Below are 288,358 nucleotides of genomic sequence, written 5' to 3' on the forward strand. Positions count from 1 at the left end.
ATGATGAAGCAGGATGGGGCTTCCCTGGTGGCTCATGGTGAAGAGTCTGCCTGCCAGTGTAGAAGACACGGGTTCAAGCCCTGATCAGGGAAGATCCCACATGCCACAGAGCAGCTGAACCCATCCACCACAGTTACTGAGCCTGTGTTCTATAGTACTGTATAGAGCCCAGGAACCACAACTATTGAACCTATGTGCTGCAGCTACTGAAAGCTGTGTGCTCTAGAGCCTGTACTCCACAATAAGAGCAGCCACCATGATGAGACACCATGTACTGCAACAAAGAGTAGTCCCTGCTTGCAACAACTAGCGAAAAGCCTGCACAGCAACGAAGACCTAGCAGAGCCATAAATAAAACTATAAAAAAGAAACGAAGCAGCATGCTTTGTATGTATGTATGCTTTATGGCATTTGTCACCTCCACACATGTGTCTCGGTCTTGGAATTAGACAATTCACTTAATTCTCTTAATGTGAAACAACCCATAGGCCATTGTGGAACCATCCAAGTCTAGCCCAGGTCTTATGTGGGCCCTCTTCCTTTGTCACAAGTTGGGTGATGGGAAGGAGCAGGGCTGTGCATCCCCATCTCATACTGGAGAAAGGCCAAAAAAATAGGAACTTCTGTACTTGTCTTGGACGACAGCACGTTGCCAGTATCACCATGTGCTAAGCTAGTTAGTCCCTCAGTCAAGTCCAACTTTTTGCTTCCCTGTGGACTGTAGCCCATCAGGCTACAGTCAGTCCTTGGAATTCTCCAGGCTTGAGTGGGTTGCCATTTCCTTCTCTAGGGGATCTTCCTGACCCAGGGATCAAACCTGGATCGGCCACATTGCATGCAGATTCTTTACTGTCTGAGCCACCAGGGAAGCCTTGTGTGCTGAGCTGCCTTTGGAGTAACACTGATAGGTGAGGCTGCAGCTGCTAACAGTGGGATCTGCAGTCTGCTGTTTCTGAGATCCTGGCCCCTTTGAAATTTTCAACATTAACTTCACAAAAAACCCTAACCTTTGGAAAAATTTACTCCTCTCTGTACTGTTAGTATCTTGAAAGTCTGGGCTGAGAACATAGTCTTCCTGGCCATTGGTGTGCTTTCCATAATGGCTCTGGTGATTCTGATTGGAACTGGAGGGAATGTCACATCATATAATTCCTTCCGTGTATAGTTTACACCCAGAATACTTTCACATGTTCCTCTTATTTTCCCACCTCTGTTACTGAGGGTCGGAGAAGGCAATGGCAACCCACTCCAGTACTCTTGCCTGGAAAATCCCGTGGATGGAGGAGCCTGGTAGGCTGCAGTCCGTGGGGTCGCTAAGGGTCAGACATGACTGAGCGACTTCACTTTCACGCATTGGAGAAGGAAATGGCAACCCACTCCAGTGTTCTTGCCTGGAGAATCCCAGGGACGGGGGAACCTGGTAGGCTGCCGTCTATGGGGTCGCACAGAGTTGGACACGACTGAAGCGACTTAGCAGCAGCAGCAGCAGCAGTTCCTTAGGGTAGAATCCCATTTTCTGCAGCACATCTGGGGATTGACCATTCATGTGACAGGTACTTCACAAATAATTTCATCCTCCAGTCTTTGTTTTCCAATCCAGCTATATGTGAAAATCACTTGGGGCTTTTGAAAAAGCCAGACTTATTGCTTTATTCTCATTCTGCATCTTTTTTCAATTTCCTAATGGGGCTCCCTGGTGGCTCAGTGGTAAAGAATCGCCTGCTAATGCAGGAGATGTGGGTTTGATCCCTGGTCCGGGAAGATCCCACATGCCGTGGAGCAACTAAGCCCGTGTGCCACAGCTGTTCAGCCTGCTCCAGAGCCCAGGAGTGACAACGACTGAGTCCACATGCTGCAGCTACTGAAGCCTGCTGCTCCTCGAAGCCTGTGCTCTGCAACAAGGGAAGCCACTGCAATGAGAAGCCCACACACCACAGTGGAGAACCTGCACAGCCAAAAATAAAATTACAAATATATACATTTCCCAGTGATTCTGATATTCAGCTGGGTTTGGGAATCAATGTTTAAACCCACTTGTGAAGTAGGTAATACTATCCCCGTTTCCCAAGTAACGAAACTTGAGAGAGGTTAAGTCACTTAAGAGAGATTAAGTCATTTAAGAGCAAGCAGCTAGAAGGTACCAAAGATTAGATATGCACTCAACTCTGAGTTAAGACCTCAGAGGCTGCTTTGCACTTGAGGAAGCCAAAGTCTAGAATCTGGTATTAAGTCGCAAAAAAGATTATTTTCTTGCCAGGTGGAAGGCAGGCCAACACAGTAGGAAATACTAATTGAAGGTATAAATTCTTATCATCCTTGGGGGGAATTGCCTTGTAGCCTGAAAAGAAAAAATTATATTAAAAAATTAATATACTGTAATAAATATACCAATAAATCCTAAAGGAAATCAACCCTGAATATTCATTGGAAGGACTGATGCTGAAGCTGAAGTTCCAATATTTTGGCTACCCGATGTGAAGAACTGAGTCATTGGAGAAGACCCTGATGCTGGGAAAGACTGAAGGCAGGAGGAGAAGGGGACAACAGAGGATGAGATGGTTGGGTGGCATCAACAACTCAGTAAAAATGCTGCTGCTGCTGCTGCTAAGTCGCTTCAGTCGTGTCCGACTCTGTGCAACCCTATAGACGGAGCAGGAAAACAACAGAATGGGAAAGACTAGAGATCTCCTCAGGAAAATCAGAGATACCAAAGGAATATTTCATGCAAAGATGAGCTCGATAAAGGACAGAAATGGTATGGACCTAACAGAAGCAGAAAATATTAAGAAGAGATGGCAAGAATACACAGAAGAACTGTACGAAAAAGATCTTCACGACCCAGATAATCACAATGGTGTGATCACTCACCTAGAGCCAGACATCCTGGAATGTGAAGTCAAGTGGGCCTTAGAAAGCATCACTACGAACAAAGCTAGTGGAGGTGATGGAATTCCAGTTGAACTATTCCAAGTCCTGAAAGATGATGCTGTGAAAGTGCTGCACTCAATATGCCAGAAAATTTGGAAAACTCAGCAGTGGCCACAGGACTGGAAAAGGTCAGTTTTCATTCCAATCCCAAAGAAAGGCAATGCCAAAGAATGCTCAAACTACCACACAATTGCACTCATCTCACACGCTAGTAAAGTAATGCTCAAAATTCTCCAAGCCAGGCTTCAGCAATACGTGAACCGTGAACTTCCTGATGTTCAAGCTGGTTTTAGAAAAGGCAGAGGAACCAGAGATCAAATTGCCAACATCCGCTGGATCATGGAAAAAGCAAGAGAGTTCCAGAAAAACATCTATTTCTGCTTTATTGACTATGCCAAATCCTTTGACTGTGTGGATCACAATAAACTGTGGAAAATTCTTCAAGAGATGGGAATACCAGACCACCTGACCTGCCTCTTGAGAAATTTGTATGCAGGTCAGGAAGCAACAGTTAGAACTGGACATGGAACAACAGACTGGTTCCAAATAGGAAAAGGAGTTTGTCAAGGCTGTATATTGTCACCCTGTTTATTTAACTTATATGCAGAGTACATCATGAGAAACGCTGGACTGGAAGAAACACAAGCTGGAATCAAGATTGCCGGGAGAAATATCAATAACCTCAGATATGCAGATGACACCACCCTTATGGCAGAAAGTGAAGAGGAACTCAAAAGCCTCTTGATGAAAGTGAAAGTGGAGAGTGAAAAAGTTGGCTTAAAGCTCAACATTCAGAAAACGAAGATCATGGCATCCGGTCCCACCACTTCATGGGAAATAGATGGGGAAACAGTGGGAACAGTGTCAGACTGTATTTTTCTGGGCTCCAAGGTCACTGCAGATGGTGACTGCAGTCATGAAATTAAAAGACACTTACTCCTTGGAAGGAAAGTTATGACCAACCTAGATAGAATATTCAAAAGCAGAGACATTACTTTGCTAACAAAGGTTCGTCTAGTCAAGGCTATGGTTTTTCCTGTGGTCATGTATGGATGTGAGAGTTGGACTGTGAAGAAGGCTGAGCGCCGAAGAATTGATGTTTTTGAACTGTGGTGTTGGAGAAGACTCTTGAGAGTCCCTTGGACTGCAAGGAGATCCAACCAGTCCACTCTGAAGATCAGCCCTGGGATTTCTTTGGAAGGAATGATGCTAAAGCTGAAACTCCAGTACTTTGGCCACCTCATGCAAAGAGTTGACTCATTGGAAAAGACTCTGATGCTGGGAGGGATTGGGGGCAGGAGGAGAAGGGGACGACAGAGGATGAGATGGCTGGATGGCATCACTGACTCAATGGACATGAGTCTGAGTGAACTCTGGGAGTTGGTGATGGACAGGGAGGCCTGGCGTGCTGCGATTCATGGGGTCGCAAAGAGTCGGACACGACTGAACAGCTGATCTGATCTGATCTGATCTGATAGATGGAGCCCATCAGGCTCCTCTGTCCCTGGGATTCTCCAGGCAAGAACACTGGAGTGGGTTTCCATTTCCTTCTCCGATGTATGAAAGTGAAAAGTGAAAGAGAAGTCGCTCAGTCATGTCGGACTCTTAGCGACCCCATGGACTCCAGCCTACCAGGCTCCTCCGTCCATGGGAGTTTCCAGGCAAGGGTACTGGAGTGGGTTGCCAATGCCTTCTCCACAGTAGACATGAGTTTGAGCGAACTCTGGGAGATGGTGAAGGACAGGGAATCCGGGAGTGCTACAGTCTATGGGGTCACAGGGAGTCAGACACAACTGAGTGACTGAATAATAAAAATAGTGTCTATTGAGTAGTGACTGGGCAGATGCAAACAGGAACTGATCTCTGTCTTCATAGCTTTTTCTTTGCCCCGAGGCAGACAGCCTGGCCTGTTGTACATACTTATGTATTTGTTGAATAGGTGAATACAAATTATAATACAACTTGATAAGATGCTAGAATAGAAATAAGTAAAAGAAATTGTATTGGATGGAGGGGTTAGGTCTTGAAAAATGGATGGAAAATTCCAGGCTGAGAAAAACAAATGGGCAGTGAGAACCACTGAAAGATTTTCACATTTGTTCCTTTAAAATAACTGTCTGAAGCACTGGGGGTGGGATAAAGGGCTGGTGAGAGGAGCAACTGAAGATCAGATGACTGAGTTTTGAGTTGGTTGCTGTGGTGCAGATCCAAGGTCATGAGCAGGTATGAGGTTGGCCTGAACCAAAGCCCTGGGATTAGGACTGGGCTGGGGAGACTTCCTTAAGCGAACTGCTGGGATTCAGCAAGGAAGAGGAGGCCTTGTGAGCACCGTTTCCATCGGGACTCAACGTAAGTTTTCCATAGAAACAGGTTGCCTGGTTAAAATGCTATATATGGTGCAGCACATTGCAGATAATTGGGTGATAGTGGACCAGCTTGGAAACCTAGCCACTATTTGTAAGTGTATTTCTGCAGAAAAAAGAAATGAGCTCTAAACCCATGAACTTGAAAACAAACTTTTAGAACACTTTCTGAACAGGGGCCGGCTTTCCAGAAAGTCCCAGTGAAGGAGAAGCAATTCTCTTGACTCCTGCTGCCCACCCTGGCACCATCCTCAGGTCCCCTAGCTTCCACATTATTTCCTCAAGGAGAGGCCTGTCTAGGCTTGTAGGTCAGGGAGAATGTTTCCCCATGTGGCCACTGGTACCCTGATCTCTAATCAGACCCGTCTCATAATCACTTGCTTACTGTCTCGCTCCTGTGGTCTTTTAGCATCATGGGGATAGTGACTGCACCTCCTTCAAGGCTGTGTTCCCATTCCGTAGCACGGTGGCTTCTGTGTCTGGTGCACCTGAACTGAAATTTGAACCAGGTAAGAGGTTGGGCAGGAATTCGGCCTACTTAGTGAGAAAGCAAATGGTCTGATCTCCTAGAGCCTTAATGGTTCTTTTTTGAGGAGGGGCGATTGTCTGAAAGGGGATGTTAGAAGAGGTTGGAGATACTGGGAAGAATGGATTCAAAACTGAGATACTTTTTTAAAGAGGCAGCTAATAGCTTCTGTTTGCAGTCATGTAATTGTCTGTTATGTTAATGAGTGTGTATACTTGGGCTGATTTGGGCAAAAGGAGACTCAGTATAGACTGACAGCAGGCAAGAACATTTGGGAAGATTAATGGAAGGTGTAAATTTCATTTTCTCTCCCATGAGGGCTTCCCCTGTGGCCTGTGCATATGTATTTAACAAGAAGGGGAAACCCCTGCTCTGGCATCCAGGCCAGAGAGACCCCCCCCTTCCCCCACCAAGGAGGGCAGAGTTGAATTGAGGTGCAAGGTTTCAGGAACACTCAGGAAATGTTTACTCAGTACCGTGTGTCATTTGAAGCCTCAACCTGACCCAGAAGAATCCGATCCCTCTCTCTCCTCTGTCAGTGTGTTGGCCTCTTCCTGAGGGCTGGCACTGATACGGGGAGTGTCCTTGTTAGTGAAGGGCAGTCACTGTTAGCTTAAGACAGACTTTGGATTTTGATCGAAACTGTCCTGCAGAAGTCGTGAACCTGGTGTTTAGGATGGAAGATGCATCTGTCCCTGTAGCCGGGCCCTCATTCCCTGTGGGTCCCCTCTTGCTGGAGAGGAGGGATGGGGGCTTCTCATGATCCTTCTCATCAGAGTCCTTTGATTTTAGGTACCCTAAAAGGATTGGTTAATTTATTTTATTTATTTTAAAAATTATTTGGACTGTGCTTGGTCTTCATTGCTGTGTGAAGGCTTTCTCCAGTTGCAGTGAGCGGGGTCTATCTCTAGTCGCAGTGCTCGGACTTCTCATTTAGTGGCTTCTCTTGTTGTGGAGCACGGGCTCTAGGGCTCATAGGCTCGGTAGTTATGGCTCACGGGCTTAGTTGCTATGCAGCATGTGGAATCTTCCTGGACCAGGGATCGAACACATGTCCCCTGCACTGGCAGGCAGATTCTTAACCATTGGATCAACAGGGAAGTCCAAGGACTGGTTAATTTAAGCCAAAGGGGATTTATTGGAAGGGTATAGATTATTTCAGAGATCCTAAGGGTCTGCTGAGAAACATGATATGGAGAGGGTGTCAGGGGTCCAAGGAACAGGAACAGATCTTGGTACCTCTGTTGAGCGAAATCAACTCCACCTTTTATTCTATACTTGCATCTCTCCCTTTATGATTGAATTCCTGGGTCTTATTGATCTTGCTTGGACCTTGTGCCTCTCCCATTGCTAGGAAATTAGGGAAAAACATTTGATCAACAAACCAATTAAGACTCCCTGTTAGGGCCTTCCCTGGTAGTCCAGTAGTTAAGATTCTACCCTTCCACTGCAGGGGGCATGGGTTCGATCCCTAGTCAGGGAATTAAGATCCCACATGCCTTGGAGGCATGGCAAAAACAAAAATAAAAACATTCCCTGTTAACAGGGTAGAGGTAATTTTCCAAAAGCAAATCAAAGCTCTCTTGCTTCTTGAGAAGGGGGACATAGATGCCTGAAAAGCCCTGGCTGGCCCACTGATGCATGTAAATCACATGACCTCCTGGAGGAGCCTCTGGGTTTGCCTCATTCCAACCAGGAACAAGACAATACCTCCTCCCATCTCTTCCCTCCGTCTACAGATCGTATGCAGTGTAGATTTTGCAGAAGATTTTTGGGGAGAGGGGCTTCCCTGATAGCTCATTTGGTAAAGAATCCGCTACAATGCAGAAGACCCCCGTTCGATTCCTGGGTCGGGAAGATCCGCTGGAGAAGGGATAGGCTACCCACTCCAGTATTCTTGGGCTTTTCTTATGGCTCAGCTGGTAAAGAATCCGCCTGCATTGTGGGAGATCTGAGTTCAATCCCTGGGTTGGGAAGATCCCCTGGAGAAGGGAAAGGCTACCCATTCCAGTATTCTGGCCTGGAGAATTCCATGGACTATATAGTCAGTGGGGTCACAAAGAGTCGGACACGACTGAGAGGCTTTCACTTGGAGGAGAGAGGTATTGAACATCAAAGGAAAGTGAGTCCCCACATTCTGGAGAGCAGGGACTGTATCTGTTCATCACTGCTTCCCCAGTACCTAGTACCAAGCTTGGCATGCATTGACTTCTTGAGATAAATATTTTCTGAAGCAATGAATCCATTTGATAACCTAGATTCTCTTTAGCTATCAATTGGCTTCCTGCCTTTCTCTTCATCCTTTTCTCATATGGCTTTTCCAGTCCTCTCTAATGTCTTGGTCAATTTAGCTCTAGCTCCAGAGCTCTTGACTCAGCAAAATAAAAGCCACACAGTTAATCAGACCTACTCATTTCAGAAAGGTTTATCAAAGTTATTCAACAGACACAAAGTGAGACTCTTGGTCAGTGAAGCAGAGGAATTCTGCTGCTAAAAATGTTACATCATTTCATTATGTACAAGCTCCTCAAATTCTGGTATGCACCCTGGTAATGCACAGAATCGGAGAAGGCGATGGCACCCACTCCAGTACTCTTGCCTGGAAAGTCCCATGGACAGAGGGGCCTGGTGGGCTGCAGTCCATGGGGTCGCTAGGAGTCAGACATGACTGAGCAACTTCACTTTCACTTTTCACTTTCATGCATTGGAGAAGGAAATGGCAACCCACTCCAGTGTTCTTGCCTGGAGAATCCCAGGGACGGGGGAGCCTGGTGGGCTGCCGTCTATGGGGTTGCACAGAGTTGGACATGACTGAAACGACTTAGCAACAGCAGCAGTGACCCTGAAAAGATACCTTCATGAACTAATTCCCAGACCCTAGGAATGTGACCTTGTTTGGGAAAAGGGTCTTTGCAGATGTAATTAAGGATCTTGAGACCTGAGATGATCATCCTAGATCATCTAGATGAATCCTGAATCCCATGACAAGTGTCCTATAAGAGACAAACAGGAAATATTTAACAGATGCAAGAAGACTCAGACACACAGAGGAGGAGGTGATGTGAAGACAGAGGCAGAAATGGGAGTAATGTGGCCACAAACCAAGGAATGCCCAGCTATCAGAAGCTGGAAGAGACAAGGAACAGAATCTTTAGAGCTTTTGGAGTAAGTATGACACCTTGTGACACCTTGATATTGGGCTTCTGGCCTCCTGAACTCTGAGAAAATGAATTTCTATTGTTTTCCGCTGTCAGGTTTATGGTGACTTATCTCAGCAGCCCCAGGAAATGAATGCCTCCCTATATGAAGTGCTGCAGTGAAGTGTCAACTGCTGCTGCTGCTGCTCAGTCGCTCAGTCGTGTCCAACTCTTGGTGACTCCGTGGACTGTAGCCCGCCAGGCTCCTCTGTCCATGAGAGTTCCCAGGCAAGAATACTGGAGTGGGTTGCCATTTCCTTCTCCAGGGGATCTTCCCGAGCCAGGGATCAAACCCGAGTCACCTATATCTCCTGCACTGGCAGGTGTATTCTTTACCGCTGAGCCACCAGGGAAGCCCAAACTGACAGCTATCTTCTCTTAATTCCTTAAATGCAGTGTGCCTCTTTTTGCCTTTTACACCTGGAACACTGTCAGAATCTCTCCAAGACAGAAGGTTGACCACCAATGTCCCACCAGCTAAGGTCACCTGGATGCACCTCTGCTTCCTGAGAGAGCTTTAACAATTTAGAAGCGGCCATGAGGTTTCTCTCTGCATCCCAGTGTCTGTCTACTTTTGTCATAGGCAATAATCATTGGCAAAACAAAAACGTGATTTGGATTTCTTTTTAAAAATTTATTTATTTGACTGTGCTGGGTCCTAGTCACAGCACATGGGATCTAGCTTCCTGTCCAGGGATTGAATATGGGCCCGCTACCCGAGGAACTTGGAGTCTTAGTCACTGGACTACCTGGAAAGTCCCTGGATTTTTTATATAAGCTCAAAGACCCTTTAGGCTGGGAGGTCCTGAAAAGATTATCTAAATCAGAGATTTTTCCAATGATTTTTAGACATGGAATTCTGTTTTAATGAAATCCCCAATCTTAATATGTAAAAGACAAAAGTGAAGCTAATCGAAATTGGGAGGGAAGAGAAGGGCCACAGCTCGTGCTGGCTCAAGACCACCTCCTATTCAGTCCCTTTTTGCCCATTTAAAAAAAATAATAAATTCCTTGAAATTTCCCTGATTTCTGTTCTTAAAAGTGATTTTTCTAAGTTGGTCTCATTTCTGGACCACAGCTACAGAGAACAGCTCCTTTCCTAGCCTTTGTTGGTTTTTTAGGGACCAGTAAATCTCTCTCCCCATTTCCTTCTCAGTATGGAATGACACAGAGAGAGAAGCACAGTTATCAGACATAGGTAAAGATGTCAGCTTCATTACTGAGAAAAGCTGGCTTGGAAGATGCGGAAGTGGCGGCGGCGTCATGTGGGGTCCTAAATCGGATCCCCAGATACAGAAGTGGCAGCGGCGTCATGTGGGGTCCTAAATCGGATCCCCAGATGCGGAAGTGGCGGTGGCGTCATGTGGGGTCCTAAATCGGATCCCCAGATACGGAAGTGGCAGCGGCGTCATGTGGGGTCCTAAATCGGGTCCCCAGGCTTTGGGAGTCCCTTGTTCCTGGCACAGCCACGACAGGGACGGGACAGCCTACCGCTGATCACAGGCAAGAGCAGAGAGGATGGCCTTCCAAGGCTTCACTGGCTTCACAAGGGTTGAGGTCAGTTCCTTCATCTGCTCACCAATCACACAGGTCTTCCAGTGGGGAGAAAAATTAGTTTCTTGCTTACTTAAAAAAAAAAAAGTTTATTTATTTGGTTGCAGCACATGGGATCTTCACTGCATTATGCAGGATCTCTTTTGATTCGGCACACAGACTCTTCAGTTGTGGCGCACAGGCTCAGGAGTTACGGCTCACACACTTCGTTACTCCATGGCATGTGAAATCCTAGTTCCCCAACCAGGGATTGAACCCAAGTCCCCTGCATTGGAAGACAGACTCTCAACCATTGGACTACAAGGGAAGTCCCAGTTTCTTTTTCTTCCTGGGAGATCCCTTCTCCTCTGGTAGCTCAGCTGGTAAAGAATCTGCCTGCAATGCAGGAGACCCCAGTTCAATTCCTGGGCCAGGAAAATGGAGAAGGGATAGGCTACCCACTTCAGTGTTCTTGGGCTTCCCTGTGGCTCAGCTAGTAAAGAATCCACCTGCAGTGTGGGAGACCTAGGTTCGATCCCTGGGTTGGGAAGATCCCCTGAAGGAGGGAAAGGCTGCCCACTCTAGTATTCTGCCTGGAGAACTCCAAGGACTGCACAGTCCATGGGGTCACAAAGAGTTGGATACGACTGGCGACTTTCACTAGGGAAATGCTAGAGGAAGGAATAAGTATTTCTCCTTGAGAATGTTCACTTTTATTCCATTGACAAGAGAAGATTCCATTTGGAAACCCAGAACCCAAATGGCATTTTCTGGGAAGACATGTTGTATATTAGTCAGAGAGTCAGGTCAGGCCAACAGCTATAACAAGCAATCCCCAAGTCTCCATCACATCCTCATCATGACAGGAATATTTCTCATTCACATCTCAGCCCACTGTGGGTAGGCAGGTGGGATGGCAGAAACGAGGAAGGGGCTCTGCTCCTTGCAGTTATTCAGGGACTCAGCCTCCTTCTCTCTAGTGCAAGGATTTTAAACGTACTCGTGTGCCATGGTGGGAAATATTAGTAGCTCTACGACCTCCTGGGACCTCAAAGTCCTCCGCTGAATTCTTGGCCGGTGGTGAGCAGACTGAGGCACACAGCAAGTGGCAGATTGTGCAGGAGATTTTAGGGGCCAGGCTGAAAGTAGGATTTGTCATTTCTGCCCATGTTCTGTTGGCTAGTACTCAGTTCAGTTTAGTTGCTCAGTCATGTCCGACCTTTTGCAGCCCCATGGACTACAGCATGCCAGGCCTCCCTGTCCATCACTAACTCCCGGATTTTACTCAAACTCATGTCCATTGAGCTGGTGATGCCATCCAACCATCTCAGTCACGTGATCCCAACTAATCCCGAGGGGAACTCAGGATGATCAATCTCCCTGGTGGTGTCGAAGGACCATCAAAGAAATTGAGAGAAATACAAAGCCTCAGCACAGTATCACACTTACAGGAACATGATCCAGCCACCAAAGCAGCTTCACAGTGATCCCAATCTTTGAGGAGTCCAGAGAACAGACCCACTGCAGGGCTGCTGCTTTTCCAAAAGTTTTTATTGAGTTGGGTTGATTTAGAAAATCTCACACATCTCAAGTATAGGGTTTGATGAGTTTTTACAAACTGAACATCCCTGTCTAACTAGCACTAGGTCAGCCCTTTAGAAGCCCTCTAGAACCCCCTAATGGTCATCAACACCTAAGTGAGCCGCTATCCTGACTTGTAACTCCGTAGATAACTTTTTGGGCTTGCCTGGTTTTGAATATTCTATAAATGGAATCATGAATTCTTTTGTGTCTGGCCTCTTTCATTTACCACTAAATGACTTGTGGGAGTCATTCACATTGTTGTGCATAATTGTCCCACTTTCCTTCTTGTTGCTGTATCGGTGTAAACACATCCTGATTTATTTACTCATGCTACTGTTGATGGGTGTGTGGGTCATTTTAGGATAAAGTGAGCCGTGCTGCTGTGAACACTTTAGCGCACATGTTTTGGTTGAACATAGGGACACGTTATCTGCTGGGCAGGGACTCCTGTACCTCCTTCCTGGAACTGAGAATCCCCGGATCACAGAGATGTTCGAGTTCTGCTCTGGAAGAAAACCACCAGTTTCTCAAAGAGATAGTACCCCTCACCCCCGCGGGAATGGGGTACAAAGGCACCAACGTTTGGTTGTCTTTCTTTCTCCGGAGTTTCTTAAAATCCTCATCCATTTTGTTCCATTTTGACCCTCATACCTGAGGCTGTACCCCTAACTCCCTACCTCCAAGAAAACTGCTTCCCAAACAGAATCCTTGAATCTCAACTTTTCTCCACTCACCCCTGTTTTCACTTTCTTGCTTCTCTTTGGTGCCTCCCAGCTCATTCTCTGATTCTCTGTTCCCCAAATGTGGGAATAAGCCTGGCTGGAAGGAAGTGGAGGAGATGGTGGGAGGGACGGGGTGTGGTGGGGGGGAGGAAGGTGAATATGCAGAGATAAAATTTCCTTTAGAGATGGAGGGGGTATGCGTGGGGAGCTGGCAACACTCACTCATTAATAATTTTTGTATCTGTCACACAGAGAAAGAGAATGAAAGAAAACCCTTAAAAATCATTAAGATGAACTGTCTGGAGGAGCGTGGGGTTGTATGAATATTCACAAGCACATGGGGTGTGGTGGCGGGGAGGGCCATGGAGGGGGGCTGAAGTGAGGAAACGAACTCCCCAGATCCTCCCCCACCCCAGCCCCTTAGGGAAGTGGGGCGGCAGGGTGAGGCGAGAGGCGGGGGGTGTAGGACCTGCTGAAGTGGGTGTTGAGCAAAGGCCTCTGGAACCTAAGAGCGACCCTGGCTGGGAAAGGTGTCAGGCAGGCGCTGAGGCGGGAGGCAGCTGAACAGCCCCCACTCTTGAGAAACATGCAATCATTAATCAGCATCACCAGGCCCCACTCAGACTAAGTGGCCTCTTGTGATTAGGAATGGGCCCTTGAAGAAGAAAAACTCAGCCTTTAAGCATTTTAAGTGTGTGCATTTGACAATGGCTTTCTTGATAGCAGTGGGGTTTTGGAGGGGAGTTCCAAGTGCAGGGCTCTGAGTGTGTGTGTGTGTGTGTGTATATATATGAAGAGTGCAGGCCTGGCTTTGAGTCCTAAGGAACAAAGGCCATCAGAGGAGTTGTGGGCCTGGCCTTGGCAGCAGGAGACGAGACAGTCCGCCCTGCAGGTTCAGTTATGACTGGGTGCCTCTCTCTGGGTAGGAGCTGGAGCTTCCAGGAATGGTGGTGAGGGCAGCTGGGGACTGGTTACCCTCAGGACTTCTGAGTCACACGGTCCTGATGCACCCAGAAGCCCAAACTAGAAGGAAATAATCCGGCTCCCACCTTGGAAGTCTGTTAAGTCAGGGTGTGTGTGTGTTCAGTTGTGTCTGACTCTCTGTGACCTCATGGACCCCCAGGCTCCTCTGTCCATGGAATTTTCCAGGCAAGAATACTGGAGTGCTTTGCCATTTCCTACTCCAAGGGATCTTCCTGACCCAGGGATCAAACCTGCGTCTCCTGTGTCTCCTGCATTAGTGAGCAGATTCTTTACCACTTAGGCCACCTGGGAAGCCCTGTTAAGTCAGGTAGTATATGTAAATAATTTATCTCTGCTCAGGAATGTTATTTCTTTCCTTCCCAACCATGAACTCAGGTCATCCCCACAATCATTTCACTCTGAGGGTAGTATTGATGTGAGAGCTGGACTATAAAGAAAGCTGAGTGCCAAAGAATTGGTGCTTTTGAACTGTGGTTTTAGAGAAGACTCTTGAGAGTCCCTTGGACTGCAAGGAGATCAAACCAGTTAATCCTAAAGGAAATCAGTCCTGAATACTCACTGGAAGGACTGATGCTGAAGTTGAAACTTCAATACTCTGGCCAGCTGATGCGAAGAACTGACTTATTGGAAAAGATCCTGATGCTGGGAAAGATTGAAACCAGGAGGAGAAGGGGATGACAGAGGATGAGATGGTTGGATGGCATCACCGACTTGATGGACATGAGTTTGAGCAAGCTTTGGGAGTTGGTGATAGACAGGGAGGCCTGGCATGCTGCAGTCCATGGGGTTGCAGAGTCAGACACAACTGAGTGACTGAACTGAACTGAGGGTAGTACTGTCTTCATGCTGCAAATGAGGATGCTGGGGCTCAGAAGAAGCCAAAGATCCACCCCCTTCTCAGTTAGAGGCAGAACCCAAACCCCCTGCCTTCTGTATATTTAGCATAGACTAGGGGGTCCAGCCAACCTTGGTGCCGCTGACACTGCCCTTTTCCAGCCCTAGAACCTCAAGCCAGTTATTATATCTCCTTGAGCCTTGAAAGATGAGGCCCACCTCATCAGGTTGGTGTGAGATCTCGGTGAGCGAATGTTTGGGGAGCACTGGGTGCAGACGCTGCCCATGGAAATCATTTCCCAGCCTTCAGATCAGTCATCAGTTTGACCCTCACAACAGCCCAACGAGGTTGATGCTGTTACGGATGAGGAAACTGAGGGTCCGAAGGTGGAGACTTCGCTCCCCCTCTGGCTATACTTGCTTTGTGGAGCTGGTGCTTGTTTCCAGGTGCAAGAGAGGCTGGCAAAAGGCGATGGAAACTTCTGTGCTGAGGTGGAAAGCAGGAATTCCACAAATGGAGGAAGACTGCCGACAGGCACAGGATGGCCACAAGGCAAGTAAATGTCCACCGTGCTCATGACCCAGGTGAGGGCGTTTTGGGGACATCACCTTATTCTCTAATGACCCTAGAAAGGTACAGGTTTTGTCTATTGGTGTTCAACTTGCTGGATTTCCCAGGTGGCTCAGGGGTAAAGAATCTGCCTTGCAATGCAGAAGATGCAGGAGGTTTGAGTTCATTCCTTGGGTTGGGAAGATTCTCTGGAGAAGGAAATGGCAACCCACTGTAGTCTTCTTTCCTGAGAATCCCATGGACAGAGGAGCCTGATGGGCTACAGTCCGTAGGGTTGCAAAGAGTCAGACACGACTGAGTGACTGAGCACACACACACATTCAACTTGATACGTGCCCTTTGATACTTTTTCCTGCACTACTATGGCTGAGAAACTGTTATTCAGACTCCCTTGCCAGTTGGGCTTCAGTTAATTATTGCAGTGAAAGTCACCTGTGGGAAGTCAGCACGTAGAAGATGTTTATCCTCTGGCAGAAGGTAAGACGGCTTTCCTCGGGGAATGTCTTCAGCCCTCCCAACACTGATTATGGATTCTCGGGAGTCACCCCAGCCCCGTGTTCCTGGAGGACATGGGCCTGTACCCACGGGTACTTGAAGAGCCATGGAACTCGGGGGAGAATCAAGGCTTTCTCACTGTCCCAGGGGTCCCCTGTGGAGTCGTGGCTGCTGCTGCTGCTAAGTCACTTCAGTCGTGTCCGACTCTGTGCGACCCCATAGACGGCAGCCCACCAGGCTCCCACATCCCTGGGATTCTCCAGGCAAGAACACTGGAGTGGGTTGCCATTTCCTTCTCCAGTTCATGAAAGTGAAAAGTGAAAGTGAAGTCGCTCAGTCGTGTCCGACCCTTAGCGACCCCATGGACTGCAGCCTTCCAGGCTCCTCTGTCCATGGGATTTTCCAGGCAAGAGTACTGGAGTCGGGTGCCGTTGCCTTCTCCAGTGGAGTCGTGGAGTGGATACCACGTCACTGGAGGGGCCTGAGTGGTGACTACTCACCCGGATCTCAGGCTAGTGGGCTCCACCCAGCGATGCCAGAGCCCAGGATGCATGGATGGGAAAGCAGAGGAGCTGGGGAACAGTGCTGAGCCAGAATCAGCAGACCTGGGGCCGGTCCTCTCGTCATCACCTCCCACGTGCTTCTCAGCTCCCATAGTCGCTGAGTCTCCGGCTCACCATCAGTAAAATCAATAGACTGATACCTGCCCCTGGGGGTCGTGGGGAAGCTGGGTAGAAAAGTGCACGTGAAGCCCTTTGCAAGCAGAAAGAAGGGAGTGTCTTTTCTTATGGAGGGAGCACTCTCAGGCCCTGGAGAAGGACCCTTCAGCCAAGGAGTGATCTGGATTTTCTGGTCCTCCTGATGGGAGGCTGTGGCTCCCACAAGAGGGTGAATGTTCTCTCCACGTGTCCATGTGGTTTGGCACGTGTGTAGGCCTGGTGCTGTGCTGGGGACGCTAAGGTGGAAAAGTTTCAGTCTCTGCCCTGAAGTAGTCCTAACGGGAGATGCTGCAACCCAGCGAGATCACAAGTCACCATGAGAGATACATTGAAGGGGTGAGTGGAGGACACATGGGAGCTCGAAGCAGAGGCAGCTCCCCTGGACTTGGGGGTGGAATTACAGGAAACTTCTAGAAGGAGGGGTGGCCCAGCTGAGACCTGAGAAAGGAGCAGGGTTAACCAGATAAAGGAAGCAGGACTGGGGAGAGAGTCTCAGGTAGACGGGGCAGTGTTGCTAGGGTCTGAAGACAAGAGACGTGGAGGACTGTGCAGGCAAAGGGTGAGGACTGGGGGGGTGACGGGCTGGAGCGGGGAGGCCAGTCACATCCTGCTAAGTCAGGGGTTTGTATTTACTGCTCCAGGAGAAACCCAACTGGCCTGGGCCCAGCACCAGGCTGATTTATCAGCTCCAAGTGCCAAGAATGGGTGCGTCACCTATTCTGAAATCCGAGGCACACAGGGACCAGGGTGAATGCTCTCTGTCCCTTGTCCAGTGTTAACCCCAGCTGTCTCGGGCTCTGTGGACTCTAGCCTTGGTTCTCGGCAGGAGAAAAGTTCCAGGAATGGAAATGGCTCCTCCCAGGACCCGCTCCACCCTCTATTCACCTCTTGTCCCTGCTCTTTACCCAAATCTGAGGTCCTCTCTCTCTTCTCACTCATCAAGTCAGGCAGGAATGAGCACTGTGGTTCCCACGTGCCCTCCAGACAGGTGATTCGCATGCGGAGACCAGGCAGGCTCACCCTGGTGTTTCTTTTTATTTTTTTAAAAGTAATTTTATTTATTTATTTTTGGCTGCGAGGGCTTTTCTCTGGTTGCAGTGTGTGGGCTGCTTCTCTTTGTAGTGGCTTCTCTCGTTGTGGAGCACAGGCTCTAGGGCACGTGGGCTTTGGTAGTTGTGGTTCCCGGGCTCCGTTGCTCTGCGGCGTCTGGGATCATCCCAGATCAGAAACTGAACCCCATTGACAGGCAGATTCTTTGTTTCTATGGAACAACCAAGGTTGTTTTCCCATCAGAGAAACCCCTTCAGCTGTGCAAAGGGAGGCAGATGGAAATTAAGTAGGAGAGAAGGTGAGAAGAGAGAAGAACACTTGTTACCAGTGTTTCTGTTAAACCCTGCCTCCTCCCACCTGCTACTGCTTGTAGTTTATTCTTCTTTATCTCTGAACCCAGAGTGGGTGGCACCTCCTCCAGGAAGCCAACCATGCCTCCCCACGTCTTAAAATTCACTTTTTATTGAAGTGTAGTTGATTTACAAGGTTGTATTAATTACTGTCCTGTGCTAAGTTGCTTTAGTCATGTCTGGCTCTGTGTGACCCCATGGACTGTAGCCTGCTCCTCCTCTGTCCATGGCATTCTCCAGGCAAGAATACTGGAATGGGTTGACATACCCTCCTTCAGGGGGTCTTCCCGACCCAGGGATTGAACTTGTGTCTTCTGCATTGAAATGTGGGTTCTTTACCTCTAGTGCCACTTGGGAAGCTCTGTGTTAATTACTGCTGTTCCGCAAAGTGACTCACTTATACATATGTGTGCCTTCTATTTTATATTCCTTTCCATTATGGTTTATCACAGAATATTAAATATAGTTCCCTGTGCTATACAGTAGGACTTTTGTTTATTCATTCGATATCTAAAAGCTTACATCTGCTAATCCCACCCTCTAACTCCTACCCTCTCCCAACCCCATCCCCCTTGACAACCACCAGTTTATTCTCTGTGTCCCTGATTTTGTTTCAGTTCCATGGGTTAATTCATTTGTGTCATATTTGGGTTTCCACATATAGGTGATATATGATATTTGTCTTTCTGACTCCGCTTAGCTAGTTGTATTCACATTGCTGCAAATGGCATTATTTCATTCTTTTTTATGGTTGAGTAGTATTCCATTATATATACATAATAGCATACACACACACACAGACACACACACCCCACATCTTCTTTGTCCATTCATCTGTTGATGGACATCTAGGCCGTCTCCATGTCTTGGCTGTTATGGATAGTGCTGCGATGGGCATCGGGGCACCACACTTCTGCTTTGAATTGATGCTTCTCTGCTTTCCAGTTCTCTCTGCCAGTGTCCAGCTGTAATTGTTGTTGACCGTTGCACCTCCCCTACTAGACTCTGCAGGCAGAGTCTTTATAGTCTGAGCCACCAGAGAAGCCTCAAAGGATACTCAACTTCATTTCTCCCCCACCAAGCTTCGGTTTGAATTTGGACTGATTTGAATTTGAAGGAAGATTTGTCCTTGATAATTACTTGAGAACTAAAGACTGACTGTAATTCTTACTTGCTTGAGCCCACGAAAGAGGAGGTTACTCTGGTTTCTCATACTTTACAAGGGCCAGTGGACCTTTTATGGCTCAGAGGCTTTAGGAGTAAGTGAACTGATGGCTCTACAAAGACGACTTTGCTGCTGCTGCTGCTAAGTCGCTTCAGTCGTGCCCGACTCTGTGCGACCCCATAGACGGCAGCCCACCAGGCTTCCCCGTCCCTGGGATTCTCCAGGCAAGAACACTGGAGTGGGTTGCCATTTCCTTCTCCAATGCATGAACGTGAAAAGTGAAAGTGAAGTCGTTCAGTTGTGTCCGACTCTTAGCGGCCCCGTGGACTGCCGCCTACCAGGCTCCTCCGCCCATGGGATTTTCCAGGCAAGAGTACTGGAGTGGGGTGCCATTGCCTTGCTACATGGCTGCAATAAGATGTTTATGCCTGCCATGCCAAACTGTCTCAGTTGTGTTCAACTCTTTGTGACCACAGGGACTGTAGCCTGCCAGGCTCCTCTGTCCATGGGATTCTCTAGGCAAGAATGCTGGAGTGGGTTGGAAAAAAAAAGTTGGTTCTGGAGTATAGTATTTCAGTTCTGGTCTTGGGTGTGTAACTAACTGGAAGATGACCTTAGGTGGATGACTCATGTTGGACTGTTTTTCCTCATCTCTGAAACAGGGAGGCCTGGGTTAGATGAATTCTGCCACCTTGCATCTTGGTGACTCTGAATCAATGGCTTGTTTACCTGGATTCCTTGGCCAGAATCCCCTGGAGTCCATTTGGGTGTTTGCCTTCCACAGGCTGGACCTCCTCCGGGGCTGTACCACCTGGAGCCCTTTGTCACTGGCTTCCGGTTGGGCTTGGCCCTGGGAGGCAATGGCAGGAGATTGGAGGGCTGGGGGCTGGCGGGGAGGGGTCTGGCATTCCTTCATTTCTCTTTTCCTCTCTCCTTGGTGTGGTGTCAGCAGCAGAAGCTACAACCAGGACTCCAGCTAGTGGTCCTTCCTACATGGCACTAACAGTCACTGGCTTCTGGTAACACTCTTCCCCCGAGGTTCCTCCAGCCCCACAGGCCTGGCCAGACCCGGGTACCTCGCTTGTTCCTTTAGCCCCGCCCACACTCATCTAAGCAGTCCCTTCAGCGTGCTCTCTTAACTGAGCCACCTGTGGTGGGTAACGTTTCCTCTTAGGCTTCTGACCCTCCAGCACTTCATCAGGGCCTCACCTTTGTTATCTAATCGGTCCTCACAGATCTCCCTGATGCAGCCATTATCTTCCCATTTTACACCCAAGAAAACCAAGGCTCAGAGAAGTTCAGTGACTTGCCTCCAAAGACAGGATTTGTATGGCCCAGCTCCGACATCAGTGTTCCTCCTATCCCAACTGCTGGTCATGCGTATCCTCATCTCTTCCCCTGTTTCCAGGCAGAGAGACTTCTCAACCTTTCCATTCTTCATAGTTTTCCTTTCTGGTATCTTGGGACAGGACATTTGTCTATCTAGGCTCTAACTTTTACGTCTAGAAAATGTCAATGTGCCCACCTGGTGTCTTAATTCATCCATCTTGGCAATAGTTGGTGAGAGCTGTTAGTCAAAACCCTGCTTTCCTGCTTGTCTGCAGTCAGCCCAGGCAGGCAGAGGGGAGATCCTAGGGAAGAGCGTTCTGCTGCGGGGATGAGGCAGGGATAGGAAAACAGTGGGCAGTCTAACGCCGACCTCTCTGGCTCCGGCCTTGAATCCTTCAGGTTTGTCTTTGATCTTGGAAGCCAAAAGCCTCTCCCCAGTTTATCCTAAGGAAACAATCAGAGACACAGGAGACCAAGGATGAACAAAGGTTGCAGTAGCAAAAAATTTGGAAACATCCTGCCTGCCCATCAGCAAGGCGTTGGTTAAATAAATCATGTCTGACACTGAAAATGACTCATTTGAAAATCCACTGAAACCGGTCTGCATGTGTTGACATGGAAACAATGTCCAGAGCAAGTTGTGAAAGGAAAGGGGTTATAAAAGCGTGCATGTGGTGGGACGCAATTTTTATAAAAAGTAATCTTGACCTGTTTTGTTCTCTTGCCACATCCAACCAGGCAAAACTACAACCTGCAAACTTTAGGCCCTTTGACTCCTCACTGATCCAAACACTCTGGCAAGGCCCATTTCCCCACCCCCATGGGCAGGGGCGGGGTGTGTGTGTCCTAGTCTTCCTTCACCATGGTTCCCATTCATCTTCCCATCCCTTCTTCCCGTGACCTTTGGTGGACCACTTTGCCCACTGCTGTGACACCCCATTGCATTGGGGTGAAGTTAGTCATCTAGCCTCCTGCCTTCCTCACTAGCGAAGATGTGCATTCAATTGGGGGGCTCCAGAGCTCAGCCCTTAGTAGGTGTTGTATTTTTAAATTTTTTTATTTTATATTAGGGTATAGTCAACTAACAATGTTGTGTTAGTTCCAGGCGTGTGGCAAAGTGATTCAATGATACATATACATGTATCTATTCTTTTTCAATTCTTTTCCCATTTAGGTTATTACAGAATGTTGAGTTGAGTTCCTTGTGCTATATAGTAGGTCATCGTTGGTTATCTATTTTAAATATAGCACGTATGTGTTTGTAGAGTAAGTGAATGAGTGAATGAACCAAGATGGGATGCTGGAGGAAAGGGTAAAATTGATTTAGTTTCTTTCACATATATGCTTTAGTCTGGGCCCTGCTGAGGCTACACATAATGTTAGAGGCAGAAGAAATTGGCACCGAGACCTAAAAACTCTAAAATGTAGGGACTTCCCTAGTGGCCCAGTGGTTAAGACTCCAGGCTTCAACTGCAGGGGGTGGGGGTTTGATCCCTGGTCAGGGAAGTAAGATCCGCAAGGCATGGCCAAAAAAAAAAAAAAAAAAAGCTAAACTGTAGAACACACCTTTCTAATATCTCATAGAAATGCTTATAATTAAAAAAAAAACATTTTTGAGTCCATTATGCTAGGAGGAAAAGAGAAAGCTCTTCCCAGTAGAATGCCAACTAATACACATAGAAGGAAAGATACGCTTTACCGTCTGAACTGCCAGGAAAGCAGGAGGAAAGACAGAACTACAAAAATCACCGTTTTGCAGCCATCAAAGTATTCATTGATTTAAGCAGATGTGATTCAACTTGATTTTCAAGTTCATTGAGAATCAACAGCAGAGGCCAAAATCATTGGGAGAAACATTAGAGAACAGGATATTTACACAGTCTCAAGATATCTGCCACTGATTACAGATTATTTACAAAGGGAAAAATGATAGCTTTACAGTGGAGAAACCTGGCAGACACCACCTTCACCAAATGATTGATGTCAGCATCACCAATGAGAGGATAAATGGACATCCGGTACATTCCGATGTGTGGCACTGAGAAGGCCATGCCGTCTTACTGCCAGAGTCCTGTAGCATTCGAGAACCAAATCATGAGGACACCATCAGACACGTGCAGCGAGACAGTAACCTTACTTGTTAAGGATGTCAGTGTCTTTAAATGTGGAAGCCAAAGGCTGGGGAACGGTTCCAAATAGAGAGGAAAGAGGCATGACAAGTAACTGCAAAATGTAATTCAGGGTTGGATCCTGAAAAACAAAAGTTGGTGTAAAGGGAAGTACTAGACAACAGGCAAAATTAGAATGGATTGTATATGAGACAGGATTGTAGTAATGATACTTGCCTGAATTTGGTAAGGGCATTATGGTTATGCTTTATTGGAATTTTGTGTGATGAAACATTTTGAATGTATAGAAAAATGAAGAGTATAATAAATATATATTCATTACCTCATGTTAACCATGAGTTTGCCATCCTTTGTTTTCTGAAATATTTTAAATATTCAAAAGTAAATTATATATATCTCATGGGTGGTGCTAGAGGTAAAGAACCCACTTGCCAATGCAGGAAACATAAGAGATGCGCGCTTGATCCCTGGGTGGGGAAGATGCCCTGGAGGAGGAAATGGCAAACCACTCCAGTATTCTTGCCTAGAGAATCTCATGGATAGAAGAGTCTGGTGGGCTACAGTTCATAGGGTTGCAGAGACACAACTGAAGTGACTTCGCATGCACACATGATATTTCACCTCTTCATTATGCATCTTTGAAAGATGATATTTTCTTACATAATCCCCAGACCATTAATATAATAGTAATGAATGATAATTTCCTAGTATCATCTAACATCCATCCACATTCAACTTTTCCCATTTGCCTCTCAATGTCTATCTTAGAGTTCCTCTGGTCAAACCAGGATCCTGTCAAGACCACATTTGGTTGTTATATAAGAAAAGCCTGAAATTTTTGTCCTGGATCTTGGCTTTCTTAATCTCCTTCTACGAAGGGAGGGAAGTTCCTCCCTTCGGTGCTTCTTTCCTTCCTTTCTCCCACATTATTGATGGAGAGCATTATGCTGGGTGATTCATCTGGGGGTACACGGATGAATAAGATAAGATCCTTGCCTCAGGGATTTCAGGGCCCAATGAAGGAGGAACAGTCACAGGAATAGGTAATTATCAATCAGGGTGTGAAAGCTCTGCCAGAAACAGATACTAGGTATTCCACGCGTCTTCAACTTCCATCAGATGATGGAGGAAGAAAAAGAAAGAAAAATTGGTTCTAAGAGGCAGCTGGGAAAAACAACTAAATAAAAGTTTTACAGGTCATGATGTGGATGTCAAATTCCCTTAGTCTCTTGGTCCTTCATTCTTAGGAGTGCATAGGAGATGATCATGAAAATCATTTGATACCCCAGTTACTCAGTCTGCTTTTCTCTTCAAAGCTCCTTGAAAGACTCCACCCAACCCACACCTCCCGTTCCAGCCAGCCTTCCATGACCACAAACGTGAAAGCCAGGCTCCCAGCAGGGGGGATGGTCTACACGGGTGGCCTGGGGTAAGATGGAAAATCCTCAGGGGCTATGACCCTTGGGGCGTGTATCCCATATACCAGCCTGTTTTGAGTGCTTGTGCTCATGTGCTGTTTCCAGGGTTGTAGTGGGTCCCCAGCCCTGATGAACACTTGAGGGGCTGAAGCTTTGTGGTTAAAAGCATGGGCTTGGAATTCCCTGGTAGTCCAGTAGTTAAGAATCGCTTGCCAATGCAAGAGACATGGGTTCGATCCCTGGTCCCAGAGGATTCCACATGCTGCAGAGCAATGAAGCCCATGTGCCACAACAACTGAGCCTGTGCCCTAGAGCCTGGGATCTACAACTCCTGAGGCCTGCATGCCCTAGAACCTGTGCTCAGCAACAAGAGAAACCCTGGAGAGAAAGCCTGCGAACAGCAAGGAAGACCCAGGGCAGTAAAAAAAAGAAGAAAAAGGCATGAGCTTTCCTTTCAGAGAAACATGGGTTCAAATCCTGGTTTCCCTGGTGGCTCAGATGGTAAAGCATCTGCCTGCAATGCAGGAAACCCAGGTTCGATCCCTGGGTCCCGAAGATCCCCTGGAGAAGGAAATGGCAACCCACCCCAGTATTCTTGCCTGGAAAATCCCATGGACAGAGGAGCCTGGTAGATTGTAGTCCATGGCGTCACAGAGAGTTAGACATGACTGAGCGACTTCACTTTCTTTCTTTGTTTGGGTTCAAATCCTAGCTCCAACACTCACTCGTTCCTGTGGCTTTGGGCAGATTCCTGAATCCGACTTCGATGAAATCGTTCTGAAGTCTGAACTTTACTCTGATGTGGAAAATGATGCAGTTTCTCCATTTCAGGGTTTCAGTGTTTCCCTGTGCCATGGAAATCTTTCCTCCTTGGAGTCCTAGCCTTTCTGATAGAGAGCTTCATCCTTCTAAGACCAGCCCAGTTCCCAGCCTGATTTCTCTGATGGAGCCTGGGAGGTTTTTTCACCTCTGTGGGCTGGAGACAGTGCCTAGCAGACAGTGTCCAGGCAGAGAGCAAGGGCAGCTGTCTTTCCAGGGCTACTGGTCAAATGACCCCAAACAAATGTTCTCTATTTTTCTAACAAATACCATTGTGTGTGTAGTTTGGTTGAGGAGAGATGCAGAGTGATATGCCCTGGGTTGGGGGAAATATTCTTGTACAGCCTACTTTTTAGTAGGCTGTTCACTGTGTTGCTGTTCACTGCTCTTTAATTAAACACCGTTTATGGGCACACAAGCACCTTCAAAGTTCCCATGGGTGGTGCTGACAATCCTCGTTCAAAAGCTTTAGACCTATCGCCCTAAAGCTTTCTTTAGCTCACTGCTGGCCAAGTGAGCTGGAGTCTGGAGACTTTTAAGAGAATGTTGGCCCAGATTCCTAGGATCATATGATCACACCATCTCGGAGTTGGAATGAATAGTTGGTGGTTGTCTGGTTTAAACTGCGTCATTTTCCAAATGAGGAAACTGAGGCTTAAATAGGGGAAATGACTTTCCCAGGGTTGAGAAAGCCATTAGTAGTAAAACAGGGGCCAGAATTTGGTGCCCCTTTATTCTGGGATAGCCTTGGCATGGATGGGGCTTTCCAGGTGGTGGTAGTGATAAAGAACCTCCCTGCCAATGCAAGAGACATTAGAAACTCAGATTTGATCCCTGGTTTGGGACTATCCCCTGAGGAGGACATGGCAATCCACTCCAGTATTCTTGCCTAGAGAATTCCATGGACAGAGGGGCCTGGTGGGCTATACAGTCCATGGGGTTGCAGAGAGTTGGACACGACCAAAGCAACATAGTACACTTGCCATGGATACGCCCCATGATCGTGGAAAGTTACTTGTCCTCTGCTGCTTAACTGTTTTTCTGTCTGTTGGTCTCATGAGAATTCCTGCCAGACAGAGAACAGTTATGAACAGATGTGAAGATGAGCATGGTCCATAGAAATGGGTAATGAGACTTATCCTATTAATAGCAGGACACGCTTTCAGTTGGTTTTCCAGTTTCATTTTGCATTTACTGAAACAACTTCTCATGTAACCCTATTGAAGCTGTGAGCCACATGGTCCAATCCTAGGATTAGTTACAGAAGCATAATCCAAATAAACCAAACCATGAAAAGGGAATTTAATATTTTTCTCATCTTTCTGAAAGGACATTCAGCAGGCTTCTGTGTATACCCCATGGCAGCATGTCTTTTCTTTAAATTTTTTTCATAGTGAGTTATTAAAAAAAATTACTTATTGACTGGGCTGGGTCTTCGTTGCTGTGTGTGGGCTTTCTCTAGTTGTGGAGAGTGGGAACTACTTTTTAGTTGCGGTGTACAGGCTTCTAATTGTGGCGGCTTCTCTTGTTGCAGAGCATGGGCTCTAGAGAGAGCGGGCTTCAGCGATTGTGGTGTATGGACCTAGTCGCCCCATACCATGTGGGATCTTGCTGGACCAGGGATTGAACCCGTGTCCCTTGCACTGGCAGATGGTTTTTTAACCACTGGACCACCAGGGAAGCCTGGTAGCACGTCTTAAAGTTCTCTGGACTCTTGCTCAATTATATATCTATCTATCTATCTATCTATCTATCTATCTATCTTGCACTCTGAAGCTGTTCCCTTACCAGAACTTTGAAGAATTTTTTCCTTCTCCACCAGCTGCAGTGGCTTCCACTTACTGAACTTCCTCTTTTTCTCTCTCTTCATTCTTTATTACATGGATTGATTTGGCCTGTTTTCCTTACATCCTTCTGCTTCAACCCCTTTGCTACTCTCTTTCCATGCTGACTGTAGACTCTACACCAGAAACGTCTAGGACTTAATCTCTCGGGAGATGAGGGAGGAAGAATTAGGCTGTCAGTTAGGAGTCTCTTGGGCAGGTTGGGCAAAGGGAAGAAGTCTGTAAACAGTAATCTATTTTATCCATCATGGATATTTTCCCACAAATGATTTTTTTCAAATATGTTACTACTGTCCCTAGTCTAATTAAACTTTTGATATTGCTAATACAGATTTTTTTTTACAATGAAAGTGAAAGTCACTCAGTCGTGTCTGACTCTTAGCAACCCCATGGACTGTACAGTCCATGGAATTCTCCAGGCCAGAATACTGGAGTGAGTAGCCTTTCCCTTCTTCAGGGGATCTTCCCAACCCAGGGATTGAACCCAGGTCTCCTGCATTGCAGGCAGATTCTTTACCAGCTGAGCCACAAGTGAAGCCCAAGAATACTGGAGTGGGTAGCCTATCCCTTCTCCAGTGGATCGTCCCAACCTAGGAATCAAACTGGGGTCTCCTGCATTGCAGGCAGATTCTTTACCAACTTAGCTCTCAGGGAAGCCCTTATTTATACAATACATAGCCTAATTTTGCATGCTTGCCTCATCCTGAACCTGTGTTAGCAATAAAGATAAAGAAGACCCAAGTCACATTGTTATGCTGTACACCTTAAATGTCAATTATATCTCAATAAAACTGGGAGGAATAAAAAATCTTAAAAAAGTTGTAGATTTTATCTGCAAGGAGATCACAGGTTATATGACAGGCACAGAGACAATTATAATACTGTGTGTCTAGAATTATAATAGAAGTATATGGAAGGGGTTTTAGGAGCACCGAGGATGAAGCCCCTGACTTGCCTGGAAGGGGTCAGGACAGGATTCTTGGAGGACATGATATTAGTCCTCTGGGTCAGGCAGGAGAGAACCTGGACAGAGTGGGGGATGCAGAGTAGTTGAGGATGGGCTTGAATAATGTGCACACGTGTGTGTGTGTGTGTGTGTGTGTGTGAGAGAGAGAGAGAGAGAGAGAGAGTGGGGATGAAGGGAGAGGTAGGATGGGGGATACAGGGGATTGGAGGTTGGGAGGTACAGGCAGGGTACCAGGAAGAGCAGGGCTGGAGCCAAGGGGAGCTTGGGAGCCCCTGAGGGACGAGAGGCATGATGGGACTTCTGCTGTGGAGACGAGCCTGGTTGCCGCCTTGAACACAGATGGGGCTGTGGGGAGAGACGGGACCGGGAGGTAGGTGAGGAGGCTGTGCAGGGAAACGAGGGGAGGGTCTGCATGATGACCATGGATTTGGGGGCAGTGGAGGGGTCCTTCAGAGAGAGATTTGGGAGCTAGAAGTGAGAGAAACTTGTGTTTGGTTAAAACCCAAGGGAAAGGCTACCCACTCCAACATTCTGGCCTAGAGAATTCCATGGACTGTATAAGCTGCAGCTGCTGCTGCTAAGTCGCTTCAGTTGTGTCCGACACTGTGCGACCCCATAGACGGCAGCCCACTAGGCTCCTCTGTCTCTGGGATTCTCCAGGCAAGAATACTGGAGTGGGTTGCCATTTCCTTCTCCAATGCATGAAAGTGAAAAGTGAAAGTGAAGTTGCTCAGTCTTGTCCAACTCTTCGCAACCCCATGGACTGCAGCCTACCAGGCTCCTCCGTCCATAGGATTTTCCAGGCAAGAGTACTGGAGTGGGGTGCCATTGCCTTCTCCCTGTATAGGCTACGGAGTCGCAAAGAGTCAGACACAACTGAGCGACTTTCACCACACACACACACACACACACGGACGCAAAAAATGCCCCCCACTCCTGGCTTGGGTGATTGAAGCTGCTGCCATTAACTGTTCACCAAGACAGGAAATATAGGAGCAGGTTTTGGGGGAAAAAGATACAGTTAATTTTGTAGTAAATTAAATGTTCCTTAAATCAGCCCTCCTTATAATTCAAGAGTTAACTTTATTCAGTTTCTAGCATCACATTCTTTCTCTCTATATATATTTACATATAAAGTTATGTATTAAAAATACATAATCATATATAACTATAAAATATAAATATATATGAAAATTTATAAATATATTTTATGTAAAATTGAGACACTATAAAATTCACCCATTTGATGCATACAGTTCAATGGCTTTTCATATATTTGGAGTTGTGCAACCGTCACAATATCAATCTTGTAACGTTTTCATTACTCCACAAAGAAATCTCACATCTCCTAGCCCTCACCCCCAATCCTCTCTCTGCTCCATCAACCCCCACTTTCTGTCTCCATACACTTGCTTATTCTGAACGTGTCACATAAGTGGAATCACAGCGAGTATATTTTCAAACTGTAATCCAATCTGCCTTGCATCTTTGTTATCAGTTCTGCAGACACGTGCTGAGCAGTGGGGTAAGAGTGTAGGTTTTAGTCATGACTCTTTCATTTCTAAATGACAATAAAGCAACTTGAACTAATTTCGAAGCACAAGGGGATTTATTGGCTCACATAACTGGGAAAGACGGGGTGGACCTAACTTTAAGGTTGACTGGATCCAAATATGTAAATTATGTCATTTGTCTCTCTCCTTGCTTTCGTCTCTTTCTACCTCTTTCTTGCTCTCTCCCAGCTCTCTTGGCTTCAATTTCTTTAAACCTCAGGGAGGACTCTCATTAACCCAGCTTGTGTCACGTGTGTACCCCTTGGGTCACTCACTGAGGTCAGAGATCATGCTATGATTGGCTAGGCTTGAGTCACATGACTACCCATGGAAAGAAGGGTCTGGTCCTGGGCTTACAGGGGAAAAGCAGGTGTATAGAAGACTTTCCCGGGGGGAAGGGGTGTGAATGTTGCTGAAAGAGAGGAAGAAAGGAATGCTGGATGGATGTTCAGCACATTTCCTGGTCAGGAGGAGCATCACACTAAAAGAAGATTGAACAACCAAACGGTACCTGGATAGAACTAGATAACATCTCATGATACAGGAGTTCAGAGCAGCAGGGCTTCCGGAGAACCACCTGGGATACGTGTGTCTTCCTTAAATCCAGTCTCTCGGTCACCCAAGATGTACCTGTGTTTGGTCGGTGGAACTTCAACTGGGACTGGAAGAAATGGGGAAGGGGTGCATTCTAAGAGGGGAAATTGCGTGGACTCAGGGAGTGCTCACTATTCAGCAAGCAGACCAGAGGGCCCCAAGGAAGAGAGACTGGGTGAGGAGTTGGGAGATCATTTGGAGAGATGGACCTGAGCCCAAAGCTGTGACCCAAATTCAGCCATGGGAAGCAAGTCTGAGGTAAAAGATGTGGAAGCTATTTTGTTTCACTTTACATATCTTTTATGTAATATGTTACTCATCTTGGTAAATCCCAAACTATGGTTTTGATTTCCCATCAGCAAGCAAATAGCATAGTTCTTTGGCAGTTATTCAGGGTCTTTCCAAGTGGATAATCACTTTAGTTTTCTTTGTGACTATGTTTGAATTAGGGTGATTCGGTTGTTTGTCAAAGTGGGTTGTTCAAAACTGATGGTTTCTTGTTTTGTTACATATTAACAGACTCCTTGTTGAATTTTTACTACTTAACATCCTGACACTGTATACACTTTTTCACTTCTGCTCCTTGTACTATTCTCTGATTTATGCATTTGGCCAACCCCTACTCATCCTTTAAAACATAGATCACGTTTCCTTGAGGAGAGAGATTATACCTAACTTCTCTCTCACCTGGCAAGTGGCCCAGGGAGAAATGAACTCATGCATGAATGGGAGGACTCACATCCATCCAGCCTAAGGATGGTGTGTAGGCTTTGTGTCACTTACGAGTGCACTTTAATGCAAGTGTCAGTCAAATCCAATGAGTGGTGGGTTAAACAAACAGGTATTTATTTTTCTCACATATCAAGCTGCTTGAAAATTTTCAGCTGTGGCACTAGTTCAGGGACTCAAAGAAGCTATCAAGGACTTAGTGTCAAGATCAGCAATGCACACAAGGTAAGAACAGGGAGGAAGGAGACTGGCACCAGCAAGTACATCTTATTGGCCACTCCTGGCTGCAAGAGAAATTGACTTTCTCACCTGGGATTGGGGTATGTCAGTTCCTGAGCAATATCTTGGGACGATATTAGCAAGGACGAATGAGGGGATGGATACTAGCTAGGCAACCAGTGGCACCCACCGCCTATGTCATAGGTTAATAGATTCAAGGTGAGGCTGTGTTCAGTATTGTGAAAGCTGTCCAAGTCTGCCGGGCAAAAGGACTTCAATTGATTATTAATGTCTGCTGTGAATGTGGAGTGTGCCATATAGCATTCTTGGTGTGTATTGTCTTTTCTGATCCAGCCCCTAGATTGATCTGTGTGTTGGACCATCTGTTTCCCTCTCCTCACTTAACCCACCTGTTCTGTGTGCTGGGAGGCAGATTCCAATGGACTGAACCAACAGATCCCCTTACCCTTAGACTTCTGGGTTGATTTGGCCACTGAGAGGCGGAGAAGGCAATGGCACCCCACTCCAGTACTCTTGCCTGGAAAATCCCATGGACGGAGGAGCCTGGTAGGCTGTAGTCCATGGGGTCGCTAAGAGTCGGACACGACTGAGCGACTTTCCTTTCACTTTTCACTTTCATGCATTGGAGAAGGAAATGGCAACCCACTCCAGTGTTCTTGCCTGGAGAATCCCAGGGACAGGGGAGCCTTGTGGGCTTCCGTCTATGGGGTCACACAGAGTCGGACACGACTGAAGTGACTTAGCAGCAGCAGCAGGCGGTGGCTGGAGAACAGAGGGCGGGAGGAGAATGATGTCAGGGTATTTCTCCTCCTGTTGGGTCACCATGGTTTCCTGAAGGCCACATCTCCTTTCAGAAACCCCTTTCTGTCCATCTATCCTTTGTAGGTTCCAGTAACTGTCCCCACCCCGTTACCCCTTCAGACCAAGCTCCTTACATCCTCCCTTTTTGTCTTCTCCAAGCCCTGCCCACACCTTTGTAAACATCATTTTAATGCACTTCCTTTAAATCCCCCAGTTTGTGCCCTGTCTCTTTTTCTCAAGGATCCAGCCTGAGGCAGTCTGTAATGCTTGAGGGGCTTGTTCTGTGGGAGGGTGTGAGAGTTATGGATGGAGACCTTTGTCTTCCCCCTTCCTCAAAGTCCAGGGCAATGTGCCTCCTACCTTCTATAGGATACCGGACTTGCAACATGTCATGGGATGCTCCTGGATGTCTTTTTTAATTCCTTTTTACTAATCAAGCTCCCAGAGGTAATGATGGGCCCTCTACTGTGGTTTGTAAGTACATCCAGCTGCAAGGCGCTCCAGGTGGGAGCTCTCAGGAATCGGTAGGAGGGAACTGACGTCTCTCCTGGTTCTCTCCAGATTGCATCGTGGCTGGCCAGTGAGAGCTGTCATTTCTGCAGGCTGTTGGTCAGAAGTGACTGTGCACCAGGTGGTCTGGAAGGACAGGGGTACCCGCATCTGGGGTTCCACGGGATCGCCATCCTGTTACTGCCTCTGCCTTCCCACTCCCCAAGGCCTGGGGCTTCCACACTCTGAGAACAGGCTCCATGATGTATCAGATCCCACACCACGCCCCGGTTGTGGAGGAGGCTGGGGAGGAGCCCTTCAAAGCCTTCAGAGCAGTGTTTCTTAAACTTGAATGAGCTGATGAGTCAACTGGGCATGATATCAAATTGCAGATTATGATTCAACAGGTCTGGGGTAGTGGCTGGGTTCTGCATTTCTCACGAGCACCCTGGTGATGCTGCTGCAGGGCACACACCTGAGTAGCAGAGACTAAGAGATGGGCATCCAGCAGGGCAACCACCAGCCTCATGGGGCTATTTATATTCATTGTCTTTTCCTTTTTATAAATCTCATAATCTTATCAAATCATCAAAACGCTGACTTTCTAGGAACAGAAACCCAGCTCATCAAAAGGTTTTGAACTTAGGTCAAAAAGAGAAATGTGTTGGTTTTTATGAAGCGGTTAAGATAGGGAGCTGGCTAGGAACGGTGGGGCCCAGGGACCCAAAAGATGTCGCCACTGTCAGCAGCAGCACCACCATCTCTTTCTTCTTTCATTCCTCCTCTGCCTCTTGACTTTTTTAGCCTCATTCTCACTTTCTGCAGGCTGGTTTTCTCTCTCGGGCAGGGAATTAGCTGGTGGCTCTGGGCTAATATCACACTTGCCATCTCAATGGGAAAAGAGAGCTTTCTCCCAGCATCTGAGCGCTTGTGCATCACACTGCACCCGGCTTGATGGCTAAAGTGCCAGGCTTGCCTGTGGCAAGGGAGTGGGTCACTGTGATGGACAGCCCCTCAGAATTAGATGAACAGAAGGGGGGACAAGTAAACCTGAAGGAATAGATGTGCGAAGAGGTATGGGGCAGACAAGACAGTGGGTGTTCATGCCCCTCCACGGCTTTCACCCCACCTGTCCATCTATTCCCCTTAACCACCTTTCTCCTAGTTTCTGCCACACTTTAGTCATTCCCAGGGGGGAAGACATAGCCTGACAGATTTTGCTGAGTGCTTCAAAGAGCACAATCGTCTGCCCTGTGTATTTTCATTGCAATCAATTAGCAAGGCTTTCTCTTTGGTGCAGAAATTAAATACAAAAAGACAAAAGTTCTGGCAAGCTTTTCCCTTTGGTTTCTTCAGGCATTTGATAGCATCTCACGCTGCCTTGGGAGAAGGCAATAGCACCCCACTCCAGTACTGTTGCCCAGAAAATCCCATGGATGGAGGAGCCTGGTAGGAGTCGGACACGCTAAGAGTCAGACACGACTGAGCGACTTCACTTTCACTTTCCACTTTCATGCATTGGAGAAGGAAATGGCAACCCACTCCAGTGCTCTTGCCTGGAGAATCCCAGGGACGGGGGAGCCTGGTGAGCTGCTGTCTGTGGGGTTGCACAGAGTCAGACACGACTGAAGCAACTTAGCAGCAGCAGCAGCACGCTGCCTTGCTGGGAGAATTAAATTGCTTGAGAGTGCCAAGCTGAATGGTAAGGGTGGTGAAGAGCAGGATGGGAAGGCAGTTGACTGCCAAGGGAGAAGCTGGAGGGGGGCGCTTGGGCTGATGTTCATTAATGGGCTGGAAGGACAGGACAGCACGAGGAGATGAGGCTGTGGATGGTCCACTGCTCAGAGCACAGACAAGAACAGCAGGGCAGGACTAGGAGATGAGCCAATTACAGCCACTTTTCAATTTTTTTTTTTTTTTTGAATAAGGAAAGTACAGAATGAATTTTTATTTTTGTTTTTTTTGGTAGGAGATAGTAGAGTTTAGAAGAGGGGTAGATAAACTGGCCCAAAGTCTTTAAGTCCCTGTGAAGATGAAACATCTAGGGTCCCCAGCCTCCAGGATCTAATGCCTGATGATTTGAGGTGGAGCTGATGTAATAATAATAGAAATAAAGTGTGCAATAAATGTAATGCACTTGAATCATCTCAAAACCCCCCCTCCCCCAGCCCCCAGTCTGTGGAAAAATTGTCTTCCAGGAAGCTAGTCCCTGGCGCCATAAAGGTTAGGGAACACTGATCCAGACCACATATTCCTAACATGAGGCCCAAGAGCTGGCAGCATCAGCCTCACCCAGGAGCAATGGGTGTTCTCTGGTCCACCCAGACCTACTCAATCAGAAACTCTAACCAGACTTCCAGGTGATTCTGCAGGCTGTTTGAGCTTGAAAGGCACTGGCCTACATGAGGGTCACCTTGAACAGTGAGGGGCTCCTTAAACCTCACCTGGGCAGAGACACAAAAATTGACCTTTGGGGAGAAACGGCAGTTATCTTGGTCCCCAGCAGCCCAGGAGGGAAGTGACTTACCTGAGGTCACCCAAGAGGCAGCAGTGGCCTACAGGCCTCATTCCCACACTCGTGCTCTGCAGCATTTTTAAATTCTTAATTTAATTTTGAACAAAATGTTTATTTGTCTGCCCTGGATCTTAGTTGTGGCGTGTGGTATCTAGTTCCCTGACCAGGGATCAAACCCGGGTCCCTTGCATTGGAAGCACAGAGTCTCAGCCACTGGACCACCAGGAAAGTCCCCTCTGCAGTATTTTATGAATATATTTATGAAAACCCGGGAGAAGTGTAGGCCTATCACTTCTCCGTGTCACAGAGATGCGATGACGATTCCCACATTGACAGTGACCCCTGGTTTTTATAGTCCCCTCTGTGCTGAAAACCCTGCGATGACCTCACTTGAGGCAGGACGAAAGATGAGGAATGTGGCCATAATGGATTTGAATCGGGGGTGGGGTGGGTGAGCTGGAACCCTTGTGCTGTGCCCTGGGAGCCAGACAGCAATGAAGAACCAGGAACAGAGGAAAAGGTTATAAAAATGTTTAGTCTTTGCTTTATTGAGTTACAACAAATGAGCAACAAGTTAGAAAAATTGTTTTTTTTTAAACTCCCTAACATTTTATTTGTGCAGTGTACTCAAATAGGGGGCAGTGGGATGGGGGGAAGGGACTGCAAACACAATTTATATTGCAACATTTACACCGGATGTATCTCTTGGTTTTTCTTCTTTAGAAGTTAGGACTAACTGAGGAAAAAAAAAGTGCACTCATGAATCTAAAATTGGCCCAAAACAAACACACAAACAAAACAAACAAAAAATCAATTCGTGGTGAAGCTTCAAGCTGAAATCTTGTCCAATACCACACTGAGAAAAGGCAGTTAGGAACAGAAATGAAAACCAAAGCTGTTCATCTTTGTACCATCTAGATAGCACAATCTCTTTTTGTTTTACTTTCACAAAATTAATGCTAATGCTAATGCACTTGTGAGCCCTTTCTGCTGGTTTCTAAAAAGGGGCTCAGAGGGTAGCCACCTGCCACCCAGCTCTCCTGGCCCAAGGTCTGACCTCAGAGGCCAGGCCATCAGAAAAAACCAGACTGGCCTGGGGCAGTTCAGAAAGCCTTGTGCCTGGCTAAACAGGGACCCCCAAAGGCAGCTGGGGAAGAACTATAGAAATGGATTTGATTTGGAAGATCTGTCATTTGTAAACCCCTCTCCAAGCTCAGACAGAGGCCTGAATCCCAGCCCTTTTCCCCGGAAGAAATCTCGCAAATTGCAAACTATCTTTAAAAACAAACTTGCCCTACCTAAAATCCAGTAGATATAATGGCACTAATGCTAACAACCCCCCTCCCCAAAATTAATAAAAATAAAAAAGGAAAAAAAGAGAAAAGCACATGTGATTAGCCCTCCCTCCTGGAAAAAAGACCTTACAATGGTAGAGCTGGAAAAGGAAGTTGCCCTCGGTTAAAAAGGTAACAAAATTCCCATGTTGTACAAATTGGTTCCAGTATAGCAAGAGGTGGGGGCCTGGGCGCAGGAGCCAGCTATTTACAGGGACCCATGGAAAACGCAGTAGTAGGACTTTGGCACTAGGAGCAGTTCCCACCGGGCCTCGGGGAGGTGCGTGTGTGCAGAGGCAGCGGCAGGCACACGCAGCGAAGTCGTTCCACTTGGAGTCTCAGGCCAGGGCGGCCCTCAGCTGGGGAGAGAAGTTCTCTTCTTTCTTTGAAGACAGATTATTCCCTGCATCAGCACGGCAGTTCTGATGGACTTCCCTAGAAGGACGACACAAGACCAGAGAGGCAAGATGTCAGGGAGATGACCATCATTCCCTGCATGCAAGGCATCAGGGTGAGGAGGGGAGGTGGCCTCTTCCTGGCTGTCGTGGGGAGACACTTCCCAAGTCATCTTGGGGTCAGAGGACGACAGATGCCCTTCACATGTGGGGCCTGTTTTAAAGAAACGAGTGTGTATCCTGAGCATGGTCTGACATTATGGTAAGCACCTTCAGAATAAGGCTTTGAAAACAGGATGACTCTCTGGGCAAGTGAAGGAGGTGATTCATTTCATCATGACAAGACCCTTTTCTTGTTTCTGGATAGGCAGCCAGTCACCATGGTTCCTCAAAGACAACAGAATCAGACAAGTCTGGATTTTGGTCCTGACTTTTCTGTATGGAGAAGGAAATGACAACCCACTCTAGTATTCTTGCCTGGAGAATTCCAAGGACAGAGGAGCCCAGCCAGAGGGCCCTAGTCCATGGAGTCGCAAAGAGTTGGACACGACTGAGTGACTAACACTTCTCTATATACTTGCCACAGGGCCATACACATGTCACAATCTCTCTAGGGCTTAGTTTTGCTCCTGTAAAACAGGGATGGTAATAGCATCCACCTGGTAAAGTAGTTGTGATGAGAAGCTGATATATGAAACAGCACTTAAAATCGTGTCCGGCATGTGTATTATATATGTTTGTGTTGTATTTGTTAGATGAAGCCTTTTCCAAATATGATAGTAGATGAGAAATTTAAAGTGTCTTTTTATCTCTTTATTTTTATGTTTAAAATTTTATAATTTTTTAAATTGGAATATTGCTTTACAATGCTGTGTTAGTTTCTATTGTAAACAGCTGATTCACTTCATTGTACAGTAAAGCAATTTTACTCCAGTTAAAAAATAAAAAGAGAAAAAAATGTATTTTTTAATGTTTCTATCAACCCTAAGAGGTGTAGATATAATTACTATTCCCATTTTACAGGTAAGGAAACTGAGCACAGAGAAGCTGAAAAACTTGCCTAAGATCACCCAGCTAGAAAGTGGAAGAACCCAAATTCCAGCTCAGGCAATTTCCAGAGCCTGTTCTCTTAATAGTGTTCATTAAGAGTCAGCATGGAGAAATGTTTAATTCTTACAGACTTTGAAGTAATGAAAATAGTCCAAGAACCTTCTTATGGGTAGAACTGTCTCTTCTTTACCCCTAAAGATATGTTGACTTTCTAACCCTTAATACCTCAAAATGTAACCCTATTTGGGGACTTCCCTGGTGGTCCAGTGGTTAAGAATCTGCTTTCCAATGCAGGAGATGAGGGTTTGATCCCTGATCAGGGAACTAAGATTCCACAATTGCCCCTTAGCTGTGGGGCAACTAAGCCCATGTGCCGGAAGTACTGAGCCTGCACACACTGGAGCCCGGCACCACATGTGATGTAGTTGTGCAGACCTGATGCAGCCAAATACACAAATATACATCTAAAAAGAATGTAACCCTATGGAGGTGATAACCATTAAAATGAGGTCTACAGGGAGGGGCCTAATCCCACAGGAATGCTGTCCTAATAAAAAGGGGAATTTTGCGCATAAAGAGAAACACAAGAAGAACATCACGGAAAGATGAAGGCAGAAACTGGGGTGATGTATCTAGAAGCCAAGGAATACCAAGGACTGCCAGCAACCCGCCAGAAGCTAGGAGCGAGGCAAGGAACACATGGTCCCTCACAGCCCTTAGAAGGAGGCAACTCTGCCAACACCAGCCTTCTAGTCTGCAGACTGTGGGAGAATCAATTCCTATTGTTTAAGCCACCCAGTCTGTGGTACTGGATGGCAGCCTTGGCAAACCAAGACAGAACTCCATCTCCACTGTGGGCTCTGGGGAGCCAGGGATCCTGAGCCAGGAATCCAGGGTGGGCTGGGGGCTGTGAAGTATGCAGTCAGTATTCCATGAAAGGTTGGAAGGGGATCAGGTCTGCAGATTCCTGAAGCCACTGGCTTTTTCGTTGCCTCGTCCCTGGTAAGGTCGTGTCACAGCTTGTTATTAAGGCCCTGAGAAGCCTGTGTGTGTGTGTGTGTGTGTGTGTGTGTGTGTGTGTAGGGGACCAAGAGCAAGAAGACCGACTTCTCAGCCAAAGGAATCAGCAGATCATCTATACTGTGTCATTCCCAATGTCTGGATGTCAAAGGTACCCACATTTCATCAGTACTCCTGATAGTAAGGCTGAATACTGCAGTTAAGAAACCAACTTGTAACATGGGAAGGCAGAGGGGAGGATGGAGCCAGTACACTACCCATATATAAAATTGATAGCCAATGGGAATTTGTTGTATGACTCAAGGAACTCAAACCAGGGCTCTGTAATAGCCTGAAGCAGGGGGAGGTGGGAGGGAGGTTTGGGAGTGAGGGGACATATGTATACCTATGACTGGTTCATGTTGATGTATGGCAGAAACCAATGCAATATTGTAAAGCAATTATCCTTCAATTAAAAAAAAAACAACTTGTAAAAGAAACTGTCTGTGAATGAAATCAGATTCCAGGGGTGTCCTTGGGATCTGTTACTACCCAAAAGGGATCCAGGAAAAGGCATGAAATTGTAAAAGCCACAGGGATCCTTATGCTGTTGGCAGGTGATGCTGCCAACATTACTTCTTTCACAAGGGAAAAAAAAGGAAGCCTGGGGAGGAAAAGTGATTTCCCCAGGTCACATAACTGCTCAGCAGCAGAGTCAAAAGTAATAACAATCATGGTTGCGACAACAGTGAGAGTAGCTTAAATGTATCTCATGCTTATTATGAGCCAGACCTGATACTAAGTGCCAACAGGGGTCATTTCATTTACTCCTAATGGTAACCAGAGGTAGGCCTGCTCTGCGGTGAAGAGATGGGGTTTAGTGAGCAAATGACATCAGGCAAGTGGTAAGTGGTGGAGCCTGGATTCCCCTGGGGCCAATCCAGCTTTAACTGCCTCTCCCAACACCTGAGCTGGGTCTGGTCTCCTTGCCCTGTGCACAGATGCTGCCTGCACGGAGCCACAAGCTGACAGGAAAGTGCAGGTCTGCTTCAAAGACTCGGGCTGATATGTATACCTGTGGCTGACTCATGCTGATGTTTGGCAGAAAACAACAAAACTCTGTAAAGCAATTATCCTTCAATTAAAAAAAAAAAAAAGATGGGGGCTGGGTGGCCCCGGGCACCCAGAGAGGACCACACGCCTTGTTGCTGTTACTATGCAGACACACACCCAGGACGGGTATGTGGGCCACAGCCAGCTGCTTGCTGTGCTCTGCAAAGAACAGCTTTCCCCCAGCAAACGGGGTCTTTTACCGCCTTTGGAAAGGAGGCTGCTTCTGGCTGAATGTCCATCTGAATAGCTCTCAAGACTCCAGGAGGGACCTCCCTGGTGGTCCAGTGGTTAAGACTCTGCTTTCTGATGCAGGAGACTCATGTTCGATCCCTGGCCAGGCAACTAAGCCCACATGCCACAAGGAAGACCCAAGCACAGTCAAGATAAGAATAAATAAATAAAGACTCCAGGAAACAAGGCCCAAGGTGGGTAAAGAGTGATTGTTTGTATTCCCCACCAGGCTGAGGAACGCCAGCTCCACACAGGACTGTGGGTACCCAGGGTGGAGCAGACCGGAGAGAACCGTGGAGTCAGAGAAAACCGGGTCCAGGGCCAGCCATTTCCGAGCTGTGTGCTGAGATCAGCTACTTAGCCTCCCAGAGCCTCATTTCCACAATCCACAACCAAGCAGCTGCTGGGAGGGCTGCAGATGAGGTGTGCAAAACATATGGGGGCTCCAGAAATATTGTCCTGTTTCATTTTCCCTTGAGGAAAGCCAGGTGCAGAACTATGGCCTTAGGGGTACGTGAACTCACCTGTGTGTGTGAGGCTATACACATCTTGTCTCTCCTACAGAAAACTGAACTCTGTCTCTAAGTGACTGGTAGAAAGTTGCCTTTTGTTTTTTTATTTTTTAATTGGAGGAAAATTGCTTTACAGTGTCATGTTGGTAAAAATTTGCCTTTTAGATAAACCTCAATATTAACGTGGTTCTCCATCTGGCATTTTTTAAAAAGAATGGAAGTAAATTTATAATATTCTGTTAGTTTCAGGTATACAGCAAAGTGATCATATATATATATATATATATATGCTATTTTTCAGATTATTTTCCATTATAGATTATTATAAGATATTGATTAGAGCTTCCTGTGCTATACAGTATATCTTCATTTATCTATTTTATATATAGCAGTGTGTATCTGTTAATACCATACTCCTAATTTATCCATCCCCCTTCTTTTCCCTTTGGTAACTATGAGCTTATTTTCTGTGTCTGTGATCTGTTTCTGTTTTTTATATAGATTAATTTGTGTTATTTTCTAGATTTAACATATAAGTGATATCATGTAATATTTATCTTTCTCTGACTTCACTAATATTCTTTAGGTTCATCCCTGTTGTTGCAAATGGCAATATTTCATTCTTTTTTATGGCTGAGTTATATATACACATATACACACCACATTTTCTCAAGCCAGCTGTCTGTCGCTGGGCACGTGGGTTGTGTACATGTCTCAGCTACTGCAAACAGTGCTTCTGTGAATGTCGGGGGTGCATGTATCTTTTAGCGTTTTTGTCTTTTCCAGAGTGGGACTGCTGGATCATATGGTAGTTCTATTTTTAGATTTTTAAGGAATATCTTTATTGTTTTCCATCGTATTTACATACCAATTTACATTCCTACCAACAGTGTTGGAGGGTTGTCTTTTCTCCACATCCTCTCCAGTATTTATTATTTGTAGACTTCTTCATGATAGCCATTCTGACAGGTATGTTACCTCATTGTGGTTTTGACGTGCATTTCTCTAATATAACTGGCATATTGAGCATCTTTCCATGTGCCTGTTGGCCATTTCTATGACTTTTTTAGAAGAATGTCTATTTAGGTCTTCTGCCCATTTTTCAATGGGGTTGTTTTCTTGATATTGAGTTGTATGAGCTGCTTGTATATTTTGGATATTAACCCCTTGTTGATTGCACAATCAGCAAAATATTTTTTCTCATTCAGGAGGTTCCCTTTTTGTTTTGTTGATAGTTTCCATTGCTGTGCAAGAGCTTTTAAGTTTGATTAGGTTCCATTTATTTATTTTTGCTTTTATGTCTTTTGCCTTGGGAAACTAAGAAAATATTGCTACGATTTATGTCTGAGAATATTTTGCCCATACTCCCTTTTATGAGTTTTATAGTGTCATATCTTATATTTAGATTTCTAAACCATTTGAGTATATTTTTGTGTTTGGTATGAGAGTATGTTCTAACTTCACTGATTTACATGCAGTTGTCCAGCTTTTGCAATACCACTTGCCGAACAAACTGTCTTTTCTCCATTGCCTAGTTTTGCCTCCTTTGTCAAAGATGAATTGAGTATAGGTGTGTGAGTTTATCTCTGGGCTATTCTGTGCCATTGATCTGTGTGTCTGTTTCTGTGTCAATACCATGCTGTTTTGATTATTTAGCTTTGTATCAATAGTATAGTCTGAAGTCTGGGAGGGTTATGCCTTCAGCTTTGTTTTTTTTTTTTTTTTTTTTTTGTCCCCCTATGAATGCTCAAACTACTGCACAATTGCACTCATCTCACATGCTAGTAAAGTAATGCTCAAAATTCTCCAAGCCAGGCTTCAGCAATACGTGAACCGTGAACTTCCTGATGTTCAAGCTGGTTTTAGAAAAGGCAGAGGAACCAGAGATCAAATTGCCAACATCCGCTGGATCATGGAAAAAGCAAGAGAGTTCCAGAAAAACATCTATTTCTGCTTTATTGACTATGCCAAAGCCTTTGACTGTGTGGATCACAATAAACTGTGGAAAATTCTTCAAGAGATGGGAATACCAGACCACCTGACCTGCCTCTTGAGAAATCTGTATGCAGGTCAGGAAGCAACAGTTAGAACTGGACATGGAACAACAGACTGGTTCCAAATAGAACAAGGAGTACGTCAAGGCTGTATATTGTCACCCTGCTTATTTAACTTATATGCAGAGTACATCATGAGAAATGCTGGGCTGGAAGAAGCACAAGCTGGAATCAAGATTGCCGGGAGAAATATCAATAACCTCAGATATGCAGATGACACCACCCTTATGGCAGAAAGTGAAGAGGAACTAAAAAGCCTCTTGATGAAAGTGAAAGAGGAGAGTGAAAAAGTTGGCTTAAAGCTCAACATTCAGAAAACGAAGATCATGGCATCCAGTCCCATCACTTCATGGGAAATAGATGGGGAAACAGTGGAAACAGTGTCAGACTTTATTTTTTTTGGCTCCAAAATCACTGCAGATGGTGACTGCAGCCATGAAATTAAAAGACACTTACTCCTTGGAAGGAAAGTTATGACCAACCTAGATAGCCTATTCAAAAGCAGAGACCTTACTTTGACAACAAAGGTCCGTCTAGTCAAGGCTATGGTTTTTCCTGTGGTCATGTATGGATGTGAGAGTTGGACTGTGAAGAAGGCTGAGCGCTGAAGAATTGATGTTTTTGAACTGTGGTGTTGGAGAAGACTCTTGAGAGTCCCTTGGACTGCAAGGAGATCCAACCAGTCCACTCTGAAGATCAGCCCTGGGATTTCTTTGGAAGGAATGATGCTAAAGCTGAAACTCCAGTACTTTGGCCACCTCATGCGAAGGGTTGACTCATTGGAAAAGACTCTGATGCTGGGAGGGATTGGGGGCAGGAGGAGAAGGGGACGACAGAGGATGAGATGGCAGGATGGCATCACTGACTGGATGGACATGAGTCTCAGTGAACTCCGGGAGTTGGTGATGGACAGGGAGGCCTGGTGTGCTGCGATTCATGGGGTCACCAAGAGTCGGACATGACTGAGCGACTGAACTGAACTGAACTGATGCTGAAGTTGAAACTCCAATACTTTGGCCACCTGATGCAAAGAACTGACTCATTGGAAAAGACACTGATGCTGGACAAGACTGAAGGCAGGAGGAGAAGGGGATGACAGAGGATGAGATGGTTGGATGGCATCACTGATTTGATGGACATGAGTTTGAGCAGGCTCTGGGAGTTGGTGTTAGACAGGGAAGCCTTGCATTCTGCAGTCCATGGGGTTACAAAGAGTCGGATATGACTGAGCAACTGAACTGAACTGAACTGAGGGTTGCTTTGGCCATTCTGAGTCTTTTGTGGTTCTGTATAACTTTTAGGATTATTTGTTCTAGTTCTGTGAAAAATGTCATGAGTATTTTGACAGGGATCACATTAAATATGTAGATTGCTTTGAGTAGTGTGGTCATTTTAACAATATTCTTCCAATCCAAGAGCATGGGATGTTCTATTTCTTTGAATCATATTTCATTTCTTTTATGACAATGTGTTTTTCCCTATCTTATGGGTATGAACGTGTATAATCCTCCAACTATGTATTAATAAAGAAAAATGCTGAACAAGACCATTAAAAAAGCCACAAAAACCAGATTGCAAGGCCAAAGGGTGACCCGGAGAAGGGGAGACAACGTCACTGTTTTTTGGTTTTTGCAATGTTCCCAGATGTCTGTGGATGACTCTGGGCCCAGCTCTTGGAAGCACTGAGCTTCAGTTCTCGTTTGACCTCTCCCAGGGTGTGTCATGGTGGGCAGGAGCTGGGCTGTAGGAGCTGGCAGCACTCTCAGAGTAAGGCTGGGAAGATAGTGGACACAGAGGGCACACAGCCCAGCCCTGTGGCCTTGCCCCTCGGGCAGCGCCACTGTCCCCGCGGCAGGCCGCTTCCCCAGAAGGCCCTGCTGCCAGACGCGCTCAGTTCGCCTTGATAAATGCTCCCTGCCGGGGCTTGCACAGCGCACCTGCCATCACGATGTCTTCAAATTGCCCGATGAGTCGCATGTCCACAGTGGCCACTGCTACCCCTGCCCCACCTCCATCTCTCCCACCACTGCGTCTGGCTCACGGAGGATACTCAAATGTTCGTTAATGAAGGAAACACAGGAAGAGAGCACGGTACTGTTAGAGGTGGCTGCTTAGACAAGATCGGTGACAAAGTTCACATTTCATTCATTGTTGATTTTTTAAAGAGTGGGCAGGAGGAGAAGCGGGCGGCAGAGGATGAGATGGTTGGGTGGTATCACCAACTTAATGGACATGAGTTTGAACAAACTCTGGGAGGACAGGGAAGCCTGGTGTGCTGCAGTCCATGGGGCAGCAAAGAGTTGGACACCACTTAGTGACTGAACAACAATAGTGATCTTTACTTATGTGGCCTCTTGCTAAGTCCCTGGGCTACTACCTGGAATCTTATCACTTGGTCAGGGATACTCGCCCGTGCAGAGAACCAATGGTCCGATGAGTCACTTAGTCCCAGGGCATCAGATCGCAGCTGTGGGGGAAACTGCAAGGTCACTGGGCCCCTTTCCTCGTGGCCACTCTTCAAACATTTCCACTGAGTGGATGTCGCACTTCTCCCTGAACACTGCCCAGGATGGGGGCACCCACTGCCTCCCACAGCTGTCCCTTTCTATCTTGGGGACATCTTGGAATGTTAAAAAGCACTATCTAATTCTTTAGCAAAATCTGTTTCCTTATTACTCTGCCTTTTGGGAAGCATGAAACAATTAGAATTCTTTTCCCATGTGCCAGCTTTCTGTTCCTAGTTCTCCTTAATTTTCCCTGTAGGGATGTCCCCTGGGCCCTGTGGACTTGAGAGAGAACGCCGCAGTCCCTGAGACAGAAACACAAGCAGTGTGGCTGTGATTTGTTAGCTCAATAACATTTCTGAGTCCAGCTTTCTTTTACTGGGAGGGGGGATGGATGACAAAGAAAAAAAATAAGTCATTTCCCAGTGGATGCAGGAAATTTTGCACTATCCCAAATTGACCCCACATTCAGCCTTGGTCAACTCTGGACGTCTGGCTAAGGCTCTTTCTCTGAAGCGGTTTGGGGATCTCCTGTTGCACAGACTTGTACACCAGGTAGAGCTCCCTGCTTTTGGAGATATTCAAAGGCAGAAGGAATCCGGGGCCACTGGGTCTTCCTGCTCCTTTTCCATCAGTGGATATTATCCTGCGGAACTCAAAGAATCTGAGCAAATGGAATTATATTTTATTTATGCATTGTTTTTTTTGTGTGGGTGCACTGGGTCTTTTTGTTGAAGCACAAAGGGGCTCCTCTCATTGTGGCATGTGAGCTTAGCTGCCCTGCACCATGTGGGATCTTAGTTCCCTGACCAGGGATTGAACCTGAGTCCCCAGCATTGGACAGTGAATTCTTAACCACTGGACCACCAGGGAAATTCCTTGGAATCCTATTTTAAACTCAGCAGGCAGACTCTCGACACAGTTACAAGTGTGGGTTTGAATTCCAGCTCCACTGTTTTCTAGCTCAGTCACCTTGGGCCAGTTACTTTTCTGTGGCTCATTCTCATCAGACAATGAAAATAATGTCTACGGAGAGTTGTTGAGTTAACACACATAAAGTGCTTGAGCAGTGCCTGGCATAGTAAGTGCTCAGCAAATGTCACCCCTTGTTGCCTCTGCCCCCATCCCCACCTTGAGATGCAGGTGCCATGAACACCCCAAAGCATGGGCTTGTACTAGTGGGGCCCCAACCAAAACAGTCACTTTGGAAAGGCAAGACGGCCAAGTTCTCCACGTGCAGAAGACTGTGCAATTTCTGGGTTGTGTCCATTGAGCAGGTGCTGATGCCAAGGCCACGCCCCTATTTTGGGGCTTTCACTTATATTATCTCACTTGGTCCTGATAACAACAGACAAGTCTACTGGTAAGTGCTGTGGACTGAACTGTGTCCTACCCCAAGTTCTATGCTGAACTTTAATCCCCAGGGTGACTGTATCTGGAGATTCAGGGCCTTTAAGGAGGTGTGTACATGCTGTGCTAAGTCACTTCAGTTGTGTCCAACTCTTTGTGACCCTCTGGACTATGGCCTGCCAGGCTCCTCTGTCCATGGGATTCTTCAGGCAAGAATACTGGAGTGGGTTGCCATTTCCTCCTCCAGGGGATCTTCCCAGGGATTTAACCCCTGTCTCTTACGTCTCCTATGTTGGCAGGTAATGAAGGTTAAAGGAAGTCATAAGGGTGGAGCTCCAATCCAACAGGACGGGTATCCTTATGAGAGAGGAAGAGACAGCAGGAGGGTAGATGCACAAAGGAAAGGCATGTGAGGAAAAGAAGGTGGCCGTCTGCAAGCCAAGGAGAGTGGTCATGTCAGGAACTAGCCTTGCCGGCCCCTTGATCTTGAACTTTTAGCCTCCAGAACTGTGAGAAAATAGATTTCTGTACTTTAAGCTGCTCAGTCAATGCTCTGCTATTTTGGCATCCCTAGTTGACTAATACAGTGAGTATTAAGGCTGTAGAAACTTTAATCATAAAAAGGAATAAAATGTATGGGCATGTGGGTGTTCTAGAATTTTCTACCATCCATCTTCCATTTACACCAGGGAAGAAAGTTCTCAACAACATCTAGACATTTGCAAGATGACTTTCCTTTTTTTTTTTTTTCTTTTTTTAAAAAAAGATTTATTTATTTATTTATGGTTGCACTGGGTCTTCATTGCTGCACGTGGGCTTCTCTTGCTGCAAAGCATGGGCTTTAGGGCCGCCAGCTTCAGTAGTTGCGGCTCTTGGGCTTTAGAGTACAGGCTCAGTAGTTTTGGTGCATGGTGCTTAGTTGCTCTGCAGCATGTGGGATCTTTCCAGACCAGGGATTGAACCTGTCTCCCCTGCATTGGCAGGTGGATTCTTTACCACTGAGCCACCAGGAAAGCCCGATGACTTTCCTTTCACTCCTTCCTTAAGTATTACAGGTCTCAAACTTTGTCTACTGGGTCATACACATAGAATCACATATAGTCTTTTTATTGGTGAGTGAGAGGAGTTTCAAGGGATAATTTGATGATATGTGAGCCCACCTAGCATTCCATTTTTTTACTCCTGCGCTTCTTTGAAGTGTGAACTCAGGCAAGTCATAGCCACAGTAGCCACCTTTCAGGTTCCCTGACGCACCAAGTTCCCTCCTGTTTCAGGGAGTATGTTGTCTTTGAGTCTGTTGTCTCTTCTGCTTGGACAGCTTCTCCTCTTTGCCCAGCCAACTCCTACTTAACCTTTTGGATTTCAATTCACCCACTTCTTGTTCACAGAAACCTTGCCCAATCCCTTAAATCAGGTCTAATTGCTCTATAGTCTCACAGTTCCTTGCACCTTTCCTTCAAAAAATCTTGTCACCTGGCAGCGTTTCTTTTTTGTTTGATGAAAGATTATTTGGTCAAAGACTATGGGCTCTGGGGCTTCCCAGGTGGCACTGACTAGTGGCAAAGAATCTGCCTGCTAATGCAGAAGATGTAAGAGATGTGGGTTCAATCCCTGGGTCAGGAAGATTCTCTGGAAGAGGGCATGGAACCCATTCCAGTATTCTTGCCTGGAGAATGCCATGGACAGAGGAGCCTGGCAGGCTACAGTCCATAGGGTTGCAAAGAGTTGGACACGACTGAAATGACGTAGCACACAGCACATGGGCTCCATGAGGGCAGGACACGCTGAGTGCCAGAGCCTTCTGGAGCCTGGCACTGCAGGCTTTCCACAAACACTGATGGATGAGTGAGCCAAGGCACTTACTGTGAACGTCTCTGGGCTAGTTATTTCTCCTCCTTGGGGCCAGCATCCTTCCTCTGAAAAATGAGGGGCTTTGATTTCATTATGGTCTGAAGTTGCTACAAGCTGCCTAAAGTGCAGGGGAAATTCCTAGTGTGAGAAGCTCTGGAATTAGATAAAAGGAAGTGATAGCAGTTAACTCTCCATGAGGTACCAGGGCAGTGAGGCTAATGTACAGTCCATGAAAAGCATCACCCAGTAAATAGCTAGTGACTGATTCTCCAACAGACCTTTCCCTCAAGCTGCTCACACACGGAAAGCAAACTGTCCCCAGTTCCTCTCCCCTGACGGCTGTCATCTGATGGGACTAGTGAGTGATGGGAAAAAGAATGAGGGGAAGCGGAGGACTGAAATACCAGATCCTGGATAACTGGAGGCCAACTCTCTCTAGTAATTCTCAGGTTGGTTCAATAAACCACTGTAGAGCATCTGTTCTGAATCAGGCACTGGGGGATTCAGGGATTAATTGGGAATGGTGCCTGTCTTCAAGGATCTGGTAGAGGAGAGACAGGGAAATAGTTAATTACAAATTTTCACTTCTCCATCCATCCATTCACACATCTGTATTTAGATGGCTAATCTGAACAGATTATGGGGGCATACATATCCTGGATCCTAAATTGTAGCTAGGTTCCAAGACTTGGCAGCCTTGAATATTTTAAGCAAGTTGAACTATGGAAAATAATTTTTTTTCTGACATTTTCACAGAATTTACCACTTCCCCAAAGCCATCCCTAATTCTCAGGAGATGGAAATTGGCAGAAATCAGGAGGCAGCAAAGTAGTGAATGAATAGTTGTGTACTAGTGTTCAGTTCCATATAGAATGAAGACACGGCCACACCTGTTGGTCTAGCCTGGGCGGTGATGGTGGTGCGCTTCGGCGAGCTGGTGCACTGACGTGTGAGCGGGGGTCTCCAGGCTCCACCAGTCACTATGAGGGAACCAGGACAAGCATTTCTGAGCCTTAGCTTGGCCTCCCGTAAAATGGGCTTCCCTGGTGGCTCAGACAGTAAAGAATCTGCCTGCAATGTGGGAGACCAGGGTTTGATCCCTGGGTTGGGAAGATGCCCGGAGAAGAGAATGGCTACCCACTCCAGTATTCATGCCTGGAGAACTCCATGGATAGAGGAACCTGGCGGGCTACAGCCCGTGGGGTTGCAAAGAGTCGGACACAGCTGAGTGACACTTGGGCTTCCCAGGTGGCGCTAGTGGTAAAGAAACTGGCTGCCAGTGCAGGGGATATGGAGACGTGGGTTCGATCCCTGGGTCGGGAAGATCCCCTGGAGAAGCAAATGGTAACCCACTCCAGTATTCTTGCCTGGAGAATCCCATGGACAGAGGAGCCTGGTGGGCTACAGTCCATGGGGTCACAAAGAGCTGGACATGACTGAAGCGAAATAGCATGGCAGAAAATGAGGAAACAGTCATACCTCTCTCAGAGGGTTGTCATGAAGTTTAAATGACTTAATAGATGTGCTGGCAAGAATGCTGAGCACATGGCATATACAAATAAACAGAAATTCTTCATGGAAGTAGAGCTGGGCTACTCTGTCTGGCCGAACATCAAGGCATACATCTGACAATCTTTGGCTCAAGTATTTTGACTCATTTTTAGGAAAGGAGTTTCTTTTTTGGCTTCTTATGGGGACAGGTCTCTCAATGAATGGCTTGATAATGGATGGACCCAGAGACTGAATCAAGGTGACCCCATTCACGGCTTGGGAAGGATTCCTTATCTTTGCGTCTAATCTCAGGACCAGGTGAGCCTGGACAGTCAGACACTGTCCTGAGCCTTGCCAAGCTTCAGCCTGAGGAACTGGCTGGGGGCGGGGTGGTGGTGGTGGGGGACGCTCACTCCCACAGAGGAAATCTCGTCCTAGAATCAGCTTTCAGCTGCTTACCGAAGTTTTTATTTTTTTTTTTAATGAAATCAAAACCATGCATTATTTCCAGGATTATATGTGTGGCAATTGCACTCGACTGCAGGTTCCTAGATAAATATGTGTTTAAATAAAGACATCACTGAATATTTATGAATTTCAAGAGACCTCTGTGTTTGGTTCATAAAAGCTGTGAAGTAATTTTGGAGAGGTTTTTTTTTTTTTCCCCCACTTTGAGGTTGAAAGCTTCCTCGAAGGGGTGCCTTGTCGGGAGAACTTTCAGGCACTGCCAGCAGCACAGATTGAGGCCCCTTTCTTAAAACAATGGCGTCTAAAAAATATCAGGAGGCCCATTAGGGATATCAGGTGTCTTCCGGTGTTGAGTAGATCTTAGCATCTTGTTTAGGGATATTTTCTAGCACAGTCTTGTGGCGTTCGCCATAAATAAAAAGAGGTTCCTGTGTGTTCCTGTTCTTTTCAGGGAGATGGCTAGTTCCTGCTGCTGCTCTGTTGCTCCGTCATGTCCGACTCTTTGCAGCCCCATGGACTGTAGCCCACCAGCCTCCTCTGTGGGATTTCCCTGGCAAGAATACTGGAGTGGGTTGCCATTTCCTCCTGCAGGGGATATTCCTGACTGAGGGATCAAACCCGCATGTCTTTCATCTCTGGCATTGGCAGGCAGATTCTTGGCCAACTGCACCACCTGGGAAGCCTTTCTCCTTGTCTGTGCACTTGGCTAATTCCTTCCTATCAGCTGAGTCAGCTGTCCCTTCCTCCAGGAAGCCTTCCCTGACCTCCAGCCTGGGTGCCCCTCCTAGTGCTCCCCCACGGCTGTGCACGTCTCTGTCACACAACAGAACACCCTGGCGAATAAAGGAAAGAGTAATTTCCTCTGTTGTTGGTTGAGTAAGCTCCAGGGGAATGAGAGCTCTGTCTTCATCACCCTGTTCTCTCTAGCGCCTAGAGCGGTTTTCTGCACACCGCAGGTGCTCAGAGTGTATCTGTGAAGTTGAATTGAACCCAGCTGTCTACTATGTGGTAGGAGGAAAAAGGCATCGTGTAGACATGTTTATGCACCACTAGAAATCTAGGGCAAACTAGAAGTGTTCACACAGAATCTGATTGGACAAAAAAAAAATTGCTCTTTCATTTCAATATGGGAGATATGAGCTGGACTGGTAGGATCTTTTTTTAAATTTGTTATTTTATTATTATGTTTTAATCTGGCTGCGATGGGTCTTAGTTGTGCCATGCAGGCTCTTAGTTGTGGCATGTGGGATCTAGTTCCTTGATCAGGAATCGAACCTGGGCCCCCTGCACTGGGAGCGTGGAGTCTTAAATCACTGGACCACCAGGGAAGTACCAGCAGGGTCTTATAAGAAGCAAGAAAATGGCCAGAGGGAGAATGGGGAGGTGGCACCATGGATGATGCCCTTTAACCCCTTCTTATCACCAGCCCCCTTTCCTCACCCCCAACATATTACCACTTCCTCCGAAAAGTCGAAGGAGAAAGACATGATGGCATTCTGTGCTTGGCTTCTCGTTAAATTGCTCTTCTAAGAGCTGATGGGACCGGCTAAAATAAGGTTTCCAGAGGACTTGACTTGCCAGGTGCCTCGTTTTATGACTGGATAAATGAACTGAGTGACATGGCTGGCCAAAGTTGTCTGAGTTCATAAATAAAGAGGTATGGTACTCTCCAAGGCTCTCTTGGGGACCTTATCCATCATTCTGGAGGTTCTACCTTTCATTATGTTTAAAGATGACATGGCGGGGGCAGGGAGTGTCTGTTGCCTTTTAAGTGACCTCTGGAGAAGTCAGCCCAGGCAGACTGTAAATCGTGCATCTCCATGCTGGTCCTAAGCTGCCCTTGGCATACACTGGCTTTGGCCAAGGTAGAACTTTCCCTCCTTATCCTCCCCCCCACCCCCTGCCCCTTTTCTAAACTTAACGCAGGTTCTGATTTGTACAGACCTCTGGTGAAGCGCACACACCAAGGGCTCGGTGGCATGTCCCATTATGTGGATGACATGGCCATTAGTAACCATGGTAACCTCCCTACCCAGGCTTCTGTGGCTCCACAGACCTAATTTATACCAGTCTCGTCCAGATTGGAAGGGGTTCTGGGGACCCCATCAGCGCAGCAACAAGCAGGGTTACTTAATCAGACACACACAGGGGCACCTGCCTTCAGCCACCGCAACACAAACACCAGGGGCTTTCAAAACCTTCCAGGTTAGAGGAAACAATCCCACGTTTTTATTCAGTAAACTTGGACACTTAGCTCTTAAAAAAAATCCAAAAGGGAAAAGAAAAGACATATCATTTCATGTTTGTTTCTTATAGCAGCGAACACAAAACAGGCCTTGTGTCGCGTCACCTTGTTACCAGACTTTAGAATGGACAGACGCCCCAAAGGCCACAGGCAGTGATGTTTCCGACAACCAGCGTGCCTGTGTGTGTGCTAAGTCACTTCAGTCGTGTCTGACTCTGTGCGACCTTATGGACTGCAGCCTGCCAGTCTCCTCTGTCCATGGGATTCTCCAGGCCAGAATACTAGAGTGAGTTGCCATGCCCTCCTCGAGGGGATCTTCCTGACCTAGAGATCAAACCCACATCTCATGTCTCCTGTGTTATCAGGCAGGTTCTTTACCATTGTGCCACTTGGGCACCACCTTGCAAATAAGGATGTAAAATCTGCCAACCCTTGTTTTTCTTCCTTTGTTTTAAAAGAGCTTGAGAGGCGAACACATCATCTGTGTCAACAGCTCTGTACCTGATAACTGTATCGACACAGTCAATAGACAGAAGGAAGCCCAGCACCCCACCCCGGCTCCCCGGGGAACAGGTGGCATTACCTGTCTAGGCCTGGCTGGCCTCCGCCGGGCCGCTGTCCGAGTCCGAGTCGGCCAGCTCCCCCGCGCCTTCTGCTGCCGTCTGACTCCAGCTGTCTGACCTGTCGGAGGCAGCGTCCTCCTCTCCAACTGTCACCTCCACCCAATCCACGACACCTGACTCCTCGTTCTCGTCGCTGGCCTGGCCGTCCCGGCTGTTGCCCTCCGACCGGTCCGATGTGGCCTCCGAGGGCTTTGCCGGCAAATTGTCTTTCACCTGCTCGCCACCTGCCTTCCCTCTGGGTCCCGGCTTCTCCAGGTCCTCGTCACAGAGCTTTCTGGGGTCCTTGTAGTACTGATGACCCCCCTCACTCCCGTTCTTCGGGTTCTCGGTGATGACGGTCTTGACCACTTTCCTCGATGGGGTGTCATAGCCGTGATCGTCCACCACGTGCTGCGGCTGGTACTGCTCTAGCCACTTCAAGGTTCCAGTTTTGAGCAAGCATCTGTTCTCCTTGAACCAGCGCACGATTTCAGTTCGCACCAGGCCGGTCTTGGCCGCCAGCTGGTCATACTCCTGCGGGGTCGGCCACTGCGTTCGGGCAAACGTGCTTCTCAGGAGATGAACCTGTTCTTGACTTTTTGTAATCGCTGGTGAGGGGCTGGGCAGAGAGCTGGCCAGCTGGGCACTGGAGAGCTGGTCAAGTCTGGACAGAGCACCGTTGGGGGCCGCCGTGTCTGGCCCTTTCTTGCCAGACCCCATGGAATCCAGGACGGCCTGCTCCATGCTGTCCCGAAGCTTGCGCCTCTCTGAGAACCAGGAGTCGATCTCTCTCCGGCTCAGCTTCGTCTCTACCCGCAGCCTGTCCAGTTCTGCTTGGGTTGGGAAAGAGCTTTTCAGAAAGCTGTCTTCCAGGATCTTCACCTGACCTTGGGTTTTCTCTTTGAACTTCTGTGGGGTGAAGTCTGGGTACGCGTGGTACGTGCGGCCGTGGCGGGAGGCAGCGAGAGCCAGCTGGTCTTTGGCGAGGGATTCGCTGGTGATGTGGACGATGCCCCGTTGACACCGGTACCGGTGGTCACTGAACCACTTCTTGATCTCGCTCCTGGCGAGGCCGGTCACCTCGATGAGCCGGTAGACCTCAGCGTCGTCAGGGAACTGGCTCTGCAGGAAGCTCGCCTTTAGGTGCGCTATCTGTTCCTTGGTCTTCTTGCGGTCGCTGGCTGGGGTCAGCGAGGGGTTGGCCACCTTGGGTGGGGGCTCTGGCACTTGAGCAACGTGGGGGCGCTTGGGCTCGGGGGCAGCCTGGGGAGTCACTAGAGGTCTCTTCTGGCCGTGGTTGGTCACTCCAGCCACGGCGAGTGTGATGGGGGAGCAGGAGACGGTTGCCGGCCCGCTGGTCACCTGAGTCAGCACCAGGCTGGTCTGGCCAAGGATCTGGCATGGGAGAGCCGTCTGGAGGATGGGCTGTGACATCTTCGTGGGGGCCAACTGGGCGGGCAGCACGGTGATCGTCGGGGGGACGGACTGGATGGTGCCGTTGAACATCTTCTTCCGGGCCTCCTCCACCTCCTCTGGGGACCAGCTGATGCCGTGCTTTAAGCGCTGGGTGGCAAACCAGATTCTGATGTGCTCTTCCGGGTGTTTGGAAGCCGCCGTCAGCCAGGACAGCTCTGCTTGGGTCGGGTAGGGGAACTTGTTGAAGGAGTTGATCATGGTGGCATTGGTATCCAGGGCAGAGTTGTATTTGGTAGTGTTCAGCGGGACGGGGACCTTGGGGACAAGGTTGATATTTGGTGGGAGCTGGACAGAAGGCATGACGTGTCCTAGAGAGTCCTGAAGGAGCTCCACGCCCCCGAGTCTCGAGAGGATCTCAGCGGCATCTGTCACCAGGCGGGCGGTCCCTTCCACGTGGTTCTCGGGGGTGGCCTCCTCTGGCTTCTTGGGCACCTTCTTGGCATCGGCTTTCGGTTTCCCTGGCTTCATGATGGGGGTTTTACTCACTGAGATCCCGGGGTCACCATCCCCGCTTCCGGGGCCGCTGGTGGCGATGGACACGATGTGGTTGGTGGCGTCGATGGACTGCTCCAAGACGGTCTGATTATTGCGCTTGATGAGCTTCAGCTTGAAGTTGGTCTCCCCGGGATGGAACTTGGAGTTGTGGTCAGACAAGGAGTCGTACTTTTTGGTTGTGAAGTTACATTCGGCACACACATAGAGGGGGTTGAGGATCACGTTGGGGTGTTGCATGTCAACGTGCTCCGTGAACTCGTTCAGGTTCTGCGTGGAGTAGGGGCAGTATTTGCATTCGTAACCACCTTGGAGCTTTTTGGATTGGTTTTCCCCTGTAGATTTCACCTCTATCACTTCATTTTCTTTGGAAGAGTTTTCAGGTTCCGCTGCCCAAGTGTCCTTGGCTGTTTCAGGCTGTGGCATGCCAATTCCTTTCTCTTTGGCCCTGTCTGCTTCCTCGGGCACATCTTGTTCTACCACTTGTGATGTCCGAACCATGCACGGGGTGGTGGATTTTCGTTTGCTTGCCATGCTGCCTGTCTGTGTGCAATGGCTTATTTGGGGGATGGGGGTGGATGGGGAAGAGGCAGTGAAATTTTTGGAACTACTCAGATAAAAAGTTTTTGGCTTTATTGCCCCCTCCAATGGCTTTGGCTTCCCTTGAACGCTGAAGTCTAGTGCTTGTGTTTCCCGAAATGATTTCAGCACAGAAAACTAACTGTTCCAACGGCAGAACGCAAGAGGCAGCATCATACCTATGGGACAAAAACAAAGACAGCGTCAGTTTCCTCAAAAAGACAAAAGAAACTAGCGATACTTTCCAAGTTGCTCCCATGACCCATCCCAACTGGCACCCAAAGCAGACACCCAGGTAAGCACAGATAGTGTGAGAGCAGGCGCTTATAAACATGAAGGATCACTTTCTTCTTCTCTTCCGTTCTCTGGGAAGGACAGTGGGAACAAGCCCAAAACAAACAGATGAGGATGCAGGGCACTCATTCATGTTTAGAGACCAACCGATACAGAAAAGCAGCAAAGGTGCTGTGATCTCATGAAGTGGTGGCTAGGGCGGCAGAGGGAGCCCTGCTGGCGAAGTGCTGGCTGGGTTCGCAAGTCACTCTTACGGATGCGGCATCAGAAACAAGACGTTTATCTGGGGCTGGTGAGTGGCATGTATATGGGCATTAGAAAATGGACATGAATGTTTTTGTTTCTTATCATAAAAGGAGTATCACTACAGAAAATGCGTCAAAGTATAATAAAGAAAAACATCCTCCCAGATATCACAGTTCTTTCATTTCCCTTGAACACTTCCCATTTTCACAAACATTGAGCAAAAGAATGATTAAAGCATGATATTACATTTTAGGGATACACGACACATGATGGATTTGCCTTTGGACTTTTATTCCTAATTTCTGACTCTTCTTGACAAAACTGCAGTCAACATCCTTAGTCCTTACTTCTGATAACGAGCTTTGGATGAATGTTTAGAAATAAAAGCACTGGGTCCAAGGCTGTTGACATTTTAAATTCTCTTGACTCTTATGGCCAAGGTTTTGCTCCATTTGGCCTTTTCCCCGGCAGTGAATGAGTGCCTGAATCACCACTGAGATTACATGAAATATTACCATTAAAAGCCCTGCCGATTAGATATGGGAAAACTGTTTTAATATGCTTTGGTGCTCCTCTTGATTGCTAATAAGGATGAACAGTTTTCAAAGATTCACTTGCCATTTGTATTTTGTGAATTGTGGATTTATGCCATTTTTGTATTGTGATGCCCAGTGGTTTTATTATTAATTTACAAGTGTTACCTCCATATTAAAAAATATTTGTACTTTTCTGTGTTTGTTGCAAATTTTCCCAGTCTGTCATTTACCTTTTAATTTTGCTTATGGTTATTTTTCATGTTTTACAGGTAGAGAATTTTTAATTTTTAGCTGGCAAATTTATCCATCTTTTTCACAGTGATTTTAGAAAGTGGTTCCCTGCTTTGATAGCTGAGACCTATTATACTATGTTTTCTTAGAGTGTTTTGGCTTTATTTTTTTATATTTAACTCACCTGGACTTGAACTGATGTTGGGGTAAGCTGTGAGATACAATTCTAACCATTTTTCTAGAAAGTTATCAATTATCTTAGTAGCATGTATAGTGTTTTTGTATTCTCACTAATTTGTGAAACCACCCTGGTCACACATTAAATTTTTATAGGGTATGTCTCAATTATATCTGCTCTATATCTCTTATCTAGCTATTGAGCCTTCCACTTATGCTTCACTTAAATTTTTTTCCCCATAGATTAGAGAATGTTTTAGTATCAGGTAGAGTTCCTCTTTATCATTTTTCTTTTGTCAAACAATTCTAGGTTTTTTCTGATCACCTATTAACGTAAATCAGTTCTCATAAATCAGAATCATCTGCAAAATAAAATTCTGTTAGAATGTTGATTGGAATTTCATTAAACAAATATTAATTTAGGAGTGCAGGAACAATTTGGGGCTTCCCAGGTGGCTTAGTGGTAAAGAATCCACCTGCCAATGCAGGAGATGAGGATTTGGTCCCTGGGTTGGGCAGATCCCCTGGAGAAGGAAATGGCAACCCACTCCAGTATTCTTGCCTGGAGAATCCCATGGACAGAGGAGCCTGGCGGGCTACAGTCCATGGGGTGGAAGAGAGTCAGACATGACTTACTGACTAAAGAAGAACAATTTGCTTATAAGGAGGTAGGGTATGTTAATAGAACCCCAACAGGGGAAGTGATGGGCTGGACCACGCTGAGTGTTTGAATGCATGGATTTCTGTAGAGGAGAGCCTTTCATTGTGTGTCTACTGGAGTGGGGAGATGGGTTCTGAAACAGGGATAGCCGACATCCAGGGAGAAGAGATGCAGATGGCATATCCCCCTCTGTCCCTCTCGCTGGCCTGGGCTCGAGTCCCACTGAAGAGAGGTCTCAAGGTAGAATTAACAGACTTACTTTCAAGAGTAACCCTCTGGGGCGTGGGGGCCCACTTATCTGCTTAGGGGGTCAGGTGACAAACCTGAGCGGGACCCGGGAGTGGGGCATCCCCCCTGCTCCCGGTGAACCCAGAACCCTGGCCACTCTAAGGCATTTTCCTGCTGGGCAATTTCCTCAGCAGTAGATACGGGTCCCTCAAGGCACTGCTGAGGATGGGACATGGACACAGCAGAGCAGGGAGGAAGTGTGTCTTTTTGCTGACTACACCCAAACTGACATATTCAGCTGAACATGAGACTCTTATTTGAAAATTCATTTAATTACTTGGCTGTGCCAAGACTTAGTTGTGGCATGCTGACTTTTAGTTGAGGCATGTGGGATCTAGTTCCCTGACCAGGGATCGAACCCAGGCTTCTCTACATTGGGAGTGCTGAGTTTTAGCCACTGGACCACCAGGGACGTCCCTGAACATCAGGTTCTTGATTTTCCCCCTCAAACATGGGTTCCCTCTTTCTCAAGTTCTTCATCTCCACCAATGGCTCTATCATGGCACACTTGGGCCAAAATGCTCTTCATCCCACCCTCAAATTAATCCACCAGCAATCCTGTTGACTGTCTTCAAAATAAACCAGTATCAGACACTTCCACCTCTCCCTGCCTTGCGTAAGCCACGTCCATCTCCCGTCTGGAAACCTCCCACGGGCCTCCTGCTTCTTTCCTCTCTGGAGCAGCAGAGGAATTTTTTTCCGCTTCTTGATGGGCTTTATTTATGGTTTGAAATTCATTTTGGTACTGAAAAGGGCTTAAATGTTTTTTTAATCTGCAAAGTTCTTTTTAATTGAAGTATAGTTGCTGTATAATATTATATAAATTACAGGTGTACAATACAGTGATTCACAATTATTAAAGGTTATGCTCCGTTTATAGTTATTATAGCTATATTCTCCACATTGTACAAATATATCCTTGTAGCTTATTTTATGCTTAATAGTTTGTACCTCCTAATCTCTTTACTCCTGTCTTGCCTCTCCCCCTTCCCTCTCCCACTGGTAACTACTAATTTGTTCTCTGTGAGTCTACTTCTTTTTTGGTATTTTCACTGATTTGTTGTATATTTTAGATTCCACATATAATTGATATTATACAGTGTTTTTCTTTCTGTCTCTGACTTATTTCACTTTAGCATAATACCCTCCAAATCTATCCATGGTGCGGCAAATGGCAAAATTTCATTATTTTTATGGGTGAGTAATATTACATTGTGTGTGTGTGTGTAGCACATCTTCTTTATCCATTCATCTGTTGCTTCTATATCTTGGCTACTGGAAATAATGCTGCTATGAACATTGGGGTGCATGTATCTTTTCAAATTAGTGTTTTGCTTTTTTAAAGAAATATATGCAGGAGTGGAATTGCTGGGTAAAATGGTAGTTCTATTTTCAGTTTTTGAGAAACATCCATACTATTTTCAACAGTGACTATATCAATTAACATTCCCACCAACAGTGTATGAGGGTTCCCTTTTCTTCACATCCTTGCCAACATTTGTTATTTGTGTTCTTTTTGATGAGAGTCATGCAGAAGGAGATTTTAAGATAGTACTTATTAATATTCAAAATTTACTTATCAGATCAGATCAGTCGCTCAGTCGTGTCTGACTCTTTGCGACCCCATGAATCGCAGCACGCCAGGCCTTTAATAAATAAGTAAAAAGGAAGAGGAAGGAGAGTGTCTATCCATTTTCTCCTAATATAGCAGCTAGTGGCCAGATGTGGCTCTTTAAATTCATATTAATTAAAATTAAATACAATTTAAACTCCAGTTTTCATTTGCACCAGCCACATGTCAAGTGCTCAGTAACCACACCTGGCTGGTGGCTATTGTATTAAGCAATGCGGGACATTGCTCTTATTGAGGGACCTTCTACTGGATGGTGCTGTTCTAGAATATAAGCTCCACAAAGGCAGGAACTCATCACTGTGGTTTCCTTGGAGCCTAGACCTGTATTTGGTCTGCAGTATGCTTTCCATAAAGATTGGTTGAATGATAAAGTAACTGCAAGATGGCTACCTGTGGGAACTGCTACTTATGCAGATGCATGAACTATGGGAAAATCTCTCATGGATGCTCAGTAATGAGTATGTGTGCACACGAGCATGCACTTGCATGTAGGTGCATGCATGTTGCTTGTGTTTGTGTGCATGCCCATGTGTCTATGCATGTGTGAAGGTGTGTTGAGTGTACACCAGAGTTTATGTGATGGAGGAACTCTGTATGGGAAAGGAGGTACCCAGTTCTGCAGGAGGTATCACTGCAGATACAGCAGAATGTGGCCAAATTTGCACCCACTAGCCAAGAGGCTTGGGTCTTTGAATTATGAATTTTAAAAGAGAGGGAGCAAAAGGCGACTTTTCTGCTGCAAAACAAAGAAATGAGGCAGAAATAGGTTCAGGGGAGAGAAGAGACTTTTTTTCACAGAAACTCCTCGTATCTAGAATTATTTAAATCAGTTGACAAGTGAGGCCAAGAAATGAGCCAAATAGTGGTGAAATATCCTAAAAGCTTTTTGATGTTCTAAAAACTGTGGTTCAGAATAGACGATATCTTCTAAAATGTATTTGGCAACCAGGGATCCAAACCACAGCAGATTAAAAAGAAGGAAAGATGAAGAAAGGAAAGAGAAGGGTGGGGAGGGCTCATAAAACAGTGAGTCTTTGAAGCATTCCTCTCCCAGGGTCCTCCCCGTGGAGCTGCAAGAACCACTGCCCTTGGAAGAGTAATCCGGGCACAAGGGGGAGAGTGTCTGCAGAGCAGTGGAGAGTTGGCGTCTGTCTTTCTGAAAGTCTGTGAGCCACCAGTGAGAGGTCAGGACTAGTGCCATGAGGCCGGCCACTCGCCAACACGAGGGCTGCGTATTTCTGGCCAGGTTTTTGGGTTCAGGTGTACACTGGCCTAAGTTAGCAAAAAAGAATGAATGTATGCAGGCATGCACGCATATTTATTTTTTAAGGACAAATGGGGTGCTGTGTTCCCCTGACCCCTTGTGAACCCAAAGTGGAGAAGTTATGACTTTCAGCCAACCTGTTATCCTCTTCCTCGCTATCTGGTCCCCCATTCTCCATTGGTTTGCCTTATGAGTCTGTGTGAATGCCTACCGGCTTTCATCTCTGGGGACTGTCTTCCAACTCTGCCTTCTGTGCTGTTATCAAGTCTCAGGTTGGGTTGTGTCTTACTCCCCATTGGATAGTGTGTATCAAGTGTTCTTATCAGGTCTGCCTTTACTTTCTTTTATGCTTTATTTTATTCATTTGAAGTTGCAGTTATTAACTACAGGACAGAAACAAAATAAAAATCTGTAGACTATATGTAAGCTATAAAAACTGTTGATACAATGAACACTGTGTATCATCACCCAATATAGGGAAAAAAGATTACAAATACCTTTGAAGTTCCCTCTTTGCCCTTATCACTTCCTATCCCCCTCCCTTCCTTCCTAGGGGTGAAAACTATCCCGAATTTTATGTTTATCTTTCTCCAGCATTTGTTTACAATTTCTCTACATGCTTGTATCTTTATTTTTAAAAATTTTTGGCTGCACCTCGCAGCATGTGGGACCTTAGTTCCTTGAGCAGGGATTGAACCTGTGCTCCCTGCATTGGAAGGCAGAATCTCAACCACTGGACTGCCAGCAAAGCCCAGCTTGTGTCTTTAAATTGTAATATATGGCTAACACTTTCATCAGTAATGTGTGAGCTTAATGAGGAATAATTTACATATCCTAAAAGCCACCTGTTGTGATGGTGTGTTTCAATGATTTTTGGGGGTAAATTTGTAAAGTTCTGTAGCCATCACCACTCTCATTTTAGAATATTTCCCTCTCTTCAAAAAAGATTCCTAGGGCCCTTTTGCTTCATTAAAAAAAAATACACTCTAGTGGGTATGAAATGTATCTCACTGTGGTTTTGCATTTCCTAATGAATATTGATATTAAGCATTTTTCATGTCAATGACTATTCATCTGTCTTCTTTGTGCAATGTCTTTTCAAGTCTTTGGCCCATTTTTAAAGTTGCGTTACTTGTCTTTTTGTTATTGATTAGTAGGATTCCTTATAGATTCTGTACGTGAGTCCCTGGTTAGAGATATGTATCATAGATGGGATGATTTGAGAGAATAGCATTGAAACATGTATATTATCATATGTGAAATAGATTGCCAATCCAGGTTTGATGCATGAGACAGGGTGCTCAGGGCTGGTGCACTGGGATGACCCTGAGGGATGGGATGGGGGTTCAGGAGGGGGAAAACATGTACACCCATGGCTGATTCATGTCAATGTATGGCTTACAATATTGTAAAGTAATTAGTCTCCGATTAAAAATAAATTAATTAATTAAAAAAAAAGAACAAAGAGCAAATCTCTCAAACTGTCTTTCAAGGATCCTTAAAATGTAGTGTGTGGAGGAAGGTGGGGGGTGTTCAGGAAGGTGGGGAACACATGTATACCTGTGGCCGATTCATGCTGATGTATGGCAAAAACCATCACAATATTGTAATTATTCTCCAATTAAAATAAAGTAATTTTTAAAATGTTAAAAAAAAGACTGCTGAGAGAAGTTAAAAGTGAAAGTTGCTCAGTCATGTCCGACTCTTTGCAACTCCATGGACTATACACTTCATGGAATTCTCCAGGCCAGAATACTGGAGTGGGTAGCTGTTCTCTTCTCCAGGGGATCTTCCCAACCTCGGGGTTGAACCTAGGTCTCCCGTGTTGCAGGCAGATTCTTTACCAGCTGAGCCACCAGGGAGAGAAATTAAAGATCTAAATAAATGTAAAGATATGCAGTGTTCATGGATTGGACAATTTGATGTTATTAAGATATCCACTCTCTGTAAATTGATCTATAGCTCACAATCCTAAATTCCAAGAGGAGTTTTGAAGAAACTGATGAGTTGATTGTAAAACTTATATGACAATTCAAGGTACAATTCAAGAACCAAAATAGTACTGAAAAAGCACAAAATTGGGGGCTATAAATTAATTTCAAGACTTTCTATTAAGCAACAGTAATCAATTCAGTATGGTTTGGGTACAAGAATAAACTATTAGGTGACTAGAGCAGAATAGGACCTCCAAAAAAAAAAAAAAATCCACATTTATGGTCAGTTAATTTTTGAACAAGTCAATTCCATAGGAGAAAGTCTTCTTTTTAATGGTGAGAGCATAACTGAATATCCATATGAAAAAGAAAAGAATTCAACTCCTACCTCTCCGTATATGCAAAAAATGAGTTAACAATAGATCAGAGACCTAAATATAGTGCTAGAACCACGAAGCTTCCAGAGAAAACATAAGATGACATCTTTGAGACTTGCGTAGACAAAATGTGAGACAATAAAAAATATATACTTGTAAATGTGTGCTTCCTGCTCAGAGTTCCCAAATTCCTTGGAATTTCCTGGGCCATAGGAATGTCTTTTGTTCTAATGAGGTGACTCTTGACGGACTGCTGAATGGGGGCTGGTCACCCGAAAGACAAAGCCATGATCAGAAGCGTAGAACTTTCGATCCAACCCTCATTCTCCGGAGAGAGCCTGGAAATTGAGTTAGCAATTGGTCATGCTTACTTGATGAAGCCTTTATAAGAATCCCCAAAGTACAGAATCCTGGGAGTTTTCCGGGTTGATGAATGTATGGAGGTGCCAGAGGAGTGATGCTGGAGGAACATGGAAGTTTGCACCCCTTCCCACATACTCTGCTCTGTGTATCTCTTCCATCTGGCTGTTCCTGAGTTATATATATTTTTTATAACAAACCAGTAATCTAGTAAGTAAACTGTTTTCCTGAACTGCTCTAGCAAATTAATTCATTAAAATTAATTAAAGAAGGAGGTCATGGAAACTTCCAGTTGATAGAGTCATAAGAAGCACAGGGGACAACCTGGACTTCGACTGGCATCTGAAGTTGGGCAGGGAAGTTCTGGAGGACTGAATCCTTACCCTGTAGAACCTGGCGTTATCTCCAGGTAGACAGTGTCCGAACTGAGTTAAATTATAGGACACCAACTGATGTCACAGAGAATTACTTGGCGGGGGTGGGGGTGGGAGGCGGCTCACACATTTGTTAACCAGAAGTGTCAGAACTACAGTCTTTGGTGTGAGCATCATAAGAGAAAAATTAACAAGTCAAATGAACCAAAATTTCTGCTTAGCATGTGTATTTAAAATGCACATTAAAACTCCAACACAGTCCCTTCCATGGTGGGTGGTGAGTAAGACAACAGACTGGCTCCATGCCACGGGCCTTGCTCTGGACCAGCTTCCCAGCAGATCTGAACTGGGCACAGGCATGTTGTGTACTAACCTGCAAACACTCCAAAGCACCACTGAGTGGTCCCGGGGTTGGCAGGGCAATTGTTGCCTTTGGAGGGGTGACCAAGCAGATTAAAACATCGTTAAGATCCTGGAGCCCAGAAGAAGAGGAGAGGAGAGGTGAGGCGTGGCCTTCCTCTATGACTCTTCTCCATCGTGCCTCTTTCTGTCTTGAATCCCACCCCTCACACGACTGCTAAGAGCATCACACATACCTGTTACATGGAAAGGGAGCCCTAACACTGAGTACAGACCCCTGCCTCCTTTGTCTGTTTTTGCCATTGACTGGATTTTCCTTTTATCCACCGTGGCATTTATCACACCCCACAAAGAAACCCAACAGCAAGTGAGAGATAATGCCACCTTGAAATAGATAACATGTAAGAAAGATGGCCAGCCTGTGTAGATGATTATGAACAACTCACTTCTGGCTGTCTATGCAGGGCTCTCCCTTCACCACTCAGTGCTTCTTCCATCGTCATCTTTCTGTTGCGAGGGGAGTGTGATTAGAGCCCTGTTTACTGAGTATGGGTTTGAACTAGAACCTTGTGATTACACAGCATACAATGATGAAGAAACCACGGGCTCTTGTCCTCAAGGAGTTCACAGCTGGTGTACTAGTCAGCTCAGGCCGCCATGACAAATTACACAGATTTCTGCAGCTCAAACCACAGAAATCTATTTCTCTTGGTTCTGGAGGCTGGACGTCCAGGACCAAGGTTTCTGCAGGGTTACTGTCTTCCGAAGCCTCGCCCCTTGGTTGCAGATGGCCCTCTTCTCGCTGTGCCCTCCTGTGGCCTCCCTTCCATGTGCGTCTATCTCCTAACCTCCTCTTCTTATGAAGACACCAGTCAGATTGGACTATGGACTCCGCTGAGGACTTCATTTAAGGTGACTTAAGTGAGCCTGCTGGCTACAGTCCATGGGGTTGCAAAGAATCAGACACGACTGAACACACACACACACCCCTTTAAAAAACCTATCTCCAAATATAGCCACATTCTGAGGGTTTGGATTCCAACATATGAATCTGGGAGTGGGGAATAATTCAGCTCTTCACAACTGAGCAGGGCAGGGCTGTCTGAACACCCCACGATGGCACACAATGATTTATGTATGCAGTCATCGCATCCTGCCCAAGAGCCTACGTCAGACACTTGTGGGTGCCAAGGATGCAGGAGCGAGCAGAGAGGAGTCTCTGCTCTTGAGGTGCTTACCTTCATGAAATGAGCAAGCAGAAGCCGACGCTGAAAAGCATGATGGAGGAAAGTCAGGCAGCGAAGATGGTGGGGGTGGGGAGGTGTGTGATTTTTAAATTTTACTTTGTTGAAGTATAGCTGATTTACAATGTTACTTTATATATGTACATTCTTTTTGGCATTCTTTTCCATTATGGTTTGTCACAGGATGTTGACTATAATTCTGGGCTATATTGTGTATCCCTGTGCGATACAGCAAGACCTTGTTGTTTATCCATTCTATATAATAATTTGCATCTGCTAATCCCATACTGGGCTTCCCTGGTGGCTCAGAGGTTAAAGCGTCTGCCTGGAATGTGGGAGAGCCGGGTTCGATCCCTGGGTCGGGAAGATCCCCTGAAGAAGGAAAATGGCAACCCACTCCAGTACTCTTGCCTGGAGAATCCCATGGAGGGACGCTACAGTCCATGGGGTCACAGAGAGTTGGACACGACCGAGCGACTTCACTTTCACTTTCAATCCCATACTAATTCACTCCTCCCTTAACCCCCTCCCCCTTGGCACAAACCAGTCTGTTCTCTATGTCCTTGATTATGCTTTTGTCTCATAGATAGGTTCATTTGTGCCATATTTTAGATTTCACATATAAGTGATATCATACGGTGTGTGTCTTTCTATTGTGACTTACAGCACTTAGTATGACAATCTCTAGGTCCGTCCATGTTGCTGCAAATGGCATTATTTCTTTTTTTGTATGGCTGGGTAGAAATCCGTTGTATATAGGCACCACATCTTTATTCATCTGTTGGTGGACATTTATACTGTTTCCATGTCTTGGTATTATAAATAGTGCTGCTATGAACACCGGGGTGCATATATCTTTTCAAAGTATAGTTTTCTTCAGCTATACGCCCAGTAGTGGGATTGCTGGATTATACAGTAACTGTATTAAGGATGGTTATTCTGACTGGTGTGAAGTGATATCTCATTGTAGTTTTGATTTGCATTTCTAATTAATGATGTTGAGCATCTTTTCATGTGCCTGCTGCCCATCTGTATGTCTTTTTTGAAGAAATGTCTATATAGGTTTTCTTCCCATTTTTTTGATTAGTTTTGTTTTCTTGATATTTAGTTGTATGAGTTGTTTGTATATTTTAGAAATTAAGCCCTTGTCGGTGGCATCATTTGGAAATGTTTTCTCTCATTCTGCAGGTATCTTTTCATTTTACAGTTTCTTTTGCTGTGCAAAAATTTACAAGCTTGATTAGGTCCCATTTGTTTAGTTTTGCTTTTATTTCTGTTGCCTTGGGAGTCTGAGGCAGGCTCCAAAGGCAGAGTTGGATCCTGTCGGGTACAGAGAACGGGAATGATTCTGATCAGAGGAACAGAGTACTCCCAGGCAGAGGATGCAGTCAGAAGAAGGAAACACCCGAGGAATGAAAAGGACTGAAGCTAAAGGGCAGGTGTGATGGCAGGCCTGAGGCACCTGATAAATCAGCCTGGGCCAGACTGTGAATCATGCTGCCACTGAACGCCATGCTGAAGAGGCGGGGTTTCATCCTGCTGGTGAAGGAGTGAAAGTGAAAGTGAAGTCGCTCAGTCGTGTCCGACTCTTTGCGACCCCATAGACTGTAGCCTACCAGGCTTCTCTGTCCATGGGATTTTCCAGGCAATAGTACTGGAGTGGATTGCCATTTCCTTCTCCAGGGGATCTTCCCGACTCAGGGATCGAACCCGGGTGTCTCGCATTGTAGACAGACGCTTTACCGTCTGAGCCACCAGGTGAAGGAGAAGTGAGGCTTTTTAGGGAGGATCATGGGAGCAGCAGGGGCTGGGAGATAACTTTGAGGGGTGGGGATGGCAGGGAAAAATGGCACATTAATGAGGGTAAGAACCCCCAAGCTAAGCATCAGGCATCATCTTTACTAGCCCCAAATTCAATAGTCAGAGTCAAGGCTGCTAAGAGGCACCCCTTCCTCCAGCGTTTAAGCTTGTTCCTTAAGTAGATGTTGAGGGCTCCTTATTTCTATCTGGACTTTCTCCCACTCAGTTTGGACTTCCTTCTCCACTGAGGAGTGGCTGGATGATTTGGGTTTAAATATGGCAAAATGGATTCTCCCTTAACCATTCTCTCGATAACAGTGATGGTGAACATTCACTGAAGGCTTAGTATGAGCTGAGTGCTCTGTTTCATTTCTCCGGAACCCTGTGTAGACACTGAAGCTCAGAGAAGTTAAGGAGCGTGGCCGTAATCACACAGCCGAGAGCAGCAGAGCTGGGATACAGCTCTTTATGTGCAGACAAATCACCTGGTGATCTTGTTAAAATACAGATTCAGGAAGTCTGGGCGGGACTGACACTCTGCGTTGCCAACAAGCTCCCAGGTAAGGATGACACCGAGTGTGTGGACACCTCAAGGAAGGCTTTGTCAGCCTCTCCAGGTGAGCAGCTGCCCACTGCCACCCAGTCTGTCTCCCTCCTCCCCATCACCCTGCTCATCTCCAGACACGGGGCATTAGCATTTCCTGACCTTTCCCTACGAGTGACCTGGGGCCCTCAGGGGAGGAAAAATGGGTCATACTGTCAGATCAGTCCCTGGGAACTCTTTGCAAGGTGGCTGGCATGCAGCCTAGCTGTCAGATGAGGGAAATGTCCAGGCCTTGAGCTCCCTAGGGAGACGCTGGGGCAGGTGAAGAGTCAGGCCACAGAGGTCCCCTGGGGCCAGGGTCTCCAGCCTGAGGTGAGTGGAGGAGCCTGGGCCTCTCAGGGAGGACACACGTGCCGCTCTCAAGGAATCACACCTTCGGGCTCTGGCAGGACGCCACTTCTTATTTCAGAGCTTTCACCAGGGCTGTCAGAGGAAATTACAGGACTGTCTCTGAGCTTTCAAAGGAAGCATCTTGTCAGGACATCAAAGCCCAGACGGATGCTTTTAGCTTTGCTGGGTCTTCTGACAGAGCTGTTAGTAGGTACCACTGCAGTTCACCAAGGGTAAATCTTTTGTGTCTGTGTATGTGATTGTTCCTTTATGTCTTAAAGTCACAACATTCTCCTTGCTGCACCGCACCCCAGGAGAGGGAATTCTGATGGGAAGGTATGTTGTGGTGGTGACTGCGGTGGGGGGCGGTCGGTGGGGGGCGGGGCGGGATGTGGGTGGAGAAAGGAGTGGGATGCCCAGATCCTGGGGTTTGCTCTAAGCTCCCAGCTCTCTCCTCATGTGTCTCCATCCTTGCCTCCATTTGTCTCATCTGTTAAATGGGAGAGGCTTTTGAAATGTCACTGGTGACCCTGAGTTAATTCCTGACCTTTATTGATTTCTCCCCAGCTTATCTTTAAATCTAAACTTGAATTTTGGGGGTGGGCCTATGGGGTGACTCCTAAACCATCAGATGCCATCTGGGGTGCTTTGTCCAGAGCCTCAGTCCAGACTTATTGAACTCAAGCATCCAGGAGCAGGCCCAAGAATCTGCATTTCTAGCAATCAGCCAGGTTTGACGGCCTCAGCAAGAAGCCATTGGTGGCCTCTCCTGATTCAGAAGTGGTTGGGCCCAAGCCAACTCTGCACTGTGAAGATGGGAGATGCTCCTTGCTGTGTTCTGTGCTGGACTAGAGTGAATTAGCAAGCTCCCCTGGGAAATGACAGTTCAGAGGACGATGCAGAAATAGGGGAAGAATTGTAGAAAGTAACGATGCTGGAAGAGAAAAGGATGCTGGGCACTGGATAATGGAGTTTAAGACATCCTTAGAAACAACAGCGTGTGTAATAGCAGAGTCGTGGCTGGAAAGGTGAGTTTTAAGAAGCTACTTCCCATTATCTGTGTTTGTGCTTAACTTTTGTTGTTCAGTTTCTCATTTTTTTTTTTTTTTTTAAGAAGGGTTTTCTGATCTGGTTAAGGGTAGGTGGATAATGTAGTAACAAGATGCCATTTACATGTAAAATCTTTATTATTCCCACAACATAAATAGATGGTAATGCTCTCCATTTCACTGATGAGGAAACTGAGGCTCAGAGAGGTTAGCTTGCTGGTTGAGGAGGGTGGAGCCCAGATCACCCTTGGCTCTGCACTCACTGCTGGGTCCCAGTAACACACAGCTGCTGATGGTTAGCTACTCCATTTCCTGACACTGGGTCTATAAATGAGGTTTCTCACAAGTTTTGAGTGGATCGTCTCCACAGTGGGTGTTCAAAGGAGTAAGATTTTTAATTGAATTGTAATGTCTTTCTCAACTCGCTACACTGAGACACTCTCTTACTAGGTGGAAGAAGGGCTTGCCTGGTCTCCTGCAGCCAAAATATTTCAGTGGATGAAATGAAGTTCATGAAATGACATGGTGACATTAGACGAGATCCATTGTGTTTAGGGCGGTAAGGTCATAGACAGATTGTGACGTGAGCATCACCGTGTGTTTGGGCGACGCTGAGAGGAGGCTGCTGCCCTGCTAGCAGTGGCAGGAGTGGGGACTTGAGGTGGGGGAGTGAGTCCTCAGAGACAAAGAAGCCAGAGAAGGCAGATTCATATCAGCCCATGTGAGCCTGGGGCCCAGACTTTACTTTTACTCAAAGCGATGCATTTCTAAGCTCAGACGCCCTTGGCTCTTCACTAGGTGAGGATGTGGCCTCCAGCTGCCTTGCTCCCGCTCAGTCCTCACCACGAGTGCCCACCTGGTGAGGGGAAGGGGCCACAGGCTGGAACCAGGCTTCTGATTTGAATTCTGGTTCTGCCTCTTACTCACAGGAGTCTGCCCTGCTCTGGCCACAGCCAGGATGCCCACCGCCCAAGTCCCCAAACCCACAGGCGGCCTGGAGAATGCCAGCGGCAGCACACTCATCCCCTTGGCCAGCTTCAGTTTTGCGACTGTGAAATGGGTGAACTTCCAACTCCACTGCAGATTGGACTGAAAGAGACCCTTTAACGCTGACTCTGTCTGGTTACCTAGAAGGGTGCCTTTAACCAGTGAGCTAGCTTTAACCACTTCCATCAGTGATGAGGGACTTAGCAGAGTGAGGTTCACAGGTGCCGTTTTGCCCCTGCCCCTCCCTTGGTGCCCCCTCAGAGCATTCTTTCCCCCACAGCCCCTCCCAGCTGCCAGCCCTCGTGCCAGGGGTTGTGCGTTTACACCAGCTCATCTCACCTGAGTCATGCTGCTCCAACATCTTTTTACTCATCTTTTGTTCATGCCCATAGAAATTTCTATGGCAACTGTGCCAGTGTTTTTAATTCTCCCAACTTTGCGTGTGTGAGAAGATTTTGCTTTCTATTTTGCCGAGAAGATCGTGATCACTTTCTTCCCCATCTCCACACTCATCTCTCTTTTCTCTACCTCGGCGTGAGTAGCGGGTCTCCCCGTTATAGGGTAACACCTCCAGCTGACCTCCAGGCCTGCCCTCTGCTCCCCAGGGACCCCAGCCTAGCACTCATTGGCTCCCTCCACTCTTATCTCCCTTCACTGGATTCCTTCCCTTTGGGTTATGATCATCTCAGCTTGGCATTTCCCTAAAAATGTAGACAAAGCAAGACAAACATGATAAGCAACATCAAAGTTCCCAAAGGTGCTCAATTCCACCATTATCTACCCAGTATTATGATCACTCTTGCTTCCTGGGGCAGAGAGACTCCCCAGTGCAAGAGATTGGCTTTCTGGGTCTGGGGCCACCACTCATTGGTGTATGAGTCTGGACAAGTCACACCCGTCCTCTGAAGCCTTAGCCTTTCTATCTAATCTGGGGATGAAAATGGTACCCATGTCAGAGGGTGCCGAGGGCACTCAGTAAGAGTGAGCAGTCAGAGGAGAAGGGGGCAATACAGGATGAGATGGCTTGACAGCATCACCGACTCAATGGACGCGAGTCTGAGCAAACTCCAGGAGATAGTGAAGGACAGGGAAGCCTGGTGTGCTGCAGTCCATGCGGTCAGAGAAAGTCAGACATGACTGAGTGACTGAACAACAACAACAACAAAGTCTGTGCACGGGGTTTGCCTCTGTGTCCCCAATATGATGAACTCTGAGCTTGCGACTCTGGGAAGGTACCTGTTGTTAATATCACGTAACTATCAAAAAATGTCTCAAAGGCAGTTTGAGATGACTGCAGCTTGTCCCTCCTTTACTGCCCTGTTCATCCCTCACCTCTGCACATTCTGTCCTCCTTGCTCTGTCAATGCTTTTCTTTTAAAACACCAAATATACCCCACGTCACTGACTCTGTGGGGCAAATTGCCTCCCTTTGGCTCTCCCGGGTGGTACCCTTGGATCTCCTCCCAGCAGCTCCTGCTTTGCTGCTTCTTCCATTCTCCACGGTCACCTCCATGCCCTGGGATCCTCCTTGTCCCTCTCCTCTCCATCCTCTTTGGTGTGACCTCATTCATCCTGGAGCTCCACACTCACCCTTGCAGACAGACATCTGGGAAACCAGCCTTTCTAGCCCCACTCCTCGCTGCAGAGCCTCCGACCTCCCTTCCCCAACTCTGGCTGACAGCGAGGATGAAAACCCAGAATTGTAACCAAAGGCCAGAGTGGCCACTGTCCACTGAAACTTGATTTTTTAAACAAGCTAAGATGATTCATGAAAACCAAGAAAAATAATACATGAATTAAAAAAAGTGGATGACCCAGTCCCACTCGGTTGGAAACAGACTACTCGGTTATCTCCATTTGGAAGGTGGATCTGAAGGGGAAATTTGGCAGAGGCTGGACTGGATGGTCTTAGAACCTCTTCCAAGTGTAGATTCTATGCATCTCTGATCATCACCTGGAGTCTCACGGGTGCTTCAGGGTTGAACTCATCTAGCGCCAAGCTCCTCACCTGTCTCCCAAATCTGATCTTTTTGTAACACTCCTCATTCCAAATAAAAGCATCATGATCTCAGTCATTCCAGTTAGAAACCCAGATTCCTCTTGCGCCTCCACTCCCCCTCCCACCCCACAGTTGATTATGCACCAGGCCCTCCTGACTCTGCCTCCTTAATGGCAATGGCTTCCCATCCTTCATCCTTCATTCCTGGGCTCCAGGCGGAGTCCTCCTCCTGGCTTCTCTCTGCATCTGCAATGACTCCCTACATCATGGCCTGACCTTGGCATCTCCTGGTTGTGCCACGCATCGCCTGCCTGTCTGGCATGCCTTCCTTACTCCGCTGGCCATGGCAGTCCAGTTCTTTCTAGAGAAAGACCGCCATCCACTCTTGGCCCCTGTGGATCCTCCAGTGGCGGGCATGTGACTTGGTCCTGACCACTCACTGCATCACGTTCTTCAGCGAGAGTGAGTGATTAAGGGGTGGGCTCACGACCCAAGTGGAGCTGGTCAGAACCAGCTGAGTTGAGATGCAGAGTCATGACTGCATCCCTCTGCATGCTGGCACGCCTGGATCTGACTCACGCAGAGACCTTTCCACAAGGCAGCTTGCTGACACCACTCTGATGGGACTTTATCTGGCACCTATAACTGAAAAGGTCCCAACAGATGCAGTTTCAGGCCTACCTCCTAACTGCCACCATTTCTTTCTTTCTTTTTTTAATATTTATTTGGCTGTGTTGGATCTTAGTTGTGTTATGTGGGATCTTTCATTACGGCGTGTGGGCTCAGTAGTTGAGGTGTGTGGGTTTAGTTGCCCTGCAGTGGACAGGATCTTAGTTCTCCGACCAGGAATCAAACCCATGTCCCCTGCACTGCAAGGTAGATTCTTAACCACTGGACCACCAGGGTAAGTCCCCACTGTTTCTTTCTAAGACAGCAATCCTGGGACTTCCCTGGCAGTCCAGTGGTTAAGACTTCGCCTTCCAGCACAGGGGGTGTGGGTTTGATCCCTGGTCAGGGAGCTAAGACATCCACATGCTTTGTGGCCAAAAAGCCAAAACATAAAACAGAAGCAATATTGTAACAACTTCAATAAAGATTAAAAAAAAAAAAGAACAGCAATCCTTAGCCTTTCCCTGCCATGGTTGCCATGCTAGGTGGCACGACCATTTGCAACGTGCTCTCATTCTTGTCACACCATTTGCTTTCCCTTAAGAAAGAATCTCAGGATGTTAGTGGGAGTGATGTTCGTATAGTGCTAACCTTGAATCCTTGCGAATCATCACATCCCGAACTTCAATATTTATTTTTAGAAACAGATTTCTTGCCGCTGCCTACATCACAATTGATGCCATGATTGAATGTCATGTTTCTAAACCTGAATCCGACCATGTTGTCCTCACCTTCAAACCTCCCTGGGAATATTCAGAGCTGGTTGTGAGAGGTGCTTTCTGCCACCCAATCCTACCTCAATGCCCCATTCCTTCCTACAGTAGTCCTGGTATTTTAAAAGGGAAATACAGCAGAAGACTGATTTTTTGGAAGCAGAAACATGGGACCTCAGAAAAGAAAACACAGTTCAAGCATTCATTCATTCATTCCTCCTTAAGTGCCTGCTCCATGCCAGACACTGTTTTGATACTCAGGAAATAAGACATAAGATTCTTGCTTTCAAGGTGCCCATGATCTAGGGAGGGAAAATAAAAAAATAAATAGAAAACAAAGAACTTATAGATAGTGGTAAGTTGCCTGGATTGGGAAGATCCCCTGGAGGAGGGCATGGCAACCCACTCCAGCATTCTTGCCTGGAGAATCTCCACAGATATAGGAAACTGTCCATGGGGTCACAAAGAGTCAAACACAACTGAGTGACTAAGCCCAAGTACTCTGCAAAAAGCTCTTAGAAATGATGTGATGGTGATTTAAGACCTACTTTCATTCTTTTTTTTTTTTTTCCCCCTTTTTTTGGCTGTTTGATCCATGCAGCTTGTGGGACTTTAGTTCCCTGATCAGGGATTGAGCCCTGGCCTTTGGCAGTGAGGGTGTGGAGGCCTAACCCTGCACCACCAGGGAGTTCCCAAGACCTACTTTCAATGAGATATTCAGGGAAAGCCTCTTTGGGGAGAGGACACGTAAGCTGAGATCTTCATATCAAGCAAGAATAACCTCAACACAATAACAAATACCAGTGAAAACAGAGGCAGAGGCTCACCCACTAACCACAGCATTTGATGTTCACTGCAAAGTAATTTTCAAACTATTCTAATTTAAAAATCATATTCTCCCTCAAAATACTTCTTTTGGAAAGGACTTTAAAAGTTTTATTGAAAAGTCCAACTTTTCACTTGCCAACATGAAAACAAAACTCTTTGATGGTTTTGTAAATGGAAAAATGTTTTACTTTTCCCTACCTGGGACCATTCAGGGGTAGATGAACATGAGACGAGAGCTCCAAACATCTCCAAGTAGGGGGAAGAAAAAGCCATCCGTGAGTCTCGATCAAATATTAAGAGACACTTAATATAATATTATTATAATATAAACATTATAATATAATTATTATATTAATATAATATTAAGAGACACTTAATATTAATATCCTAAGGAGTACCTTTTATAGACTGGATTAAAAAGACAAAACTACAGCATTACAGTTTTTTGAAGTTAAAATGAAGCACTGTCTTAATGGCTTACAAATAAAGACTTTGCACCCAAATGCCATTCTTTGCTTCTAGCAAGAGAAGCTAAAAGGAGAAAAAACAGAATCAAGAAGTGTCACATGGCACTGGAGTTGAGAGGCTCTTAGAGGTAACCTGAGCCTGCCCACAAGGCAAGGCCAACCACAAGCTTTGGGAAGGGACAGGATGTGAGTTTGGCGAGAGGACCCTGAATCTTATAGCCTTTCTGACTGGGCAGGTCGGTGGTTTCTCCCAGAGGTGGTTGTGTTGGGGTGATGGGTTCTGCTGGGTGGCTGTCTGTCCTCAAGGCCATGATAGGATCAAGGTGTTTTGAGCTGAGCTGGTCTTAAAGACGCCAGTTAAGCAGAGTGGGTAAGTCCACTAGCTTTGGAATTAGACCAGACTTGGGTGGAAAATGAGGTTCCATACAACACATACGACTGTAATGAATTATAAAGCAGACATTAGTGTTGAAGAAAGCATATGACAAAGCAAGTCTAACTTGACCCCACGGAGGGGCTTGAAGTAGCTTATGACTGTAGATCCAAGCCAGGACAACTGGGAAATAATCTCTGTGTCTGCCTGGGTTTCATATGGCAAATCGCTCACATTGTACCATCTTTACTCCCTCTTTCTTGGAGCAATAATCTTGTTAAAAACAAAACAAAGAAGGCAACAAGATTAAGACATATTTTGAAACAAAGTGGCTTCATTAGTTTTGCAGTTAATTCCTGGTGCTATCATCATCTTCAAGACAGATCATCCTTTTTCTGGGTAGAAAGAATCCTAACAGCCACCTCCACATATAGGCACACACACCCACGAACACAGAAAACCAAGGCTGGGGGAAGAGTGATGCATTTCTGAAAGAAGAAAAAAAATATCCCTGAGACAGAAAGAAAAAGGAATCAAGTCTGGTTTTACGTGTCACATACATACATAAATAAGGCGGTATCAGGTGTTTAAGATGGGCCTACTCTGATTCATGATCCATCACATTCTGCCATCAAAACGTTTAGAGAGGCTGTGAGACCACAGGGATTTATCGTATCGACAATTCCCGGTGTAACCTTTTCATTTCACTCCTGTGGGTGATTTGAGCACACTTCATCTTCTTGAGGCTGGGAGAGAAGTGAGATTTTTCCGTTCCCCAGACACGGATCAGGGCGAGACAAGGCTTTTCAGCAGGTGCTTAGATTCTGTCTGTCAGATCCCTTTCTCCATTCTGTTCCCGACCCCCTCCCTCCAGCCCATCCTTTGCATCCCCAAACCCAGAGCTTTCTCTTGAACCTCTTTCATCTCTACCTCGAAGAGACTTCCCTTCATCTCAAAGCCTGGAATAAAGGCTGAAGGTTTACTCATATTCTCTGATAGAATGTCCTTCACAAAACCATTCATCCAAGCCAGTTAGATCCCACACAAAACCACACAAATTAAAGCCACATCCAGGGGCTGTATTTCTGCATCTCTTTGCCCAGGAGCCAGGGTATCACAGGCTGAATATGGTGGTCCTCAAAGACATCCAGGTCCTAAGCCCTAGAACCTGGGAATGTGACCTTCCGTGGCAAAAGGGACTTTGATGAAGTGATTAAGGACAGTGGGAGAGATTATCCTGGATCATCCAAGTGGACTCTAAATAAAATCACAAGTGTTCTTACAGAGGGAGGCAGAGGGAGATCTGACTACAGATGAGGAGGGGACGATGTGGGTATGGAAGCAGAGACTGGAGTGATACACTTTGAAGATGGAAGAAGGCACCACAAGCCAAGGAATGCAGGCAGCTATTAGACGCTGAAAAAGGCAAGGAGCCTGCAGAAGCAGAGTTGGATATGACTTAGCAAAAGCGTTAGGCGCTCAGTCGTATCTGACGCTTTGTGACCCCATGGACTGGGGTCCACCAGACTCCTCTGTCCATGGGATTCTCCAGACAAGAATGCTGGACTGGGTTGCCATTCCCTTATCTAGGGGATCTTCCCTACCCAGGGATTGAGCCCGGGGTTCTTGCACTGCAGGCCGATTCTTTACCACTGAGCCACCAGGGAGAATTAGCAAAAGATTTACCAAAGAGTCAGACATGACTTAGCGACTGAACAAGAACAACTGTCGAAGAAATCGGCCTTGCCGACACCTTGACTTTAGCCCTGTGGATCTGATTGCTGGCTTCTGACCCTTAGTGCTGTTTTGTGGTCATTGGTTACAGCATCCATGGGACACCCCTGCAGTGGGCCAGCTGAGCTAGGTTTGCAGCCTGTGACTTTCCTGTCACTCCTGACCTCCCGTTTGGTGAGCTGCTCCCTGTTTCCAGGCAGAAGCTAGAGGCCCCCGTTCCAATGGGAGGCCTTGGGAATGAGAAGCTGGCTGCTGCCTTGGGAATGAGTAATGAGCTGGTGACCACAGCCTGTGGGGCTCTGATCCACAAGGCCAGGATCTGCTGCCTTCAGTTTCCATAAAACTGTCCCAGTTAGGATGATGCTCTCTGCTTCAGCCTTTAGAAAAACACACGTGAGTGTGCACAGATTCACACCAGCATGGCCTGTTTGCTCTCCCTCCCTATCAGGTTCCTGATCCCCCTTCCTCCGTTATCTTCCATGGCCACCACCCTGACCCCAGTCACCATCACCTCTTGTCTGGGCCCCTGTAATCACCTCCTCCCTGGCCGTCTGGCTAGTCCCATTCATGCCCTACCCTCCTCAACTCATCCTCCAGAAAGATCTGCAAACCTGAATCTGAGCTTATCCAGCCCCACTCATTCTACAAATGGGGAAACTGGGGCTTAGAGAGGTACCCATGCTCCTGGGACTGGGGAGGTTTTGGACAAGTGGCCTCTGGCAGCCACGGATGAGGGCTGCCCCATCTGGACCTGGGACACCTCTCAGGTGAGGTGAGGATCAGCTTTGGGTTGAAAGGGTGAGGATTCTGGTTGGCTTTGCCGATGTGATGTCTTGGCTGAACAGGCCAAGGACTGGGCAGGGCTGGGGGGTGGGGGATGAGCAGGGGGGGCCTCCTGCCTGCTCCCTCTCCTTCTCCCAGCACACAAGGCTGGCTGTGTCCGGAGTTTCCCCACCCCCAACACGTCTGGGATGCAGAGGGAAAGTTGGAAGGCAGAGTCTCTTTTGGGATCACTACCATGGGCTTCCCTGGTGGCTCAACTGGTAAAGAATCCGCCTGCAATGCAAGAGATTCTGGTTCGATTCCTGGGTTGGGAAGATCCCCTGGAGAAGGGAACAGCTACCCACTCCAGTATTCTGTCCTGGAGAATTCCATGGACTGTATAGTCCATGGGGTCACAAAGAGTCAGACACGACTGAGCGACTTTCACTTTCACCATGGAGGCAGAATTCTTACCAAGTCAGTCCTGGGTGGAAGGGCTCTAGAAAAGTATGATTTTTCTAAACAATTTAAGCTTGAGAAAGAACCTATAAGGTTCCCTACTCTTCCAGAATTCCCCTTTTATATTTTCTAAGCAATTTTGCAAGCTGCTGCTCTTTGGTAGAAAATGACCAATCTGTGTGTGTCCCCTTTTGCCAACAGCCCAGTCCCCCCTCTCCGAATCAATGATAATAAGGGTAACGATGGTGCTGGGAATCAACAGCCTTCAGATCCGGGGCGTGCATTACGGTTCTCGGAACACTTTACCTGTGTCATTGCTCAGGAGCTGTTAATCCTGAGGAGGCGGAGCCGGGAATACTATAGCCTCTATTTCCCCATGAGGCCCCTGAGGCTGAGATTTCCTTCGGTGATTGTCTCAGAACCTTCCTTACACCAGCTCTCTGCTGTTCCCTTCCTGTTGTGCCAACAGGTGGTACGGCGATGAGCCAGTCCCCCAAATTGAAGTTTGAACCCAAGCCCGATCTTTCTCTTGCCCTTTTTTTTTTTTGGTGGGATACAACATTAATTAATTATAACCAACTCTGTGGCATCCATAGCTTCCTATGTAGTTAGATCTTTATGGCAACTGCTGTACTCTATAAATCTGAAACAATATACTTAGTGGATTTTTTTTTTCTCGCATATCATGGGCCTGTTTTTGAGATTTCTTTTTGTCCTTTTCCAGAGGAGTTTCCAGCTGACAGTCATGAGGCTCCAACATGCTATGACCCTGGGTGTGGGAGCTTGGTCAAAATATTAAAAACATGCTGACGAATATCAAGAAGCAAAACCCGATATACAAATGAGAAATGGGGTTATTTCTCAGCTGATTGAATGGGTCAGAATGGTCACTGAGCATTGGTTGATGAAATATCAGCACGCTCACAGGGGAAGAAATTTTAAAAAATTGAAGGCTCAGTGTCATGAGTGGGATTAAAATGAAAAATGTTAAAACAACATCTTGTTCGAGGGACAGAGCATTTCAGAGAGAAAAGGATATCTTGGTTTTCTCATTTGTATCATGGGGATAATAACTGAAATTATCCCTCAGACAGTTGTTGTGAGAATCAAATAATAAGATCAATCAAAGAAAAGCATAATACAGCTTGGTGTATAGAAAGTATCCAATGTATTCTGTCTAGTTAATTAGAGAATAAAAACAGAAATAGCAAAAACAGTAACAATAATAATAGGGTGTCTTGTTTGCTTCCCAGGTGGCCCTAGTGGTAAGGAACCCGCCTGCCAACGCAGGAAAATCCCCTGGAGAAGGGCATGGCAACCCGCTCCAGCATTCTTGCCTGGAGAATCCCATGGACAGAGAAGCCTGGTGGGCTACAGTCCTTGAGGTCACACAGTCAGACACTAAAGCAACTTAGCACACATCTAGTTTGCGAACACAACTTGTCACAAGCCGAGGTGATCATCTGGCTTCCTCATTTTTCTCCTGTGCCTGCAGGGCCACCAGACTCTCTGTTACTCATGCTGGTGACACAAAGTCATCTTGGCTACTACCTCCGGTGTCATTTGTCCTGTGTGCGCCCGAGGCGTGCTACCCTAGTCCATGAGTCTGTCTCTCCTTCAGTTTGAATCCAAGCTCTATCATTTGTTTGTAACACCACAGATATTTACACACTGGTCCAAGCCACCATCACACCTCATCTAGACTGCTGAAATGGAATGACGGTCTTTTCTTCCATGGTCTTCCTTATTCCAGTCTGCCTGTGCCTTCTGCCAGGCAAAGCTCCCCTGATCTCTGATTTTACTCTGTCTCTTTACTCAGGTCAGTAACAACCAGTCTGTGTTCCCATGCTCATGAATCCCATTCCAACTTGTCTGATGAGCTTTCAGGGTCCCGAAGGCTCTAACCAAAACTCACACATGCTTCTCCCTGAAACCTCTGCCCCCAGCAGGCTCTTTACATCCCTGCCACCTCCCAGGTAGTTCAGCAGTACAGAAAGAATCCACCTGTAATGCAGGAGACACGGCAGGAACCATGGGTTCGATCCCTGGGTTGGGAAGATCCCCTGGAGGAGGGCATGGCCACCCACTTCAGTATTCTTGCCTGGAGAATCCCATGAACAAAGGAGCCTGGTGGGCTACAGTCCATAGGATCACAGAGAGCTGGACACGACTGAAGCAACTTAGCACGCACTCACGTACCAGAAGCTAGGAGATAGGTCTGGAACAGATTTTTCCCTAGTGCCTTCAGGGGAAGCATGACTTCAGTTTTCCAGAACCGTGAGACAGAAAGTTTCTACTGTTTTCAGCCACCGCATCGGCAGTGCTTTGGTGAAGGCAGCCCTAGGAAACTAGTACCCTACCCAAAGCAGGAACAATCTGCACATAACCTCTGAGCAGCCAGCTTCCCTGAAAGGCATGCTCTCTGAGCTCCAGCTTCACCTGTGACTGGGGTGTGGGTCCTGCCTCTTGTTCTGCTCTCAGGTGCCACCACCAGCTTCTGAGACTCTCCTTCGAGGGCAGGCAGACAGTGATTCTGTGGTAGATACTGTGGCAGATCACAGCTTCCCAGGTGGTGCTAGTGGTAAAGAATCCACCTGACCATGCAGGAGACATAAGAGATGCAAGTTCGATCTCTGGGTCTGGAAGATCCCCTGGAAGCCCACTTGAGTATTCTTGCCCGGAGAATCCCCTGGACAGAGGAGCCTGGAGAGCTACAGTCCATGGGGTCGCAAAGCGTCAGAAACGACTAAAGCGTCCACACGCATGCCTGCACTGTGGCAGATTAAAGATGGCCACACATTCATTGACACTGAGAGGCGGGGTTCGTGTCCCGTTCCTGTTCCCTTGAACTGGGGCTGTTCTGTGACTGCTCTGCCCAATAAAATGTGGTAGAAGTGACACTCTGACAGCTCTGGGCTGGGACCTTCAAGAGGACGTGCAGTTTCCGCTTCCTCCCCCTGGGAGCTCTGGGCCACCATATGAGAAGTCTGACTGCCCTGAGGCCGCCATGCTGTGAGGAAACTCAAGCTACCTGAGGAGAGAGCGATGCTCTGTCACCCCTCACTGTTCCAGCCCCATCATTTCAAGTCCTCTGAACCAAAGCCCCAGATAGCAAGGAGCAGAGATGAGCCGTAACTGCTACACTCTGAACTTCTCACTCAGAATTGTGAGAGACAATAGATTTCTGATTGAAACTCCTACGTTTTGGTGCATTTTTAAGGTTTCCCTGGTGGCTAAGACGGTAAAGAATCGGCCTGCAATGCAGGAGACTTGGGTTCAATCCCGGTGTTGGGAAGATTCCCCAGAGAAGGGAAGGGACACCCACCCCAGTATTCTGGCCTGGAGAATCCCATGGACAGAAGAGCACTGTGGGTTACGGTCTATGGGGTCGCAAAGAGTCGGACAAGACCGAGCGACTAACACTTTTACTTTTAAGGCAGCAATAGTTATCCAGATCAGAGGCAGGCCCAAGGTATCAACCAAGAGTGTGAGAAGGTGCTCTGCATCTGGACTTTGAGGCCAGGAAATAATTTTAAGAATGACCACAAGACACCAAGGAAGGCTTGAGGTTGGCTGGACCACCCGTCTGGCTCCATCAGCAGGATGAGAGACACGAGTTCACCTGCCCCCTCTGCAGCCCCCAACAGTCCCCGAGGCAGATAGACAACGTGACTAGAAGGCAGGAGAATCTCTTTCCATTACACAACACCTCGGGTAATGGCTCTGTGCGGCCACCGTGCTAGGAGCATCATGTATGATTGTTAAACTTCGAAACAGTTTGAAAGTAGGTGTTTTACCAACATGGGAACTGCAGCTCAGATGCTCATGACGAACTCAGAAAAACATGCTCCAGGACCAGAGCTAGTCCAAGGCAGGGCTGGGGTTTGAGATTTGGAAAGAACCTAAGGGAGTCCAACCTTGGGCGACCTGACACAGGAAATGGCAGGGGGTAAGAGGAACTGGAGGAACTGGAGGAAGGTCTTTATAACAAATAAAACAGAGTCCAGTTTTTTGAGAGGTACTCCTGGAAATGACTGCCATATCCTCCATTTGGCCAACACAGAAGACCTTCCAGCCACCAACCTAGAAATCTCGAGCAGCCTCCCAGGCCTCTGTGGGATCTACAGCCATGAAAATGCTCTGCCAGTAGTCTTCTGGGGGACTGAGAGTCTGACGCTGTATAAACCCTAACATCTGCTGATTTGGTAAGTGGATATATTTAGTGGTGGAACAGTTTTTCTCCCAGTTTTGTAACACTTAAAAAAAAAATCCTGCTTGTCCTATTTTTTTTCTTTTTTTCCTTTTCTTTCTTTCTTTTTTTCTTCATAAACTCGCAAGGGATGTTGCCATTCTTTCCATAGCAACACTCTAGGATACTGACTTTGCTTTGCTGGGAGAAGTCTAAGTTGTTCCCCAGGAGGAAGGAGAAGAAAATGCCAGGCTGAGGTGGGGAAGAAATAGCTAGAACTCCAACACCCCAAATGAAGACAGAAAAGGCCTTGAGCCATTTTAGTCCTAAGAGCTACACGTGTCATCCCAGCTCCTGCCCCATCCTGCACTGAGGGGTGCCTCCTGAGTGTTCAGGGCTGGTTCTGAAGTCCCTTGTGTATCTGTTCTGAAAGGAAAATGATTCTGACAGTTGTACCATTCTTTCCAAAGTGCTTGTTGTGGTTCAGTCACCAAGTCGTGTCCAACTCTTCGTGACCCCATGGACTGCCACATGCCAGCATGCCAGGCCTCCTGTCCTTCACCATCTCCCAGAGCTTGCCCAAGTTCATGTCCATTACATCAGTGATGCCATTCAACCATCTCCTCCTCTGTCATCCTCTTCTCTTCCTGCCCTCGATTTTTCCCAGCCTCCGGGTCTTTTCCAATGAGTTGGCTCTTTTCATCAGGTGGCCAAAGTATTGCAACTTTAGCTTTAACATCAGTCCTTCCAATGAATATTCAGGGTTGATTTCCTTTCAATGTGTTCTTGATCCTTCTGATGACAGGAGGGAGGGAGCTTCAACTAGGTAACAACCTGAAGTCATAACGTCAACTCGTCCCTCCATTTTTTAAAAAAATAATTTTACTTTTTGACTGTGCTGGGCCTTTTTGCTGTGCAGGCTTTTTTCTAGTCGTGGAGAGCGGGGGCTACTCTCTAGTTGCGTGCATCGGCATCTCATTGTGGTGGCTTCTCTTGCTGCAGAGCACCGGCTCTGGGGTGTATGGGCTTCAGTAGTTTTGACTCCCAGGTTCAAGAGCACAGGCTCAATAGTTGTGGCGCACGGGATCAGTTGCTCTGTGGCATGTGGAATCTTCCCAGATCAGGGATCCAACCTGTGTCTCCGGCATTGGCAGGCAGATTCTTTACCACTGAGCCACCAGGGAAGCCCTCATCTCTCCTTTTTAAAGGAAGGTGGATCCAGACATTTGGGGAAGGAACGGGAAAACCAGTCCATGCTCAAGGGCACTGTGGTCCCCACTTTAATGCACACCATGTCCTTTCATCCTCACAATGGACCAGTGTGGGGAACACTCTTACCTCCATTTCCTTGAGGAAACTCTGGATCTGAAGCCAAGAATCTGAAGCTGCCATGCCTAGGGAAGGCTCAAAAGGCACAGAGCCGGATACACATTACTATCATGTATCATGGATGTGGTATTGTTTGGTGTGCCTGCATGGAGCTCAGCCACCTTGGCACCTCCTATCAAGGATGACAGGGCTTAAGCAGGTCCATTCTGCCCTTGTTCTTTCCAACATGACCTTCTACCTCTCATTTCTATTCTCCAAGGGGCTGCAGTACTGAGTGGAAGAGCACGTAGGCGGGTGAGTGCCTGGGAGTCATTAAAAAAATAATACTTTCGGAGAATATATAATGATGTGGGAACATACTCATAAAATGTTAAGGAAAAAATGAAGCTGCAATGTATTGTTTGATACCATTTAAGTGACCTCTGGAAAAGGCAAAATTAGAGAAAAACTAGTGGTTTTCAGGGGCTGGGGCAGGGGGTGGACTAAAAGGGGCACAAAGGAATTTTGGGGGTGATAGGATTGTTCTATATCTTGACTTTATCAAAGTGGGTTTATCAAAACTCACAGAACTGTTCATCAAAAAGTATATCACTGTATGCAAATTGTACCTTAATTTTAAGAAATGTCCCCCCAAAATTGCAGCTGCATTTCAGTATATGGGGCTTCCCAGGTGGTGCAGTGGTAAAGAATCTGCCTGGTAATGCAGGAGATGCAAGAGATGTGGGTTCGATCCCTGGGTTGAGAAGCTCCCCTGGAGAAGGAACTGGCAACCTGCTCCAGTATTCTGGACTGGGAAATCCTACAGACACAAGAGCCTGGTGGGCTACAGTCCAGGGGGTCATGAAGATTAGGACACAACTGAGCACATCACTATATACAAAAGAATCCCAATTTTGTGTCAACACACACAAACATGTAAAAACATGCAGATGATATTAACATGGGTTGTCTATGAGCTGAGGGCATATTCATGAGTTTTTATGTTTTGTTTTATATTTTTTTCAACAATTTCTATGACAACCTAGATTGTGATCTTTAGAATCAGAGGAGTGGTTTTTGTTTTAGGAAAGAAAACATGGCTGAAACAGTTTTAGAGTCAAGCTCCATTTCTTAGAAGCTGTATGACTTCAAACAAGTGGGGCCATAAACCTCCGAGCCCATCCTCATCTGTAAAATGGGATAACACCATTCCCCTCAGACGGTTGTCACTATGATCAAATGAGAAAATGTCTGTAGACGTACTTTATAAGTTGAAAGATGAAGCTCGACTAGTAATCACTGCCATCCTCTCATCTTTGAGAGAATGTCTTTGATTTCTCAATCTGGTGGTTTTCAAAACATGATGTCATTACATATTCATGCTAGTAAGAGCCTGAAGTTAGCACGTGACTTTTTTTTTTAAAAGAAAGGAGTACTTCGTATGTAGTGAGTACTTAATAAATATATGTGGAATGAATAAATGGCATGCTGTCCTCCACGTGCTGTACCAGAAAAAAACAGCAAGCCACGCCCTTGCTCATCCACTGCAACTGAGAAAATCTCCTAAATGGTAGATCGATACTCTGTACTGATTATGAATTCAGCACATTGCTATATCTAATGGCACCTTTAGGATGTTTAATATGTACACCCCAAGCAGCTAACCATCTAAGCAGATGAGGTAACACATGCAAAGGTGTAACAGATGGTAAGGAAAAGGACTTGGTGAAGGAGAGATTAGTGTATAGGGCAGTGGTGGTGGGGAGGGGTTTTTTCCTGGCCAGGTGCGACTACAGCTGAACCCTGAAAAATAGGAATGAATGGATGTTACGCAACGAGGCTGAAGGATGTTCCAGACATTTGGAGAAATTTGGTCAAGGTTTGACTATGCTTATCTCTTGCTTTTATAAATAAAACTTTATTGGGACACAGACAGCTAGGCCCATGTTTGCTTTTACCCTTCCAAGGAGAATTTGAGTAGCTGCAACAGAAACCCTCTGATCTGCACAGTCTAAAATATTATCTGCCCCTTGCCAGAAAAGGTGGGTTGAGCTCTGGCCTGGGCCAAGACATAGAGGACTGAACAAATGGTGGTATCTGCTGAGGACCAGGTGGCAAGGGATCTGGATGTAACAGGGGAAGTTGAGATGGGAGGCAAGGAAAAGATGGGGCAGGGAAGGCGCTGAGGGACGCGGATGCCAGGACTGAAGTGCTTGTTTCTAAGGAAGAAAAACAGCATCGCTGAATTTGGTGGGGAAGGAGAGGTTTGGGGGATCTGGACCAGCCGACAGCCAGTCCTGGAGGGGCCTGGTGGTGATGGCCCCCCAGCCAAGAGTACAAGAGAGAGAGGCCTACCGTGGCTCTGTCATCCTGCACGGGGCAGAAGAGGCGCCCGAAGAGTGAGGCTGAGGGGGTGTGGAGGCGGGCCCTCCCCACCTGCACCCACCCACACCCCTGGTGGCTACAGCTCTTTCACGAATTCCGATGCCTGAGCTTGGGGGTGTTGGAGAGGGAAAAACCTGCTTCTACAAGAACAGGGCGGGCTGTCAGGGGATAAAAGACATTAGTCAGACTCCAGCTTTGTTCTTTCCTCTCTGGTTCATTCATTTTAAATGCCTTGAATGAACTTACTCCTTCACTCTTCAATTCTACTCCCCTTGAATTTAGCTCCCATCCTCCTATTTCCATGAAAATTGTGCTCAAAGTAAATGATTTCTTAAGGGGTACACCCAAGCATCACACAAGATTCTAATATTGTCCTCAAGGTCTGTTGCAGGGCCTGGTGTGCATGGGTGCCTAATAAAAATGTTGGCTGAACCACTGAAGTGACAAGGATGGGTAGGATACAGTTCCTGCCTTGAGGACCTTCCTGGGTCTCATCGCCTCATCTGTAAAATGGGGATGATAGTGACTCCTTGCTCCCTGGAAGAAAAGCTATGACAAACAAGAAAAGCTATGACAAACAACAGCATATTAAAAAGCAGAGACATTACTTTGCAGACAAAGGTCTGTCAAGTCAAAGCTATGGTTTTCCCAGTAGTCATGTATGGATGTTAGAGCTGGACCATAAAGAAGGCTGAGTGCTGAAGAATCGATGCTTTTGAATGGTGGTGTTGGAGAAGACTCTTGAGGGTCCCTTGGACTTCAAGGAGATGAAACCAGTTAATCCTAAAGGAAATCAATCCTGAATATTCATTGGAAGGACTGATGCTGAAGCTCCAATACTTTGGCCACCTGATGTGAAGAGCTGACTCATTAGAAAAGACTCTGATGTTGGGAAAGATTGAAGGCAAGAGGAGAAGGGGACAACAGAGGATGAGATGGTTGGATGGCATCACTGACTCAATGGAGATGAGTTTGAACAGGCTCTGGGAGATGGTGAAGGACAGGGAAGCCTGGTGTGCTGCAGTCCAGGGGGTCACAAAGAGTCGGACACAACTGAGAGACTGAACAACAACAACAATGGCATTTACTTCATATGATTGTGAGGCTTAAATGAGTTTAAGAAGAGTCACTTAGAACAGAGCCCGACTCAAGGCAAGAGCTCAAAAGAATACTACAAAGCTACAAGAATCAAAGCAGTATAATACCAGCACAAAAACAGACACACAGATCAGTGGAACAGAACAGACAGTCCAGAAATAAACCCTGGCACTCATGGTCAATTAATCCATAACAAAAGAGGAAAGAATATACAATGGAGAAAAGACAATCTCTTCAATAAGTGATGCTGGGAAAATTGGACGGCTGCATGTAAAAGAATGAGATTAAAATATTTCCTAACACCACATACAAAAATAAACCCAAAATAGATGTTAAGACTTAAATGTAAAATTGATAACCATAACCCCTAGAAGAAAATACAGTGGAACACTCTTTGACATAAATCATAGCAATTTTTTTTTTGGATGTCTCCTAAAACAAAAGAAATAAAAGCAAAAATAAACAAATGGGACCTAATTAAACGTAAAAGCTATTGCACAGCAAAGGAAATCATCAATAAAAAGAAAAGATAGCCTACTTAATAGGAGAGAAAATTGGCAAATGACATGGCAATAAGGGGTTAATATTCAAAATATATACACAGCTCATGCAACTCAACACCTAAAAAGCAAACAACCCGAGTGAAAAATGGTCAGGCAGCCTGAATAGACATTTTTTCCAAAGAAGACACACAGATGGCCAACAGGCACACATGAAAAGATGCTCAACATCGGTAATCACCAGAGAAATGCAAATTAAAGCCACAATGAGATACCACTCACACCTATCAGAGTAGCTATCATCAAAAAGAACACTTAAATAACAGATGTTGGTGAGGATGTGGATAAAAGGGAATTCTAACACAGTGTTGATAAGAATGTAAGTTGGTGCAGCCACCATGGAAAATGGTATGGAGGCATCTCAAAAAAATTAAAAATAGGCCAGGGATTAAGAGGTACACATAAGCTACAGTGACATTTTGTACAACATGGGGAACATAGCCAATATTTTATAATAACTATAAATGGAGTATAACCTTTAAAATTGTGAATCATATTACACCTGTAACTTACATAATATTGTACAGCAACTATACTTCAAACTTAAAAAAACATAGAACTATTATATGACCTAGCAGTTCTGCTCCTGGGTATATAAAAAACCCAAAAACACTAATTCGAAGAGATACATGCTCCCCAATGTTCATAGCAGCACTATTTACAATAGCTAAGATATGGAAGCAACTTAAGTGTCCATCAACAGATGAGTGGATAAAGACGTGAGATACATGTATAAAAAGAGAATGGGGGAGCCAAGATGGCGGAGGAGTAGGATGGGGAGAACACTTTCTCCCCCACAAATTCATCAAAAGAGCATTTAAACGTCAAGTAAATTCCACAAAACAACTTCTGAATGCCGGCAGAGGACATCAGGCACCCAGAAAAGCAACCCAACTCTTCGAAAGGAGATGTTTTATCAATGGTGCTGTATAGAAGGAGCAGTTTTGAAACTACTGTAAAAATAAGACCGATAACTGGAAGTAGGAGGCTTAAGTCCAAACCCTGACTCCAGGGAACTCCTGACTCCAAGGAACATTAATTGACAGGAGCTCATCAAACGCCTCCATACCGACACAGAAACCAAGCACCACACAAGGGCCAACAAGTTCCAGGGCAAGACATACCAAGCAAATTCTCCAGCAACAAAGGAACACAGCCCTCAGCTTCAAGATACAGGCTGCCCAAAGTCACCCCAAAACCATAGACATCTCATAACTCATTACTGGACATTTCATTACACTCCAGAGAGAAGAAATACACCTCCATCCACCAGAACATCGACACAAGCTTCCCTAACCAGGAAACCTTGACAAGCCACCTGTACAAACCCACACACAGCGAGGAAACGCCACAATAAAGAGAACTCCACAAACTGCCAGAATACAGAAAGGACACCCCAAACGCAGCAATTTAAACAAGATGAAGAGACAGAGGAATAGCCAACAGATAAAGGAACAGGATAAATGCCCACCAAACCAAACAAAAGAGGAAGAGATAGGGAATCTACCTGATAAAGAATTCCGAATAATGATAGTGAAATTGATCCAAAATCTTGAAATTAAAATGGAATCACAGATAAATAGCCTGGAGGCAAGGATTGAGAAGATGCAAGAAAGGTTTAACAAGGACTTAGAAGAAATAAAAAAGAGTCAATATATAATGAATAATGCAATAAGTGAAATTAAAAACACTCTGGAGGCAACAAATAGTAGAATAACAGAGGCAGAAGATAGGATTAGTGGATTAGAAGATAGAATGGTAGAAATAAATGAATCAGAGAGGATAAAAGAAAAACGAATTAAAAGAAATGAGGACAATCTCAGAGACCTCCAGGACAATATTAAACGCTACAACATTCGAATCATAGGGGTCCCAGAAGAAGAAGACAAAAAGAAAGACCATGAGAAAATACTTGAGGAGATAATAGTGGAAAACTTCCCTAAAATGGGGAAGGAAATAATCACCCAAGTCCAAGAAACCCAGAGAGTCCCTAACAGGATAAACCCAAGGCGAAATACCCCAAGACACATATTAATCAAATTAACAAAGATCAAACACAAAGAACAAATATTAAAAGCAGCAAGGGAAAAACAACAAATAACACACAAGGGAGTACCCATAAGGATAACAGCTGATCTTTCAATAGAAACTCTTCAAGCCAGGAGGGAATGGCAAGACATACTTAAAATGATGAAAGAAAATAACCTACAGCCCAGATTATTGTACCCAGCAAGGATCTCATTCAAGTATGAAGGAGAAATCAAAAGCTTTTCAGACAAGCAAAAGCTGAGAGAATTCTGCACCACCAAACCAGCTCTCCAACAAATACTAAAGGATATTCTCTAGACAGGAAACACAAAAACGGTGTATAAATTCAAACCCAAAACAATAAAGTAAATGGCAACAGGATCATACTTATCAGTAATTACCTTAAACGTAAATGGGTTGAATGCCCCAACCAAAAGACAAAGACTGGCTGAATGGATACAAAAACAAGACCCCTACATATGTTGTCTACAAGAGACCCACCTCAAAACAGGGGACACATACTGACTGAAAGTGAAGGGCTGGAAAAAGATTTTCCATGCAAATAGGGACCAAAAGAAAGCAGGAGTAGCAATACTCATATCAGATAAAATAGACTTTAAAACAAAGACTGTGAAAAGAGACAAAGATGGTCACTACATAATGATCAAAGGATCAATCCAAGAAGAAGATATAACAATTATAAATATATATGCACCCAACACGGGAGCACCGCAGTATGTAAGACAAATGCTAACAAGTATGAAAGGAGAAATTAACAATAACACAATAATAGGGGGAGATTTTAATACCCCACTCACACCTATGGATAGATCAACTAAACAGAAAATTAACAAGGAAACACAAACTTTAAATGATACAATAGACCAGTTAGACCTAATTGATATCTATAGGACATTTCATCCCAAAACAATGAATTTCACCTTTTTCTCAAGCGCACATGGAACCTTCTCCAGGATAGATCACATCCTGGTCCATAAAGCTAGCCTTGGTAAATTCAAAAAAATAGAAATCATTCCAAGCATCTTTTCTGACCACAATGCAGTAAGATTAGATCTCAATTACAAGAGAAAAACTATTGAAAATTCCAACATATGGAGGCTGAACAACACGCTGCTGAATAACCAACAAATCACAGAAGAAATCAAAAAAGAAATCAAAATTTGCATAGAAACGAATGAAAATGAAAACACAACAACCCAAAACCTGTGGGACATGGTAAAAGCAGTCCTAAGGGGAAAGTTCATAGCAATACAGGCACACCTCAAGAAACAAGAAAAAAGTCAAATAAATAACCTAACTCTACACCTAAAGCAACTAGAAAAGGAAGAAATGAAGAACCCCAGGGTTAGTAGAAGGAAAGAAATCTTAAAACTTAGAGCAGAAATAAATGCAAAAGAAACAAAAGAGATCATAGCAAAAATCAACAAAACCAAAAGCTGGTTTTTTGAAAGGATAAATAAAATTGACAAACCATCAGCCAGACTCATCAAGAAACAAAGGGAGAAAAATCAAATCAATAAAATTAGAAATGAAAATGGAGAGATCACAACAGACAATACAGAAATACAAAGGATCATAAGAGAGTACTATCAACAATTATATGCCAATAAAATGGACAACGTGGAAGAAATGGACAAATTCTTAGAAAAGTACAACTTTCCAAAACTCGACCAGGAAGAAATAGAAAATCTTAACAGACCCATCACAAGCACGGAAATTGAAACTGTAATCAAAAATCTTCCAGCAAACAAAAGCCCAGGTCCAGATGGCTTCACAGCTGAATTCTACCAAAAATTTAGAGAAGAGCTAACACCTATCCTGCTCAAGCTCTTCCAGAAAATTGCAGAGGATAGTAAACTTCCAAACTCATTCTATGAGGCCACCATCACCCTAATACCAAAACCTGACAAAGATGCCACAAAAAAAGAAAACTACAGGCCAATATCACTGATGAACATAGATGCAAAAATCCTTAACAAAATTCTAGCAATCAGAATCCAACAACACATTAAAAAGATCATACACCATGACCAAGTGGGCTTTATCCCAGGGATGCAAGGATTCTTCAATATCCGGAAAATCAATCAATGTAATACACCACATTAACAAATTGAAAAATAAAAACCATATGATTATCTCCATAGATGCAGAGAAAGCCTTTGACAAAATTCAACATCCATTTATGATCAAAACTCTCCAGAAAGCAGGAATAGAAGGAACATACCTCAACATAATAAAAGCTATATATGACAAACCCACAGCAAACATTATCCTCAATGGTGAAAAATTGAAAGCATTTCCTCTAAAGTCAGGAACAAGACAAGGGTGCCCACTTTCACCATTACTATTCAACATAGTTTTGGAAGTTTTGGCCACAGCAATCAGAGCAGAAAAAGAAATAAAAGGAATCCAAATTGGAAAAGAAGAAGTAAAGCTCTCACTGTTTGCAGATGACATGATCCTCTACATAGAAAACCCTAAAGACTCCACCAGAAAATTACTAGAACTAATCAATGACTATAGTAAAGTTGCAGGATATAAAATCAACACACAGAAATCACTTGCATTCCTATACACTAATAATGAGAAAACAGAAAGAGAAATTAAGGAAACAATTCCATTCACCATTGCAACGGAAAGAATAAAATACTTAGGAATATATCTACCTAAAGAAACTAAAGACCTATATATAGAAAACTATAAAACACTGGTGAAAGAAATCAAAGAGGACACTAACAGATGGAGAAATATACCATGTTCATGGATTGGAAGAATCAATATAGTGAAAATGAGTATACTACCCAAAGCAATCTATAGATTCAATGCAATCCCCATCAAGCTACCAGCAGCATTCTTCACAGAGCTAGAACAAATAATTTCACAATTTGTATGGAAATACAAAAAACCTCGAATAGCCAAAGCGATCTTGAGAAAGAAGAATGGAACTGGAGGAATCAACCTACCTGACTTCAGGCTCTACTACAAAGCCACAGTTATCAAGACAGTATGGTACTGGCACAAAGACAGAAATATAGATCAATGGAACAAAATAGAAAGCCCAGAGATAAATCCACGCACATATGGACACCTTATCTTTGACAAAGGAGGCAAGAATATACAATGGATTAAAGACAATCTCTTTAACAAGTGGTGCTGGGAAATCTGGTCAACCGCTTGTAGAAGAATGAAACTAGAACACTTTCTAACACCATACACAAAAATAAACTCAAAATGGATTAAAGACCTAAACGTAAGACCAGAAACTATAAAACTCCTAGAGGAGAACATAGGCAAAACACTCTCTGACATACATCACAGCAGGATCCTCTATGACCCACCTCCCAGAATATTGGAAATAAAAGCAAAAATAAACAAATGGGACCTAATTAACCTTAAAAGCTTCTGCACATCAAAGGAAACTATTAGCAAGGTGAAAAGACAGCCTTCAGAATGGGAGAAGATAATAGCAAATGAAGCAACTGACAAACAACTAATCTCGAGAATATACAAGCAACTCCTACAGCTCAACTCCAGAAAAATAAATGACCCAATCAAAAAATGGGCCAAAGAACTAAATAGACATTTCTCCAAAGAAGACATACAGGTGGCTAACAAACACATGAAAAGATGCTCAACATCACTCATTATCAGAGAAATGCAAATCAAAACCACTATGAGGTACCATTTCACACCAGTCAGAATGGCTGCAATCCAAAAGTCTACAAGTAATAAATGCTGGAGAGGGTGTGGAGAAAAGGGAACCCTCTTACACTGTTGGTGGGAATGCAAACTAGTACAGCCACTATGGAGAACAGTGTGGAGATTCCTTAAAAAACTGGAAATAGAACTGCCTTATGATCCAGCAATCCCACTGCTGGGCATACACACTGAGGAAACCAGAAGGGAAAGAGACACGTGTACCCCAATGTTCATCGCAGCACTGTTTATAATAGCCAGGACATGGAAGCAACCTAGATGCCCATCAGCAGATGAATGGATAAGAAAGCTGTGGTACATATACACAATGGAGTATTACTCAGCCATTAAAAAGAATACATTTGAATCAGTTCTAATGAGGTGGATGAAACTGGAGCCTATTATACAGAGTGAAGTAAGCCAGAAAGAAAAACACCAATACAGTATACTAACGCATATATATGGAATTTAGAAAGATGGTAACAATAACCTTGTGTACGAGACAGCAAAAGAGACACTGATGTATAGAACAGTCTTATGGACTCTGTGAGAGAGGGAGAGGGTGGGAAGATTTGGGAGAATGGCATTGAAACATGTAAAATATCATGTATGAAACGAGTTGCCAGTCCAGGTTTGATGCACGATACTGGATGCTTGGGGCTGGTGCACTGGGATGACCCAGAGGGATGAAATGGGGAGGGAGGAGGGAGGAGGGTTCAGGATGGGGAACACATGTATACCTGTGGCGGATTCATTTTGATATTTGGCAAAACTAATACAATTATGTAAAGTTTAAAAATAAAATAAAAAAAAAGAGAGAATGGAATTTTGCCATTTGCAATGACATGGATAGACGTGGAAGGTATTATACTTAGATGTTAAAGAAATCAGGCAAATATCATTTATATAAGGAATCTAAAAAATACATCAAACTAGTGAATATAACAAAAAGAAAGCAGACTCACAGATACAGAGAACAAACTAGCGGCTACCAGTGTATGTGTGTGTGTGGGGGTGGGGAACAAGACTGAAGTAGGCGATTAAGAGGTGCAAACAACCATGTATAAAATAAACAAGCTACAAGGACGTACTGCACAAACAAGGCATACAGCCCAGTATTGAAAAATCGTGAATCACTGTGTTGTACTCCTGAAACTTGTATAATATTGTATATCAACTATACCTCAATTTTTAAAAAAAGAGTTAGTCGATGTTAGTCATTAGTTTTATTAGTATAACCTGGATGGGCCCAGATATGAGCAGTGAAATCCTGAGGGTTATGAAAGGTTAAAAAAATAAAAGGGAGAAATTATTTCCATTGAGGGGATCCAGGTAGAGGTTCAGAGTAGAGGTTCAGTCTGCAGGATTTTTAGAATGCTAATGGGAGAATCCTAATGGCCTCTCTGGGCAGAAACTGAACTGTAATTGATTACTGATGTCTGCTCTGGGCAAGGAGAGGATAAGGGTGGTGGCTGTACCTCCTGGGCCCGTATGGTTTGTTTTAGGATTCAGACACGTTAGGGCACATTTGGAATTCTGGCAGGACAGACTCGCTAATAATGTTTTGAATTCTAAGAACCCAGAGCTGTTTGGGAGCTAATGTTTCCTTAGGGAAGGCACATACCCTGACTCAGGAACATCGCCTGAGTCATCAGAAGGAAATGCAATGTGACTGCAGCCTGGTGCCTGATCTCCATCAGATCGTCCTCTGGCCCAGGTCGCAAGGATCCATGCCTAATTCTGAGAGGAGGGGACAAGCTAAAACAGAGTTTGCTCGAGAAAAATCTCTGCGTGAAGCAGCACTGCTAGGGCCCCATGACAGAATGTGACACGTAGGGTGGGCGTGGATTCTCCTCGTCACAGCGGCGTTCACCGTGGGGGTGGGACGGTGGTGGTTTGGGTGTTCTGTCAGATGCTGTGGGGCCTCAGAGGGGCAAGAAGAGGAGGCTCAACTCCAGCAGAAACAGCAGGTGGGGTCACAGTAGTTTCTTAGACTATCACGTCTGTTGAGGGTCCCAGGAATAGTTCAGTTCAGTTGCTCAGTCGTGTCCGACTCTTTGCGACCCCATGGACTGCAGCACGCCAGGCCTCCCTGTCCATCGCCAACTCCCATAGTTTACTCAAACTTATGTCCATTGAGTCAGTGATGCCATCCTACCATCTCATCCTCTGTCATCCCCTCCTCCTCCTGGTTAGGGGCCTGGAGATGCTTGGGTGCTGGAGTCCCACCACGGTGGGGACAAAGCCTCACGCATGGGGACCCAAATGTTAGCCCAAGGCTGGGAGCCCTGAGGAACACAGGTCACGGTTAGACTGCCTCCGAGCCCACAGAGGAGGGAGGTGCTAGCTGCCTGGGGTGGGGGCAGAGGTGCTGGAAGGTTGCACAGAGACCAGGGTGGAGCCAGGTGAAGGTGAGGATGGGGACCTGGAGAGGGAAGGGCATGCTGAACCAAGGAATGCATGAGCCAACGCACCAAGGCACAAAAGGAAGGCTGGGCCAGGGAATGGTGCGGATTTGGGTGGATTGGGGTCTGGAGAGGAGTGCTGGGAGGGGAAGCTGGAAGGGGCTGGGAGTGGGGAAGGAACATCAGTAGCATGAAGTCGAAAAGCAAGGACTCCGCCTTGGTATTTGTTGCATTTCCTGTTCCTAAGGACAGACACTAGCCCCGAAGGAAAGCTCCCCAAGAAATGATTCAAAAAGAGGACAAATGGATGGAAGGAAGGCATCAGGATTGAGGAGAAGGTAGAAGCTCCCCCTCCCTTTACTGGGAGCAAAACGGGAAGGAAACCCGGGTTGGACTTTTAAAGGACAAGAAACCTGACAAGCAAGATGATGAGCAAATAGAGCAAAGAAGAAGGGTGTGTGTGCAGGCATGCACATAAAGCACAAGTGTAAGAGACAGGTTGTATTCTCAGCCCTGAGCCTCAAAAGTACCTCTGGGTTTAAAAGAGAAGAAAAGCACCGGAGGCCTGCTTCCCTGGATTGAAGTGAACAGCACAAAGCAATGGGATAATTAGAGCCTTCCCAGGATGCAGTGCAACTTCCTCCAGGCGCCAAGGGGGAAAGGACCCCTCTTAACCTGGTCCCCGGTGCTCCCTTCTCAGCCTCCGAGGTTCAAAGGGATGCGGCTGAAGGATGCGCAGGCCAGGTGGCCCTGCCCAGCGGGGCTGCAGCCACGAATGGGCCTCCTCTCCTTGTTCTCGCCTCGTTGCCCGTCTTTGGAGCCTCGCTGAGAAGGACGGGAAACGGGGCCAAACCTGAGATGAAAGTGCCTGTAATCTCATAAAAGAGCCAGGCGGAGGCTCGGAAAGGCACAGAGGAATCGGCACCTGCCATTTGCACTTCAAGGCAGGCGGTTTGAAACCCACCAAGGCAAGAGGCCTGACTGTCCTTCCCCATCAGCGTGCCCGGGCTCAGGAGAGCAATAGCCCCGGGGACCAGAGGTTGCTGGTCAGTCAGTCGTGTATCCCGAGGGCTGCAGGAGGATGAGGAGGGGAGGCAGGTAAATCATCGAAGCCCCAAGCTGGAAATCCACATTTGGGGGAGCTGAGACTTAAAAACCCATCACCTCCATTCCCTGCCCGACACTATTTATCACTTTCCTTGGCCTTCAGGCCACAGGGTACAATGGGGAAAATAATCCACTACCACCAGTGAATCATTTCCCAAGGCATCACAAAATGACACTCTGCCAGAAATGAGAAAAGAATGAGCCTGCTTTTGATGGGACACAAATGGAGGCTTTGCTGCTTTTATTTGCAATCCCAAGAAATTCTGCAGCTCTGCTAGAACCCGAGGTTTGTCCAGGCTCCTGTTAACCACCCATAACTGGGAGAGGGAATGTTTTCCAACAGCAGAAAGCCAGGAAAGCAAGAGCAGAAAGAGATGGGTGATTTTCCAAGCAAATTCCCCAAATGATCAGTACAGGACCTCTGACAAATTTCTGACAAAGTCATCTTCTATTTTCCATAAACGATCTAAGAGGAGGACTTGGGGAGATCCACAGGCTTGAAGAGAACACGTTGTCCTTTCTGGCTGTGAATCACCATGATGGTGGGAGAGGCCTCAGGGGCCACAGGAGGTAGAGTGAAGTGGGGAGAAGGCTGAGTTCAGAGTCACGCACCCTGATGGCGTGACTCAGCTGTGCTCGTAAGATGTGGCCTCTTGGTTACCCGCTGTACCTCTGGCAAGGCGCCTGCATGGAGAGGGCCCCTGAAAGGGAACTGGAAGACCTGAATGCTCTTCCTGGTATCGTTCCTAACAGGTGTTGCTGCATCACCAGTAAGGCATAGGCACTGAATGGGATGAGCTATCAGGATTCAGCTCCAGCCCCCAGGGCTCTGAGATGCTAACAGCTGGTTCAAGAAAGGTGAAGAGGCAGAATCCTGGTGACTCAGCAGGAAGTGGGGGAAGGGTGCTCAGTAGGTGCACTGTCATGACTGCAAAGAACCGGCTACAGCAGACAGCCTAGAGTTAGGTTTCGGGAAGGCGGGGAAGAAAGCAAGATGCTCCCCTTTGGGAAAAATATTAAAATATTTGCCGCAGGAACCATCATAAAGAGAGATGTGCCTCCCCATAACGACAGAGAAGTTTCTCTGGGAACAACTGAATTGTAGACTGAACATCAGAAAAATCTAAGAAAAGATGAAAACGCTTAGATAACAAAGCAATAGGGAGAAAACCACTTCTCTAGCAGCTGAAGGAAGCATCTGAATTAACCTGTAAGGTTTACTAGGAAGCAGAGGATTGTAAGAAATCGGTTGCAAGTTTTAATTAGTTGGGGTTTTGATAAGTGGCGGATCTTAGAAGCAGTAAAATGCCACGTGATGGGCCTGAAAGGGCAGGAACCAGACACCAGGGACAAGGTGGGCATTTCGCTCGGCAGTGGCATATAATGAGCTTGAAACTAGGCCAGGGCTGAACTGGGGCCGCAGGCGTGGCTGAGAAATAACCAGTGGGGCCCCTGTGCCTGTCAGTCGTAGACAGATGCCATCTGCTCCGGCTGCTGCCCGCTCGGCCCCCTTCTCTCTCTGTTTTACCGTTTGTGGTTACGGTGACCTGGCTGGTGGGAAGACAGTGCCTTTAGTGTCCTTCTGTCTCTCTGGCTCAGTACATGCTGCCCTGTTGGCCCAGGCAGCCTGGCAGGGAGCTGGCTACCAGGAACAGACAGCAGGTGAGAGCAGGCACTCCCCAGAGCTGTTTGCTGGCTTGCCTTCTTCCTTCCCCAGCCTCCCCTGAGCACCTCCAAGGTGTCAAGGACTGTGCTAGGTGCTTTGACTCTGACAGTAAGCAATCTTTCCTTCCTGTGTTCAAGGAGGAGACAGGTTAGAAGACAGGCAGAGATGTGACAATAGATTATGTTCTGTGGATGAAGAGAACAGAAAGGAGCATAGAGCAAAGAATGGGTAGGTTCTGCGTGGGTGGAATTCAGGAAAGTCTTGCCCTAGTAGCCCACTGAACTCATTGAGGTCATAGTTAATAGGATGGACCCACCTGTGGACTTGGAACTTGCTGGACTCTATGCACTATCCTTCCTGTCAATAACTGATCATGTCACAATCTTTCTTTTGTCATTAAGAGGTAGTTAGCTCAGGAAAGAACCATGAGTGACTTAAAGCACATGCTCCGTGGTCTTTGAGCAAGACCAAGCCAGAAGGGCCCCACATTCAGGCTCCACTGCAGATGCCTCCCAGACTCCTCAACTAGTCCTGTCCTGTCAGTCCTCTGAGTGCAGGTCGTGCAGGACATAGCACCGCCCAACACCTTGCTCTCTGCTGGCTCCCATCATGGAGGGCGGGATGAGAGCCACACAGCTGTTGAAGAACTTCCTCACCTGCCCGACTCCTGGGAGTCTCACCCCTGCCAACAAGTCTTCTAGGCTCAGCTAAGGCTGTGGATGATTTTTTCCCCTCAAAACCTGCCTAGCTCTGAGGCAGACAGGCTTGTGAAAGCATGATCTCTGGGGGGCACAGAGGCTACTGAGGAATAGTGGCTAGGCTTCGGAGATGGGCAGAACTGAGTTCTAATCTGGGTTTCTGCCGTGCAAACATCTGTACGTGAACGTTCACAGCAGCACTATCCTAATCATCAAAAACAGGAACTGATGTGTATGTCCATCAACTGATGTGGAACAAGCAAGATATGGTCTTTATCCATACAATGGGGTCCTACTTGGCAGAAAAAAAAAGCATGAAGGGCTGGCATATGCTACAAAACATGATGCTAAGTGAAATAAACCAGTCACAAAAGACCACATAACTGTATGACTCCATTTGTAAGAAATGTCCAGAACAGGCAAATCTATAGCAACAGAAAGCAGATTAGTTGCCAAGAGCTTAGGGGGAGGGAGGCCTGGGGGAAGGGAGGGCATTGGGACGTGACTGCACAGGGGCACCTGGTTTCTTTCTGGGGTGATGGAAATGGTCTAAAATTGTGCTGGGGGTGCGCAACTCTGGAACAGAACAAAACCTGCTGGCTGGTGCACTGTACCCGGTGAATTACACGGTATGTGAGTGGTCTCTCAATAGAGCTGGGATCTTTACACCTCTTCCTGGCTCCCACTAGACTAAGGCTCCCTTTCTTTTGCCTTCCTGTCTTCTGAGGATCTGGCACATAGTAGATGCCTTTATATTTGCTAGTGAATGAATACAGAGCCTTGGGCAAGCCCCTTAGGTTCTTTCAGCCTCAGTTTCTGCATCTGCAAAGTGGAGATAAGACACCTCTTGCAAAGGGCTGCTGATTAGGAGACAGGCACTGGAGGCTGTTGGGTCTGGGGCACACAGCTGGGCTGATTAAAGGGTGGTCCCTGGATTTGCGACCATTGACTAGGCTACACAGGCTGGGTCCCCCCGCCACTGGGAATGCTGTTTTGTAGCCACTCACCCAGCTCTTATCGTATATCCATTCTTAGAGCCCAGTGGCCACGCTGTCACACACAGCAGCCTGCAGGCGGCTGGGAGTCAGCTTGTAAGAGGCTGCTCCTGCGAGTGCCCCAGCCAGCAGGAGGCTGGTGGACACAGCAGACAGAATTTGCTGTTTCTGTCAGGAAGGGCCTCTGACAGCCTCTCCCAGACTGTGTCACTGCCGGTCAGGGCTGACGCCAGCTCCGAGGCCACACTGCCCGCGAGCAGCACACGCAGAAAAAGCACGGTATTTTCAAAACAGTCAGCTGCGTGAGGGTCAAGGCTGTGGCCATGGAAGCCAAGACAAGTGGAGAGACTGCAGAAGAAAGGAAAATGCTTGTTCCTCTTTGAACAAAGGGCCCTGCATTTTCGTTTCCCCCTGGACCCCACGAATTATGTAGCTAGCCCTGCCTACTAGACTGATTTCACACCTACTTGGTGAATTGTGACTGACAGTTCGAAAAACACTGTCCCAGATAGCTGACCGAACTGCAAGCTCTCCTCCAACAGACTGACATTTAGATCCCAGTTCCACAGCGAGCTGGCTGTGTGACCGTGGGCCAGTCACTCGGCTCTCACCTTCTGTGTCTTCATCTGCAAAACCAGGATAAGGATAGGATTTACCGTTAGAGTCAGGTGAGGCCTGACCAAACAAGGAAACATGCAAGGGCAGTGCCCTGGATTTAAGAAAGCAAACGGTAATGGTGATTGCTGGTCCCTCCGGTCTTTGGCTTGGCTCTGATTTTTCTCACTTTGAGTTACTTCTCTGAGGAGAGGATTTCTGAGCTGGGTTTTGAGGTGCAAGCAGGAGTTTACCAGGTGAACGAGAGAGGGAAGGAGAACACTGGGCAGACAGGCTGTAGAGCAGAGGTTCGGAGGCGTGGTATGTTTAAGGGAAATGGGAGCAGACCAGTCTGACAGCGTGCACTTCTGGGAGCAGGGAGGTGAGCCACTGGGAAGCAGGGTTGCGGGGAGGGGCGGTGGGAGGGGCTTATCCTGGGGAGGCGGGCCTTGGGCAACATCGACTCACCTGATGGCCAATGAAGGCAGTGGGGGCTTTAGACTGGCAAGCACAAGAAACCCCTGTGCTTTCCAAGGTCACCCTGGCTGTGGGATGGAAGATGGATGGAAGAGAGTAAAACCGGAGGCTTCAGAAAGAGGCTAGGCATGAGATGCAAGGCCCCGCCGAAGAGAGTGACAGTAGGGCCGAAAGCTGGGGTTGACGGGTCACCGAGGAGGTCGGCGTGAACGTGGGAGGCGATGTGAGTGGAAGCAAGAGGGAGGAGAGGTCTAGGAGAGGGTTACTGAATAAGAAGGATGAATATTTAGTCTATTTTTAGAAACCTCCAGGGATGCAAAGTCTATACATGAACCTAAAGAGCAATGAATAATCACAAAGTTTTTAACTTTTCGAACTCCTTTTGGCTACCAAGCCCCAATCAGATAAACTTTCTTTAAGCTTGCTGTGCAGGTGAGTCCTAACCGCCACTGGCTCAGTGCCACAGGTTTCTGGAACAAGGTATAAGACGTTTTCAATTACAGAACAAGTTAGAACTAAGTGACATCTGTAGAAGGAGGAAATCACCAAGGAAGATTGAAAACATGGTGAATCCACTGGCCCCTGGGCAAGGCACATCTCCATCTGCCAGCGGAGTGCAGGTCAGCCTGGGAAGTGTGCTCAGAGCACAGAGGACCAATATCGTGTTAGTTGCTCGGTCATGTCTGACTCTTTGCGACCCCATGGACTGTGTAGTCTGCCAGGTTCCTTTGTCCATGGGATTCTCCAGGCAAGAACACTGGAGCAGGCTTCCATTAAAGCAGCTCAGACCAGGAGCCAAACATCATCGTCTGAAAGCGACGCCAAGAACGGCCTTCTTTTGTGGAAGGTGTGAGTTCTCTGTCTGCTTTCCCACTTTGCAGTTATTACCCTAGCTGCAGCCATCACTGGCAAGCGGTTTTTGTGTTTAATTGGGGTATAGTTGCTTTACAATGTTGCATTAGTTTCTGCTTTACAAAGACAGGAGTCAGCCATATGTATACATACCTCCCCTCCCTCTAGGACCTCCCTCGCACCCGCCATCCCACCCATCTAGACCACCGCGGAGCTCTGAGCTGAGCTCCTTATGCTATACAGACCTTCCCCCAGCTATCTGTTTTGCACATGGCAGTGCACATGTGTCAGTCCCAATCTCCCAGTTCACCGCCCCCCCCCCCCCCCACCAGTGACAAGTGGTTTTTAAGTACTCTGAAAAATTAATTTTGGAGCTGAAGTCTCTGATACTTGAGTGCTAGTTAGGTGTGAGACAGATCCTTCTTACAGTTTAAGGTCAAATAAAAAGGATGATGGTGATAATGAGAGTTGTCCATGTGGACAGGGCTTTAAAGTTTACACAACACTCCTGTCTCATTTGTGTTCACAATAGCCCTGAAGGATCAAGGGAGGAAGGACTGCCATCCAATTTCACCCACAGAGAACCCGCGCCATCTGTGAAAGGAGTTATATGGTCACAGGGCGAGTATGGAGGGAGGTCTTGTGTCTTTTGCCATCTGTCCTCCCATCATGCTGTTAGCCAGGGAGACCCTAAACTATCTGGAGAATGTGTCTGTTTGAGAAACGCAGCAACAGGCATTAGAATTAGTTTGGTGGGGTTTTTTTTAGATTTAAAAAAAAAAATGAGGACCATTTTTAAAGTCTTTATTGAATTTGTTATAATATTGCTTCTGTTTTATGTTTTGTTTTTTTTGGCCATCCTCGGCTTCCTGACCAGGGATAGAACCTACACCCCCTGTATTGAAAGGCAAAGTCTTAACCACTGGACCATCAGGGAAGTCCCTGAATTAGTTTGGTTTGTAATTAAAAAACCATGCCATAATTTGGTGATGCCTTTCACTGGGCTCTATGCTGGGGAGGCTGGTATAAGGCACTAACTCAGCTATGTCTTTTGAGTACTTAAGAAGATCCAGGCGTTTTATGCAGCTTTGATTTCATTTACTTCTCACTGCACCCTTATGAGGTGGGTGTCATTATGGGGAAACATCCTCTGACCTGACGTGCAAGCTCTGGGCATCCGTACAAAGAGGCCGGGCGGTTTCAATGCACGTCTGTCATTTTTCCAACACTCCTGGGAGGTTTCCTATTTTGAGGAAATTGAGGCAAAGAAGGGTTTAAGCAAGTTGATGATAGACCCCTAGGATGGGAGCAGCCTTCATGCTCTGTCCTTTTTAGTTAAAACCATCTTCAGTTCTTAGGGACTTCCTTGGAGGCCCAGTGGTTAAGAATCTGCTGTCCATTGCAGAGGACATGCGTTTGATCCCTGGTAGGGGAACTAAGCGGAGAAGGCAATGGCACCCCACTCCAGTACTCTTGCCTGGGAAATCCCTTGGACGGAGGAACCTGGTGGGCTGCAGTCCATGGAGTCGCGAAGAGTTGGACAGGACTGAGCGACTTCACTTTTACTTTTCACTTTCATGCATTGGAGAAGGAAATGGCAACCCACTCCAGTGTTCTTGCCTGGAGAATCCCAGGGACAGAGGAGCCTGGTGGGCTGCCGTCTATGGGGTCGCACCGAGTCGGACACGACTGAAGCGACTTAGCAGCAGCAGCAGGGGAACTAAGATCCCACATGCGGTGGGGTAACTAAGCCTGAATACTTTGGAGCTTGTGCGCTGCAATGAAGATTCTGCATGCCTCAACTAAGATCCAATGCAGCTAAATTAAAAAAAAATTTTTTTTAGAATTTTTAAATTTCACCAGCAACATCTGATTTTTCTGAAAATCTAAATGATAACAGGAGTGTTCAGGGGAAAATGATCCTCCACTTCTGCTTCTCTATTTCCACTCCCCCCTACAGAGCTAACTGCTTTTAACAGTTTGATGTCTATCCTTTTCCCAAGCACAAACACACCCACACACAGAGATTATTTTTTACAAAAGGGATTGCACCAGATGCATTATTCAGCAACTTGCGTTATTCACGTCACCATGTATCACAGTTGCCATTCCCCATCCACACGTTAAGAGTAATCCTTATCCTCCTGGCCAGATTTCATTGTCTGAAGGTAGCATACACCACTCCCCTATGGCTAGACTCTTGGGTTGTCTTCAGTTACTCATGAATTCTGCACTGAACACAGTTGTAAATGTAACAGATCCCTGAGCTGTACGCTCTCAGTAAACATTCACTAAATTCTTAGCTTCCTTATCTAGCTTTACTTAACCGATGGCTTCTATTCAATTCCTATTGTGTGTCAGTCATTCGGTCGAGTCCGACTCTTTGCCACCCCATGGACTGTAGCCCACCAGGCTTCTCTGTCCATGGAATTCTCCAGGCAAGAATACTGGAGTGGCTTGCCAGTCCCTTCTCCAGAGGAACTTCCCAACCCAGGGATCGAACCCTGGTCTCCTGCATCACAGGCAGATTCTTTACCGTTTGAGCTACAGGAAAGTCTGTATTTAATTCCTGTTGCTACCACTCATTTCAAAGAGCTGGAGCTAACTATGTCTCAGACTCTCAGCCATGGTGAAAACTGGTTACGTTCATGGTCCGTCCACTGGTGATAGTTACCTAATCCAAGATTGAATTTGGGTTTAGATAGATAGGGCTTCCCTGGTGGCTCAGATGGTAAAGAATCTCCCTGCAATGCAGGAGACCTGGGTTCGATCCCTGGGTCAGGGGGATCCCCTGGAGAAGGAATTGGCAACCCACTCCAGTATTCTTGCTTGGGAAATCCCATGGACAGAGGAGGCTGGCAGATTACAGTCCATGGGATCATAACAAATCAGACACAACTGAGTGACTAACACACATAATTTTATTTTTGAACTTTTAAAAATTAAATTAAAAAAAATTTTGGCTGTGCTGGGTCTTTATTGCTGCGTGCGGCTTTCCCTAGTTGTCCCCACAACCAGAGTAGCAGGGGCTACTCTCTAGTTGAGGTTCGCTGGCTTCCTTCATTGCAGAGCACAGGCTCTAGGTTCATGGGCTCAGTAGATGGCCGTGGGATCTTCCCAGACCAGGGATCAAACCCGTGTCCTCTGCATTGGCAGGCAGATTCTTTACCAATGAACTACCAGAGAAGCCCACCACTGGGCTTTCTAACATAGCCTTTTCTTTTTTTTTTTTTTTGTATTTTTTTTTAATTTTTATTTTATTTTTAAACTTTACATAATTGTATTAGTTTTGCCAAATATCAAAATGAATCCGCCACAGGTATACATGTGTTCCCCATCCTGAACCCTCCTCCCTCCTCCCTCCCCATTCCATCCCTCTGGGTCGTCCCAGTGCACCAGCCCCAAGCATCCAGTATTGTGCATCGAACCTGGACTGGCAACTCGTTTCATACATGATATTTTACATGTTTCAATGCCATTCTCCCAAATCTTCCCACCCTCTCCCTCTCTCACAGAGTCCATAAGACTGTTCTATACATCAGTGTCTCTTTTGCTGTCTCGTACACAGGGTTATTGTTACCATCTTTCTAAATTCCATATATATGCGTTAGTATACTGTATTGGTGTTTTTTTTTCTGGCTTACTTCACTCTGTATAATAGGCTCCAGTTTCATCCACCTCATTAGAACTGATTCAAATGTATTCTTTTTAATGGCTGAGTGATACTCCATTGTGTACATGTACCACAGCTTTCTTATTCATTCATCTGCTGATGGACATCTAGGTTGCTTCCATGTCCTGGCTTAACATAGCCTTTTCTACATGCCAGGCATTGTTCGAAAAGCCTTAGATGTATGAACCCTCCAAACAACTGCGTGATGTATGTACCATTTCTAACAACCGCCTGAGGTAGGTACCCTTTCTACCTCTGAGGAAACAGAGGCACAGGGAAACCATGTAATTTGCCCACAGTCACACAGCTAGTATGAGCAGAGTTGGATCTGAGGCTAGGCCACGTGGCAAAGGACCACTATGTCATGCTTGTCTCCTAATAGACCTAAGCCTCTCTAGGGACAGAGCTCCAGCTCATTCATGTTTGTATCCTTACCAGCTACCATAGTGCAGGCACACAGTAAGGCTGAAACACATGTTGGGTCATTTGGATTCCCTTGGGAGGGCAGTCCACTGGCCACCTGCCCTGTCCCAGCTATATTCTGAGTTCATGAAGTCCCTTGAATTTGCAGCTGATCTCAAGTAGGTTGATGCCAGGCTGCAGGCTTCTCTTTTGTTTCATGCACAGAATACAAATTCAAGGGGGTATAGAGCTATGAATAATTTCTACTGGAGCAGACTTTTTCCATCTGGGGACCTGCGTTTTCAAGTAACTTGGATCCTCGAAACAGGAGGCTGGCAAATGCATTTTTAGCACCGTTTTCTGAGTCCAGTGGTGACTTGAAAGGCTTATCAAAGTGGGATGAAGGGACCAACATAACCCAGTGGTTCTCCCCGTGGATGAGTCTGTCCCCCTGGAGGACGTCTGACAACATCTGAAGATGTTTTTGGCTGTCACAACAGCGCGGGTTGGAGGGCACTACTGATATCTAGAGGGTAGAGGCCAGGGAGGGCACTGCTTTATCCTACAATGTGTGAGGATGATCCATCGTGACCAAGAGTTAGCCAGCCCCAAATGTCAATAGTGCTGAGGTTGACAAATCCCAGTGAGACGAGCGGCCCCCCACCCTGCATGTACAAGAGGTTCTAAAGAGGAAGCACTGCTCGACAATTAAATTAGGTTTTATGAGACTTTATTCCCAGAGAGCAGGCATCAATCACTGGGGAAAAAATAGAAGGGCGCCTTCTATGCCAAAGCTTTGTTTGGGCGCATATTCTGAGGCAGTGCTTTGAGAAGTAAGATCCTAAGGACCTCCTACCACGAAGCCACCAGGGAAGCTTATTAAAACGCAGATTCCAGGGCCTCCCTCAAACCCACTGTATTAGGCTCTCTTGGTGAGAATATGAGGGATCTATGGTTTTAGGATACCCCAAAGTCATTCGTGTGCACACTGACATTTTTCTTTCATTCTTCCAGAAATAGGGGAGATAAATTGGGGGGTGGGGGAGGAGTGTGGCAGACAAGACCATATGCATGGTGGTTTTTAAAAAGTTAACTAAAAATGCTCACATTCGAGTGTGGTTCCTTTAACTTCAGTCATCTGCACCACGCTGTCTTGAGTTATGCCGTAGACAAATACCACTCATTCTCTTTTCTTAATAAAAGAAATTGTTTTGCAAAGTCTAGCATCATTCTAAGCAGTAATACGTATCACAACAGGTTACAACATAACACAGGTTATCTTTTTTCCTATTACTCTTGAGAATATATACCTAACCACGAAAATGATCAATATCTGTCCAGGTCACTTAAAATCAGTATGCGGTACATGTAAGAGGCAGTGCCTTATGGCAGAGCAATTACCGTCTGCCAGGAGAATGCTGATAACAACGCCTGCAAGCTCTGTAAGGCAGACATGCATGGCTCTTCATTTGGAACCTCCTTTTCAGGCATGGATGACAACCCCTGATGCTTCCTGGAGGCGAAGGAACAGAGCGGGCAATGGCATATGCACCTGCTGGTGACATTGTGGCCTCATCCCCAGCTGCCAGCTCCCATCTCTGAGCCTTTGAAAACAACCAACTTAAACCCAGTACGGGGACAAAATGAAGGACCAATACATTTTGAGCCTCAGAAATTGGAACCCACACGTGTGATGAGCAGAAGTTATGCTCCAACCGTAAACTGGTCTCCACGATCATCTTTCCGTTCCCAGAGTGCCCCCTGCTTTTTAGGGGGTGGGGGACAGAGGGAAAAGCCTGATACACTGAAGACTACAAAACAATTCATGTCTCTGCAAAAAATCTGAACAAATATCCACTGTTTTTCACCAACATTTTTTCCCCAAAAGCCTAAACTTGATACAACATTAGTTTTATCTGGGCTCTGCACCCAGCCCACCTTGCTACAAACGCAGCAAATACCGCATGGAATTATGAGTGCGCCTGTACTACCTAACACCACTTTATTTTTGTCTTTCCCTTCAATTTGCATCAAGCTGGCGGCATAATTTCCACCTCAAGTGAAAGCTCTTTGCCTTCGTTATTTCCTACTTGAAATACATTGATTTTCCATGTAAGTCAGGAGATGGGGAAGTGGCATGGGAGGTGTGACTGTGGAATTGGGTAAAGAGGAGGGAAAGACATCACATTCTAGACTCAGGTAAGACGGATGCAGACAGAGAAAGAAAAGAAAACACGTGAGAGCATTTCTTTTCGGGGACTCAGACAGGAGTGGTTCTGAATGAGGCCATAAATGGACACCCTCTTGCTCCAGCCTCATAAGCCTTGTTATTTAAGCAGCTCCTCTCTTTGTGCTGTTGGAAACCATGCCTGTTTGGCTCCAATAAGAAAGACAAGACAGGATATGAACAAATAGTTAACAACTAGGTTCCATGTATTGAGGGAAAATTCTTACTCCCATTGAGCAGGAGTGGGGAAGAAAAGCAGTGCAAATGTATGTCAGGAGTCTGGGGAGGGAGGTCCAAGAGAGGGGAGATATGTGTATACTTATAGCTGATTCACTTTGTTGTATTTCAGAAACCAACACAGCACTGTAAAGCAGCCATGTGTGTAATGTACGCTCAGTCGCTCAGTCGTGTCCAGCTCTTTGTGACTCCATGGACTATAGCCTGCCAGGCTCTTTTATGCATGGAATTTTCCAGGCAAGACTATTGGAGTGGGGTACCATTTTCTACTCCATGAGATCTTCCCGACCCAGGGATGGAACCCGCATTACTTGTGTCTTTTGCATCGGGAGGTGGATTCTTTACTACTCTGCCACCTGGGAAGCCTAAAAGCAACTTCGGTGGTGGTTGGTGGTTTACTCGCTAAGTTGTGTCTGGTTCTTGTGATCCCATGGACTGTAACCTGCTAGGCTCCTCTGTCCATAGGATTTCCCAGGCAAGAATACTGGAGTGGATTGCAACTATACTGCAATTAAAAAAAAAAAATACGTCAGGGAGAAGTGCTCTCGGTGCTGTGGCAGAGGGTTAAGAGGCAGATGAGAGGGTCCATGTTGGAGATACAGGAAGACTGTAGCTCAGGGCAGGGAAGATAGAAATATCCAAGATGCTCCCAGCCCTCCAGCCCTCTGGGAATCTGGAATTCCATGAGGGTGTGGCTGAGAACCTGCACTCACAGGGTTTGGTACTTTGGACCCGGTAGGGATTTGGTACAGGTGTGCTGAGCTGGTACAGGTACAGGCTGTTCTGTGGATGGAACCCCCTAACCCTGGACACCCAGGACTTCTGTAAAATTGCGACATGATCCACGGAGTACTGGACAAGTCTGTGCAAAACCACTGCTCAACTGGAAGAACGAGGCTGGGAACAGGTCCTACTGGGCCGGGGCGGGTAGAGTAGCCTCAGGACCAGCTTGCCTGGGTGCGCATCCTGGCCACGCATCCTGGCCGCTCTCCAGGGAGTCACCTCCATGAGTGACATGGCTCCCCTGAACCTCGATTTTCTCATCTCTGAAAAAAGATCATGATAAGGGGGTCTGTCCCACAGGATCCTTGTGCAGCTTTAAGGGAGTTAAGACCAGAAAGTGCAGAGAACAGGGCTTGGCACACAGAGCGCTAAATAAATGTCAGCTGCTCTCATTTTTCTGTGGGCAGGACAGATTGGGTTCATTTAGTCCTATTTAGACTAGAAGCAAAAAATGGCCTACAGTGTGCAGCCTGTGATGCAGGAAGGCAGGGAGGAAAAAAATCCAGAAGCAGGTTGATCAGGCTGTTCTGCCTTTGACATTGGGAATTCAAGCCTACAAACTCCACTCTTTTCAAAAGAATTGACTAAGTATCTTTTCATCCATTTTTAGATCCTTTTCTAAAAATGAATAGTTAGTAACATCACTATTACCACGATGGACAGTAGCACTTTTCTACTGATGGTTAACCACTACCACCACCATCGTCACCTGTTCCTGAGGCTTTTTCTACTGTTTCCTCATGTCCCATTTTTAAGTTTTCTTGATTGTTTACCAGAATGAAAAGAGCTTTGGAATAAAAAGGACCTGGCTTGCTAACTTCATAGCTGTGTGGCCTTGGGTGAGCCACGCCCCCTCTCTGAGCTTCAGTTTCCTCATCTGTAAAATGCATTTCTGATAACGACTGGGGATGACGACATGAAGTGCTTGGGAAGGGCTTGTCACATGCATGGAGCTGCTGAGTACACGGTGGCTTGTCGTCACAGTGCAGACAAGTCAGTGGGCACCCATCGCTGCCATCCCTTGGAATGAAGGTCCTGAAATGTACTGTTCACTTGAAGAGGATGGGCAGCCATGACGTTTCATGAGTTTAGGCTTCCAGGTTGAGCAACCTGAGATCTCAAAAAAGCCCAAACGTGGCCTTGCAGTGACTTGACCACCACACCTGGCAAGAGCACCCAACCTGTCCTCTGCATAGCAGATGGGGCTTATCCCTGCATCTAGACTGGTCATCTCCAGGTCCATACTCCCAGTTGTTCTGGTTAAACATAATTGACTTGGGTTTGAGACAGGGGATTTCACCACTGATTAGCCTGAAGGAAAAACAAAGTCTTAGCTCTTTGTCAGGAAAACACAAAAACCACTCCATGTATGAGGCTGTGTCCTGGAATGAGAACCTGCTCTTTAGCTTTCTTGTTCTTTCAACAATCTACTTCAGTCAATGGAAATGAAATTGCTCCATTAAATTTCTAAATGTCGCATTAAAAAAACAAAACAAACAGACAAAATAAAAACCTCCCAGTCTGAAGGATATAAATCCCACACTGAATAGCGGGACATGACATTTTCCAGAAACAATAGACTTGATTTTCAGAGTAAGAAATGTAATCATTAGGACCATCTCAGAATATCAGGGTTTTGCTGCACTTTTGAAGGAAAGAATAAAGCTATGGTGCTGGACAGCAGGGAGTCACAGTGGTTACCCCTGGAACAAGATTACTTAATTCTAGTGAACAACCCTCTCAGTATGTAATATATTATTCTCATTTCATAGATGACAAAACTGAGGCACAGTGAGGTCAGTAACTTGCTGAAGGTGATATAACCAGTGTATTTTAAAATCTATTCATTTATTTTTGGTTGCACTGGGTCTTCATTAACACGTGTGGGCTTTCTCTAGTTGCAGTAAGCAGGGGCTACTCTCTTATTGTGGAGCATAGGCTCTAGGGTGCACGGGCTTAGCTGCCTTGTGGGACCTTCCTGGACCAGGGATCGAACCCATTCCCCCGTATTGGCAGGTGGACTTTTAACCACTGAGTCACCAGGTAAGTCCCAGGACATCAGGTTTTAAAGCATGTTCCCATATGCTGACTATTTGAAAGGCCATCCAACCTTGTTAATTTCCTCTCCAACTCACTGCCATGGAAACAGACTCAGAGGGGTTAAACAACTTCCCTGAGGTCACACCCATTAACTCCTAATCCCAAGGCAGTCCTCTCCTTGATGTCCTGTAATCAAATCTACACAAAGCCGGGGGAGGGTGGAAGGAAGCTTCAGACATAAACAAAATTCTCTCCTTTCCTAGCACTGTGCTCAGACCTGGGGAGATAGTCCCTCACAGCAGAGCAGGGACTGGCTTCAGAGCCAGCCAAGTGGTGCTGCGACCCTGCCCAAGTGACTAACTGTCTCTGAGTCTTGGTGTCCTGGTCTATAAAATTGTGTAACAGGTGGCGCTAGTGGTAAAGAGGCCACCTGCCAATTCAGGAAATAGAGACTTGGGTTCCGTCCCTGGGTCAGGAAGATCCCCTGGAGGAGGACATGGCAACCCACTCCAGTATTCTTGCCTGGAGAATCCCATGGACAGAGGAGCCTGGCGGGCTGCAGTCCATGGTGTCACAAAGAGTCAGACACGACTGAAGCGACTTAGCACGCATGCATGCAGCGACTTTGCCTATTCATGGCTAGATCCCCAGTTGCATAATATTTGGCCATAGTAGATGCCCAATAAATGTTTTTTAAAAGCATGAATAGATAAATGAACCAAAAAAGCCCCACAGTGTTTCTGTAGGAATTAAACAAGACTCTGCATGCATGGTGCATAAAATGGAGAACAAGTGCTCAAAACATGCCAATCACCTCCATCATTGTGTCACAGGCGTTCATATTCATTATCTTGATTTATCCTCCCCAGAATCCCATGAAATAGGTCTGGCTATGCCCATTTGATGCAAAGGGAAACCAGAGAAGAGGGCAGAGAGTGAAAGAATTCTTAGACAAGAGCTCATTCATTTTAATAAAAATTCTACCTTCAATAAAAGGGTCATAGAAAAGAGCTATACAAGAGCTGTGGGAATTCGGCTTCGGATCCAGACTGGTGAGTGTTTCTGCCTCCCTCCTGAGTCCTCCTCCTTCGAGGGGGCATCCCAGGACCTGGTAGGGTGGGCCCCCCACCCCTGCATTCACCATTGGCCCCTCCTGTCTGCAGAGAGCTCCGGCCGAGACACTGAGTGCCCAGCTGTGCTCTTACTGACGATAAGAGTAATCCTAATGAATTACAGCCTGATGACTCACTGATTGCAGGAGAGAGAAAAATTAAGAGTGAGCTGATTGAAACTCTTAATAAAGCTTATTCTTTGGGGGAGGGTCTGACTTGGCAGGTGGGAGGACTGAGGATCTTCCTGGGATCTGATGGGAGATTTTTAAAGATGGTCCTGATGGTCACACTGCAGAAGACTCTCCTCTATGTATACACTGCTGCTACTGCTAAGTCACTTCAGTCGTGTCCGACTCTGTGTGACCCCATAGAAGGCAGCCCACCAGGCTCCCCCGTCCCTGGGATTCTCCAGGCAAGAACACTGGAGTGGGTTGCCATTTCCTTCTCCAACGCATGAAAGTGAAAAGTGAAAGTGCAGTCGCTCAGTCGCATATGACCCTCAGCGACCCCATGGACTGCAGCCCACCAGGCTCCTCTGTCCATGGGATTTTTCAGGCAAGAGGACTGGAGTGGGGTGCCACATACACTGGTTGGAGCATTTTTCACACAATCTCAAAACTGCCTGGCTGCTAGATTGTGGGCACCTACAGGGCACCCACCTTACTCCCTTGTTGCTCAACATCTAGCATCCTGAACATGTGTGTGTGTGCGTGTTAGTTATTCAGTCAGGTCTGACTCTTTGTGACCCCATGGACTGTAGCCCGCCAGGCTCCTCTGTCCATGGGATTTTTTAGGCAAGAATACTGGAGTGGGTTGCCATGCCCTTCTCCAGGAGATCTTCCCGACCCAGGGATTGAACCCAGGTCTCCCGATTGTAGGCAGATTCTTTACCATTTGAACCACCAGGTATGAAATGTCTGGTCCATACAGGAGACATAAGGAGTCTAGGTGCTAGTGAGATGAACAGCAAAACAGCAGAAAGAAGCAGGAAAAAAAAATGCTACAGGGTGAGAATACACAGATTTGTTTATGAATTCCAACTGTAAAAGGAAAATACAGAAATTGATTGCTGATACATGAGCCATGCAAAGCCAATTATGCTGGAAGTAATCCTGGCAGCCACACCCTCTTCCTGCGCAGCTCAGCAACCATCTCCTGCAGCGCCTCTGAAGAGAAGCCAGGTCCCCTGCAGAAGCCTCACCCCCAGGTGTCTCTTCCTCTGAAAGCGCCTTTCTCCACCTAATATAATTGCAAATGTCCTCGCCAGGGCTCACACCTCCCCTGTGATGCGGTTACTTTGGCTCTTCAGTCTGCCCCCACCTGTGTGTCTCCTTTAATGAGACAGGGGAGGGCAACAGGGAGACACATGTCAACATGAACTGTCATTTAATGCAGCTCCTTGGTGATGGCCCTGGGGAGAGGGACGAGAGAAATCAATGTGGGGGTGTTCAAAGACAATATGAGAATGAAGGACAGATGCTGAAGCTCCAATACTTTGGCCACCTGATGTAAAGAGCAGACTCATTGGAAAAGACTCTGATGTTGGGAGAGATTGAGGGCAGGAGAAGGGGACGACAGAGGATGAGATGGTTGGATGGCATCGTTAACTCAACGGACATGAGTTTGAGCAAGCTCTGGGAAATAGTGAAGGATGGGGAAGCCTGGAGTGCTGCAGTCCATGTGGTTGCAAAGAGTTGGACACAACTGAGCGACTGAACAAGAATATGAAGTCTTCTGGAATGGATGAAAAAAATGCCTCTCTGGATTTTCTGCCCTTGGTTGAGACTCAAAGTAGTGCCATTAACTCATTCAGAGCAGTGCCATTCAAGCACTTCTTGAGGACACTCTCTGTGTTAGGCAAGGTTCCAGACACAGAGAGGACCAGAAATGACCAGGACGATATCCAGGCCCTCATGTGGGTTTCTCTGTGAGTGAGTGGAGGACTAGGGTCAAGATAACTAAGATGGATTAAAAAAAAAAAAAAAAAGGAGATGAGGCAGAACTGAGAAAGTGGCTTGAGAGAGAGGAATGCGGCTTTGCCTCCCATGCATGACATCACCGTATAAAGGATGGGAAGATGCAAGGTGGGGCAGCTGGAGGGAGTCCTCAGGACAATTCATTCTCGCACCTTCTGAAAGAGGCAAGTGGCTGTTTCTGGTCTCTGAAAGCAGCAGGCATTGATGCTGTCTGTGGGGCTGGAGGCGGCTCTTTGGGATCCTGGGTTGCTTATACTCATTTAAGAGTGTGATGGCTGCTGCCGGGTCCTCATATTCCCCTTTGAACGGAGACCGCCTCTGGAGAAGCGGGGGTGGAGGGGGGACTTCTGCAGCTGGCTGGGAACCCGCCATGCAACTTTGGGCGAGAGAAGCAATCCAGGACCACCCAGGACGGAGGCCAGCTTCAGCTCTCAGGCTGGCCAGGGCCCGAGGGAAACACTGGTTGGCCTGGGTCACTGCTGCACACTACCCTGTGATGAACCCTGGTGGGCAAGCGGGGTAGAGGGTGGCAACACCCACAGGAAGAGACCCAGACACAGGGCGGGGGCTGTGGACAGGGGACGCTGGGAAAAACCTTCCTGAGCCCAGGCCACCAGCTCCAGGCAGCTCCAAAAAATGTGGCTCCTTGCCCTTTTCCTCTGTCTTCTTCTGACACTTTCTTTCTTCCCCCCCTCTTTCATTTGTGTGTTTTCTTTTTTTAAAACGAAGATAACACTGGTTTATAACATCATATAGGTTTCATGTGTACAACATTATTATGTTTCCATTTCTGCATATCCTACAGGGTGCTCACTACCAAAATTTATTTTCCATTCATCACTCTACAGCTGATCCCTTTACCCTGCTACCCTTCCAGACCAAACGAAAACAAACACGGAGAAACAGAGTGGCTGTTACTAGAGGGGAAGGGATATTTTCATTTACTGATGCATTTCTTCCGTCCTCTTTCCTTCTATCCAGTTACACTCACCAATCACCCCCATTTCTCTTCCATTTCTCTCTCTCACACACACAACACACGACACACACACATGCGTGCACAACGACAGAGCACAACGTCAGGCTCAGGGGCCCAGCCGTTAATTAGATCTGAGTCACACCCTGCCTCCAGTGCCCTGTGATACAGCTCACACGACTGAGCCTCTCTGAGTGGCCATTTCCTTGTCTTATAAAATGAAGATGATGCTAGGACCTTCTTCCTAGGGCTGTGGTGGGGACCAAATCTCTAAGGCTCAACACTGTACCTTCTTGGACCTGAGTAAGTGCTGTTTGAGAGCTGCCGTTCCTTCCCGGGTCTTCTGTTAGAGCCACGCCCACAATAATGACAGCAAGAAAATTTTATGATGTGTTTGCTGCTCTGGAAGCACTCAGTAAGTGTTAGCTATTAGAATGAGCAATTTTGTTAATTCTGTTCTATATCATATTGCTCAAATTAACTTAAAAAATTCAGAGACTAATATTCAGGGCAGGGATCTCCCAGTGGCTCAGGGGTAAAGAATCTGACCTCAATGCAGGTGATATCAGTTCAGTCCCTGGGTTGGGAAGATCCCTTAGAGGAGAAAATGGCAAACCGTTCCCATATTTTTTGCCAGGAAAATGCCACGGACAGAGGAGCCTGACGGACTATAGGCTGTGGAGCTGCAAAGAGCTGGATGCAACTGAGTGACTAAGTATGTAATATTTAGGGCAGTTTTAGTTTTATAGAAAAAAATGTGCAGAAAGTAGAGTTTCCACATCCCTCCTCACCTCTCTTCCTCTAGTTTCTCCTACTATTAACATCCTGCACTAATATGGTTTGTTTGTCACAACTGATGAACCGATATTGATCCAACAAAACTGATCATTAACCGAAGTCCCCAGTTTACAGTGGGGTTCACGCTGTGTATTGTTCATTTAATGGATTTTGGCAAATCTGTGAGACACATGTCCACCATCACAGCCTCATACGGAGGACTGTTACCACCATACAACCCCCCTGTGCTCCCTCCCCGCCGCCCCTGGCAACCCCTGACCTTTCTGCTGTCCTATAGTTGTGCCTTTACCGGAACGTGCTAGAGCTGGCCTCATTCAATATGGAAGCACACTGGGTTGTCTTCTTTCACTTACTAAGATGCATTTAAGGTTCCTCCACGTGTTTTCTCGGCCTGAGAGCTCATTTCCTTGGGCGACTGAGTAACACCCCACTGTGTGGATAGGTACCTATAGAATGCCATTTCAGTGGCTTCCAATTTTTGGCACATGTTGCTTAACTTTTAATGGCATTTTTGTGCATATTAATTAAAAGAAATATTTTCCTGAAACTGGCAGCCTTTCAGACATGCTGCTATAAATGTATGCGTACTTAACTCTTCATCGATGCCTTCCAAGTATATAGAGCAAGAAACTCCTGTATCAGGTGTAGACACCAGCAGAGCCCACCAGGCCACAAAGCCGATGCTCTGAACTACAGGATTTTACAACAGGCCTGAATAGGGTTAACCATTTCTCCCCAGCGTGGGATGTCTATATTCAAAATTAGGGTTTCTCCTGTAATTCATGCACCTCAGTGTTCATTGCATCTCATCAAAAGATACAGGCACCTCAGTGTTCACTGCAGTGCTATTAACTGTTCACTATTCACCGCAGCCAAGACATGGAAGCAAACTCAGTGTCTGCCAACAGGTGAACGGATAAAGAAGATGTCACTCAGACACACACGGACACACGCACCCACAATGGAATACTACACAACCACGAAGAAGAATGCAATAATGCCATTTGGAACAACATGGATGGACCTAGAGATTATCATACTATGTAAATCAGAGAAAGACAAATGTCATATGCTATCGCTTATACGTAGAATCTCAAAGAAAATGATACAAATTAACTTCTACTAGTAAACTAGTAGAAGACCCACAAACATAGAAAATGAACTTATGGTTATCAAAGGGGAAGGGGGGAGGGATATTAGGAATTGGGGCTTAACGTATACATGCTACTATATATAAGATATATAACCAATAAGTACCTACTTTATAGCACAGGGATATATTCTCAATATGTTATTATAATCTATAAGGGAAAGAATCTGTAAAAGAAAAAATACATAAAACCTGAATCCCTTTGCTGTACACGTGAAATTAACACAACATTGTAAATCAACTGCACTTCAATAAAATACAAGAAATAAAAGAAAGCATGTTATTCCAACTGAGAAAAAAAATCAGGATTTCTGAGCTTTGGCACAGTTGACACTTAGGTCAGCTAACTCTCTGTTGAGGGGGACATCCTGCGTGTTGTAGGGTGTTCAGCAGCATGCTGAAATCCTTCACCTAGTAGATGCCAGGAGCAGCCCCTCCAGCTGCGACAACTGACCATGTCTGCAGACCTTGCCTATGTCCTCTGGGGGGACAAAGCTGCCCTGCCTCCTCCCACTGCTGAAAAGCACTGTTTAAAATATGTTGTTATTGTCAGGGCTGCTACGATGAAGACTTTCAATGCCACTCCAAGCCTCCAATGCGACACTGCACCTCCTAAGAGGGGTCCTTCCTTTACTGAGCAGGACAAAGATGCCTCGGCCTCCTGATGGCTTCTGTATTTCATTCTTATTGGGTGTGTTTGCATGAATCACAGCCACATGCTGTCACTGTGCAGACAGGCCCCTGGGTGGTTCCTCTGGAAATGACAAATTCAACATCTCGGTGATGTGACGCTGTCCCTGACTTGCCAAGTACCATACTGCTCACAGCTCAGGCCTGTCTCCTGACTGCAATCCGGTGACATCTTCGTGAGCCAGCGAGGTCTCAGCAGTGGAGTCCAGGCAGGCGAGAACACACCCTTCCCCTCACCCCAGCCTATTCATCAGCAGCTCCCATTGTCTCTTTCTCCAAAATATACCCTGAAATCTGACCGCTTCCCACTACTTTCCATCCTGGTTCAAGCTGCCATCGCCCCTCTGCCTGCTCTCCTGTTCTGGTGTCTGTTTTCCAACAATTCTACGCTGCTTCAGGAAATGGCAACCCACTCCAGTATTCTTGCCTGGAGAATCCCATAGACAGAGGAGCCTGGTGGGCTGCAGTCCATGGGGTCACAAAGAGTTGGATACGACTGAGTGTCACTTCACTTCAGGGAAATACTGAAAAATCTCACCCAGATCATATCACCCCCAGCTCCAGTGGTTCTGTGTTTTTTTGTTTTTCTGTAGTATTGTTACCCCTCTGTCTACCATCCTTGCCTCTATAATTGAAGGGGTGTCTTTAAGTGGAAATAGGAAGAATCACAGGTCGGCCATGTAAGGATCAGAAAAGCACACGGTCATGCAGAAAACCCTGCACACACCTGAAACTAACACAATATTGTAAATCAACTATGCTTTGATCAAAAAAAGAGAAGAGAAAAAGAAAAAAAAGCACAGGTGCTGGGCCCAACGCAGGTACCCCGCCAACCCCCCGTTATGTGCTGAATTTGCATGGCCACCTGCACCCGGGGTTTCCACTGCTTGCTTCTGGTTCCTTGAGTTTTCTCAGTGTTCCCACTACCACTCCTCCCACGAGGGCCAGGCTTCGTTCAGCATGGCCATCACACCTCAACACAACACCGCTGCAGTTTCACTCAGGCCCCACCTGGCCAGTCCCAAGGACTGGACCAGGGTGGCAGAAGTGGGCTTCAGGAAGAGGCAGGCACCCCCGGACTTGGGAGGGAAGGGAGAAATGCTAGGGGACCCAAGGTCCAGTTTTGCATACTGTCATTATTTCACAACTTGGGGCAGGTCACCACCCTTCAGAAAAGGGAAGAAAGAAAGTTTAAAAAAATTAATGAAGATTCTTGAGGGTGGAACAAAGGACCTTGTTCGCAGTGGTTGCAAAAAAAAAAAAAAAAAAAAAAAGCGCAAAGCTCATCCCTTGGCTTTGGAATTAAAAAGAGGGCTGTGTGGGTGCTTGAAGAAATATGCAAGGAAAGTTACTGTTTCCACTCATTCCTTTCAGGGAACAATAACCACAACAGGATAAGCCGTAGTGCAATGATTGTCTGTGTCTGAAACGTGTCCAAGGAAAGGAAAGATGAATCACACACGGAAGCCTGCTATCTCGGGAGCAGATTAAGACAATAAGCTAGCAATTTTGAGTCTGATTAGAAACGGCTCAAATCAGAACTTCCAGTTAAGGGTTTCAACAGGCTTCTAGTTTGACGGGGGCATGGGAGCAGAGAGGGAGATTGATTTAATTAAACCTAGTGCTTAATAGTGCTTAATTACGGAGAAGGCAGTGGCACCCCATTCCAGCACTCTTGCCTGGAAAACCCCATGGACGGAGGAGCCTGGTGGGCTGCAGTCCATGGGGTTGCTAAGAGTCGGACACAACTGAGTGACTTCACTTTCACTTTTTACTTTCATGCATTGGAGAAGGAAATGGCAACCCACTCCAGTGTTCTTGCCTGGAGAATCCCAGGGACAGGGGAGCCTGGTGGGCTGCCGTCTATGGGGTCACACAGAGTCGGACATGACTGAAGTGACTTAGCAGCAGCAGCAGCAGTGCTTAATTAAGTATTCTTCCATACAGACTATCTCCTTTCTGCATGGTCACTGCAAACATAGGTTCTCAGCACCATTGAATCTGCTGGCTGGAAGGTTTAAGGAGCTCAGGGAGGTTTCCATTAGCTATGTGAATACAGACCTTTTTCTCATGGTAAGTTACAGAGTGGTAGGAGGGGACTTAGGGATGGGACAGAAGCCCCTTCTCAGGAACTGCAGACAAGCAGAAAGGATCTTGATTTTGGGGTGAGGGAAACTGGCTTCTACTTCCCACGTGGCCTCTCTCTAGCAGGATGACCGTGGGCAAGTCACCCATCCCAGTGGACTCCAGAATGTGCTCATCACACTAGCCGTCTTTTGTGATTCCACTCCCATGCCCCCTAAGGATTTTGTCTCCAAACTACATTTACTAAGCTTCACTTCATTTCCAATAATGATTACTCAACATGCACATAGTAATAGCAAGATGCAGTATTTATCACAGGCTTCCTGTGTGCTTCAGGTACTGCGGTTCTAAGCGCACGATATGGATTAACTACTTAATTCTCAGAACAAGGTAATCACTATTATCTAAAAGGTAATCACTACTATCCCCATTTTACAGAGGTGCAAACAGAGGCACAGAAAAGGAAAGTAACTTCCCCAAGGTTGTGCTAAATCACTTCCATCGCGTCTGACTCTTTGCGATCCCATGGACTAGTAGCCTGCGAGGCTCCTCTGTCCATGGAACTCTCCAGGCGAGAATATTAAAGTGGGTTGCCACTGCCTTCTCCAGGGGATCTTCCTGATCCAGGGATTCAACCCTCGTCTCTTACGTCTCCTACGATGGCAGCTGGGTTCTTTACCACTAACGGCAACACAGACAGTAAATGGTGGAACTGAAATCTGGACCCATGATTTTGACTGAACACAGAGAAACAGTTTTAATCAGTGTCAGCCTTGACCTCTTTTGCCAAAATTTAACGGCTGCAGGCTTTGTTTTCTTATGTGTGGAACACAGGCACTCATCCGTGTTCTAACTACCCTTCACGAGTTGAAAGACTCTGCTGTCAAGGTGCTCAGAAAACTTTATAGATGGGAGAGGTGTCGGGTACGGGTGGAGGGGCCTAAGTACCCATCGTGGATCCTTTTAGTAAAGCTCACAGGCCTGGCAAATGAAACTGGCAGTGATACTACATCTGAACCAGAGGAATTTGGGCACGTGATTCATTCAGTGTTTCTTAAGTGCTGGATGATGTTACTGCCTTCTGAGTCATTGGGTTCAATGAACTCGACCTTTAGCTGGAGTAGGGTTTTTTTTTTTTTTTTCCTGTTGGCCCTAGGGGCATGAGCTCAGGGATTCTCTAAAGCAGTGGTCAACATCCTTTTTGGCACCAGGGACTGTTTTCATGGAAGACAATTTTTCCACGAACTGGGTGGGTGGGAATGGTTTTGGGATGATTAAACCACGTTACACTTACTGTGTGTGCAAGTGTGCTTAGTCGCCAAGTCGTGCCCGACTCTGCGACCCCATAGACCGTAACCCGCCAGGCTTCTCTGTCCATGGGATTCTCCAGGCAAGAGTACTGGAGTGGGTTGTCCATTACCTCCTCCAGGGGATCGTCCCAGTCCAGGGACTGAACCTGTGTCTCCTGCGTTGGCAGGAGGGTTTTTTTTTTACCGCCGAGTCACCAGGGAAACCCTGTTTATTTTGTACGTTGTTTCTGATCTAATGTCACCACTGATCTGACAGGAGGTACAGGTCTGTGGCCCAGAAGCTGGGGACCCCAGCTCTAAAATAACGTTCCTGTTGTCTGAAGAGGCTAGATGCTTGGGGAAGCAGCAGTTTTAGATGATTTTCAGGGTGGCAGCAGGGCTTTCCCCTACATGCTGCTTAATCTCAAGGTTCCCAAAGGAAAATGAGAGCATCCTTTCTGAACTTCTTCACAGGAAGCAGAGGGGCCTTGGTTTCTGAGGCACACAGCCTTCCTCCAGGTCTCAGCTCCACCACGGTATGACCTCCGGCTGGTCACTGGGGGTCAATGAGCCTCAGCTGCTTATCTGTAAAGATGGGATAATACCAGTTCTACTTCTCAGGGTGGTTTTGAGGATTACATGAGAGCATGAGGAACATTTCCGACTGGAGGGCATCACTCAAGACTCTCAGTTAATTTTAAACTCATTTACTTATCATAAAAACCCTATCGGGGGCTTCCCTGGTGGCTCAGTGGGAAAGAATCCTTCTGCATTCCATGCAGGAGACTTGGGTTCTAATCCTGATCCGGGAAGATCCCACATGCTGCGGAGCAACTAAGCCCTTACACCACAACTATTAAGCCTGTGCTCTAGAGCCCTGGAGTTGCAACCACTGAGCTCACGTGCCACATCTACTGAAGCTGTGCGCCTGTAGCCCGTGCTCTGCAGCAAGGGAAGCCTCCGTACTGAGAGGCCTGTGCACGGCAACTAGAGAGCAGCTCCCTCTTGCTGGAACTAGACAAAAGCCCAAGCATCAGTGAAGACCTAGCACAGCCAAAGATAAATATCCAAAGAAATAAAATTTTTAAAAAGTTAAAAATAAAAACCCTATCAGGGAGATAGAATTCTCACCAGAGGCTCAGAGCGGGTAAGTGACATATCCAAGATCACATGTCTGCAAGAGACAGAATCAAGATGTGAACCCAGTCCCTGGGGCTAACTTGGAGATCTCTGGGGGTGGAGAGAGAGAGGGCTGGTTGCACACCTGGCTTTGCCACTCTGAAGAAGTCACTTAGGGTCCCTGGACCTCAGTTTCCTGACCTGTGAAATGGGAATCATTCTAGTCCTTCACGTTATGAGAAGTATCAAGTGCAAAATAAATTCAATGTATTGAAAGTGAAAGTCGCTCTGTCGTGTCTGACTCTTTGCGACCCCATGGACTATAGAGTCCATGGAATTCTCCAGGCAGAATACTGGAGTGGGCAGCCTTTCCCTTCTCCAGGGGATCTTCCCAACCCAGGGATCGAACCCAGGTCTCTCACATTGCAGGCGGATTTTTTACCAGCTGAGCCACAGGGCTACTACAAACCAAAAATGATTTGGAATTAAGAAAAAATATTTAGACAAGGCCTGCTTTCATTTGGCCTATGTTTCTAAGCAGACTGCCCTCAGGGCACACCTGGAGTACAAAGTTCTGCTGGGAACATACAGCTAACACCAAGTTCTCAGGGCTCTGGGAGAAAGCCGCTCAGGACAAGAAGGCACCCAAACCGAGTGCTATGGAGGGAGCACACCAGTCCCCATTCCTTGACCAGAGGGTCTGCTCATCACTGCAGACACCTTGAATCCTGCAGGGATCAGGTGTGATGCTGAAGACTCAGATGCTGACTTCAATGCTGTGCATTGAAGACCTACTTTGAGGTCAAGTTCATCTTGTGGCTCCAGGGCCAGAAGAAGTTATATGACTCTTCCAATCTGTCGCTGAGGACTTTTTCTCCCTGATGGCTTGATGGTTCATCAGGTGGATTTTGGGAAACATTTTTTTTTTCCTAAAAAAATGTTTTTAAATTGGAGGATAATCGCTTTACAATGTCATGTTGGCTTCTGTCATACGACAACATGAATCAGCCCTAAGTATACACACGTCCCTGACCTCTTGAACCTCCCTCCCACCCCTTGAGGTTGTCACAGAGCACTGGGTTGAGCTTCCCGATTTATACAGCAACTTCCCACTGGCTATCTATTTTACATATCGGGGAAAAGTGTTCCTGATTGTCATAAGGGTCCTGATTCTCTGCCCCTCCTAATGTCTGTCCTCTTTGGCGCTGAACCTCATAGAGCCTCCCCACTGCCACTCTGGCCATGTGACTTGCTTTGGCTCACGGGATGTTTGTTAGCAGATGGGACGCAAGCCACGGCTTGGGAAAGCACTGGCAGCTCTCTGCTTGCGCTCTCACTTGCCTACCACGAGAACATGCCTGGGCAAGACGGCTGGAGAGGGATGATGTGTGGCGCGTGGTCAGCTCACCCCTGTCATCCCAGCCGAAGTCATCTTGGAGCAGCCACCCTCCTGCCATCCCACAGGTAACGGTGAGCCCACCTGAGACCAGCAGAGCCACTTAACTGACCCTTAGCTGACCTCAGGTTCATAAGCAAAACCAACACAGACAGGCTGAACTCTACAGCTAAACAATCACTAAAGCTAAACAATGATTTCCTGTTGTTCCCCAGTGAGTTTGGTAGTGGTTTGTTATGAAGCACTACTGTGACAATAAATAGCTGATATACGCACACACATATATATTAAAAAATGTAGTAGTACACTATGTCTTTGATTGTAATCTGCTACACAGCCTAAAACATCATTTAAGAAAAATCTTTGCTTTTGGAGGTACAAGGACAAAATATTTTCATTTTCCATATACATACACCCTGGCTACAGACACTTTGTGAGGGTGCTCAGTTGTTAAGTTGTGTCCAACTCTTTTTACAACCCCATGGACTATAGCCCTCCGGGCTCCTCTGTCTGTGCGATTTCCTAGGCAAGAATACTGGAGTGGGTTGCCATTTCCTTCCCCCAGGGGGTCTTGATGCAGGAATTGAACAAGCAGCTTCTTAACCGCTGAGCCACAGGGAAACCCCACAGACACATGACCCTAATCAAACCCTGATGCTGCTGCTGCTAAGTCGCTTCAGCCGTGTCCAACTCTGTGCAACCCCATAGATGGCAGCCCACCAGGCTCCCCCGTCCCTGGGATTCTCCAGGCAAGAACACTGGAGTGGGTTGCCATTTCCTTCTCCAATGCATGAAAGTGAAAAGTGAAAATGAAGTCGCTCAGTCGTGTCCGACTTTTAGCGACCCCATGGACTGCAGCATACCAGGCTCCTCCATCCATGGGATTTTCCAGGCAAGAGTACTGGAGTGGGGTGCCATTGCCTTCTCCAATCAAACCCTACATGAGGAAATGGAGAACTCCAAAGACTGCCCTCCCTCTCATGTCTCATGCTTTCTCTTCCATTCCTCTTAAATAAAAATCAAATGTATTCAAATTATGCAGGTCACTATCTGTTTAAGATAAGCTCCCTCTCAATGCCAAGAGTCTGCCTTTTTGAATAGGCAACCAGGCTGTGGTTTTCCTCAGAGCAGCCTGTCCAAGCTCTTCAGGGTCCTCATGCTTAGAACCATTCCTCCACCTTCAACTCCTGTCCTCTGTCCACGAAGACCCATGAGCTTTCAAAGCATCCACAGCCACTTGCCCCAGACAGCTGTCCCCAGAGCCCTCCAGGGAGGCACCTGTGGTCCCAGCACCACCTGTGTGCTCCTCGTGCTGGCGCGCTTTGCATTTGGTCAGGAGGCAGATGCAGACAGACTGGATTCAAATCCCCTCTTACTGTAGCCTCTCGACTAGTTCCCCAACCCCTCTGGGCTCATTTCCTCTTCTGCAAGGTGAGGATGATAATCATAAGAGTATCTGCCTCACAGGATTGCCCGTGAAGATTAAATGACATCGTGTCCCTCCATGACTGCTTAGTGCCTGAGGGACAGTAAGCCCTTCACAGACGTCAGCTATTATTATAATCGTATGCAGGGTACCATGGGAACCTGAAATCCCAGCTAGCAGCTTTTTAATACTTACCATGTGCCCACTGTTTTGAGTATTTTAAGAATGATTTTAGTGCTTTTTATACATTTATTTCATTTTTTTTAAACCTCACAACCACAGTTGGGTTGTCCCATAGGTAGTGTTATTATCTCCAACTTATGGATGAGAAAACTGAAGAACAGAGAGGTTAAGAAATTTACCCAAGGACACACAGCTAACAGATCACCATGCTAACACTCTCCCCACTTGGTTAATCACCCATCTTTCCCAATGGGGATCTCCAATGTGTAAATTAATCTGTGCTCTCCACCACCCCAGGCTCAGCCCATAGCTGGGCCATCAGAGTGCTGGAGGCTGCCACAGAATGTTCTGGTCTTTGCTCTCTTGGCATTAGCCCTTTGGAGGCCAGAGGGCTGGGTGCTCCCATTCCTGCACCTGGCTGTTACTGAATCAACCAGCTGGGACCAGATGGTGCCTTGAAAAGGAAATAGCTCTTTCTCACCCTCGTGCTCACAGGCTCTGGGCTCTCTGCACATGGTCCCACAACCCAGCTCGAGATTCAAGACACAGGAAGCAGAGGAGGCTGCAGCAGCCTCAGGCGAGCGGTGGTGAAATTAGTAGATCAGTGTACAAAGGAGCATTTAATAATGCTATTACGCTCCCCCGTCCGCGCGTAGCCACTGTGACATTCTGCATTAAAGAAGTGACAACCCTCAATTGCTGCGTGCAATGGAGGCCTGGCATTGCGTTGGCTCCCAGCCCCCAGAACACTTGCATTTTCTGGCAATGGATGGTACATGGGCATCAGGGGAAACCGAAGGCTTCGTGCAAAAATGTCCTCTTGGAGCCCTCTAAGCGCTCTGCAGTGTGGTTGCTCTGATTGCCTGTCAGGAGCATAATTTTCATTGAATATTAAGGAGCTGTTTGTTAAAATAATGTCGTCATGGTAACCACGTGGGGTGGGGGGAGGGTGCTGGGATAGCCTGGCGCTGCCCCGAACTGCAGCATGTGAATCAAGTGCTCGGTGCTATTTAATGAGCTCCTCTGGGCGCTTCCCCGAGACAGTGAATCTGGGGGACCTGGGGCCTTGAGGTTTGCCCCACTGGCACTGTCAAAGATGTGGGCGCTCCTGAGTTCCTGGCACTGTGTGTGCTCGACGCATGGATAGACGGATGCATGGGTGATGGACAGATGGACGATGGAGAGATGGATGCTGGCAATGAAATTTTACATGTTTGAGTCTGAGCCGTTCCTCAGTTTCTCTTTTGCAGGGGAAAGGAATTTTGCAGGAGAACTGGGAGAAAGAGGTGAGGCGAGTAAATGGTGGCGTGGTCAAAGGCGTGGTCAAAGTTGATTCTGCCTGAAAGGAGAGGTGATGGTGGCAACAGGGAGGCAGGGCAGAGTGCAGACCCAGACTGCCTGGGTTCAAATCCCTGTTTCTCTCCTGTGTCATCACGAGTCAGTGACCTGGTCCTCCAAGCAGCTTCTGATTTCCCCACACATCACAGGCGTTCACAGTGTGTGTCCCTCAGAGCACTGTAGAGGGTCTGATTTCAGGCCACAAGGCTCTTATCACGGCGCTCACCCACAGTAAATGCTCAATATATCCTGGCCACCGCCACCTCTGCTGTTACTACCAGCATCCTGCTGCCACAGTGGTTACGAGAGGACCTCCTCCCCGACTGAAGGGCTCACGGTCTAAAGGTCTAAGGGGCCCCGAGCAGCCAGTGCAGACCAGGACTGCGTGGCTCTCCAACCCTTGTGCTTTCTGAGGTCAGCAAACTTTTCCTGGAAAGGGACAGAGAGTAAATATTTTAGGCCTGGTAGGTCACATGCAGTCTCCGTCACATTTTTTTTTTTTTAAACAATTCATTTAAAAATATAAAGCCATTCTTAGCTCACAGGCTGCTCAGAGAGAGTCATGGTTGGCTCGTCCCTGCCATGCTGCCTTATGGGGAAGTAGAGGAAAAAAGAAAAGTACAGGGAGATGTAGATATGGGATTTTCTCCCCCCACTAAAAGTAGGTGGAAACTACGTGTAGAAAAGGAAAACTGGGGTCCAGGAATTTGTCTTAGTTTAAAAAACAAAAATAAAACCAGCCACCTGTTCACTTGCAATGCTCATTTCATTGTCCAGGACAGGAAGGCAGAGGGAAGCGGAGAGAGCTGGTCAAGGTCATATCACTAGTCAGGGACAGAACTGGGACATAAACCCAGGGGTCCGGCACCAGACAACCTCCCCACCACCTCATCTACCTTGACTACTGTAGGCAAGTATCTCTATTTTCCATTATTCTAAGAATCCCAACATCCTCCATGAGTTGACTTCCTGGTGAAGAGATGGACTTTGGGGTCCAAGTCCAGCCTCAACTCTATGGTTACTGTATCCATGACCTTGGAAATGAATAACTTTTCAGTGCCTCAGTTTCCTCAATGGTAAGATGGAGAGACCTGCTATAAGCCCTCTCTGGGGATTTATGAGGATGAAATGAATTAAAGGCATGTAATGGACTTCTTGGGCTTCCCAGGTGGCTCAGAGGTAAAAAAAAAACAAAAACAACTGCCTGCCAATGCAGATCCCTGGGTCCATCCCTGGGTTGGAAGATCCCTGGAGAAAGAAATGGCAACCCATGCCAGTATTTCTACCTGGGAAATCCCATGGACAGAGGAGCCTGGTGGGCTACAGTCCATGGGTTGCAAGAGAATCAGACACGGCTTAGCAACTAAACTACAACAATAAGGGACTTCTTAACTAAGTGTTGGATCAAGGTTAGAACTGATGATGGTAACAATCACTGAGGCAGGTAGAATAATAGCCCCCAAAGATGCCTTTGCCCTGAACCCTGGAACCCATGAATATGTTACCTTAAATGGCAAAGAGGACTTAAGGTAGCGGATGGCATTAAGACTGAGAATCAGCTGACCTCAGAACAGATGATGCTGAGTTATCTGTGCAGGCACGAGGTAATCACAAGAGTTAAGTCAGAGATGGGATGGAGAAGAAGAAGAGCTAGTGCCAGAGAGACGTGCCATGAGAAGACTGCCCACTCCTGGCCTTCAGGTGGAAGGGGCCACAAGCTAAGGAATTCAGGAAGCTCCTAGAAGCTGGAAATGCAAGGAAACAGGTTTTCCCTTTGACTCCGGATAGTAATGCAATCTGTTGGTACTTTGATTTTAGCTCACTGAGATGCGTTTCACACTTCTGACCTCCTAAACTGTAAAATAATAAATGTGTGTGATTGAAGCCACTAAGGGGTGTGTGGCAGCAGCAATAGGGAGAGGAAATGAACCATTTTCCTGCACACGAGAGGCCTCCAAAGTTGGGAGGGCCACCAGAAGCGAGGATGGCATCCCACACAGGCTGGGGGAGGCAGGGCCTCCTTGGCACGGTCCCTCTACTGGGGCTCAGCCAGCCCCCTTCGGCTTAGGGACGGACATGTGGCCTGACCTTCTCAAGGCCGGAGTATTTGCTAGAATGACGATGACAGACGCAAGGCCCTCTTTCTGTGGGGGCTGCTGAGAGAAGGGGCTGGGTCGGTGGGGGAAACATGCTCACATAGAAGAAAGCCGGGGAGGAGATGGAGCAAAAAACCGCACACCGCCGACACTGTTTAGCTCCAACTGGGCTCAAAGCCAGACCAGCTCAGACTTTTCAATTATATGGGCTGCTTTTCTGTTTTGCACTTACGTCAATACGAATTAGATCTCTATTTTGTAACTAAAAGTCTGACTAATAGAATCCAATATCCACTTCAGTACCATTTCCTACCAGTTTCAGGTGTCACCCCCTCCTTGGCTGACACTTTGGGCTCCGGAGAACCTGGAGTGGAGTTTAGGGCTGGGCACCTAGGGTGAAGATTTAGGTGGACGGTGCAGGGAGGGTGGGCTGCCATTTCTCACTTCTCTCCTCACCACTCCTGTTTAGCTTAGAGATGTTGAGTCTACTGCTATAATGGAGGGAGTAAAGACCCCTCATGCGTGCATGCTAAGTCACTTCAGTCGTGTCTGACTCTTTGTGACCCCCATGGACTGTAGCCCACCAGGCTCCTCAGTCCATGGGATTCTCTAGGCAAGAATACTGGAGCTGGTTGCCATGCCCTCCTCCAGGGGATCTTCCCAACTCAGGGATTGAACCTGTCTCTCTTAAGTCTCCTGCATTGGCAGGTGGGTTCTTTACCACTAGCGTCACTGGGAAGCCCCCAAAGACCCCTCAACCTGCTACTGAATGGGAGTGTGGTTTGAACTTGCATTTGGATCTGCAGGCGAACCAGCTGCCTATGGTGGAGTCTTCACATATAGTCCATTAGGGTTGAGCGGCTTTCATGTTGATGTTATGTGGGACACTTGTGACTTGGTTCCCTGATTGAGCTGTTTCTTCTGGTTTTGCCTCTTACATGTTGACCACGTTCCAGGCTTCTGTCCTCTGGCTCTGAGCTGTCCCCAAGAGCGTGCAGTCCCCCATGGCCTCTCCATCTCCTCCATCAGCTGCCTGTCCATCCTTGTTCCGTTCCAACAGGCCTGAGGGATGTGGCATATGTCTTTGGGTAATGGTGATGCTGGCCCATGTTGATTTTTCACAGGGCAGCAAGGGTGGGGTGGGGGCTAAACTGCAGTTGGGGAAGGTGATATTTGAAAAACACTTAGGTCAGGGACTTTTCTGGTGATCCAGTGGCTAAGACTTCATGCTCCTCCCCATGCAGGGGGCCTGGATTCAATCCCTGGTTGGGGAACTAGATCCCACATGCTGCAACTAAGAGTTTGTATGCCACAACTACAGTTCCCAATGGCTGCAACTAAAACCCTGCACAGCCAAATAGACAAGTAAAAACAAACATTAAAAGAAAAGCACCTGGGTCACGTTCATCTTTTCCTCCCCCAAGAACATACTGGCCAGGCTGATAAGATAATCACTGACCTATATACGTATGACTCTTAAATTAATCCATCCCGACCCGAGCTTGCTTCTGGGTTCCAGGCTCATGGTGGACGTTTCCACTAGGATGATGATACGAACACTAATCCTAGGATTACTATCAATACTAATACTAATGTAATTCCAGGGCACATTTATTGAGCAATCTGTCTGTGCTAGGCATAGTCCTTAACACTTTACATGTACTGATCAAAGCAGCTCTCTTGGGCAGCTAATAATTGCATGATCCCCATTATACAGATGAAGAAACTGAGGCTCGGGAAAGTTATATGACCCCTTAGGATTTGAATGCAAGCCATGTGGACTCCCGAGATCACCTGTTCAACCAGACCCTGGGCGTCCCACAGGTATGCCCAGTGCTGTGTTCCCAGCACCTTCTGCCACGTCCACTTCTTTTTCTCTGTTTGCTCCCTGGTTGACAGGATCATTCTTTTAGATTTCCAAGCTGGGAGTCTGGGGCTTGCTCTTGACCCCTCCTGCCTCACTTTCCATGTTCAAGTCCCAGCAATGCTTTCTCTGAATTGGTACTCTGCAGACACACCCCTGCTCGCCCCTGCTGTGACTGCCTCAGTTTGGGTGGCCACTTCCTGTCTCTAGGGGACATCTCTCTGCAGCTGCCTCTGGCCTCCTGCCTCGTCTTTGACCTCTTACTCGCAACAGCCTGCCCTCCGCACTGTGACCACGTCAGGTTTCTGAACCCAAGGCGGCATCACTTGGTTTAAAACTCCCAAGACCTGCTTATTACTTCCTGCCAACAGTCCACACCTGAGTGCGGCATTCAAGAACATCTGTGGTTTGACCAAGCCGCGCTTGCCCCTCTCAGCTGCCGTGTGCTCCCCCGCCAGGCTCTCCCAGCTCCAGCACCGCCAGCCTTCCCAACACCCTCTACATGTCTCCCTCCCCTCGGCACCTCTGCCCAGGCGGCCCCTCCCTCAGGCTCCAGGTGGAAGCCTCCCTGAATCCACAGGCAGAACGAGGGACTTCATTTCTGTGGGTAGGAAGCTGACCATCTTGGTGTCAGTCGGCCATCACACAACAGACTTCTGCATGTAGTTATCTACTGGTTTTGTTTTACTAACACTTTTTTTCAGTGCCAGGCATTGTTCTATGCATGTTTCATAAACTCCATAGTCATCATTGCTACCCTACCTGGTGGCCCATTTTACAGATGAGGAAACTGAGGCACACAGAAGTTAAATAACTTGGTCAAGATCACAAGGCTAGCAAAGGTACAAGTTGGGATTCTAACCAAGCCAATCTGGCACCAGAGTATGTGGTCTTAAGTGCTCTGCGGTGCTGCCTCACTAGTACCCTCTGTGGGAGCCCAGAGAGGGGACACAGGCCTCAGGGGGACGCTGCAGCACCTGCTGAGTCTGGAGTGATGTGCCTGGCCAGGCCTCTAGAGGCGAGGCTATGACCTTTAACCCTAAGGTCTTGCCTGGTCCACAGTGCCATCAGCTCCATCTAAAGGAGTATCTAGGAGTCTGAGGCCAGACAAGGATGAAGGGAGGGTACGGAGGACAGGGTCCCCACAGCAGGGAGTGGAGCCTCAGTGGAAAGAACGGGAGGGCAGGCTGGGCCACAGTCCCTGCATCCCTGCCTGTGGGACAGTAGGGTGACCACTGGCTATGCCTTCTCAGGGGGTGGGACAGCTCTTCAGGCAGCAGGGAAGCTGTTCTGTGATAGGCCCTGGAGAGAGGACCGAAGAGAAGCATGATGTTATCTGGCCCAGACCAGGCCGGAGGCTGGAGAAGACGGGACTGATGCTCAGCATGGCCGGAGTAACAGGTGTGCGCCTGCCTGCTGCCCCCTTAGAACTCGGCTCTGGGCTAACCACCCGGGGGTCCTAAAGGGCTCACTTGGGATTCCAGGCCTTCACCACCCCGACCATGGCTTCTGTGATCAGAGGCACTGCTCCTCCAGCTGTGCGTGGGTTCCAATTCCCCCTGTTTCATATGGATTTAACTGGTCTTGTTTTTTTTTTTTAAGTATAAGCTGAATCTTTCTCTTGAAGAATCTCAGAAACTAGGCTGAAAGAGGAGTTCCAGTTCCAACTTCTTCCCCATTTTGAGCAAGTAAAGCCCATCCGTTAGACGCACTCCCACTCAAATTCAGTGGGTTCCAACTTGCTCTTCTCCCCCCTTGGCTGTCCGGACTCTCCCTATAGTGGGTGAATTCAGGGGGTGATGCTTGCTGAGCTGAGGGGAGGACACGGTCTAGTCACAATGGGCTTCAGTCCCTTCTAGAGACACTTGTTACCAAGGCATTCCTGTGCATGCCTGTCAGACCCTTGGGGCATCAGCTACTCCCTGCAAGACTGAGAGTAGAGTAACTCAAGTTGAAGGTTTACATGGACCGCTCCTAGGGGAGAATCATCAGCAACGAAAAAAGAGCCTCTGAAAAACTAACAGGAGTCATTTGAGAAGTTATGATACTATTAAGACAATCTATAACCTCATTTTTCTCGAATGCATGACAAGGAGAAAGCTCTGCTTTCAGGTAATTATGGAGGAAGAGTTTGGGGTGGTGGGGGCGGAGAGAAATAGCATCTTTTGACCATAGTTTGTGAGCAAGGTCTTCAGTTGTCTCATTTTTATCTCACTTTTTTGTCTCACATTTTATCTCAATTACCCTCCTGCAGAGCCCTGTGAGGTATATTAATTCTCCATTTTACAGATCAGGAAACTCAGAGGAAATGTAGTTCTGAACCACTTGGTCTCATCTTCTGCATATAATTCTGGAAAAAGAGCTTTTTCCCAGCTAGTCCGGTGACACCTCTCTAATTCAGATCCCCTGGCAATTTGAAACAGAAGCAAAGCTGCCCAAGGACTGATTTTCTACTTCAAAAGAGCCCTGCGTCATTGTTTCATTGGTATTGATCTAAAGCTCACAGAGTAAGTGCCCTAGAAGAGTTACAGGTCAGGTGTGCTCGGCCACATGGTCAGACCTGCAAGCACAGACCACCACCACCCTGGCCTCTGCACCTGTCAGCTGGGCTGAGCTGACTCTGCAACTGAAGGATAATAAAGCTCACCTGCAGGCAATAGGCACCCTCAGATGACGACTTTTTCAATCACTTGGGTTGTCCCTAAAGTGGTCCAGATTAATGAGGTTTTGCTGTGCTTTGCCCCCCTGATGTAAAACCACGATGTGCAGAAGCAGGCAGGGGCCTCGGAAATCGTTTTTTCTCAAATGCCAAAAGGTGGCACGTGGGCTACGTCCTCCTTACTGCTCCCCAGCAGACATCACTAATCCATTGCAGCACCCTCTTTCCTGGGTATGCCTCAGAGTCCTTCTCCATGCTGTGCCCTTGGCAGCCATGACCAATTGATCAGAATTGGCAGGAGATGAGATCTACTTGTCACCCCTGACCTAGCCCAGTCACCTTATGTGAAAAGAGGTGGAACAGAAGCTCAGAGAGGCCAATGGCTGATGGAACCAGGAATCGGGACCTCCTCTCTCTGATGCTTTGTCTTTGAAGCTGCCCCCTGCCTCATCCCTGTTCCCTTCCCACTAAAGGTAGAACCGAAGCTGGGCTCACTTGGTGGATGTTAGGGGGTGCACAGGGAGAAGGAGACAGACATGAGTGACAGTTTTTAGGACCCTGCAGGTACAGGGGCTGTACTTATGCCGTAAACAATTTTGGTTTAACTACCAAAGCAGAGATCACTTTGCTGACAAAAGTCCATATAATCAAAGTCAAAGCTATGGTTGTTTCCAGTAGTCATGCACAGGTATGAGAGTTGGGCCATAAAGAAGGTGGAGTGTCGAAGAATTGATGCTTTTGAACTGTGGTGTTGGAGAAGACTCTTGAGAGTCCCTTGGACAGCAAGGAGAGCAAACCAGTCAATCCTAAAGGAAATCGACCCTGAATATTCACTGAAAGGACTGATGCTGAAGCTGAAGCTCCAATACTTTGTCCATCTGAGGCGAAGAGCTGACTTATTGGAAAAGACCCTGAGGCTGGGAAAGACTGAGGGTAAGAGGAGAAGGGGGCAACAAAGGATAAGATGGATGGCATCACTGACTCAATGGACATGGAGCAAACTCCGGGAGATAGTGAAGGACAGGGAAGCCTGGCATGCTGCAGTCCGTGGGGTCACAAAGAGTCAGACACGACTTAGCAACGGAACAACAACCATCTTATTATCCAGCTAGGATCACAGGGTGATGAAGCACGAGAGAAAAAAGGTAGGCCCCAAGTAAGCCCATTCCAGAGTTCCATGTCCACCACCAATGTAAGAAAGGTGACCCTGACAAATTTTTAGGCAAGTGCCATTTTTATTTGCAATATGCTACAAATCCTGGGATGGTGGATGATACCTTCTGCATAGTGAAGCATCACTTGGACAATCTATCTTCCAGTTGAGGAGACAGCCAAGGCTCCCTGGAGAATGGCTGGGAAATCAACGCTCATTGACAGTGAGGCTCCAGATGACACTACCCAAGTGCAAGTCTTAAATGATTTCCCATTGGTACCAGCAGACTCTCTCTTGTACCTGAGCTTTTCACTTCCGCAAGGGAAGGCGGCTCATGTTGGTTTCTCATTTACTGGGAAAAGGAGAGGTCCTGAGAAGTCCAACCACTCTCCATGAGGCACCCTAGCAGGTAATAAAGAGCTGAGTGGCCTCTGCCTTTGGACCGGTGCCAGGACCACCGCAGAGAGAGCAGGGAAGATGGAGCTGCCCTTGACCGCCTTCTCACTGCATTCTGCTGTGGAGCGAGCCTAGGGGCAGTGATGCTTCTCGCATCCCCTCCCTGCAACTAAGCCAGGGCTTCTGACTCCTGGCCCAGTGCTCTGTCCTCTCGCCTCTGCTGCTATTTCCTGTCCCAACACTGAACCTTAATCGGGATCACATCCTACTTCCAGAACAAGAATAAGAGCTAATATTTATTGGGCATTAACAGTATACTGGCAGGGGACCAAGCAGCTTTCCATGAATCAGTTTATTGACTCCTCCCAGCAGCCCTCTTACGTAGTAGGTACTGCATGGTGCCCATTTTGCAGATGGGAAGACTGAGGCATAGACAGATTGGCAACTTCTGTCTATGAGGCCTCATGGCTAGTGGAAGAAACAGGATTTGAACCTGAGCTGTCTGATCTTAACCACAGACACAGCCTCCGGAACTCTCTCTCTATCACTTTCCCTATAATCATTCAACAGTCACTTCCTGAGCACATCTCAGGTCCTTTGAATCAAGAACACAGTCTCTGTCCTCAAAGCCCAACTTGTGCCTCAAGACTTGCAAGGAAGCACCAAGTTACAGCTTAAGCTGCTGTTCAGCCCCCTCCCCTTCCTCTCCCACCTCCCCGCTACACAGCACTCAAAACACAGCTAACACACAGCTTCTGCACATGGACTGTCAAACTCGATTCTCATCCAGGCTGTCAGTTTCTTGAAAGAACCACATCTCTGGCCTCCCACAGTGCCCTGCCCTCGGTGCACATTTACTGCGGCAGCTGACCCAGGCCCAGGGGGAAGAATACCCAGTGACAAAGGACAAAGGAGGCCCCTGTGCTCCTTACTCAGACCTTCAGACCCTCTTCCTTTCGATGGGTGTCTTTCCTGAGCAATTTCTCCACCCGCGGCGTCTAGGGTGCGATTCTTTCGATTCTTTTCATGCTCGTCGGGCCAGGTTTTGGTCACTGGACAATGTGGTGCTGGAGGACCCCAGTTCCCTTGGGGAAGCCATGCTCACTGTCCTCTCACAGCCTGGGGACTCGGGGGAACGCAGCACAGCAATCCCACCATGTCTTTCCTTCTGGTCTGTGTGGTCTGGATCCTGGGCAAGTCTCTCAATGGCATGATGCACTGGCAACTCTTTTCTTTGGTGGTCCTGTGACAGGAGCGAGCTCTCTAGAGCCTCTGATCAGAGTCCCAATCACGCCTGGAGAGTTGCCCACCCTTCACACAGATCAGGTGTTTGGGGCCACATGTGTGACGTGTGGTGAGCGCAGGTACACCTGGCCCATGGACAATAGGTCTGGGGAGAGACCGTCTCATCCAGCAACTTCCAGGCTGTTTTAAAGCAGGACGTGTGTGTGTGCTAAATCGCTTCAGTTGTGTCTGACTCTTTTTGACCCCATGGACTGTAGCCCGGCAGGCTCCTCTATCCATAGGCTTCTCCAGGCAAGAATAGTGGAGTGGGTTGCTGTGCCCTCCTCCAGGGGATCTTCCTGACCCAGGGATCAAACCGGTGTCTCCTACATCTCCTAAATTGGCTGGCGGGGTCTTTACCACTAGCACCACCTGGGAAGCCCTTAAAGCAGGAGTCTGCCCCATAAAACAGACAGTGCTGAGGGAATGCACGTGTGAGCTTACAAAGTCCCGTCGTTCATTCTCCCTAAACCTTCCACTCATCCTCCTGCCCCTCCAGGATTCTCGATCATCACGGAACAGTTTGTAAAACACTGCCCTGTCAGAACCCCTCCCCACTTCAACATTTCCCATCCACGCTTCTCCAACCTGTGCTTGGATTCTGCCAATGACAGGGAACTCACTACTTCTAACAGAGGTCGATTTTTACCATTGCCGACCTCATTAGGAATTTCTCCTTAGGCTGAGTCACTAGCTGCCCACCTGCCTCTTGCCAGTGACAGCCGTTCAAAGGAGCAAAGGTGGCTTTCTCGCCTTCGTTTACTCATGTCTCCTCAGGGCTATGGTTTACTAACTGGTGTGAACCGCGGAGTTCCCTCTGTCTTCTAAGAATGCGTCCCTAAGCCTGGTTACAAGGTTCGTGAGAATGATCCCCAGCCCATGCCCCCCCGGAGGGTGAGCCTGAGAAGCTGGCATCTGAGCAGAGAGAGGTCAGCACAGCCACCTGCAGGCTCCAGTTGGTGTCTGGGGAGGGGTGGACAGGGACCCAGCGAATTAAGGGACCCACAGTTGGGTTCTCTGCACCACGCTGTTTTCAGGTGCATCTCGACAAAAACAATTTCAGAGGTGCAAAAGTTCAGCTGCGCCCTGGACGGGCTTCGGACCCCACTTCCCCTGCCCGGCTCCCTTCCATCTCCCTTCCCTTTCTGAAATCCAGTAGAGGCCCCGACTTTCGCCAAATACACGGTCACTCACCAGTTCCCGTGTTGTTTACATCCTGGGAATCTTTTTACTTTGACTCCAGAGCAGTCAGTGCGTCAAGACCTACAGAGAAGAAATAATCAATATTAAAAGCAGGGCAAGGCGAATGGGGGTATCAACTCCCATTTCTAGAAGGTCTGAGGCCCTGGGATCCTGGGATGGAGATGGGGAGGAGAAAGGAAATGGTCAAGGCCCAGCCACTCGTTAAAATGACCTCAAGAATCTCGGGGCTTTGTGGTGATGCTGAGAAAAAGAAAAAAAAAAAGACCCTCACACTCTGGGTGAGTCAGCAGCTTTCTGAGAAGCAGGCCTTTTAGGAGAGTGAAACTAAAAGCAAGATGTGCTGGGTGGGGCTGGGGAGGCGTCTCCTGAACCCCACTCCGAGTTGCCTTCAGTCCCTGGTGTCGGTTCCTTGGCAGCAACAGAGGTTCACAGTTGGTGAGGGTGGAGAAGGAAAGCTTTGCCTACAGGCCTCAAGTCCAAAAGATACGGCAGTCCTGGAAACAAAAGCCCTCGATGTGGATTTCCGCCCTGGGAGACTCCTGCTGGGCTGAGCCCTGTGTGCTTTGAAAATTCCTCAGGAGAGCGAAGAAGCAGGCGAGCGCCCAGCTCAGAGGATGCGTTCGTTCCCAGCGTGGCAAGTCGAGGCCTGAGCTCTAGAGGTTTCTGCAGCCCGCCGAGGCCCACCTGCAGTGCACATGTGCGCCTGGCGAGCCTGCCTATGAGCCGCGGCTGGGACCACGCTTCTCCTCACTCCCCACGCCCTGCCCGCCTTTACAGCCAAGCTTGTTTTTTCTTGTTGTCCTTGGAATTCTGAGGGGAGCAGAGGTTTCTCTATTCATCTCTCCCTGTTCTCAAAGGGGCACCCTTTGGGGAAAAAAAAATCTTTATGGCCGTACCACTAAGTGCTATCGCTATGGCAGGTACTTCAAACGTGGATCCATATGTCAGAGGTGAAACTGCATCACCTGAGAGCTTGTTGGACCCTAAGCATCAGAGCCTGCTTTTTAACAAGCTCCTCAGGTGATTCCCAGGCACATTAAAGTCTGCAAAGCATGCATTTCTAATCCCCTTCATCAGGGAAGGAAGGAAGGAAGTCAGGAAGTCGTAGCCCATTCCCCAGGGGAAGAGACAGGTTCAAGTAACCACAACTTGGCTATCAGGATTTTAATGATGCTGAGTGGTAACGCTCATCCAAACCTGAGTTCACGTGATTCCGGAATCAAGTGTTCCTTTCCTTTGTGCTATTCGGGGAAGCAAAATGAGAGGGTGATGGGACAGGCGGGCCTGGCTTGGTGGGAGGGGCCAGGGGCAGAGCAGTGGGCCAGGGATTGGCAGATGACTTCAGGCCTGGAGACGGAGGCTGACGGGTGAGTGCTCAGGGAGGGAGGCAATGGGTGGGGAGGGAGGCTGGGGTCCCCTCCTCCTCACTGTCGTCAGAGGCCAGCAACATTTCCCAAAGGTCATCCCAACTTCTGCATTGAATCCCAGTGATTAATTTACTCTGATCCCACTGTAGCTGGATTTGCCCTCTGCCCTTAGAACTGAGCATCCGGCAGGAGAAGGCACCCCAGGAGGCAAGCTGACCTGAGTAGCCCAGCACTGATCGGCAGGAAGGACAATACTCTGTAAAGCCCCTTACAGTTTAGAAAGAACTTTCCATCCACTAGGAGCTCATCTGCTCCTTCAAAGGACTCGGGGATGTCACTGGTGCTATTCTGCAGTTGAGGAAATTGAGGCACAGAGAAGTTAAGTGATTTTCCTGAGGTCACACAGCTTTTGGGCAGGATGGATTGAGGCCCTCTGAATCCAAGTCCAGAGGTGCGAGATCAGCTGCTTCTGATGGGGAAAGCGATCACATCACGGGTTTATGGTACCCTTCATTAGTGTCTAGGGCTTCCCTGATAGCTCAGTTGGTAAAGAATTCGCCTGCAATGCAGGAGGCCTCGGTTCAATTCCTGGGTTGGGAAGATCTCCTGGAGAAAAGATAGGCTACCCACTCCAGTATTCTTGGGCTTCCCTTGTGGCTCAGCTGGTAAAGAATCCACCTGCAGTGTGGGAGACCTGGGTTCAATCCTTGAATTGGGAAGATCCCCTAGAGAAGGAAAAGGCTACCCACTGCAATATTCTGGCCTGGAGAATTCCATGGACTATATAGTCCATGGGGTTGCAAAGAGTCAGATTCGACAGAATGACTTTCACTTTCATTAGTGCCTAGGGGGCTTCCCTGGTGGCTCGGATAAAGAATTTGGCTGCAATGTAGGAGACCCGGGTTCGATCCCTGGGTTGGGGAGATTTCCCTGGAGATGGGAATGGCAACCACTCCAGTATTCTTGCCTGGAGAATTCTGTGGACAGAGGAGCCTGGCGGGCTACAGTCCATGGGGTCACAAAGAGTTGGACACGACTGAATGACTAACACTTTCACTTGGATTAGTGTGCCCCAACTCCATCTTGCCTTACTCTCTGCTCACAGAATGTGTTTACTGAATAGACATGTGGACCAAGAAGAAAACAGTCCACAACCCTCAAAGGGTGTGTGACTGGTAGGTTCCTTGATGTAAACTGGCCAGCAGGCATCCTTCCGTTACGTAACGTTTGTTCTGCTGAACGTGCTTCCACAAGGAGATTCAGTGCACACAAGGGATACAGGCGACTGATGTCAACAAAACCTGGACGTCGCACTGGTTCATAGGCAAATGTTCCTGGCATGTTAATACTTTGCACCACCAAGTGAGGGTGGCTGGATGCAAGGCACACACCGCTGAGCAGAGCAAGCCACAGGGTTCCGCCCTCCCAGCTCCTCCTCCGGGCTCCGGTGGCCATGTGCTCTGTCTGAGGTGCTCTATGGCTCGGTTTGCCCTGGTCTTTGTGCAAAGGCTGGGGGCTCAAGAGACCACCCATCCTTGCCACACTCCAGCAGGGCCTGAAAGTGCTCTGCCCCAGGAACTTGGGATGAAGACATCTGCCCACTTCTGCCTCTACACCTAAGCAGCCTCAACCCTTCACTAGCCCCTTCCATCAAGTGCCCCCGCCGCCCTGCCTTTTAAAACAATATTGATTGGCCTATAGTCACTCAGGCCCTATAGTTATTGTATTTATTCTAATTCAGAACTTACACCCTTTGAACTCAACTGGTATCGTCACTTGGACTGTGCTTCATTACAGAGTCATATGAATTGTGAATACTCTGCTTCAGCCCACTTATCCCCCAAATGCTGTGATTTTTGAATTTATCAGAATACAGGGTTTTATAGGCACACATATAACATTTTAGAGCAGAAATGCCTGCATAATAGAAGTTATATTTTAGGTGCTAATATCTGTGTATAACAAACATGTAGTATGTATTTTGTAGTTCAGATGCTCAGTCGTGAACAACTCTTTGCGACCCCTTGGACTGCAATAGTTATTAAATATTACCATGTCAGAGAAGGTAATGGCACCCCACTCCAGTACTCTTGCCTGGAAAATCCCATGGATGGAGGAGCCTGGTAGGCTGCAGTCCATGGGGTCACTAAGAGTCGGACACGACTGAGCGACTTCACTTTCACTTTCTCTTTCCTGCATTGGAGAAGGAAATGGCAACCCACTCCAGTGTTCTTGCCTGGAGAATCCCAGGGATGGCGGAGCCTGGTGGGCTGCTGTCTATGGGGTTGCACAGAGTCGGACATGACTGAAGCGACTTAGCAGCAGCAGCAGAGGATGAGGTGGTTACACGGCATCACCAGCTCAATGGACATGAGTCTGAGCAAATTCCGGGAGATAGTGGAGGACAGGGAAGCCTGGCGCATTGCACTCCACGGGGCCGCAAAGAGTTGGACATGACTTAGCGACTGAACAACAACAACAAACCATTATTAAATGTTGAATACATTAAATATCTGATGAGCAATCATTTATTGAGGTATCCACACACTGAGTAATCATATATCCTGATTCTATACTAGGTAGTAGACAGACATAAATAAGATCCAATCCTTACCCTCAGGAAAGCCACAGTATAAAAAAGGAGAAAGATATATAATAGACTGAAGGTGAGGAAGACCAATGTATATAGAGGTGGTATAGGTGGAAGCAGCTAACGGATGCCCTCATTTGTCTCAGGATAAAGACCACACTTCTCACCCCAGGGCCTCTGACCCTGTGAGGTCTGGCCAACGCTCATCACTCCACCTTCCCCTTGCCCCACTGTGTTATGGGCTCCCGATGCCCAAGCTTTTTGAACCCACTGGATTCCATGCAGCCATGTGGCTACCTTATCTTACACCCTCTCTAGTCAATGCTCTGTCCTCCCACTTCCCCAAATTAACTCTGAATTACCCTGCAGGACCCAGGAAGGTAATGTATACAAAGCATTTAGAATCATGTAAGTGCTAGATATAGCATGCACATACACAGAATAGTATGTTAGCTACTATTATTATTGGTGATACTTATTATTATCCCCAAATGACTAGGTGCTTCTTCCTGGGCACAGAGGTGTGGAGTGGGGCTTGGCTGGAGCTGCAAACAGCGAATTCTTCTTGGAGCTGGGGAGTCTCAATGAATCGGTTCCATTTTCCCATTTAGCCTTTTCTTTTTTTTCCCACTTTTTTGGACATGCATGTAGGATCTGAGTGCCCTGGCTAGGGATCAAATCTGTGCCCCCCTGCATCGGAGGCACAGGACCATGAATGAAGTCCCTCCCCTTGAACTCAGCACTGGGGCATCACCCACTAGACACCTGATCCTTCCAAACCAGTGTTGGGGCAAGGGCACTGGTCTCGGAAATGACACATCTGAGTCTGGTCGTGGTTCTCTTACACACTTGTGTTGTGATCTGATGCTGAGTCCTGCCCTCCCTGGGACCTTAATTTCCTCACCAGCCAAGCAGAGCTCTAAACAGAACCTGCCTCCTTGCTGCACGGGGGATTCAGTGCCGTGGTGCCCACAGCAGTTCCTGAACGTGGAAATGACACTCACGTTGTGAGCAGCAGCATAAATGAAGGAAAAGGCTTTTCACTGTCCTTCAAGTTCTCCCTGTGTACACGTTTCCAGTCTTTCTGGCTCAGCACACCTCTCCCCAGGAAATGATCACAGGACACAAAATCCCAATGAGGAAAAATCTGCCTATAGGATTTTCCCTATAGGTCCCTCCTATCCCCTCCTGTCCTAGTTTAAACCCATTGGATGGCTGGACAACTGCAGGGGAAAAAGAGGAACAGTGCTTTAACCATTCAGAGAAGAAGAAAAACACCCAGGGTTACTCCCTCTCTCGCAGTTTATTCCAGTCCATTTTTTCACTCGGCAAACATTTAGCAGATGAGTAAGAAATTCCGGGTCTAGTACACAGGTCATGATGTCCTGGGGTGATGGCCTCATATTGAGGAAAGGATGAAGAATCCATGGAGGACAGTATTGGGGATCAGCAGGTTTGGGTTGGGGCTACTGTGCTCACAAGACAGGAAGGTCAAGTTCAAAGAAGGTGGCAAGTTACAGGCCACTTCTGTGCAGCCATGATTCTGCAAACCGGCAGTGCGGTCTTAAGTTGCCTGTCTTTGCACCAGGAAATGTTCCACTTTGCAAACCAACAACACCTTTAATTCATAAGAGCGATCAGTGAAGGACGAGCACAAAAGTCACCACTTCATGAGTGCTTGCTCTGAGCTGGGCACTGAGTGGGTCTTCCATGGCTTTTCTGTCTTCATCACAGCAACTCTGAGGAGCAAGTACTCAATACCCACTTTGCAGACAACAAGTCTGAATCTTAGGGTGATCACACGTATCACCCCGAGAGAAAACATCCAATGACAGGCTTGAACTCAGGCCTGATTGAATGGTCTTTCTATTCCCCACCACTCCCTATGTTGCCCCTTAGACTTTGACTCCATGGCTGGAGCTGCTGGCAAACTCGCCATCTCTTCCACCAAAACCAACCTACTCTTCCACAAAGACCCTATGTCCCCACTCGAGACTATAGAGGAGGCTGAGTTCACAACCTCCCCGGGGTGTGCAGGTGCAACTTGAAGCATCGAACATTGACAAGAACACTGAATGCTACTCTAGAATTGGTCTGTGTTTGTTCCCAAATATTTCCCCTGAAAATTGTCAAATACAATCAACACTCCAAAAGATGTGCCAGCACCGGGCAGGGCAGTGTTTAATTTGCTCACTGCTGTCTCTTCAGAGAAGAGACAGGCGATGGCACCCACTCCAGTACTCTTACCTGGAAAACCCCATGGATGGAGGAGCCTGGTGGGCTGCAGTCCATGGGGTCGTGAAGAGTCGGACACGACTGAGCGACTTGACTTTCACTTTTCACTTTCATGCGTTGGAGAAGGAAATGGCAACCCACTCCAGTGTTCTTGCCTGGAGAATCTCAGGGACGGGGGCGCCTGGTGGGCTGCCGTCTATGGGGTCACACAGAGCTGGACACGACTGAAGCGACTTAGCAGCTGTCTCTTCATTCCTTCAGCAATCTTTTTTAAAATATTTATTTACTTGGCTGCGCCAGGTCTTAGTTGCAGCACCTGAGATCTATCTTTGTGGTACGTGGGCTCCAGAGAGCATGGGCTTAGTTGCCTCCTGACCTGTGGGATCTCAGTTTCCTGACCAGGGATCGAACCCAAGTCCCCTGCACTGCGAGGCAGATTCTTAACCACTGGACCACCAGGCAAGTCTCCCTCCAACAGCTCTCACTGGGGCACTGGCTTCAGACCAGCACTGGGGAGATAAAGTGAGCCCTACCCTTGCAGGACTTCCCAGGTGGTGCTAGTGGTAAAGAATCTGCCTGGCAATGTAGGAGACTTAAGAGTCGTGGGTTTGATCCCTGGGTCGGGAAGATCCCCTGGAGAAGAAAATGGCAACCCACTCCAGTATTCTTGCTTGGAGAATCCCACGGACCAAGGAGCCTGGTGGGCTATAGTCTGTGGTGTCGCAGAGTCGGATATGACTGAAGCGACTTCACACGCATGCATGCACCCTTGCAGCTGGGCTGGAGAAGAGACTCCAATGGCGTGACGGGGAAGCACATGCAATGGTGGCAAGATCACCAGGGAGGCAGATGGAGGGCCTGGGGGAGGGCAGCTGGATCTGAAAGGCAAGCGGCAGCAAACCTGTCCAAGAGAGGAAGGAAGAATCCAGAAAGCTAGAGGGAATGTGTGCAGGGCCGAGGCAGGTGGAGGTGCACTGGACAGCCAGCAATGGAAGCTGGCCAGAGTGGCTAAGGCCGAGCAGGCCAGAGAAAGAACAGGAGCCAGCTCCTCCAGGGACTTGCTGGCCTTTAAGAAGCTGGGTCTTTATACCTGTCAGTGATGGGAAGTCACCAGAAGAGCTGGATTCCCAGGGTCTGCAGTTCTCAGCACACTGTGGCCCGCAACAGTCTTTGCTGAACGGATGGTGGAATCCTGTTAGTCCCCTGGCCCCCTCAGGTCCTCTGGCAATGTGAGAAGCACTGCCTGGGACTCTGCCATCTTTACAAAGAGCTACCACAGGGCAATCTGATTTGTGTAGGGAAAAATTCTCCCCAGGCACCTGGCCTGAGCCTCCTTCCGTCAGGCCTTGGTGAACCATGGCTCTGGCGTGGCTGTCGGCAGATGTGTGCGGATGAATACACCTTTGATTACAGCTCATGTTTCCGAGGGAAAGACACGGCTCCCTGGAGACTGGGAGTCTATGAAAATGAGCCCGTGCAAAAGAGATGTAAGTGAGCTGGAAATGCAAGCCCTCTGGGCGGGCGCTGGTTTCTTTATTTAAAGTAAACAACAGCAGACAGGACTAGCCTGGACGAAAAGCAGGTTCTTCGTCATTCCTAATGTGTTTGTGTGCGTGCAGGTTCTTTGTCATCCCTAACGTGTGTGTGTGTGTACAGGCTCTTCGTCATCCCTAATGTGTGTGTGTGAGTGCTCAGTCGTGTCAACTGTGTGTGTGTGTGTGCAGAGAGGACCAGCCTGGATGAGAAGCAGGTTCTCCATCATCCCTAATGTATGTGTGTGTGTGCGCGCACAGGTTCTTTGTCATCCCTAACATGTGGTGTGTGTGTGCAGGTTCTTTGTCATCGCTAATGTGTGTGTGTGTATGCTCAGTTGTGTCAACTGTGTGTGTGTGTTTGTGCAGGTTCTTCATCATCCCTAATGTGTGTGTGTGCATGCTCAGTCATGTCAACTGTGTGTGTGTGCACACGCTCAGTAGTGTCAACTGTATGTGTGTATGTGTGTATGTGTGTGTGTGTGTGTGTGTGTGCAGAGAGGACCAGCCTGGACAAAAAGCAGGTTCTTCGTCATCCCCAGCGTGTATACGTGTGCATGCTCAGTCATGTCAAGTGTATGTGTGCAGGTTCTTCATCATCCCTAATGTGTGTGTGTGTGCATGCTCAATCATGTCAACTGTGTGCGCACACGCTCAGTCATGTCAACTGTGTGTGTGTGCATGCACATGCTCAGTCGTGTCAAGTGTATGTGTATGTGTGTGTGTGTGTGTGTGTGTGCAGAGAGGACCAGCCTGGACGAAAAGCAGGTTCTTCATCATCCCTAACGTGTATGTGTGCGTGCTCAGTCATGTCAAGTGTGTGTGTGCAGGTTCTTCATCATCCCTAATGTGTGTGTGTGTGCATGCTCAGTCATGTCAACTGTCTGTGTGCGCGTGTGTGCAGGTTCTTTGTCATCCCTAATGTGTGTGTGCGTGCTCAGTTGTGTCAACTGTGTGTGTGTGCAGGTTCTTCGTCATCCCTAACGTGTGTGTGTGTGCGTGCAGGTTCTTCATCATCCCTAATGTGTGTGTGTGTGCGTGCTCAGTCATGTCAACTGTGTGTGTGTGTGTGTGCAGGTTGTTCATCATCCATAACGTGTGTGTGTGCGCGCATGCTCAGTCGTGTCAAGTGTGTGTATGTGTGTGTGCGTGCGTGCGTGTGTGCGCGCGTGCACTCCGTCATGTCCGGAGGTGGTTAAAGGGACTGATCTGTGAGAAAGTGGTACCTGCTTAGGATATGCGAGTGTTATCACCGAGAATGGGTGTGCCTGCTTCCCTCCTTCCTCGGGAACACTGATTTAACCCAAATTTCTTCACCATAGGGAGACTCACCTTAACCTTAAGTTGCTCACTCAGTCGTGTCTGACTCTTTGCGACCCTGTGGACTGTAGCCCACCAGGCTCCTCTGTTCATGGGATTCTCCAGGCAAGAATACTGGAGTGGGTTGCCATTTCCTTCTCCAGGGGAGCTTCCTGACCCAGGGATCAAACCCAGGTCTCCCACATTGCAGGCAGATGCTTTAACCTCTGAGCCACCAGGGAAGCCAGGGAGACTCACAGACCTAGTTTATTTATTTATTTTTCTTTCTGGGGGGTGATTCCTCCTCATACTGCTTTCTGGAAACTGCTTCAGCGCAGCAGCTGGTGCAACTGTAGAAGTTGCTGTGTTTGTTTCCCTTCTCCCAGCTAACATAATCCTGTGTTGTCTCTTGTGTGATATCTGAAAACTGCTGTATCACATATTTTGTGTGGCATAAGGCAGAAGGGTAACAAACCCTGTTTAGAATATGGTTTCCACTACTTAAGAGCTTTGTGTCCATAGACAAATTATTTTCTCTTCTCTGAGCCTTAGTTTTGCCATCCACAACATGGGCTAAGATGGGCCTTAGATAACATTCTAAAAGTAGGCTGCTGCGGTTTGAGCCCAAGCATGTCTGAACACGATTATTCCATTTTCCCCACGCTGTCTCTTGAACTTGGGACATGTACCCCCACCCCAGCTCTGATTACCTGGCACGTAACAGGTACTTAGTAAATGCTGGTTCTGCCTCCCTTCTTTCACATATCTATTTTCCCACTATGCTGAGTATAAATTGGGGTATCCAGGAGGTGCTTTATAAACCCATGCTATATCGGGTCCTCCAATGTGCACTTCAGCGGCTGAAAATACAGAAGGAAAAAGGCAGCTAGCTGTGTTCTCTTTCCCTTGACTCTTGTTTTGAACCCTTTATTAAATATCTTAAGTATTATTTGCCTTCAGGGTCAAAACACAGTTTCCAGAGATGTCTGCTTTGCACTCATAAATGAATTCTCGCTAAAGTCTCTTTCTTTTTAAAATTTTTAAATATGTGTGTGAGAGAGCATAAATATACTGACTCATAGCTGGAAAAACTCTCTCTCCCCAACACATTCCAAATTTGTCGAGTCACATGAACTGAGTAAGAGCGCTTCATGTGGCTGCTAGCCCCGAGCTGGCGAGCAGTTACGCCAGTGAAGGCTCGTCTCTCCCTTCCCTGCCCCCTGCTCCGAGCCAGCGTATCCAGGGACTCCGCAGATGGCACTGAATGCCCGACACAGGTTCAATGAATGCAAGGATTGGAAAGGACCTGGCAACTACCTAAAGCCAAACTCGAATTTTGCAAGACGGTGTAATATTAAAAAAAGAAAAAAAAAAATCAAAGAAAAATTTACATATCATACTGCCAAAATCTAACAACTTCGTTTACTGAATCAGGTCTCTGCTGGGCATGACATCAAGCACTTGACAAGCATGACTCATCTAACCTTCACAGTCAGCCTGTGAGGTAGGGAGGTTATGATGATCCTCGCTTTACACGTGGGGACACTGAGGCATGGGTGTTAGAAACTTGTCCAGGGTCCCGCTCTGTGTCGGTGGAGCTGATTCTACCCACTGCAGCTAAAGAACACATGCTCTTACACATCCGGTCATTCATTCTGGAAGGAAAGAATCTTTCTGCTGCACAGAAGAAAGAAAACTCCATTTATTCCGCACATATCTACCCAACACTAGAATCCAAACACCACATCAGATGTCAAAGAGGGGGCTGCTGATGAGCATGAGCAAAACGGGGCAATTGGTGACTGTGTCCAGTGAGCTTGTAATTGTGTACAGGAGCTATGATGTTTGCACAAACAATTACAACACTAGTAAGTAAAAAATGGGGCTTCCTTGGTGGCTCAGTGGTAGAGTCCACCTGCCAGCGCAGGACACTTGGGTTTGACCTCTGGATCAGGAAGATTCCTCTAGAGGAGGAAATGGCAACCCACTCCAGTATTCTTGCCTGGGAAACCCTATAGACAGTGGAGCCTGGCTGGCTACAGTCCATGGGCTCGCAGAGTCGGACATGACTTAGCAACTAAACAACAACAAAAGTAAAAATGGCACCTGCAGAATTATGAAGTGGGGTGCCTGGGGGCGGCTGGGTAAGGTGATGACTCTGGCTGGGGAGATCTGGAAGGCTTCCTGGTGGAGGCGCCATTTGAACTGGATTGAAGGATGTGTATGTAGGATTCAGACAGGAGGTGGCTGGAGGAGTTCCTGCCTGCTTATCCAAGTGAGTACACACAGATGTCCATGGCCCTGGGAGTTCTTCTCTTGGTTTAGACTTGGGACCCACCCACCCCAGGAATGGCTGAGCCTCCATGTCTGCAGATGAGGAGCATGGGTAGAGGGGAAGGAGGGTAAGAGGGGCCAGGAAGGAGAAGATCGGGAAGGGGCTGCAGGATATTGGAATACGGGGTGGGGTGGGGGAAGGGAGCAGATCTGGCCAAGCTCCAGATGCGCTTCCTCAGAGCAGGCTCCTTGCTCCGTGGCCTCAGTGTCTCTCATCTATGTGCTGAGTCGCTTCAGTCGTGTCCAACACTGTGCAACTCTATGGACTGTAACCTGCTAGGCTCCTCTGTCCGTGGGATTCTCCAGGCACGAATACTGGAGTGGGTTGCCAGGCCCTCTTCCAGAGGATCCTCCCAACCCAGGGATCGACCTCTTGTTTCATTATGCCTCCTGCATTGCAGGCGGGTTCTTTACCACTAGGGCTACCTGGGAAGCCCCCACCCTATTCATAGGGAGGAAGACAAAGGAATTTGCCTGGGCGGAACCTTGGAAAGCTCCCAATTTATCCCATCCGTTTGTAGGTGAGAGGACCCAGGACCAGAGAAGGGCTGGACTTGTGGAAGTCCGTGAATTTGGATCCAAGTTTATGGGATGACAATGCAGAAGTCCCAGTTGGGCTGCTCTCCCCACATCCACACCCCGAGGGGCATGCCACCTCTCAGAAGTCCGGGAAACTCCAGACACGCTGTGGGAGGGGAGACGGAGGACCCCAAATGTGCCTCAGCTGGTCCACAGGCATCAGGCTCTGACACCCCCGGTGGCCATGGAAAGTTCGGCCCCAGTGCTGACGGTGCAGCCGGGCCGGCCCCCAGCGGGTCTCCTGCTCGGCCCTGCCCCCACCGGCACCTGTCCTCAGCGGACCCCTCCCCCACACTCAGGACGCTTCCAGGAAACCGTGACCAGTTCCCCTCGGCCCCGGTTCTCCCTGACAGGCTATACATCTGGTTGTGACTCACAGCGCTGGATTTCCACCCGGGCCCCGCATCTTGAGTGGGGCTCCCAGTCTCCAGAACGAGCAACCTGCCCACCCGGCCGTGGCAACGGGAGCTGCTGCCCTCGTCAGCTCATGCCGAGCTCATCCATGGGGCGCCTCGGGCTCCTGGCCTGACACTGCTCTCGGACTGGGCTCAGGCCTGAGCAATCTCTGAGGGTCCCTCAGATTCCAGGCTCTTCAACCGAACTCCCCTCTCCCTGCAGGGATGCTCGCTGCCCCCCGACCCCGCCCACAACGCCAAATCTTCCTCCTCCCCTGTCCTGCTGCCCCCAGCACTCCAGTCAAGGCTCTGCTCCCCTCTGACAGCTGGTTCGGCTCTGCCCTGCTCCAGGGCTGGAGGGCTGGGCAGAGGTCCTGTGTCCCCACAGGGTGCGGCCTCCGAGGGTGGGATCGCATGTCACAATGAATGCCAACTGTTCATGTGGGCACCCAGTGTGCCCACCTTCAGGCCTTCACGACTGCTGCTTCCCCACCCAGAAGGCTCTGCCTTGAGTCTTTGGCCTCAGCTTCTTGTCCAATTCACCTCCCCAGTGAGGGCTTTCCTCCCATCCTGCCCTCTGCCTGTTTTATTTCTTTACAGCCCATGTCTCATTCGCCAACGACTGACTTGCTTGCTACCTGATCACACATTTCCTTGTTTATCATCTGGCTCTTTGAGGAAGAATGAGAAGAAGGCATCGCTCTGTCCTGCTCGCCACCAGATACCTCACACCCGGCTCAGAGCCCAGTACACGGAGGATGTGCTCAGTAAATGTCCCTCCAGTGGGGTCCCCAGCGATGCTGGGCCTGGTGGACATGCCTGGATCTCACTTCACCCTCACACAAGCCCTGTGTGGTCAGTATCACTGTCCTCCTTTCATAATAAGGGGTGTGAGGCTCAGAGAAGGTGGGTAGATTGTCTGAGGTCACTCAGTGGAGCTAGGTATCAAACTTGAATTTGCCTCATAGGAGAGTCCGTGATTTTGACCACTGGACTCTGCTGTTTGCCTTCGGTGTTTTCCAAATCCCCATAGTGAGGACACAGGAAAGACCTGCGGATTGAATGACCTGCATGCCATGTGATATAGACTGAATGTGCATCCTCCATACCCCAAATTTATACGCATGCGTGCTGAGTCACTTCAGTCGTATCCAACTCTTTGTGACCCCATGGACTGTAGCCCACCAGGCTCCTCTGTCCATGGGACTTTCCAGGTAAGAATACTGGAGTGGTCTGCCATTTCCTAGTCCAGGGGATCTTCTTGACCCAGGGATCGAACCCATGTCTCTTACGGCTCCTGCATGGGCAGGGCATTTCCTTACTACTTGCACCACTTGGGAAGCCATGTTGGAGCCCTACCCCCAGTGTGACTGTATTTGGAAATGGGACTTCTAATGGTGGTTAAATTAGGTCATAACAATGGGGGCCTGATCCCATATAATTAGTGTTCTTAGAGACACCAGAGAGCTTGCTCTCTCCGAGTACAAAAACCGAGGAGAGGCCACGTGAGGACGCAGCTAGAAGGTGGCCGCCTACAAGCGAGGAAGAGAGTCATCACCAGAAACAGAAAGGAATGGAACCTAAGTCTTGGCCTTCCAGCCTCCAGAAACTGTAAGAAAATAAATTTCTGATGTTTAAGCCACCCATTTTTATGGTAGTTTGTTACAACAGCTCGAGCAGATGAACACAGCTTGTTTTATGGAAGCCAAATTGCCAGGTCTAGGAAAGTAAGTCCTCCTCCTCTCCTCTCTTCCTTTCTCCCCCCTTCGTTTAAGCACCGACAGTGGAGTGAAGCACAGGAACCCCCGAGGAGCTCCCAGGAGACTCAAACTGCTGGCCCATGGTTTGAACACCAGCCACAGAGCTGTTTTGTTGGGCTGGCACATATTTTTAAAAAACCACAAGGAATCAGAAAGCTCTTAGTCTGGTCCTTGCACACACACACTGCTCCTTGCTGTAACTGTCCCTCTCTCTGAGGCCTGGGTTTGGTGCCAGTGACAGCAGGTGAGCCAAGCAGCAAAGACGCATGGTTCGGGGTGCCCTGGGGCAGAGTGACACTGGGCAGGGAAAAGGGCGTGGGGGATGGTGGGTCACAGGAGGCTGCAAAGAGACGGTGGCTTTGGCCTGGTCCCTGGAGGGTGGACAGGAAGTCACCAGTCAGAAGGGGAAGGAGGGTGCGTTCCAAGGAAGGCAGTGGAGAGGCTAGGTGCAGAGCAAGGGCATGGCCTGAGCAGTGCGGTTGAGCGTGCCTGAGCATGAAGGTGGAGGGGCTAGGACACGGGCTGGAGGGGTGAGTGCCTCGGGCTCAGGGGCCCCTGACACCAAGAAGTTTGAGCACTGTCCTCTATCCAGGAGTCACGACCAGGAGTCCCGGCAGGCTTTAACTGGGAGGGGTCACCAGACAAGCTGAGTTAACACAGGCGGATGCTGGGTTAACTGCTTCCTCACTGTGTGACTACACGCACGGGTCGCCCTGGAGCCATGTGGCCTCAGGCCCCTCATCTGTAAAATGGGGGTCACAGTGCTATACATCTTAAAGGGGTATTGTGGGGACTGCGTGCATGCTCAGTCACGTCCAGCTCTTTGTGATCCACCGACTGTAGCCTGCCAGGTTCCTCTGTCAATGAGATTCCCCAGACAAGAACACTGGAGTGGGTTGCCGTGCCTTCCTCCAGGGGATCTTCCCAACCCAGGGACTGAATCTGCATCCCTTGTGTCTCCTGCATTACAGGCAGATTCTTTACCCACTGTGCCACCTAGGGTGACTGGGGTTAATAAGTGTACTTACTCCCAAGATTGGTTTGGGGAACTTAATGAGTTAACAAGTATAAAGCACTTGGAATGTCCCTAGCACCTGGTAAGACTCAGGGAGTAAGAGTTACTATTATAACTGTTTAAGGACACAGGTTATCTCAGTGGTAGAGTTGAGAATGCATCTTTGCACAGCCCCACACTGAAATATTTGATTCTTATCAACACACCATGTTTACTCAAGGCGGAAAATGGACTGACCTGTTTTTGGAATAAAGGGCACATTCATGCAGCCTGAGTGCCCCATTTCCAGAACATTCCGGGCCACCGAAGGCTGACAGTAAAAATTCAATGGAGCAACAGGGCCTCTCGGACACATTTCTTTCCCCCTCATGTTGTACTGCCTAGGGAGGCAGTAAAAAAAAGCTCTCACAATTTAAAAAATTAAACAGGAAAGAGACCCAAATAATTTTGGAGCAATCTGCGTAGATGTGCTGTGCTTGGCTACTATCGCCCTGGTGCACTCACATCGCACGTTTCCATTTCCAAAGGTCTGTCACTACGGTCTTTCGTTTCTGCCTTCTGACAGATGGTGATTCAGAAAGTGGGTTCTGGCAAGAGACTAGTTGGTTCAGATCTTTTTGCTACCAATCTTGAGTTCAGTAGTCCAGGGACATTTATTTATTCTTGTGCCCGACAAAATGAGGAGGGGACCACATCAACGCCAGTGGCTGCTGGGAGAGCTGGAAGACACACACAAAACCAGAGCCCCTCGCGTAATCACTCCCTCATCCAGAAAGTGCTTCTCACGAGCTTAACAGCTACTCGGGGCTGAGGACTCAACAGCCATCAAAACACAGTGTCTCCTTCCAGGAGTGTGATGGGGGAGGGTGGACGATGCGACAGACAAATAAACAGCCGGTGCCAGGTAAGCCAGATGTGCTTTGGAAAAAAAAAAAAACAGAAGATGGTGGAGATTTGAGAGGTTCTGGCTGAGCTATGACCCTGAAGTGGCCAGGCAAGGCCTCCATGACTGCGTGTCTTCTAAGCAGAACCTGAACGACATGAGGGAGATCTTTCCCACATAGATAATGAGGGAAAGAGTGTTCTAGACTGAGAAGAAGCGAGGGCAAATGTGTGTGCATGCGTGTGCCCGTGCGCGCGTGTGTGTTGCTCAAGGCTGGTGGCAGAGGGAAAGGTGATGCGCCTGGGTTTACCATAAGGACTTTGGCTTTTGCTCTGAGATGGGGGAACCAGTGTAGGGTTTGGAGTAGCGACTGACAATCTGACCTGTGTTTTTAAGAAGTCTGTAGTTTTGAGGAGAGGAAACAGTCAGGGTTTTGCGTATGAAGTGAGCGGAGGGCTGCAGCTGAGAGGGGCTGAGAGGACAGCCAACGGCAACTGCAACGACCCACGTGAGAGGTGACGGGGCTGGAACTGGGAGACAGGGATGGAGGTGGCAGGGAGCAGCACCACGGGGCTGGATATGACCCCAGAGGTGGCACTCACAGCCACCAAAATGGGAAGGGTGCCCCTGAAAGGGTGCAACGTGGTGATCCTGGGAGCCGGCGGTCACACTGGGGATATATTTTGAAGGCAGAATAGACAGGACTTATCAGATGTAATGAAGTGGGAGAGAGAAAGAGGAAACCAGGATTTTTAAACAGAGGTGTCTATTTTCTGGGAGGTAGAAGAATGAGAGTCAAGAGTTAATTTTAGATGTGTTCAGTTTGGGAAGCCTCTTCACAAACGTTAGGGATGGTAGTGAGGATGGTGGTGATGGTGGTGATGGTGATGGTGATGATGGTGGTGATGGTGGTGGTGATGGTGATGATGGTGGTGATGGTGATGATGGTGATGGTGATGATGGTGGTGATGATGGTGATGGTGGTGGTGATGGTTATGATGGTGATGATGGTGATGGTGATGATGGTGGTGATGATGGTGATGGTGGTGGTGATGGTGATGATGGTGGTGATGGTGATGATGGTGATGGTGATGATGGTGGTGATGATGGTGATGGTGGTGGTGATGGTGATGATGGTGGTGATGATGGTGATGGTGGTGATGGTGATGATGATGGTGATGGTGGTGGTGATGGTGATGATGGTGGTGATGGTGGTGATGGTGATGGTGGTGATGGTGGTGATGATGGTGGTGGTGATGGTGATGATGGTGGTGATGATGGTGATGGTGGTGGTGATGGTGATGATGGTGGTGATGGTGGTGATGGTGATGGTGGTGATGGTGGTGATGATGGTGGTGGTGATGGTGATGATGGTGGTGATGATGGTGATGGTGGTGGTGATGGTGATGATGATGGTGATGGTGATGATGGTGGTGATGATGGTGATGGTGGTGGTGATGGTGGTGATGGTGGTGATGGTGGTGATGATGGTGATGGTGGTGGTGATGGTGGTGATGGTGGTGGTGATGGTGATGATGGTGATGATGGTGATGATGGTGGTGATGATGGTGATGGTGGTGGTGATGGTGATGATGATGGTGATGGTGATATGGTGGTGATGATGGTGATGGTGGTGGTGATGGTCATGATGGTGGTGATGGTGATGATGGTGGTGATGGTGGTGATGATGGTGATGGTGGTGGTGATGGTGATGATGGTGGTGATGGTGGTGATGGTGATGGTGGTGATGGTGGTGATGATGGTGGTGGTGATGGTGATGATGGTGGTGATGATGGTGATGGTGGTGGTGATGGTGATGATGGTGGTGATGGTGGTGATGGTGATGGTGGTGATGGTGATGATGGTGGTGGTGATGGTGATGATGGTGGTGATGATGGTGATGGTGGTGGTGATGGTGATGATGATGGTGATGGTGATATGGTGGTGATGATGGTGATGGTGGTGGTGATGGTGATGATGGTGGTGATGGTGATGATGGTGGTGATGGTGGTGATGATGGTGATGGTGGTGGTGATGGTGATGATGGTGGTGATGGTGATGGTGATGATGGTGGTGATGATGGTGATGGTGGTGATGGTGATGATGATGGTGATGGTGGTGGTGATGGTGATGATGGTGGTGATGGTGGTGATGGTGATGGTGGTGAAGGTGGTGATGATGGTGGTGGTGATGGTGATGATGGTGATGATGGTGATGGTGATGATGGTGGTGATGGTGGTGATGGTGATGGTGGTGATGGTGGTGATGATGGTGGTGGTGATGGTGATGATGGTGGTGATGATGGTGATGGTGGTGGTGATGGTGATGATGATGGTGATGGTGATGATGGTGGTGATGATGGTGATGGTGGTGGTGATGGTGGTGATGGTGGTGATGGTGGTGATGATGGTGATGGTGGTGGTGATGGTGGTGATGGTGGTGATGGTGGTGGTGATGGTGATGATGGTGATGGTGATGATGGTGATGATGGTGGTGATGATGGTGATGGTGGTGGTGATGGTGATGATGGTGGTGATGGTGGTGATGGTGGTGATGATGGTGGTGGTGGTGGTGATGGTGATGATGGTGGTGATGGTGGTGATGGTGATGGTGGTGATGGTGATGGTGGTGATGATGGTGATGGTGATGATGGTGATGGTGGTGATGGTGATGATGGTGGTGATGGTGATGGTGGTGGTGATGATGGTGGTGATGGTGGTGATGGTGATGATGGTGATGATGGTGGTGATGGTGATGATGGTGATAATGGTGGTGATGGTGATGGTGGTGGTGATGATGGTGGGGATGGTGGTGATGGTGATGGTGGTGATGGTGGTGATGGTGATGATGGTGGTGATGGTGATGGTGGTGATGGTGGTGGTGATGGTGATGATGGTGGTGATGGTGGTGATGGTGATGATGGTGGTGATGGTGATGATGGTGATGGTGGTGGTGATGGTGATGATGGTGGTGATGGTGGTGATGGTGATGATGGTGGTGATGGTGATGATGGTGATAATGGTGGTGGTGATAGTGGTGATGGTGGTGATGGTGATGATGGTGGTGATGGTGATGGTGATGATGGTGATGATGGTGGTGATGATGGTGATGGTGGTGGTGATGGTGATGATGGTGGTGGTGGTGGTGATGGTGGTGATGATGGTGGTGGTGGTGGTGGTGATGGTGATGATGGTGGTGATGGTGGTGATGGTGATGGTGGTGATGGTGATGGTGGTGATGATGGTGATGGTGATGATGGTGATGGTGGTGATGGTGATGATGGTGGTGATGGTGATGGTGGTGGTGATGATGGTGGTGATGGTGATGATGGTGATGATGGTGGTGATGGTGATGATGGTGATGATGGTGGTGATGGTGATGGTGGTGGTGATGATGGTGGGGATGGTGGTGATGGTGATGGTGGTGATGGTGGTGATGGTGATGATGGTGGTGATGGTGATGATGGTGATGGTGGTGGTGATGGTGATGATGGTGGTGATGGTGGTGATGGTGATGATGGTGATGATGGTGGTGATGGTGATGATGGTGATAATGGTGGTGGTGATAGTGGTGATGGTGTTGATGGTGATGATGGTGGTGATGGTGATGGTGGTGGTGATGATGCTGGGGATGGTGGTGGTGGTGATGGTGGTGATGATGGTGGTGATGGTGATGGTGGTGATGGTGGTGATGGTGGTGGTGATGGTGGTGATGGTGGTGATGGTGATGGTGGTGATGGTGGTGATGGTGATGGTGGTGATGGTGATGATGGTGATGGTGGTGGTGATGGTGATGATGGTGATAATGGTGGTGATGATGGTGGTGATGGTGGTGATGGTGATGATGGTGGTGATGGTGATGGTGATGATGGTGGTGATGGTGGTGATGGTGATTGTGGTGGTGATGGTGATGATGGTGGTGATGGTGATGATGGTGGTGATGGTGGTGATGGTGATGATGGTGGTGATGGTGGTGATGGTGATTATGAAATGATGACTTGGTGAGGATTATGACTTGAGCAAATACTGAAGGTTTGCTGTGTGCTGGGCATAGTGCAAAGAACATGAGATGCATGAATTTTTGTAATCTCCATTGTCATCCTCATTTAATAAACCAGTGTAGTGGGTTGAATTGTGTCCCTCTCCCCCACTGACATGTCTATGTCCTAGTCCCCAGGACCTGTGAATGTGACCTTACTTGAAAAGAGTCTTTGTGCGTGCAACTAAGTAAAGGCTCTCAAGATGAGATCATTCTGGCTTCTCCAGATGGCCCTAAATTCATCAGCAAGGGGCCTCATAAGAAACACCTGGAGAAGAACCCACCTATGGAAGGTGACGGTGAAGGCAGAGGTGGAGCTGGGAGTGATACAGACACAAGGTACGCCAACAACTTCTAGATGCTGGAAAAGGCAAGGAAGGACTCTCTCCTAGAGCCTCCAGAGGGAGCAGGGCCAGAGGCCTCCAGAACTATGAGAGGTTCGATTTTCGTTAAGTCACCCAGTTTGTGGTCCTCTGTCTTAGCAATCACAGGAAACTAAAACGGCAGGGAAAGTCTGGCACAGAGATGAAGTCACTTGCTCAAAGGCACGCAGCAAGAGCGCCGCAGAGCCAGGGATGCTTGCCTTCAGAGCCGCTCACTCAGTAGGGGGGTGCTCTTCACCCTGTGTCTCCAACAAGGAACTGGAGGTCAGAGCCACAAGGCCATGCCAGGAACACAGCTGGTGGACAGCAGGACCAGGCTCCCTTGGGCTTCTAGTAGGGAGGCCGGACACCTTTCCCTGCCCTCGATCCCCACCTCTCCACTTTGAAAAACCCAGAAAGGCCCTTGTCCAGATCGTCTAGTGCCTCTCGGCCACCACCACGTGGATCCAGGGCTCTGCTGGGAATGCCGCCCAATCTGGTGATTCCAGTCTCCAGCTGCTCTGGGTCCAGGAACAAGTGGCCCCAGAGAGACCCTGGTGGGGTGGTGGCCTCGGTACCTAGATTTCAGTGCCACCAAGGTTCACAACAGTCACTTAGCAACAGCGTACCATCTGAATTTCAAAACCACCTCCTCTTTATGTGATACTGACCCTGAAATCCTCTTGGCTCCCCTCCCACTGGGGACATGGGGACTGAAGAGGGAGGCGAGCTGGGGCAGGCCACACCCGCTGTGCTTGAACCTCTGCCCGCAGCTGAAATCAGCGTGGAAGCAGAAGCAGAAAAGGTCCATTTTCTCTCCCTCCGATGCCCGGAAAAACATTTTACCGGATAGAACCCAAATATTGGGGATCCAGGGAAGATGATATCCTTCCCCACCTCCCCCCACCCCTATGCCTCGTCAAAGCTTCAGCATTTTCAGAGATGGACAGAGGGACTTGTGACAATTGGGGCCTGTGAAGGGGCCCAGGCATTTTCCCACAGAGAAGTGTGTTTTTAGAGCCCTTAATGAGCAGAGGGCGGTTCATGTCGGGGGTGGGCTGGGAATCAGGGGTGGTGGTGGGGGTGTTCTATTTATGAAGAATACAATCATTACGTCCAGGTCAGTGGAGGGAACCACTGGGCTGAAACAAATTTGGGGGCTGGGGAGGGAGGAACATTATGGCTGCTTCAAAAACAGGACTGTCTCCCTGGCCCGCCGACTGGCCCAGAAGACCCCCGCTCTCTCCCCCAAGGTGCACACATACACAGACAACACAAGCACAACACACGCTGACCCTCAGAAGCACACCTGGGCTATGAGGTAACCAGGTCCCACTCACGCACACACTTACTGGTTTGTTCCTCTCTGAGGGCAAACTGAAAACACGCTCCCAGAATGGACCCACGCAAAGCGAAGCACTGTCTCAACAAGGTCCCCACCGCAGAGCCTGCAGAGCCATCTCCACAGCGCCCAGGACAAGTGTGGAAACCTCCTCTGGAGCTGTCTTCAGAGGCAGGACAGGCGGTGAAGTGTAAAAGTGGGCACGTGACTGTACAATTGCCCCGTTTCTGACCACCCCTCCCCCACAACTGTATTTCTAAAGGGTGACAGTCCACATTCTAGAGATGTGAGCCTTGGCGCCACCTGCAAAGGGCAGAGATTTGACGACGAGGATAACAGTGTGGTGTGTAGGGATGTTCCCGAATGTTCTTGGGGGCCTCAGAGGCTCTGGGTTGGGGTGCTGCCTCTGGAGTAAGGAGTAAACTTCCCATCGGGATGACTTGGATGAACACAGTACCCCTCTGCACAGGCGAGTCCTGGGGATGGTTATTTCACTATTTTCTACAAGGCAGTTGCATAATATCATGCCACCTGCTCTGGCCCTGGCCTGGCACATGGGAGCTGGAGAATCACAAGGTACAAGGTGCGGCTTCTGTCCCCATCGACCTGATGGGGGAGCCAAGACTCACACCTGGGATGGGTGAGGTGGGGCCCCAGAGGGCTTCGATGCAGAACTCCATTGGAAAAGGGTGCCATGAGGGTGGGGCTCAGGGAAGGAGGAGGTGGAGCTGGGGTCTGAACCCTACTTCAAAGAATGGGGCGCATCAGAAGGGGGCACCCAATCGGGAGGCAGGGAGGCGGGGACAGGCCAGAGCAGTCCTGGGTGGTGTGTTCAACCCGCCTCACCTGGAAGGGATACTTGCAAGGGGGAGGTGTGGAAACTGCTGAAGAGGGGGGTGCGTGCATGCATGCTAAGTCACTTCGGTCGTGTCTGACTCTGTGTGACCCTATGGACTGTAGCCCCCCAGGCTCCTCTGTCCATGGGATGCTCCAGGCAAGAATAATGGAGTGGGTTGCCATGTCCTCCTCCAGGGGATCTTCCCGACCCAGGGATCCATCGTCTCCTAGTCTCCTGCATTGGCAGGGGGGTTCTTCACCACTAGTGGCACCTGGGAAGCCCAAAGGGGGGATGGGGGAGGGGAATTCCATGGGGGTCCAGGCCCAGCAGCAGCCTGGATCCCCTTGAACATGACTTTGGAACATGGGTTCCTTATGAGAATGGCATCCAGAAATGTCACAAATCCTACACAACTTTCTTGGTGGGCTACAGCCCATGGGGTCCACAAAGAGTCGAACATGATTGAGCGACTGACACTTTGAACTTTTGTTGAACTACACAACTCAGGGTTGATTCCACTGCTGTGTGTGTGGTGCAGTTTCACTGTGCCTCTGTCTGTCTAGACACTAACCATGTAAACAACAACAGGTACTGTTTACAGGCCAGCCCCACTCCAAGGACCTCAATTCTTTTAATTTAGAGATGCCATTTTTCAAAAGGTAATTTTTGATGTCGATCATTCTTAAAGTTTTCATTGAATTTGTTACAAGATCACTTCTGTTGTTTATGTTCTGGTTTTCTGGCTGCAAGGCATGCGAGATCTTAGCTCCCTGGCCAGGGATTGAACTTGCACTCCCCGAACTGCAAGGCGAAGTCTTCACCCCTGGACAGCCAGGGAAGTCTCAGCAATACCATTGTTATCACACTTTTAATGCCCGTGGCTACTATATTCCTTGGCCTCCCAAATAGAGCTTAACCTGCCACTTAGCTCACTTGATTGTCTCCAGGCTAAACTCAAACAGTGTATATAAAAGAGGATACTTTACCAAAGCTCATCATTGTTGTCAATGTTATTATTAATACCATTTTACTAGGCTTCATCTACTTCATGGTAAAGGTTATTTAAGGCCTGAGTACAACATTAAAAAAAAACAAACAAAAAAACAAGCATCGCTTTCCAACATTAGCAGAGGAAAGATCCTGTGGAGACTGGCAAAAGATAAAGCTACCAAAGCCTGAAACATGAGAAGGCAGGACATCGGGGCTTTTTGTTTGTTTCTTGTACGGGGGCCCAGAGTTCTCAGAAGGGGTCATTAATGGCTCCCTGGTTCCTTGGCGGCAGAAGGAGTGCAGTGCCTGACCAGCGGTGGCATTCTTTGGAGACAGGCTGCCCTAGGCTGAACCTGAGTGCACCCAGCTCACAGAAAGCATTTATTCAGTGCCCAGAAGCAGGAGAATACAGCCTGTTCTCTGCCATAAGAAGGCCCAGTGATTGGAAGGAGATACCCTCCTTCCAAAAATAAATCCAAGTAAAGCCTCCCCTCACCTCCATAGAAACCTGTTCTTCTGCAGACATTAACCACCATCAACCCACCATCAACCACCCACTGACCTGCCAGGAAGCTGGCGCCACACCTGGTTCTCCCTCTCCATCAACATCCACAGTCAACCCACCTAAGACCACCTTGTGACCACCACATCACCAACCACCCTCTTCTCTTTATCTCCATGTGAAAGTCGCTCAGCCATGTCCAACTCTTAGTGACCCCATGGACTATACAGTCCATAGAATTCTCCCAGGAATACTGGAGTGGGTAGCCTTTCCCTTCTCCAGGGGATCTTCCCAATCCAGGGATCCAACCCAGGTCTCCTGCATTGCAGGCAGATTCTTTACCAGCTGAGCCCACCAGGGAAGCCCAAGAATACTGGAGTGGGTAGCCTATCCCTTCTCCAGTGGATCTTTCCGACCCAGGAATAGAACTGGGGTCTCCTGCATTGTAGGAGGATTCTTTACCAGTTGAGCCACCAGGGAAGCTTATTGCCATAAGCACTATACAATTTCTTTTTTTAAAAACAGCCCCTGCTGCCACCAGGATGAAAGGAACAACTTAATTTAAAAAAAATTTTTTTTTGGCTGTGCTGGGTCTTTATTGCTGCAAGCAGCCTTTCTCTAGTTGTGGCGATTGGGGGCTACTCTCTAGCTGTGGTGCCCAGGGCTTCTCACTGCGGTGGCTTCTCTTGTTGCTGAGAACAGGCTCCAGAGTGCTCGAAATTCAGTAGTTGTGGCTCAGGGGCTTAGTTGCTCTGCAGCATGTGGAATCTTCCCAGAGCAGGGGTTGAATCCATGTCCTCTGCCCTGGCAGGTGGATTCTTCACCACTGGACCACCAGGGAAGTCTATCATTTCTTGCCTGAACTTCCAAAGCCATGTTCTACATGGCCTCCTTGGCTCCACTTTGGCTCTTTCCCCTCTCTACCAAGAGATCTTCTAAAACTGTAGATAAGATTGTAGTACTTTCCTGCTTAAGCCTTTGAAGGCTTCCTGCTGAATTGGGAACAATTTAGATTTCTTTACCAAGTCCTGCAAGGCCCAGTGTGATGTGGCTCCTGCCTGTCTTTCCCGCTGCATCAACCTAAGACTCTCTTTTCTGTGGAATGAACAGAATCATACCTGCCTTCCAGGCTGGTCGTGAGGCCACTGGGATGAGAAACAGCTAAAACTACTCTGTAAACCAGAAAATGCAGCACAGTAAGATCCCCTGGAGAGGGAAATGGCAACCCACTCCAGTATTCTTGCCTGGAGAATCCCATGGACAGAAGAGTCTGGTGGGCCACTGTCCATGGGGTTGCAAAGAGTCAGACACGACTGAAGCGACTGAACACACACGCAAGCACACCACATAACCTCTGTTCCATTATAATTGGGCTTTTGTGTTTTCACTTTTGTTTTCATGATTTCCAGTTCATTGCTATCTTTTAGTGTTTGCAATTTCATATCCTTTTCAGATATAAGGATATCTATATGTACAAGTCAGTACTGAACACTCCCGTGCCGGTGTCTCAGTATTCCAAAGATAACAACCCAGCTATGATGTGCTTAAAACCGGGACCATATTTGTTCTGCCCTGGGCAGAAAAAGTAGAATTTTTACTGAGCAGTCAGATTGCTAGAGGCCTAGACAGAGATCTTATTTAAATGATAAACCAGGTCATTCTCTTACGAAAACAATGCAAGAATATGATCTTCAATGTCTAACACTTTCAATAGCAGCAGATAATGTTTCTTAAGCTCATACACTGTGTCTGTGCTGGATTAAGCACTTTTTGAAAAACTTTTTTTTTTTTTTTTGGTGGGCCATTTTTAAAGTCTTTATTGAATTTGTTATAACATTGCTTCTGTTCTCATGTTTTGTTTTTTTCACCCCAAGGCACCTGAAATCTTAACTCTCTGATCAGGGATCAAACCTGTACCCCCTGCATTGGAAGGGGAAGTTTTAATCACTGGACTGCCAAGGAAGACCCTAAGCACTTTTATTGCTTTACCTTTATCAATCCTTAAAAGAAGAGTAAGGGGTGTTACGATTGTCCAGATGGGGAAGCTAAAGCTCAGAGAGGTGAAGTAACTTACCCAAGGTCACACTGCTAGTGAGAAATAGAGTTCCACTCCTCTATTTTAATAGCCCATGTTCTTTTGTTTTACCCTATGTGTGTTGGGGGCAGGAGAACCAGGAATGTGTCTGTCTGTGAAAAGAGGATACAGCTAACAGGGAAATGGGGGGTTAGGCAAATACAAGGCCACCAAGCTCCATGGATGCAAGGGAGTTTGGGCAATAAATTCTTCTTAATGTCAAGCTTCACTCCTTCATGTCTTACATTCTGTCTTGCAAAGTTAGACAATGGTCAACACGTTTCCCCATAATCAGTGAAAAAGAGTGTAATTCTTTTCTTGTAAAGAACAGTCACTGCCTTTTTGCTATTTATACCAAGAAATGTGTGTGCATGGATGTGACTGTGTGTGAGAGAAACAGACAAACAGACAGAGAGATGGAAATAGAGACAAAATGAGTATTTAGTCTCAAAGTGTTCAGTTTTAGCAGCTGGCAAAGGTGCTCTGGCCAGAGAGATTCACAGAGAAGTTTTCCTTCCCTTTCACTTGATACTTCATTCATCATTTGCAAACCAATCACTCAGAAGGAGAGAGCAACAAGACCCCCAGGACAAAACTCTACTGTAGTCAGGTCTGCTTTTCTGCCTTGGCAGTTTACCTCCTCTCTCTGGGCCTCAGGTTTCTCAGGAAAACACCTGGATTCCTGGGATTCCACCCAGCTCTCAGACTGGAGGGAAGGTTTTAGATCCATGGTCTCTTCTGCTCTCACCACCTCCCCGAGGAGATGGGCAAATCAGTCTGGTCACGGGGCCTGGAGGAAGGTGGCATGGTTAAATGGCAGTTCCTGGACTAGAGCTACTGACTTTCAAGGCCAATTCCAACATGGGTGGACTCCACCAAGCGGCTTTCAAGGGTGCAGAGTTTGGGCAGGTACGATGCATGTCTATCCTCTTAAAACAGAAAGCATTAACACTTTGAAGCCACTGTGTGGAGGTCCCTGGCCACCCCAATGGATCCATGTCTGAGGGCATTTCCTTCTTTCCTTTCCTCTCTCCCTCCCTCCCTCTCCTTCTTCCCTCCTTCTTTCCTTCCTTTCTTCTCTTTGCAGAGAGAAGAGAACAGTTAGAAGAAGTAGGACATGCTGAAGCAAAGGCGCTGCCTTAGAAAACTTGAGATCCCTGCCAGATATAACTGAAATAAACCCCAAACCAAAACAACACACATACACAAGCATGATCATCTGTGTGTGTGTGTGTGTGTGTTTGTCTATGTTGATGAGTAGTAAGAGTAAAGAGCTAAGTATGGATAAAACCCTCCTGGCCACCTGTATTTTCTAGTTGCTCTGTGTTTTACATGTTTTCACAAATCAGTGAGCTTCTTATTAAACAACAGGCCAATTTTCACATGCTAGAGGGGAAAAAGCTCCCCTGCTAAGACACACCAGCTCCACTGCTACCTGCTGAATGTTCCTTGGGATCCCAAGGCCTTACAGGCAAACAGAACATCAGCCAGGCTAGACCCCACACAAAACCCCAGCAGGCTGGAATGTAGCAGCACAGGAGATGTGGGTTCGATCCCTGGGTAGGGAAGATCCCCTGGAGAAGAAAATGACAACCCACTCCAGTATTCTGGCCTGGAAAATCCCATGGACAGAGGAGCCTGACAGGCTACAGTTCATGGGTCGCAAAGAGTCAGACACGACTGAGTGACTAAACAAAAACAACCAGGCTCACCCAAGGGGCTCCGGCTGCTGGAGCTGCAAGGACCCCCGCTTACATGGGGCCCCTTCAAAGTGGGCAAAACCAGCAGACGAGCAGCAGGCAGGCTGTCCCGAGGGTGTAAGCCAAGGGCCAACACCAGCAGGGGACAGTTTGTGGGGAACTAATGAAAGGCTCCTCCAACCAAAAATCCCACCCTCAGCCTGCGTGGTGACCTCTCTCTGAACCTGGTTGGACATTCTCCTGATACTCCTGCCAGAGACGGTAAAGAGAGGCCTCGTGGGGTAAAGAACAGCCCAAGCTTTCCCCCAGAAAGTCCTGGTGGCACTTGTAGATACTTTGGCTACCTGATGCTAAGAGCCGACTCATTGGAAAAGACCCTGATGCTGGGGAAAGTTGAGGGCAGGAGGAGAATGGGATGACAGAAGATGAGATGGTTGGATGGCATCACCGACTCAATGGACATGGGTTTGAGCAAACTCCAGGAGATGGTGAAAGACAGGGAAGCCTGGTGTGCTGCAGTCCACGGGGTCGCAAAGAGTCCGCTACGACTGTGCAACTGATCAACAACAATAAACTAGATGATCACCTTATCACATCCGCAGTTTTTGGATCTGTAAATCCAAATATAATAATGAGACACTGAACGTAGACATCTAGACCAGGGCCTGGCATGTAGCACATGCCAGAGTAAACGGTAGCTGTTGTTATAATTATTCAGTAATTTCGAAGGTCTCTGTTAAAAGTTCATGTGCTGACAGGACTGCTCCACCCAGCCGTTGCCCACAAGTTAAGTTGCCGTTGCTGCTTTGCTTGGGGAATGAGCTAGGGCAGTGGTTCTCCAGGTGTGGTCCCTGCATCACCTGGGAATTTGTTTGAAGAGCGCATCTGTGGGCCCCACCTCTGAACTGCTGAATTAGAAATTCTGAGGGTGCAGCTCAGTCATTTCATAACCCACTCCCACCCCACCCCAAGGGACTGACGTCTGCCAAAGTTGGAGGACTACTGAGTTCACCCAATGATTGCCAAGACTGGCTGATGAGCAGAATTTCCTGGGAGTGTTCAGAGGAGAAATGTAGGTTCCTGAGCCCATCTCCCCAGGACTCAGAGCCATCAGGTTCTGGGATGCTGCCTGGGAGTCAGCATTTTAACAGGCTCCCCTGGTGATCCCACTGGGCTAGAGGCTGGGTTGGTTGGAGAGAGGGACACACGGAGGCTGGAAGAGACCCAGAAGTGGGGGTGCCTGGGAGGGGGCTGGGAGTGCGGGCCTAGTAGACTGGGGCTGCTGAGAGATGGAAAGTGCTGAAGACCAAAGTTCTCAATCGTATTTCTATCGATTTGTGAGATGGAATCTCCTACTATCGTTTCATTTTCCATCCAGGGAAACTGAGCCCCAAACAGAAGGGACTATTCTAAGTGCAGGTAGCTCATACTTGAGGACGCAGGAACTTAAGCCAGGGGTCTCTCTGCCAAAGTCTTTTCCACTGAGCCCCTCAAGCTCATGCTCACATATTGGCTCCCTCTCAGCATCTCACCTTCTCTGCCGAGCACTGAATCCATGCTCATTCCCCCAGTGCTGACCATGAGGGTGAGATCTGGGGAGGAGGTCAAGTCAGAGCTCAGACCTGAATGCAAAATCCTGGTTCAGTCACTGAGTAGTTGAGCCACCAAATCGCCTCTCAAAGCCTCAGTTTCCACATCTGTAAAATGGGGATAAAATCTGACATCACAAAGCTGCTGACCAGGTCAAATAAAGTGACTCGGGTGAAGGTGCTTTCCAAGCTGTCCATCATCCCACAAGCACAAGGACTAGAGAAGCAGCAGGGCTCATTACATCTCCTGCCTAGAGGCACTTACCATCTAGCCAGGGCAGAAAAAATACACTCAAAGCAACCAGACAGCAAGCAAGTGATGGGCTCCCCGCTGCGTGCAAGGTCACATCTCAGTGCCTTTGCTTAGGAATGCCGTCCCCCAATACCCTATAGGTGCAAGGATCCCCACTGATTTGGCTTACAGTCCAGGCCTCAATTTCCCCGCCCCGTGAGCTGCCATGAAGGCAGGAAGTGCAGCTCATTCAGCTTTGTGGTCTCAGAGTGTCTGCCATCTCAAAGGTGTGTACAGGAAGTGGCTGATGCAGGTAGGGATGCTTCCGGCCAGAGGGTCCTTAGAGACCTACAAGGGCCTTTTCAGGGGTACACCTGCCTCACAGAGTTCCTTTAACACCCCCCTCTGGGGTAAGCATAGCGGGAACAAGGCCTTAAACCAGCCAACTCCTGGCCCTGCTACCCGCCCCGAGTGTCCCCATCACCCACCCCAGCATCTGAGACACTCAGGTGGGGCTGGCGGTTCCGGCACAGTCAGGAGGGGAGGAACGTGAGACAGGAAGTATCAGCTCCACTGAAATCTCCTGAATAAAGGAAAGCGACTAAGCAAGCAGCAGGCATGCAGGAGACACTCGGCGATTCCAACGAGGATTCCTGAGAATCTGGTCATTTGTTTCACCTGTTTCTCCCTTCTTTCCTAGGCTGGAGGATCTGAGGAGGTGTCCACAAGGGACAGAGCTCTGCAGAGTGACGAGCTCTAGAGAGCTGCATGGGAGATTTCTCCTGTTGCCCCTAGGAGCTGTGTGACCTTGATTGAGTAAACTACGTCAGTTCTCAGGACCTTGAAAATGGGTACCAGGTGACTAGGAGCTAATGAATCGCTCTCCCTTAGAAGATAAAGCGAATAACACAGCAGGCAGGGACACTGTTCCTAGTGCAGCCAAGCAAAACAGGGTCAAAGCTGACTCTGGTCCTGGCTGTGGTTCTTCCATGGAAAAGGGATAATAATGACGATGGTGCTGAGGATGACAACTCATCTTTGCTGAGTACATTCTGGGCACCAGGAACCAGGCAAGCACTGTTCATTCATTATGTGATTCAATCCTCACAATGATCCTATGGGCAGATACTATCTTTATTCCCATTTTGCAGTTGGGAAAACTGAGGCTCAGAGAAGTTTACACCTGGCATGAGAGTCTGGTGAGTGGGGGAAGCAGGATTTTAACCCAGGCTGTCAAGATTCCAGAGCCCATCTGCTTTCCTACTGGAATCTTCTAAACCTGGAAGTCAGTATTCACAGCTGGGAAAGATGGGAGAAGATGTAGAAAGGCAATGAAAATAATAATTTTCCAGACTCAGGACTCAGTCTAGAAAAAAAAGATCACAGCTGGAGCAGTCAAAAATTCAGTCTGCTAAATTATTTTCAGTACAGGAAACGCATCTCAGGGGCTTGGTTTAAACAGGCAGAGTGGGTGCCCTGGAGGCAGCCCAGGTCTCCAAGGTGGACACCTGGATTCTAAGCCACTGGCCTCCATGTAGCAGCCTACTTAGCTGGGGTGAGGCAGCTGCCCTCAGTCCATTTTCTCATCCGTCAGGCATGCTGGATATTCCTGCCTTCACCACCTCTTAGGTGGAATCCAGATAATGGGTCATATCCATGTCCACATGCTGAATTTTAAAAGATTTTGTCTCTCATACATTAATTAGTTTCTCCACTAACAAAGCAGTGAAGCATTTGTGCAAATGCTGGAGTTTCTGATCCAAACAAAGTAGCCATTGTTATCCGCTTCCAGCCTAGAGCAAAACGAAAACCCCCCCCCCTACTTTTCCCCCCAAATGATATTTTTAGGCAGCCAGTGCCACCATATCCTGGGTCGTGTACAGCTTCCACCGGTTTCTGGAATACTGACTCCCATCATGTGGACTTTTAGGAAAACACTGGCCTAAACAGTTTCTGAGGTCTCTTCCAGCACCAAGTTCAACAACGCTGTCTGGACGTGTACTCGGCTAATTGCGAATGTGTAGTCTTCGCTCTCATTTTGTTTGCTCAGTCCTAGAAATGCAAAACCGGGGAGGACCCTTGGACTCTGAAAGAGGTCATCTGAGGATATGGATTGGGCAGGCCTCTGCCACTTCACACCGAGGGTGGAAAACACAGGGAACTCCGTGGGCCCGAGAGGCTGTACCAGCTAAAACTATAAACACGCTCAAGAAGGGTTTAGATGGACTCACGGAGGAGGAGGGAACGAGGGTGAGGGGTAGGTTTTGTCCTAACCCCTGTGGATTTCTGGTTCCTGTTAGCAATACAGTGTTTGTTGCGCAGAACAAGGCGGTTCCACTGACAGCATAGCTGATGTTCTCATGCGAGGAGATAAAAAAGGAAGGAAAACAAACCAAGAAAAAACCAAACGAGGGTATATGATAGTTTCCTGCTGTGACATTTAACTTCTATGACCAGGGGAAAAAAAGGTGTACTGTAGGAAATTAAGAAGTAAAAGAGGAAACATAATCTCTGATTCCAGATGAACTACCTTAACATTTTGCTATATTTCCACCTGTGTGTATGTTTTTTAAAAAATAAAAACTGTGTACTGTATGTATCCTGCATTTTTTTTTTCATTTAACATATAGAAAAATCACATTACTTAACAGACTTATTGTATGCCTTAGGGATTTCTACTACTTATTTATTTAATGATTAATTTACTTAATCATTGAATTCTTTTATCATTCACCTCTTGTTGAACGTTGTTTTTCTTTTCCTAATTTTTTTACTGTATAAATAATGCTGGGATAGACATGCCTGGGGACTTCTTTTCGGAAAAAACAATAAATCTCAAAATCTGGGAGTGCACCCTTTCATGTTTCTCTTACATAGACAAAGGGCAGGTGAGGGACAGCCTGGTGAGGACTCCTTCCCAGCAAGCCCTGCATCTTGCTACAATAGAATTTTAAAGGCTCAGGCCAGGAAGGTCTTCCCCAGGAAGACCCTGTTACAGGGTCTCAGTATAGGGTCTCAGAAAGTGAAAGTGCAAGTTGCTTAGTCGTGTCTGACTCTTTGAGACCCCATGGACGGTAGCCTCTGTCCATGGAATTCTCCAGGCAAGGATACTGGAGTGGGCAGCCATTCCCTCCCTTCTCTAGGGGATCTTCCTGACCCAGGGATCAAACCCGGATCTCCCACAGTGCAGGCAGATCTTTCACCGTCTGAGCCATGAAGACTCCTGCATTGGTCCCTGCAAAACGCAGCACTGTCAGAGACAGACTCATAGCCACAATAAGGACCTAATGTGTAACACAGGGAACTCTACTCAATACTCTGTAATGTCCTGTACGGGAAAAGAATCTAAAAGAGAGTGGATATATGTACACGTATATCACTTTGCTGTACACTTGAAACAAAAACAACATTGTAAATCAATTATACCCCTGTAAAAATTAAAAAATAAAAATAAAACTATATATAATTATTTTTTTTTTAAAAAGAGAGAGACTCACAGTCACTGGGCTGCAGCTCCCCAGGACATGGCCCTTATTAGAAATGCAAATCTCAGCTGACAAACCGCCAACACCCAGCTCATCAGCCCCAGCCCCACCCCCACTGCCTGCCCCAGTCGGGTGGCCTCTGTCTTCCATTTTTACCTGAATAAGCCGAAAGGGAGCTGGCTGGGCTGTGGATGAGTCATCGGAGAAGGAAAGGGTCTGCCTGAAATGGAATCGTCTCCTCGGGGTTTTAATTTTACCCAATGAGAGGAAGTCCGTTTCTTTTTTCCCAGCCTTAACTCTACTAAAAGCCATTAAGCACTGCCAGGGATTGGAGACATTTATCTGTGAATAACGTGAATGCGGCGTTTTGTACCTCCAGCGGGGAGGGAAATCAAGCTGTTTACATGGTGGCCACCCCCAACGGACCAAAACGAAGCTCTAACTTGACGATATGTCTGAAATGCATTTTCAAATCTCAAATTCTCTGGCCTCCATTCCCACCTGTAAAAACACTAGGAATCTGCAAAATTAATTTAGCTGAATTACACCCTGACCCTGAAGCTGGGAAAGATTGAGGGCAGGAGGAGAAGGGGACGACAGAGGAGGAGATGGTTGTATGGCATCATCGACTCAATGGACATGAGTTTGAGCAAACTCTGGGAGACAGTGAAGGACAGGGAAGCCTGGCATGCTGCAGTCCACGCGGTCGCAGAGAGTCGGACACGACTGAACGACTGAACAGCAACACCACCACCACCCTGACCGGCACTGACCACCAAACGCAAATGGGGTGACCAGTAGGTGACCTCACTGAACCAGTTCTTGTTTTGGAAAGGATCGTGGACCACTGAAGGCTGCTAGGGTTGTAGTCAGGCTAGTTTATACAATAACCAAGATCAAAGAGAGGTCTGGTGCTGGTTGCCCAGGTGGGCTTCCTTTGGATGTTCAGTCATATGCAAAGCTTCACAGGACAAAGTCCCTTTAGGCAGGGCGGGCTGCCCCCCAGTGTTTCTCAATGACATAGTGATTATCTTGATTTAAAGTTACTTGAGAAACACTTGGTAGCAAAAAAAAAAAAAAAAAAACGATATTAAAAAAACTGACTCTGGGGACTTTCCTGGTGTCCAGTGGTCAAGACTCCATGCTCCCCATGCATGGGGCCCGGGTTTGATCCCTGATCAGGGAACTAGATCCCATTTGCTGCAACTAAAGAGTTCCCAAGGCACAGCTAAAGACCCCACCCGCTGCAACGAAGATGGAAGATCCTGAATGCCACACCTAAGGCCCGGCACAGCGAAATAAATATTTAAAAAACACCCACTCTGACTCTGTCTCTCCCCTTGAAAGTGAGACATAAACGTCCCACGTGAAGTGACCCTTCCTATACCAGAAGGATAGAGAGCATCCTTCTCATGGGGTTAGGAAATTCAAGGCTAAGAAAGTTATAGAAACAAACTGTTACTTCTCCATTAGTCCACTACACCAAGCACAAGCCCCTTTGTTTCGTGTTATCTTCACGAAGAATTGTTTCTTTGTCAAAAAATGATGTATAAACAGCCTGCTTTGGTCATTTGAGAGAAGGTGCCCCATTTCTATGGAAGTCCCATGTTTATGGAGAAAACTGTTTTGTTTCTCACATTAATCTGTCATGTGTCATTTCAATGATTAGGTCAGACCAAAAAAACCCACGGTAGGGGGTAAATTTTCCCCAATCCTGGTGGCTCAGCTAGTAAAGAATATGCCTGCAATGCGGGAGACCTGGGTTTGATCCCTGGGTTGGGAAGGTCCCCCAGAGAAGGGAAAGGCTATCTACTCCAGTATTTTGGCCTGGAGAATTCCATGGACTGTATAGTCCATGGGGTTGAAAAGAGTCGGACACGACTGAGCGACTTTCACTTTCACTTCAACCACCTCAACAGGGCAAGTTCAGATTCTCCGTCTAGAACGACAAGCCCACTTTCTCATCAATACCCTTTGTAATCAGTCCGTGCCATTCCTTCTGCCATCAATACTTCAAAATGCCCCTCCAAATGTAACTTTTTATAAGAAGAAACCCATCAGATTGAATTCCACCTGTGGTGTCATTTATTCTATATCCTTTTGGCACTTTTTTTTTTTAAGTATTTATTTTTATTTATGTATTTGGCTGCACTTGGTCTTCGTTGTGGCGTGTGGGGTCTTAGTTGCAGCATGCAAACTCTTAGCTGTGGCAAGTGGGATCCAGTTCCCCAACTAGGGGTTGAACCTGGGCCCCCTGAATTGGGAGCGCTGAGTCTTAGCCACTGGACCACCGGGGAAGTCTCCTTTCGGCACCCTTAATATTTAGATATCTCAAATGCTGATGCTGTTGCTTTGCGATTGTTGTCACGTGACTTCACTTGTACATTTGGTCTCATCCCTGAGTTCCTTAGCAGGTGAAGGTGGAGCCAGTCTTTTATGTTCAGTCCTTGCTATACTGAATGCTTGTGTCCCCCACCAAAATTTATATGTTAAATCCTAATGCCCAAGGTGATAGTATTAGGAGGTGGGGCCTTAGGGAGGTGATTAGGTCACAAGGATGGGGCCCTTATGAAGAGGATTAGTGCCTTTACAACACAGACCCCAAAGGGCTCCCTTGCCCCTTTCTCCATGTGAGGCCACCATGAGAAGACAGCCATCTGTGAACTAGAAAGTGGGCTCTCACCAGATACTGAATCTGACAGCCCCTTGATCTTGCTCTTGAAGCCTCCAAAACTGTGGAAAATAAGCTTCTGTTGTTCATGAGCCATAAACCCAAAATACATATACCCAGTCTATGGTATTTTATCATAGAAGCCTGAAGGGACTAAGAGTTCCAACAGTGCCTAAGTAGAGACACTTGCTCTGCTCCTGGAATAAGATGGGAGGGTTCTCATGTTCCTTTTTTTCTTATTTTCCAATTTGTATGCATGGATTTATGTGCATATCCTTCTAAAGGGAATAGAAGCTCATTAAATAAATTTTGAAGAGTGTAACTCTAACCACTCTAATCACTGCTGTAACTTCTCAAAGTTCTTTAATGAGAGCAAAGGTCATAGGCCTTGCTTACATGCACATCTTGCAGAGTCAAAACAAATGATTTTGTATTTGAAGATTTGGAGCTAAAAATTTCATAAGATGCTCTCGGTAGTGTAGCATAGTGGTGACTGAGAGGATGCACCCCGCCCCCCCAATCTGGGTTGAATCCTGGCTCAGCCACTTATCAGTTGTGTGGCTCTGGGGGAGTTACTTAACCTCTCTGACTTTGGGTACATCCAGATTCTTTAAAGGATTTCCCTGGTGGCTCAGATGGTAAAGCGTCTGTACAATGTGAGAGACCTGTGTTCGATCCCTGGGTTGGGAAGATTCCCTGGAGAAGGAAATGGCAACCTGCTCCAGTACTCTTGCCTTGAAAACCCCATAGGCAGGCTACTATCCGTGGGGTCGCAAAGAGTAGGGCACGACTGAGCTTCTTTAAAAAATGTTCTACTACCCATACACTTTATATATTGCTTGCTTTACCCAATGTCCCATGCAAGTATCTACCCTTATTATTACACAGTCCTCACACCCAACATTGAAATAGTTGTGTAATACTCTACTCATTCACTGGTGAACAGTTAAGTCAATGTTTTCTAACTTTTTCCTGAAATGCAGTGTTTCAACGATGGTTTAAAAAAAGATCAACACCCTCAATTTGTAGGATGAGTGATGGCAGATACGAATCTGCCGTCTTCTGGGTGCTTTTGTGTAGAATATAAGCCAACCCACAAGGCCCTGGTAGTGCCCAAACCCATAGTACTTGGTTTATATTTCCAATGAGAATAACCTGGAGTTAGTCATCCAGGGACCCATTTACACACACCATCCACGAATCCCAGGAAGGGGTGGCGGAAATATCTGAGATGAAACAGACCACGCAGCCCCTCGGGGCAGCCCCTCCCCGCCATGCCGGCGTCCGCCTCGCCCCACCTGCACTGGGGCTGCCTTCACGCTGGTCTCCCGCCCACACGCCCGCACGTTCTCTCTACAGCCGGGCTGAGCAGCTCGTCGCCGGGGATGTTTCTCCTGAGGTTCCGCGGATGGACACCAGGGGACACGCAGCGGCCGTGGCTTTGCCTGTCCTCCCGGGTTTTGTTTGGCTTCTCTTTTTGCACAAAATGACCCTGGCTGAGCTGGTTAAAGGATGCACTGTCCCTTACACCCTCCTGAGAGGGTGTGTGTCTTCCTCCTCCTCCACACACACACACACACACACACACACACACACACCAGGTAATCTCTCTCTCCCTTACAGCCACTCCTGAGAGGGGTGTGTGTGTGTGTGTGTGTGTGTGTGTGTGTGTGTATCTTCCTTCTACACACACAAAATATATGTATAGGTGTTCTCTCTCTCTCTGGCTTCCTTCCTCCTGAGCCCCAGGTCTGCGTTTCTGCCCTGAGGTCAGAGCCGCCCTCCCCACAGACAGACCTGGGCCTGGTTCTCTGAGGTCCCTTTGTTCCCTGCCGGCTGCACCTCACTCTACTCTCTGGATGGGAACCTTCTGGCTGCCCCTAGCGCCCTCCTGTGTTCCAGCTCTTTTCTTCCTCATCTTGTCTCTGTTCCTAATACGTTCCAGGGGCCTGCTGCTACCATTTCTTGATCATTGACTTATGGAGTCTCTTTTTTTTCTCCCTAAAGATTCTGGTTCTGAAATCAGAGCTGGATCACCCTGGGCCTCAGTTTTCTCATCTGTAAAACAGGGATATGTCCGTACTGACCTGCTTCCCAGAGCTGTGTGAGGATTAAAGGAGACAAAACAGGTAGAGCACCAGGCACAGTGCTTGGCTCCAAGAAAGCACATGTTACCAATTATTACCTTATCATTATCATCATTAATTAAAATAACAGAGTAACAACCCTCTGTTATTCTAAAAAGCCAGAGATTCTACCACAGCTTGCCATTCCTAAATTCCTCCATCTCAACCTTCCTAATCTGCCCCTAGGAATCCTTTCCAACCCCACACCCTGATCTCCTGGTTATCTTTTCTTTTTGGTTTCTTTTTTGGACTTGAAAAAAATAACAAATCTGGATGAAGAGTCAGGAGATCTGAATTCTTTCTAGTGAAAATGGCTGGTGACCCTGGGCAAGTCATAGTCTCTTTGGGTTCCATCTCTTTCACTTGCAAAAAAGGAGGTTGGACTATGGTGTTGGAGAAGACTCTTGAGAGTCCCTTGGACTGCAAGGAGATCCAACCAGTCCATCCTAAAGGAGATAAGTCCTGGGTGTTCATTGGAAGGACTGATGTTGAAGCTGAAACTCCAATATTTTGGCCACCTGATGTGAAGAGCTGACTCATTTGAAAAGACCCCGATGCTGGGAAAGATTGAGGGTGGGAGAAGAAGGGGACAACAGAAGATGAGATGGTTGGATGGCATCACTGACTCAATGGACATGAGTTTGGGTGAACTCCAGGAGTTGGTGATGGACAGGGAGGACTGGTGTGCTGTGGTTCATGGGGTTGCAAAGAGTTGGACATGACTGAGTGATTGAACTGAACTGGACCAAAATAGGATTTTCCCAAGCATGTTCTGGGCTTCCCTGGTGGCTCAGATGGTAAAGAATCTGCCTGCAAAGCAGGAGGTCTGGGTTCAATCCCTGAGTCAGGAAGATTCCCCTGGAGAAGGAAATGGCAACCCACTCCAGTATTCTTGCCTGGGAAACCCCATGGACAGAAGGGCCTGGTGGGCTACAGTCCATGGGGCTGTAAAGAGTCAGACACAACTGAGTGACTAACACTTTTCCAAGCATGTTCTGGAAGCTTCCAACACACTTGAGCCTTCCAACCCACCCCTGCTCCCCTACCTTGACCTCTCTTGGCTCAGAGCAGGGCCGTAAGTGACCAACCGAGCACCCAGCTCCACCTCACTTAGCTCACTGTCAGATCTGGATACTGTCTACACTGCCTGGCGCCTAAGCAGATGGTTGCAGGGCAGATCCAGCCCCTCTCATAAAAAGAGATTTTGAATGGGCGTAAATCTCAGCTCTCTCTGTAAGCAAGGAAAATGAACTGCCAGCTCTGCTGAAAAACTAGGACAAGGTTCTCTTTAGCAAGTCTCCAGGTACTGTTCAGGCAATCACTGGGTATCACGAGCCCTAAAATATGCCCCCGCCTGGTACAATGTCTCCTGATTAAGCTGGCTGCCAGGCCCTGGGTATTTCAGCCAGGGATGGTGAATTCTAAAACCACACAATTACTAGTAGTTTGGAAAAAACCTTTAGAAACACCATGCCAATCATTTAATTCATTTTCCAAGTCCTTTTTTAATGCAAAATATGCTAATATGTTGTTGGAGTGTCCAGCCGGGAAACCTGCTAGAAACTGGGGCCTCTCTTGCTTGGAGGTTAAGCGAAGGGCTGGTGGGAATGGAGTACATTTAGAAGAATGGCCCATTTTCCCTCCGGGGAAGAAAAGCGGCTGATGCCACTGGGCTCAAGTGTTTCTTTGTGCTCCCTTCAGCCGCAGAAGGTGTGATCACTCTCACAGCCACAGATTTGGGGCATAATGGGCTGCTTTTCTGCCCAAAGCCCAAGTCCTGCCCCTGGTAAGTAAGACGTGTCCTTGAGAAGTCTACTGGCTCCTGGGGAGCAGGAGACAATGAAGGAGGAAATAAAGAAGGGATGAGAGAGAAATTTATGGCTTGAAGGAATAAATTAATTGAGGCCCGGAGGGGCTGCTGCAGCCTTTGAAAAATGACAGAAGCCAGCAAGACTCCATTTCTCTCACTTTTAAAAGGGAGGAGGATCAATCACAGACCAGCGTCTCTAATCTTAGAGGTTTTAGGTGAATCAGCCTGTTTACCAAACATTACACTTATTTTGCCAAAATCCATGGGCTTCTATGTATCTTCTTTTTCATAGCTGATGCCATAATATCATTACAAGTTGCTGTTGTTGCTTATTTAGTGAGTACATACTGCTGCTGCTGCTGCTAAGTCGCGTCAGTCGTGTCCGACTCTGTGCAACCCCAGAGACGGCAGCCCACCAGGCTCCCCCATCCTTGGGATTCTCCAGGCAAGAACACTGGAGTGGGTTGCCATTTCCTTCTCTAATGCATGAAAGTGAAAAGTGAAAGTGAAGTCGCTCAGTCGTGTCTGACTCTTCGAGACCCCATGGACTGCAGTCTTCCAGGCTCCTCCGTCCATGGAATTCTCCAGGCAAGAGTACTGGAGTGGGGTGCCATTGCCTTCTCCGAAGAGTACATTCTACTGGGCCCTATCTCTGTATATCCAGTGCTGTGTTGGTTTTGGGCTTCTCCGACGGCTCAGTGGATAAAGAGGAGCAATGCAGGAGACAGGAGACTCAGGTTCGATCCCTGGGTTGGGGAGATCCCCTGGAGGAGGAAATGGCAACCCATTCCAGTATTCTTGCCTGGAGAATCCCATGGACACAGGAGCCTGGCGGGCTACAGTGAGGGTGGGGATGGCACTCAGGAGTATAACATGGGGATCTAGCCCTTTATAGCCAGTGTTAACTGAGCCTCTGCTGTCTTCCAGGGACAGAGCCTTGACTGCAGTGAGAAAAACACACATCCAGACCCAAAGGAAGTGAGGCTGACATGGCAGCATCTCCCCTGACAGGGAAAGTCGAACGCAGTCTATTGAGACTCTGGCCCACGGCTTGCAAACAGGTGGTTGGGACTGGATTTGGCCCTTAGATATATTTTCTTTGACTTTAAACAATGCTTTAAATATTTTGGGAGTATCTCATAAAAATCAAGATTTCCAGGTCTTCTTGAAAAATTCAAAAGGGGCTCCCCCACCTCACTGAATCCATATCCTTGCATGGGAACACTCAGTGGGAACTCAGCGGCAAGTGTCCCTTTTAGACTGGGCATGGATGCTCTACTTTGCCAGTCACCACCACTCCTTATTACTCACCCTTGGCTAGCCTCCTGCATTCTGCTCGCCTGCCTGGCCTCTGTGTGCATTTGGGTTTGCAAGCCTGACTTAAGCCACGCCTCTTACTTGCAAATGAGGACTCTGAAGCTCAGAGAGATTAAGACAGGAGATTTACAGGTCTCTGTTGGACACCTAGGTCTGTGCTGTTTTTTACTATGTCACACTGTGTGCCATCAGGGGCAACCTAGGGGTTGTTTTTAGTCATTAAATCATGTCTGACTCTTTGTGACCCAATGGGGTGTAGCCCATCAGGCTCCTCTGTCCATGGGATTTCCCAGGCAAGAATATTGGAGTAGGTTGTCATTTCCTTCTCCAGGGGATCTTCCTGACTCAAGGATTGAATCCATGTCTCCTGAATCTTCTGCATTGGTGGGCAGATTCCTTACGGCAGAGCCACCAGGGAAGCCCAACCTGGGGGTATATGATGCATTAAATAAATGAGGACCATCACAACTACTTTGAGGAGCAAATGAATGAATGATGGACCAGCCCAAACCATAGATGCAGGCGTGCAGGCTCCATGGTGGACAGCAGGCTAAGGAGGCTTTGCAATGTGAGTGGAATAAAAGCAGGCCTGGGAGAGCTCAGAAAAATAGTTAAGGGTGCCTGGCTGACTTGAGGGCCTGGAACCCTATTTATTTAGTTTTTGTGGCTTATTAAATTGTGTTTTTATTGTAAAATAGAACATAGAAAAGCGTATAACATACAAATTATTTTCAACTGTTTGTGATGATTTTTTTTTCCCCTTTGGTTCTGTTTTCTCTCAAAAAGCCATCAAAGTTGCTTCAAAATCAGGGTATTCTGTGCTTTTCAATCTGCACTCCCTGCAGAGTAAGAAACCAGCCTACTTCTTCTAGGCTGATATGGTGTAGCTGAAATACTAGGGGGTGAGCAGGGAGACCTGGGGTTCAATCCCCACTTGGGTGCATAGGGAAGGCAGTTTGCTCTCTCTGACTGCAGATGGGGAGACAGGACCAGATCTTCACGAGGTGCCACTGTTCGAATGCGCTAGGATTCTGTGAGGCCAGGAGTGCTGGGGAGAGCGGAAGGCATCTGCTAGGAGGTCCGATAAAGGCAGGTCAGTGATCCAATCACTTAGTGGCTCAGGCCAGAACCAGAACTGTCATCACGGCTACATCAGAACCTCAAACCAGGTGCCAGAATCTGTCTTAAGTCCCTCCAGGTGACATGATGTTGGTGAAAAGGGAACTTAGAGGTCATGGGCTCCGGGCCAGCTGAGTATGAGTAGTTTGGATGAGGGATGTGACCTGCCCAATGTCTGACTCCGAGTATTAAACACAGCACCCCAGAGGCCTTTCCTGCCCCCTTTATTCCAAGCAAAGGCCAGAGGCATGGAGATATAAATAGGAAGGTTTCTTGGGCCAGGCCTTTCATTCATGAAAGGGCACACACTTCAACTTTTCACAGTCCCTCTAAGACACGTATGCGGCAATCTGAATTTGAGCTTTTAACACCCATAGAATGGGCACTAGTGATAAAGAACTCACCTGCCAATGCAGGAGAAGTAAGAGACGCTAGTTCAATCCCTGGGTCGGGAAGATCCCCTGGAGGAAGGCACAGGAACCCACTCCAGTATTGTTGTGCATATTCTTGCCTGGAGAATGTCATGAACAGAGGAGCCTGGCGGGCCACAGTCCATAGGGTTGCAAAAAGTCGGACACAACTGAAGCATGCACACCCAAAGAATACCCTGAATGAATGTATTTTAGATATAAACCTGCAGTAAGCTTGCAAGACAATTCTATTGCATTGTATTTTAGATGTCAAAAGAGTTAATTTACTAGTTTAATTATTTTACAGATCTACCATGTCTATAATCAGCTTGCATTTTTTTTTTCATATTTTAGTATGTGAAGAGTCTAAAAATGTGGATGTTGCCTGGGTCTCTCTCGATCTTGGTGAGCACTGATCCCATGGCAGAACTTGAACACTAGAACCTGGCGGGGCCGGGGTGGGGGGAGGTGCGGCCCCTTCATCACTGAATGGAAATGGGGGTGGGGAGAATGCAGTAAAATGAATAAGGACCACTTCTGTCTCAGCCAAGGAGACCCACACTCCCTGTGTGCTTTCTCAGTGCCAGGAATGTGCCAAAGCTGGGCACAGAGATGGCCAGGCCCTGCCTGTGAGGTAGTCATGGCTTAGCCAGGCAGGCAGACACTGAAGCAGCTATACAGTGATGTGACAAATACTATGAGAGATGCTATGACCTAATCCTCAGTACCTGTGAATATGTCACCTGACACAGCAAAGGGTCTTTGCAGATGTGATTAAGTTAAGGAAGTTGCCATGGAGAGATTATCCTGGCTTATCTGAATGGGCCCAATATAATCACAAAGGTCCTTAGAAGTGAAAGAGGGAGACCTTTCCCGGACCTCCTAGCAGATGCCTTCCGCTCTCCCCAGCACTCCTGGCCTCACAGAATCCTAGCGCATTCGAACAGTGGCACCTCGTGAAGATCTGGTCCTGCCTTCCATTTCCATCCCCTGGTTGGCCCAGCGGTTAAAACGTGGGTTTGATCCCTGGTCAGGGAACTAAGATCCCACATGCTGCAGAGCAACTAAGCCTGAGCACCACAGTCAGAGAGTCCACACGCTGCAACGCAAGATTCGCGTGATCCAGTGAGGACCCCGAGTGCCGCAACTAAGACCGAGTGCAGCCAAATAAATTAATTAGTTCTTTTTAAAAAGTGAAAGAGGAAGGAGGGTCAGGGTCAGGGCAATTCAGCTTGAGAAAGACTCAACTGGCCACTGCTGGCTTTGAAGATGGAGGAACGGGCCATGAGCCAAGCAATACAGGCAGCTCTAGAATCCGGAAAAGACAAGGAATTGGACCGATTTCAGATCTTTGGCCTCCAGAACTGTCAGATAACAAGAGTATATGTTCTTTAAGCCCCCATGTTTGTGGTAGTTTCTCACAGCAGCCCTGGAAGACTAACGCAGGAGGACAACGCAATAAGACCTGGGGGACCAGTCTTGAATTGGAACCAACTGCCCTTTGGAACCTCTGTTTCTTCCTCCAAAACACAGGGGCCCTGGGCAGACAGTCTCCATGGTCACTTGGCGTTTTGATGGATAAAGGGAGCCGCCACCGTACCTGATGGCCAGCAACTGGCTGTGAGGGTTGACAGGAAATAGCAGGTCCTGGAGCGTGTTTGGTGGAATTGAAGTCCTATGGGCTGTGGATGAGGGTGAGTCACAAAAGGGGGCTATTCGTGTGGGAAATCACCCCAGCACTTCCCAGGCACTGCTCTAGGCATGGGGGAGTCAGTGGTGAACCAGGACAGGCAAGGTCCCTGCCCTCACAGTGCTCAGAGCAGAGGAGTGAGTAACTAGTGGACAAGCCAGTTTCCCTTGGTCATCAGACCACAAAGGGAGTGAGGCCTGGGGATGAGATGGCATGGGACCAGGAAGCTGGCTACTCTCAGCAGGGCCGGCCTCCCAGGGCCCAGTGTGACTTGGTCCTAGGTGATGAAACGAGCTAGGCAATTAAAGAAAAGGGGGAAAAAGTAGGAAAAAATACCGAGCTGAGACTTCCCTGGTGGTCCAGTGGCTAAGTCTCCATGCTCCTAACACAGAGGGCCCAGTTTCAATCCCTGGTCAGGGAACCAGATCCCACATGTTGCAACTAAGGGATTTCACATGCTGCAACTAAGAAAAAGATCCTGTATGCGGCAGCTAAAAGAGATCCTGCATGCCACAACGATCCCACGCAAAGATCCCACGTGCTGGCGCAGCCACATAAATAAAAATAAATATTAAAAACATACTGAGCTAAACAGAGTTAAACAGAATTCTACATGAAGGAGCCCTGAGGGTTTGAATACATTAATTGGTCCATGTGTGCACTTGACACATTCTCTTATTGAACCAGGCAGTGTTCTGGGCACGAGGGACGCAGGCCTGAACAAAAACAGGCAAGCAAGAACGGGGAGAGCATTGCTTAGTGCGGGCGAAGACGGACTGCACAAAAGTAAACAGCTAAGTGCAAAATCAGGATGGAAAAGGACTCTGAGCAGGTAAGGGGGTGGAGGTCTGGAAAGACCCCTTGGAGTGATGCTCTGTGAGCCGAGTCCTCATGTGCAGGAGGAATCCATGTGCAGCGTTTCCCAAACTAACATGAGAACAGAACTGTATGTCACAGGGCATCTTGCACGACTCCTGCTCCTCAGACAGGCTTTGAGAAATGCTGGCACAGAGAAAGCTGGAGGGCGAGGCTGGCTCCTGCACAGGCTCCCAGGACTGAGGTGGGCATGTCATGGAAACAAAGGAGGACACGTCACCTAGAAGTCCCCCCTCTGAAGGCGCATCAGAAAATGGGAGTGACTGGGAGGTCTCTGCTGCACTTCTGGGTTTGGCAATTCTTGCAGTCCCTCCTGGGTGGCCCTAGGTCCCCTTTAGTGCCGCTGGACTAGAGACTAATTGAGAGCCCAAGATTAGACAACACGGCCTCTGAAGGCATGAGCAGGTGCTGTTTTTCACACGTCCCAGAAAGCAGAGAATGGGGATCCTTTTCCTAGGATGTTGCGTCCTAAAGAACATGTATTTGTTTTTACAGTATGTCTGGGTGATGACGAGCAATGTGCCCATTTCTGGGGATCTTTACCCAAGTCCTCCTTCAGTCCTGATAAAGGAATACATTCTACACCCCAGGACCAGAAATAAAATCCGAGGTCCAAGCAGGGCACATCCTAGCCTCATGGAAAGTTCATGTCCAGAAGGAGAGATTAACACTATCTGTCTGCAAAAGAGCTGCAGGGAGTTGCCCTGAGAGCGAACGCCGGCGTCCCCGTGATGTCCTTTCCTGTCTGAAGCAGGCAGGCATCTGGACTTTCTCAGAGCTCACATCAGACGCGGTGCATTATGCATTCAAGTCCTGCAGGCAGGAAGCTCCCAGCAGCCGCCATCCTGCCCCGGCTCTGTTCCTGATAAGCTGGGCTCCGGGTCTGCCAGAGGGCCGCTCTGAGAGGCCGCAGCACATGGCCTGACCTGGCAGGTGGAGATGCCACTCACCGTGGAGTTCCCTCAGCGACAGGTCAACGCAGAGACAGATGGGCGCAGCCGGCCCACAAGAGCTGCTGTCTCTTCCCAGCCTCTGCTTCCCTGAAGCTGTGAGACGGGCAAAGGACCAAGCCTGAGTCTAGTTCCTCTGTGTGGATGCCCTCCTCGCTCCTCGTCACCCAGTCGCCCATCATCTTTTTCATCTCAGCTCAGTGTAAACTTCCTCTGGGAAGCTGTCTAGATTGGATGATGCCGCCCTTTGGGGTTCTTACAGCATGTCCTGCCTCTTTGATGAGTACCTGTGATGGCTTCCAATCCCAGGTCTGGCGCTGACTGTGCCTTGAACAAATCCCGTCACCTCCCGGGGCCTCAGTTACTGAAGAAAGGGTGTTGATAAGTTGCTCTCTGTGGTCCTTCCCAGTCCGAGGACCCTGGGATTTCCCTTCTCAAAACAAGAGCCATGAGCACAGGATGTACCCAGGCAGAGGTCTTGGCTTTGGGGCATGACCTTGAAAAAATCCCTTTCCCTCTCTTCCATTTACTCAGCACTAAAATGATCGAGCGAGCTGCAATGCTGGTTTCCAAACTTTTTAAGGCATGAAGTCCATTTTTTAAAAAATGTAATCTGATAACCTAAAACAGGTAAAAGTGGAGCTGCTCGGCTTAAAATAGGAGTGAGGGTCTGGGAGGCTCTTCTGTTTTGGCCTCTGGGGCACCTCCCCCAACAGAGCTGCTGAAGCACAGCTTCAAAACCACTCCCTTAGATGGTCACTCCAAATCCAGCCCAGTCAAGTTCCGATGTCCACCCACACCCAGAGGACGTCTACTCGGGGCTTGTATTTTGTGAGGTCAGAGATCCTTTGAGAAGCATCCAAAAGATAACAAAAGTTCACCTGCTCCTCCTTAATTTTGTGGTTTTCACATGCTTAATTTCAAACATCACTCCATAGAGCACAAGAAATGAGGATTATAAAAGCAAGGAGATCAAACCAGTCAATCCAAAAGGAAATCAACCCTGACTCTTCATTGGAAGGATTGACGGTGAAGCTGAAGCTCTAATACTCCAATACTCTGGCCAGCTGATGTGAAGAGCTGACTCACTGGAAAAGACCTTGATGCTGGGAAAGACTGAGGGCAGAAGGAGAAGGGGGCGACAGAGGATGAGATGATTGGATGGCATCATCAACTCAATGGACAGGAGTTTGAGCAAACTCTGGAAGATAGTGAAGGACAGGGAAGCCTGGTGTGCTGCAGTCCATGGGGTCGCAAAGAGTCGGACACAACTGAGCGACTGAACAATTACAACAAAGGTAGGAGAGAAGGACTCTATCAATTAACCCATTTCCAAATCATTGCTAGCGATGCAAAAGCCACAAGTGCTGGAAGGAAGGATATGAGTGAGCATGGCCAGCCTGCCTGCTCACAGAGGAATCACCAACGCCAATGGAGGCGTGCTCGCCCCTAACATGATTCCAGGCACGTGTGTCCCCTCACGGCGCCCAGCAGAGCTCCTGTAGTCCCAACCACGGAGTGCCTACCACAGAAGGAGGGGAAGTCAATCAGGAGACCTGGCCCCTAGGAGCACAGAGCCAAAGACACAGACAAGGACTCTGCAGACCCAGGCCGCCCCTCCTCCTTCAGAATTCGCTGAAACATCTCCCCTATCACTCTTCCCCAGGTGTGAAGGACAGGGTGGCTTTCTATAGCTAGGGCCCCACACTCCTTTACTTCTTTATTTTCCAGCACCTTCTAAATTCATCCCCCTCCTCATGGTGAGCAAAAAGTGCTGAGGTCTGCAGAGTGAGCAACCCTGCTTCTTTGGCGTCCGAGACACACAACAACCCACTGAGAAACCCTCTGGGAAAAGGCTCAAGGGCTGGGCCTTTGTGGGCACCTGGCCGTGGGTGTTGATTTGGGGGCCAGAATGGCTGACCTTTCAGAACTTTTTGAGACAGCTGATTTTCATTATTAATCTTTTAGAGGCACTAAAGCTTCTCTAAAACCACCTCCTGAAGTTAGACCTTCCCTTGGTCTTCCCTCAGTGCTTATTTGGTTTACGAAAATGCATTAAATCAGGAGTCATTCTGCTCCCCTTCCCATAAAAAACGTCCCACTCTCTCAGCCCCACCGATTGGCTGGCGACGCTTCTCTTCATCAACCCCAAGACAGCAGCGGAACCTCCTGCACGATCCGGCATCTCCCCTTCCTCCCCACTCCCCGCCCCTGACCTGGTCCTGCTCTGTCCTCTTGAATTTAAACCTTTAGCCCTGCGGTGACAGACAGCAAGTTGGAAGGGGAAGGGAGGCGGTGCTATTTATAATCCGCCGGAGTTCACCCTCAGAACACGGCCATTTTTTTCCAGGCCACCTGCCAGAGCCCACATTCCCCAGGCTCCATATATGGGCCTCCCCACAGGCCCTGTGGCCACAGCCGCACCTCTGAGGGGACTCAGGCAGCCAGGCGAGCCAGGAAGGTAAGGCCGGATCTGCTTCTCCGGGGCCTGCGAGGAGGCCAAAGCCAGCCGGGCAGCCTGGCCTCCCCATGGCGGGGTGACCTGAGACAGGCGAGGAAAGAGTCAGGAAGCCTGGGGTACCAGCCTGATGGAGCTTGCAGGGCGGCTGGCTTTCCCCCCAAGGCTTGAATAAGAGTGGGGAGGGGAAAATGTATTCTCCCTATAAAACATTAGATCACCCCATAGTTTTGCCAAGTGGTTTTCAATTGTTTCCACTGCAATGTGACTGAGGTCCGTGATGGCCTTGCCAGCCCCCAAGGGCTCCGAAAGCTGGATTTATGGATACCCTTGGATGGGCAGATGGGAGGGGAAGCCCAGGGAGGGTGGGCAGGCCAAGGCAAGGGAGCAGGGCTTGGCCAAGCTGATATTTTCTGCAGGCTCTCAGCTTTGATTAGCATATATTAAGGATACAGAAAGAGAAAGGCGTCTGGCCTCTCCTGGGCATTTGGACACAAACACCCAACTGCCTTCGGGAAGCCAAGCATGGCAGCAGCAAGAAGGGCCTGACCGGTTGAGCTGTCACTCCGGGCTCTTCTCATCTTGCTTCTTTCTGTGCTGATGCTCCTGGGACCAGGCTGGGGCCACAAGTGGGTGGGGCATGGCCCCACGGAGCAGGAGTCCTGGGAACCCTCCTCTAAGTTCATGCGGGCAATTTTACTTCGATGTCTTAGAAAGCATCTCCAAACCTCCTCCAGAATGGTCTGCAGGGGACACAGCTGTACCAAATCAAGTTCAAGTCCGTCCTCTGAACAGCTTTCTGTGGTCATCTGGCTGTCTCTTCCTTAGGATGGAGAGCATCTGGTATTGTGATGAATGGTTATTGTTAATATGAACGGTTTGGCTTTACTGAGGGCTACTCAACACCAGCCATTTAACACACAGCATCTCATTTAACTCTCATTCCCAGCTGGTGCTGGTGGTAAAGAACCCGCCTGCCAATGCTGGAGACAAAGGAGATGTGGGTTCCATCCCTGCGTCGGGAAGATCCCCTGGAGAAGGGAACAGCAACCCACTTCAGTATTCTTGTCTGGAGAATGCCACGGACAGAGGAGCCTGGCGGGCTACAGTCCATAGGGTCACAAAGAGTCAGATACGACAGAAGCGACTTAGCACACACACACACCTCATTTAACTTCCATAACGACCCTTAAAGAGGATGTTGCTTCGTCAGTGAGGAAACGGGGGAGCAGAAAGGTTAAGCACATGTCCACCCTGAGGTTGTCCATCTCCTCACTCCCAGCCTCTCTGCTGTACACAGTGGTTCCTATCACTCCTGCCTGCCGTCTGCTCTGTTGCACTTTATCCTTGCAGGTGGAGACCACTGACTAAACTCTGTCTCCACTTCTCTCCTCCCAGAGTCAAATGAGACCCACAGAAAATCTTTGCTCATGTGGCAGTCCTTTGGCCAAGACACCCTTTACCTTTGAGCTCTTTTCACCCTGGGATGGATTCCTGAATCTCTTGACTCCGTGGCCTCTGTCACCCACCCCGAGGGGCCACACGATCCTGCCTCTGCGGAGGTCCCAGCCATCCCTACCGTTCCTCTTTTGCCTGCGACAAATATGGGACTGGCACTTCAGCAGGGGAAAAGCAGCAGCAGGAGTTGATCAATTCCTAAGCAACGAAGATCCTGTTTTCATGCAAACGTCCTCGGCATTAAAACAAAAACAAATTCTTCCCAGGGCGCGTCCTGGATGCCAAGTCTTCTTGCAAGACACATTTTGAAGCAAGGTTCTGCGCCTGCGTGAGAGTCTAAGCGGGGGCTGGGAGGAGAGCTGCGTGCCAAGCACTGTCTTGATATGCTTTCCTTTTAAACTTGCAGCCACTCCATGAGCTAGCCACAGTCAGATCCAAATTTGACAGATAAGGAAACAGAGAGAAATGAGGGAACGTGTCCAGGGTCAATCAGCCGGTGAATGGCAGCCAGGGCATGTGACCAGGTCTGCCTGAAGCTGTATTGTTTTGGACAGGGACACAGGTTATCCACTGCGACTGTGTTTACCTTACAGAGACAAGGGGGATGACCATGAACATCTCAGATGACGATGGGCAAAATCTTTTTTTTCCCTTAGTGTGCTTTTCCCATCACATAAATAAAAAGTGTGCTTTTCCCATCAAATAAAAAGAAAGGATGGTGCCTGGATACCATTTTTCTTCTTACAACAAACCAGTTGTGGATGTGAATCTGGATGAAATGTTAGAACTGACTAAATACTGTTGAGTCTGTGATGCCTACAGAGTGCTCAGAGCATCCTGACCACTTGGTTCTGGCCACGCACGGTTTCAGTTCCTTGTCTCTGAGGCTAACAGTAGATAAAGGATGACTGTGAGAGATGTCACAAAGCAAATCAGGGCCTTTAGATGAATGACAATAAGTACCCTTGAGTTCTGAAGAGGTGGGGAATCACTGACGGCTTCTTGGAGAAGGGATTTATTCCAACTCAGAGGTTCCTAACAGATCACTGTGACCTGGTCTTACAGGAGCTGGGTGCCCACCAACACCTGCTCTACCAGAACACTGCCAGGGTCGCTGGGCTTGCCCAAGGGTTACAGCGCCCACAGGGCATCTAGCCTCCAGCTGGCCCCAGCAGCTTTGTCCTTTATGATTATGGAAGTTCAAAGGCAACACACATCAATGGGTTCAGGGCAGACTTCACGCGTCACTTTTGGTAAATGATCATACCACCAGGATTGCAGCTCTTTGGTGCTGCCCAACCATCAGGCACCACCCCCTTCCTGCTGATGCTCTGCCCACAGCTCATGGTGCAGCCAAGACTACAGCTCAAACTTCTTTCCTCTTACCTCTGAAACCCTCTGTGAGCCCCCCTTTCTTACACTGAGGAGGTGATCACTGGCTTCATCACGTGCCCAGAAGCAGCCAGGCAGCTGGGATTGGGAGATACAGAGAGAAGCCTTCTTAAGGTAACCTAAAAGGGAATCTGGGGCAGGGAGGAGCTCCCTCCCAGTGCTACCACAGCAACTGGGACCAAGCAGGCAAAGGTCTGGTGCAGGGGACAGTGCGTAGGCAAGTCCGGCAAAAGAAGAGGGCCCATAAAGGGGCTTTGTGGAAGTTAAAAGTGACAAGAACCATCTGAGTGGAAAGAGCATGGACTCTGTGTACAAAAGACCTGGGCTGGCATCCAAGACTGACTGTCCCTGCATCAGGGGTTGAGAGCACTCCCTGGTATTCACGTTCTCCTTTTCCTACCAGGCAGCAGCTAGACTACATTTCCCAGACTTCCTTGCAGTGACAGGTGGTCATATGACAGTTTTCTGGCCAGTGGAATTTGAGTAGAAGTGATGCAGACCTGGTTCCTAAAAACCTCCCACTTGGGGTTCTCTCCTTTCTCCACCCACCCACTGAATGGAGAGAGCTCCCAGGACTAGAGGGAGACAGAGCCACAAGAGGGAAGGAGCTTGGGTCCCTGAATCACAGTGTGGAACACGGCCTGCTGGACATACATGCTGACTTGTGGTATGAGCAGAAATAGACTCCTAAGTTGTTACACTATTAAAATTTTGGGGTTGTTACAGCTGTTAGTTGAATCTGACTAATATAGACTTTCATTTACCATGTAACCTTTGGATGAGTTTCTTAACCTCTTTAAGCTTAGATTTCCTCATCTGCAAAATGAGAATTAAAAAAACCTTCCTAAGAATGACTGGATTTACATTTGTAAAGTTCCCACAACCAAGGGTGCATTATGACTTTTGCAAGCCCTAGGCACTTTTGCCTCTGCGTGTCGACCCTTCCTATGGTAAAAAAAAAACTCAAAACCCATAAAAAATTAGGTTTTAATGTTACATTGATATAAAGACAAATACACTCCAGGCTGGATTAACTGTTATGTTTATTATTATTTATTATTTTAGTATTCAATTTTATATACATTATGTTCATTTTTTCTTCTAATTTTAAGAGAAGTTAAAATGAAACATTTTCTGGGGCCCTACAAGTATTGTGGGCCCTGGGCACCATGCCTTTTGTGCCTAATGAAGAAACCGATCCTTCTTACTACAAAGCCTGGCTCCCAATGCATGCAATAAATGACAACTATTATGGGTATTTAAAAAATAATAATAGGAAGATGGAGACATGAAATAGCCACAAATGGTTATGAAAGCCTTTTCACACACCTCATTTCCTCCAGTGCTCACATCCTTTGTATGAGATGGTTTCATCTATATTCTCCAATGAAAAGAAGTGAGGCTCAAGGAGATTAAGTGCTTTGCTCAAGAGGGGTAAGAACATCCACCACTCAGTGCTTTCTGCCTGCTGGCTCATGCCAGGCACAATGCTGGACACTTGTTTTACTTTATCACTTTTAATTTTCACAACCTTGTGATGAGATGGGGCTTCTGTCATCCCCATACTACAACCGAAAAAAGAAATCAATGTTGAGGACAAATGAGTGAGCTGAGAACTGAAGCCTTCTGGTGCCATGTCTAATGGTCATTCTACCAGCCACCTTTCCATCTCTTGAGAGCTGTACCTTGAGCACTGATAAGTGGCCTTGCCCGTGGAGGGTGTCAGCCACCCCAACACCTCCTTTCACGGCATGGAGAAGGACCTCCTCAGGGCTGACATCCAGACACATCATGCCAGGTTACGCTTGGGCTTCCTCATTTTCTACCCAAATGGACTCTTTCAAAGGTCTAATTATAGTGACTTCTATTTTCTTGTAAATAATCACATCTGTCATAACTGATTTCACTGATCCAAGGCTCCAAGTTGGCAGCCTTAGAGGTCTGAGCCAATGTGTCAATTATGCCAAGTAGGCTGTAAGCAAAAGTTGCACGAAATTGAAGAGAGAGAAAAAAAAAATTAGTCGCAGGCATATAGATGGTGAGGACCAATACGTGCTTTTCTGCAACAGCTACATCAACACAAACTCCTAAATGTGGCAATGGTGTCAATCTCTCGCAAACCTAAGTTAGTAAAACCAAAACAGCCACCCAGATTCCAGGGAAGGAAAACGATCTTTTTAGTAGGGACTCAAGACTGAGCGACTTCACTTTCACTTTTTACTTTCATGCATTGGAGAAGGAAATGGCAACCCACTCCAGTGTTCTTGCCTGGAGAATCCCAGGGACGGGGAAGCCTAGTGGGCTGCCGTCTATGGGGTCGCACGGAGTCGGACACGACTGAAGCGACTTAGCAGCAGCAGCAGCAGCAAGGCTAGAAACTGGTTTCTCTAATATTTTTTTGAGTCTAAGGTGATGCCCCTTGGAATTTGCTACAGCTCTTTGTGCTTGTTTTCAGGAAGAAAGACAGGATGCAAGTTTCTCTTGTGTGAAGGACTCCCATAGCCTTAAGGGCGATGGTTTTTGAGTGCGGTTGTTTAGCCAGCATTGAGTCATAGCTCAAACGCTGTCTCCATATTTTGGTCCAAGTCTCTCTCCACCTACCTTATCAGTACTGTGACTAAGCAAATCATTTCACCTTCCCCAGTTCATCTCAGCTTCCTCATCTATAAAACGGTGACAGCCTATAAACTTCACAAGGCAGAATGACATAATGACCATGTGTGACAGTCTGTTGGAAACCGTGAGTGAGGCATACATGTTAGTCATCATCAGCATGATGAACACACCAGATACACTGAGCCCTGTTTTCAATCCATCGCGATGGTTTCTTTCTCTTCTCAAATGACTCTAAGTAGAAACAGTCATGCTTCAAGTCAAAGCAGGGATGGGAGACGGGATCTACTTGGGACTTCTTTCTTTAGGAGGGATTTGAAAATCATCTTGAAATTAAGCTCTGAAAGTCCCTGTGCCTGACGTGAAGTCAGTGTGAGCACTGTTCTGTCCTCTCTAAGCCCTGGCAAAGCAGCCGTGGAAACAGCCCAGGAATCAAGAGATTTAAGGGAGCAAAGACCATCCCTAGCTGAGTCCAGGCACAAGGTTAGACCTGGAGTAAGGCATTGCTTGTGGCTGTTGTTGTTTAGTCGCTAAGTCATGTCTGACTCTTTTGTGACCCTGTGGACTGTAGCCTGCCAGGCTCCTCTGTCCATAGGCTTTTTCTGGCAAAAATAGAGTGACTTGCCATTTCCTCCTCCAGGGGATCTTCCTGACCCAGGGATCGAATCTGTGTCTCCTGCATTGGCAGGCAGATTCTTTATCACTGAGCCACCAGGGAAGCCCCAAGGTACTGCTTACCCACCAGCAAGCCAGTGGCAGGAACATGAAAATGGCAAAGGATAAGGAAGCAAGAGGATCCATTTGGCAAGAAAGAGGTCAGTCTTAAGCCTCCTGGTTCCCCTTTTGGATTGTCTCCGATGTATTAGTTTGTGGACGTCCCACTTTACATACAACACTGTGGGCTGAGCGTGATTCTACAGTAAGGTTTGTGACCTGGGGAGAAGGGCTGTTATTTGCTCACCGACTGGACACCACTGTATCAATGCTGTGAAAAGATGTTTCTACAGCCCTGCTTCCACAGCTGGTCACTCCTGGACCTGCAGTCCATGGACCCGTTTTCCACCCAGACTCTGTGATGCCTCAGGGCTCCATCCCCTGTTCCCCTGCTGTTCTGTAAGTTGCTAGATTTTACTCCTTCTCCCTGTCCCTTGAGATCTTCTAGGGTACTATTACCCAACGTGTTCACTATCGATCTCACTCCCAGCATCGCGTTATCTCTGACCACAGAGAAATGATAGTGACAGCCGCCTAGATGCTTGCAAGGTCTCAGGCTTGGGGCCCAGCCCTCTTCGGACCTATGTGAACCTGTTTAGTCCTCAAAAGAAGCCAACAAGGCAGGTGTTACTATCTCCCATTTTACAGACAGGGAAATTGAGGTTTTCAGAAGTGAAGGGTCTTTACGTGTTATTGTAAGCTTGTAAGCAGCAGCATGAATTCAAAAGTCTAGACTGAATGGCTTTTAGGGCAAGCATTTAGGTCTTCATTTAAGCCATAGATAAACATGTGGATAGAATGGGGTTGAGTCAGAGACCCCAGGCTCACTACTAGGAATCTTGGTCCAGGCAATTTCATTCAGGTCCACTGGCACCCTTTGGGGTGGTCATTTAACCTGTAAACTTCTCCAAAGGAACTGTCCAACATTTCTCCAGCATGTTATCAAGTAGCTCATGAGTGGCATTTTCAAACACCTTAATGACAACCAAAGATGCCTAATTGTGGCTCCCCTCAACACACACCTACTGGCTAAAAAGCCATGAAAAAACCTGAAGTTAATCAGCCTCCACCTGATCCAGGGAGTCCAGGAAGCTGGATCCCAGCGAGCACTGTTGTGCCCTCTCTGCTGCTGCTGTTTAGTTGCTAAGTCATGTCTGACTCTTTGCAACTCATGGACTATAGCCCGCCAGGCTCCTCTGTCCATGCGATTTCCCAGGCAAGAATACTGGAGTGGGTTATCATTTCCTTTTGCAGGGGATTTTCCCGACCTAGGGATCGAACGCACATCTCCTGCTTAACGGGTGGATTTCTTGACCACTAAGCCGCCCGGGAAGCCCCTCTGCCCTTTCTAAGCCCTGGCAAAACAGCCTTGGAAACAGCCCAGGAACCAAGAGATTTAAAGCAGCTAAGATCACACTAGCTGAGTCCAGGTAGAAGGTTAGACCTGGAGTAAGACATTGCCCACCAGCAGGTCAGTGGCAGGGAGGTGACAACGGCACAGGCTAAGGGAGTGAGACGATCCTTTTGGCAAGAAGAGGTCTCAAGCCGGCAGGTTTGCCTTTCCCACTGTAATTCTGGAGCCCTGGCGGCACTGTGCAGAAACAGCAACCCCCAGCAACCCTTCCTGAAGCATCCGGGCAATACTGACAGAGAGCCGTCAGAGCACACAGACATCAACAGCCTGCACTTATTAAGCTCTTACTATTTGTCAAGCATTGCGTGTGGTGCTGACTTTCATGATCTCTTAAAATGCTTTAAAAAATGTATTTTTTTTTGCAAAGAAATACTTGCTTATGGTCAAGAAATCAAATAACTCAGAGATTGATCATAAAAACCACGAGCTTATAATACAAATTAGCCACCCCGCAAAAGCAAATCTGTTTTCCAGTTCTTTTGGTGGTGACTTCTCTGAGTGCAGGGTTTCTCTTAACCTTCCAAAAGACTGATAATGCAGACAGAATTATTACCTCTCTTCACAGATGATGACAGAGTGGGGTAGCCTCGGGTCACACAGCTGGAAAGGGGTGGAGCCAGGAGTCAGACTCACATCTGCCTCCCTCCAGGGTCTGCTCTTAAAACTTGAGGCTCTGTGGCTGACACATCTGGAGCCGAGTAAAGGATGTGGCTCAGGTCATATGGGCCCAGGATGGCTCCTAAGGTCACCTGTTGTCCAAAATCACATGTGGAAGACACAACTAAATGACATCATGGGATTACACACATGAGCTGTCTTTCTTCCTGGGAGGTCTGTTTTCAGCTCTTCTTTCTAGTCTCTCTGGGTCTGATCTCCTCCAGCCACTTCAGACATCTCTGCCCTTTCTGTTATGATACAACGGCCAACGTGACATCACAGGGCAAGTCTCTGGGACTCTTATATTCTTCTCCAGGAACCTCATATCTTCCTGTCTCTTATCCTAGAAGATAGCCTGTACAGCATTTATCACCATCTCCACTGGGACATTGCAAGAAAGAACCTTCATGAGGTTCATGAAGAAATGGCTTTCTCTGGTTTCATGCATTTGCAGTGGAAAGTGTTACAATATGGACAATATCTGTTGATAATACAGCTACTGGTTAAAAGCACCAACCCAGACTAGTCAGGTTCCAATCTTAGTAGTGGCACATGCTCACTAGCTTTGGTAACCTGGCAAGTTATTCCCTTCTCTGTAGCTGATTCTTCAACTGTAAACCGGGAAGGAGTGTAGTGAGAATTATGGATTATGAATGACGAGGGTTAACAGATGAGAGCTCTGAACTCTACTGACCAGAACCAGGGCTCCAGACATACTATTGTTATTTATCAGTACTGTTGTTGTTGCTGAGCATCTTGCAGTTTACTCAAGGTGTCAATACACATCGTATGGTGTCCTTGTATCTAAGAGGAGTAAGGACCGAAATGATCATATCTCTTCAAAGTATAATTATTACTCAGGGAACTCAAACTGGGCCTCTGTGATGACCTAGAAGTGTGAGATGGGTGGGAGGTGGGAGGAAGGCTCAAGAAGGAAGGGACATATGTGTACCTAAGGTTGATCCATGTTGATATACGGCAGAAACCAACACAATATTGTAAATATCCTTCAATTAAAAATAAGTAAACTAAAAATAGTGTAATTATTAGTCCCATTTTACAGATGAGTAAGTAGAAAAAAAAGTAAGTGACCTGCCCAAGGGGGCAGGATGGCTCAGTCAGAAGCAGTCATGAAGACACATTTAAACTTTCCTGCTAAGGCTGGGTATCTTTGGATAAATCACTGTACCTCTCTAAGCCTCCTTTGTAAAATAAGAGCTGAAGCCAAGGCCTCTCCACCACTCTCTAACAGAGAAGTGATCAGCACTGCAGTTGAAAGGTCTCCCAAGTTCCCAACGTCAGACTCTGGACTTGAATTAGGCATCTTCCACTTACTACCTGGATGACTTTGGGCAAACTGTCTAGTCTCCTTGGTCTTTGGTTTCCTCATTTGAAAAATGGGGCTAATAACAGAACCCACTGTAGAAGGTAGTCATGGGAATTGGATGAGAAAACCCTGCTAACGTCTCAGGAAAAGACCGGGCCTGTGGGAGCACACGGTGAGTGTCGGCTGTTGTTCCTAAGCCTCGGGTGGCCAGCCTGGCCTCCTACACCCTATAAACCCTGCGTCGTGTGTATTAGCACCACGACCTTGCTCCTTATGGTGAGGTGCCTGCTGGGCAGGGCATCACCTGTGGTTTCCAGGTGGCCGCAGGCAGGAGTGTTAAATTCTCAACCTAAATCCAAAAGCCACCTCCAAGTGCTTAACGTTTCACCTCGAATGGAAAAATCTACTTTTCTGTTTCTGCCTATAACACTGATGGTGGTGTTTTGCTTTCCTTCCCATACAGTCTGAAAATCCTGAATAAGTGGCAAAAAGAATTCCCTGAGTCAACAGTATTAAAACTCTTAGGCGTGAAGCATTTCCTACCTTACCAGAAGTGTAAAGCGATGTTGTGTTAGGTCACTTCGTTCATGTCTGACTCTCTGCGACTCTATGGACTGTGACCCGCCAGGTTCCTCTGTCCATGGGGATTCTCCGGGCAAGAATACTGGAGTGGGTTGCCATGCCCTCCTGCAGGGGATCTCCCAAGCCCGGGATCGAACGCGTATCTCCTGCATTGGCAGGCGGGTTCTTTACCGCTAGCGCCACCTGGGAAGCCCCACGAAGGGATAATATTTTCAATTATACTACTCAATACACATGCTATTTAGGGCCACAGTGCCATTATTTGTAGTTAGCAGGAAGGTGGTTCATTTGTTCCGGTGGAAACTATCTGAGCCGCCCAGGGGCCAGGCACAGCCCCACACTTGGATGATCCGACGACGACGACGACGATAATGGCGGCAGCGCTAGCAACAGCTCCCACCCGCCAGCCACCTGTTGTGCTGGAGCTCCTCCCTCTCCCCTGCAGACCCACTCTCCTCCCTTCACCCTGCTCTGGGACCCCCGTGGACTGTTTCAGTGCGGTCCTTAACCACTATGTCCAGGCGAGTGGCGTCCCACTGTGGGATCCAGAAAATAAAAAAAGAACGCATGCCTCAGTTTTCCCATCTGCCAACTGGGTCAAACAGTAACATTTACCCCATGAATGTGGCTTAAATGAATTAACATGTTTAGAACAGTGCTGGCCATAGTAAATGTTAGTTCTTACTAATCCTTATTATCTGGAGGAAGAACTAACATGGCCATTCTGCTCCAGCTACCCTACTCTTGAGTTCCAGAGGCCTCCTGCCCCATCAGGTGTAGAGGAGGCAGGGCCCACAGCTGTGGCTAGCCCAGGGCTTCCCCATGTCTTGTTGGCCCTGCGTAAGCCTGCCCTCCCGCCTGTCAATACACATTCATTAGCTCCCCTTACCTCCCCATTACCTGCTGGGACCCTAACTCAGACACTTGTACATACTGTGTTTTTGTTTTTTCAGTTTTTCAAGAATTTTCTCTAATGCTTATAAACATCTCCCTGCCTCCCACTACCCACTGATGAAAGAAGTATTATTGTGCCCATTTTTAAGGAAAGGAAAACTGAAGCTTAAAGTTCAACCCAAGGCCCACAGTTGCTGCTGCTGCTAAGTCACTTCAGCCGTGTCCGACTCTGTGCAACCCCATAGACGGCAGCTCACCAGGCTCCCCCGTCCCTGGGATTCTCCAGGCAGACACACTGGAGTGCGTTGCCATTTCCTTCTCCAATGCATGAAAGTGAAAAGTGAAAGGGAAGTCGCTCAGTCGTGTCCAACTCTTAGCGACCCCCTGGACTGCAGCCTACCAGGCTCCTCCGTCCATGGGATTTTCCAGGCAAGAGGACTGGAGTGGGGTGCCATCGCTTTCTCTGAAGCCCCACAGTTAGGAAGTAGTTAAGCTGAGTTTCAACTTCAGGATGAGTTTTCATGCCCAGGTGTGGCTTTAATGCCCAGTGTTAATGGCACATGCATCCCTGACTTCCCCAGGGTTTACAGAGGAAAGGTAATGACAGTCTTGCAGCGATGACTACTTTGATAGGAGTAAGAACAGTGACCCTGGCAAAGGGCCAAGGGCACCTGGGACTGGAGTTAGTCAGAGAGGGCTTCCCAGAGGAGGTGATATTAACCTGACTCATAAAGAGGTGGGGGTGGGGGTTATTCCAGAGGGAGAGGAACTGGAAGGCATAAGGGTTCAGAGGGAGGACAGTCAGAGAGGAGGAGCTTTATCAGGAACTGCAAGCAGTTCCAAAGTCCTGAAGCAGAGAACTCGAGGGGGAGGTGAAGAAAAGAGAGGGGTATTTGTCCTGACGAGGAGGAGGTGTGACCCCTGAGCTGAAGCTGGGACCTGAGACATTTTGGTGCTGATGCTTGGACAGGAAGTGCTCTGGTCATCTTCCCATGATGGCCAGCTCCATCAGAACAGAACGTCTTTCTATGTCAAACTTAGCCTGAAGTTCTGTATGCAATATTATTATTCTTTTATAGCACTCTTGTAAACATTTGTGTGCTTAGTCACTCAGTCGTGTCTGACTCTTTGCAACCCCACAGACTGTAGCCCGCCAGACTCCTCTGTCCATGGGATTCTCCAGCAAGAATACTGAAGTGGGTTGCCATGCCCTTCTCCAGGGGATCTTACCAACCCATGGATCAAACCCGGGTCTCCTGCATTGCAGGCATTGTTTACTGTCTGAGCCACCAGGGAAGCCCCTGCATTCAATAGATGCTCCATAAATGAGACTGAGAACTAAAAAAAGAGAATGAGAGTGGAGAGCTGTTCCTTTGAGCAGATGTTGCCCACACCCCGCCCATGTTCCCTTGTCCTTCCCACTCGACTGCACCGCAGCCTTCCTTCCAACTGCCGACACCTGGGTTTCCTTGCTTGGGGTCTCTGGTTCCAGGCCCCCTTTGCTTCCTGATGGGCGGCCTGAAGCACAGAAGAATTGGCTCCCTGTGGAGTACCCCACAGCCGTGGCTGATGGAAGCTGGTGAGTAAATACCGCACAGGTCTCAGCCATCAGGTGGCCAGAGGTCCCCATGGGATGAAGTCCCAGTTGCCCTAAGTGGTAACTTTCTTGAAAATGCTCCAGGTCCCTTCACTTCTCAGATAAACAGCATACATCTAGATTTTTGTTTTGGGGGGGGGGTGCTTCTGGGGAACCCAGACGAAGACAGTCCAATTCTTGGTTTCACAGAATGAAAGAGTACAGAATAAAGGGACTTCAGGGGTAACCTTTCAGGGGCAGGAAACAGAGTCAGTCGGTGGTTAATGGCAGACACAGGATTGATCTTACTCGCAGGCTGTGTGCGCAAGAGAATTCAGGATCCTTTGTTCGAGCCTCAGCTCTGGATGCAGCGTCATGTGCTGGAAAGAATGTGGGCTTTCGAGAGAGGCACACCTGGGTTAGAGTCCAGGCTGGGCCACATGCAGGCAGGTGGCCCCTATCGGAAGTTATGCAGTGCCTCGGTTTGTTCATCTGGGAAATGGGGCCCCCACTTACTGTGCAAGGTTGTGATGATGTGCAAGTGTGAAATGTAAGTAAGACACCTCATGGAGAGAAACTAGGTTCCTCTCTAGAGTCTTTTAAGGAACTGCTTACTCTAAGTTTTAACTGCCGTTCATATACCTCCAGTCTAGCAATGATAAGGGCAACCTTATGTCTTTGCATTTTTGTGCCTCCCAGGGGACTGGAGGTGCCTAAAAGATGGGGGTCACGTTTTGCTCAACTTTGCATTTCCTGTATATTTAGCACCACACCTGGCACAGAGCAAGCACTTCATGAACGTTTGTCGAACATTTACTTTTATTTGAAGGATAATTGCTTTACAGTATTGTGTTGGTTTCTACCAAACATCAACATGAATCAGCCAGTCATGGCCCCTCCCACTTGAGCATCCCTCCCACCTGCCTCCTCCCATCCCACCCCTCTAGGTTGTTACTGAGCCCCAGTTTGGGTTCCCTGAGTCTTACAGCAAATTCCTATTGGCTATCTATTTTACATATGGTAATATATGTTTCTCAGGTGAATATAATGTGCTTCTGGGCTGTGCACCAGAGGGATCCAGTGGAAAAAAGAAAAGTAAGATCACTTCATGATACAAATGAACTTATTTACATAGAACTGAACTGAAAATAAATATAAACAGAAATAAGTAAATAGAAACAGACTCACAGACTTAGAGAACAAACTTATGGCCGCCAGGGGGGAAAGAAGGGGGGAAGAGATAGGGAGTTTGGGATGGACATGTGCACACTGCTATATTTATTAATAAAATAGATAACCAACAAGGACCTACTCTATAGCACAGGGAACTCTGCTCAGTGTTATGTGGCAGCCTGGATGGGGGGGGGGGGGGTTGGGGAGAATGAAAGTGAAAGTTAGTTGCTCAGTCGTGTTGACTCTTTGCGACTCCATGGACTGTGGCCTGCCCGGCTCTTTGTCCATGGAATTCTCGGCAAGAGTACCCAAGTGGGTTGTGGATACATGTGTATGTATGGCTGAGTCCCTTTGCTGTTCACTGAAACTATCACAACACTGTTAATCGGCTACACTCCAATATAAAATAAAAAGTTTTTTGTTTTGTTTTTAAAGTAAGATCATTTTTTCAGAGAGTGAAGAGGGCCGAAATGAAAATAAAACAGAGGATGTGATTTAGTCTGTGGTCCTCAATAGAAGCGGAAGAAAGGATGGGACAATTTTGCTCCCTTGAGACATCTGGCAACACCTGGAGACGCTTTTGAAGGGAACTGGAGGGAAGGCGCTCCTAGTACCAACACCCTGTAATGCACAGGAGGCCTGCATGACAAAGACTTCGCCATTACCAAGGGTCACCAGCGGCAAGGTGAAGAAATCCTGCTGTGGGGGGATGACGGGGAGCAGAGAGCACCTCCCTGTGCAGGTGACAGCAGACTGAGGTCCAGCCCGTTCCCGGAGCGGGCCAGGAGGAGCACGGAGTGTGAGCTGCGCCCAGAGCCACCCACCGTCACAGCCTAGCGCAGAAAGACGCCAGATGGTTAAACCGCCAAGTCTAGCTCACGCCCCCTGCGAGCTCTCACACCTCTGCTCCAGGGTGTCATTTGGGGGTTGTTTGCTGGGCTGGGCGGGGGAAGGGCGAGGGAAATCCGGTGGGGGCTTTTGCTTGGCTGCTTTCACTTTTAAGTCCCCAGAGCCCGGAGTCCCCACCCCCTTCATAGGCTCAGAACCGGAAAGAGGGAAGCAGAGGGTCTTCGTTCAGCCTGACCGCTTGGAAGCCCCCCACCTCCACCTGCGGGCTCCCTTCCTCCTCTCTCCGAAAGCATCTCCCACGGCCTTCCCCCAGTCCCCCAAATGCTCCAGCTGGTGGGCTGGGAGAGAGATTTCCCTGGAGACATCCTGCCAGCCTCCCATAGCCCTGGAAGAAGTGATTTCCCAAGAGAAACAGGCATCAGGCTTCCACGGAGCCGTAAATAAACAGAGCATTCCAGAGGCCGAGGGCCGGGAGGGCAGCCGGCGGGCCAGCTTTCCCCCTTCACCCTCACTGAGCTGGCCCATTAACTTTTCCAGCAGGCGCTGGGCCCTGAGAGCATGCCAGCCCCGCTCCCCCCCACCCCCTCCCACCAGCTGCCCCTTCTCTTCCCCTTTTCTTCCTTCTTCCCTGTAAATCTGTCCCAGGCCCACCGCCTCCAGAGCTGCACACAGCAGCCTTCCCGCTCCACACACGAGGGGGCTTCCCGAGGAAATGTCACACCAGTTCCCTGGGCAGTTTCTTAACGTTCAAGGCTTCCAGAAAGATCTGAGTCTACAGGCTCCGCTGAGGCAGCCAGGGTGGCAGCGGGCCTCTGACAGGCAGCCCGACCTGTAGAAGCCCTGCCAGCCCAGGGCGGGCAGAGGGAACCCAAGCGCCAGACCCCTGCGAGGAACAGTGACCCCGAGGCTGTGAGCACACATCCTCTTGACGAGCAGGGACACTGTGGCCAGAAAGGGAGCGGATGGCCCCTTCAGAGTCAGCAGGCAGCGCAGGACCCCAGGCCTCCCGACCCTCGCCTGGGTATGGAATTTCTTTCAGGACACATACTCGTGCCAGAAGAGTGGGAAAGTTCCACATCGACTCTTCCAAACGGGAAGGCAGAGAAGGCTGGGAAGTGGCAGCCATCTTCCTCCAAGTGTGCCTCTGGGGTTCGGAGGACGCAGCTGAACAGCTCTGCTCCCTTAGTCTGTAGAGTTCTCCTCTGAACTGAAAACACTGCCCTCGGTTCCCAGAGTCCCCAGACAGCAGTCCCGGGTCAAAAAATCTGCTCGTGAGGACAGCTGTCAGACCCAACTTCCGACACTCCGTTTCACAAGAAGGGGGCTTTATGGGGGAAATGTGCTGGAATATGTTTAATTAATTGTTTTGCTAAAAATGATAATCTGCCCATGCTGCCCTGAGAGTTTTATTACAGACAGCCAGAATGAAATAGACAATTTGCAATAAGTAAACCCTCCCTGCAAACCCAGGGGCAGGAATTTTTCTACGCATTGTTATTTTCATCCACCAATGTCTACTTTTTTCATTCCTTGAAAGCCTTGATTTACAGAGTTGGAGGTCTACAACATGGAACTTCTAAAACAGACTATCAGCCGTAATGTCTATTTTCTGCTGTTAAAGTTGGTTACAAATACCTAGGCACCGGCAAAGAAAAGACTCAAAAATATTCATCTCCCCAGCTGTGCTGTTTTAGTTCTGTTTGTGTGTGTGCGCACCTGTCTACACATGATACAACTTCCAGTCGTAGGTTTTTGTTTTGTTTTTCTAAGTCTTTCAGGCAAGCCTCCCACACGGTTTTGAAAGGGGGAAAAAAAAAACAAAACAAGTTCTTTGTTCTTTAGCTCTTGGAGTTTAATAGGATTTTCATCTCCTAGCCCCCTTCAGGAAAAAAAAAAAAACAACAAACAACTAATAGCTAAGTGACCACCAGCTATTCTCACGATTAATGCAAGCCTTTCACTGTTAACCTGCACTTCGGGTGCCGGAGAGCGTGTGGTGCAAAGACGTTTCATCAGCTGCCAGAACAAATGACGGAATGTCAAATCTCCAACAGCTCACCTCCCAGATAAGGGTCAGGGTGGGCCCACTGGTGCTGCCTGCCTCAGGAATTCCACAAACATTTACTGAGCACGGGGGTGGCCACGACAGCTTGGGGGCTCCACTGTGCCATCCAGGATCCAGACACCACCTCCCCCTCCACCCTCCCACTGTTTTTGCAGAAGCCAAGGTTTACAGACCCCACGCCAGCTTCCTCTGTGGGCACCGAGCAGAGCAGAAAAGTTAGGGGGCCACCATGACGCCGGCAACCAGTTCTATATGAACCCAGGACAGAGGAAGAGAGCAGGATGCAAAGGGGCACGGTGAAAGACACCCAGTGGTGACCGGCCTCTTCTGTCGTTAAGGTCACCTGAACTGCAAGACAGACAGACTCCAGCTATACCGGACTAGCTAGCAAAAACCAAAAGCATTTTCTTTTTCTCAAAAGTAAATTCAAATGCCGTTATTCGGGGAAAGCAAAGGCAGAGGGCTGGTGGGAGGCAGGTGGATGGGACTCAACCAGAAGGTTAGAAACAAAAAGTTGACCACACATCAGCATCCAGCAGGGTCGCTGAGAACGAGAGTTTCTCCCAGTAGAAAGACTGGACAGCGTCCGGCTCCCTCCTTGGACAACCAGCCTCACTCCAACCAAGCCCTCTAACCCACACAGGTAACCAGGACACACTAGGATTTATTGGACATCAAACCAGCTACAAAATGTGAAGTTCACCAAAACGATATTTAATAGATTTCTCTGGATTTATATCTCTTATACCTGCCCCACCCCTGCTCCAATCTGAAGTGAGTAACTTGGTCAGAATATTTGGCATGAAATTCTAGTACTGAAAAAAAAAAAAAAAAAAAGAAAGAAAAAAATGAAGCACAAGCAAAATGCACAGGGTTCTAGTCCAGTTCCCATTGCTGGTAACTTGATATTGCATGTGTTATTTACCTTCTGTAATGGAGGGAAGAATGTCTTCACTTCCTCCCGCTTAAACCTAGGAGTTGGGTGGGGAGACGGGCTTGTTAGCTCTCCTGCCCTGGGCGCTCTGGGCTGGTGGAAAGGCTTATGGGTAAAGGTGTTAAGAGCTCAGAGAGGTGAAACACTCTATCTTAACATTCCTGAATGTAAGTGTAGAGGAGAGAGGAGCGCTTTTGGTTTCATTGCATCATTCTGGAGCCAGATTTGATATTGAAACCTTTTAAAGTAGCTGAAGGGCCTTCAGCTTTTTACAACCCTGGGTTTCCTCTCCTGTAAGACCTCAGAGGGTTGGACTAGATGATCTTGGAGGCTACTGGTTCATATTGGTTGGCTGACTGTTCAAGACAGGAACTATGCAAAGGTGATAACCAACAAATGCTTGGCTGGTTGACTATGGGATCCACTCATTGAAGAGGGTATTTATTTTCTGAGCAGAGTCCCAGGGGCTACATTCAGTGTTTTCAGAGCTAATATTCAAACACATGGCCATTCCTGGGCAGGATGTTAGGATCAAGGTTCTTAAGTTACTTTTCAAGGACTTTTATGGACTTCCTTGGTGGTCCAGTGAGTAAGACTCCATGTTCCCAAAGCAGGAGTCCTGAGTTTGATCCTTGGTTGGGGGACTAGATCCCATATGCCATAACTAAAGATTCTTAATGCCACAAAGAATGCCTGGTGTAGCCAAATAAATAAAAATATTTTAAAAATTAATTTAAAAATACATTTAATAAATCTAGAAAGTTTCATAGAAAAATAAATCTAGATTGAAGTAGAAATTTTTTTACCACTGTAGCATTCCTAGTGTTTCACATGTACCTGTCACATAGTAGGAACTGGAATACATGTTGTATGAATAACCAAAGTGTCCAACACCCAGAACATTTCTGACATTGCCTTCCCCTCCCCCGGAATGTATCAGTTCAGTTCAGTCCCTGAGTTGTGTCCGACTCTTTGCACTCCCATGGACTGCAACACTCCAGGCTTCCCTGTCCATCACCAACTTCCGGAGCTTGCTCAAACTCATGTCCATTGAGTCGGTGATGCTGGAATGTATATGCATAGCTGAATCCACAAAAAGCTTTCAACTACTTTCCCAAATGACACTAATATTTAATCCCTGGCCTTTCCTGCATCCCCCACACACTCCCAATCTCACGAGTCAAGTGCTGGCTATCAGCTATCCTGCTCGCAAAAGAAGAGGGCAACAGAAGGTGAGCCGGTTGGACAGCATCACTGACTCAGTGGATGTGAACGCGAGCAAACTTTGGGAGACAGCGGAAGACAGAGGAGTCTGGTGTGATCCAGTCTGTGGGGTCACAAAGAGTCAGACACGACTTAGGGACTGAACAACAACAACAATCCTGCTCAGCAAGCTCTGTCCCTTCCTGGCTATGTTCCTTCACCTTGGCAAGGCTCAATTTCCTCATCTATTACATGCAGATAACCAGGCCTTTCTCGGGAGGAAAGGAATGGTCAGGTCCTCTGAGGGGAGGTGGGGGAGTATATAAATTCATCCACAAGTGCTGAGAATCCACCTGGCACAATGCATGCTCACTCATGGTAAACACCAGCCATTAGAGTTACTCCTGTACTCAGTAGCATTCGTGCTTGGCAGTAATTAGGGCCTCATTAAATTTTAATTTCCTTTGTGCCAGACTGGATGCTTAAGGCAGAACCAAGCTGGATTAGTACTCCACAAAATGTAAGAAAAATAAATATGCTGCAAAAAAAAAAATTTTATGTTTCGTGGTCTTTTGGATCATCAGGACCACTTCCTCACATACCATTGGGCAGGACAATTGGACAGTTCTTAGAGCTAGAAGTGGCATTCGACTAAGTGGCAGGAAGTTCTGTTCAGCTCGGGGCTTTGCTACTGGTAATCTTTACTCCGTGAGACTCAACACAGCCAGTGAGCCCAGGACTTTGCTGGATAGAGACTCATCCTACTTGACAAACATCCATGTGTTCCCCTGTGCTCTTCCAGACTCCCTACAGTTAGGCAGGGTCGTGTGAGCAGAACTGACATGTTTAAAGAGGGTATATGTGACTCTTTAGTCTTCTTTTCCTCTCTAGGAGCCTGAAAGCCAATTCTTTGAAATGATGCGGCCAAAAAAAATTCAGCTTGCCTGGATCCCTAAGTCATAGCTACCTTGAAGAGCTCTTGCCCTTTGGTGCATTTCATGAAAGTAAGAAATAATCCTTGTTTGGTTAAGCCAGTAGGATATCAGGGTTTATTTGTCACTGCATCATAGCTTAGCCTGACCTGACTACTAACACATCTTACTCAGTGCTTGTTCTCGAGCATTCATGCCTGTCTGTCACAGGCCAGTTCTTCTCTATTATACACACACACACACACACAATTTAAATCTCAACAATTATTTTTCCTAATCCGTGAGATGATCCTGTAAGATTTAGTAAACTGGCCATCTCTCTTGAGACAAATATTTTTTTTTTCTTCCCTCCCTAGAGGAAAATAAATTGGTGACAAAACTGTGTGAGGGAGCTTCCGTGGTGGCTCAGTGGGAAAGAATCCGCCTGCCAAAGCAGGAGACGCGAGTTTGATCCCTGGTCTGGGAGGATCCCACGTGCCATGAAGCGACTAAGCGTGTGCACCCCAGTTACTGAGCCTGTGGTCCAGAGCCCAGGAACCACAACTACTGAGCCCCTGCACCACAACGACTGAAGCCCGCACACCCTGGAGCCCACGCTCAGCCCCGAGAGAAGCCACCGACATGAGAAGCCCACACACTGCAACTGGAGAGTAGCTCCTGCTTGCTGCAGCTAAAGTCTGGGCAGCAACAAAGACCCAGCTCAACCCCAAAATAAGTAAATAAATACAATTCTTTTTTTAAAATACTGCATGAGGACATTTCTTGAGAATGAGGATCTGTTAGTGCCAGGAAGCGCCTTCTAAAGGAAATAGAAAAGATGTCTCTGTTACTCACTCTAGCCATGCAGCCTTTTATAATCAAAATAGTAAACTCTGGAAGGAAATACAGGGTCCATGTCTGTGTATCCCACTCACTGAGGCACTTAACACAGAGTCTTCATAACCTCTAACTAACACACCAGCTCTGCAGTGTGGCAAGTACCTGGGCTCTGAGATCACTCAGGTCTGGCTTTAAATCAAGTTAATTTCATAAAGCCTCACTTTCCTCAGATGTCGAATGTATAAAAATTTCTACCAAGTGGCATCGTTGGGGGAATGAAATAAATTAAAATAAGTTAGGGTAGACAACATGTTTGGCTCAATGTCTGGCATACAGCAGGCATTCAATCAATGCATGTCCTTCTTTCTACCACCTTTAGAGTTTGGTTTCAAGTTCAGACTTGGCCAAAAAAAAAGAGTTTGTTTACTATTGGAAGTGGTAGAAAGATCCTGCGGTATTGCTCTGGGTGCCGCACAGGACGGTGGACATGGTGCTCCTGGAAGGAAACAAAGGTTGCCACCATGTCAGAGGAAAGAAGTGCACCCAGGATGTGCACAGAGGCCAGATGTTCAGATGAGGCAGCCGGGCGGAGCCAGGGAGGCAGGCAGATCGTCAGAATTTGGCCAAGAGGCCCCCAAACCTGGGACAAAGGCAGCCTGGGACGGAAGCCGTCTGGCCAGCTTCCTGTGACGAAATGGTCCAGTGACTGTCCTTCCAGGCACTGGCAATGCCAGCCACTAGGGGCAGCAGTGGGTAGCAACTGCTACTTTACCTCCTTCCGACCCAAAGCATAGGCTCCCAAACAGGCCCAACAATCATTCACTCATTTGTAGAACCAACCAGTCACTCGAGGGACAGTCATTTGGAACCTGCTCACTGGGCCAGCTCTGGGTTGGTGCTGGGAACATGAAGACAAAGAGGAAACTCTCCTTTGGGGCGGAGGTTGGTCCATGGTTTTTCAGGGAGACAGAGGTGCAAAAAGGTCAAAATCCACATGCTAGGATTTCTAAGCAGTTATTTCCAGGGCAGGAATGAGTGAAAGTGTTAGTCGCTCAGTTGTGTCTGACACCATGAACTGTAGCCCGCCAGGTTCTTCTTTCCATGGGGTTCTCCAGGCAAGCATACTGGAGTGGGTTGCCATTCCCTTCAGGGAATCTTTCTGACCCAGGGATCAAATCCAGGTCTCCTGCAGGTTCGACTGCAGGCAGATTCTTTACTGTCTGAGCCACCAGGGAACGGCTAAGTCTGGGGGATGAGTCTTGCTGGGGAGAAGGACCTACATGTAGAAAAGGGAAAGAAGGTGGAGCATGCGGGGTTCAGGGCTCGGCCTTGAATGGCTGAAGTGTGGGGCACATGGTGGAGTGGGAAGCGGTTATGGCAAAATATGTCTGGTGGGTAAAGGTCAGCTCTCAAAGAATCTGGACTTGATCCTATGGGTCAGAAGTTATTAAGCAGCAGTCCTTGGCATGGACAGGAAAGTCCACTCAAATGGTTTTTATTTGGGGTTTTTGAGTGCCTTTCAGCTGGACATGTGCTTTCTACTTTGATCCACTACCTACCACTTCCCAGGTGATGCTATTGGTAAAGAACCTCCCTGCTAACAGGAGACACAGGAGAAATGGGTTCAATCCCTGCATTGGGAAGATTCCTTGGAGAAGGAAATGGCAACCCATTCCAGTATTCTTGCCTGGAGAATCCTATAGACAGAGGAGCCTGGCGGGCCATAGCCCATGGGGTCACAAAGAGTCAGACAGGACTGAAGCGACTTAGCATGCACAATCACTTCCTACTGTCCTACAACTGACTCCTTTATTTGTTTCTGTTGCCTGCAAACCCCCAAGAGCATTTGGGTTTATGACTCCTGGGAGGTTTTAAGAGGTCAGTGGGACATGATCAGATTTGGTGTTTTAGAGCCACATGTCATTGGAGTGGAGGCAGGGAGGGAATGGTGACATCAGCCATGACACGTATTCCTTCCCTTAAGACTTCGTCCTTCTCTCTTACTGAAAAACCAACTCCAGAAAAATTTCTGTTCATTTTTGGGTAGTCAGACCTAGTATGACTCCCCACTCCTATCTCAACACACATACAGATTCTATTTTATTTGATTCTGTTTATCAACTGAGCAGTGGTTACTGAGCCACCACTCAACCAGAGCTAGGTGTTCAGGTAGCAGGGGATGGGCGTGGGGGTGTGGGAATCAAAGTGTAAATCCCTGTGTCCAGCAAGACAGAGGTCTTGTCACCGTGCCAGAACATACCTGAGACCACTGGTGAGACACACAGCAACACCACAGCACAGGCCACCCAGGCTCCATGCAGATGTGTGGCTGGCATGGTGCGTGTGCAGAGCTATGAGGGCAGGAGGTCTGAACTGCTAGCAAGCCGCCGTCCCCCAAGGCAGGACCACTGAGCCAGAAATGCCACTACTGAGCATATACCCTGAGAGAACCATAATTCAGGAAGACACATATACCTCAGTGTTCACTGTAGCACTATTTACAATAGTCAGGACAAGGAAGCAAGCTCAGTTCAGTCGCTCAGTCCTGTCTGACTCTTCGCGACCCCATGAACTACAGCACGCCAGGCCTCCCTGTCCATCACCAACTCCCAGAGTTAACTCAAACTCATGTCCATTGAGTCAGTGATGCCATCCAACCATCTCATCCTCTGTCATCCCCTTCTCCTCCCGCCTTCAATCTTTCCCAGCATCAGGGTCTTTTCAAATGAGTCAGCTCTTTGCATCAGGTGGCCAAAGTATTGGAGTTTCAGCTTCAACATCAGTCCTAGATGTCCATCAACAAATGAATGGATAAAGAAGATATGGTACATATTTTCAATGGAATATTACCCAGCCATAAAAAGGAATGAAGTTGGGTCATTTGTAGAGATGTGGAGTCTGTCATACAGAATGAAGTAATTCAGAAAGATTAAAAACAAATACATATATTAATGCATATATATGGAATCTAGGAAAAAGGTACAGATGAAGCTATTTGCAGGTCAGGAATACAGATACAGGATGTAGAGAACAGATATGTGGACAGAGGAGGGGAGAGGGAGCATGGGACGGACGGATTGGGAGCGTAGCACTGACATTTACACGACCATGTGTAAAACAGATAACTAGCGGGAAGCTGCTGTAGAGCACAGGGAGCTCAGCTTGGTGCTGTGATGACCGAAAGGGGTGGGATGGGGGTGTGGTGGGAGGGAGGCTCAAGAGGGATGGGATATATGTATATGTACAGCTGATTCATGTTGTTGTACGCCAGAAACTAACACAATATTATATTCCAAGAAAAACTATTAAGAGAGTTGAGTCCATTGAAGCCATGTGCAGAATCAACGTGGCCTTTGACCAAACTGAGCAAGAAGTCTCTCATCATTTCTATCACTGAAACATCTTCTATATCCAGATATCTTGAAATTGAGTCCCCAAATGTCCTACTAGGATCAATCATATGCCTCCCCAACCCTGAAAGAGCATCCCTTCCCTGCCTCACCTGGATCCCCACAGGTACTATCCATCAAGCACTTTCTCAACCTGCGAGCACAGGAATTGCGCTCTGGCTTTGGTGGTAACAGAGCCAGACTTGGGAGTGCCTGCAGCCCAGCCAGGAAACGCGAGAGGTGAAAGACAGCCAGTGCTGGGCTCTGTGGATGGACCCACCACTCCCAGGACAGGCGGAGCAGGTCCGCGGAGGGTGTGGATGGTCGGTCTCCTTCATTTCAGGTCACTCTCTGGTCGCTGGGTGACGGCTCTCCCGAGGGGTGGGGATGAGGCTGCCAGTCACAGACCCAAAGCATCAGGCCCTCCCTCAACCACAGTGACTCATGGGCAGCCTCACGGACGCAGGTGTGAGGTGCGTCTGTGCCAACGCCACGGTGCTGGTCAGCATTTCCCGGCGCTGCCTGGGTGCTGTGCTCCGTCCCTCACAGGCGTTTGCGGTTGTTGTGTAGTCGCTCAGCTGGGTCCAGCTCTTTGTGACCGTATGGACTGTAGCCTATCCGACTCCTCTGTCCATGGGCTTTCCCAGGCAAGAATACTGCAGTGGGTTGCAGTGCCCTCCTCTAGGGGATCTTCCCGACCCAGGGACTGAACTTGCATCTCCTGTATTGGCAGGTGGGTTCTTTACCGCTGAGCCACCAGGAAAGCCTCTCACAGGTATGAGCCCCTGTGATCTTGCACAGCAACCCTATGAGCAGGGACTCTGCCTCCGCAGGTCCAGGTCGGCTCGCTCTGTGGAGCTGCAAATGCACAAATTCTCCAGCCAGACTGAGGACCCCTCCCAGGAAGCGATGGTGGCTTTGTCTTTAGTGTCCCCACCCTCATCCCTCCCCAACCCTGACGTGGAGCACAGAACCCCACACACAAGGGCAGGGTGGCGGCTGGGCCAGGACAAAGGTGAGGCAAGTAGCAAACCAGGATGCAACATTTAAGGAGGCACCCCCTCCCTCTTGGGTGCTGAGCCTGCACTTGCTGACCCTGAGAGCAAGCACCATCAAAGATGCCACACACTGGGGCCTCATTTGCTAATCAGTCCCAGGCCTGGGTAGGAAACTGGTCAGACTGGTGTGTGTGGTGTGTGTGTGTGCAAAGCCTGTTTCCTTTACTCTCTAGCCCTGTGACTGACCTTCCCCACCCGGTGCCTGTTTTCTCACCTGTAAAACGGAGCTTCTGGTAATACCAGGAGGTGGGGGAAGATATGGAGAAATCAGAATCCCCATACACTGCTGGTGGGAATGTAAAACAGAAACAGCCAGAACGGTGTGGCAGTGTCTCAAAACGTTAAACACAAAACCCAGCACTTCCACACAGATAGCCACCTAAGAGAAATGAAAACGCATGTTCACACAGAGACTGCACACAGATACAGCAACGTTATTATAATGGGCAGATGTAGACACAACCCAACTGCCCAGCAGCAGGTCACCGAATAAACTAAACGGCCCACGATACCACTGTGGTATGATATGAACTGTGTCCCGCCCAAATTCATTTGCTAAAGCCCTATTCCCAGAATGTGAGTCAAGGCCTTCAAAGAGGTGATTAACATGAAGCTGTAAGGGTGGACTCTAGTCCAATACTCACAAAAAGAGGAAACTGAACACTCAGAAGAGACATAACGGAGGCACGTGCGCAGAGAAAAGGCCATGCAAGGATGTGGTGAGAAGGCAGTGGCTGCAAGCCAATGAGAGAGGCCTCGTGAGCCACCAAACCTGCTGACACCTTGAGCTTGGACTTTCAGCCTCTAGATCTGTGACAAGATAAATGTCTGTCCTTTAAGCCACCCAGTCTGGGGTATTTGGCTATGTCAGCCCCAGGTGGTCTACGGATGCAATGGAATATCATTTAGCCATGAAGTAATATGCAGTCCTGATGCATGCTGTGACATGGAGGAACCGCAAAAACATGCTAAGTCAAAGAAGCATATGAAAGACCACATACTTTATGAATCCTTCTATATGAAATGTCAGTAAAGGCGAAGCTATACAGGCAGAAAGAAGATTAGTGGCTGTCTAGAGTTGGCGGGGAGAGGATGGGAGACAAGGATGGAGAATGACTGGCAAGGGGCACAGGATATCTGTTTGGGATGATGGGAATGTTTGAAGATTAGACCCTGGTGATGGATGCATAGCTCTGTAGACACACTAAAAGTCAGTAGAATGTATATTTTAAATGGGTGGATGTGAAGCTTTTTATTTTTTAAAATTTATTTATTTTAATTGGAGGCTAATTACTTTATAATATTGTAGTGGGTTTTGCCATACATTGACATGAATCAGCCATGGGTGTACATCTGTCCCCCATTCTGAACCCCCCTCCCCCCTCCCTCCCCATCCCATCCCTCAGGGTCATCTCAGTGCACCAGTCCTGAGCACCTTGTCTCATGCATCAAACCTGGACTGGCAATGTTTCACATATGATAATATACATGTTTCAATGCTATTCTCAAATTACTTTTTAAAATGTGACTAGTACTAACATCTATGCTACAGAGATGCCCAGGGACACACAGCACTTGGGACTTTTTATTATACTTAAATTAAATAAGTATCTGTTGCTCAACTGAAAGTTGCCTAAAGTGCCTCCAAGTTCCTTTATTTTTAGAGACCTTTAGTTTTACAGAAAACTAAACTGGCCCATCACCAGCGATGCTGTGTCCCTAAGTGGCCTGCCCACCCAGGACTCCCAATCAGCATCTTCCGGCTGCAGCATGCCTGCCCGATGTAGCTGCAACTGCTCTCGTCTTGGGTTGTACGGATGTGTGCTGGAGGTCCGGCTCTGCCCTCCCCACTATCCGCTCAGCAGGGCTGCCGTACAGATGACCTGGGCTATGACGTGAGGTGTGAGGGGCACAGAACCTATGCACAGTTGACATTCAATACATCGGGAACAACCCCCATGCAGGAGAAGGCCCTTCATCGAGCTCTGAACACACACCCATCCCTGTGTTATCCTTAGCGAGGGCTGGTGGCTCCGCCCCCCCGCCCCCCCCCCCCCCGGGCGCTAATCATTGGGGTGGGGCCCCAGCCCTCTTGCTGGAGCCGCAGGTGCACAGAGGGTAGGAGGGGACACATGTGCACGAGCCTGAGCCTCAAGAGCACTAGGTGTGGTGTAGGACTGCCTGGCTTCCAGAAACCTTGGACAAAGGACTTCCCCCCTCTGTGCTTTTTTATCGATTAAATGGGGATAACAGAGTCCTCCCATCTCCCAGAAGTGCCATGGGCTAGCCCACAGAAAGTACTCAGGCCCTGTGCCTCTGATGTCAGGAAGCAGTTGCTGCTAAGTGCCAAATGACCATGACCTTCCTGAGAGCAGGGACGCTGTTTTCTTCCCCTGGCAGGTGCTCAGTGAGTGTCCGCTGATTGGACAGAGGAAGTAAACTAGCCAGCGCAGAAGAGGAAAAGTCACACGCTGCCATATGATTGTGCATCCTTGGGTCAATTCCCTCATTTCTCTGGGCCTCAGTTTCCCTAAGTTGGAGCCGGCAACCCCCGAAACTTCCTTCCTGCTAGAACACTCCTTGATCCTACTCACGCACCATGCTGCTATTATTCTCATCCTCCCAACATCCCCCTCTGGGGACAACAGAGGACATTAGACTTTTTACAATAAATCCCGTTTCTAAACGTGCCGAAGTCAGGCCACGTTCAATCTCACAGTGTTGACTGCAGCCCCCCATCTTTGGAGGGTCTCCCATTAACCCACCAGTGATCCAAACCCTTTCTGTTCTGTGGCTCCCTGCACCCAGGATTCTCTGCTCTTGGAAATGACCTGAAGTCTTCCAGTTCTCCTGAACTGTGTGGCTCTGGCAGAAATTCACTGTGCGCTTAGAATCAATTAAATTTCAGGCCGTTCTATAGGATAATGCCGCCTCGGTGCTCTCTATCAAGGGAGGTTTGGTGAGGGCCTGTGCTCCTCTCTGCTCCTGTCTGCAGCCACCAGCATCCCTTCCCCTCGCTTCTTGGCTGGGAGGAGGGGGCGTTCTCTTTTTCCATCTTCTGGCTGTCAGTCCACACGCCCCACCTCCTTTAGCCCCTGTCATTGTGAGGCCTTTCCCTACCCTCTCTGGGCCACCACCCATCCTAAACAACTTGGCCATGTGCAATATCCAGCTCTGACCAGACTGGGTTGCAAATATCTTAAAGATGCTGCTCCTCAAAAGACAAGGGTGCAGTGCACAGGAAAATAATTTCTCAATGTCCTCCTGCACAGGCCAGGAAGATTCCATGGGGGCTCTGCATACCCACAGGGGCTAAGGGAGCCTGAGATGGCTTTTTCTTTTGAGCGATTCAGCCCGGTCTTGTAGTTTAAGAACAGCAGGAAAGTAATGTCAGCTGAAAGGAGTTTTCTGTGTGCTATTTAACTAAATGGCTCTGCAGCTGGAAAGAACCATGGGCAGACGTGTTATGATTCAAGGGCTCCCAATTACAATGATCCTCTTTTATTGTATAAAAACAGCAACCCAGCCATTCTCCACCCTCCCAACGCCTGCTCCCCCTACCTCCTGCCCTCATTGGCTGGCAAGGCTGTTCAGCATCCTGAAAGTAGCACCCAGCTTCTCCTCCGTCTCCAACTCTCAGCTGTCAGCCCACTGGGATTCCTTCTCTTGCCAGAGCCAGGGAGGAGAGGGTGGCATGCCCCCTGGAGAATGTTCTGGTGTAGACACTGACAGATGCTTAGAATTGTCTTGGGAGTGGGGTTTGGGTGGCTAAGGATAACAGGCATAGATCTGGAATTCTCTTCTGTTTTAACTAATCTTACACCACACACACACACACACACACACATACACACACACACACACTCGCGCGTGTGCGTGCCTGCGTGCACTGCCCCCTACATTCCTTTAGCAGAAAAGCTGTCAGACTGTCCAGAAACTCATTCTAAAACTGTCCCTTCTCCCTCCATATAGTTCCAGGCCTCCAGAAGACATCAGAAAGACCTGGTGAGGGACTCTCCTGGTGGTTCAGTGGTACAGAATCAGCCTACTGATGCAGGAGACACAAGTTCGATCCCTGATCCGGGAAGATCCCACATGCTGCGGAGCAACTAAGTCCAAATGTCACAACTACTGAGCCTGTGCTCTAGAGTCCAGGAGCCGCAACCACTGAAGTCCGTGTGCTCTAGAACCCTTGCTCCACAACAAAAGAAACCACTGCAACGAGAAGCCCGAGTACCGCAACTAGAGAGAAGCCCCTGCTCACCCAAACTAAAGACCCCACAGCGAGGAAGACCCAGCACTGCCAAAAATAGATACATAAACAAAGTTACACATACATATAAAGACCTGGTGATGCATAAGAGTATCGGCTTTAGAATCAGGCTGATGTGAATGCGAATCTCAGCTACCTCCTCTCTGAGACCAAGCACCTGACCGCTCTGCGCTTTGGTCTCCTTTGGTCTTTAAGATGAGGCTCCACCGTGGCCCTGGATGCCCTCCTCAGAGTCACTCTGAAGGACACAGTGAAGAGAGCACGTTCAGCAGGGTGCCTGGCACACAGTAGGTACCCAGTTTTTGGATGTTCTTGCTGCTCTGAAGATGGGGGCACTGTGTTTGCAGTGTGTCTGGGGGGGCAGGGGACTTTGTATTCTATTCAATCTCACCAGCCAGAGTGGACACAGCTGGGGTCAGGGGCCCGAGGTGGGGGGAGATGCTTCTGAGGGATACAAATGGCGGCCCCGCGGAGGACTGGTTCTCCTGCCTTTCTGCAACAATGATTAAACCGTCATGCTAGCACTACCCCTGCACGTGTGCCTGCAGCCTGCTCCGTGTAGAATCTAGTCCTTCCTCGGTTTTCTGCAGCTGGTTTGGAGTCCAGAAGCCGCAGGTGCAGGCATCCAACCATCCCAGGAAATCTCATTCATCTTTTCTCTCTACCCTTCTCAACAGCAGGCTACTTTTCTCTCCCACAGAGTCTGTTCTGGGCCCCCGACACGGAGCATTCCCTCCCAGAGAAAGAGCTAAATCAGCCTGGCCACGCTTCGAGGCCTCAGGAACACAGGAATCCACTCCCTGCCCGGAGCCTGACAGCAAACAGTTCCCAGGGTTTTGCTAATTTCCCCCTGCAAGGTGAACCAGGCGTGGCTTTAAATCCAGGAAAGTAAACCCAGCAGGTGCTTCGAACTTCTCCATCCCAAACCAAGCCTGTGCACCTCTAAAGTCTACTCTGAACCTCTTATACCAAAGTGAGTGAATGCCTGGGCCACACTCCTTCATATCGATCCCCCATGAATCAACAGCACACGCATTGCATTCGCTACATGTTTCACGTGGTAAATACTGTTGCACTGAAACACTGTAATAAGATTTAATCCCCACTAAGCGTTTCAGTGCTAGGGAACAAGAGGTAGGCAGGAAGAGGAAGAAAGTGTGTGAACTATGGCTTTTAACAGGTAAACTGTTCACCAGGGGTGGGGTGGCGGGGAAAGAGAGGTGTCAGCAAGAAAACTTGATTCTGACTGTGGTCTTTTTTGATTCCCTTTTAAAGTTTGGGTGGAACATGATGGACTGTTGCCAAGACAGTTTTTCTTCTTGGGGGTCTGCTACACGTGTGTGTGTAGGAGGCACACACACACATACACACCCCATTGCCAATCAACCCCTCTTATATGCATGACTTCAAGCATAGAAACAGGAAACAGATTGGGGTGGATGTTGTTAAAATCACAACCTATTTGATGGAGGGTGGGGGCGGGGAATCAAGAGGACTTTCTCTTTTTCAACTACAAAAGAAACTACCCTGTCAGTACCCAGAACAATGCCCACTCTGTTGTCTACCACCGGGGTATGTGAGCAGCTGAGCATCTTTTCAGAACAGCACTGCCTGGATTTAACCATGACACAGCACATTACCTGAACGGTGCACCAGGGTCCCACTGTGATATTTCAGGAGAGCTCGCCGTGTCCAAAGTTGCTCAGATTTGCCACAAATGAGCACATATGTGAGTGTGTGAGTGTGTGTGTGTGTGTGTGTGTGTGTGGTGGGGGGAGAGGGTGGGATGGAGGAGAATTGCAATGAACTGGGGACAGTTGGGGTCTTGAAATCTGTGGCACAAATTCATGCATGTTAATTACGTGGCCTCTCTCAAGGATACAAGAAAGTCACATCCTAGAGGTGGTGGCAAGATGATGATGGCAGGTGAGGATGGTGACAACAGGTAACATTTACTGAGCAGAATCCACGTGTCAGGCACTATGCTAAACCCTTCTGTAAATTTCTTCAGCTTCACAACAATCCAGAAAGCAGCTACTAGAATAATCTCCATTTTAGAGCTGAGGAAACTGAGGTTTATATGTAACAGCCCCAAATCATAAAGTGATTAACTGAGAAGAGAATCAGGGATGGTGGCCTTGCTGGGGGAAGCCAGTGTGGGGAAACTGACAGAAGGGCCTCTGGGAGCATCCCCTCTGTTTATATACATCAGATTAGATCAGATCAGATCAGTCGCTCAGTCGTGTCCAACTCTTTGTGACCCCATGAATCGCAGCACTCCAGGCCTCCCTGTCCATCACCAACTCCCAGAGTTCACTCAGACTCATGTCCATGGAGTCAGTGATGCCATCCAGCCATCTCATCCTCTGTCATCCCCTTCTCCTCTTGCCCCCAATCCCTCCCAGCATCAGAGTCTTTTCCAATGAGTCAACTCTTCGCATGAGGTGGCCAAAGTACTGGAGTTTCAGCTTTAGCATCATTCCTTCCAAAGAAATCCCAGGGCTGATCTCCTTCAGAATGGACTGGTTGGATCTCCTTGTAGTCCAAGGGACTCTCAAGAGTCTTCTCCAACACCACAGTTCAAAAGCATCAATTCTTCGGTGCTCAGCCTTCTTCACAGTCCAACTCTCACATCCGTACATGACCACAGGAAAAACCATAGCCTTGACTAGACGAACCTTTGGTTATGACTAATTCACGTTGTATGGCAGAAACCAACACGACACTGTAAAGCAATTATCCTCCAATAAACAAACGTGAAAGAAAAAAAAAAGCAAAGCTGAAGGGTCACAACCGAAATTATTCTGCTGATGAGTGCTGGAGCTGCAGGTAGGACCCGGGGAATCTGAGGGTCAGGAGAGAGGCAAGCGTTGTGTTTGGGGAGTCAACTGGTGCTCCTTTCCAATGTGTCCAGTTCTACTCATTGAGTTACTGCAAAAGGAAAGCTAGCTGCTTCCTGGTAACAGCGGACTAAAGGCTTCCCTGGTGGCTCAGCGGTAAAGAATCTGCCTGATGCAGGAGACACAGGAGATGGGGGTTTGACCCCTGGGTCGGGAAGATCCCCTGGAGAAGTAAATGGCTAACCCACTCGAGTAGTCCTGCCTGGAAAATCCCAAGGACAGAGGAGCCTGGCAGGCTACACTCTATGGGGTCACAAAGAGTTGGACATGACTGAAGTGACTGAGTATGCACACAATAGCTGACTAACATCAGGTTAATTTTGGATTCCTATTGGCAGAACCTAAAAGAAAATCTCCCTCACTTTCTTAGTGTGTTGTCTTCTTTTTGCCCTACGGCAGAACTGGTTCCCTGGTCTGAAACTTTCCAGAACTCATTCTAGTTCAAATAAGAACCAAACTGATTTATTTCCATAAGGCACACTGCTGTCCGTCTTACCTTCTTAAGACACCTGACAGTCCCTCCTCAGAAGCCTGCCATGGCTCCCTAGTACCTACAAATTAAATCAACCTCCTCCACGTCTGCCTCCAAGTCTGGCATCATCTCTCTGCACAATCTTCCCTGCGTCTCCCTCTCTACCTCAGCAGAACACACATGGCCCCTAGGACGCAGTTTTAACTTCATCCAGAATACACCCCTTTTCTCATCGGAGGCCACACACACTTTATCTGCCAACTCAACAACACTTCCACCATTCGCCCCTCCTGCCTTACAAGCTGAACCCCAGTGTGTTTATGGCATTGATGCGCCTAACTAAAAACATGTGATTGCCCCTCTCCAGTAGGTTCTGGTGACCATGTGGCACAGTTCTGGTCAAGCTAAGGACAGAAGTCCCTGAGAGGGGTGTCCCTTTCCAAACGTAACAGTAAAGCCACACTAGGTAAATGTTCTGTGTGCCTTAGTCATCCTACTTCCCCTTTCCTGGAAGGCAGATGTGAGGCCTGGAGATGCAGCAGCCCCCTTCCCACCATGAGGTGATAGACCTGGGGGTCAAATGCCTAAAACTCTATGGGTGGCAGAATAGAAAGACAGAGCCTCGGTCCCCAGTGGTACAGCTGAGGCACCATTCCACCCACTTTCTTCTTGTCCAACACAAATAGGCCCCCATCTGGTTAAGTCATGGGTGGGCAGAATTTCTGGTGCTAACAGCTGTGTGCAATGATACCGGACACACCTCCAGACATGGTTCCTCCTCAGTCATGGGCAGTTTCCCAGCTACCCACTCTAGGAAATCCTCTATGGGATCCTTCACAGCGAAAGAACTGCACCCTTCATGCTGCTGCTGCTGCTGCTGCTGCTAAGTCGCTTCAGTCGTGTCTGACTCTGTGCGACCCCATAGATGGCAGCCCACCAGGCTCCCCCGTCCCTGGGATTCTCCAGGCAAGAACACTGGCGTGGGTTGCCATTTCCTTCTCCAATGCATGAAAGTGAAAAGTGAAAGTGAAGTCGCTCAGTCGTGCCCGACTCTTTGCGACCCCATGGACTGCAGCCTACCAGGCTCCTCCATCCATGGGATTTTCCAGGCAAGAGTACTGGAGTGGGGTGCCATTGCCCTTCATGCTACTTCCACAGTAGTTACTCTTCTCAATTCTAGCACCTATTTAATTCTGCTTGATGTGGCCTACTGGCTGCTCAAACTCCTAGGTGGTAAGGGGTCTCAGTCCACTAACATCTCCCTAGTGCCTGGAGCAGGGCTTTGCATCAAGGTTAGAAAGATGTTCCATTCCATCAGCATCTCCAACATGTCTAGAATAGCGCACTGGCATGCGGACGGCACATGTTCTGGAGTCTGGAACTCTGCTTACTGTTTGGCCTTGAGCAAGTTAGAACCTCTCTGTGCTCCTAGGTCCTCATCTCTATAAAGGAGAGAATGACAGTACTTGCCCCACTGGGTTGTCACAAAGACAAAATAGTTTAATTCTAAGCACTTGGTCCCTGACATAAAAGTGCTTAATGACTATAGCCCTTTATTAGTGTGATGAATATTATAGTTATGGAATAAACAAATCAACACAGAGTTGCTAAATATAAATTAATTAAGAGATGAATTAGGACTTCCCTGGGGGCTCAGATGGTAAAGCGTCTGCCAACAATGTGGGAGACCCAGGTTCAATCCCTGGGTCGGGAAGATCTCCTGGAGACGGAAATGGCAACCCACTCCAGTATTCTTGCCTGGAAAATCCCATGGATGGAAGAACCTGGTAGGCTACAGTCCATGGGGTCGCTCATGACTGAGTGACTTTACTTTCTTTCATGTAGGAGATGAAACCCAGGAAAATTCCTACAAGTTTGGACCACTGGGCAGTGGTCCTTGTTCCCTCTTTTCTGCCTTTACTTTTCATTCTAACTACAACTTCCCATATCTGAGGAGCTGCTATACTGGAGTGCTGTTAAGACTTGGCTTCAAATGCGGAGTCTAACTCTTGTTGTGTGGCTTCTGGGCAAGTTTTTGTCACCTCTCTGAGCTTCAGTTTCTTCCACTGTAAACTTGGGATAATAATCGTATTTATCTCATAGGGTTATAGTGAGAATTAAATGGTAAAGCATGTAAAATACACAGCATTATGCCTGGCATACTGAAACAGTGTTAGCAACTGTTATCAAACACTGTCATTATCCTTTTTTGTCAAATGCACAGCACCCCACTGAGTCTCATGGTCCTGATGGGGACAGGACACTTGAGGTGGGGTTGCCTTTGGGCATGTCAAGACACGCTGCATTTACATTGGGAGAATACTTGTGTGCCAACAAACATTTGTGGCATCTTGATTTTTGCCTTTAAATGGGAATAGTATATTCCATTTACCCCAAAACCTTGGCCTCTGAATTTTCCCCTTAAGCGCTGTTAACTTCCAAGTGGATCCTTCGCTGACACCAAACCTGGCCAGAAGGCAAATATGCACATGAGAACAGTCAATGGAGCAGAGTGTTTTAATAGCAACGATATTCCCAGATCGTGTGTCCAGTCCTTGTCAGGGACATATTTCAATCTTACTTGTAGATTTCCCCCCTTTGGCCTTAAAAGAAGATGTGTCTACAGCTTTATATTAACTTTCCCTTTAAACTTAAACCTTCATGTGAGTCCCGTTCAAGCACTTGAGGGCTCCATTAATCTATTTTTACTGTTAAACATGCCATTTTACAAGATATTTATTCCACTTGGTTGTCATCCAAATGCTTTTTGACATTACTGTCCTGGGACTCCACTACTTTAACTCACTGCCCTCATAAACAGAAAATCACCTTTTGACGGAAATCTTGAAGAGCTCTCAGAACTTCACTCCCTACACTTCAAGGCATTCACTTCTGCTCAACATTACAGGAGAGAGAATGTGCATGTGAGTGAGTGAATGAGTCTATGTATGCGTGTGTTTTAAGAGGATAATTGTGGGAGGTTTGAGCAACCCGAGGAACGAAGGGGGCAATGCCTGTCCCCCAAATCCTTCACCCCGCTCCCCCTCACCGGCCTGACTCGGACTTGGGGAGCTGCTATTAGTAACATTAACAACACCAGGTGGCTTCCCTGATGGCTAAAACGGTAACGAATCTGCCCGCAATGCGGGAGACCCAGGTTCGATCCCTGGGTCAGGAAGATCCCCTGGAGGAAGGAAAGGCAACCCACTCCAGTATTCTTGCCTGGAGAATCCCCATGGACAGAGAGACTTGGGGTGGGGGTGGGGGTGGCCATAGTTCACGGGGTCGCAAAGAGTCGGACACGACTGAGCGGCTAACATTCAACATTAACACTGATAACAGAGGGAGACCGTCGGGGATTGCGCTGGACAGAACTCCAGGGTCTGGGCAGCGCCACTTTCAAGAGGAGGGGTCCAGGGAAAGTCTTCATTTCCCCACCTTCCTCCTCCCCCACCTTCCAGACAAACAAAAGGCCATCGCGGAAATTGCTGTGAAGGCAGAGACCCCACTGGCTTGGAAACCAATCCATCAGGTGGAAGCCTGAGCAAATCACAACTTGGCTTCCCCGTCAAGTTTTCTCCCCAGCCTCCCACACCCCTCTCCCCTTCCGCCGCCGCCTCCCGAGCTCCGCACGGCGACGAGCCCAAGGGGACCGTCCTGTGATGCTCACTGGTTTCCAACTTTCCGCTCATCTGCGCCTCCGCAGCCTCCTGCACAGCGGCTGGGAAAGGGGCAAGTTTGTAAAGGCGAAGAGTCGACCAAGTCCCGGGGACCCCACCAAGGAGCCGTAACACCAACAAAGCTGAACCTCTCTCGTGGGGGCAGAGACGAAACGCGCCCCCTGCGGTTCCTGGCCGGGGGTGGGGGGTGGAGGGTGGCGGTGAGCGGAGGGGGTGGCGACGGTGGGCTGGGGCGGGCCGCCGGGCCCTGCGGGGAGGGGGTCCCCAGGGGGTGTCCCCCGCCGCCCCTCCCCACTCGGCTTCCCCGGCACCTGAGCGGGGCGTGGGGACAGCGCCGCGCTCCGGCCCGGCCCGCGCGGCAGGTAGCTCGGCCGGCCGCCCGCCCGCCCGCGCCGCCGGCAGCCGCCGGCAGCCGCCAGGAGCGCGGAGCGGAGAGGCGAGCCTCAGCCCACGGCGTCATGCTTCCTGCCACCACGTTACGGCGAATCGTCACCGGGAGCGGGGAGACGCGGGGAGCGCGGGGCGGGGGGGTGGGGGACGGCGGGGAGCACACACACGCAGCCCCCCGCCCGCCAAACCCCGCGGAGCCGGGGCCACGTCCCGGCCGAGTCCCCGCGGGACCGGCCCCGCTCGCACAAAGCGCCGCGCTCGGGCCAAGGAGGGAGGGAGCCGGCCCCGAAATAAATAAATAAAAACACAGTCGGGTCTACGTAACGCCCTGTCGAAAGCGGACGCCATATTTTTTTGTGGCTTATGTCGACATAGGGAAACGTAGACATGTTTTTTTCCTCCTCCTCCTCGCTCGGCCTCCCATTTATCCAAACTTGTAATCAGAACTCTTAAAAAAAAAATCTCCCCCACCTCTGACTCTTCTGATCTCCTCCCACCCGCAAAAAAAAAAAAAAAAAGAAAAAAAGAAAGCCTGCACACTACCTACCACCCCCCTCCCGCGCCCCCCTTTGCAATCACAAACCCGGCCAAGTCCCATTAACAACACATTTTTCGGGAGCGGCGGCGGCGGCGGCGGCGGCGGTGGGAAAGTTGGGCTGGAGTGGCCGGTGCCCGGCGTGCGGGGCTCGGGGCCGGCTGCGCCGGGGCGGTGGGGGGGTGCTCCGCGCCGGGGCGAAGTTTCTTACCTGCGCCGGGGGCTGGGAGCGCGGGGACCCGGGCTGGGAACGCGGAGACGCGGCACAGGGGCGTTCCAAAATGGAACTCTGCTGGCTCCCCCCCCACCCACTCCCCACTCCCCACCGGGCGCCCGGCTCGGGCTCCGTGGGAAAGAGGGGGCCAAGCCAGCCTGCCAGCCAGCCAGCCAGCCAGAAGCCCCCGTACGGAGAACAGTGGCCAAAATTTTTTAAAAGGGGGGGAAAAAAAGGAAAAAAAGGGGGGGAAAAATGTCTCGATCAGTGGGGAATCTACGCCAAAACCCACATGATCTGTAACGTCAGCATGCGTATTTGCATACGATACCACCACCCGAGCTGCCACCCGGGCTCGGGTTCCGCAGAAAGTTACAAAGTGAAATTCAGCTCCCTCCGGAGACGCCGGCGAAATGTCAATTTTCAGGCGGGAGCTAGAGGGGTGGGAGGGGGGGAAGCTAGCCCTCAAGGCGCTGGTTACTAGCCAAGGTTGGGGTGGGGGCCCCGTAAATTAAGTTAAAAGTCTGAGCCCAGTAACGGACTCGGTGGAATTTCTGCTAGGGGAGGAGGGGGAGGCGCGAGCGAGATCATTGAATATTAAGCAGGACCCGGCGAGGCGGCCGCGGCCGAACCCTCCCGGCGCAATACCCATTTTCTTTATTAAAAGTTCAAGGTGTCATTGATGAGCTCAGCAAACTGTTGATCCCGACCACGTGGAGTGGCGGACGGAGGGACTGCGGGGCGCGGCTGCTCCAACGCAAGCCAGCGGCACCCGGGACCCCGCGTCCCTCCCGCAGCGCAAGGGTGGGGCCGCCGCGCGCCCCGGGGCGCGGCCTGCGCGTTCTCCCGTCTTTGGACTCAAGGAAATAATGACAACTTAAAAAAAAAAATTTTTTTTTTTTTTTTAAGCGAGACACATTTAACTCCTGGAATAGGAACGAGAGCGCTTAGGGTAGGCAGGGTAAGAAAGAGCCCCTACTTATATAACGACTAGAAATTAGAGGACTTTTGCCCAAGAGAGTCTGAGATTTTCGCTTGCGCCAGGTCTGAGGTTGGTTAAACATCCTTAGACTTTTCCCCTAAGCGTCAATAAACAAACAGACGCCCCGGGAGCTGACTTAAAAACTCTTGCCCGGCCAGCGTTCGCTGGGATTCTCAGACTTCCAGAAATGCACACCCCTGCGGCGCTCACGGGCAAGTCCCTCGGAAGCGAGGCGGGTCACTTTCGAAATTGCGACTCCGGCGTTCCTGGCGGGAGGGCATCCCTAAGTGTTGCCTCCCCCTGGATCTCCCCTTGGGCTCCTTAGAGCAAAGGCGAGTCGGGAAGTCGCTGCTCTCCGCCTACGGCCTCCGCAACCGCGAACTTGCGTTTGGGGCGCGGCGCTGCTGCTACAGTGCTCAGCTAAGGAGCTCTAAGGAATTTGGGATTCAGGAGGCGCTCTGGAATCTCACGGAGAGCAACCTGTCTGCGCCTCCGGATCCTGCCAGGATGGACCCTTTTCCCCTCCGTGGGCGTCTTGACGCGTCAGCATCTCCCAGGTGTGAGCTGAGCGCGAGCGCGCACGAGCCAAGAGGGGTCCAGAGGATGCTGTCTGGGGTTGACTTTTGATGCTCTGAGCGCCACGAGGAGACAAAGGGAGCCTGGGGCTGGGAGGCCCTGCGGAGTCCCCGCCTGCCCTGAAGATTAGCAGGCTCGGAGCGTCGGGGTTTCCCGGCCAGCCTTTGCTCCAGGGAATTAGAACGAACTCTAGCGGCGGCTTGCGACTCGGCTCCGGGCGCGAGGGCAGCAACAGGTGGCCGGGTGCGGCGGAGTGGCTGCAGGCGAGGACCGGGACTGGGGCTGACCGCGTGGCCAAGGCACTGAGTGACCTTTCGGCATTTTCGTTTCCGAGGCTGAGGAGAAGAAAGAAGCCAAAAGGTTTTCCTAGGATCTCCCCAGAGACTCGTTTCTTCAACAGAACTCGTTTCTTCTTTGGGTCCCCAGGAATTTTTGCAATAAAAATAGCTCGTATGCAAAACTTTCTTACTGGTTTGCACCTGTTTGTTCCGTTATTGCTGATGTAGGGTTTGCTTGTTAGCAGTGCATAAAATTAGATTCTGGCCTGGGAGGGGGGATCTCTTCGCGAGACCCTCTGGCACCTGAGGCTTGAGCTGCCCGGGCAGGCAGGCTTTTAAAATATTGTCAAGAATTTGCTGAATGACTATGATCCAGGTCATGTCGCATCTTTCTCAAACTCATTTGATACCTACTGTCTAAAATCCTAATCTGTTAGTTGCCATCAAAACCAGAATTTAGGGATGCTGTGTTTTTTTTTTTTTTCTTCCCTCAAGGGTGTGTCTGAAGAGTGAAAGAAAAAGATGTCCCCAACTCTTAATATTTTTATATTGCTTACTCTTGACTCTTCCAGGTCATCTCACCATTTCCCCACCTTCCCTTGAAAAATGATAGCTCTCAACTTGTTTCCATGGAAATTACTGAAACCTTAAGGAAGCTATTCCTGTTTGAGGCTGCACCTCCCTTTTGCTGGTCAACTGCTTAGGAGGGGTTTCTATAAGCCAGGTTCCCTCTGCCATCCCCTCCCCCCACCCCCCACCCCCACGCCACCATTACCTCCTTCTTCTGGCTGGGCCAGTAAGTAATAGGATACCAGGGTCATGGCTGAGCCAAGCAGGGTAAGCCCTCTGGACTGTCCACTGAGTTCCCATATCTTCAGGGCACTTGGATCTCCTGGGCACTGTGTGGGCCTCTTATGTGCCTCAGTGTCTTTAAATTGTTCAAAGTTTAGCACGGACTCAACCTTTACTATATAAATAAACAGGAGGGGATGAAACAAGGGTGACTTTTGCCTTAAGTGCTGGAATTTGATTTCAGTTTGCTTTATGTGTAGGTGGAATAGGCAGACCCTTATCTGCTATGATTCAGGAGCTTTGGAATCAATGATTATAGGGATAATGTTTACTGAGTGCTTTGTATACATGTACCAGTTGCTTCTGAATCTTTTTTTTAACTGAAGTATAGTTGACTTACAATATTGTATTAGTTTCAGGGGTACGGTACTTAATTGTTACAACAACCCTTAGGCAGTGATTTTATCTTGGGTTCCTTTAGACTTTTAGTATTATTGAGGACCCCAAATAGCTTTTGTTAACCTGAGTTTTATACATCTTGACATTTACCATATTAGAAATTGAAAAAATTAAAGCACAGGAATTTACAAACACAGTGCTATCAGAGCAATGACACTGTATGTCATGTAGCCTCTGGAAAACAACTGCACACTTTAGAAACAATCAGAGTGAAAATAGTAAGTAATATTTTACCCCTATAACCAAAACAGATTTGACCTTGAGGACCCCCTTGAAGCGTCTTGGGGGCCTCCAGGATGCCTGGATAAGATTTTGAGAACCACTGTTAAGGTAAGTTATTATTATGTGCATTTTACAGGTGAGGAAGCCAAGGCTCTTAGAAATGTAGTAACGTGTCCAAGGCAAAGGGAGGGAGCAAGGATTTACACTAGATTTTTCAGAGGCTAGAGCCAGAGTTCTTAATGATTGTACAATTCTGCCTTTTATTAACAACCCAAGCTCCACCCTTAGCCTAGAACAGCCTCCAGTGCTTCCCAGGACTGCTTTTATTAGCAATTATCTTTCAAGCCTCTATTATGTATCAGCCCTTCTTACACATCATCTTGTTAAATCCTTACAACCAACCTTCCCTGTGGGTATTCTCTCTCCCATTTTACAGATGACAAAACTGCAGTTCAGAGAACTTAAGAAGCTTCTTCAAAGTCACTCAGCCAGTAAGCAGAAGAATCTGGATTCAGATCTTTGTCTGGTGGCTTCAAAACCAAGGAGAGACAGGAGTCTGTCACTGTGATTTATAGAGGCCAAGTAGGGAGGAAGCAGCTTCTGTTCATGATTTGATAAGAACTAGGCCAGGTTAAGAAGTCTTAAAAATTTAGAAATGGCAGGAGAAGAAATAAAAAGCAGCATTACCCTTATGGGACCCTAAATCTAATGACAGCAAATCCACACTGGCTTGCAAACTCAAAAGAGATGTGGTGGGGGGTGGGCAAAGATTTGGAATTGAGATGGGGGTGGTGGGGTTACCCCTTCCAGCTATCTAATCCCTGCATTCACTGCTAGATAAGCATTTTTCTAAATGAATGAAAAAAGAAAACAGAGCAACAAGAAAAAGAAAACATCAGCAGTCCAACTGGGCACTGGTTATAATTTTGATATGTATCTTTCCATACGTTACATTTATTTACTCTTTCCATTATGAAACTCTTAAGAGAAATGAAAACAGTTAAATATCAATTTAGCAACTGTAGCATGGAATGGCCACCACTGACACGACTTACAACAAAGAGAGACAGAGTGTGACCTTTTAGAACATTCAGATTGCTTTACTGAATACCTGCGAGTGAAAGGAAGAAAGGAGGCATGCTAGACAGAGGCTGTCTCCTTGCATGTCTGTATCTCCCCACCCCATGGCTTGATATAAAATGTCTCGTGCCCTGAGATCACCCCATGGCATTGGTAGCATTGGAGCTGGGATTTGATGTTTTCAAGTTTACAGCAGGAGCTTGGCTTGGCAGCGACTTGATCCTGCTTGGAGTGGAGAGCTAAAAGTTTACCAAATGGGGAAAACTCAGAGCTTATTTTTTCTTTGATTTTTACAGTCTGGTTTGATCCTATCATCATCTCTATAAGGAAAGCAGAACTGGCATTATTGTTCCCATTTTATGGAGGGGGTTACTGAGGGTCATAAAGACCACATCATTAGTTCAAGTTCACAAACTAAATTCTGAACCACAATTTGAATCCAGGGCTTGTAACTGCAAAAGTAATGCTATTTCTATGCCCCATCTTCGTCACTTTTTATCATACCAAAAGGGGTCTAAACATGGCTCCTATCAGATATTGTCTCTCTTTTTTTATAGAACCCTGGAGGAGAATTATTATATCTACTTATGCATTTATTTGGTTGTATCCCCACTAGAATGTAAGCTTCCTACGGCCAGGTACTTTGTTTAGTTCATTGCTGCTCTATCCTTATGTTTAAACCAACATGGCATATCACAGGTGCCCCACAAATGAATGCTGAATGAATGAAGGAAGAATAAATGCACTTCTTGTCAAGGCTTATCCAGTTATAGGGAGCCAGTGCTTTTCAAGAGTATCTGCATCTTCTGTTTACCTAGAATGACCTTAGCTAAGCACATCGGTTACCAGGATCAAGGCTTGTGTTTCTGTGGTGCATAGGCTTTGTGTCTGGTGAGACACAGCATGGGTGGTCAGTCCTCATTTGAATTCTCAACGTGAGAAACATTAGCAATAGAAAACCTTGCATCAAATCTTTTGAACCATTCAAGATGACTTATGATAAATTCCTTGATAACTCATTACTGGGTTGAAAATTTAGAAATGGCAGGAGGAGAAGAAATAAAACGCAGCATTACCCTTATGGGACCCTAAATCTAACAACAGCAAATCCACACTGGCTTGCAAACTCAAAAGAGATGTGGTGGGGTGTGGGACACATAATTCTAGAGTAAAAACCCTTTGCAGTAAATGAAAATTTCAGGGGGTATGGTCCATGCTCTCCCAAGATGGCTGCAGTCAATCCTTTCCTTCCCTTTATGAAAGACACTTCGCCATTAACAGATAGAGTTTATCTCCCCTCCCCTTGAATCTGGACTAATTCTGTGATTGCTTTGATGCTATGAAAGTGATATTCTGAGACATATGAGCCCAGGCCTTATGCGTCTGGCATTTTCTGCTTCCTTCCTCTTGGAGTCTTGCTGCCATGTTGTGAGAAGCCCAAGCTTCAAGGGGAGGCCACATTGCAGAAAACCAAGATGTCAGGAACAACGGCCCCAGCTGATTTATGGCTGATTCCCAGTCAGACGTTAGCCATATGAGTGAACCATATTCCCAGTCAGACGTTAGCCATATGAGTGAACCATATTCCCAGTAAGACGTTAGCCATATGAGTGAACCATCTTGGGCGTTCCAGACTAACTGACCTCCCACTTGACTGTAGCCCCAGTTGACATCACATGGGGCAGAAGATCCACCCAGCGTAACCCAATCAACCCACAGAATCAAGGGAGATGATAATAAAATAATAGCTGTTTAATACCGCCAATGTTAGTCTATTACATAGCAATAGATAATTGAAATGGGAGGTGTTTTCCTCTTGTTTTCGTTTGCATGTGTGTCTAAATATTCCAGCTGCACTTCCCACTGATCTCTGCAGGATGTAGCATTCTGAGATCACAGAGAAAGCCAGACAAGGGATTGGAGGCACTGGTCCATGACGCCTGCGCTGGCCACTCCTCTGAGTGACAACCTTTTCACAAAAGGGTTGTGATATTAGTTGTTTTTCACAAAACAGCTGAATTCAGCCTAAGAATAACCCCCGCTTCCCCAGCACATGCACACACACATACACACACACAAAACACACACACATCCCAGATCCTAAGCAGATAAATACTCTTAGCACAGATACTCAGTAGGTGCTGGAGTTTAGTTCCTGTTTGGTGTTGCCTGTATCTCCATTCTTCAGAGCCATGCACTGTGGTCGGGACTCGAAAGGCTGCTGCATGAAGACACCTTGAAGATGCCCCTTCACTTGGTTTCACTTAGTCTTCACAACTGTCTGAGTAGGAGACTAAGAATCATAGAAGAGTTGGACTTGAACTCAAGTTTGACTATAAATCCTGACTGCTAATCTTGATTGCTTCTTGTTACACCTTTGTGTCCTAAATTAGCTCATTTACAAACCACCTTCACAATTTTTGCCCCAGAGGCGTATGTACTACCTGTAAAATTATTTGACATTTTATATTCAAAACTTAAAGGTATGTATTTATTTAATAATGATGATAATAATAAGCTTTTTCTTACAACGGGAAAAGGAAATCCAACACTGATTGTAATAAATGAAAGGTAGCAACAAAAATAATCCACAGAAAGAAAGAGTGCTATTGAATGCTAGCTAGACACTTTCATTTGCAGAAGGTAGAGCCAGAGGATAAAGGTGTAGAAAGGTGTTAACAACAAACCAGTAACTTTTTCTTGAGCTAATTAAAAGGATGGAAAGAGAACTGCAACAAAATAACTTTCTTTCTGAATCAGGACCATTTAGTGCTACATCCATGCATCAATTAAAACCATGTCTTCTAATGTTGTCCTCTAAGATTCAGCACTGGATTACTTGACACTCCCTAAATTTGCTGTGGTCTTTCCCGTCTTTCTAAGTCATGCACCCTCTACTTGGAATGCCTTCCCTTCTCTGTGTTTCAAGACTCAGATCAAATGTCATTCCCTTTGGGAAGCTTGCCTGCATTCTTCCCAAGAGAGTTAGTCTTGCCTCCTCTGAAGTAAACAGGATATTTACTGCATTTTCTTTGAATTAGCAATTATTGCCCTGTGTTCCAGTCACTTCTTTGCTACATTCACTTGACTGTAACCCCTTGAGGATGGATATTTTACCAGCCATCTCTGTGTCCTCATTTCTTGCCTAACATAGAAAGTGGGGTAGTGGTATTCTAAGATACTCTAAGTAGTATTCTAAGATACTCAAGATTCCCAGCCCTGTTTATTCAACTGAGCACTAACCAAGGTACTGCTGTGAAAGAATTTAGAAACCTAATTAAAATATCAAATCAGTTGGCCTTATAATCTGGAAATTATGACGATTTCTGGATAGGCTTTGTCTAATCCTATGAGCTCTGTAAAAGCAGAGTTGGTTGAAGAAGAATTCAGAGATATTCACAGTGTGAGAAAGGATGATTCTCTGCTGCTGAGGTGGAGAAGTCACATGGCGAGGGCCTGAAAGCTACCTCTAGAGTTGAGAGCAGTCCCGGGCTGACAGTCAAGACAATGAGGACCTCAGTCCTGAAACCGTAAGGAACTGAATTCTGCCAATAACCACTGAGCTCGGAAGACCCAGGATATAGTCTATCTTGGTATGTGTTCCATGGACACTTGAAAAGAATGTGTATTCCTCTGTTATTGTGTGGAGTGTTCTATAAATGTTTATTAGCTCTTCTTGGTTGATGATGTTGTTGAGTTTTATACCCTTGCTAATTTTTGTCTAGTTGTTTTATAAGTTGAGAAAAGGCTGTTTTAAATTTCCAAGGGTGACTGTGAACTTGTCTAGTTCTCCTTTCCATTCTATTAGTTTTCCCCATTCCTTTGTTTGGTACATACACAATTACCTTGTTTGGGGTTTGGCAACCCACTCCAGTAGTTTTGTCTAGAAATTTCCATGGACAGAGGAGCCTGGCAGGCTATAGTACATGGAGTCACAAAGAGTTGGACATGACTCAGCAACTGAGCACCCACAGCTTCTTTAATCTGTAGTTCTACATTGTTTTATGAAATTTGGGATGTTTGGGGCATTATTTCTTTGATAGTCTTTCATCCTTCATCCAATGGAAGTCTGGGCTGCTCACTGGGCCTTTGCAGGCACCATTAAGGCTGGACCACAGTTTTTTTCTGTGTTGTTTGACTCGGGTAGAGATACTTTTGTCTTAAAAATTTGTCTTGCTACTCTGCTTCTTTCCTGGTCCTTTGACTAGAGAAAGCAGGCTTTGGTTGAGTTTCACTGGGAATTTTTTTCCCAGCACTTCTTGGTCCCTGCAGGTTGCTGGTTTTGTCAGCTTCAACTGTGGGGTGTACGAAGCAAAAGAAAACCCAGGGAATTCATGACCATGTCATTCCTCAGATCCTGAGATTCCTAATTGGTCTGCTTTCTTCTCTTCACCTTTCAGAGTCTGTAGATTTGGAAATGGTTTTGCCTGTAATGTCCAGGGATTTTAGTTGTCCTTTGCAGGAGGAATAGGGAAAATTGTGTCTATTCCATCTTTCCAGAAGTAGAATTCCTAAGTGATGGAATTTTAAAGCCATTTTCATAGGATTACCATGTGTACTTGGGGTCTCTAGGTGAATCTACTGTTACTGCTTTATAGAGGATGCTCAGCTCCTCTTATGAAGGGATTTAGGTGTTGTGGGGACATCTTGACGGGAAGACTTGCCTTAGATGTACCCTGTATCTTTAAAGGATCTTGATCCATTTCCCTTTTAGAGAAATAAAGCAAACATTTCCATCTGTGCCCCCCTGCCCCTGCCTCCACTGACACAGGGTTTCTGAGCTTATCTTCCACATTTGAATCCCATTTCTTTCTTGAAAGTTTGAAGCTTCCTGTGTGACAGATGTGAACAGCACACTGGAGAAGGGTGAGTAGAAGCATCCTGCTGTGTGTCCTTGGGCAATTCATTTAAACTTTCGGAGCCTCAGTTTCTCTGTCTCAAATTCAGGAAAGGTGGCGATGGGTCCAATCAAAGTTTTCAAAATTCAACCATTTATCCAGCACCAGCTTGAGTTTGTCGTATAGGACCACCTGCTTCCTTGTATATGGAATACTTTCCTCCAAATTGACTCACTTTAAAGAGGAAATTTCACATTGCCATGGAACGTGTGCCCCTTTGGGCAACGTGGCAGGAGAAAGGTCATGCTAGCTTGGCACAGCCAGGACCAGCATTTAGTCTCAGAGTCCTCTGAGGTCCCAATCCCAACTTGAAGGAGATGGTGGCTGGAGCTTGTCATTTCAATGTGCCACCTCTACCCTAATCTAGATTCTGATAAAACATGTCCTCCTTGCAGGTCCAGTTATGGGAAACCTCCAAGCGCAGTTGTCATGAACTCTGTGGAGTATGGTGGTAGAGGGGAAACCTGCTTTGTTTCACTTGAAAATTGCCAACCATGTCCCCTCTCACTGCATCCACTTCTAAGACGCTTAATTAAAAATATCTCTTTTATTCTCAAACATTTTGGAGCAGGCATTAAACATCATGGCACTGCCTGTCATGCCACTCACCCCCAGCCCATGACAGAATATTGTTTGCCAACATAGTCACTGTTTACATAAAAGTGGATTAAAATTCATCTCTTCTGGAGCACTTGGGAGGAGAACTTCATGACACCTCTTAAAAATATTAATAATTGGAGAACCCCAGGGCATTCAGCACAACTGGGATTTTTTAGCTACCCAGGGCTAGAAACCAGCCAGTCTCTCCCACACCTTCTCCCGGGATATGACTCTGGGAAGTGCCTGGGTGGGTGACCACCCTTTCGGGAGCCCAGACTTCCCACCAACACTGGATGGCTCCCTGGAGGGCTGGGAAGGCACGTCCCAGATTTGTTTCCCCTTCCAGTTTTTCCACTGCCTGTCTAAAATGCTCCATCACAGTGTTTTGAAATGCCCGAATATGAGGTCAGTATCCCTGCCTTTTCTTTTCATTGCCACATCTTTAAACACTTAGAATTGTGTCCGGCTCTGACATGACGACTCTCTGTGAATATTGGTTGAATGAATAAATTCTGTAGTTGTCTTCATTGGACTCTATATTCTATTAGGCAGGGACCATTTCTGTCTTATTGCATCTCCAAGGCTTAATACAATACTGGGCATGTCGTGTGTGATCAATAACCATCCACTGAACAGAGCTGCTCCTTAGACCTTGATCATTCATTCCTTTGTGGAGTCGTCATGGCCTTGCAGTTGGAGGCTGGATTCAAAATCAGGAGGTTTTGAGCATGGATACGGACTCAGACATCCTCTCCCTGAGGGTTTGTGGCAAGTACTTGAACTCTTTGACCCTCTGTTTCCTTTGTGAATAACAGGGATAATGATCCCCACCCAGCTTCTCCAACCCATGGATGGTTGAGAGGATTAAACTGAAGGCACAGTGCACTTAATAATTGGCAGTGATAATTAAGGTTGTCGTTGGTCTAGCTTCTGTTTCTTATGCAGATAGGCATGCCCCTACCACTTGGTTGGGTTTTAAGTGGAAGAGTTGACCTGGTGATACGTCAGGGAGAGCTGGAGAGGGCCTGAGCTGTGTATCTAGCGGTGGCCTTCTGTCTACGCCCCCAGGGGTGCTCTGGGTGCTTTGAGAGTTACCTGCAGTTTGAAAAAAGTCCATTGAAAATCCTAACCCATCCTTGATGAGTCGTGTGTGTGTGTGTGTGTGTGTGCATTTTGAGGATGGCATTGCAGGCTGATGAGCAAGGATTAAATGGTCACATATGACTTCAAGAAAGCAATAAATCGATCATAAGATAATAAATGCTGTCTTGTAGATAATATACCCTGTGGGAGTTGTGAAGGGAAATAACAAAAGGACCCTAAATGTAGTTCCTAAATAACCCTCAGTCTTCACCACCCCGTCCCTGCCCCCCCCCCCAAACCAGGGCTGGAACAGAGGATAGTGAAGCATAGTGGTTAAGTCCAGGAGCTCCAACCCAGATCTCCTGGAATGGAATTCTGACTCCTTCATGGACAAGTTGTACTGTCTTGGGTTTTCTCTCTTTGCCTCCATCTGAACAATGGAGCTAACTGTGGTAGCTACCATGTGATGTTGATTGTGAGGATAAAATGAAATGATTCATGTAAATAGCTGACAACAACATCTGGGACATAGTAGATGCCTCATACCTGTCACCCACCATTATTGGATAATCCATAATTATCCAATTGCTTTAACTTTTTCACAGGTGTTATTCTCCAGCTGACTTTTTGGTCCCCTCTCCAATCCATCATGTTCTCCTGACTCTAGTTTGCTGTTGGGTAACCCTGAATATTCATTGGAAGGACTGATGCTGAAGCTCCAATAATTTGGCCACCTGGTGTAAAGTACCGACTTATTGGAAAAGACTCTGATGCTTGGAAAGATAGGGGGCAGGAGGAGAAGGGGACGACAGAGGATGAGATGGTTGGATGACATCACTGACTCAATGGACATGAGTTTGAACAAACTGGGAGATAGTGAAGGACAGGGAACCCTGGCATGCTGTAGTCCATGGAATTGCAGAGTCAGACACAACTGAGTGAGTGAACAACAGAAACAATAGATGTGGACCTAGATCTCACCTGGTCCTGCCATGATGTTGTAGCAGGAGGATGACCTCAGCCCCAGGAATATTTCCTGATGATCTCTGACTTCTATTTATACACCCCAGCACTGGGCTTGCTCAGAGAATGCTAGCATTATACATCTGTGACGCTACCAGCTTTTCAGTCACCTGGACTCTGAAATCATCCTCTGCTGTTACCATAAAGTATCTTGGAATGATAGAATGTTGGAACTGATGTCAAACCGGCAAAAACCTCTTAAGTCTTACAGACAGAAGTAGTCATGACCATGACCAATGTAGGAAAGATTGGCAAAGCCCAATGTTTGTAAGCCCTTCCTAGTTTTCAAAGCACCTGTCCAGAACCCCCTTCCCAGCTCTTTCCTTCTCTTCCTTTCACTGTTCTCCTTTGCTCCCTCTCAGTAAGAGCCTTCTAACCAGTCTTCCTCCTTGTATTTTTGAGCCTCTGTAATCCAATCTCTAGAGCAAGGATTGGCAAAGGTTTTCTCTCAAAGGCCAGACAGTAAATATCTTTGCAGCACTTCGGTTTCCATTTCAGCTGTTGAATGATGCTGTTGGAGCATGGCAACATCTATAGGAGATCTGTAAATGAATGGGGTTGGCCATGTCTCAATAAAACTTTATTTATTGGTGCTAAAATGTAAATTTCATAAGATTTTCATGTGTCATGAATTATTACTACTATTCTTTTGTTTTTGTTTTCAAACTAACTTAAAAATGTTAAAACTACTCATTGCTTGTGGACAGCACAAAGTAGGAGGCAGGCTGAGGCTGGGTCCAGGGACCATCACTGGCCCAGCCAGGCTCTAGAATGGTTTTCCAGAAATGCACTGCAACTCTTATGATGGCTGCTGCTGCTGCAAAGCCATCTGCTGAGAGGTGAAAGGCAGCAGGCACTGAGCTAAGAGTTCCTCCTGGGATGTACCTAAACCTCACAGGCTGACCCAGAGGCACTGTTTGCCTCCTTACTGAGAAGCAGAGGGCTGCCTCAGGGCACACCACCAGGAAGTGGGAGCGCCCGGATTTGAAGTGGGTGGTCTGAGCCTGCTCTCTCATCTGCAATGCTGCACCCACCACCTTTGCCTTGAGATGAACCACCCGTGTCTTCTCACTGCCCCTGGAAGCTACCCCACGGGGTCCTTCGCACCATCCCTGGAGGCACCAGATCTTTCCATCCTCTGATGCTTCCAGCTCTCCCCTCCCCACAAGGTCTCTGCTCCCTAGCCATTTTGCTTGTCTTCCACTTCCTTGAACTCTCCAAGTTTATTTCTGGTTCAGGATTCTCACCTGCAATGCTCCTCCCTCCTCGCCTGGCCAGGCAAGTGCCTGTGGGTCTGAGCTTGTGTGACTGTCTTGGAAAGGCATCATATAAGCCCTGTGATAGTCTCTCTCCCAGAGCCACTCCGTCTTGCTGCGGTATTTCTGACAACAGGCAGCTGGCTGCATAGCTCTATATTGATTTCATGCCCATCTTCCCACCAGCCAGTAATCCCACAGTGCATGATGGGAGAGCACAGCTCCTGGACACACCTTGCTTACATGTTTTTTTTTTTAATTTTTAAGAGGCCCATGTGTCCGTGCTCAGTTGCTTCAGTAATGTCCAACTTTTTGTGACGCTATGGACTGTAGCCCGCCAGGCTCCTCTGTCCATGGAATTCTCCAAGTAAGAATACTGGAGTGGGTTGCCATGCCCTCCCCCAGGGAATCTTCCCAACCCAGGGCTTGAACCCTCATCTCTTATGTCTCTTGCATTGGCAGGCAGATTCTTTACCACTGCTACTACTGCTGCTGAGTCGCTTCAGTCGTGTCCAACTCTGCGCGACCCCATAGACAGCAGCCCACCAGACTCCCCCATCCCTGGGATTCTCCAGGCAAGAACACTGGAGTGGGTTGCCATTTCCTTCTCCAATGCATGAAAGTGAAAAGTGAGAGTGAAGTCGCTCAGTCGTGTCCGACTCTTAGTGACGCCATGGACTGCAGCCTACCAGGCTCCTCCGTCCGTGGGGTTTGCCAGGCAAGAAGTACACCGAAGGTGGCTCAGGTGGCAAAGAATCTGCCTGCCAGTATAGGACACTGGCATATCCTATAAAGTATAGGTATGAACTCTGGATTGGAAAGATCTCCTGGAGGAGGGCATGGCAACCCACTCCAGTGTTCTTGCCTGGAGAATCCCATGGACAGAGGAGCCTGGCAGGCTACAGTTCTGATGGGCTACACTCCATGGAGTCACAAAGAGTTATACACAACTGATTGGCTTTCACTTTTCTTTTAGAACACTTTGCTATATAGCTTCCAATGTTTAACAATGTCACATGAATTCCCATGGTCATTACCTTTATTTTTTAAATGATTTACATTTTAAAGAAAGCATTAGTTTTGAGGTGCTATGGTTTTTATTTGTTTATTTTATTTTTTGACTGCACAGCTTGTGGGATCTTAGTTCCCTGACTGGGGATTGAACCTCCACTGCCTGTAGTGAAAGCGTGGAGTCTTAACCACTGGACAGCCAGGAAAGTCCCTTACACGTAGTTCTGAGCCCAGACCCCAGGGCCTAGCCCAGAGAAAGTGTTCTCCAAATATCTGGAGAAGTAAGAATCAAATACATTTTGCTCTTAGTCTTCTCAACACCCCTGGGAAGAGAGTTAGTACTCTCTCTTCACCATCCCCCTTATAATGGAGGAAACCTGGATTCAGAAACATCCAATAGCTTTTCCAAGGTGGCAGAAACAATGATCAAATTCAAGGTCTCTGCTGCTGTGTCCAGGGACTTTTTTTTAATGGACTGTGAACATTCCCTTATGATTATTCATATGTGTGTGAATATTTATATAGATAGATTTATTTCGGTATAGCTGCCCACATTCAGATGATAAATATAATGAGACAGAGCAAAAATTCCATGTTGCACTTCTGTCTCCCTAGCATCTAGGTTCTTTCTGAAATCAACGAATTTCCTCTCCATTTCCTCTAGCTCCTGCTAGAGGTCATCCATGCATATCTGAGAAAACACCTGTATTTATTCTCCTCCCTCCCCACATCTGACATAAGTGGAGGCATAACATATAAGCTGGTCTTACTTTTTTTCACTTGCTGTGGAGATTTATATCCTATACATGCCTACATATCTCTTCCATATCCCTGCAGACACAGCTCACTGTAAACACTTTTTTATACTTGGTGAGTATTTTACCATCTGTGTATTCCACAATTTATTTAACCATTCCTCAGTGATAGACATTTGGGTTGCTTCCAAGTGGGCTTCCCTGGTGGCCCAGATTGTAAAGAATCCACCTGCAATGCAGGAGACCTGGGTTCAATCCCTGGGTTGGGAAGATCCCCTGGAAAAGGGAATGGTTGCCCACGTCACTATTATTGCCTGGAGAATTCCATGGATAGAGGAGCCTGGTGGGCTACAGTCCATGGAGTTGCAAAGAGTTGGACATGACTGAGCAACTATTTTTTTTATAGTCCACAATTTATTTAACCATTCCACAGTGATAGACATTTGGGTTGCTTCCAAGTTTTTGCTGTTACAAATACTGAGTAACTTTGTAAATATGTCCATTCACACATGTGCAAGTATATCTGAAGGATGAAATTCTAGAAATGGAACTGCTGGGATAAAAGGTATGCTGCAGTTTTTAAAAGTCTGTCTTTTAAGTACTTTAGTCGAAATGTTGTACAGAAATGCCTCAGATGATGGAAATATTTGGGTAATATGCTATTTTTTGATTACTTTTTAATTTTTAAGATTAGACATTTCACTTTCAATTCTTAATCAAACTTAAAAAAAATACATTCATAATCTTTACTGCCATGGAAAGGATAAAAGCCCTATTAATCTCTTTGACCACTGTGAATTTCCAGGGTCTGATATTGATCTTTCTGAATGTCAGCAATCATTGTCTGGTCAGCGATTGGGGTGAATATGGATAACTTTAGCACACAACCAGGGAATTATCATTTAAATAAATCTTTCATATAAAAATGAATAAATAAAAATTTAAAGTCTGTCTGTTCAGAAAGCATGACATGTCATTTCTAAGGTTCACATTGACCATGACTATGACCATGATTGGCCCATGGTGCTGCTGGGTCATTGTCCTGAGGCGACCTAATGGTGAAGAACTCCCTTTGCAGGAGGACATGAGAATCAGCCCAGTGTATTCTTCCTCCAACATTTACCCTCCATTCTGGTTGCTTAATCCTCCCACTCCTGGGTCAAAGTCTTTGAAAGGCAGGCTGCAGTGTAGGGTAGGATCAGCTTCAGCTCCAAGACCAAAATACCTTAAATCAGGTACCAGCTCTGCAATTATAAGCTGTGTGACCCAGGAAGAGGCTCCCCAGGTGGCGCTAGTGGTAAGGAATCTGCCTGCAGGAACCACAAGAGATGCAGATTTGATCCCTGGATCAGGAAGATCCTCTGGAGGAGGGCATGGCAACCCACTCCAGTATACTTGCCTGGAGAATCCCACAGACAGAGGAGCCTGGAGGGCTACAGGCCATGGGGTGGCAAAGGGTTGGACACGACTGATGCGACTTAGCACACATGCACACACGTGACCCAGGAAAAGGTACTCTGACCTTTCTGAGTCTCGGGATCGTCACCTGGAAAATTTGGCTAATAATTGTGCCCAACTCCCAGAGTGTTTGTGGGGATTAAACAAACCAATCTATGGATCACAGTAAGTATACCATGTGTGTTCGTGTGTGTGTATGTACATGCGTGCACCTGTGTGTGCTCGGTCACTCAGTTGTGTCCTGTTCTTTGCGACCCCATGGATTGTAGCCCTCCAGGCTCCTCTGTCCGTGGAATCCTCCAGGCAAGAATACTGGAGTGGGTTACCATTTCCTTCTCCAGGGGATCCTCCTGACCCAGGAGAACTCATGTCTCCTGTGTTGGCAGTGGATTCTTTACCATTTTACCACCTGGGATGCCCTAAGTACGTGATACATGTAAGCTATTATTACTGTTAACTTTGGGGTGACAAAACCCTAAGGGACTGGAAACAGAAGGGTAAAGCAATGGGTCTGGAAAGGGGCACAGCAATTGTGGTCCTAGCAGACTATGGGTCAGCTTAAGGCCACCTGGTGCCAGGGCCGGGGTTGAGAAGCTGATGCAATCACTCCACAGGATAACCTTTGTCTGTTTCCCAGCTTAGCCAGAGCCAGCTTGGTTAATGGTTAGGTGAGTGGCACTTGCAATGTGGTGAGCGTGGAGGGCCTTCCTGCGTACTTGGGACTAGGTATAGCCAATGGGAACACCCTCTAAGAACAGCCTTGTGGCTGCCAAGGGTGGAGGAGGGAAGGATTGGGAGTTGGCCATTAGCAGATGCAAACTATTATAGACAGGTTGGATAAGCAAAAAAGTCCAACATATGACATGCATGTGTATGTGCTAAATCAGGACCTATATTCAATATCTATGATAAACCCATAATGGAAAATAATATAAAAATATATATATGTATAATTAAATTACTTAGCTGTACAGAAGAAATTAACACAGCATTTTAAATCAATTATACTTCAATAAAATTAAAAAAAAATCCTCTCCAAGTGAAGGCTTCTAAGGTGGTTATATTTGCTCATTGCCTGGCTGTTGTGCATGGGCAAGTGTGTGGGCCACACTCAAATGACTACATATATGGAACATTTTGAGTAGGCACAAGCTTTAGTGTTGGGCAAGCCTGGGGTCTAGTTCTGCTTCTCTCCTCCCTCCACCCCAAGTACCATCCATGTGGGAGATAAAATAAGGACAATGAAAAGCACAAGCTCTGGGTTCAAATCCTCTCTGTGCTGACCCATCAATAGAACCTGAGACAAATTGTTGGATACCCCTGGGCCTCAGTTTCCCCACCTGTAAAATGGGGATGATAATCACACGGATCTGTGTGGCTCTCTTGAGGCTGCAGTGAGATAAATGCAACTCAAGTCCTTACCCCAGGGCCTGCAAATACACTTGAAGAAATTGTAGCTGCTAGTTTCTAAGCATATTTTATTGACCACTAATTGTTCTCAGTCCCTTTCCTCTGTAACCACGTCTGAGGATAAAGGCAGAGAAACTTCCGAGCTGCGTACGGTCACCACGCCAGTCTCCTGGGCTGACCCCGAGACGTTTCAATTCGCCCATCTGAGTCACATGAGCAGAAGACAAAATCCTTGGCGCTGTTTGTGGAGTTTAACTGTCAAGATGTCAGCCACGTCTCAGCTGCTGCTCTCCCCTTCTTGGCTTCAGAATATCCGATCTAACGACTTGGCCTGGAATCCTCAGATTTTGCTGTGAGAGTGAAATTTGCAGGCTTTTCCCAGTGGACCTCTTGCTGGAGATGTTTGCAGGCCAGGAAAATTCTTTCTTCTCTAATAATGTGAGGCAGATGCCACTTACCTAAAGGATGATGTGGTGAGAGAGACACTGTGGTCGGGTTTCTGGGATCTACTCTGTATGCAGAGTTGCTGGGGACATCTGGCCATTCTGCTAGGGTCTCAGTTTAATGTGTGGCCCTGAGTGTCTGTAGTCTGTAGATGTCTACACAGAGCCTGAGGGTGCTCCGGCGAGGAGGGAGGGTTCTCTTTTTCACCCAGACCTCCGAAGAAAAAGGGAGGGATAAGTAAACCTGAAGCATCCCTCGCTCCACCTGGTACTAGGGGTGGATGGGGCACAGGGCCAACTCTGATGCTTTACTCCAAGGGAGAACTTCCAGTCCATCCATCAAAGCAATGACATGGTGACTGGTGGCAGTTGGCTTTACCTAGCTCAGGTGACCCTGTAACTCTCAGTGCTGCTGCTGCTAAGTCGCTTCAGTCGTCTCCGACTCTGTGCGACCCCATAGATGGCAGCCCACCAGGCTCCGCCGTCCCTGGGATTCTCCAGGCAAGAACACTGGAGTGGGTTGCCATTTCCTTCTCCAATGCATGAAAGTGAAAAGTGAAAGGGAAGTCGCTTAGTCGTGTCCGACTCTTAGCGATCCCATGGACTGCAGCCCATCAGGCTCCTCCGTCCATGGGATTTTCCAGGCAAGAGTACTGGAGTGGGGTGCCATTGCCTTCTCTGATAACTCTCACTACCCCTGCCTACTTCACCCTGGGAGAGGCATTGTAGCACTGGGGGAGCTGAGGCAGGTTCAGAGTCTGAATGACTTGGGCTTCAATCCTGGCCCTACCCCTTTTTATCTGTGTGACACTGGGCAACTTACTTAACCTCTCTGAGTCTCAGTTTTCTCCTCTGCAAAGTGGGGATAATAATATCCACTTTGTAGGTCTGTGTGAAGATCGGAGTGAAATGACATGCGAATGGTGTAAATGCAAAGCATTCAAGAAATGGAAATGGTTTTTAAAAAATATCTCATGGGATCCTTTAAAGTTGTGACACAAACAAGAAAATCAGCTGAGTGGTTGCGAAGGACAAAAACTGTGATAGGAATAAACTGAAAGCTGTTGACCAAACTGTGTTATGTATCTGAGGTTAACTATTAATTCTCTGCTTTACTGAACATTGTGCATGTGCTAAGTCGCTTCAGTCGTGTCCGATTCTTTGCAACCCCATGGACTGTGGCCCACCAGGCTCCTCTGTCCATGGGAATTCTCCAGGCAAGAATACAGGAGCCATGCCCTCCTCCAGGGGATCTTCCCAACCAGGGATTGAACCGTTTCTCTTCTCTCTCCTGGACTGGCAGGCGGGTTCTTTACCACTAAGCCACCTGTGAAGTTCCTGAACCCTGACGAAGCTCATATCCAGGGGATGCCAAAGTAAAAGCCATTGTCTTCCTTACCCGCTTCGCTGTCTCCAAGCTTTTCTGGGCCACCCACTGATCCACTTCCACAAGGTACACTGATCTCTGCTGATTCACGCTGAAATGGTTATTTTCTTGTACCAGAGCTAATGAAAGAGTAACCAAGAATTCTTGGTCTCCTTGTCTCATAATTCCAAACTTTAAAGAACAGAGCCTTCTCCAACTCCTATCTGCAGCAGCTGCTTATGTTCCTATCAGCAACTGCACAGATCCAAGCAAATGCTGGATGCGTGAACATCCATTCTCCAAAGTCCCTGCTCCAGTGCTCAGGGGATGCTTCCATAGCACATAAAAAACCCCAGCCCTTTAATCATGAAATAATGATAGACTCACAGGAAGTTGTAGTGATAATACTGAGAGGACCTTGTCCCCTTCACTCAATTTCAGTGATTACATCTTACTTACCTACAGCGACCAGGAAATTGACATTGCGTGTCAGCGTCCAGTGTGTGTGTATTGCTATTCATCATTTATCACAAGTAGATTTGTGTGTGCACCACCACAATCAAGATGTAAGACTGTTCCATCACCACAGGGGTCTCTCCCTCGCTTCCCCTTTGTAATCACCCCCACCCCTGTCCCAACCATCCCTGACCCTCTGCAATCACATGGAATCCATTTTCCAAACTGATATACCTTGGAGAATGAAAGGGGATGCCATCAATTATTATGCCAGGTCAGCAGATGTATGCTGGGATGTTTAGTCCCCTAATTAAATGAATTATTTCTGGGCTTCCCTGGTGGTCCAGTGGTTAAGCATCCACCTGCCAATGCAGGGGACACAGGTTCGATTCCTGGTTGGGGAAGATCTCATATGCTGAGGAGCAGCTAAGCTCATAGGACACCACTACTGAGCCCATGTGCTGCAACTACTGAAACCTGCTTGCCTAGAGCCCGTGCTCTGCAACAAGAGAAGCCACTGCAGTGAGACGCCCACACACCACAGTGAAAAGTAGCCCTCACTTGGCACAACTAGAGAAAGCCCACATGTAGCAATGAAGACCCGGTGCAGCCAATAAATAAATAAATAAAATTTAAAATGTATTATTCCTGTGTGTGTGCATGGTTGGGGGTGTGTAGGGAGTGAAACGGGCTTCCCTGGTGGCTCCACAGTAAAGAATCTGCCTGCAATGCAGGAGTTGCAGGTTCCATCCCTGGGTCAGGAAGATCCCTTGGAGGATGTCATGGCAACCCACTCCAGTATTCTTGCCTGGAGAATCCCATGGGTCCTGGTCAGTCCATAGGTCCAGAGGAGCCTGGTGCATCCATAGTGTTGCTAAGAGTTGGACACAACTGAAGCGACTTAGTATGCACACACACAGGGAGTGAAGCGCTTCCTGAAGCTTTTAAGCTGTGTGATGGTGAATCACCCTCCAATAACTGCCTGTGAGCGTTCCCCTTTGGCCCGTGGGAGTGTCTGGCTCTCCAGTGTGTGTGGCAGCACCTAATTATTCTGCAGTCATGCCCACTGCCGGACGGACTAGCTTTTGCCCCCTGTAGAGCTGCCAGGAGGGTGGCTTTAAAGCTATTTCTTGGTTTGCTTTCTCGTTGTTTTGTATCTACCTCAAACCACCACACTCTGCCCTCTGCTCCCCTAGAAATCACCTAAGTCACCATGACTCTTCCTTTCTACTGCCTGCCCTGGAGAGGTCAGAGGTTCCCAGATCCTGGCCCAGGTTCTCCTCTCACACCGCGCACTCTCGCTGGGTCATCTTACTCCGCCCCGGGCCTTTAATAATCAATCACTCATGCTGATGACATCATGCATGTTGATCTCTCAGGTTCTTACTCTCCAGGCTGACCTGGCCCCCTGTGGCAGGGCTTAGGATCTCCATACACAGTGGCTCTTCTTCCAGCCCCTGCACATTTTGAAATGTAGTTCAAAGTTGTTTTTCTTTGTATTTTTCCCCCCTTATCTGGTCTTTTCTGCCTATGGATCTAATGGATAGTTTATATATCTGAGAAGGTTAGTGAACCATAACTATGTTGAATAATCCTACCAAGTTGCTTTAACTTCTTAGCATGATCAGAAAAGACTTACTCTTTGATTTGCTTTTTGCATTTTAAATTGATCCCAGCCCCAGCAGGTGCTTCGTGTTTGTTTTTTTTTTTTTCCTAAAGACAATGTTCCCTCTATTACCTTCAACCTACTGCTTTCTGCTGTCCTTTCCCAGCTTTTTCCTTCTCAATCTCCCTTCTTGCCTTATTATTGTTATTTTTTTATCTCCTAGTATTCTGGTTTTGCTTCCAACACTTGAGTTTTTTTTTTGCTTGTAGCTCTCCAGAATGGCGGTTGGGTTTTTGTTTTCGTTTTGTCTTTGTAACTTTTGGGCTTTCCAGGTTGCACAGTAGTAAAGAATCTGCCTGCCAATGCAGGAGCTGCAGGAGACTTGGGTTCGATCCTTAGGCTGGGAAGATCCCCTGGAGATGGGAAGGGCTACCCACTCCAGTATTCTGGCCTGGAAAATTCCATGGACAGAGGAAGCCGGCAGGTTACAGTCCAAGGGTTTCAGAGTCAGACGTGACTTTTGGTCCAGAATTTGCTCCAACTGCACATCCACGCAGTTATTTTTAGTTCCATAAATTTTCTTTGTATTTTGTAACTCGAGGAGAGGTGTGTCCAGGTGCAAGGATTGCCGCACTGCAGCAAAGGGCCCCATTATCCTGTCTCAGAATAATGCCTTGCACAGGGAAGATGCTTAGGAAAGACGTGTAAAAGCTCTGTGATTTTAAGAAAGTCACCTTCCCCTCTCTGATCATTCTTGATTTCCTTATCTGTAGAATGAGAAAGTGCATAGGGTTGGACTAGATGATCTGTAAAATTTCTTCTATGTCAAGAATACTTTGAAGAAAATATTTATCTCCCTGCCTAGCTCTGCTGCTTCTAGAACTTGTCATCCAGAACTAGTCTATGTCCCTTGTAGCCTAACCAGAGAGCTGTGTAGCAACTTGTTGTGATACCCAAGTATCTCAGACTTTAATACCACATGCCTTGTCAAAGATAAGATTAAATACCACCACCCCAGGCTAGCAACCAACCACAAAAACTAAAGGGGGGAAGACAAATACCATATTTCACTTATATGTTTGCAGGGAAATAGCACGTAGCCAAGATGGCATCAGTCAGGCTCTCGCCCCACGCCCTCTCGCCCTCTCGCCCTCTCCCCCCCCCACCCCCGCACCCTCTCGCCCTCTCCCCCCCGACCCCCGCACCCTCTCACCCCATATCCTGTAAACAATGATTTTGCATGGTTATACAACAGCTGAGAGCACTAACAGCACGGCACATGCGGGTCACGATATACTTGCTTGGCCACTGGCCACTTTTGTTCTGTAGACCTATATAAGCCCCACCTGAGAAACCCCTTTTGCTGCTGTGCCAGCCCAGAGAGAAAACACATGTCTGCAGTTCCTATACCCCTTCGAGTTTTCTTCCAGCTTCCCCACTTGTGTCTTGCCTACCCTGGGTTCAGCGACTTTGCAAACAGTGAGACAATTGGTATAGTTGGCAGGATACCCGGCAGGATGCCCAGCAGGTAGGGGAGCCTGAGGCTCTGATGGAAGGAGGAAGTCGGTGGCCACCACTTCGTATGTGGTACCCAGTGGAAGGAAGACTGGGAGGCAGTGGGCAGGTCACTGGATATTACTGAAGAGGCGTGATAGGTGGTGAGTTCCCATTTGCGGACAAAGAGGTGGACTGCCTCTGGCACTTTGGGGTGGATTTTCTTAACTGCCTTGAAGGTGAATATGGACAGTGCCTTCCATGATGCTGTGCAAGTGCGTGAATTGCAGAGACGAGAGGAAGGGCTAGAGTAGTGTGCATGCGTGCTGGAGCGAGAGATGCATGGCTTCGAGGAGCCCAGCACCTTGGACTATGAGGTAATGAGGGATGGTGACAGTGGACACTGTGAGGCTGCAGGTCTCCGCTTGTCAGTGAGGCCCCAGCTGTGCAGCAGAAAGTGAAGTGCGAGCAGCCTATGGCCTCTGGGAGGAGGAGCATCCTCAAGGGACCTCCAAAGTGACTGAGTTCACAATGTATCGACCAAATACTCAGTCAGAGTGGGTTGACTTGGGTGAGCAGTTGCGGCAAAAGCAAGGGGAGCCCTTGGCAACATGGCTTTTGTGACTCTGGGACGCAGGGGTGGACAGTATCATTTGTTCTGGGAATGAGATAGAACGGTTAGCCTCTATAACCACTCACCCCTCGTTGAGACAAAGGTTGCAGAAGGCTAGGCGACTCATGCAAGGGGCGCGCCTCACCAAACACACAGCCTGATGGAATGGATTAACACTCCCATCCACACCACATGGGTGAATGTGGGAGAGCTCCCCGATATTGTGAGTAAATGGTATACCTATGCTGAGTTGACCCAAGTGGTAAGAGAACTGGGCACGAAGCAGTCGATGTTTAACCGAAATACCCGAGGTCCAGATGACCAGCGTTTTACTGGTGGCATGTGAGACGCCATTTTGAACAATACCTTGTCTGCCTCGTATATACATGTATGTGTATATATATACACACATAGGTATAACTGAATTGCTTTGCCATACAGCTAAAACAGTGTAAATCAACCAAACTTAAAAAAACATTGGCACTTTAAAAAAAAAAAAGGGCGGCACTAACACTAAAGAACCTGCTTGCCTATGTAGGAGATGTAAGAGATGCAGGTTCAATCCCTGGGTTGGGAAGATCCTCTAGAGAAGGACGTGGCAATCCACTCCAGTATTCTTGCCTGGAGAATCCCATGGACAGAGGAGCCTGGCGGGCTACAGTCCATAGGATCTCAAAGAGTCAGACACGACTGAAGCAACTTAGCACACATACGCACACAAACACTCATATCCATACACATAGGAAATTCCCTTGTGGTCCGGTGGTTAGGACTCTGCTCTTTCACTGCAAGGGCCTGGGTTCAATCCCTGGTCGGGGAACTAGGATCCTATAAGCTGTTTAGCATGACCAAAAGACAAAGAAAACACACATACACTGCAAGTGTGTTCACATCTCCAAACCTTGTTGATCCAGAAGGAAAGGAAAGGTTTGGCTTATACAGGGAGAGAAGATGGGTAAGGAAGGAAGAGCAGAGTCAAGCACATTGATAAATATCAATATACATCTGTTTACATACACACGGCCTGCTTTGGATCCTCAACACCTTTGAGATTGCAGTTTTCATCACGTGTTGTCCTTTTCTTTACTCTCCTTAGCTGTTCTTTCCCCTTAGTTATTATTTACAATTTAGACATAAGTGTATTGTTCAGATCCAAGATAGTTTCTATTCCAGTTTGTACGGAAAAATGTCAGCAAGATAAAGTTATTTGCGTATTATTTCCTAAGAGAAAAGACATAATCTCTCTAACAACATCCCACAGTCTTTCTAAAATAAACCTTCCTTCTTATTCCTGAATGGACATCTCGATCTGTTTCATATGCATGTGAAAGTGTTGATACTGATTAAGGAAAAAAGCAAAGCACAAGCAATTAGTAAGAATTTCAAATTCTTCGTCGTGTTTGTATGGAGCTCCGCAATGAAAGGAAACATGTTTTTCCAGGTTTTATTTTATTTAATGATTAAAGCAACCTGTTGGAGAAAGTAGATGAAGTAATATTACAATCCCCACTTTATAGATAGAAATGTGAGGCTCATGGGAATTAAGTACCTTACATAAAGTTACACACTTAGAAAGTGGCTGAATTCATTTATAGTCCAGATTTCCTGACACCAGGTTCAATGCTCTGTGTTGTAGGATTCCTAATATTTGAAATCAACAAATTTATGTGTTCAATACTGAGGTTTATCCAAGTTTACTGTTTTCTGGCAGATATAATAAGTTTCATTTTGCCTGATGGAAAGTTTTTGTTTTTATCTTTTCAGGTGTCAGTATTAACTTCAGATGGGTAATTTCTGAAAACCTAGTGTCTGTTAACATGAGTATCAAGTCCTACTCCTTACACCCTTAGCCAGGGTGGCTGGTGAGGAGCTGCATTTCACACTGATGTTTTAGTGACATCAGCCATGCTGTGGCTTGCTTTGTGCATTGTCAGGCCTGCGGACAGGGCAAAAGAAGTCCCAATGTGACAGGGAAGAACCTTTGTATTCTAAGCTAATCGCTAAAGGGATGTTGCCTATAAGCTTAAATTGTACATGATGGCCCATGTCTGGGAAACTTGCTTACCAGGGAATAAACATGGAGCTAAAATACCTTTGCTTGGCTCAATGCATCCTGACCAGGCCCACCTGTACATGACTGCAGGGAGGAAGAAATGAACACTTCCCCTCTGGGGGCTGATGGCAACCAGGAGGTGTTTGACTTTACTGCCACCCCTTGTAATATTAAAGGAGTCTGAATTCTAACTCAGGCAAGATGGTTCTCTGGGGCACAAACCCACCATCTTCTCTGTTAGTTGGCTTTCCAAATCATTATTCCTTGCCCCAAGAACTTGTTTTATGATTTCTGGCCTGTTGAGTGGCGAGCGGTATGATCTTGGACGCAGGAACACCAGGTGTGCTATGGAAGGCCAGGTGGTGATACCTGGTTGACAAGTCTGTGGGGACAGAAGGAGGAAGGGATCATTATATCCTGGAAAGAAGAATTAGGGGTGGCTCCCTAGGGGAGGTGATGCTTGAGGTGGGCTCTTCAGTGTGAGTAATCTTTCCCTGGTGGGCAGGGGGCATAGAGTGGACGTTTCAGGAAGGGAAAGTAGCGTTAGCAGATGTACAGAGGAGTGACACAGTGTCTGCTGGGACTGGACAAAGGGGATAGGGCTGCTCTGAGACAGAGATGAAGGTCAACCCAGCCAGAATTCAGGGGACCCTTCAGTCTAAGAGTCAGTCCACCTCACAGGAGACTTGTGCAGACCTTCTGGGCCAGTGGTTCTCAATCCTGGTACACATCAGAACCACACTCATGGTTCTGACTCCTTGGTCTTAGGTGGAGCCTAGCCTTCCTTGGAATGAAAAGAAATGCTCCAGGTGTTATTAACTGTTAAATAATTATTTCAACACTTGTTTAAATGATAAGGGAGACATTTATAACTATTGGGATGGGATATTGCAACAGGGGAGAGACATGGGGTTAAACTCCAAATATGACATAGACAAATGGGGATTTTTAGACAATATGACAGGGTAAAGAATCCACCTGCCAGAGCAGGAGATACAGGTTTGATCCCTGGGTCCTGAAGATACCATGAAGGAGGGCACAGCAACCCACTCCGATATTCTTGCCTGGGAAATCCCATGGGCAGAGGAGCCTGGCAGGCTACAGTCCATAGGGTCGCAGAGAGTCAGACAGGACTGAAGCGACTGAGCATGAACACGCATGCAGCCAATAGGCAGGCAGAGTGCCCTGGGCACAACTGGTGACCTTAAGAAGTAGCTGAGTTTATTTATTTAACTAAAAATAATTATTAGACTTCCCTGATGGCGCAGGGGATGGAGAGACCCCTGCCAATGCAGGGGTCACAGGTTTGATCTCTGGTCTAGGAAGATCCCACATGCTAAGAGTAACTGAACCCTTGCATTACAACTACTGTGCCTGCGCTCTAGACAGCATGTGCTGCAGCTATTGAAGCCTGAGCACCTAGAGTCTGTGCTCTGCAGCAAGAGAAGCCACCACAATGACAAGCCCCTGCACTGCAGCGAAGAGTGATTTCCACTCTCTGCAGCAAGGGAAAGCCCATGCAAAGCAATGAAGGCCCAGCCAAAAATAAAATAAAAGTTGTTTTTAAAAAAGAGGTAAAATACCTGTATTAAAAATATATGTATTTGGCTGTGTGAGGTCTTAGTTTCGACATGTAGGATCTTTAGTTGTGGCGTGTGAACGCTTAGTTGAGGCACGTGGAATCTAGTTCCCTGACGAGGGGTTGAACTCAGGCCTCCTGTGTTGGAAATGTGGAGTCTTAGTCACTAGACCACCAAGGAAGTCCTATGAAGTAGCTGACTTTAAGGTAGGATTCCGAGTAAGGAAGGAAGTTCAGAAGACATAAATTTCCTATCCGTACTCATGCTCTGCTCCCTCACCAATAATGATAATGATAATGACAAACTACGCAGTGCTTAGCTGCTCAGTCATGTCTAACTCTTTGAGACCCCATGGACTATAGACTGCCAGGCTCCTCTGTCTGTGGGGTACTCCAGGCAAGAATACTGGAGTGGGTTGCCATCCCTTCCTCCAGGGGCTCTTCTTGACCCAGGGATCAAGCCTACATCTCCTTCACTGCAGGCAGGTTCTTTACCAGTGGGCTGCTGGGGAAGCCCAATATACTATATAATGTTATTTAAAAAGCAAAATATAAGCAATACTTTGGATGCTGTTGTGTCATGAAGCCTCTGAGATGTGCATCTACTGGAGAAGAGTAGAAGGATTATTGAGCACAAGGAGAGGCCATCTGGGGTTGGGTAATGTGATTTGACTTAATAACATGATTTCTCATTTGATGCCAGCAAGCTGGTTGGTCCAGAGACAGAGATAGTGGGACAACAAATCTATAAGCTTGCCAATAAACAGAGCAGAACAGTAACAAGGCCCACATTTTGAGGCGGCTGGGAGGATATCACTAAAATGACTGACCTTGGGGACCTGGATAATAGGAAAGAGGGAGACTAGGACAAGTTCGAGGGGCTGGGGTCCATGGAATCTGACACTTAAACAGGCAGGAGGTCATTGATTCCTCCCAATAACCTTGCAAGTGGGTAATATTATTATTCCCAATTAATAGATGAGGAAACTGAGGCTCAGCGTAGTTGTATGATTCGCTCTGGCTCATAAAGCTTGTAAGAGGTAGCAGCAGGACAGGGGCCCAAGTTTGTTTTAACAACTAAGAACAGTATTGTTTTCATAGAGAGGGAAGAGTGGAAGTCATAAAAAGACCCATTTAAGCCAAGGACGCCATGTACCCATCTAGGTAAATGTCGTGGCCCTGCACCTTCCCACCCCAGCCCTGGGGAAGCCCAGGTTGCCCTGTCCAGAGGCTCTGGAGGCTGGGATCAAGTTGTCCCAGTGTCATTTTGATGTGGTCCTGTGTGCCAACATGACAGGTAAAGGTCACGGCTGCAGCGAGGGATTTCCCATCTGTTGATAATCAAGTCCTTCAGCCAATCACTCCAAAATTGAAATGCATGTTTAATAAGCTGGCTCTCTGCAACAAAGCAATTTAACTCACTGATAATTATGCAGGTCCACCTCTTGCTCTCAGGATGCTGGCTTCACTCACAGTGTCCTCGATGTGGCATATTCAAAACCCTTACATCTGCCCTGGGTGCTTAAATTCCCAGAGATGTGATTATTATTTTGGAAATGTCAAGAATTCAGAGTCCCGCAAAAGGACCAGCTTTCCACTTGGTTTAGCAGTTATAGTTCAGTTACACTTGAACTTCAGACAATGAAGCTTTTTTTTTTTTTTTTTTTTAGTATAAGTAGGTCCCAAATATCACAGGGGATAAATTTTTTTGTTAAGTATTCAAATTTGATTGGGCATCTTGTACTTTTATTTGCTAAATCTGGCAGCTGTATTTTCCACATTGAATTAAGATTTCTACTTAGTCACAGATTTCAGCTGAATCTTTAACTCCAGGACAGCTGGAACCTCGAGCATATGAAAGAACTGTGGAATTAGTGTAGTCCAGCTTGTACTGGCCTTCGTTTTTGGTAGTTGCTCAAAGCAGCCCTGTTTATCCCATGGGATCCAGACTCTCAGCAAGAGTTGATTGGCTGGAGTGACCATGTGAGTCGAGTTGGTCCAATTGGATCTGTTTCTGCGAACTGAGAGTCAGAGAAAGCTAGTTAGTCTTTGCAAGAGGTTGAAACTGAGGGGATGACTGAGGAGATAGCCCATTCATTGTTTCTTCTGCAAATCTTCCCCTTTTCACTGAGCTAGGCTGAGTTTATTTTTGTTGCTTGAAAGCAAGGGGGCTCACCTGAGAAAGGGTGGTAATCCTAGACTGTGTTTAGTAGAAGCATGCAGGAATCCTCTCCTGGGATTGCCATGCTCATCTCTTCCCCACTGTCTTACTTCTTCAGGCTGCTATAACAGAATATCACAGACTGGGTAGCTTATAAGCAATGGAAATTCATTTCTCAGAGTTCTGGAGCCTGAAAGTCCAACGGAAGGGTGCCAGCATGACTAGGTGAGGGCCTCCTTCTGGGTTGTAGACCTCTTGTGTCCTCACGTGCTGGGCTAGAGATCCCTCCAGAGCCTGTTTTATAAGGGCACTAATCCCATTCACAAGGGCTCCCCTCCTGGTTTAAACATCTCAGAAAGGTCCCATCTATTAATACTATCCCCTTTAGGGGTTAAGAGGACAACATATGAATTTTAGGAAGACACAAACATTTCAGATGATAGCACCTACCCACCCAAATGCTACTCATTCTTCAAGACTAGATTAAGTCCCATTTTCTTCATCTTAATCATCTAACACATTTTAAAAAACGGATTGATTACCTGGTTATCAAGGGCTACCTGAACTGAAGGGCTTCCCTGGTTGCTCAGACAGTAAAGAAGCCACCTGCAATGCAGGAGACCCGGGTTCAATCCCTGGGTTGGGAAGATTCCCTGGAGAAGGAAATGGCAACCCGCTCCAGTATCTTGCCTGGGAAATCCCATGGACAGAGGAGCCTGCCGGGCTACAGTCCATGGGGACACGACTGAAATGACTAAACAGCACGCACATCGACTGAAATGTGAGTACATGAAATTCCATCAGAGAAGCAGGACTTAGTGGAAGCTATAAAGACTTTGAAACCCTTCTCAACCTTTTATATTTCTCCACTTGAAAACTCCAATACTTTCATTACCTGAGACCCTTCCAGGCTGCACCCTCACTGAGGTAGGACAGAGAACATTGTATCAGGATGCAGTATATTAACCTGGTTGACTTCCACTTTTTTTTTTTTAACTTTTTCTATTACATTGGGTGCTTCCCTGGTGGCTCAGATAGCAAAGAATCAGCCTGCAATGCAGGAGACGTGGGCCTGGTGGACTACAGTCCATGGGGTCGCCAAGAGTCAGACATGACCTAGAGACTGAACACCACCACCAAAGCATCAGAAACCACCCTCCCCCAACAAGAAGGCCTTCTTTCATAAAAGCTGGAAAGGGGCACGGGGTCTCAGGCCAAGAGAAAATATGGAGTTTCCTTCTCCTTGTTTCCTCAAATCTAGACTGGCTGGAAACCACAGAGCCTTCTCTAAGTCCACTTCCCCAGCTAGCCCTTTGGGCCAGGCTGGCCGGCTTGCATCACACACCCAGCAGTGGACACAGAATCACAGGAAGGGAGCCAGGTCCAGCAGACTCTGCTCTGTGATGGAGTAATTGGGAAGAAGCTTGTGTTCTCGGGTCTAGGATGTGTAGGGGCGTCGTAGGTCCACCCGACAATAAACGTGATCTGAGGATCACTGCAGGCTCTGATCAGTGACAGGAGCTTGTATCTCTTTTTTGGGCTGAAGCTATTAAAGGAGGGAGTAGCCAAAGACACCAGAAGTGATAAAAAAGATGAAAGTCCCTCTAATCCTGTTGTGAGCAAGAAAAACCAGAGAAGGGCAGGAGGGCCGCCCCTTACCCCGCCCCTCCTAAAAATCAGAAAATATTTCTTGAGTGAACGTAAAGATTTTCTATAGTCTTCTCCTTTCCTTACCTAAATCCTGCCTGAATACTACCTCAAAGGATGGTCAGAGAGCAAGAAACAGTATCAAAAAGGACATAAAGATCAGAGATTAAAAAGCAGTATAAACACTGCATTCCCCTCCCCCCATTAAAATCTACTGATAACTTCATAGAATCAACTCCTTTTAATCTTTTTTCAAGCAATATAAATCAGCAGGTAGCCCTATTAGAATGATTCGAATTTGGAGATGGAGAAATTTACTGAGAAAAGCATTTAATTTCCTTCTCTGGTTGGGGGCTGTATCTTCTCACTGGGAAAACCCATGTGATTTTAGAGATGCACATGGCCCAGATGGGCTACTTAGAGGTTAGAGGTAAGCTGATCTCCCAGAGGGGACTGACAGCGGGACCTCTCAGATCAGAGAAAAACACACGCCCACTTGGACAGGCAGTTAAGTGATGCCCCCACTTCTTGCAGACTCTCTGCTATGGCAGCCTGCTGCTGTCAGAGCCACCCTTGAAAACATGAACACTGTAGAATATTTTGAAAATACCGATAAAAAAAGAAAATTAAAATACAATTCAACCGCTCAGCTATTACCACTATCATCATTTTTTTCTTTTTAAAAAAATTTACTTATTTTTAATTGAAGGATAATTGCTTTATAGTATTCTATTGGTTTCCATCAAATATCAACACGAATCAGCCATAGGTTTACCCGTGTCCCCTCCCACTTGAACATCCCTCCCACCTCCCTCCCCATCCCACCTCTCTAGGTTGTTTCTGAACCCCGGTTTAAGTTCCCTGAGTCATACAGCAAATTCCCATTGGCTATCTATTTTACATATGGTAATGTATGTTTCCATGTTACTCTCTTCATACATCCCACCCTCTCCTTCCTCCCCTCACCCTCAGCCATGTCCTAAGTCTCTTCTCTAAATCTAATAGACATAGACTAATCGGTACTCTGAAAACAGGTTCATCAGTACTAAACTGTCATTTTTAATCATATCTCTCCAGGTCTCTCTGTGTGTGTGTATGTGTGTGTGTGTGTGCATGTGTGCTTCCTTAATGTGACAAACCCTTGTTAGGTCATACCATATATATTAGTTTCTGTATCTATGTATCTGCTTTAAAAAAATGACCAAACAATATCATGGTCACTTTTCTGTGGCATTAAAAACTCTCTTAGAAAATCACTTTCAGTGGCTGCTGGGTATTCCAGTGTAGGAATGAGCCATCATTCAATTATTCACTTTCCTGTTATTGGACATTTAGATGGTGTCCAATTTTTCACTCTTATAAACAATTTGGGAATGAGAATTCTTTTAGCTGTGCTTTTGTTCACATCTGTGATTATTCACCTAGGATACATTCTTGGAAGCAAAATTGCTAATTCAGAGCTTGTAAGATTTTGAGGTTTGGGGGACAGCTATTTGCCATTGAGTTGTGGTAGTTCCCTTTGACAGCGGTCATTTTCTCTGAAAGTCCATGATTGGGCAGTACTGGGTCTTCAGCATGTCCTTGTCTAGTTGGGAGATGAGGCCCTTTACTGGGGGGCTCCCCAGTGGGCAGTGAGCTTCACACCACAAAGACACCCTTCGTGTGAACACACCCTTTGTTGGTCTCGCTTCCCCGTCTCACTTCCTTACTTCCTCACTTGTCTTCCTGGGATCAGGTCCCAAAGAAACTCCTTGCATCCAAGTCTTTATGTCAGACTATGATTTTGAGGAAACCAACACCAAGTTTGGACTTCCCTGGTGGCTCAGTGGTAAGGAACCCGCCTGCCAATGCAAGAGATGCCAGTTCAATCCTCTGGTTCAGAAAGATCAGGAAGATCTTCTGGAGAAGGAAATGGCAATCCACTCCAGTATCCTTGCCTGGGAAATCCCATGGACAGAGGAACCTGACAGGCTATAGTCCATTGGGTTGAAAAAAAGAGCTGGTCATGACTTAGCGACTGAACACCACCACTAACCAAGTATAGGAAACCCAAACTAAGTCACATGGAAACACACCAGAGGCAGGAGCCATTCTTCCCCAGTGTCCTAATCTGCTGTGACAGAATGCCAGAGCTGCTGCTGCGTCGCTTCAGTTTTGTCCAACTCTGTGTGAACCCATAGACAGCAGCCCACGAGGCTCCCCTATCCCTGGGATTCTCCAGGCAAGAACACTGGAGTGGGTTGCCATTTCCTTCTCCAATGCATGAAAGTGAAAAGTGAAAGTGAAGTCGCTCAGTCGTGTCCGACTCTTAGCGATCCCATGGACTGCAGCCCACCAGGCTCCTCCGTGCATGGGATTTTCCAGGCAAGAGTACTGGAGTGGGGTGCCATTGCCTTCTCTGGTGATGTGTTGAGTAGAGTCTAAATAGGAAAAAGGATGGAGACTGAAGCATTCAGCTGAGACCAGGCTGTGATGGACTCCATTTCCTGCTAAGAACTTTGGGCTTGGAGCTGTTGGATGGAGCACTCTTTTTGTAATTAATTTTTTGGCCATGCTGAACAACATGTGGGATCTTAGTTCTGCAACCAGAGAGCAAATCCGTATTGCCTGCATTGGAAGCATGGAGTCTTAATCACTAGACTGCCAGGGAATTCCCAGATGGAACACTTTTAAGAACAGAAATGACACACTCAGACTCATGTGGCAGAGTGGAAAAGAGACAGTAATGGGAGAGGTGGCAGGGAAGCCAATTAGGAAATGAGTGCAACTTGATTTGCCTCCATCCTGCCGTTTCTCTCACTCGCTCGGTGGAGATGGACCTGGGCTGACTGGCAAATCAACTGGGCACCTCCCCTGGGATCATCATTTCAGCAACTGGCGGTTCTTCCTATAGATGAGCCGGGTTTGCAGAGCAGCCTACGGACTGTCCTGATCTATAAATATCTTCTCTGGCTCCTTTCCGTCCTCCCCCAAGTGCTCTAGGTAAAAGCCTTTTCTAGAATTCAGACAATCAGAGAAACCGCCAAAGCCTCTGCTTGGAGAAGGAGGGGGTGGAGAGAGGGGCAGTGCTTAGGGATATAGGTGGTGGAGCTGTGCATATTTGAGCTGTCAAGACTAGAGAGAGGAGACCTCCAAGAGGGGAAACTGAGGCTAAGAGATGAGCCCCTTGCAATCATATGGCCCCACCTTAGGTCCTCTGCAGTAGCTGCTTCTGTTGTCTAATGTTCTTCCCCCAGGGAGTCAATTGGAATACCGTGCATGTGTGCGTGCTAAGTCTCTTCAGCCGTATCTGACTCTTTGAGACCTCATGGAATGTATGTAGTCCACCAGGCTCCTTTGTTCATGGGACTCTTCAGGCAAGAATACTAGAGTCGGTTGCCATCCCCTCCTCCAGAGGATCTTCCCGACCCAGAGATCGACCTTCATCTCTTAAGTCTTCTGCATGGGCAGGCGGGTTCTTTACCACTAGCGCCACCTGGGAAGCCCTGGAATACTGTGCCCCACTCTTCAAGTTTGCTTACCCTGTCATCTTCTCAGTGAAACCTACCACGACCACTTATTCACTGCGGTACCTGCTCTTCCCTCACCTGCACTTTCTTCTGCCTTTTGCCACTGTACTTCTCGCCTCCTAATATACAAGGTCATTAACTGTCTACTTCTACCCCGTTAGCTTCTCAAGGCAGAGAAGGCAATGGCACCCCACTCCAGTACTCTTGCCTGGAAAATCCCATGGACGGAGGAGCCTGGTAGGCTGCAGTCCATGGGGTTGCTAAAAGTTGGACACGACTGAGCAACTTCCCTTTCACTTTTTACTTCATGCATTGGAGAAGGAAATGGCAACCCACTCCAGTGTTCTTGCCTGGAGAATCCCAGGGACAGCGGAGCCTGGTGGGCTGCCGTCTGTGGGGTCGCACAGAGTCGGACACGACTGAAGCGACTTAGCAGCCGCAGCAGCAGCTTCTCAAGGTAGGACCCACGTCTACTTTGTTTGCTGGTGGTCCTAAGTTTCTAGAAAGTGCTTGGCAACAGCAGATGCTCAATAAATATCAGCTGGACTAACCATACTCTGTCTTTCTCTCGTCATGGTTGCCTTTCATGGCAATTTTCAACTGGTCTCACTGATGTTAAAGACAGGTATAATATGGCAGAGTGATAATAATGATGATAATAATCTTTAACTGACTCACAATTAAATGGTAAAGAAGAACTTTAAAACCTGTAAATACATTCTCAAACATTTAATGAATTACTTCTCTAAAAACATTGGTCCCTAGGCAGCTTTGTCCGATAGAAACATAAAATTTTAAAATATATTTAAAAATATATTAAAACATTTTTGTTTTAAAGATTTTAAGTATATGTTTAAAATTTTCTAGTAGCTCCCCTAAAAGTAAAAATAAACAGGTGAAATTAATTTTAATAATTATTTTGTTCAGTCCAACATAGCAAAATATAATCATTTCCAAATATAATAAATATAAAAGTAATTGATGAGATAGTTTACATTCTTTTTTTCTTTTCCAAAATCTTTGAAAGTCAGTCTGTATTTTATGCTTTCAGCACATTTTGATTTGTACTAGCCATGTTCTTTTTGTTTTTTGAAGTATAACTGATTTACAGTGTCATGTTGGTTTCTGTTGTACAGTAAAGTGATTCGGTTATACATATATATACCCTTCCCATAATCTGTTTCAATGTGGTTTATCGCAGGATATTGAATATAGTTCCCTGCGTTATGCAATAGGATCTTGTTGTTAACCTTCTACATATAATAGTCTGCATCTGTGCCATAGCCACATTTGAAGTGCTCAGCGGCCACATGTAACTAGTGGCTACTGACAGGGTAATTTGAGAAGGAAGATATTAGTCCTTTCCCTCTGGGAGTCATATGTGAGCCAATAACTGCAGCTCCGTGGTGTGTCCGTATCCAAGAACAGAGACAGGAACTAGGTACTAAGAGGAGACCAACAAAGAGGTGATTAGTTCTGCTTTAGGGGAGGGAAATTGGCAAAGACATAAAAAGTTGGGTCATATAAGATATATCTTAATACTTAGCAGGTACATATGGGAGCATGTGTAGCTTTCTCTACTATCAATGAAATGAATTAAACTAATGTCAGAGTTTTATCTGATACAATTAAATTAGTAAAAATGAAACTAAGGAAGTTGATACACTCATGAACCAACCTTCCCTGGTGGCTCAGATGGTAAGGAATCTTCCTGCAATGTTGGAGAACTGGGTTTGATTCCTGGGTTGGGAAGATCCCCTGGAGAAGGGAATGGCTACTCACTCCAGTATTCTTGCCTGGAGAATTCTGTGGACAGAGGAGCCGGGCAGGCTACAGTCTATGGTGTCCCAAAGAGTCGGACGCTGCTCAGCAACTAATACATCTACTTTTTTTCACACTCATGAGTGGCTAGTGGAGGTGACGCTGGTACAGCACTTTTGGAAAGCATTTTGGGAATATGTTTCAAGCAGTGAAAGAGGCCCTTACATCCTTTACTCCATCAAAACCATTTCTGGGAATTCATCCTTAAAAGTAATTCAAAATGAAGGGGAAAAAGAGAGTGTGTGACATTGCTCATTTTAATGTTACTTAAAAAACAAAAAAACTGGAAGTGACTTAAATGAACAATAAAAGGATGCCTCCATTTGGAAGACTTATCTCAGAGAAAATATACCAACCTTGGAAATGTACCAACTTTGGAAATGCTAATGATGATAAGGGAAAACATTGAAACTAATGTTATATCTATTTCATGTCTTTAACTCTGTAAATATTACCCAAGCATCCTTAAAAAAACTGCGAGGAAGCATGGAATGATTTTATTGTATAGTGAGATTGTGGTCATTAAAAATGACCTCTATACCTCACGGTCCTCCGTGAGGCCCAGTTCAGAGGAGGCCCTCAGCTGGGAATCATATCTAACCTTCTTAACAGTGATACAGAGATGAAAGGCAGGGTAATCATTCCCATTTTACAGATGAGGAAGCTGATGCTCTGGAAAGGGTGAACTGCCCAAAGTTTTCGGCAGTGAACAGTCAGGTCAGGGCAGACCTCACACCTCCCACCCCCAGGCCAGTGCCTTTCCAGTCCCCATAGGGCTGCTCCGCCACTACTGCAGACAGGAAGGGGACCGATTCCTCTCCATTCACCCAGTTTCCTCCCCATCTCTGGAGACATAGCTGGGGTAAATGGCCCCCAAATATCCCAGTCCCAGAATCTGCAAATACATTAGCTCCTGTGGGAAAGGGAAATTAAGGTGCATGGAATTAAGCTTGCTAATCAGTTGACCTTGAGATCGGGTGATTTTGCTGGATTATCCCAATGGGCCAAGTGTAATCACAAGTCCTTATAAGTGGAAGAGGGAAGCAGGTAAGAGCAGACTAGCAATGCAGCATGAGAAAGACTTCTCCCAATGTGGCTGGTTTTGAAGATGGAAGAGGGACCGCCAGCCAAGGAATACTGGTGGCCTCTAGAAACTTGAAAAGGCCAAACAGTGGCTTCTCCTCAAAGCCTCTAGAGAGAATGCAGCCCTGCTAAGACTTTGACTGTTAGCACAGGGAGACTCAGTTTGGACTTCCGACTTCTAGGACTGGAAGAGAATAAAGTTTTGTCTTAAGCAACTAAGTTTGTGGCGATCTGTTATAGCAGCAATGGGAAGCTAATATGGTGAATACTTCTGGGTTCCTGGCTGGGAAACTCTGAAAAGAGAATATTATGAACCCCCTCAGTGAAGGAGATGTGTGCGCAAAGCTCCCTGTTTGTCATTAGTCATCATGTTTATGTGTGTGTGTGTGTGTGTGTGTGTGTGTGTATGTCTGTGTGTGTGTGTGTGCGCTCAGTTGTGTGTCTTTGAGACCCCACGTACTGTGGCCCACCAGGCTCCTCTGTCTATGGGATTTCCCAGGCAAGAATATTGGACTGGGTTGCCATTTCCTCCTCCAGGGGATTTTCCTGACCCAGGGCTCAAACCCACATCTCCTTTGTCTCCTGCATTGGCAAGCAGATTCTTTACTACTGAGCCACCTGGGAAGCCCAGTCATCATGCTTAGTTTAGCTATTTACTAAAAATCGAATGAACAACTTACCCTTCAACTGTAATTCCATCACCTTTGAGCCTAAATCTCTTCTTTTTAGGTAAAGTTCCCAGGTAAAGTTCCTAATGAAGCATTGCTTGGAAGGATCCTAAAGAGAAGTCTGATGAAGCCTCAGGACAAGCCTCTTCCATGGGCATCGTATTCCCATTTCACAGATGCAGAAACTGAGGCCCGAGAGGGGAAGGTCCCACACTGTCAATGTGGAACATTGACAGTGAATGACACACCAGGGCTTGAATCCAGGTCTGCCTTGCCTATCTCTTTCTTATACAACACACTCTGGCCTGAGCTCCCTTTTTCCTGAATGTGTTGTAGAGGAACTTTATATTCCCTCTGTAGAGACTCACTCCATCACTCTGGTTCTGATGCTAAGTTACCACACAGGCTATCTGTGTTGCCTGGACATCAGCTTTCATTTCCCCCAGGGAGGCCTTGCCTCCTTAATTAGATCACACACCCCAAGAAGCAGCTCTAACTCCTTCCAAATTCTGCTCAGTGCTGGGAGCCAGCGGCAGGGGCTCACAGGATTCCTAGTGGAGAAAAGAATGAAATCTACCAGGACAGAGGAGAGACCCTTTCCTCTATTTTGAATCTGTGGGGAATTCTCATCCTCCTTCCCTGAAATCCTGAACCCACTTTTACAATTGGTCACTGCTGGATATTAGCAAAAGGTGTGTGCCTTAACCTAGAAATTCTTTCAGTAGATGTTTTAAAATTTCAACATCAAAGGCGGGAAATGCTTGATAGTCTTTGATGTACATGAGGGAAGTCAGCTAGACCTTTGAGATGGGGGCACGAGCCACACACGCACGCTTTTTTTTTTAACCAAGTAGGAAAGATTCTCTCTGCTTCCTCCATCTTCAAATATTGGTCAGTTTAATTCCTGGGAGACTCTGGCTATCCTAGGTGGGTGGAGAAAATTTCTTCAGATCTTTTGCTTTACTTAGCTTAGTAATCCCCTTCAAAGAGAATTCCTGCTTCCCTCGATTGCAAATGGTGCTACAAAAAGGGCTGGCAGAGGTTCTGCAGCGACACAGAACAGCAAAAAATACACTGGCTTCCAAAGCCAGAGAACTAGGGCTTCTCCAAAGTCATGCACCTAATCCATCACCTCAAATACACCTTCCCATTTCCATGAAAGTGCTCAAAGTCCACTTAACTGAGAAACTGATGTGTGTCCCAGAGATGGTTTGTGCAACCAACTGCTTGTGAATCTGAGAGGCGAGGGCGTCAGAAGGGCGAGCATCTGAGATATTTTAATATTCAGTATTTCCAGACTCAGCAGGCAGGAGGCTAAATCTGTCTGCTGATGGGCAGGCATGAATTATGAAACCACTCACGTAGGTTGAGAGGTTGCCCGGAGCTGGGGAAGTGTTGCTACCAGTGTCTATGCAAGTGGTTGGGGGAGGGGTCACTCCCTGGTCAGGAGGGAAGATCCGGGGAGGACAGATGGGTGATCACAGTGAGGGTGTGGCCTGCGCACAATGGGACCACTACAGGCTTCACAAATCCTGGGCCCTAAGACAAGGTGGGTGGTGGGATCAGGAAACAGAAGAGGACCCACAGGACAGCCCCCACTTTCTGCAGGGCTGGAGGGAGATACTGTCCCCTCATAGCTAAAGTTCACAGGGGACTGACCTTTGAGGGGTCCAGGAATTAAACAAGACCTCCTTTCTAAGCTGGACCTTGATGCCTCCTGGCAGACTGGGGGATGCCCTAGTGTGAAGCTGTGGGCTGGGAATCAAGGCCTAATCATCAGGGGGAGGAAACTGAAGGCTAGGGGCAGGGCAGGAGATGGTGGTGGTGGGTTGTGAGCCAATTCTCTGAGATAATATTTAATAGAAACACATCAATAATAAACCAGTTTTGACGTTCTGTGTCTGTGATGGTGCTAAGCACATTAGACATATTTTCTCAATTCTTCATGACAATCCTGTTCATTGGATATCATTACTCCCACACTTCCAGATGAGAGGCAAAGTGGAAAACTCCAGTATCATCATCACCATGTCTTTGGTGGTTAACAGTCATGTAATTCTTCATGTAACACAGGCATTTTATGCACATTATCTCACGTAGTCTTCACACTTAAGAGGTAAATTTTATTATTCTTATTTTCATTATACCACTGAGGAATATGAGGCTTAGAGTGGGTAGGTGCCAGTTAGCTTTTCCAATGTAGCAAATCACCCCCAAATTCAGAGGCTTGAGTCAACAATCACTTATTTAGTTTTTAATGCAGTGACTTGGCAATTTGGGCTGGGATCTGCTGGGTGGTTCTTCTGGTCACAGCTAGTCCAGGGAGAGCATTGTGCATCCGTGGTCAGATACTGGTCAGCTAGGAGGCTCTGCTTTGAGATCATGATTGGCTGTGGGCTGGGATAATGGTGCAGACTGGTCCATGTGTGTTTCATCAGCCAGCAGGCTGGATTGAATTTGTGGCTGGGCAGGAGTTAGAGAGAGAGAGAGAGAGAGAGAGAAACACGCAAGGTCTCTTGAAGCTCCAGCTTGAAACTGGTACCACATCACTTCTGAATTTTATTGACTAAAGCATGTCCATGAGTAGCCCAGAATCAAGGGATGAGGAGCATAGACTCCTGACGGGAGGAGTCATGCGAAATTCCAGAGCAAAGAGTGAATGTAGGTATAGGGAGGGGGTGGGGAACAGGGGTCATTTTATCCATGTATCACTGGGAGAATATGGGGAATGTGTCCAGGTGAAGTGGGTTTCCCAGGCAGAAAGAACAGAATGAGCAAAGCTCCCTTAAGACAGCTAAAAGTATATGTTTTTGAAAAGTAGGCTGATGTGTTTGCAATATAGGAGGAGGTGGTTGGAACAGTTAGGGGGGATATGCTATTCTGAGCACATCTAGGTTAACTCAGTCCTCACAATAATTCCACAGGTTAGCACTCTGTTTACCTCCCCTCTTTCTAGATGGGGAAACTGAGCCATGAACAATACCCTGAGTCACACAATCAGAAGCAGCAGGCTCAGGGTTCCAACTCCAGTCCAGCTAGGAAGCCCACACCCGGAACCACTAGCTGCGTGGCTGCCACCACAAAGGTGGAAGAAAGAACTTGGAAAAGATGGGCCTAGTATAGGGTGTGAGGGCCAAATGCTGAAACCGATTTCCTTAGAGGCCTAGGGAGAATTCAGTCCAGTCCAGTTGTTCAGTTGTGTCCGACTCTTTGGGACCCCATAAACTGCAGCACACCAGGCTTCCCTGTCCATCACCAACTCCCAGAGCTTGCTCAAAGTCATGTCCATCAAGTTGGTGATGCCATCCAACCATCTCATCCTCTGTTGTCCCCTTCTCCTCCTGCCTTCAATCTTTCCCAGCATTAGGGTCTCTTCCAATAAGTCAGAGATTCCTTGTCACCTTCTATTTGCCCAAGATTAGGACTGTTTATTTCTCCATAGAGGTGGGAAGGAATGAGTCTTTCTGACTTTATGACCCTACCCATGGGTGTACAGTAGTGTCAAACGTATTCTCTAAGAGGTTTTTGTTTTAAAGCAACAGAAACTGATCCTACCTAGCCTAAGTTTAAATTGAAGTATTTTTTAGGAAAGTCCTGGGATAATTCACAGAATGAGGTGACCTTAGAAAGAGCAAGAACAGACAGGCCCCTGGGAGCTCAGTGGCAGGAGTTCGTGGGCTCACTTTCCAGTTTGCTGCCAGCCACATGACTCAGTTCTAAAGACCACCCATCACTATGTCTTTCTGTTTATATCCTGACTTCCCATAAGAGAGAATCTGGCACAATTTGGGTCATGTGTTTTTACCCTGGACGCATTGGGTCTGGCTAGTGGAATAGTGATGTGAGTGTAGCCATGGCCTCTGGGGGCGTCACTGCGAAGTCATTCCACCCAGAGTCTACAGCTTGGGGACAGGATTAATTCTAAGCGACATTACCTGCCTCTAACCTCACAGTTCCAAGGACACATGCCTTCCCAAGGAAAGCAGTAGGCCTTTCTCTCCTAAGGATCCTAAAGTTCCAGAGATTCTGATTAATCTCACATCCTGCAGATATAAATTCTCGGCGAGAGCATTTGAATGTGGCTTTATTAATTTATTTATTAATTGCTTTTACTTATTAACTGCATTTTTTGAGTCCAGCAAATTGCTTTCATTAAATTGTAATAATCCAAGGCAGATGATAACTTTAAGCTCAAACAATTTTGCCATGCAAAGATTATATTTCTATAATAGTGCTTTTCAATCCTGACTTCCTAAGTGATCAGGTTATAAAATATTTATTAGTAGTTCAAAGGCATTACTTTTGTGAATTCAATATCTTCTCTAGCATAGATGTCAGGGCAGGCAGTTCTATTTGGTTGATTTCACAATGTGGTGTTCCAAGTGTTTCCTTGAGGGGTGAACATGAGTGCTATAGATGGTCAGCATTTCGTCTGAGCATCGTGTATGATTTGTTCCAAGACTGAAAAGCCAACTTGCACAGATTAAACAAAGTCCAAGTTTCTTAAAAAATTGGCTATTTACATTTCCAGAAGGGAGCTTCTTATCCATGGCACAATTGGCTACCATAGAAATGTTTTATAATAGTGATCATTCTGATTCTTGACATAAATAAAATTTTTGTGGGAATAGAATTGATTTGGAAGGTATTTGTGTTGGGAATTTAAGACTCAGATACTCAAAAGACTTGAATTTGCCACCAATCATTCCCTATATGACCTTGGACAAACAGCCCAGCATCTCTATACTATATTTATTTCAATATGTCAAACTGGGATTGGTAAATATCAGTTAGGAAAGTGTTCAGCTACAAATAATGGAAAACCTGATAGGGGTTTATTTTTCTAACCCAATAAGTCAAGAGTCAGGAAGTCTAGAGTTGGTGTGTTGACCAGAGGATGTTATTAGGACCCCATCCCTGTCTCTATTCCTGTCATCAGCCCATGGCTTTTGTCCCTATTGTGGCAAGATGATTGCCACACCTTCAGAAGGAAGAAGAGACAAAGGGCAAGGGTCAAAGGGAAATGTTAGCTGAGTTTGTTACCCCTGTTTTTAGGGAAGAGACAAATGTCTTAGAAGCCTCCCCAAATAGTCTTATCCTATCATATTTACCAGAACTGAAGTATGGCCACCTGAACCTGCAAAGGAATCTGGGAAAGTGATTTTTTAAATCTGGGTGTTTTGAAGCCCTGAGTGAAATCAGAACTCTGTTGGTAAAGAAGAAGAATGGATATTAGTTAGGAACCTAACCACATTCTTTTAATCCCCAAAGAGCAGAAGGAAACTGTCATTACATTGGTTCACTTACTGGTCTTCTCCCAGGTGGCAAACATCGTGTGAAGCCCTTTTCACCACTCATATCAATTTCATTTTTTTTGACCATGCAACATGGCTTGTGGGGTCTTAGTTCCCCGACCAGGGATTGAACCTGGACCCTTGGCAGTAAAATTTCGGAGTCCTAACCATGAAACTGCCAGAGAATGTCTTCAATTTAATTCTTACACATGCATATATAATGGGTCTATAGAGATGAAAAAACTGAGGCTCAGAGACATGGTGTGAATTGCTCAAAATTGCATAGTGGGATGAATTAAAAAAATCTCTCCTCTCTCTGTTGGTTGGGAGGTCTGGATGGGGTCTCAAAATTATTCTGAATGTTTGTTGTTGGCCTATGGAGGAGGGGCTTAAAGCATTTTTTTCTCCCTTCCCATTTTACTCCACCTCCCCAAAGGAGGGTTGGGACTGGGGGTTGGGAAGGAGCTCCCAGAGGCCCAGAACCTCCCCCATGAGCTCCCATGTGATGTTTGGAGTTGCTGGGACTCTTGTCCAAACCTGTGCTTCCCTGATGACATCATTCATTGTAGATTTCCTGTGGCGGTCTCCATCACCTCCCTACAACATGGGAGGAATATCACCTGGTCATGGTCTCCCCAGTGCAGACTTCATGCTGGCCACCTGCAGTGATCTGAGGGAAATGGAATGGGATCCAGCTGCTCCCACTGCTCTAACAAGCAGATAACATTGATTAATTGACTCTTGCAAAAGGAGTGGTATAAATCAGCGGTCCCCAACATTTTTGGCACCAGGGATCAGTTTCATAGAAGACAGTTTATCCACAGACCAGGGGACGGATGATTCAAGCCCATTACATTTATTATGCCGCTGATCAGAGAGCAGGCGGAGCTCAGCCACTAATGCGAGTGATGGGAGTGGCTGTAAATACAGATGAAGCACTGCTTGCCTGCACGCTGCTCACCTCCTGCTGTGCAGCCTGGTTCCTGGTACAGCTCCAAGACCCAGGGGCTGGGGACCCCTGATGTAAACAGTCAAGCACATGGTGCTTGAAGCAAGGTTGCCGCCTTTGAATCCCTTTGCCACTTCCCAGCTATGTGACTTGCCAGTTACTTGATGACTATACCTCAGTTTCCTCATCTGTAAAATAATAAACAATAATGCCTATGTCATGGAGCTGTTGTGGGACTTTTCATACATAAAGCACTGAGAATAACGCCTACATGCATGCCTAAGGGAGCTCTTCCTGAAGGGCCTCCCTCTGTTTTAGTGATCTTTGTGATTAACCTGCTTTTATAGATTCATTCTTTTGAATCTTGAAAGTCACATTTCAAGACGGGATGGTTCTTCAGATACTATTTGTTTTTAATGAATCCTGTAGTTATCAATGAATGCCTCAGTTCCTGCTATTAATGCAGAAAAAGAAAAATAATAGCTAATATTTGTACTCTTACTCTTCCACCTTTCTAAAATACAGATGAATGGTACTGTGTGAGGTGGGGCCCTTGGAGTTAGGCAGTATGGTGGCCCTGGGATTAGCCAACTTGGGAAGGATGGCTTGGTAAATAGCGAAGATCACTTTGTTTTCTTCACAGTTGAGGCTAAGCCTGCAGGCTTTAGATCCACTATTTTCCTTGGTGCCAACCTTACTTTCTGTACACATTTTCCAGTCATGTGTGTATATATGCACAGAATGGTGAAATTTGCACCTTTCTCAACATGAATCATCACCTTCAGCATGCTGCCTTTCTGCTTGTCCCCAGTTCACAGCTCCTGCCTACTAGAACATCCCATGGGGACAAGAGGTCAAAGCACCTCCGTTGCCATGGTAGCACGCAAGTCACTCCCCCACTTGGGTCTTGGCTTCCCCTTCTAAGAGATGATCTATAGGGTCCCTCTCAGCTCTACAGTTTTCCAATATTCACTGAAAGGTTCTCTTGGATTTTGGAAGCACAACCTGCTCGGGAGATTTTAGTTTTGAATTTTTCCTTTTGAGAATTGCCTTAATGGATTAGGCATCTTGTTGTTGCTGAAAGAAACTATTGAGAAAGCGAAGACTGAAGCACCTTTTCCTTCCCCAAATGTGATGCTTAAATAAAATTCAGTTTCATGGCACAAACACACAGAGTTGAAACGTCTGAGGCCTCTCCTATCTTCGAGCAGTCCCAGAGGAGGCTGCAAGCAGCAGGATATCTCTTCCACCAGATGGGCTGCTGGGCTTGGAGAGCCAAGCAGACGCAGAGAATAGAGAAATCAGTTGCAGAAATGAGGAAAGGCTGGTTGCTGGGTTGTCAGTTTATTCTCTCTGCTGAATATAGCCAGCCTGGAGGCCACAGAGAAGAGGAAGAAGATCAATCATGCTGAGAGGCTCTCAAACGGGAGCTGGCGGGCCGTAACATCCCCAGTCACAGTTCAGGGTCTGACGGGAAAATGGTCCATTGAGCTAACTTTGGATGCAAGACCTTGAGAGCAGGGCTAGCCCTGGGGAACATTGGGACAAGGCAGGTTAGCTGGTACTCCATCCCCCTTTCGTGGTGTTGCCTCATTCTTCTTGGGACTGTGAACAGCTTTGGCTATCCAGGGCTTCTCACTGCCTCCAGAGCCCCTTCCACCATGCCTTCCTTAGGCCAGTCTTAATTTTTCCAGTGACACCCTTGATTTCAATTTTTTTCCTGCCCCTTTCCTCTCACCATCAATTTTCTTAAAAATTTCCTTGGGAGATAAATATGGTGGAGTAGAAAAAATAATGGATTCAGTCTTGAATAGTAAGCTTGGGACTTTTGCTCATAACAATGGGAGCTTGGGGGAGTTACTTTATTTCCCTCAGCCTCAGTTCTCTTATCTTTGAGATGGGTACAGTGATATGAAACATATAGCAGGGTGGAAGGAATTAAATGAGACACAAAGGTTACCTAAACAAAACAAAACCCCAGGAAATGTTCTTTCTTCCCTCCTGTTCTGTCTTCTACATCCTGCACATTAGAATCTATAGAATTAAAAATATGTATACTGGTGCCTAGGATCCACCCTATTCCCCACGGGAAATCAGCACTCTTTAACAGCTCTTCAGATGATGGTGTACAACCTGGGGTGAGACCCACTGCCCTCCATCACTGTTGATTAAGGGTTTGCTACTCTGTACTCAATGCCGATTCTATTCGCATCTCATGGGACCCGACTCCCAAAGTCAGTCGGTCGTTCTTCTGTGTTTTAGTCTGATGAATAGCCGGGAATTAATCGGGGTTTGTGTGCTGGAGTGCTCCTCTGAGTCCTGGACATTTGTTTTCAGTGGCACCCAAACAGGAGCAGAAATATATTCTCTTCAGGCACTAAGAGGAGGGAGACGGTAGATAAAGACTTCCTGAGATGTTGTGGCAGAGATCATTGGCTGAAAAATGAGACCGTCTCTGAGATGTTGACTGAGAATCAGAGGGGCCAGGTAGGGCTGGTGAGATGGTTGGGTGGATTTCCTGTCTTCGTTCAGCACTGCTGAAGGGGGAAACTAGGCATCCAGGCTGAAATGAACTTGGTACATTTAGAAATCAGGGGACTGATAGTCATAGGGATTCCAAGGTGCTATGGAAGATGAGCGTGTGTCTGATCCTGGGAAGGAAGGCAGGTGTTCATGAGTGAAAATGGTTTCCTGAGCTGCTCCTTCTCCATCCCAGTCACACACAACAGGAGACCTTCAAACTGTATCCTCCTGACCTACCTGGAGGTCATCTGCAGAAAATTCCCATACAGCCCAAATCTCTCTGCATTTCCCTACCTGAGGGTGTTCTCCAGCCATGGGCACTCGGTCCTCACTTGGTGGCAGGTGGATGTATTGGGAAATTAATGGCTTTGGGGACCTGCCTCCAAGGAAGGATGCAGTTGGTGGATGAACATCCCAGTGTCCCTGGCCTTCAGTGCGATGATCCTGAAGCATGTTCTGCAGCTGTTTATCAGCAGGTGTCCTGTCTGACCGAGCCCCAGATGGCTCACCAAGAGCCCTTTGCTGGCCTTCCTCCCTTCCCCGTCTCACTTTCTCTCTCCCTCCCTGTCCTTCCTGGGATCACTTCACAAATAAGCTACTTGGGCTCCCATCTTTGTTTCAAGGTTTACTTCTGTGGGAAAACTAGCATCTTTTACCAGCCTTTTCTTATTCACGGGAGTTTTACATCTCTGTTCACACATCCGTTTGGTGAGATGGTTGGGTTGATGTTCTCTGGAGGGACATTATGGAACTCATCACTTTATGCTTTCCTTCTGAAGTCTTCATGGATAAGAAGAGGAAGGAAACCATGCTAAGTGCAGTGTGCAGGTTCTGACCCCAAAAGGGCTTCTGATATTCGTTTTTCAAAAATGGAAGGAAATAAGTGTATCATATCAGACTGTACTACACATTGTAAGGGCACATACTGTTATATGAAAATTTCATTTTGGTCATACGTGAATATATTTACATGTTGGTGAACTATTAATACATTTCTTAACATGGATCATGGTCAAAAATTTTGGAAGTCATTGCATTAGTCGGCATTTATTTATTTATTTAATTTTTACTGTCCCAGGATCAATTCTTCCCATTTTCCTTTAGTAATAGCACCTTGATATTCCATTCAACAAGGAAAAGATACTTGCCCCTAATTGGATATAGTCTTGGTGGGGCTGTCAATGAAGGTTCCATCATTCTTTGGGCAACCGATGGTCACATGACCCACAGACGGTCAATCAGATGATTGCTCCAGGAAATTGAACCTAGAAAGGGCATAAGCAAGGGCTGAAAATAATTGAAGATGCTTCATTCAAAGGGGATATCTCTTATTTTTCAGGCTAGCTAGATCTTTGACGTTCCTTGACTTTTTTCCTTCCAAGATATGGCTGTTCAGCTGTTGGGTTGGTTCTGTGAAATATCTGTGGACCACTTCTCTTTTTTTTTTAACCACTTACGTAGATTGAGCTGTTTCCTATTGCTAGAAATGAAAGAAACTTCCCATACCTGAGGGCACTGGAGTTATTGAACCCTAACTCTACTATTTCCTGCCTGTGTGGCTGGAAAATTGCTTAACTTTTCTAAGTTTCAAGTTCCTCTCTTATATTGGAGGTTATCGATAGTTAATATGGCCACTGATTATTGATAACTGATTATAGGTGATAATTAATATCAAATATTAATATTAATGTGGCCACTGATCCTAGACCCTCAATTTTGGCAACTACTATTGTGGACCAAATGGTAGTCATCTTTGTTTTACTGGTGATGTCTTTTCACTTATTAGATGTCTGTGTAGTGAATGAATAAGTGAATCCATAGGACAATGTGGATTTTCATAACTAAAATGCACAGGCTAATTTCTTTAGACAGTTATAATCCCTTGGGTATTAAACATGTGATTTATTGTTCAAAGACTTAATATGAGAAACTCTCCATGACCTGGAGTTAGGCAAAAGAGTTCTTATTGATGATAACATAATCATCATTCATAAAAGAAAAAAATCAATAAATGGGACATCATCAATATTAAAAACTTTTACTGTGTGAAAGACAGTATTAAGAAAATAAAATAACAGTCTAGAGACTGGGAGAAACTGTGTTGCAGATCACATATCTTACAAAGACTCTTTGTGACCTTAAAAACTATAGCCCACCAGACTTTTCTGTCCATGGGATTCTCCAGGCAAGAATACTGGAGTGGGTTACATATGTATCAGAATGGCTAAATAAAAATACTGACAATACTAAGTACTGATAAGGATACAGAGTAACTTGAACCCTTCCATATTATTGGTGGGAATAAAAAATGTTTCAACTTCTCTGGAAGACGTGTTGATAGTTTCTTATGAAGTTAGACATATGTCTCAACAATCTCAGTCCTGAGAAGTGAAGTGAAAACTTGAGTTCACACTAAACCTGAACACATGTAACAGCTCTCATCCTAATCATCCCAAACCAGAAACAACTCAAAGGTCCTTCAGCAGTTGAATGGATATACAATCTGTGGCACATTCGTACAATGTAATGAAACTCAGTAATAAATAGGAATGATGCCATAAGGCAGAAATAAATATTGATGCACACAACAAACTTGGATGAGCCTCAAAGGCATTATGTTGAGTAGAAGAAGCCAGTATCAAAAGGTTACATATAGTAAGATTGCATTTGTGCAAAGATTAAGGGAGGGTGGAGGTAATAGTAAAGAGATAGCACCAAGGGATTTCCCTGGCGGTCCAGTGGCCAAGACGCCACACTTCTACTGCAGGGGGCGTGGGTTTTGTCTCTGGTTGAGGAACTAAGATCCCACATGCCAAGTGGAAAGGCCAAAAAGTATAAAAAGTAAAAGAGAGAGAGAGAGATAGCACCAAGGTGTTCTTTGAGGGTGATGGAAGAATAGCTCTGTATTCTAATTATGGTGGTCATCGCATGAATCTATTCTTATGTTAAAATTCATAGACTGTACATCCAAAAAAAAAATATCAATGATAAAGAAAAAAAAAGCCTTTTCATCATGTAGAGTGAGGTGATATTCATTTGGATAATCTGGTATCCCACAGACCTGCCCCATCCAGTACAGTAACCAGCTGCCACATGTGCCTAGGCTGGTCCAAATGGAGGTGTAGAGTGAGCATAAAGTGCATCTGGATTTCAAAGCTTTAGAACAAGAAAAAGAACATATGCTATCTCACTAATGTTATATGTTGTTTATACTGGAGATGGCCCCAAAAGTTCATTTATGATCTTATAGAAAAACCTGAACGAACTTTTGGGCCAACTCCAAAACATAGAAAAAATACTGTTTTAGATAGATGGGTTGAATAAAACATATCATTAATTTCAGCTCTTTCTTTATACTTTTAAAAATGCGGTTACTAGAGAGTTATAATTACAAGATGTATCTGGGGTTGTGTTTTAATTGAACACTGCTGCTCCGAATGACATGACTGGGGAGGAATCGGAGGGGGGTCTGGGTTGTTCTCCCTTCACCTGGATGAGCAGGTGGAGGGTTGCCTTGAGCAGGGTGGAACACGACCTGCCCAGGCTCCTGCATCTGGGAGCCAGTCTGGCTGAGAGGTGGCTGCATTCTCCACATCTGCTCCGCTTCCTGTCTGTCTAGCTCTTCCTAATCTCTGGAGGAGAAGGAGGGCTGGGTGAGGCATAATTTTCCAGAGAAGGGGTAGGGCTATGGATTAGATGTGGATGAGATTTGGCTCTTGTCAGTCATGAGCTTGAATTCCATCATAGCCAGTAGTTAGCTGTGTAGCTCTTGTTCTTTCTTAACCCCAGTTTCTTCACGAGCCAGAGAGAATCATCATTCACCCCTGGGGTTTCGTTGCCTCCTGGGGCTGTGAGGAGGACAGCCAGGGAGCCATGGGAAGCACCCAGTAGGCCTTCAGGCGATGAGAACTCTGCTGTTGCTACCACTGCCTCGCGTGCTGTTTGCTGTCCCACCTCAGGGTCTGTCTTTTTTTTTTTTTCTCTCTCTCTCTCAGTTGAACCCCACAGGCACTCTGCCCAACTTTTCTCCCTGATTCAGCACTGAGAAATGCCGAGGCAAGCTTTCCCATGAAGCTGCTTGTCAGCAAACACCCACTCCTGTCTCTGCATTCCCCCATGTGTCAGAGGCCGGCCTGGACTCCACGCGAGGCCCAGGGTCGTGCCAGCACCGGGGCTGACTCACACACACCCTGCCTCCCCGAGACCTCAGGGCTGTGCTCCCAACCTGGGAGATTAGAGACTAGGGACTCCCAAACAGTGCAAAAATGCAGGGGAAAAACGTCCTCCAACAGGCTACAGGGGGTGAAGCAATTTTCCCAGATTCTGTTTCAAAAGCATCAAAGCCTTGGTTTCAAACATTTAGTCGACGCATGGCCTGCCTTTCCCGCTGTCTCCCCTTTACCTTTAGTTTCCATTGAACGTTTACTATGTTATTCGTGTTGCTCGCCTCCTATCGCTCCGTGTCACCATCAGATATTAGGTAGATACAGAGTAGCTTGATCAGCTTCATAGATTTTCATCAAACGAGCTTGTTAAGCTCCTGTCTGGGCATGGCCCAGCGTGGGGCTCCATGGAAGGGAAGTTAAACAGACATGAGTGGTCTCTTGGGGCTCGCACAAAATGCTGGTCACGGTTGCTACCTGGTAGGGCTACCTTGATCACTGCCAAGACTTTGAGAGCTGTGCGGTCCTGTCAGATCCCTGGTTCACAGGGCTGTGGTTGAAAAACCTCAGAAGCAGGACTGGGGTGGGACCCCGAGCCACCAAAAGAGGCCCTATTCCGAGAGTGGCAGCAGTGGTCAGCCACCTGGGTTTTGGAATCCGGCAGCTGTAGGTTTGCGTCTGGGCTGTTCTGGTCAGGAACCTCCAGGGTGCAGGACCTAGTCTTCCTGGGCCTCAGTGTCTCATCTGTGACCTGGGATCACAAAACCAGTCTCCCAGCTGCTTGTAAGAGTGTAACACCTGCTGTTTCCTGAGCTGCTGCTCTGTGCCAGGCATGGCGCTAACTACTCTACAGTTTTTTCTTTTCTTTTTTTTTTTTGCTGTGCTGGGTCTTTGCTGCTGCACAAGGGTTTTCTCTAGTTGCGGAGAAGGGGCCTGCTCTCCAGTTGCGGTTCAAGGGCTTCTCACTGTGGTGGCTTCTATCGTTGCAGAGCATGGACTCTAGGGTGTTTGGGCTTCAGTAGTTGTGGCACATGGGCTTAGTTGCTTTGTGACATGTGGGATCTTCCCGGACCAGGGATTGAACCCACGTCCCCTGCATTGACAGGCAGACTCCCAAATACTGGACCACCAGGGAAGTCCCTCTACAGGGGCTTTCTCATTTAATTCTTAGACAATTCCATGAAGCAGGTATTGCTTTTACCTTCAGTTTACAGATGAGGAAATGGAGGCTTAGAGAGGTTAAATAATATGCCCAATATCCCACAGGGGACAAATGTAGGAGAAGGATTTCAATTTGAGCCAGCTGCTCCAACGGGGCTTCCATTCCAACGGTGGCTCAGCGGTGAAGGTGGCTTCCCTGGGTCATGAAGATTCCCTGGAGGAGAGCATGGAAACCCACTCCAGTATTCTCGCCTGGAGAATCCCATGGACGAGGAGCCTGGTGGGCTACTGTTTATAGGGTCGCAAAGAGTCAGACACGACTGAGCAACTTAGCATGCAGGCTCATGCCTCTGCCCCACACACTGTTCCCACCCAGACCTCCATGCCCGCGCTCAGGAGGGGACAGGGCAGGTAGTCTGGAGCATTCAGGCAGCTGAAGGTCCTCCCCTGGATACAGGGAGCTGGCAGGAGCTGGGGCTCCGTATGAGCTAAGCCTCTAGGCTCTCTGAAGCAAGATCTATTGCCCCTTTCAGCTTCACTTATACAACACAAACTCTAAGGGAAAGTTTGATAATTTCAACATGGTGACCACAGAGCCTGAAATCCCAAGTTTGAGGCCATCTGAGCACTGGGCCCAGCGTGACTGCACTGGTCAGACATTCATGAGACTGACATTGTTTGAAGTGCTTTTAAAGGCATGAGTTTTTCTACAGTGAGAAATAAATGCTTCCCTTTTTCTTGGCTCTTGCTCTTGGGAGTGGATGCACTTCTATGGATGTGTATTTTAAAACACCCAGCATCAGCTCAGCCTATGTGACTGGGGGAAGATAAGTGTCCGGGAAGCCTGCTTTATGTAGCTTCTCTGTTGAGTCTCCAGTGGTCACACTAAGGACTCCTGAGCTTGCAGTACTTCTTCCTGTCTAGTTCAAGGAGTGTTTAATTCACATCTTCCTTGGGAGTGGAATAGAGCTGTGGCTAATGATTTTAATTCCAAATACTTGGGTTTCTATTCCTCAAGAAGTTCAGATACTTGGGGTGATTGACTAAGCTTCCAACTCTGTCACTTTCTAACCATTTGACCTTGGGCCAGTTACTTAACCTTTTTGAACCTCAGTTTTGCTGTCTGTAAAATAGGCATATGGTACCCATCTCCTGTGACTCTTTGAGGGTTATAAGTGACAATGGTGTGACAAGCACCCAGCACAGTGCCTGACTTGTGCTGACCATTCAACAGCTGTTGACCGCTATTCTCATTCCTGAGCTTAAGAACAGCAACAGAACTTCAGTGTGTTTGTGTATTTGTTAATGAATGGATTCTGAATAAATGAAAAGCTTATCATCTAATAATGATGCTTGAGATGTGTTCATTGTGTTGTGGTTCACAACCACTTTAGCCCCATAAGGGGTGGAAAAGTAAGAAGAGCAAGAAATCTATTATCCTGCTTTACATTCTGGGCAAATAGAGACTTAGAGATTAACGACTGCTCATTTATTCAATAGTCATTTTTTGAAAAGATTTCTTTATTTTATTTTTGGCTGTAGTGGTCTTTATTGCTGCACTCGGGCTTTCTCTAGTTGTGGTGAGCGGGGAACACTCTTTGTTGCAGCGTGGTCTTCTCATTGTGGTGGCTTATCTTGTTGCGGCGAACAGGCTCTAGGCTTCCGTAGTTGCAGCACGTGGGCTCCAGAGCACTAGCTCAGTAGTCGTGGTGCCTGGGCTCAGCTACTCCATGGCATGTGGGACTTCGCCGGATCGGGGATTGAACTGGTGTCTCTTGCATTGCCAGGTGGATTCTTAACCACTGGACCACCAGGGAAGCCCTCAACAGTCATTTAATGAGCACTTACTATGTGCAAGACACTCTACTAGGATAAAAATGAGCGACAGTTTTTTCCCCAGTCCTTTTGAAGAAACTTACTCTGGGTCAGGTTACCTGGAGCAAGGTTGCAGGAAGATGCAAGTGATGGTGCAGAAACAACAAGTTTCAGGGGTTTCAAAGCAGAAAGATTCACTCTCATTCATGCTGTTGGTTCATCATGGGTCAGCCTGTGACTCTGCTCCACCCAGTTTTCACTCCAAACCAGACAGATGGAGGAGTCGCAGGTTGGAACATTACTGATTGTAGTGACAGGAGAAAGGAGATCTGAGATCAGGAGGGTCTCATGCCAGCAATCAAATTCTCCACTCATGAGCCAGACTTTTAATATGGTCCCACCAGCCACACACCTGGCAGTGCAGGAGATGCAGGAGTCCTGGGTTCGATCCTTGGGTCAGGAAGATCCCCTGGAGCAGAAAATGATAACTCACTCCAGTATTCTTGCCTGGGAAATCCCGTGGACAGAGGAGCTTGGTGGGCTACCGTCCATGGGGTCACAAAGAGTCAGACATGACTGAGCATGCATGGACACTTGCGTCCATCCAACCACAGAGGGCAGGGCAGGAAAACAAGATTATAGATACCCAGCAGGCTGCAAGCTGGAAATGCTTGGTGAACAGATTAATGAGCAGATTCCAGCTGGGCAGGCTCTGGATGATGGGTAGGAGTCAGGTAAACACTGGTGGAGGGGGATTGGGTGGGGATAGGAGAAGAAGGATGAAGATGAAGAGAAAAAGGACAAGAGACAGGAGGCAGAAATGGGTGAGGCGTTGGGAGGAAGAATAGTGAGTCTGTCAGTCTGGTTGGAAGAGTTTTATTCAACAGTTTAATAAATACTGACTCAACTTCCTTTTGTGTTTTAAGTGCTGTGGATACAGAGAAGAATAAAACAAGATACCTACCTGGCAGTCTAGGGGGAGAGAGCTTTTGCACAGAGAACAAAAATAATCAAAATATCAGAAAGAGTAGAGAATACTTATGTTTGCCAGGCACTCTTCCATGATTGGTATATATCTTAACTCATTTAATCATCATTGTAGCTCCTTGAGATAATTGCTGCTGGTCTTAGCCATTTTGGACTTCACTGGTGGTTCAGAGAGTAAAGAATCTGCCTACAATGTAGGAGACTTGGGTTCGATCCCTGGGTTGGGAAGATCTCCTGCAGATGGAAATGGCAGCCCACTCCAGTATTCTTGCCTGGAGAATTTCATGGACAGAGGAGCCTGGCAGGCTACAACCCATGGGGTCAAAAAGAGTTGAACATGACCGAGCAAGCAATTAACACTTACCCATTTTACAGGTGGAGAAACTGAGGCATGGCATGGCTGGGCATAGCAAAGGTGGACTTCAAGTCTAGGCACTCTGAGTCCAAGGTCCTTGCTTTTGATTGTCACTGTACTGCTTTTTGCTTGAAAATTTGTGAGCTGGGGCTGTGCCTATAATCTTGGATAGCAAGTAGTTTTGCCTTGAGACCCAAAATGATAGATTGCTATTGGCTGCCTGGAGCTCCATGTTGGGAAGGCTTCCAAGACGAAGCTGGGACTAGGAGAAAAAGAATGATGTGATTCATTAGTAATGCCTGCCATGGGCGTGAGAGGTGGTATTGTCAGCACAATATTTTCAGTAACCCTGGTTTGTCTAATGCCTACAGCAAAGTGAATTTTATCAATTTATTAACAAACAAAGAAGTGAAAACCAAACTACTAATTCATTGACTGTTTCCCTCAGTTTTCAATCTGTTGTGTAACTTTAAGGCTTCATCATATTTTTGGCAGCATAGATACTCCTTGTTTGAAAAGCTAGCTTTCCTTTCTGGAGATTAATTTTTAAAATATCAAAACTGCAGCCCCTGTAGGCAAGCATATACCTTAGTTGTCAAAACAATAAAAATATCAGCTATGGTGAACGCTCATTCCATTGTGCCCCTGGTGCAGCCATCAGGTGGGATGCTATGGCAATGATAATAAATAAGATTCTAATCGCAGAATCCAAGTTCTGTACAAGGAAGACTCTACAACTAACTTGGGGAATTTAGCAGAGAATCCAGCTGTAGTGTGTTTCATTAGTGAAACTTCATGTTCTGAAATGTAGGCATTCCTCTGAAGGGAAGGTTCTAGAAACATTGTCTCCCCCACCCCCATCTCCAATCTCTTTCCTTGGCTTTCTTCCAAAAAAAAGCTGGGCATCACTTCTCCCTATGCTTAGATTTTTGTCTCTTTCATATTCTTTCACCATACATTTCTTGGAATGGAGTCCAAATCTAGTTGCACTGAGGTATAGATACCAACTAGAAGCTTAGAGCTCTATTGATGAATAGTCATCCTCTCCGGAGATAGTTTTGATCAATTGCTTGTGCCTACTAAAATGCTGAGTGAAGAATGTTTGCAATGGACTCGGCCTGAAAGAACACTGGGCTTGATTAGTGATGTCTGCGGTAGGTATAGGCTAGGGACAATTTTTACAAAGCCTCCCACTGACTTTGCCATGCTCAAAAGCCTGCACAGCTCTTACAGCTGTGATGTTAATGAATGAGCTTGGAGTTTGGTCCTAAGAGATGCTATTTCAAGTCCTATCCTTTTCTATGTGAATCTTGGATGTATCACCTATGTTCTCTTTGTCTGAATAAAACTTGTATAAAACTAATTCTCCTTATGGAGTGGTTGTAACTATCATAGAGATGATGCACATTCATTCATTTAACCTATTGAGCACAGTGTGAGGTGCTGGGGATATGCTGGGGGATACACTACGGATGTGGTTCCTGCCCACACAGACCTTACAGTCTACCCTGGGGATTTATTAGCTTTTTATTGCCATGTAACAAGTCACTGCAAATTTAGACTTGAGACAGCATACACAGTGACACTGCACTTTCTGTGTGTTGGAAGTCTAGGCACGGCTTAGCTGATACCCCTGCTCAGGGTCCTAGAAGTTTGCAGTCAAGATGTACACCAAGTTGTGTTCTCATCTGGAAGCTTGACTGGGGAAAAACTGCTTCCAAGCTGATTTAGTTTTTTGGAAGAGTTCACTTTCTTACCATGATAAGACTGTGTTTTGGCTGGCTATCAGCTGGATTCTGCCTGTGGGTCCTAGAGACTGCCCATGACACCTAGAGGCCATCTGCATTTCCTTGTCTCATAAGATTCTTCATGCCCAGTTAAACCTCATCAAGTCAGCAGGGAAGGTCTCTCACTCCAGTCTGCTGAGATGGAGTCTTAAGTAACCTAATGTAACTATGGAGGTGACATCCCTTCACCTTGTTCTGTTATGTTGATTAAGAAGTAAGTCACAGGCTCTGCCCATTCTCAAGGGAAGGAGGTTATTCAATCTTCTTTTTGTTCTGCTGTGGTTATGACATCCAAGTTATAGTCTTTGGGGAAAAATGGCAAGTTACCAGTACAATTTTTTATACTCTGCTCCTATTTGTGTAATATGTATGGGTATGGATTGTTTCTGGAATAATACATAAGAAAGAGGTAAGCAACTATTAGCTCTGCAGAGGGAAACTGGATGGCTGGGGTACAGAGGAAAATTTTCACTTAATACTCTATGATAACTGTCACATTTTAAAATACGTGAGTGCTCCTATTCAATGGTAAGCAGGTGCTGCCTGTTGCTTACCTAGGAAACTCCAAATCCTTGAGCCTGATCTGGTGCAGCCTTTTTTTCAGGCTTATTATTTACTCTTCTTACTATATTTTAAAACTGGTGTGATAAACAAAATGATACCCCACCCCCACTCCCAAGATGTCCATGTCCTACTCCCTGGAATCTGTGCATGTTACCTAATATGGCAGAAGGGACTTTGTAGATGTAGATTAGAATCATGAAATGGGGTGGTGATCCTGGATTTTTTTTTTTTTTTGGTCACGTCACTTGGCTTGTGGAATCTCAGTTCCCTGATCAAGGATTGAACCCTGGCCCTTGGCAGTGAGAGTGTAAAGTCTTGACCACTGGACCACCAGGGAATTCCTGCCTGGGTTATTTGAGTGGATGCAATGCACTCAATCCCAAGGGTCCTAGGAGTGAAAGAGGAAAATGAATGTGTCAGAGTCAGGTTAGGAGATGTGAGGATGGAAGTGCAGGTTGGAGTGATGTGATGGCTGACACTGAAGAAGAAGGAAGGGGCCATGAGCCAAGAGGTGCAGGCGGTCCCTGGAAGTCAAGGAAGCAGACTCTCCCCTGGAGCCTCCAAAAAATATACAGCTTGATTTTGGCCAAGTGAGACCTGTTTCAGACTTATGACCTCCAGAAACTGTAAGAGAATAAATTTATGTTTTTTTTTTTCCAGCTACTACGTTTGTAGTAATTTTTTTACAGCAGTCATAGGAAGTGAACTCGGTTGTGCTTCTCAGATAATATTTCAAGAAATTAAGCCTTTTGATGAAATAATAATGAAAAAAATTCTCCAAAGTCAAATAAAAAAACAATTATGATTACATTAAATGAGGTATAATTTACACATAACAAAATATACATTATGTGTACTGCTCAATGCATTTTGACATATGTATACATCCATATGCCTTCAATCAGAGGATGAAATGGTTAGATAGCATCACTGACTCAATGGACATGAATCTGAGCAAATTCCAGGAGACAGTGAAGGACAGGGAAGCCTCGGGTGCTGCAGTCCATGGGGTTGCAAAGAGTAGGACACGACTTGGTGACTGAGCAACCACAACAGTGCGTCCATGTGTATGTGTTGCATACAATCCCAATCAGGGTGCAGAGTATGTCCATGACCCCATGAATGTGTCTGTTTCCTTTTGCCCCTTTGCAGTCAATCCAATCCCCACCTCTAGCCTAGGCAGCCATGGATTTGCTTTGTGTCACTAGACAAAACCACAGGGCTTCTCAGGACCTTTACAATATTTAGAGTATTGTGAATGTCCAAGGGTCATTAGTCAAGGTGTGTATCTTCAAGTAGCAGACCATAGCCATGCCCTTGGCTTGGAAAAGCAGGAGGAAACTTCTAGACTGAAGCCATAGTATGGAAGATAAGCAGGAAAATCTGAATATCAGGGAGCGGAGACTCAGAGAAGTGAAAAGACTTGCTCCAGGGTGCCGGGTAGTAAGTGACAGAGTCTGTATTTGAACTCAGATAGATTTCTACTGCAGAATCCCTGAAGCTTGCTCCTGCTTCTGGCAGCGTCCTTTTCCAGGGCTGTTCCAACACTCAGGTGTTTATGGTTGCAGGTTTAGGAAGTCAAGAGGGTTAGAAATTTCCTGGTGGCCCTATGGTTAGGACTCCAAGCTTTCACTGCAGGGGCCTGGATTTGATCCCCGGTTAGGGAACTAAGATCCCACAAGCCTTGGGGCATGGCCAAAAGGGGGAAAAAAAAGGGTGCTCCATGTTTTCAGGGGAAGGCCACCCTTCCCAGGCCTCCTCCCCTACTGCCTGCAGTCAAGAGGTACCAAGATCTGGGTCCTTTCGTGGCCTTTATATGACGTCAGGAGGAAGTGAAAGGGATATTTCAGAATTCTCTATGCCACTGGCAAGAGCCCTGTTTCTCCTTCAACACTCACGGTTTCTCCTACCTACTGCTTTGGGGCCAACACGATCGATCTCGCTGTGTTATTGCTGTTTACACTAGTTGCCACAAAGAACCGAGGTTCCCAGGATACCCCTCATCTTGCTGATCTTCATCCCCATCCAGCTCTGCATCTCCCCTTTCATGAACTTATCGAGTACTGCTCCCTGTCTCCTGAAACTCTTTTGCTATTGCTCTGGGGCCCATGGTCAGTGATCAACAAAATCTCCTGTATCCTCAACAATCTTTGAATAACCCCTTCATTTTCTTCCTCCTACAGACTGGGTCTCACCCAGGGGCATGGTTTTCCCTGTAGTCCTTTCCTGTAATCTTCCAGGCACATTGGCCTAGAGGTGGGATTGTTGTTGTTTAGTTTATAAGTTGTGTCTCTTTGTGAGTCCACAGATTATAGCACGCCAGGCTTCCCTGTTCTTCACCATCTCCCAGAGTTTGCTCAAAACTCATGTCCATTGAGTCAGTGATGCCATCCAACCATCTCATCCTCTGTTACCTCCTTCTCCTCCTGCCCTCAATCTTTTCCAGCATCAGGCTCTTTTCCAATAAGTCGGCTCTTCATATCAGGTGGCCAAAATACTGGAGCTTCAGCATCAGTCCTTCCAATGAATATTCAGAGTAGGTATCATGTTTATTCTAATAGTTCCCTTGTGGTCCTTCTAGACAATTTGACTGTTTTCTCACTATAAAAGCAACCATTAATAGTAGTTGGAGCAGTTGGAGTGCTGGTCGCACTCTAAAACCTTAAAGATTTTAGCTTCTGGCTCATTGTCGTGCTCTCCAAAGATACTCCTGTCCTGGTTCTTGATGATTACACTGTCTGTGTAGATGGTCCAGGGCCCTCCAGTCGTCTTTCTATCATCTTACCTGAGCCATGAATGCCCATGACACACCCTAGAACTGACCAACAGAACTGTCTGTGTTGATGGAAATATTCTTTATCTGTCCTATCCAATAAGCCACTAGCTACACGTGGCCATTGGGTACTTGAAATGTAGCTAGTGTGATTAAAGAACTGGATTTTAAGCTTTAAAATTTAAATAGTCACCTATAGTTAGTCTGTACCATATTGGATAACACAACCTGGACCATGGAATCAGCACTAATTGTACCCCCTTCACAATTCAAATTTTAAGAATCCCATTCTCTGTGGCCATCTAACTTTCCAGTTTAATTCTTCCATTTGTTGACCCTAATGCTTGTTTAAACTGTGGTGTAGGAGAAGACTCTTGAGAGTCCCTTGGACTGCAAGGAGATCAAACCAGTCAATCCTAAAAGAAATCAGCCCTGAATATTCCTTGGAAGGACTGATGCTGAAGCTGAAACTCCAATACTCTGGCCACATGATGCTAAGAACTGACTCATTGGAAAAGACCCTGATGCTGGGAAATATTGAAGGCAGGAGGAGAAGGGAATGTCAGAAGATGAGATGGTTGGATGACATCACTGCCTCAATGGACATGAGTTTGAGTAAACTCTGGGAGTTGGTGAAGGACAGGGAGGCCTGGCGTGCTCTGGTCCATGGGGTTGCAAAGAGTCAGATATGACTGAGCAACTGACCTGAATGCTTGTTTGACTTCACTGGGACTTGCTGTCCAGAGATCCTACTATGTTTTCAAAATAAGTCTCTTGTTTTGTTGCATCCTCATGTCCTTTTAACTGAGCTTAAATTCCCTGATCTTTCATAATCATTACTCTTGCATACAGCTGCAACAAATCTGCTGCTTTCTCCTTCATTGTAGGCGTCTGGCTGAACCTCAACCCTTGTTAAATCCAACTGTGCTCTCTCCTTGAATCTGAATACGACCCTGAACATGGCTGGAGAAGAAGAAAGGATAGTGATGTGTCACACGGATGGAATCAATGTTGCTTAACAAGCATCCCTTTTCTAGACAGCTATTTAAGAGCTTATCCTCTCTCCTCATGCCTCTAAGACTCTCCGTCCCCTCCCTCTCAATGGATAAACTTGATTCCTATTTCAAGGAGAAATCTTAAGCAACAGAGTAAACTTCCAAAATTCCCACCACTTTTTCTACCAGTTTGCCCATATCTGGTCACCTGTAGTCAGTCTTCCTTAATGTTATTGGTTGAACTGTTCATGCCCCTCTTTTGGGCTGGCTTCTCTTGTATGCTAGATTTTTATCCCCTTCTGCTTATCAAGGACAACCTCACGATTTCCCCCTCTCCCTCAAGCAGCTATCAATGACTCATTCTCACCAGTGTATACACATACCACGTACACTGTGAATTTCTCTTCCTCAGCATCTGCTCTTCTCTTTACCTACCATTCTGTTCCAGTCAATACTCACAAAACTTGTCTCTTCATTTCCTTTGGGTCTTTGCACAACTACAACCAGCTGAGTATACTATTTAAAATTGCAAAAGATTTCCCCTCCCTAATTCATTTTTATTTTTCTTCACAGTACTCGCTACGACCAGCATGCTGTAGACTATTCATTGGATCCTCAAGGGCAGAGATTTTTCATCTCTCTTTTTTCATTGCTATATGTCAGCACCTAGAATAGCATCCTGCATAAACTGGGTCCTGATGACTGTTTGTAGAAAGAGCTGTACAGTGACTTGCTGTCTTTGACATTCCTACCAGTTTGTAGTGATGGTGTTATGTTTTCCTTAAAAGAGGGACAGCTATTCAGAATGCTTACCAGCCACCATTCTCAGTTGGAAGTTCTTAGGGCTGGGCTTCTCAGGCTTTAATGTGTATTTGAATTACCTATGGATCTTCTTAAGACAGGGCTTCTGATTCAGCAGGTCTGAGGTGGGGCCTGAGAGTCTGCATTTCTATCAAGTCTGTAGGTCATATAGATGCTTGCTGCTGATCCAGACCACAGTTTGAGTAGATGGCTGCTTGAATCATCATAAGCCTTGTTCTTTTTTTGTTTTTAATAAATTAGAGTGAGCATGAATATTTACATGACATATTTACATATTTACAGTGTAAACATGACCCTGAGTTCAAGCAGCTCTGTGGTCAGCATCTCTGTAGCTGCAGGTTACAAGATTTGGACGGAGAGCTTCATCCCTCACTGCATATGCTGGGGGAGGAAATGTTGGCTGGTTAGGCTGTTACTTGATGACTGTCCATTGTTCTGGGGAGAATTTATTTGTGTGTGTGTGTTTAAGAATATTGGGGCTTCCCCAGTGGCTCAGTAGTAAAGGATCTACCTACAATGCAGGAGAGTCAGGAGACACTGATTTGATCCCTGGGTCAGGAAGATCCCCTGGAGGAGGGCATGGCAACTGACTCCAGTATTTTTGCCTGGAGAATCCCATGGACAGAAGAGCCTGGTGGGCTACAGTCCATAGAGTTGCAAAGAGTTGGACATGACTGAAGCAACTGAGCACATCAGAATATTATTGTTTATTGTAATAAGCTTGCTATTAATTGTCTAATGCAATTTGCCATGTTTTGGCATGAAATCAATGCAAAGACAAGCCCTGCCTTTCTGCTTAGGTTATTATTGTTACATCACTCTACTTCTGTCTAGAAAACAATGTGGAGTACTTCCTATGATAATTGCCATTATCCATTACTTTTAAAATCATAGTCAGGGCCTTGCTGTATGGTTTATACATGACATGAAGAGGCCCAGCTTGGGACCGGGGGTCAGGAAGAGACTGGAAACCAGCTAGCACCTCTTTGCCAAGCCAGGTACCCTGGTTGGGTTGCATTGCCTTTTTCACCTAGGAGAGGGCTGTTTTGCAAATTGAATAAGGCATCTGATGTTTGATGGCTCTGGTCACAAAACTAGGGAGGGCTGCAAAGGAAGTTAGAGAGTGCTGAGCACAGCACTGTGACTTTAGGGATGTAGATACTGAAGATAGAGTGCTTGTCCCACTTCTCATCAACATCATCAGCATCCTCATCCTCAGCTAACATTTACTGAGGACTTAAGATGCACCAGGGCTTCCCTGGTGGCTCAGTGGTAAAGAATACGCCTGCCAATGCAGAAGATGTGGGTTCGATCCCTGGGTCGGGAAGATTCCCTGGAGAAGGAAATGGCAACCCACTCCAGTATGCTTGCCTGGGAAATCCCAAGAACAGAGGAGCCTGGCAGGCTACAGTCAATGGGGTCACAAAGAGTTGGACAGAACTGAGTGAGCACAAGGAGGTTAGATGCATAAGGCACTGGACCAATCGCTTTACACACATTGTCTCATTTGTTCCCTGCAACAGCAACCCCCAAAGCTAAGTGTTATTATTTTCATCCTTGTTTACAGACATATAAACTGAGACCTGGGGAGGTTAAGCAACTTGCTTAGGGTCACAAAGCTATGTTGAGTGTACTTTTCAAAACTGTAAATCATGACTCTTCTGGCAAATATTAAATGATCCCCCATCACAGATTTTATTTAACTCGCTAATTAGTGAGGGAAGGAGTAAGATGTTAACATGTATTCAAAGAACATTAGAGTATTTAGGTAAATCAGTGCTGAATATTCATTGGAAGGACTAATGCTGAAGCTGAAACTCCAATATTTTGGCCACCTGATGCAAAGAACTGACTCATTGGAAAAGATCCTATTGGAAAAGATCCTGATGCTGGGAAAGATTGAAGGCAGGAGGAGAAGGGGACGATAGAGGATGAGATAGTTGGGTGGCATCACCGACTCAATGGACATGAGTTTGAGTAAACTCCAGGAATTAGTGACAGACAGGGAGGCCTGGCGTGCTGCAGTCCATGGGATCGCAAGCAGTTGGACACGACTGAGCAACTGAACTGAACTTGTGAGTTAACAAATAAATATAAGGAAAGTGTGGTAGCCTGAGTAATAAATA

The 288,358-nt window shown here is 47.3% G+C and overlaps 1 protein-coding gene and 2 long non-coding RNA genes across 37 annotated transcripts; all 3 read right to left on the bottom strand.

Annotated features, from left to right (window-relative positions):
* Nucleotides 1–17,483: 17,483 nt before the first annotated feature.
* LOC129627196 (uncharacterized) lies at nucleotides 17,484–20,115 on the bottom strand. The gene is made up of 2 exons (XR_008702473.1): nucleotides 19,751–20,115; nucleotides 17,484–17,763 (listed from the first exon to the last, which is right to left on the bottom strand). It is a non-coding gene; the product is annotated as an uncharacterized LOC129627196 (long non-coding RNA).
* Nucleotides 20,116–20,382: 267 nt separating this feature from the next.
* On the bottom strand, nucleotides 20,383–29,721 carry LOC129627197 (uncharacterized). The gene is made up of 3 exons (XR_008702474.1): nucleotides 29,592–29,721; nucleotides 20,547–20,794; nucleotides 20,383–20,419 (listed from the first exon to the last, which is right to left on the bottom strand). It is a non-coding gene; the product is annotated as an uncharacterized LOC129627197 (long non-coding RNA).
* Nucleotides 29,722–34,968: 5,247 nt separating this feature from the next.
* On the bottom strand, nucleotides 34,969–224,053 carry ZHX2 (zinc fingers and homeoboxes 2). 35 transcript variants are annotated; one of them, XM_055545918.1, is made up of 5 exons: nucleotides 137,853–138,452; nucleotides 137,573–137,641; nucleotides 62,989–63,173; nucleotides 52,629–55,373; nucleotides 34,969–36,217 (listed from the first exon to the last, which is right to left on the bottom strand). In XM_055545918.1, exon 4 carries the CDS (start codon nucleotides 55,147–55,149, stop codon nucleotides 52,633–52,635), a length of 2,517 nt encoding a protein of 838 aa, XP_055401893.1. In that variant the 5' UTR covers nucleotides 55,150–55,373; nucleotides 62,989–63,173; nucleotides 137,573–137,641; nucleotides 137,853–138,452; the 3' UTR covers nucleotides 34,969–36,217; nucleotides 52,629–52,632. The 35 variants fall into 35 exon arrangements, 14 of the variants coding, with proteins under 14 accessions (XP_055401893.1, XP_055401896.1, XP_055401907.1 ...); XM_055545921.1 differs by lacking the exon at nucleotides 34,969–36,217 and adding an exon at nucleotides 41,798–48,821; XM_055545932.1 differs by lacking the exons at nucleotides 34,969–36,217; nucleotides 137,853–138,452 and adding exons at nucleotides 63,943–64,041; nucleotides 138,478–140,537 and having other exon boundaries at nucleotides 52,004–55,373.
* Nucleotides 224,054–288,358: the final 64,305 nt, after the last annotated feature.

The sequence above is a fragment of the Bubalus kerabau genome, chromosome 14, assembly GCF_029407905.1.
Source record: "Bubalus kerabau isolate K-KA32 ecotype Philippines breed swamp buffalo chromosome 14, PCC_UOA_SB_1v2, whole genome shotgun sequence".
Taxonomy (NCBI): domain Eukaryota; kingdom Metazoa; phylum Chordata; class Mammalia; order Artiodactyla; family Bovidae; genus Bubalus; species Bubalus kerabau.

Excerpts from the sequence above, each read along its gene's own strand:
- ZHX2 (XM_055545918.1), bottom strand. The coding sequence starts at position 55,149 with ATGGCAAGCAAACGAAAATCCACCACCCCGTGCATGGTTCGGACATCA.